Source organism: Oryctolagus cuniculus, chromosome 10 (assembly GCF_051225735.1).
Source record: "Oryctolagus cuniculus isolate XC-2025 breed Fujian yellow rabbit chromosome 10, ASM5122573v1, whole genome shotgun sequence".
NCBI classification, from domain to species: domain Eukaryota; kingdom Metazoa; phylum Chordata; class Mammalia; order Lagomorpha; family Leporidae; genus Oryctolagus; species Oryctolagus cuniculus.
In genome coordinates, this window is record NC_142876.1 from 71,420,745 (window position 1) to 71,709,102 (window position 288,358).

Genomic DNA, 288,358 nt, shown 5'->3' on the forward strand with positions numbered 1-288,358 from the left:
CTTTCTTGTGTGTTTTCCTTTTGTAAAATAGCATTCTATTCTTATTTGCATGGATACAATATTTTCTCTTACTTGAAAACAGCCAAAGCGTTTTTGTTAACTTTTCCTTTCCCTCCATTATCTCTGTTTTCCCCTTTATTTTCCTGTTTGTGTTTATCTCTTAGATGTTAGAGATTTTCTCCAGATAATCAGTTCCCTCTGCCTACAAGGAGTGCAGCTCCTGTGGGAATTCTCCAGCTACTCACATATTGTCATTGGAAGAATAAGCAGTGATGACTTCAGAGGTCCCGCTGGAGCCTAATTTGAGGTAGATCCTGTAGGAAACTCCACTTACCGTGTGATCCCCCCTTGTGTAGCTCAGCTCCCAACAGTGAATCATCAGGTCCCTAGGAATTCCACTAGCTCACGAGTAGCATCCCAAGCTGTGGTCAGTTCTTCCCTTTTCCTTTAGGGAAAGAGTCCCAGAGTTCTCTCCAAATGTACCTGATTGCTCTTTGATTAGGGCTTCTTGGCAAGTTCAGTAACTTCTGAGCCCTAGGTGAGGGACCTTGGCTCCAGAAATAGCTCAGATCAAGTCTATTCACTAGAAAAAAAAAATGGTAATTAGACATGAGCGACTGGAGAGGGCCACAAAACCTTATTCCCCAAGGGTGAAACTCTTAGGGAGCAAGGTAGACACTATTGTGTGAGAGGTGGAAGTTTGCGCAGTTGGATGAAGAAATGTGGAAGGAAGGAGGCTGTGTTTATGGCTGCGCTGGAGGACGAGGTGCTGGACGCTTACAGGTACCCGGCGTGCGCCCCCTACTCACCCCTACCGCTCACATTGAAAGGCTGGGGCGCTGGGGCCTGGGATGGCCGGCGGCTCCGAGGCGGGAGCTACCTTCCTGCCACCGCCTTGTCGTCTGTCCTGAGCTGTGGGCAGCTGAGGGCCTCTAAGTACTTCGACAGCTCCCAGCGGGCATAGCTCATGGCCCTGCTGTCGCAAGTGAGTCCTGGCCTTGGCCCGCGGCCTCGCAGGCCCAGCAGCCGCCACGTGGCCGTGCAGGTGAACCCACGCCGCGACGCCTCAGCACAGTGCTTGCTGGGGCTGTGCTCGCTGGGGCACAGGGCCCGCGACCCTGAGCCCCGGCTTCCCCGCAGTGGCTCCCCGCGGCCCGTGCGCTTCCTGCGCACCATCACCATGTACTGGTCTGCGGTCTCCCGCAGCCTCGCAGCCTTGCTGGAGGGGACCGAGGTGGACAGCGAGCAGAGGCCCCAGGGCGCAGGAGGGAGAGTGAGGGCCGCCGCCTGCCAGGCCCCAAGGCTCCGAGGACGGAGAAGCTTCGGCGGCGAAGAAGGCGTCCCAGCCGCCTGGGTCTCAGGAGGAGGACCACGCCCAGGCCGTGGTGCAGGTGAGCTGGGAGCAGCCCGGCGGATCCGCCCAGGCTGCCGCCGCGGGAGGCCCAGAGAGGTCAGGCGGCCCCCAACAGCCCAGAGCAGGCGCTGGCGATGGGGAGGGCCCTGGACGGCGGTGACCAAGGCCAGAGGGGTCCTTGCCATGGAGCGTGGAGCCGGGCAAGGAGCGCCTGCGCTTCCAGTTCCTAGAGCAGAATATGGCCATTATCACTGCAAGGGCTGTAACATCCGCTGGGAGAGTGCCTGTGTGCGGTGTGTGCAGGGCACTAACAAGGCTTACTGCAAACAGTTTTGCAGAACTTGTCAGAGGTCTTAACAATCCTTGCCGCGTGGAGGACATCACCCGCTGAAGCTGTAAAGGTACTAGATGTTCCTGCCCCGTGAAACTTCGCCACGTGGACCCTAATCGGTCCCATCGTCAAGACTTGTGTGGGAGATGCAAAGGCAAATGCCGATCCTGTGACAGCACATTCAGCTTCAAGTACATCATCTGAGCGTCTGAGCGAGCGCAGAGCGCAGAGCAGGGCCGACTGCGGTGTGCTGTGGTGCAGGCCCGGGGCGTCCTCTGGGGCCCTCCCCTCCCTCACACTACTTCCAAAGGCAGTATGTTTTGACAGAGCCTCCAAATAAAGCTATTGCCAAAAAAAAAAAAAAAAAAAAAAAAAAAAAAAAAAAAAAAAAAAAAAGAAAGAAAGAAAGAAAGAAAGAAAGAAAAAAAGAGAGAAATGCGGAAGGAAACCCTGGGAGCATACCAGCATTTGCACACCAAAGCCTTCCTTAACCTTGTTAAATGAGTCTCAGCCCTCTCCTCAGGGCAGTGTAAGGGAGTCCTCCCTGCCCTGGGCCAAGGGGACAATTAGGTCTAACAACACAGTGCTGATCAAGTCCTGGGAGGACTTCCACAAACCCCAGCCCAGAAAGCCCTCCACCCAGCAGTATTTTAGCAGCGGGGAGGGGAGAGGAGAAACAAGTCTGCAAAAATGCCAGTCTGAATGCAGACTGGGTGCTCAGTTCTCAGCTGAGGTGCCCGCCTGGTCGGTCAGGTCTATTTTCCTCATTAACTTTTTTAAAATTTTTTTATAGAGAGAGATAGAGCCAGAGAGAGAGAGAGGCATCCCTAAATGACCACAACAACCAGAGCTGAGCTGATCAGGAGCCAGGAGCTTCTTCTGGGTCTCCCACATGGGTGCAGGGGCCCAAGGACTTGGGCCACCTTCAACTGCTTTCCCAGGCCACAGCAGAGAGCTGGATTCGAAATGGAGCAGCTAGGGTTCGAATTGGAACCCATATGAGATGCCAGCACTGCAGGCAGCAGCTTTACACACTACACCACAGCACAGGCCCCTGTAATTAATTATTCCATCCATGAAAAAAGAATGGAGGCAAGCTGGATGCTGCTGGTGACAACTGTAGAACTCACGTAAGACCCCATGGAATGCCTGCTGTGGTGGGCTGTGTTTCTAATTCCCTGGACCCAGTGTCCCTTCCTGTAGAGTGACCACACATCCCCATCCTATTCACTGCAGGTCCAGCTCCCTGACCTTCTCTGGCAAATGGAAAAGGGGAGAAATTGACATTTGTCCTTGCTGGAGCCTCTTTAACAACCAGTGCATAGGCTGCCACTGTGATTGGTTATGTAAGTGCAAGGTGAAATGAAGCCTCTGTCAGCCTGGATCCCTGGGTGACTGCAAGGAGCAGCACAATTGGAATGGATGGTGTCAGAAACAGTGATAAGCCATGGAGACTTCAAGCTGTTGCTGCAGCATAATCTAACCATAAAGTGCAAGACTGTAGATACAAGCGTGAAAATGAATGGGGAAATGCCAGCTCTCGGTGGTGAGGAAAATGACCTTGGGACACCTCCTGCCAGCATCAAGCAGTACTAGAGGCAACTGAACTAAATAAAAGACAACCATTTCTTACATGTTCACACCATTCTCTCAAGATTCAAAGTCACTGGAGAAAACATCTAATTTCATCAAACCTAGGTCACCTACCTGTCCTCCCACTGTACTGCAGGAGTAAGAGAGGGCACTGAGCCTTTCAGGCATCCCCATTTACTTCTCCTCTGGAAACCATCTAAAGTACAGAAGGGCAATTACCTCCAAATAATCGAGATTTTCTCTTAGGAGGAGGAAATGGATTTATGTGCAAAAAGCAGCAAGAAATATTGTGTCTCCTGTACCATTCTCTCTGCTTTGCAGACATGAAAAACATAAATACAAAAGATTTCTGACTCCCTTTATTTTTTATTGTTTTTAATTTTTATTCATTTATTTAGAAAAAAGAGAAAAAACTCCCATCTGCTGAGTCACTCCTCAAATGTCCATAATGGCCCCCAACGCCAAGAGCTTGGAACTCAGTCTAGATCTCAACATATGGGTGGCTGGGACCCAATCATTTGAGCCATCACTACTGCCTTCAGGGAGTGCATTAGCAGGAAGCTGGACTCAGGAGGCAGAGCTGGTATAGAACTAGGGCACTCTGCTATGCGATGCAGGCATCTAAACTGCTGGACCAAATGCCCACCTCCTCCTTTATTTTGAAAATGTTATTATATAACTGGTTTCCATTTAATATAATAATAGGGTTTGGGACACTCCTTCCCAAAATATGAATCTAGGTGACCAGAATGTGCCATCCCTCAAGTACCTTTCTGGTGGAAGGATTATTTTGAGTTGATTATTTCAGGAAACTGTAGACAGGAGCTTTTTTTTAAAAAAAATTATTTATTTGAGTTACAGAGAGACAGAGATCTTGTATCTGCTGGTTCACTCCCCAGATGGCCACAACAGCTGGTCCTGGGGCAGGCTGAATCCAGGAGCCAGGAGGTTTATCCAAGTCCCCCATGTGGGTGACAGGGGTCCAAGCACCTGGGTCATCTTCCACTGCTTTTCCCAGGCCATATGAGAAGCCAGTGTTGAAGGCAGTGGTTTTACCAACTATACCACAATGCCAGCCCTGACAAAAGAAAAGCTTTGAAAATAGAAGTTAGTTTTTTATAAGAGAAATTTACATCTGTAAAGAAGTCTCCATTCATAAAGCTGTTGCCTCTCTGCAGCAGGCAGAGAGGGATGATTCTGAATCACTAGAGGCACCCATGGTGTGTGGCACAGTGGGCTGGGTTCCAGGCTCCTGGTTTGGCCTGGCCCAGCCCCCATCACTGCGGTCATTTGGAGAGTAAACCACAAATGGAGAAGTTTGTATCTCCCTCTCTCTCTGTAACTCTGCCTTCCAGTGATTAAATAAATCTCAAAAAAAGAGAAAAAGAATCACTAGAGACTTCTATCAATGGAGAAGGTACCAGCTAAAGTTTACATAACACACTTCGCCCCCTTTTTATGTTGTGCTTCCTGGTCATCTATTTTAACTGGGTCTTTTCCCATATCCTTCTTACTTTGTTTCCAAGAATGATTGACTTTAAGCATAAAATCAAAGTCATTTTTTGGGCGTAGACTCTAAAGATTTACTTATTTCAGTGGGCTATTTCCCATCTATAGAAAAGGGATACACGCTGTTAAACTTGGGCTTTTCTCTCATAAATTTGCCTTAGGTTACAGGGAGTTCCAGCCACAATAAGTGGAGGAGAAAATGTTTTTCCTCCTTTCAATGTTATGACATAACTCCAGGATAGTATGGATCTATCTAATATTTTCTTTTTCTTTTTTTTAAGATTTATTTATTTATTTGAAAGGCAGAGTTACAGATGCAGAGAGTGAGAGAGAGAGGTCTTCCATCCTCCAGTCCACTCCCCAGATGGCCTTAATGGCCGAAGTTGGGTCAATCCGAAGCCAGGAGCCAGGAGCCAGGAGCATCTTCTGGATCTCCTTTATGGGTGCAGGGGCCCAAGGACTTGGACCACCTTCTACTGCTTTCCCAGGCCATAGCAGAGAGCTGGAGCAGTAGAGGTGCAGCCGGGACTAGAACTGGCACCCATATGGAATGCCGGCACTACAGGAAGCAGCCTCACCTGCTATACCAACCATAAAGGATATAGCTAATTTAAGCCAATCCTTTTATTCATTTCATATCATTGCTCTGTGATAGTTAACTAAACTAAAACCTGAATGCCCCTAAAGAGGAATATCTAAGTTTATTTCTATTTTAAGCAAAACAGGAAAAAAAAATCTGCAATGTATCAAACAGCAAAACTACAATTTAACAATATTTATTTTATTTTATATTTTTAATTAAATGCTTATTTATTTTTACTTGAAAGGCAAAGAGACAGAGATATAGAGACATAGAGAGACATTCCATTTGCTAATTGACTCTCCAGATGCACTCAACAACTAGAGCTCAGCCAGGCTGAAACTGGGAGCTTGAATTCAATCCAAGTCTCCCACATGGGTGGCAGGGACTCAAGTTCTTGAGTCATCACTGTCTCCTAGGGTACACATTAGAAGGATGCTAGAATTGGGAGACAAGCCAGGACTACAACTTAACCATTCAGGATATGAGCATCTTAATGACTGAGCCAAATGCATGCCCTGTAAAGTTATTTAGGCAATGAGTGGAGCAAGGGGAAATATGAGTTTATATGGCAAGGGAATTGCTAGGTTGTAAGGTACGCATATATTCACTTTGATAGATGCTGCAAACAGTTTTCCAAAGTATTATTAGATTTTTACAGTCCCACCAGAATTATATCATCAGTGTTTTTCATTTCAGTCATTCTGGGGGATGAACAGTGAGATTGCTTTGTAGTTCTAATGCATTGCCTTGATTTATGAGATTGAGGTCTTTCATATATAAACTATATGCCATATATGAAATATGTTATATATTTTATTTTTAAAATGAACTTATTTATTCAGCATATTTTTAAAAAAAGATTTATGTTAGGACGGCGCCGCGGCTCAATAGGCTAATCCTCCGCCTTGTGGCACCGGCACCCCGGGTTCTAGTCCCGGTCGGGGCGCCGGATTCTGTCCCGGTTGCCCCTCTTCCAGGCCAGCTCTCTGCTGTGGCCAGGGAGTGCAGTGGAGGCTGGCCCAAGTGCTTGGGCCCTGCACCCCATGGGAGACCAGGATAAGCACCTGGCTCCTGCCATCAGATCAGCACGGTGAACCAATGGCAAAGGAAGACCTTTCTCTCTGTCTCTCTCTCACTGTCCACTCTGCCTGTAAAAAAAAAAAAAAAAATTATGTTGTTTATCTGAAAGAAAGCGTTAGTGAGGGAGAGAGATCCTCCATCCACTAGTTCACCCCTGAAACGGCTACAATGGCTGGCACACTAGCAGGGAACTTGGTGCTGGCATTGCTGGCAGTGCCCTCTGTGCCACGATGCCAGCCCCTATTTATTCAATATCTTCATGGTATATGAACACTAGTTCAAATCCCAGTTCTTCCACTTCTGATCCTGCTCCCTGCTAATGTACCTGGGAAAGCAGTGGAAGACAGCCCAAGTGCTTGGGCCCTACCACTCAGGTGAGAGACCTGCATGGAGTTCTGGACTCCTGGCTTCCAGAGTCCCAGCTTTGTCCTGGCCCAGACCCAGCCACTGTGGCCATTTTATAAAAAGGAACTAGAAAAGAAGGGAGCATTTTTAGGTGAAAAATAAGGAGCTTATTAAGGCAATCATCCACCACCTTTTCTTGGCCTATGAGTCAGAACTCATGCATTTAATAATGAAGGGTCAAGGGTGCTCCTATTAAGGATGAGGACTGGAAATGGAAATAGACATGGGACTTTCAGTTAATTGTCATCAGATAAAGGGATTGGTTACATGTTGACAAATAGATTTCTATCTATTGCCTTAGCTATCTTAGCTACTTTCTTACTTACTTATTTAAAGGTTATTTATTTATTTATTTGACAGGTAGAGTTATAGTGAGAGGGAGAGACAGAGAGAGAGGTCTTCCATCCACTGGTTCACTCCCCAAATGGCCACAACGGCTGGAGCTGGGCCTCCTCTGGGTCTCCCATACTGGTGCAGGGGCCCAACCACTTGGACCATTCTCCAGTGCTCTCCCAGGCCACGGCAGAGAGCTGGACCAGAAGAGGAGCAGCCAGGACTGGAACCAGTGCCCACATGGGATGCCTATGCTGCAGGCGGAGGGTTAACCTACTTAGCCACAGCACCAGCCCCTATCTACTTTCACTTATGTGTACGCCAAAGCCTCATGGGGCAATATTTTTAGCATTGTCTGTCGCTCCCCCTCTTCATGGAGGAACGACACTAAGCCCTGCCTAGGCTTCATATCCGAGTCACGGCACCATTATGTTGCTCCCCCTCTTTGTGGAGGAACGACACTAAACCCTGCCTAGGCTTCATATCCGAGTCACGGCACCATTATGTCGCTCCCCCTCTTCATGGAGGAGCGACACTGAACCCTGGGCTGTTCTTTCGTCTGCTCGGCCCTCCCCGGGTTTGCTGCTGGTTCTTCCCGGGTTGGCTACTATCCCTTCCACCTCCGTGGAAGGGCGGTTCCCCCTGGCCACTTTCCCCACTTCCGCAGGGGAGCGGCACACCGCCGGCCGGCTCTCTTGGGGGCTGCACAGGTGTTCCCTCAGATGTTCCCCTTAGATGTTCCTGGTGCATGCCGTCTCTCTCCTCCTATATAGTCCTCTTCCACCAATCCCAACTCGGCTGCCCACACGCCGAGCACGCTGCTCTCCTCCAATCAGGAGCAAGTCCTACAGTTTATTGGCTGAACTGGAGGCAGCTGTGTAGAAGCTGTTTTCTTCTCTCCCAGCGCCATATTGTGGGAGAGCAGATGCATAGAATAAGTCTTAATTCCAGTAACTTAGTCTAGTCCGAGTTGCTCCCCACATTGTCTAACATAGGCATAGCACTGATGAATGTTTATATTTTGTCATTTTAATGCACATTTTTCAAACCAATTCTAAAAAGCAGTACCAGCATCACTTTTGGTAGTAGATGCTTGTTTTTCCCTTATCTGTAGATAAGTGTCCATTTCCACCATTTCCACCGAACAGTGATTCCCAGTGTGGCAATGGCTGCTCAAGGGTGCTACTACTCTAGGGGAGGAAAGATTTATTTTTCTCATAGACTGTTAAGTTATGGCTGAGTTACCTACCACAAAAGATAAATTGACAAGAAAAACACACATTTATTTATTCTAAGTTTCACATGATATAGGAGAACTCATAATGAAATGACAATCCAAAGTAACAAAGAAATTTGTATAGTTTGGTAAAAGGTTTATTTATTTGAAAAGTAGAGAGAGAGAGAGAGAGAGAGAGAGAGAGAGAGAAGGAGAGATATCTTCTATCCACTGGTTAACTCCCCAGTTGGTTGCAACAGCCGGGCCTGGGCCAGGAGCCAGGAGCTTCCTCTGGATCTCCCATATGGGTGCAGGAGCCCAAGCACTTGGGCCATCTTCAGCTGGTTTTCCCAGGTGCATTAGTGGGAAGCTGGATTGGAAGTGGAGTAGCTAGAACCATACAGGATCCCAGCACTGCAGGCAGAGGTCCAACCCTCTATGCCACAGAGCTGCACTCTCTCACAGTGTATATTTTGCGCTTATAACATTTCATTTAGGACTAGCTACATTTCAAGTGCTCAATAGCTAGAAACTTAGAGAGAGAGAGAAAATATTTATTGCACATTTACTGTATTAATTATGCTTAAAAGTAGCTACATAGCTGATAAGAAAGGTTTTATAAAAAATATTACAGCCACTGTTTTAAGAAGGAATGATATACCATTATTTTGCAACTATAAATGAAATAGTATATCTAGAAAAAGATTGTTAACCATTAAGTAAACATCAGAAGAGGATGATACTAATAGATTAATTAGGCTGACAACACTGAACTCTGATTAATCTTGTCCCACTTTACTATGTGTCTCCAATTCGATGGAAACACCATCAAGAGAGTATTCCTGATATTGGAATTGGACCCTCTAAAATACATGCAAAATGTGGTCCCTTAAAGTTCCCTAGTAGTCCCATCTGGGATGCCACATGTTATTGGGATTTAGGGTGACATACGGTATTGAAGTAGACAGGCATACAGGCTAAAACTGATTAGATTTGTGAAACTGGAAGACCACGCCTTCACCACACCCACTGTGTGACTTCACACCCTACCTGATACCTTCACCACGCCCCTGTGTGACCTCATCCCCCTACCTGGCCACACTTGGGTGCCAACCAGCCAATCAGGTTAATTAACCACTCCCCTTTGGAAGTGGGTTAAAAGCCTAGGACAAGATGTATCTAGGCCCGCCTTCTCTTCTTCCCTGGCCTCTTGCCAGGATGGGGCTTGCTGTAGGCACAGGGCCTTCAGGCCATGTGCTCTAGGTTTTCTGGCCTAGATGCTCATGCATGTGGCTGGTTCCTGGTACTCGATATGAACCCTGATTTACCTCTCTCTCTTAATAAAGTTCTCACCCTCCTATGCATCTTTCTCACTAAATAAAGCTTTAAACGTACCATGCTGCCTTGTTTATCTGTGCTGGTATTTAGAATTCTCTAAATATTAGGCAAGAACCCTCTTGGGCTTACTAATATTGGGGATAAGTAAGCATATGGTGAAATAGTATGGCACCCCAAATTCCGATAGCACATGTGGAATCCCGGATAGCAATTCTGGGGAACTTTAAGGGGCCACATTTTTGTATAAATTTTAGGGGGTCATGTCTGATTTCAATATCATCATATGCTTATTAATAAATCCCCAATATTAATAAACCCGAGTAGGTTCTTGCCTAATATTTAGAGAAAAATTCTAAATACCGGCATAGATAAACGAGGCAGCATGGTACATTTTAAGCTTTTATTTAGTGACAGAAATCATAGGAGAGTGAGGGCTTTATCTAAGAGAGAGAGGTAAATCTGGGTTCATACCCAGCACCAGGAACTAGCCACGTGCAAGAGCATCTAGGCCAGAAGCATGGGGGTGGGGGGTGGCCCAAAGATCAAAGGCCCTGGAGGCACAGGGCTGCAGCCAGCCCACTCCTGGCAAGAGGCCAGGGCAAGGGAACTGGAGGAAAGAGGGGACACACCCTGTTCCAGGCTTTTAATCTACTTTCAAAGGGGAGTGGTTAATTCACCTGATTGGCCAGTGGGTGCATAGGTGTGGCCAGCTAGGGGCACGAGATGACACAGAGGCATGGTGAAGGCGTGGTCTTCCAGATCACAAACCTAATCAATTTTAGCCTGTATGCCTGACTACTTCAGCTGGGTTCAGACTCTGTGGACTGGGTCTCCTGAGACCACAAACGCCTCAGGCGCTAACCAGACCCCTGGACACCAGCTCGGGCATGTCAGCTCAGCAGAGGACACCATGGCCTCCATGGGCCCTGCTCCTCCCAGCACTCCTTTCCAGGCCCTTCCAGTGACAGGCAGTTTGCCCAGAACTTAATCTCCGAAGGAGGAGGCACCCCAGAGTCCCTGTTGCTCTGCCCCCTCAGGCTTCTGCCCTGGAGAATGAGCTTGGATCCACTGTGCAGGAATGGAGAAGAGCTTTTCAGCTTCCCTGATGTCCACCTGGGCAGTCTGGGTTGCTGGTTTCTGGCCCACAGGTAAAGTTCTTGCCCTACCCTGCATAGTGCTCCCTTACTTTTTCTTTGCAATTGTTCCCTCCCCCTGCCTAGTGGGGCTCTATGAGTTTTGAAACATTTGTGATTCAGGAACTCCCCTCCTCCACTGCCTCCTCCCTCAATCTTCCTGGTCTTCCTGCATTTCTTCCTTCTTCCTCTTGTCATTTCAAAAAAAAAAAGAAAAGAAAAGAAAAGAAAAGAAAAGAAAAGAAAAAAACATTTATCTGAGAGGCAGAGTTAGAGGATACAGAGAGAGAGACAGAGAGAGAGCTGGAGAGATCTTCCATCTGCTGATGAGAGAAAGAGAAAGGGGGATGGAGAGATCTTCCACCTGCTGATTCACTCTCTAAATGGCCAGGAGCCTGGAACTCTGCCCGGATGGCCCATGTCACTCTCCACTGCTGTTCCAGGGAGCTGGAATGGAAGAGTCCCAGCTGAGACTTGAACTGCTGCTCTTATGAGGTCCCATATAGGATGCCTGCCTCACTGGTGACTGAATAAACTACTCTGCCACAACACGGGCCTCTCCTCACTCATTCCACTCTGTTCAGCTCCCCAGCACTTCACCTCAACCACTTCCTCCTGTGTCTCCTTGGATGCAGTTCCTCTTCCCTCTCCTCAGTCTCTTCCCACCTGCCCACCCCCTCTTCCCATGGCAGGAAGGGGCTGCCACATTTTGAGAAGAAGAGGAGGAGTGCATTTCTCTCAGGGAAGAAGCCCTTGGGTCTTTGCTGGGGAGGCTGAGTGAGATGGCAGCATCCACAGGTGCTAGACTTCCAGGCTGAGTGGCTGAGGCTCCTGAGACAGACCTCAGACCTGGGCTGGTTTGGCTAATCCAAGACAGTTCCATACCCGGGCTCACCAAAATAGGCAAGTTCCAGTTCCAGCAAGTGGAAATGCCCGGTGACAGCCAAATGAAAGGGGACACTTTGCTTTGCCACCCAGTGCCAGGGGAAGATCACAGCCCCTCCTTGTGGTGACTGGGGAGACACCACCTAGGAGGTTACAGACACCCAGGCCTCCTGGCTGGGGCAGGAGCAAAAAAACCAAGGAAGCATCACTTTCAGACTTAGGTTCACCAGGACCTAAGTGCCCAGGAGGAGATGGCCCTTTCCTGTCTTCCTGGCAGCTTGGAAAACCTCAGTACCTTGGGCTCTGGTTCTCCATCCTAGAGACACTGTTGCTTCCTGTGCTTAAGGACCTCTGGAGGAGTCTCTCTGCCTCTCAGTGCTGAATTGTCCTCATGCAGTGTACTAAGAACCACCTCAGCCAAAGTAGGCAGGTGTGGAGAGCTGCTAGGTCCAAAGGGGCTCAGCCACATGACATTCTCAGTGTCCATCAGGGACAGAGTCCTGTATTGTGATTCAGGTCTGAACTGATCCTGCCATGACCCTGTGCTTCCTGCCATGCCCATGGTGTGACTATGCCTCATGACTCTTGGCCTTAAAAGGTATGCTCAGGAGTAGGTTATTTTCCTGAAAGAGACCACAGAGTTCTCTATGGACTTGACCACAGTGGCCAGGTGTGCAGGTCTTGGTCTCCAGCAGTGCACCTGCAGCCACCAATGAGTATAGGATGGGGAGCCTGCTCTAAGTTCAGGATGATGGTTTGAATTACAGTCACTGCTGAAAACCTTTCCCATGCTCCTAAAGGTATGTCCTAGTGTCCTCTGAGCAGTTCCTTCTTCCACTGAGCATTTCTTAGGTGCTGGCTGTGACCAAGAATTGCATCATGAGAAAACCCAGGGTCCCTCCCCCATGACACCCACCCCTGCAGGCTTGAAGAGAGGGCCTTGAAGGGGCATTGGCTGACTCCCAGGTCCTGGGAGAGAGCAGGTGGGTGCATGGAGTGAAGGGCAGTGTAGAATGGCAACTAGCTCACTTCAGTCCCAGGGCCTTCAGCCCAAACCTGCAACCAGGTGTGGCTGAAGCCGTGAGGAGCAGGAAAGAGGGTCTACTGGAGCCTTCAGGAATTTAGCATCTTTATCTCAACTTTGGGTAGCAACCCCAGAGCTGGCTTAAAGAAAATATTTGATGTAGGCGGAGCCAAGATGGCGGAATAGTGAGGGCGCGCACCGATAGTCCGGGAAAATTTAGTTTAATAAAAGGGGAGTTACGGTAGCCTCAGAAAAAAAGAACCAGGAAAGTATTGCAGAGGAAGCTCTTCTGGATCGAGTGGCTGTGAATCGGAGGACCTACTGGGAGAACAAGGTCGCCCACCGCGCGGAAGCCGAGCCGCGGGACCGAGCCGCGGAAGCCGCAGGGTCTGCGCGCCAGTGCTCTAAGGGGAGTGCATGCCACACAGACAACAGCGGGGAGACTTGGGACGTCCAGGGCTCCGAGTCCACACATCGGCGCTGGAAGGGGAGGTGAGCTCAATAACCCGAGACATTGGTGGGGAAATGGGGGTCAGAATCTAGAGGGGGGCCGGAAAGTGCAGCAAACTCACTACCTGAAAGAAGGAAAAAAAAAAAAGCTTCGGGGTTTCTCTTCCCCCTAACCTTGCAAAGGTTGCAGGGCTGCAAGGCTTGAAGAATTCCCAAGAGACAAAGAGCAGGCCCCCTCTCTGGATTTACATATCAACAGCGGAGAGCTAAGGAACTGAGTCACTACAATTCAGTAGCCTAGGCAACCCAGTGGGAGTCCAGAGGAGCCTAAATGGACTCTGGGGGTAGAAGCCAGAGACTAGAAGCTAAATACCATCAATTCTGCACAGCCGTGAGGTGCGGTGTTACTTACCCCCTGAGTAAATAAAATAAATAAATAAATAAAAAGAGAGAGATTTACCATGCATAACCTGAGGGTGTCACCTTTGCATACCCTTAACCAGGAAGAACCAAGCAGAGCTCTCAGCCGGCACCCATCTCAGGCCTCCAAGGCTCCTCCAACAGCAGGCAGTCCACTTAACACGGACATAGTAAAAATAATAAAAAAAAACGCACAGTGACGCAAGAAGAATTAACTATGCCAAGTAACAAACACAGAAATCGAGGGAACAAGATCAACGATGACACTATGATGCCTCCAAATAAACAAAACACCCCAAACCAAGATTATGAAGATGATGAGATAGAAGAAATACAAGATACGGATTTCAAAAAATTTATGATAAGAACGTTTAGAAGTTTTCAAAAGCAAATCCTTGAACTACAGAAATCCTTATTGGACAAGATTGAAAATCTCTCTCGTGAAAATGAAATTTTAAGGAAGAATCAAAATGAAACTCAGAAACTAGTAGAACAGGAAAGTGTAATAGTCAAGAGAAATCAAAATGAAATGAAGAGCTCAATAGATCAAATGACAAACACATTAGAAAGCCGTAAAAACAGAATGGGTGAAGCAGAAGAGAGAATATCGGAATTAGAAGATAGACCACAGGAAAACATACAGTCAAACCAAAGAAAAGAAGAGGAAATTACAAATCTAAAAAATATTGTTGGGAATCTACAGGATACTATTAAAAAAACCAACATTCGAGTTCTAGGAGTTCCTGAAGGCATGGAGAGAGAGAAAGGATTAGAAGGCCTTTTTAGTGAGATACTAGCAGAGAACTTTCCAGGTTTGGAGAAGGACAGAGACATCCTAGTACAGGAAGCTCATAGAACCCCCAATAAACATGACCAAAAGAGATCCTCACCACGATACGTGGTAATTAAACTTACCACAGTGAAACATAAAGAAAAGATCCCAAAATGTGCAAGAGAGAAACGTCAGATTACTCTCAGAGGATCTCCAATCAGACTCACAGCAGACTTCTCATCAGAAACACTACAGGCTAGGAGGGAATGGCGAGACATAGCACAGGTGCTAAGAGAGAAAAATTGCCAGCCCAGAATATTATATCCTGCCAAGCTCTCATTTGTGAATGAAGGTGAAATAAAGACCTTTCATAGCAAACAGAAATTGAAAGACTTTGTGGCCACTCGTCCGGCCCTGCAAAAGATACTTAAAGATGTGCTACACTCAGAAACACAGAAACATGGCCATCAATATGAAAGAAGGGAAAGGAAGAACACCTACCAGTAAGAGAGCATGGGAAGCTCAAAGCATATACTAGAAAATATTTCCGGGAAAATGGCAGGGCAAAGTCACTGCATACCAATAGTCACATTAAACATTAATGGTCTGAATTCTTCAGTTAAAAGACACCGTTTGGCTGACAGGCTTAAGGAACAACACCCAACTATTTGTTGCCTACAAGAAACACATCTCTCTAACAAAGATGCATGCAGACTGAAAGTGAAAGGTTGGAAAAAGATATTCCATGCAAACAGAAACCAAAAAAAGGCAGGTATAGCCATATTAATATCAGACAAAATAAACTTTAATACAAAAACTGTTAAGAGAGACAAAGAGGGACACTATATAATGATTAAGGGTTCAATTCAACAGGAAGATGTAACTATTATAAATGTATATGCACCTAATTACAGGGCACCGGTCTATTTAAAAGATATGTTAAGGGACTTAAAGGGAGACTTAGATTCCAATACAATAGTACTGGGGGATTTCAATACTCCACTCTCAGAAATAGACAGATCATCTGGACAGAAGATCAACAAGGAAACAGCAGATTTAATTGACACTATTGCCCAAATGGATCTAACAGATATCTACAGAACTTTCAACCCTACATCTACAGACTTCACATTCTTCTCAACAGTACATGGAACCTTCTCTAGGATTGATCACATACTAGGCCATAAAGCAAGTCTCAGCAAATTTAAAAGAATTAGAATCATACCATGCAGCTTCTCAGACCACAGCGGAATGAAGCTGGAAATTAGCAACTCAGGAAACCCCAGAAAGTATGCAAACACATGGAGACTGAACAACATGCTCCTGAATGAACACTGGGTCATTCAAGAAATCAAAAGAGAAATCAAAAACTTTCTGGAAGTAAATGAAGACAACAACACAACATATCAAAACTTATGGGATACAGCAAAAGCAGTATTGAGAGGCAAATTTATAGCAATAGGTGCCTATATCAAGAAATTGGAAAGACACCAAATAAATGAGCTTTCAGCGCATCTCAAGGACCTAGAAAAACTGCAGCAAACCAAACCCAAATCTAGTAGGAGAAGAGAAATAATTAAAACCAGAGAAGAAATTAACAGGATTGAATAAAAAAAAAAAAACACTACAAAAAATCAGCCAAGTGAGAAGCTGGTTTTTTGAAAAAATAAACAAAATTGACACCCCATTGGCCCAACTAACGAAAAAAAAGAAAAGACCCAAATCAATAAAATCAGAGATGAAAAAGGAAACGTAACAACAGACACCACAGAAATAAAAAGAATCATCAGAAATTACTACAAGGACCTGTATGCCAGCAAACAGGAAAAACTATCAGAAATGGATAGATTCCTGGACACATGCAAGGTACCAAAATTGAACCATGAAGACATAGAAAACCTAAATAGACCCATAACTGAAACAGAAATTGAAACAGTAATAAAGGCCCTCCCAAGAAAGAAAAGCCCAGGACCAGATGGATTCACTGCTGAATTCTACCAGACATTTAAAGAAGAACTAATCCCATTTCTTCTCAAACTATTCAGAACAATCAAAAAAGAGGGAATCCTCCCAAATTCTTTCTATGAAGCCAGCATCACCTTAATCCCTAAGCCAGAAAAAGATGCAGCACTGAAAGAAAATTATAGACCAATATCCCTGATGAACATAGATGCAAAAATCCTCAATAAAATTCTGGCCAATAGAGTACAACAACACATCAGGAAAATCATCCACCCAGACCAAGTGGGATTCATCCCTGGTATGCAGGGATGGTTCAACATTCGCAAATCAATCAATGTGATTCACCACATTAACAGACTGCAAAAGAAAAACCATATGATTATCTCAATTGATGCAGAGAAAGCATTTGATAAAATTCAACACCCCTTCATGATGAAAACTCTAAGCAAATTGGGTATAGAAGGAACATTCCTCAATATAATCAAAGCAATTTATAAAAAACCCACAGCCAGCATCCTATTGAATGGGGAAAAGTTGGAAGCATTTCCACTGAAATCTGGCACCAGGCAGGGATGCCCACTCTCACCACTGCTATTTAACATAGTTCTGGAAGTTTTAGTCAGAGCCATCAGACAAGAAAAAGAAATCAAAGGAATACAAACCGAGAAGGAAGAAGCCAAACTATCCCTCTTTGCAGACGATATGATTCTGTACTTAGAGGATCCAAAGAACTCTACTAAGAGACTATTGGAACTCATAGAGGAGTTTGGCAAAGTGGCAGGATATGAAATCAATGCACAAAAATCAACAGCCTTTGTATACACAAGCAACGCCATGAATGAGAAAGAACTGCTAAGATCAATCCCATTCACAATAGCTACAAAAACAATCAAATACCTTGGAATAAACTTAACCAAGGACATTAAAGATCTCTATGATGAGAATTACAAAACCTTAAAGAAAGAAATAGAAGAGAATACCAAAAAATGGAAAAATCTTTCATGCTCATGCATTGGAAGAATCAACATCATCAAAATGTCCATTTTCCCAAAAGCAATTTATAGATTCAATGCAATCCCAATCAAGATACCAAAGACATTCTTCTCAGATCTAGAAAAAATGATGCTGAAATTCATATGGAGGCAAAAGAGACCTCGAATAGCTAAAGCAATCTTGTACAACAAAAACAAAGCCGGAGGCATCACAATACCAGATTTCAGGACATACTACAGGGCAGTTGTAATCAAAACAGCATGGTACTGGTACAGAAATGGATAGACCAATGGAACAGAATTGAAACACCAGAAATCAACCCAAACATCTACAGCCAACTTATATTTGACCAAGGATCTAAAAACCAATTCCTGGATCAAGGACAGTCTATTCAATAAACGGTGCTGGGAAAACTGGATTTCCATGTGCAGAAGCATGAAGCAAGACCCCTACCTTACACCTTACACAAAAATCCACTCAACATGGATTAAAGACCTAAATCTATGACCTGACACCATCAAGTTATTAGAGAACATTGGAGAAACCCTTCAAGATATTGGCACAGGCAAAGAGTTTCTGGAAAAGACCTGGGAGGCACAGGCAGTCAAAGCCAAAATCAACTATTGGTATTGCATCAAATTGAGAAGTTTCTGTACTGCAAAAGAAACAGTCAGGAGAGTGAAGAGACAACCGACAGAATGGGAAAAAATATTTGCAAACTATGCAACAGATAAAGGGTTAATAACCAGAATCCAAAAAGAGATCAAGAAACTCCACAACAACAAAACAAACAACCCACTTAAGAGATGGGCCAAGGACCTCAATAGACATTTTTCAAAAGAGGAAATCCAAATGGCCAACAGGCACATGAAAAAATGTTCAAGGTCACTAGCAATCAGGGAAATGCAAATCAAAACCACAATGAGGTTTCACCTCACCCCGGTTAGAATGGCTCACATACAGAATTCTACGAACAACAGATGCTGGCAAGGATGTGGGGAAAAAGGGACACTAACCCACTGTTGGTGGGAATGCAAACTGGTCAAGCCACTATGGAAGTCAGTCTGGAGATTCCTCAGAAACCTGAAGATAACCCTACCGTTCGACCCAGCCATCCCACTCCTTGGAATTTACCCAAAGGAATTTAAACTGATAAACAAAAAAGCGGTCTGCACCCTAATGTTTATTGCAGCACAATTCACAATAGCCAAGACCTGGAACCAACATAAATGCCCATCAACGGTAGACTGGATAAAGAAATTATGGGATATGTACTCTTTAGAATACTATACTGCAGTAAGAAACAACGAAATCCAGTCATTTGCAACAAAATGGAGGAATCTGGAACACATCATGCTGAGTGAAGTAAGCCAGTCCCAAAGGGACCAATACCATATGTTCTCCCTGATCGGTGACAACTGACTGAACACCAAAAAGGAAACCTCCTGAAGTGAAATGGACACTATGAGAAATGGTGACTTGATCAGCATAGCCCTGACTGTTAATGAACAACTTAATTCATTATCCCTCTTAGTATTTTTTTTTTGTCTGTTCTACTTAATATGACAGGTTTAATTCTGTAATTATCACACAGTTATTCTTAAGTGTTGAAAATTAACTGAAATGTGATCCCTGTTAAACATAAGAGTGGGAATAAGAGAGGGAAGAGATGTATAATTTGGGACATGCTCAAGCTGACTTGCCCCAAATGGTAGAGTTAGAAACATACCAGGGGATTCCAATTCAATCCCATCAAGGTGGCATGTACCAATGCCATCTCACTATTCCAAGTGATCAATTTCAGTTCACAATTGATCATAATGAAAGGACTAAGAGTCAAAGGGAGCATATAAACACGTCTAGTACCTGCTAACACTAACCGATAGAATAAATAAAGGGGAGAGTCATCCAACATGGGAAGTGAGATACTCAGCAGACTCATAGAATGGCGGATGTCCTAAATAGCACTCTGGCCTCAGAATCAGCCCTAAAGGCACTCGGATCTGGCTGAAAAGCCCATGAGAGTATTTCAGGCATGGAAAGCCAAGACTCTGGCAAAAAAAAAAAAATCTCTGTGAGTGAGATCCCAGTGGAAAGAACAGGTCTTCAAAGAAGGAGGTACCTTTCTCTGAAGGGAGGAGAGAACCTCCACTTTGACTATGACCTTGTCTAAACAAGATAAGAGTCGGAGAACTCAAGGGGCTTCCATAGCCTTGGAAACTCATGACTGGAGCATAGGGAGATTACTGATGCCATAAACAGGAGTGTCAATTTGTAAAGTCAACAACAGGAGTCACGGTGCACTTATTCCTCATGTAGGATCTCTGTCCTTAATGTGCTGTACATTGAGGCTTAATGCTATAATGAGTACTCAAACAGTATATTTCACTTTGTGTTTCTATGGGGGTGCAAACGGTTGAAATCTTTACTTAATGTATACTAAACTGATCTTCTGTAAAAAAAAAAAAAAAAGAAATTATCAATTCCCAACTTGACTCTCACTGGGATTAAACATGAAAATAGGTCTGATCTGATTTCATCATCATTTAAAAAAATCATCTATTATTTTTCACTTTATGTTTCTGTGTGGGAGCAAACTGTTGAAATCCTTACTTAACGTATACTAAGCTGATCTTCTGTATATTAAGATAATCGAAAATGAATCTTGATATGAATGGAAGGGGAGAGGGAGTGGGAAAGGGGAGGGTTGTGGGTGGGAGGGACGGTATGGGGGGGAAGCCATTGTAACCCATGAGTCGTACTTTGGAAATTTATATTCATTAAATAAAAGATAAAAAGAAAATATTTGATGTCTAGCACCAGTGGATTTGAATGTGTTTTCAGTGGAAGCTGCAGGGGTCTGAAGTCATCTTCAGACCTCATAGTTGATAACTAATAGTTGATAACTTGATGGTATTTCTTCTCTGCACTGCAGTCAGTCAGCATATGGTGATTTTGCAAATGTTTGGTAGCTCAAGGCCACTGCAGGATTCCTGGTCTTTTTCTGTCTTCTCGTTTACCGAATCAGGGTGGGCATTTAGGCTAGTGATTAACTCACTAAATCTATGTGTGCTTGGAGACTTCTTTATCCTTATTTGCACTGCTTGAAGTCATTTTAAAGTAAACAGGCAAACAGAATTATCATCTTCTTGGAGAAAGAGTATTAGGTTTGTGGTGATAGGTGAGTAGCAGAGAGATTGAAAGGGACATGGAGACAGAGACAGTGACATAGACAGAAGCAGAGAGAAACAGAGGATTTCCTCTGTGATGAGGTCATGTGGAACTCATGCAGGAGAAATGACTCTCAGTTGGTCATGGGTACTAGTGAGTACCCATGAGTATATGGAAAACAGAAACTGGCTTCAACAGATTTATCTAAAATCTGTAAAATTTTACATACAGAATCAATGAATTCACCTTTTGAGATACTGGAGACTATCACCGTGTTAGCCATCAGTCTTATTCTCAGTGTTGAGGCAGTAGTTTCTGCCTGGTGGTTTCACGTAGTTAATGGGGTGCAGATAAGCTCATGAGGAGAGGAGACCTATGCACAGCACCCTGCCTTTCACTGCATGCGAGATGCAATGATGGCAAGGAATCCCTGGAGAGGCTCCTTCATGGAGTCAGCCTGCTGCAGGAAATTATGTGGAAAAGGTAGGGATAAGTGGAAACCCAGACTAGTACCCAAATGATAGCAGACAGCAGTGCAGACGGGGCTACCGCATGGTTGGCTCAGTGGATGGAAGATGCTCATTTGCATGTGCTCTTCTTCTCTGGACCTGGAGTCTGCCAGTGTCAGCACTAAGCTCGCTGCCCAGGGTTCCTAAGACTCACCTGGTATGTGACAGGTCTTATGTTTCCTCTTCCACTTCATCATTGTCGTTTTCATTTTCTGCAAATAAATTCAAATAGGGACAGTCATCTAGGATGATCCCCTCAAAAATTGTACAATGCATTGTCCAAAGTTAACCCAGCACATCAGTATCCTCATTGTCACTGCTGACTCCTCAGACAGGAATAGTCCAGAGGGTTGAGGTCATTTCTGAGGGAACTAGCTTGGTCATCTTTCCTGACACGAGGCAAATCTCCCTATTCCTCTGAGTCGTCACACCAATAATCACTGACCTGATTCCCTTCACAAAGTGAAATATAAATTTTCCCTAGTGTGGGTGCTGCGGCATGGCGGGTAAAGCAGCTGCCTTTAAACCCAGCATACCATATCAGTGCTGCTTCAAGTCCTGGCTGTTCCACTTCTGATCCAGATACTTCTAATGCACCTGGGAAAGCAGCAGATGATGGTCCAGTACTTTGGCCCTGCACCCACATAGCAGACCTGGAGGAAAATCCTAGTTCCTGCCTTGGGCTGGTCCAGTCCAAGCCATTGTGGCCATTTAGGGAGTAGATCAGAGTATGCGAGCTCCCTCTGCATCTCTCCCTGTTTCGCTAACTCTGCCTTTCATAAGATAAAATCGAATCTAAAAAAATGTTCTCTGGAAACCCCTGGTTACAAGTGTGACTCCTTTCCATGAGAGGATGTACAGTGCCCATGGTTATCAAATGAGTATCTTTGTGGTTTACCATATTTTGTACACTGAGGATAAGATAACAGGTGTAACAGGTGAATTTTCAGTTCTGGGAATCAGAGTGAGTGTGCGCAGCACAAGAGAAAACTTGGTTACTCATGGAATCTCTGAAGGACAGGTCTCAGACTTGCAGCCTGGGAACATATAACTAAGGGACTGGGAGAACATTCTGTATGTCTGATAGGTTAAATGATGCCAACTTTGAAGGGACAGACAACGTGCTTAGGTTCAATGAAACAGGGGGACACTCTTGACTGAAATGGAGACAGGCATGATGCTGGTTCTGACAGGAAACAATGTCCAATGACACGGATGGGGGATGAATCTTGTGAACAACACTGCAGGGGGTAAAGGGGTCTGCTTCAAATTAGAATGCATGGCAGACACGGACTTGGGATGTGCTGCTTAGGTTGGTGTGAATCTGTCACATTTTTTCTGGGTAATGACTGAGCACTGGAACCTGAGTGACCTGAGTGAGGAATGGGAAGACAGCAAGGCTGGATGTGCCAACCACAGCAGAGCAACAAACTGGAATGAAGAAGAGCAGATGATGAAAATGTCTCAGAACATCCATGTCCAGGACCCCTCTCAGTCAGCTGGGAGTGATGAGTGAAAGGATAGAGCTGGTTCCTTGGCAATCAGAGGGGATTTTATCACCTTCACCATGGGGAACTCACCATCTACGTCAGGAGCAGAGCACAGGTCCTGATCCTCCAGTGAGGACCAGCTGCTCCTAGAGGAATGGTAAAGCTCACATATGACTGGAGAAATAGGAGTGAGGTAGCACTCATCCAGTGGGTCTTCTGGGTCTTCACGTTCTTCCTCCTCTGGCAGCTCCCTGCTGAGACAGGAGGGCAGGCACTGAAGACACACATCACAGGTACAGAAATGACTTTGCCATCAGACTATAGGTTAAAAATTGTGAAGAATCTTAAAGGTGGGAAATATAGAGGGAAACAATAGAAAAGGGAACATTATTAATAGAGCCATTTCATCGTTGGCTAAGTGTTCCAAATTGCTCTACCCAACAGTTTCTGTTTTAGCCAGCGTTTTGATTCTCTGGTAGTCATTCTACACTGTCTACTCTGCCTCAGGCTTACCTGGAAGAGTATGTGACATCTTGGTCTTCCTCCTCCATTTCATGATGTTGATTTTCCACAAATAAATTCAGAGAGATTAACCACATTAAGCAGGTTTTGGGTCAGATATGGGTAATCCAATGGCCACTACTAGCAAGGGAACATATTGTTCTGGTGTGAGAACAGGAAACTGTAAGGGAAATATACGAGGAGGCCTAAGACACATCAGGAGATGGGCTTGGTAAACTGTCCTGGGCCAGGGGTCAAATCTCCCTGTTTACTGTTGGATCACCATCCCAATAACCTCTGTCCTGAACCCTTAGAAAAAGCCTGCAATAATCCTCAGAGATTCTTAGCTAACAGCCCAAGAACTTTCTAGGAGGCAAACTGCAGTCATCAGTCTGCTCTCATTAAAGGATCCAGGTTTCTGATTGTTGGGAGGAGGTGCAGCACTGGGAGAGAGCTTGCATGGACTCTGCATGCCCTGGAACTGAAACCTGTTGAGCCACAGGTTGGCTATTCTAAGAGTTTCTCCTGACAAATCTACTTACTGTCTCTGGGAACAATACAAGCAATTCAAGAGCATATATTTCTGGATGAACTCTTCCCTGGTCAATTCAGGTTCAAATGGAAAAACCACTGAGAACATGAATGACAGAGATGTATATATGGATGTTGTGGTCTGGACAAGCTTGAATGTCAAAGGGCAGAGCTGGGGATTGGGATTTTAAAAAAGTAAGCCAGTGTTAACAGTCATCCTTCATGATTCTAACCAGGAGGGAACAAACACCACCTGGCCATAGACTGCAGAGCTTGCTGTGAAATGGTCACAACTCTTTCCCACAAAAAATAAAAAAAAATAATGAATTACATCTCTTGCTTCAACCTCAATTCAGGAGTTTGATTCTACAACCACAAGTCTCTAGGTCTGGCATGTAGCAATGACTTCACTCATCTGAATGGGATAGGAGTGTAAGGATACAGCTTTCATCAGGGACAGAAATGGAGGTTTACCAGACTCTCAATGGAGTACTCATTCTGTACATCAACTGCCACACCAAACTGCTGTGGCTTCATGAGCATAAACAGTTCCTGTCTGCTTGTAGTCAGACATCCGAGGCAGAACTGGAGCCCAGAAATATTCATCCAGGGAATTCTGCTCTGTGAAACAGCAACCTTTTTCAACAGAAATGAAAAATGAAGCTCTAACCCATTACTTATCAATAATAACTGTGAATGTCAACAGACAACATTACCCAATTACAGATACAGACAGGGCGACTGGATGAAAACCAAGATCTAACCAAAGTTTCCTACAAGAAACATACCAGTAAAGACAGAGATTGAAAGGTAAAGGATAGGAAAAGATGTTGCATGCTAATGGATACTAGATGTAAGCAAGAGTACCTACAGTTGGATCAGATAAAATCAGTTTTATGATAAAAACTGGAACAAGAGATGACAGTTGCTTTATAATGATCAAGGGTTTAATTCAACATGAAGATGTGACAATGGCAAGTGTATATGCATCCATTGCTGGAGCACCCAAATTTATAAAATAAACATTATTACATCTAAAGGACAGATGAAATCTAATGCAATAATAGTGGGAGACTTCAACACTCACCTTTCATCAATGGAAAGAGATCACATGGACAAAAAAGTTAACAAACAAACATCAAAGAAAAACTATACTACAAACCAAATGGACATAACAGATGACTGCAGAATATTTCACTCAACAGCTGCAGAATACACATTCTTTTCTTCTGCACATGGAACATTCTTCAAGCTAGATCAAATATTTGCCATAAAGCAAATCTTAACAAATCAAAAAAAATGTATTGTACCTTTTCTGAACACTATGCAACAATACTAGAAGCCAACAGCAAAAGAACCCCCAAAGATAAACAAATACATAAAGGCTGGATAAGAAACCAAGAGAGAAATTTAAAATTCCCTGAAACCAAATAAAATGGAAGCACAACACACTGAATCTGATGGAAAATTCTAAAAGCAGTACTCAGAGGAAAGTTTCTAGGAATAAGTTCCTACATTAAATAATTTGAAAGACTTCAAATAATCTAATAAAGTATCAAGAAATCCTAGAAAAACAGGAGCAGACCAATCCCAAGGTCAGTGGAAAGAAAGAATAAGGATGCAAGCAGAAATAAAGGAAATAGAAACAAGGAAACCAGGCCCTCACACACAAAATCCAGAACAGTGCATTTACCCAACATGCAGTGGCATCTACCATGCAAGACTGGTGTGTCTGCATTGCTGTTGTCTCAGATTATCTGAGAATAGAACAGTCATCAAATACAAGGGAACACAGACAATCCTACTGATCGCAGCCTTTGCAGGCCAACTGAGTGTAAACCTCAGTTGATAAAATCTCTCAATAAAGAGTTAAGTGTTGTTAAAAGTTAACCGAAGGTACATGGTCTGTCTAGTTTCTGCAAGAGGGTGTAGAAAAGAAAATCCTCATTAGTGGCTGGTAATGTGATCTGGAAAATCTTTGCTGGGCAATGAGGTCAGAACAGCATCATTAGGAATGTACCAAAACTTTTGTCTTACAATTCCTTTTACAGCATTACAGCCTGAAAAGTACTTTCACAATTAATAACACAAATATATGTATTTGACGCCCCTTGAGGCATTATTAATAATATGAAACATTTGAATCATTTGAAAAACATTTACATATGTGAGTAGAATGGTCCATTACACCATGAACAGTTATCCATGTGTCTAAGGCAATGAGGAAGATTCTGAAAAAGCAGATGGTGATGGACTGGTAAGAACTAATGTTACTGAGTAGTTACTGTGTCGTAGACAGAGCAGGCCTCGATGCTTTGCCCACACATCTCATTAAAACATGTGCCAAGCCATGTAGAAAGTACTCTTACTTGTCCATTTCTTTTTTTTTTTTTTTTTTCTCTTTTTTTTTTTTTTTTTCTTTTTTTTTTTTTTTTTTTTGACAGGCAGAGTGGACAGTGAGAGAGAGAGACAGAGAGAAAGGTCTTCCTTTTTGCCGCTGGTTCACCCTCCAATGGCCGCCGCTGCAGCCGGCGCACCGCGCTGATCCTGGCAGGAGCCAGGAGCCAGGTGCTTTTCCTGGTCTCCCATGGGGTGCAGGGCCCAAGCACCTGGGCCATCCTCCACTGCACTCCCTGGCCATAGCAGAGAGCTGGCCTGGAAGAGGGGCAACCGGGACAGAATCCGGCGCCCCAACCGGGACTAGAACCCGGTGTGCCGGCGCCGCAAGGTGGAGGATTAGCCTATTGAGCCACGGCGCCGGCTACTTGTCCATTTCTTAATGTTTTCTCTACCGTGACTGTTACAAAACACTAATGAAAGAAAATTGAAGCAGACGCAAACTCTAGAAAGACATCCATGTTTATGGATTCTAAGAATTGACATGATTAAAATGGCCACTCCATCTAAAGCAATTTACAAATTCAAGGCAATCTCCACCAAAATATGAGGCACAATATTCACAGAACTGAAAAACTACCTAAGAATTCATGTGGAAAAAGAACAAATGACACAGATCTTGTTTTTACCCCTATTTCAGGAGAGATTCTTTTCCACACATCCCTTCAATATCTCATTAATGTGAGCCATGGGGGTTTAGGCAGGATTTCTCCACATCTGATTTAAAGTAGAAGGAGATGGGGCCAGTGCTGTTGCTCAGTAGGCGAAACCTCCGCCTTCAGGGCCAGGATTGTGTGTGGGAGCTGGTTCATGTCCCAGCTGCTCCTCTTCCAATTCAGCTCTCTGCTCATCGCTTAGGAGAGTGGTGGAAGATGGCACAAGTACTTGGGCCCCTGCACCCATGTGGGATACCCGGATAAGCTCCTGGCTTTAGATCAGCCCAGAGCCAGCCACTGTGGCCATTTGGGGGTGAACCAGCAGATGGAAGACCTTTTTCTCTGTCTTTCTCTCACTGTAGTGACCTTTTTCTCTGTATTTCTCTCACTGTAGTGCTAACTCTCAAATAAATAGATAAATAAATAAACCTCAAAAAGAGAGAGAGAGAGAGAGAGAGAGAGAGAGAGAATGAGGATAGAGATAAAATGTGCACACTCATTGAGTGAATCAAAACGCGGGATTCTGAGCCAGTATGAGCCCACCAACCTTTCAGGGAAGAGATGAGCAAACTAATGTGGCACAAGGGAAACAGACACTGTCCTTCTTCTTCTTCTTCTTTTTTTAAATAATTATTGTATTTTATTTGAAAGACAGAGTTACAGAGAGGTAGAGCCAGAGAGAGGTCTTCCATTCCTTTGGTTCACTCCCCAAATGACCACAATGGCCAGAGTTGAGCTGATCCAAAGCCAGGAGCCAGGAGCTTCTTCCAGGTCTCTCATGTGGGTATAGGAGACCAAGGAGTTGGACCATCTTCTACTGCTTTCCCAGGCCATAGCAGAGAGCTTCATAGCCAGTGGAGCAGCACACATGGATGCTGGCTCTACAGGCTGGGGCTTCAACCCGCTGTGCCACAGTGCCACCCTGACTCTGCCCTTCTGTTTACCTGCTGTTGCCCCCAGGCCGCAGCATCTGGTCTCCTCTCCTTAGTGTGACTGTGCCAGCCCCAGAAGTCTCTAAGCCCAAGAACAGTGTGGGATGACCTGCAGCTACCCTAACCTCACTTCCTAAACTGCACTTTAAAGCCTCAGAAATTTCTGCCAGCAACGAAGTTAAAAACTGAACAAGCCAGCATGCAGAAAGAAATGCTTCCTTTCTTTAAGACATCAAAAACAGCAAGATTCTCGCTCCTGGATACAGGTAATGTTTCAAATCAGTTTCTCTGGATAGTACCAGAAACACCATGGTCCTGGCCTGTGCTGTGGCATAGTGGACTAAGTTTTCGCCTGCAGTGCCAGCTTCCCCTAATGACACTGGTTCATGTCCCAGCTGCCCCTCTTCCATTCTGGCTCTCTCCTAATGGCCTGGGAAAGCTGTGGAAGATGGCCCAAAGGCTTAGGCCCCTGCATCTGTGTGGGAGACCCATTGTTGTGGCCATTTGGAGAGTGAGCATGGAAGACCTTTCTCTCTGTCTCTCCCCTTCTCTGTAATTCTCTCTCAAATAATTAAAATTGTAAAAATGAAATGCATTGAGTTAAAAAAAAAAAAGTCTAAGGCTCACTAGGCTAATCCTCCGCCTTGTGGTGCCGGCACACCAGGTTCTAGTGCCGGTCGGGGCACCGGATTCTGTCCCAGTTGCCCCTCTTCCAGGCTAGCTCTCTGCTGTGGCCAGGGAGTGCAGTGGAGGATGGCCCAAGTACTTGGGCCCTGCACCCCATGGGAGACCAGGATAAGTACCTGGCTCCTGGCTTTGGATCAGTGCGGTGCACCGGCCACAGCGCGCTGACCGTGGCAGCCACTGGAGGGTGAACCAATGGCAAAGGAAGACCTTTCTCTCTGTCTCTCTCTCTCACTGTCCACTCTGCCTGTCAAAAAAAAAAAAAAAAAAAAGTCTGTGGTTCCTGGAGTATGCCCCCTGCCACCGGGGCAGGTGTGTTGAGGGCTCAGCAGTTCCCGTGGGACTCCTCCCAGGGTGGGCTGGGCCCTTCCCACCTTTCCAGGGAGCTGCTGGGCACCACTCCCAGTGTCTTCCTCCTGAGGATCGGGTCCTGAGGGGATGGCGACTGTCCTGGGAATCCTCCCCTCAGCACTGAGATTCACACCTATGTCTGTGTCTCTTTCTTCTTTGGCTCCGGTTTCCAGAAGGCAGCCCTAAAGTGACCCTGCACCACTGTCCCCATTCTGGAGCCCTGGCACGGGTCTTCCATTTTCTACAGCTCTTTTTCCTTAATCGGGGCTGCATCAGTGTTCCTCTGAGGGGGCAGCAGGCCATCAAGGCCCTCTGCGGCCTCCAGGCCCAGCTGAGGGCCCTCACTGGTGCCCTCGGTGCACAGGGGCCTTGGCTTCCAGAGGGCCTTGAGGGCTGGGCGGGGCTTGGGAAGGGTGGGAAAGAGCCCCTGACTTGAGGTGGTGGGCGTGGCTTGTGTGAACCTGGCAGTTCTACAAGGTTAAATGCTGCTGTGGAGGTCCTGGTGTGTGTGCTCTGGACCCTCTGTTGTCCTGGGAAAGAGCTCACGGGTGCTGGCTGAATTGAGCACTCAGCGGAGATGCTGGGCGCCCTGGGTGTGGAAGGTGTGGAAGGCAGGGCTGTACCCGGAATGCGGGTGACTTCTGTGCTCCCGTGCAAGGACGGACCCTAAGAAGTGAAGGTGGCTGCCAAGGTCAGGCTGCAAGGCTGTCACGGGGGTCCTCTCACCTCCCCCTTGCCAGCTGTGTCAGAGCTGACTGAGTAACTGGTGCATTGTGCTGTAGCCTGCGGGATTTTCCCTCCTCTGGATTTAAGGATTTCTCTGCCACCCTTGAGCAGTCTTCCTTTTCTTCTTTCTGGTTATCCTGACCCTTCCTCCCTTGCCCATTTACCACTCTTCCTGGGGTCTCTCTGGCACAGATCCTGAGGGTGCAGCAGAGTCCAGAGGAGTGGATGTGGATGTGGATGGCCCTTTGTGTTTATTGCTCGTTGTTGCTTAACTGCGGTTGGTGTTCGATATTGCTTCTGCCTTTTTACTTGGCACTCATGCACTTCTCCAAGCTTGTTTTGTGCATGAACTGTAGATAGGCATTTGAGGCTTTCCCAGTCTGTGCAGGTGTCCTGCAGCTGGGAGCACTCTTGTCTTTGAGTTATACAGCAAAGAACAGAACTCCAGGATCCTGTGTTTTGCCAATTCAAGCCTTTATGAGTTAAAAACATTCAAAAACAAAATGTGCAGATTGTGCAATTCATGTGAAAAACATCAAACAAAAGCAAAGACACAGATGTATTAGTTATATACATCCAGGGTTACATGTCAGAGCTCCTAATCACTGTATTTTCTGTGAACATCCTCCCAATTTTTCCAGTTTGACATCTTCACAAATCTCATCTAGAACCTGGGACATCCGGGTTCTGATGTGACGAGGGACCATCCCTACTCACACCCCTCACTGCACAAGGAGTACTAGCCTGAGCTTCATTTCATTTGGGAGATTCTTGGGATTTGTGTTACAAAACAAGAGAAAGGTTTGGAAATAAAATCCTAGAGTGGTGTGAGGTGAGAGGGTGCAGCCTTGCTTCTGCTGAGGGACTTGGGCCTTAGCCTGGGTGAACCAGTAGAAAGCAGTGGACTCACCGTGTGTTCAAGCCTGTCAGGTTCCCTACACACTGCACCTTGTTCAGTCACTTATTGAGAGGGGTTTGTAAACCTCTGACCATAATGTGCTTTTTTTTTTTCTTTTTTGGACAGGCAGAGTGAACAGTGAGAGAGAGAGAGAGAGAGAGAGAGACAGACAGACAGACAGACTGAGAGAAAGGTCTTCCTTTTCTGTTGGTTCACCCCACAATGGCCACTGCGGCCAGCGCGCTGCGGCCAGTGCACCACAGTGATCCGAAGCCAGGAGCCAGGTGCTTCTCCTGGTCTCCCATGCGGGTGCAGGGCCCAAGGACTTGGGCCATCCTCCACTGCCATCCGGGGCCACAGCAGAGAGCTGGACAGGAAGAGGAGCAACTGGGACAGAATCCCATGCCCTGACCAGGACTAGAACCTGGGGTGCCAGCACCACAGTAGGAGGATTAGCCTATTGAGCCACAATGCTGGCCATAATGTGCTTTTATCTGTTTCTCCAGGGAGTTTTGAAATTTCTTTAAAAGTGAGGAGCAAAGTTTCCTTGCAGCCACTGAGCCTCCTCCTGCAACCCACTGTGAGGCCCCGAGGAAGTCTCCGGTCTTCACCCCGAGCCAGCCCAAGCTTGAAAGTCACCAATGGGAATCGGGTGTGGCTGCTTTTATGGCGGAAGAGTAGGTGGGCAGAAGGATGTGACTTGGGGCAGAGCCAAATGTTCCTAGTTCTTCCTCAAATGCAGCTCAGTGTTGATGGATGCAAAAATTACAATGTGTAGGGTTTGCTTTCAAACAAAGCAGAGTGGGAAAAGAGGGGATCTGAAGTGACCAGCTGTTGAGGCCGGGAGATGGGCATGTGGAGGTTGTTCTGTTCTCAGTATTGTGTATGCTGAAAAACATAATAAAAAATAAAACATAAGGCAAGCACCCAGAGCCTGTCTCCTCCATGATGCCTGCGCAGCGGTCCCGGGAGCAGTTGGCACGCCTTTCTCCAAGGACTTGCTGTGCTTTGAACATTACTCTGGCCAGAAACTCACTGTGATGACTTTATTCCTAGCTGTATGTTTATTGTCTCTTGGCACCCTCACAGGTGCCAAGCCCAGTGCTGGGCACACAGTGGTGCTCACTGAATGTCAGATGGAGGGAACTGTGACTATAGGTGCTTAATAAATTTTTTCTGAATCAATTATAAAAAAAAAGTGGAGTTACCAATTGGTTAATAAAACTGCTAATCCAGGGTGGTTATTTGGCCTAGTAATGAAGACACTGCTTGGAATGACCACATCCTGTATCGAAGTGGCTGCTTTGAGTTCTTTTTTTTTTTTTTTAATCTTTTATTTAATGAATATAAATTTCCAAAGTACGACTCATGTGTTACAATGGCTTCCCCCCCCATACCGTCCCTCCCACCCACAACCCTCCCCTTTCCCACTCCCTCTCCCCTTCCATTCACATCAAGATTCATTTTCGATTATCTTAATATACAGAAGATCAGCTTAGTATACCTTAAGTAAGTATTTCAACAGTTTGCTCCCACACAGAAACATAAAGTGAAAAAGAATAGATGATTTTTTTTAAATGATGATGAAATCAGATCAGACTTATTGTCATGTTTAATCCCAGTGAGAGTCAAGTTGGGAATTGATAATTTCTTTCAGTTTAGTGTACATTAAGTAAAGATTTCAGTCGTTTGCACCCCCATAGAAACACAAAGTGAAATATACTGTTTGAGTACTCGTTATAGCATTAAGCCTCAGTGTACAGCACGTTAAGGACAGAGATCCTACATGAGGAGTAAGTGCACAGTGACTCCTGTTGTTGACTTTACCAATTGACACTCCTGTTTATGGCATCAGTAATCTCCCTATGCACCAGTTATGAGTTTCCAAGGCTATGGAAGCCCCTTGAGTTCTCCGACTCTTATCTTGTTTAGACACGGTCATAGTCAAAGTGGAGGTTCTCTCCTCCCTTCAGAGAAAGGCACCTCCCTCTTTGAAGACCTGTTCTTTCCACTGGGATCTCACTCACAGAGATCTTTTTGCCAGAGTGTCTTGGCTTTCCATGCCTGAAATACTCTCATGGGCTTTTCAGCCAGATCCGAGTGCCTTTAGGGCTGATTCTGAGGCCAGAGTGCTATTTAGGACATCCGCCATTCTATGAGTCTGCTGAGTATCTCACTTCCCATGTTGGATCACTCTCCCCTTTATTTATTCTATCGGTTGGTGTTAGCAGATACTAGACTTGTTTATGTGCTCCCTTTGACTCTTAGTCCTTTCATTATGATCAATTGTGAACTGAAATTGATCACTTGGAGTAGTGAGATGGCATTGACAAATACCATATGTTCTCCCTGATCGGTGACAACTGACTGAACACCAAAAAGGAAACCTCCTGAAGTGAAATGGACACTATGAGAAATGGTGACTTGATCAGCATAGCCCTGACTGCTAATGGACAACTTAATACATTATCCCTCATAGTATTTTTTTTTGTCTGTTCTACTTAATATGACTGGTTTAATTCTGTAATTATCACACAGTTATTCTTAAGTGTTGAAAATTAACTGAAATGTGATCCCTGTTAAACATAAGAGTGGGAATAAGAGAGGGAAGAGATGTATAATTTGGGCATGCTCGGGCTGACTTGCCCCAATTGGTAGAGTTGGAAACATACCAGGGGATTCCAATTCAATCCCATCAAGGTGGCATGTGCCAATGCCATCTCACTACTCCAAGTGCTTTGAGTTCTGACTCTGCTCCTGTTCTGGCTTCTTGCTAATGTACACCTTGGGAAGCGGCTGGCTCAAATAGTTGAGTTCCTTCCACATGGAAGACCTGAATTGCCCTGGGCAATTAACGTATGGCAACAATACCCAAATTTATCTACAGATTCAACAAGATCTCAATCAAAATCCCAATTAGGTTGTTTTGCATACATTAATAAACTTATCCTAAAATTCACATGTAAATTTGGGGGACATGGAATACTCTAAAATAATTTTGTAAAAGGAGAACAAAGTTGGAGGACTCATACTTTCTACACTTCCCAATTTCAAAAGCTGCAAGGCTATCATAATCAACACTTGGGTACTGGTTTAAGAATAGATCAATGGAGCAGAATGGGAGTCGATAGACAAAATCTTCTATTTATGGTCAGTTGATTTCTAACAAGTATGCCAGGACAATTTGGGCAAGAATGGACTTCAAGAAAAGGTGCTGAGACAGCTTGATACTCACATCCAAAAGAATAAAGTTGGCTTTTCTGGTGCTGTGACACAGCGGGTTAACGCCCTGGCCTGAAACAGCGGCATTCCATATAGATGCCGGTTCAAGTGCCGGCTGCTCCACTTCCAATCCAGCTCTCTGCTATGGCCTGGGAAAGCAGTAGAAGATGGCCCAAGTCCTTGGGCCCCTGCACCTGTGTGGGAGACCCAGAGGAAGCTCCTGGCTCCTGGCTTCAGATAGGCACAGCTCCCACCATTGCGACCAATTGAGTGAACCAGAGGATGGAAGACCTCTTTCTCTCTACCTCTCCTCTCTCTGTGTAGCTCTGACTTTCAAGTATATAAATAAACCTTTAAAAAAAAGAATAAAGTTGCCTCCCTACCTAATGCCATATACAAAAATGAACTCAAAATACATAGATGATTCACTTATCCTGATTAAAGTTAATACTATAAACAATTCAGAAGAAAACATGAAAATATTCATGAACATTGATTAGGCAATGATTAATTAGATGTGGTTCCAAAAAGTACAAGGAACAAAGGGAAAAAACAGAAGCTGGTTCTGAGTTACCCTCAATGCAGGCCCTGGCCCTGCTTCTTCCTGGGCCCTCAGCTTCCTCCCTTGTAGAGCAGAACTGACACTGCTAGAGCCCAGAGCTGGGTGGTAATCAGAGACCATGGGTGCATTGTGCATATGTGGATGTGCAGGGAATCCCCAGTCATGCCAGGCAACAGTCATAACTCTAAGTAGTTACAGTTAGTATTAGTTAATGGGCCAAGTGGATCAACTGGTGTGTTTTCTAAGTGAGGGGCTGTTCTTAGCTTCTGGAGGTTCTGGTGCTGCTTCAGATCCTTTTGGTCTCCTGGGCTCTGCTTCTGCCTCCATGTACTGTCCACTTCTGCATTCCCGTTACACTCTAACTGATCTGATTCTTCTCAGCTCTACAACTCCTGTTTTCATTGCACAAGGTTGTGATGTGGTGTAACTATGGAGTTAGCTGGGTTTAGGTGAGCTGGAATTCTTGCAGCCCTGCCATGGAACTGCCAACTTGATAGACCCACCTTCCCAGGATGACCTGTGTCTTAGCCAGGACCTGAAGGAGGAGAGGGGGCACCATGATAGCCATATGGAGCCATGAAAACCATGTGGAGGTGTCATAAAAATTCCATAATGCTTCACACATGATGGGACCCATCCTGTTAGCTTATTCAGTTAAGGTGCCACCGCCTGCCTCCTGAAGGAGGCTGGGAGCAAGGAAGAGGGCTTTTTCACCAGGGACTATGCTCGGAGGTGCTGCTGGGGTTTTCTCTCCTTCTCATGGGCAACACTTGTGTCCACTCAGGATGGTGGGACAGCCCACACTCATGCATGAATGTCTACTCTCACACTTCTAAATGTATGTCTAACTACTACACTTTGCTATTCTCACATGCGCCTCTGTAGGAGACAAGAACCAGATTAAACATCAAGGTGTGCAGGCCCATATCAGTTGGAGGCATGGAAGAGAGCAGCCATCCTCTGTCCCACCTCAGCCCTGTGTGTTCAAGATCTCATCCAATCCCTGTAACAGGGCTACAGGGTAGCTGTGTCATTTTCTTGTTTTCCAGGTGATAAAACTGAGACTCAGAACTTGTTAGTGACTGGGTCAATATCACAGAGCCAGAGAGTGACTGATAAAGACTCCAACCAAGATGGGTCTGTGACTGGGCCCCACACCTGCCAAGTTCAGTTCTCACAGTGCACACAGCTGCTTGCCCCATCAGAGCTTGGCAATTGTCCTCATTTTTCCTTTTTGTGAAGTAGCTTTTGCAGATTTCTTTCATTGCCAAACTATTTTATACTTATTATAGCAGATATTGAAAATATTGATAAACTTGAAAAAAGAAATTTAAATACACCTGCAATCCCACCATCCAGAAAGTCTACCTATCAGACATCATTCTTCATTGTATTTTGGTATATTTCCTTTCCGTTTCAAATGTTTGCATGATATTAAAGGTACAATGTTTTGTTTTTCCAGATATTCATTTTTGAGTAATTAAGATTGTTTCTCATTTTTGAGTAAATATTCTTATAGTTAAAATGTACCCTGGGGTGGGTGTGGCACAGCTGATTAAGCCATATCTTAGGAAACCTCCATCCCATGCTGGACTGTCAGTTTGAGTCCTGGCTACTCCACTTCTGATCCAGTTCCTTGCTAATGTACCTGGAAAGCAGTAGAAGATGATCCAAGTACCTGAATTCCTGCCACCAATGTGTGAGACCCCAGTGGATTTCCAGGCTCCTGGCTTCAGCCTGGCCTAGCCCTGACTGTTACAGCTATCTGAGGAGTGAACCAGCAGATGGGAAATCTCTTTGTCTCTCTCTGTGCCTAGAACTTGCAAATAAATACATAAACCTTTTTATAAATGTACCCTTCTAATTATTTATTTGGGATAAATTCCAAGAAATTGAATTAACATTATTGGTTCTAGTAAATACTACTTCTAGTGTTTTTGTTCAAGCAGGCAGGATTTTAGCATAGCTGGACTTGCAGTGGATGAAAGCAACAGGCTTTCTTTACTGTGTGTGATATTCATCTAAGAATTTCTCCTCTCCTAATAGAAGAGAAAATAATATTTTGGTCTTAATTTGTTCAGATTTTTTTGCTATTTTCTCATAACCATATGTATTTTTATATGAAAATGTGCAACTTATGTATCTTGCCAATTTTCCTACTGTGATGTTCATTTTTGAATAAATGTAGGAACTATTTGTTAAGAATACCAGAATACTGCTAAATGTGCTACAAACAGCTTTCTGAGCTTGTAGCTTTCTTATTTATTTGAAATATAGGAGTACTTCAAAAATTCTTGAAAAATAGAATCAAAGGTTAAATTATTTCATCACAGAATTTTTTGAAAGCTATGCCTTTTTTCATAATATTCATTTTTCATGAACTTTTAAAATGTCTCTGTATGTATGGTGCTCAAGATGGATGAACAGGGTAATGAGAAGAAGAAGAAGAAATTGGAAAAACTGAAAATCATGTTCAAGATTTATGGTATACTGTGAAACAACCTAACATATGGGTCTCAGAAGTTCCAGAAAGTATGGAATGAGAGAATGGATTAGAAGGTCTATTCAATGAGATAATCCAGAAAAGTGCCCTTATTTGGGGTAAGAAAAGGACATCCAAGTACAGGAAGCACAAATAACTCCTAATAGACATGTCCAGAAATAGACATGTGCAGAAAAGATCTTCCCCACAACACATTGAGGTCAAACTTTCAGCAGTAAAACATAAATAAATGATTTTAAAAGGTACATGAGAGAAATTCCAGATTACCTTCAGAGGATTTCTGATTGGACTGACATCTGAATACTCATCAGGAACCTTACAGTCTAGGAGATAATGGAGAGATATAGTCCAAGTCCTAAAGGAAAAAAATATGCCAACTCAGAATACTGTACCCAGCAAAGCTCTCATTTATAAATGAAAGTGAAGGGTTGGCATTGTGGCACAGTGGGTTAATGCCCTGGCCTGAAGTGCTGGCATCCCATATGGGTGTCGGTTCTAGTCCCAGCTGTTCCTCTTCCAATCCAGCTCTCTGCTATGGCCTGGGACAGTAGTAGTAGATAGCTCAAGTCCTTGGGCCCCTGCACCCACATGAGGGACCCAGAAGAAGCTCCTGGCTCCTGGCTTCAGATTGACACAGCTCCAACTGTTGCAGCCAATTGGGGAGTGAACCAATGGATGGAAGACTTCTCTCTCTCTCTTGCCTCTCCTCTCTCTGTGTAACTCTGACTTTCAAATAAATAAATGAATCTTTAAAAAAATAAATAAATGAAAGTGAAATAATGACCTTCCAAAACCAACAGAAATTGAAAGAATTTGAAACCACTGATCCAGACTTACAAATGATACTAAAAGATGTGCTACACACAAAAATAGAAAATCCTCATTGTGAAAGAATGTGAAGAGAGTAAATCTCACAGTAAAAGTACAAAGGAAGTCCAAAGCAAACAAAAGATATATTTATGGGGAAATGGCAGAACCAAGTGATTACTTATCAATAATAATCTAGAATGTAAATGACCTAAGTTCTCCAATTGAAAGACACAGAATGGTTGAACAGATTAAGAAACAAGAGCCATCTATTTTGCTGCCTGCAAGAAACACACCTCATCAACAAAGATACACACAGACTAAAAGTGAAAAGATGGAACAAGATATTCCAGGCTTAAAAAAAATACAAAAATGAACAGATGTAACTATCTAACTATCTCAATTTCAGACAAAATAGACTTTAACACAAAAATTTTTTTAATTGCTAAAAGAGAAAAAGAAGGGCATTATGTAATTAAAAAGGATCAATTCACCAAGAAGGAGTGACTATGGTAATTGTTTATGCACACAATGCCAGGGCATCTGGTTATTTAAAAGAAATACTAATGGATCTAAGCGGAGCCATAGATTCCAATACAATAATAATGGGAACTTCAACATGCCACTTTCATCAGTGGACAGATAAATTAGACAAAAAAAAAATAAAAGAAACAATGGAGCTAAAATATACTATGGGCCAAATAGAACTAAGAGACATCTGCAAAACATTTGATCACAGAACTGCAGAATATATGTTATTTTCACCAGCACGTGGAACTTTTGCTAGGGTAAACCATATTCTAAGCAAATATCAGCAAATTAAAAAAAATGAAATCATGCCAGTATCTTTTATGACCACAATGAAATCAAGGTGGATATTAACAACTTAAGAAATTCAGGCCGGCGCCGCGGCTCACTAGGCTAATCCTCCACCTAGCGGCGCCAGCACACCGGGTTCTAGTCCCGGTCGGGGCACTGGATTCTGTCCCGGTTGCCCCTCTTCCAGGCCAGCTCTCTGCTGTGGCCAGGGAGTGCAGTGGAGGATGGCCCAAGTACTTGGGCCCTGCACCCCATGGGAGACCAGGATAAGCACCTGGCTCCTGCCATTGGATCAGCGCGGTGTGCCGGCCACAGGGCACCGGCCGTGGTGGCCATTGGAGGGTGAACCAACAGCAAAGGAGGACCTTTCTCTTTGTCTCTCTCTCTCACTGTCCACTCTGCCTGTCAAAAACAAAAAAGATTTATTTATTTGAAAGGCAGAGTTATAGGCAGAGGTAGAAAGAGGGAGAGAGAGAGGGAGGAGGAGGAGAGAGGGAAAGAGAATGAGAGAGGTCTTTCATCCACTGGTTCACTCCCCAAATGGTTGCAATGGCTGGAGCTCAGCTGATCCAAATCCAGGAGCTAGGAGCTTCCTCTGGGTCTCCTATGTGGGTGCTGGGGCCCAAGGAATTTACTCACTACTCCATAGCACTGGTCCCAAGATCAATTTATTTATTTGAAAGGCAGAGCAACACACAGGAGAAGATCTGCTGGTTTACTCCTCAAATGACCGCAACAGCCAGGTCTGGGCCAGGCTGAAAGCAGAAGCTAGAAAGTCCCTCATGGGCCATCTTCTGCTACTTCCCAGCAGCATTAGCAGGGAGCTGCACCTGAAGTGGAGCAGCCAGGACTCAAGCCAGCACTTGTATAAGATGCTGGCATCACAAACAGCAGTTTAAATCACTGTGCCACAATCCAGCACTGAAAGTTTTATATTTTTGTCCAACTGTAAACCAGTGGGTGGAAGATCTCTCTGTGTCTCTTCCTCTCCCTGTTGCTCTGCCTTTCACATAAATAAATCTTGATATATACAGATGGATATAAATATATTATATGTATAGATATTTATCTATATCTATATCTACCTAGATCAATCGATCAATCTATCTATCTAGAGGAAGAGAGAAAAACCAGAAATAATGCCTGCACCAGGGCTGGGCTGAGGCTGTTGAATGGAAACTGTTGAGATGGTTCCAGGTTGGGGCCATTCACTGGTTTACTCCCTAGATATTTGCATTTGAACTCCAGAGTAATTGTGAATGCAAGGCTGCAAAGATCCCAGTTGAGGGGAACAAACACACACAGGTTGCCAAATGTTTGTCATTTTTTGATATTATTTTCCCCAATCATTCAAGACATTTTCTTCTTGAAATAGTTAGCATTAAATTTATTGCAGTGTAGGTTCATAGTCTTGTATTGAGTGAATTCATCATAATGCTAATGAGGACATGTTTGACAACTAGGACTTGAAACACTGAATGGCAATGAAATCCTTCCCTTTGGGGTTGCCCTTAGGTTTCAGAGCAGCAGCCAAGAGTCTCAGAAGAAATCAAAAGCCAGGCTTCTAGAATCACACTTGACCAAAATGACTGATTGAAGCTATTAATCACATATTCTGCATTTCCTGACAGTGCAGCTGCTGTGTTTTGCTGTCAGAATACTGCTAGCTCTGATAAGGAGTGTAATCATGAAGTTTTAATAATAGCTTCAAGTGTGAAACATTGTCTCCAGTCTGATATAGTTCATGGTTCCAGAAGGCAAGAGCTATGCCTACATTATTACAAATATATGTATTATAAATCTGTAAAGTAGAAATCATCATTTTTATTTCATTAAAAGCCAATGATAACTACTTAAACTAAAATAATGTAATATTAAAAATTACGCTTGATTTTCAATCCTGCTTATATTTTCATCTGTGTTCCTGATAGCAGATGGGATTTAATTTTAAAAATCTAGTGTTATATATCTGGGTGCCTCTAGAGGCTTAGGGAGTAAAATACTTAATAAAGTCATTTCAATACAATGGGAATTTTGAAAAGCAGAGAAAACAGACTAAATTCCAAAGTTATAAAAAAATATATCATTTGATTTTGCTGCCCCAGTCTGGGAAGGGTAGTTTGATATACAGACACTGTGGCCAGTAGCCCTGTTCAGAATTTTGAAAAGTCTGGCTGAGCAAAATGACTTTAATACCCTGGACCTGGCTGCACATACTACTTTGAATCATTTCTGAAGGTTCTGAGAAAATTATAGAGATAAAATCTAATTTAGCTTAGAAAAGAGCTGCTTAGTATTAATATCTTCTGGCCCAAACTAGGAATGTTTCACTTTTTCCTTTTGTTTTCTTATTCCTGCTTTCCAACATTTCTTCCAGTAGTCTAGAGACAGGATAGTTCCAGAAAATGTACTTCATCCTGGATCCAGATCTTTCCATCCCACCACAACTGTGTTTGCTTTATCGATCAGGTACCCTCATGGTGTCAGTTGCCTACAAAATTCTTGGCATGTCCACCTGTGATAATGGTGTACAGAGACAGATGAGTGGCTGTCATATCAATGTCCCCCTAAGAGGAAACATGTGAGGCCAGTGTTGTGGCACAGTGGGTTAAGCTGCCACAGTGCAGGCATCCTATACTGTAGCAATGATCTGAGTCCCAGCTGCACTGTTTCCTATCCCGCTGCCTGCTAATGTGCCTGGGAAAGCAGCGGAAGATGGCCTAATTACTTGAGCACCAGCACCAACATGGGAGACCCATAATGGAGTTCTTGGCTCCTGGGTTTGGCTTGACCCAATGCTGAACATTGCAGCTATTTGTGGAGTAAACCAGGTGGTAGAAGATCAAGATCTGACTCTCTCTCTCTCTCTCTCTCTCTCTCTGATCTCTGTAGCTCTCTGCCTTTCAAATATCTTATATCTAAATGACATCTCAACTACATTCTCATCCATTCGATCTTCATCTCTGGTCCTATTCTCAGAGGTAAACTGCCAACAGTTTGGTGTATATGTTCCTACTCCTTTCTATGAATCTTCCACATCTATGTATATAACACACATAAGTGCATAAGGGTTGGATGCTGGCTGTAATTTTTTCTAAAACTGACTTATATATTGTTCTGTTTTACTCTGATTTATAAGAAATGAGTTACTCCTTTTGTTTCCAAGGATAAATCTTGCAACTGTCTTTGACCCTTTGCTTCTCATGCTATTGTCTGCTGCCATGGTACTTCACCCTGGTTAACTGCACTCTAATCACCTATGGACCATTAGAATAATCTACTTCTGGTCTCTTTGAAGTTACCTAAAATGTTACCTATGATTTAGAATTGGGTAACATAGATTAGGAAACTCTTATTTCACTGAGCTTTGATTTCAAAGGCTGCCCTGGGAATTTAAAGCTTTCAATATGAGCTCCAAGTTGTCAACTTCAACCTGCCCAAGAAGCAGGGATTTTTCTTGTCAATATTCTCTTTTAGAATAAAAGGAGACCAGAGGTTTCTTGGAGTATGGCACAGCAGGAAGCAACAGGAGTTTCTTTCCCCACTTAGATGACAATTGTATTGGCAGAGTCTGTCTGATGTAGCCGCTTTGTAATTCTAGTCTCTTGAAAACTTTTAACTTCTAGCAGAAGGTTTAGAATGCAAATTGCTATTAATTTCAGCTCTCTTAGAAGAGTAACACCCACTCATCCCTTACCTCCAGCTCATGCACCCGGAGCTGTGCACACGTTATTGGAGAAGGTTGTACACATCTTGCTGGAGCCATGGTGAGCAGAAAAGATCCTGCCCTCCAAATATCAGGAATTTGTTGTCTGAACCCTGATTGCTTCTGATCACATAGGTGCAGGCAAAGAGGCAGCGGCCATTGCTGATGTACCTCATTCTATTGTTATTTCAAACTTTCTTCCATTGGCTGAAGTGATTTTCAGTGGCATAAATGTCTGGTACCATTTTAATCATCCCTCCTTAATTTTTATTCTTTATGGAGAAAATAGAAAATGTCTGTTCAGACGCAGGCTCAGAAGAGACTTGAGAAGTCCCATGTGCATATCTCAGGATGAGAAAGAAACTACAAAAATTAAAAATAAGCACAATAGACAAAGTCAATAATAAAAAGTGCAAATCCTGTGGAAGGGAAGGCTGTGATTCTCAGAGCTACCACCAGGCTAGATCCAAATGTTTGATTTTCAAAAAAAAAAAAAATCACATGACATTCAATAAAAAGTATGGAAAGTATGGCTTCTATAACCAAAAAAACTCATCAGCAACTGCCTTGATGTTAATATCAACAGTTGGCCTGATGATAATAGATATACTAGCAATAGGCTTTCAAACAATTTTCTTAAATATACTCAAAGAACCAGAAGAAAATGTGAAGAAATAAAGAAAATTATGTATAGAAAATGTAAATTCAATGAAGAGCTAGAACAGCTAAAAAGAAACAAGAAAGAAAATTGTGGAGTTGAAAAACACAGTAATGGAGCTGAAAAATTCAACAGATTCAAAGGCAGATTTGAGCAGATAGAACAAAGAATCAGTGAATTAGAAAACAGGACAAGGGAAATTACCAAACCTGAGGAAAATTTAAAAAGAACTGAAGATAAATGCATAGAACTGAAGGCACCCATGGGAACACCATTAAGAGGACCAACATCTACCTATGGGAATGTTAGTAAGAGCAGACAGAGAAAAGGACAAAGAGACTACTTTAAGAAATAATGGCTAAAAACTCACCACATTTGTTCCAAGGCCTCAATTTGCGTATCCAAGAAGCTCAACAGCTCCAACTACACAAGTACTCCATAGTCAAACTTTTGAAAGATGAGACTTGAAACCAATAAGAGAGAAACAACTTCTCAAAAAGATTACCAGCAGATTATTCATTCAAAATTTTGTAGGTCTCAAGGCAACAGGCCTGTGTGTTCAAAGTGCTAAAAGAAAAAAAAAGGTGTCAACCAAGAATTCTATTTCTAAAAAAGGTGAACATCAAAAGTGAGGAATCAGGGCCAGCATTGCAGCGTAGTAAGTAAAAGCCATTGTCTGCAGTGCTGCATCTCATATGTGTACCGATTCAAGTCCCAGCTACTTCACTTCTGATCCAGCTTCCTACTAATGCACTTGGGAAAGCAACAGAGGATGGCACAATGGGTGTTCCTTCTTACTCTTTACTTACATAGACTTAATCTTCTCTGCATAAAGTTAATTGAAAATAGATTTTAGTATAAAATAAGACTGGGAATAGGAGAGGGAGGAAGAAGAGGGGTGGGAGGGGGGCTTGGTCTTGGTGGGAAGATACAGTGGTATCCTGAAGTTGTACTTAAGAAATGCATGAAGTTTGTATTCATTAAATAAAAGATTTATCTGGGGGAAAAAAAGTCCATGAGGCAAAGGCTACTGAAGGAGGTTGACTCAGATGCTCACAGTAGCTGCTCTGTGAACTGACATCTTCATTCTTGAACAAACTTGGCACTATTTTTAAAAGGCACATATGTAATTTTAATATAGTGTTTTTCTTCTATTTCATTTTCAAAACTATTTTGAAGCATCAGTTTATAAAATAATTTGTCAAACCTGCATATACAGTATGATGACAGTGCAGTGGATACACATACAAAAATATGGGTAGTATATATTTTAAAACAGTGGTTCTTATTTCCATGTAGTAGGATTCTGCAAGGTTTTTGTTTTCATTTTTGCTTATGTGAATTCCTTAATTTTTCTGCCATGAGCAGCATGTGATATCAAAAATAAAGTATAAAGGAACCAGCACATTGGCATAGTGAGCTAAGCCTCTGCCTGCGGCACTGGCAGAGTTTTGAGTCCTGGCTGACTGCTCTTCTTCTGATCCAGCTGTCTGCCTATGGCCTGGGAAAAGCAGTAGAAGATGGTCCAAATGCTTGGGCCCTGTACCCAGAAGAAGCTCTCGGTTCCTGGCTTCAGATTGGTGACGCTCTGGCTGTTGAGGCCACTGGGGACTGAATCAGTGGACAGAAGTCCTTTCTCTATGTCTCTCTCTCTCTCTCTCTGTAACTCTGCCTCTCAAATAAATAAATAAAACTTTAAAAAATGATAAAGTTGAAAACATATAGAACGGAGTATGTCTTGTCCTCCTGGTTTGCACAGCAATTTGTCCTAAAACATGCACTTCAATGTGCCTGCATGATTGCTCTCCATTGTTGCTAACATACATGTACACAGTGCCTTGAATAATAGAAAAACATTTTATCATATGAATTAAATGAATAAAAGAGGGAAGAATGATGAATTGTGGTAAACAGATGAGTAGAATAGAACCTGAGTAAGAAATTTTTTTGCTTATTTTATGTAAAGATGATCACGGATTTGAAAATTGGCCAAATTTTATATATTTGTTTATAAAATTAAAAGCAATACACTTTTCCATCTTGACTTTCTTGTTAAATGATGTTCAACTGATTTTTTTCAGCTAAAGTTCATTATTATTCTCTTTTATGTAAGAAGCAAAGTAAAAAACAGAAAATGCATGGTTTTGGTTGAATAATTCTAATTGTCTAAAAAGGTCTCATTTTGTTTCTTTCACAATTTTTTTGTGCCAAATTGCACATAAAGTGCTGTTAAGTACATTTGTATTGTTGTAGAAGCGTCATCTGTCATCTATCTGCAAGACTCTTTTCATCTTGTAAAACAGAACGTCTGTACACGTTAACAAACAACTTCCCTACTTTCCTTTGCTTCATCTCATTCTATTTCATGTCTATGATTTTCACAGTTCTAACTGCCTCATGGAAGTGGCATCATAAAGCATTTTTTTGTACTGGCTTAATTTCATTTAGCGTTAAGTCTTCAAGTGTTATCCATGTTTTACCACATATCAGAATTTCCTTCTTTTTTAAGATTATCTCATAAATCTACACACACAGTACCACATTTTGCTTCTCCAGTCATCCTTTGATGGGCACTTAGAGTGGCTTCCACTTGTTAATTTTTATGAATAACACTACCATGAATATGAATGCACAAGTATCCCTTCAAGATCTGACTTCTGAGTCTTTTTTTTTTTTGACAGGCAGAGTGGACAGTGAGAGAGAGAGACAGAGAGAAAGGTCTTCCTTTGCCGTTGGTTCACCCTCCAATGGCCGCTGCGGCCGGCGCGCTGCGGCTGGTGCACCTCGCTGATCCGAAGCCAGGAGCCAGGCGCTCATCCTGGTCTCCCATGGGGTTCAGGGCCCAAGTACTTGGGCCATCCTCCACTGCACTCCCGGGCCACAGCAGAGAGCTGGACTGGAAGAGGGGCAACCGGGACAGAATCCGGTGCCCCGACAGGGACTAGAACCCGGTGTGCCGGCGCTGCTAGGTGGAGGATTAGTCCAGTGAGCCACGGCGCTGGCCCACTTCTGAGTCTTTTGAATATATATCAATAAATGGAATTGCTGGCTTATATGATAATTCTATTTTTAAATTTTTGAGGGATCTCCATACTGTTTTCCATGGTGGCTAAACCCTTTTGCATTCAGTGGTGTATAATTGTTCCAATTTCTCCACGTCTGTGTCAATGTTTATCTTATTTTTATAGTAGCTATCCTAACAGATGTGAGGTGATATTTCACTGAAGTTTTGACTTGCATTTCCCTAATGATTAGGGATGTTAAGCATTCTTTTTATGTATCTCTTGTAGCCCATTCTGTGATCCCAAGTTTTCTCTGACATATCTTTTATACATAATATTTTAAAATTCTCATGAAGTCCAATTTATCTACTTACTCTTTTCTTGCCTGTGCGTTTAGTACACATCCAAGTCCTGGAGAACTATACCCCTAGAGGAGGTTGCAGTCATTGAGGGAGAGATGAATTTTTCTGTGAGATTTTCAATGAGACATGTATTTTTCTGTGGTGTCTGTGGTACAAGATCCAGTACCTGGTTCTTAGTAGCATGGGTGAGGCAGTAGCAGCAGTGGGGTTTTCAGTTTATTAAGAAAGAGGTCAGGCATTACTTCTAGCTGTATTTCTGCTCGATGAATAGCATCAAAGCATGGGTCTTTTGCATAAACAGAAATTAGATAAGCAACTAACAATACATAAGAGAGTTGTTTTGCTATAACTAATGAACTTAATCTACAATGTTTAACAGTGTTTTTCTTTTATTACTTTAACTTCTCTTTCCATTGGCTTCACGACAACCTTGAGGAAGAATTTGATGAAATTCTCTCCTTTGTTTCTGCTTTTTTTTTTTTTTCAGGCAGAGTGGACAGTGAGAGAGAGAGAGAGAGGTCTTCCTTTTGCCGTTGGTTCACCCTCCAATGGCCGCCGTGGCCAGCACGCTGCAGCCCGTGCACCGCACCAATCCGAAGGCAGGAGCCAGGAGCCAGGTGCTTCTGGTCTCCCATGGGGTGCAGGACCCAAGCACTTGGGCCATCCTCCACCGCACTCCCGGGCCACAGCAGAGAGCTGGCCTGGAATAGGGGCAACTGGGACAGAATCCGGTGCCCTGACCGGGACTAGAACCTGGTGTGCTGGCACCACTAGGCGGAGGATTAGCCTATTGAGCCACAGCACCAGCCTGTTTCTGTTTTTGTAATCTCACTTTTTTTCTCTGACTACTTCAAGATTTTCTTTGTCCTTGATTTCATTAAGTCCTGGTGGTGTGTGTGTGTGTGTGTGTGTGTGTGTCTTGCCTGGTATTCTCTAACATTTTTAGATGTTGGTTTGGCATCTATTAATTTTGAAAATTTCCATCAGCAACTCCTCAAATATTTCTTTTTTAAAAATTTATTTGACAGAGCTATAGACAGTGAGAGAGAGAGAGAGAGAGAGAGACAGAGAGAGACAGAGAGAGACAGAGAGAAAGGTGTTCCTTTCATTGCTTCACTCCCCAAATGGCTGCCTTGGCCGGTGTTGCACCGATCTGAAGCCAGGAACCAGGTGCCTCCTCCTGGTCTCCCACGCAGGTGCAGGGGCCCAAGCACCTAGGCCAATCTCCACCACCCTCCCGGGCCACAGCTGAGAGCTGGGCTGGAAGAGGAGTAACTGTGACTAGAACCGGCACCCACATGGGATGCTGGTGCCACAGGCGGATTAACCAAATGAGCCACAGTGCTGGCCCTCAAATATTTCTTTTACCCTGTTATCTCTCTTCTCATTCAATGATTCTTTTTTTAAGATTTATTTTGTTTATTTGAAATGCAGAATTACAGAGAGAGAGAGAGAGAGAGAGAGAGAGAGAGAAGACAGGAGATTCCTGAAGCCAGGAGCCAGGAGCCAGGAGATTCTTCTGAGTCTCTCACATGGGTGTTGGGGCCCAAGCACTTGGACCATCTTTCTCTGCTTTCCCAGGCCATTAACAGGGAGCTGGATCAGAACTGGAGCAGCTAGGACTCAAAATGGTGCCCATATTAGATGCTGTGTTACCTGCTATGGCATAGAGCCAGGCCCTCATTCAAGGATTCTAATGACATTTATTTTTCTTTCTTTTTTTTTTTTTTTAGCCACAGCACTGGCCCAGGATTTAAAATTTTTAAAGTGAGACTTACAGAGGAGACATGATTTAAAAAAAAAAAAAAAAGGTCTCTATCATTCTTTCATCAATTCGATAGACCCTGGTGGAAAACTGAAGTGGGGGCTCATTCTGTGAGCCTCCACACACACCCATGAAGGTGCCAGGCCCCACTTTGCTGTCATTTCCAAAACGGATTTTGGTCGATAGTTTCCCTCCACTGCTGGATAACACAGTAAGCACAAACATTCAGACTAAAAGCACAATGGATTATTCACGCTAACCTACAGGTGCATGACACCTGCTTGCCAACAAACATTACAGTAATCATAATCATACAGTGACAACCACGAGGGGTTCTGTGGTTTTCTTATCATGACCGATTTGCAGACATAAGTGTATGTACAACTTTTGCTAGTAACTCAAGAAGTCCTAAGTTTTCCATTCTGCAAATATTTCAACAGCACATTTATCTCCAAGCCACCTAGGTGGTATACAGATTGCTCAATTGAAGTCCTTTAATAGGACGGTAAGATGTAATGAGTTAAATCGGATCACAAAAAACACAAACGTGTTTACAAGACAAGACTTACACATGAAATTCCCTTAGAAATCAGCACATTTCCATTTTGTTGATTTCAATCACAAACTATCTCAGGGACTAAATGTTAATTACAAACCCAGGGGAGTCCACTTAATCTTATCTTCCAAGCACTCTTCAATACTTGAAAAGCCAGCAGTATAGGCCTTTGGAATTATTTTCCAAACTGCTCCTGAAAATCTCACACCTTCCCACATACACCCCTCACACCCCCCACCGTGTACCCCCTCCCCAGCTCACAAAGCAGTGAAGGTGCTAATTTGCCCACGTTTCACACCCACCTTCCAAGTCACTAATATTCAGGTTTTCAATTACAACTTTTCAGACTCTTCCCCAGCAAAGCAAAACAATTTTGCTTTTTTCCAAGTAGTAACTTAACAAGCATTAACAGTTTACTATTATTAACTTGTGTTTTCTAGGTTTGTGAGTGTTACTGAATTCCCTCCAACCCTCGTCCCCTACCACCCTTACCAAGTGCTGTACCCCTAACCCACCCCTCCATCCCTTTCTCACCCCCTCCCTCCCACACTACCCCAACTCAAGGTCCTCCTAGTGGGATGCACAGAGTTCCTTGAAATCTAAATCAGGAAAATTCAACTCAAAAAAAAAAAAAGTCAAGAACCAAGGATTAGGGGTTGGCCCCGTAGCATAGCTGGTTAAGCTGCTGCTTGGGACCCTGGCATCTCATATCAGGGTGCTGGTTTGAGTCCTGCTACCCTGGTTCTGAGCCAGCTCCCCCCCCCCTTTTTTTTTGACAGGCAGAGTGGACAGTGAGAGAGAGACAGAGAGAAAGGTCTTCCTTTAGCCTTGGTTCACCCTCCAGTGGCTGGCTGAGCCACAGGCAGGAGCCAGGTGCTTATCCTGGTCTCCCATGGGGTGCAGGGCCCAGGCAGTTGGGCCATCCTCCACTGCACTTCTGGGCCACAGCAGAGAACTGGCCTGGAAGAGGGGCAACCGGGACAGAATCTGGCGCCCCGACCAGGACTAGAACCCAGTGTGCCGGCGCTGCAAGTGGAGTATTAGCCTATTGATCCTCGGTGCTGGCCTAGAGCCAGCTCCCTTCTAATGTGCATGGCAAGGCAGCAGAGGATGGCCAAAGGGTGGGCAACCAGGATGGAGTTCCTGGCTTCAGCATGGCTGTTGTGGTCATTTGAGGAGTGAATCAGCAGATCAAAGATCTCTCCCCACCTACTTCCACTGCTCTGCCTTTCAAACACATGAATTTTGGAGAAAAAAAAAAAACAACAACAAAAACAAAGATCAGCCACCATCCCCTTCTTAGTCATCTGTAACGCCATCAAGATGCCCAAACCCGACCCGACCTGCACCTCCCATATACGGAATGTGGACCTAACCAACTTGTCCCCACCCCCAGATGTTAGCACAAGTGACCCTCATTTGACAATCTGCTTCATCGACTATATCCCCTGTGCCTAAGGCATTTGACATTCAACAGCTTTCCCCCAACGCAGGCTGTATCCTCACAGCACAAATTCCTCTGGCTAACACACAGGCAGTCAGGCACACAGGTGGGCGGGCGGGTGAGGTCACCAGGCTCCATCTACAAGGCATAACCGTGTTGTGGCATCAACCAGCGTTACCAAGTTCTATGGCACCCCCAGGTTCATCCGACGCCCTCATCTCCCGCTTCTGTCTCCTGAGGCCCTGACTGAACTGGCCACTTCTGCCAACTCTGGCTAGGCCTGGCGTGGGCCACCCCCTGTCACTAACTCCTTACATATACAGTAAAAAGAAAAGTAGGTCAAAGATGACCACTCCCCAAGTCCTGGTTCTATAGACTAGAAAGGAAGACACCATGTGCTGCTGGGAATCTCTTCTAGTCTGCAGGTTTAGGAGAGCAGGGTAAGAAGCCCTTAGCTCATCAGAACCAGGAGGCAGCAAGAAACTCTCATGACAGCCTCCAGAGAGATACGAAGGCATGGGGAGATGGTCTTGGCCTCCATTTCTTGTGTTCCAGGAACATAACAAAAACTCCTGCCAAGTGCGCAGCAGCCACTGCGGGGAAGACAAATAAAATCTATGATTCAGAAACATGTTGTTTTAGTTTCTATGTGTTTGCATATTTTCTAGAATTTCTTAAGTTGTTAATTTCAAACTTCATTACATTGTGGTGAGAAAAGACACATGATATGATTTCAGTTTTTCTCAAATTTGCTGAGCTTGCTTTATGGCTTGGCATATGGTCTATCCTAAAGAAAGTTCTATTCACTCCCCCCCCCCATCTCTATCTCTGTCTCTGTCTCTCCCTCCCTCTCTCTCTCTCTCTCACACACACACATACTCTGCCTTTCAAATAAGTAAATTTTTCTAAAAACCTAGAAGATTGGCGCATGACACACATTTTAGAGTCTCTCAGCCTATCTGGAAAAGGGTGGGTATAAGCACTTGGTCTTGATGCTGAGGTGATAATGAAATCAGGCAGAATTCCCGATGATTCTTTTCCAGCAGGGACACCACTGGAGTTAAGAGGACAATGGTTAGAGCTTTAAGCAGAAAGGAATATTAACAGAGTGCGCAAGCCAGGAGCAAGGTGATTCCATGGCCAAAGACCTGCATCCCCGGGTAATGCAGAGTTACAAGTGTTTTAGCAGTCATTTTCAGGAAGTTACACAAATCCATTAGGTTTCAAGGTGGTTCTAGGAAGTGTGATATATATACATATATATATATATGCAAATGAAATGGACATATATGCCCACTGTCATCACATGTGTTCCAAGTTCAAATGGGGACAGCAAACTAATGGAACAAAGGGAGTGTTGGGTTTTCTGTAGAAAGGTGAGGTTGAGGATGCTCTTTGGCCTGTGTGCAGAATTCCTAACCTAACTTCAGCCAAGCCAAGGCCTTATCAAGGGGAGTTTGCCTTGGGAACTCAGCTGTGACTCCAGGCCCACCTACAAGGGAACCTGGATGATGATGACTTTTAGCTAGGATTAAAGCAGGGTTGGGTCATTTCCTTTAGAAGAGAGTGTTAATGTCCGTGTCAGTTGGCCCATAACCAACTCTTCCTGAAACCAAAAAAATTCCAGACATTTCTCTCTCCCTTTACTTGTCCAGCTGTCATGAGGCTCCCTCAACTCTGTCTCCTGTAGCTCTTCTCCATTTGGCCTTGGAATCCTCCCCACTCTTGTCCCTTGGTGATCCATGCCCTCCCGATCACCGGCTTGATCACAATGCCTAACTGGTATTCCCATACCCTCTGCCCAGCTCAAAATCCAGTGAGTGAAGAAGTGATTGATTTCCTCTCTTGCTGAAAAGATACTTCAATAAAGCTCAGTAACCTACAGATTAAAAGCTGAGCAGCATACAAAGCTCTTTATCATCAGCCCGTGCTTGCTTCTGCACCTATTCTCTAGGATTCTGACAGTTCCCTGCCTGCCTCTGCTCTCTCACCTTTCATCCCCCCTGCTCCTCCACCCTGCAGAGGAGCCCATGTGCTTCTTCCCCATCCTTCAAGACCCAGTTCAACACCACCATGTGCAGTGACGTAACCATCCTCACCTCCTGCCCCACACTGAGGCTGTTACCTGCAGTGTCTCAGTTTACCACTATAGTATCAGGTGATGCCTGCCTCCTCCCTCTCACACATTGATTCTGTCTGTCTGTGTAACCTGGAAAGGAGGGACTCCCTACCTCAGAGGTTCTCCATCCTGGCTACTTTGTGAAAATATAAATCAGATCCTACCCCAGCCCCACTATATCAGAATTTAATGAGTGTGGACAGGTGTTTGTGATGATCAGTGTTACATCCAAATTTTGGAGACCAAATAACCTCTGGCATGAGAAAGGTTTTATTGGACTGTTACAGATGCTAAACTAAATAAAAGGACTAGTCCTTGGACAAATTCCCTTAACCACCAGCAGCACAGCGGAAAGATAGCATTTGGAAAATGCCCACTGAATATAAAAAGCAAAGATGCTTTATAATGAATATTTGAGGGGAAGGAAATGTACATTTCTTCCATTGAGGATATCTTGCCCACAGATGGGGGTGGGGGTGAACAACAGGAAGCAGGCTGAGTCCTGGTAGGCCACACAATCCACAGGGAGAAGGGTGGGCTGCTTCCCAGTTGGTTGTTCCCCATGCAGAATGCAATGTGTTTTGAGGCTGGTCCTCAAAACTGTGGAGCAGTTCCTTTTCTTTGTTCAGCCTAATGATGAGAGTTTTGTATAAATTTCTCTTACCTCTTCCCTTCTTCCATCCACTGGCCTGTCACTTAATTTAGGACATCTCTGAATTTCTCTCCGGTCATCAGAAAGGGTTGAGGGGCTACTCACCTAATCGGCAATATGCATTCCCTTCCCAGAGGAAAGTGCTACTTATAGAAAGAATGAAGGAATGAGGGAAATTTTTTTTAAAGGAAACCCTTTGAATTGATATTTTTCTATTTAATCACCAGATACCAAATAAAGAAGTCAGAGATCACTCAAGGAAATAAAAAAATTTCCCCATTGGTAAAAGTACTCCTTCTGCTTCCAGTGAGATATTAGTTTTCATTAGGTTCTTAGATTGAAACTGTCTTTAACATTTTCCTGTTATGTGAAAGCAATTAGGTATTTAGACGATTATTACTTAGAGTTGCCTTATTTTGGAGACCTGAACTGCTCAGTAATGCATTGTAGATAAATAAAGCAGATTTTCTTTAAAATGCATATTCTGTGTCCTGGGATCAGGGCACAGAACCTTCTTGGAGGATCATGGCTCTTTGCTGTGGTGTCGTCGCTTCATGATCCTGAAGCTTGAGAACACTGCCCATAAAGAAGTCCACCAGCCACAGCTCTCCTCTAGTCCATCCTGATGAGTTCCCGGGCTCTGAGTCTGCAGGGGAGTTGGTGGGGGCTCCTAACCAGGCAGGGGAAGGGCAGAATACCAATGTTGCTGAGTCAGGAAGCCACTCAAGCTTTCGCCCCGGGGAAATAAGTTGCAATTGTTGCACTGCCATAAAGTACACATGGCTCCTTGTTGGGAGAAAATAGATCATAGATTGAACTTGATGTTGGGGAACTAGGCAAGAAGATTAAGTAGGAATAGTTGAGCTGGAAGATTTTCTCATAATCTCTGTACAGCCCTGCATTGTTATTCTACTCCCTTAGCTATCAATCCCATTCACCCACTTTCCCATGGTGCACCTGTGTCTCCTCCAGGACTAGGAAAGAGGAGATGCCATGATGGCCATGTGGGAGTTAAGCTTTATGCAGAAGTACCATGAAACTCCCAGAAAGCTTCACACACACTAAACTCCACCCTCTTTTGTATATTCAATTAGGGTACCGCCCCCTACCTCACTAACAGGGCTGACAGTATGGGAGCAGGGAAGCATGGGAAGCTTTTTTGGCTTCTGGACCTTGCTTATGGGTCCTTCTCTGACCTCTTCCCCCTTTCTCTCCTTATAGGCAGTTCTATGGCCCCCTCATGACAAGTATCTATGTGGGCTGACTCACTCTCACACTGTTAGAGTCGACTGCCCGAAAAACGTCACCAAGAGACATCTCTTATGCAAACAGCAAGGGGAAGCTTTATTGATTATCCAGCATGCTGGGGCTGTCTGACCATACATGAACAGAGCAGCCCCGAATAACCAAAGGTTAGGGTTTATAAAGGCAAAAACCGCAAAACCGGGAAGGGGGGAATACATGGTTGCTATGCACGGTTGCTATACACAGTTGCTAAAATCAAAAGAGAGTATATGGTTACTGGGGTCAACATAACCTAAAACCTAAGTGAAATTAATATTTATCATAATCTTGACAATACCAGTTACAATATTACAATCAGCAATTAGGACTTGACATTAATGTAAGACACAGACAAATCACATCTTCATTATTAGCCCAGGTAACCCAGGTGTAACCTTTCTACTTTTAAGCTTGAGCAATCATGCTAGGGGGTTTTTGTGTGTTGCCAAGGGTGATGTAGTGCACTGCTATTGTCCGACTATTTGAGATCATAGTTTCAGACCAGAGTCTCACGGTGGGGGGTGCTTTCTCAGAATGGAGTCTCAAGTGCTCCAAAATGGAGTCCCTACTGTCAAGGTGCTACTTCACTCTGTCTTATTTTTACAGCTGTACCAGGAAGGTTTAAACCTGTAAGCTTAAGCTTAACTTTTTACACCCGCACATATACAATTTTAACTCTTCAACACAGGGTGTATACTCTCTCTCTTTTTAAAATAAATTCTGCTGTCACTTGTGCACTGTATTATGTCTCTGCTTTAAATTCCGATCTCTGTGGGGGGGCAAGAACTTCAAATAAAAATTAAGATGCATATGCCCATCATCATAAGGGACCTGCTGTTTGCCTGGGCTGGGTTGACACTTGCTCCAGAGAACAGAGAGCTGCTGGCAGGCTCAGACAGAACTGTCTACTTCTCCCTCTTTCTTGGCAGAATGAAGTGAGGCTAAAAGCCATTAGACACAAATGTAATGTTCTAGGATTTTATCAGTAATGTGAAAAACAAAAATACTCATGGTCAAACTGATCTAGATAGATCAGTGCTATTTATAACCTGAGCTCAGTTTGTCAGAGCCCACCAAATGGCTGTTCATGTTAAGAATAGAATAAAGATATTGAGAACAAGTATATGAACGCCCTGGCTGATGCTCTTGAGAGCATCAACAAAGCCGAGAAGATAGGCAAATGCCAGATTTTTATCAGGCCGTGCTCTAACGTCATCGTCAGTTTTCTGACTGTGATGATGAAGCAGGGTTACATTGGTGAGTTTGAAATCATTGACCATCATAGAGCTGGGAAGATTGTTGTAAACCTCACTGGCAGGTTAAACAAGTGTGGAGTGATCAGCCCCAGATTTGACGTGCAGTTGAAAGATCTAGAAAAATGGCAGAATAATCTGCTTCCATCCCACCAGTTTGGTTTCACTGTACTGACAACCTCAGCTGCCATCATGGACCATGAAAAAGCACAACAAAAACACACAGGAGAGAAAATCCTGGGATTCTTTTTCTAGGGATGTGGCACAGACATACAAATAAAAGCTCAATGGACAAAAAAAAATAGAATAAAGTTAAAGGATCATTTAGCATGTCCTTGTGGACCAGAGGGAGACTGACAGCAGGTGTTGCTGAATGGGTGAAGCTTGGTGTCGGGTAAATCCAGGTGCCACAGTCTTCCTTGGTATGCCTCCTTCACCTGTTATTTCTCACTCCTTCCATGGCTCATGGAAGACACACAGCAATCATTTCTCAAGCACTTCTGTGTTGCAGGCATCTTGCCATTGGATTATACACACTATGATTGATAATAAGAAACACATACTTTGGTCTTTGTCATATTTCCTGGCATACAGCTCCTAAAACCCAAGGAATATTTGAAATGGTATAGTCTGGTATACTATAGTAATAGTATATGGCTATACTATGGCAAAGTATTGTAATGTGTTATCTGTAGGGGAACTCTCCCAACCTGAGGGAGGACCGCAGTTGGGACTGAGAGCAGTAAGGAGAACAATAGGGGATGAGGGTTCAGAACCAGGCAGTTCATGGCTATCTGTGTTGTTCCAAGAACACGCCCACACTGATGCCAAACCCTTGCCTCACTCTCCTTCAATCCATTCTCTGCCATCCTGCTAAAATGGCATATTTCTTTCAAGGAACAGGTGAATAAAGTGAGGACCAAAAAAAGGTAAGCCATGTGAGAAGCTACCAGTGGCAGAGAATGTATGGCTATGAAGGCCAGGTTCATTCCATTGTCCAAATACCTGTCTCCAGTGAAGACTTGGGGGGTCAAAGATCCGTTGTTACAAATATACATGATGTTGGCAGCCATATTTATTTCCATTATAAGGATTTTACTAGACTGCTTATGACCTTCCTCCTGAGGTGTTGCAAACTTGCTCATGCCCCAGCACTTTTGTTCTTGCTTCCTCTAGGGTGTTCTGCCTCCAGCATGGGGACCCAAATTACCTACTCCATTCACTCCCCTGCTCTTTCCCTGCCTGTTTTTCTACTGGTTCCCATACTGCAGGAGTCACTGTCATGGTTGGGGTGTCTTCTCCATGTGTGTACACTGTGTTACTTTGACTCTGTCCAGATCTCAAGCTCCAGAGAGCAAGGACTGTGTCCTTTTTACTCAGTCCTCTACTGCCAGGGCTCAGAATGTACAATGAGGCAGTTTTCTGCTCAAGACACATCTGTTGACAAATGACTCTATTCTCAAGGCCTAGGCAAGCCTCTGAGGCCAGGATGCTCTGCTCTAACAAACGAGGTTGCCAGAAAAAAGGGCACAGAGGCAGTAATGTGACCAAAAACCTGACTCCTCACTACAGAAAGCCTTGTATCCCAGGTGAGTTTTAGAATCTCACACACCATGCTGCACAGGAACCAAGAAAGAAACTCCCAGAGACACAAAGTCAGAAAGCTGAATGGATCCCAGAGCCTATGGTAAGCAAGTGTCCTCACTCATTAAATATAGGATGCATGGTTTCAACACGGGCAGTGCCTGAGAACAGAGCAGGGCGTCAGGCTTGTCTGGGTTTGAATTCTGGCTACTGCCTACTAGCTCTGTGTCCTCAGGTGAGTTAGGAAGTTCTTTTACGACTCAGCCCTGTTAAATAATGTAAACACTGCAATGTAACAAACTTTACCATATTTCATAAGGATGCTCTGAGGATTATATGAGGCAGCATTTGTAATGCGCTCAGAACAGAATGTGAAACTTAGAGTGCAGAAAGTGTTGATTTTAAAAAGGTGGCAGAACTCATCCAGCCCTGCAAAAGATGCTTAAAGATGTGTTACACACAGAAACACAGAAACACGGTCATCAATACGAAAGAAGGCAAACGAAGGAAACCTCACAGCAAAAGATCACAGCAAGTTCAAAACATATTAGAAAATATCTCTGGCAAATGGCAGGGCAAAGCTACTACTTATCAATAGTCACACTGAACGTTAATGGCCTGAAGTGTCCAGTTAAAAGACACCGATTGGCTGATTGGCTTAAGGAACAAAACCCATCTATTTGCTGCTTACAAGAAACACATCTTTCCAACAAAGATGCGTACAGACTGAAAGTGAAAGACTGGAAATAGATATATCATGCCAACAGAAATGAAAAAAGAGCAGGCATAGCCATCTTAATATCAAACAACATAAACTTTACCACAAAAACTGTTAGGAGAGACAAAGAGGGTACTGTATAATGATTAAGGGATCAATTCAACAAGAAGATGTAACAACTATCAATGTATACGCACCTAATTGCAGGGCATTGGTTTATTTAAAAGATTTGTTAAGGGCCTTAAAGGGAGACTTAGACTCCAATACAATAGTACTGGGGGACTTCAATACTCCACTCTCAGAAATAGACAGATCAACAGGGCAGAAGATCAACAAGGAGACAGTAGATTTAAACGACACTATAGCCCAAATGGATCTAACAGTTATCCACAGAACTTTTCATCCTACACAGAAAGCATTTACATTCTTCTCAGCAGTACATGGAATCTTCTCTAGGATTGACCACATACTAGGCCATAAAGCAAGTCTCAGCAAATTTAAAAGAATTAGAATCATACAATGCAGCTTCTCAGACCATAAAGGAATGAATCTGGAAATTAGCAACTCAGGAATCCCTAGAGCATATGCAAACACATGGAGATTGAACAACATGCTCCTGAACGAACAATGGGCCATAGAAGAAATTAAAAGAGAAATCAAAAATTTTCTGGAAGTAAATGAGGATAACAGCACAACATACCAAAACTTATGGGATACAGCAAAAGCAGTGTTAAGAGGAAAGTTTGTATCAATAGTTGCCTACACCAAGAAATTGGAAAGGTACCAAAGAGATGAGCTTTCAATGCATCTCAAGGATCTAGAAAAACTGCAGCAAACCAGACCCAAAACTAGTAGGAGAAGAGAAATAATTAAAATCAGAGAAGAAATCAACAGGATTGAATCAAGAAAAACATTACAAAAAATCAGCCAAGCGAGAAGCTGGTTTTTTGAAAAAAATAAACAAAATTGACACCCCATTGGCACAACTAACTAAAAAAAGAAAAGACTCAAATCAATAAAATCAGAGATGCAAAAGGAGACGTAACAACAGACACCACAGAAATAAAAAGAATCATCAGAAATTACTACAAGGACTTGTAGGCCAGCAAACAGGGTAACTGATCAGAAATGGATAGATTCCTGGACACATGCAACCTACCTAAATTGAACCAGGAAGACATCGAAAACCTAAACAGACCCATAACTGAGACAGAAATTGAAACAGTAATAAAGGCCCTCCCAACAAAGAAAAGCCCAGGACCAGATGGATTCACTGCTGAATTCTACTGGACATTTAGAGAAGAACTGACTCCAATTCTTCTCAAACTATTCCGAACAATCAAAAAAGAGGGAATCCTCCCAAATTCTTTCTATGAAGCCAACATCACCTTAATTCCTAAGCCGGAAAAAGATGCAGCATTGAAAGAGAATTACAGACCAATATCCCTGATGAACATAGATGCAAAAATCCTCAATAAAATTCTCGACAATAGAATGCAACAACACATCAGAAAGATCATCCACCCAGACCAAGTGGGATTCATCCCTGGTATGCAGGGATGGTTCAACATTCGCAAATCAATCAATGTGATACACCACATTAACAGACTGCACAAGAAAAACCATATGATTATCTCAATAGACGCTGAGAAAGCATTTGATAAAAAACAACACCCTTTCATGATAAAATCTCTAAGCAAACTGGGTATGGAAGGAACATTCCTCAATACAATCAAAGCAATTTATGAAAAACCCACAGGCAACATCCTATTGAATGGGGAAAAGTTGGAAGCATTTCCACTGAGATCTGGTAACAGACATGGATGCCCACTCTCACCACTGCTATTCAATATAGTTCTGGAAATTCTAGCCAGAGCTATTAGGCAAGAAAAAGAAATTAAAGGGATACAAATTGGGAAGGAAGAACTCAAACTATCCCTCTTTGCAGATGATATGATTCTTTATTTAGGGGACCCAAAGAACTCTAAGAGACTATTGGAACTCATAGAAGATTTTGGCAAAGTAGCAGGGTATAAAATCAATGCACAAAAATCAACAGCCTTTGTATACACAGGCAATACCACAGCTAAGGAAGAACTTCTAAGATCAATCCCATTCACAATAGCTACAAAAACAATCAAATACCTTGGAATAAACTTAACCAAGGACGTTAAAAATCTATATGATTAAAATTACAAAACCATAAAGAAAGAAATAGAAGAGGATACCAAAAAATGGAAAAATCTTCCATGCTCATGGATTGGAAGAATCAATATCATCAAAATGTCCATTCTCCCAAAAGCAATTTACAGATTCAATGAGATACCAATCAAGATACCGAAGACCTTCTTCTCAGATTTAGAAAAAATGATGCTGAAATTCATATGGAGACACAGGAGACCTCGAATAGCTAAAGCAATCTTGTACAACAAAAACAAAGCTGGAGGCATCACAATACCAGATTTCAGGACATACTACAGGGCAGTTGTTATCAAAACAGCATGGTACTGGTACAGAAACAGATGGATAGACCAATGGAACGGAATAGAAACGCCAGAAATCAATCCAAACATCTACAGCCAACTCATATTTGACCAAGGATCCAAAACCAATCCCTGGAGTAAGGACAGTCTATTCAATAAATGGTGCTGGGAAAATTGGATTTCCACATGCAGAATCATGAAGCAAGACCCCTACCTTTCACCTTACACAAAAATTCACTCAACATGGATAAAAGACTTAAATCTACGACCTGACACCATCAAATTTTAGGGAGGATTGGAAAAGCCCTGCAAGATACACGTACTGGCAAAGACTTCTTGGAAAATACCCCAGAAGCACAGGCAGTCAAAGCCAAAATTAACATTTGGGATTGCATCAAATTGAGAAGTTTCTGTACTGCAAAAGAAACAGTCAGGAAAGTGAAGAGGCAACTGACAGAATGGGAAAAAATATTTGCAAACTATGCAACAGATAAAGGTTTGATAACCAGAATCTACAAAATCAAGAAACTCCACAACATCAAAACAAACAACCCACTTAAGAGATGGGCCAAGGACCTCAATAGACATTTTTCAAAAGAGGAAATCCAAATGGCCAGCAGACACATGAAAAAATGTTCAGGATCATTAGCAATCAGGGAAATGCAAATCAAAACCACAATGAAGTTTTACCTCACACCAGTTAGAAGGACTCACATTAAGAAATCTACAAACAACAGATGCTGGAGAGGATGTGGGGAAAAAGGGACACTAACCCACTGTTGGTGGGAATGCAAACTGGTTAAGCCACTATGGAAGTCAGTCTGGAGATTCCTCAGAAACCTGAAGATAACCCTACCATTCAACCCAGCCATCCCACTCATTGGAATTTACCCAAATGAATTTAAATTGGCAAACAAAAAAGCTGTCTGCACATTAATGTTTATTGCGGCTCAATTCACAATAGCTAAGACCTGGAACCAACACAAATGCCCATCAACAGTAGACTGGATAAAGAAATTATGGGACATGTACTCTATAGAATACTATACAGCAGTGAAAAGCAATGAAACCCGGTCATTTGCAACAAGATGGATTAATCTGGAAAACATCATACTGAGTGAACTAAGCCAGTCCCAAAGGGATATATGTCATATGTTCGCCCTGATATGCGACAACTAACTGAGCACCAAAGGGGAAACCTGTTGAAGTGAAATGGACACTATGAGAAACAGTGACTTGATCAGGCCTTGTCCCGACGGTTGATGTACAATGTAATACTTTATACATTTTAGTATTTTTTGTTCTACTACTATTTGTTGAACTCTGTAATTAACACACAATTATTCTTAGGTGATTAAATTTTCACTGAAAAGTGATCCCTGTTAGGAATTTGGAAAACATGCTGAGTAAAATAAGCCAGTCCCAAAGGGACAAATATCATATGTTCTCCCTGATCGGGGACAACTAACTGAGCACCAAAAAGGAAACCTGTTAAAGTGAAATGAACACTAGGAGAAACGGTGACTTGATCAGCCCTCACCCTGACTGTTGATGAGCAGCTTAATAATGTTATTCCTCTTAGTATTTTTTTTGTTTGTTCTACTTAATACTTTTGGTTGAATACTGTAAGCAATACACAATTCTTCTTAAGTGCTGAAACTTAACTGAAAAGTGATCGCTGTTAAGTGTAAGAGTGGGAATAAGAGAGGGAAGAGATGTGCAACTCGGGACATGCTCAAGCTGACTTGCCTCAAATGGTAGAGTTAGAAACATACCAGGGGATTCCAATTCAATCCCATCAAGGTGGCATGTACCAATGCCATCTCACTAGTCCCAGTGATCAATTTCTGTTCACAACTGATCATAATGATAGGACTAAGAACCAAAGGGATAACATAAACAAGAATAGTGTCTGCAAATACTAACTGAAAGAATAAAAAAGGGAGAGAACGATCCAACATGGGAAGTGAGATACACAGCAGACCCATAGAATGGCAGATGTCCTAAACAGCACTCTGACCTCAGAATCAGCCCTTAAGGCATGCGGAAACGGCTGAAAAGCCCTTGAGAGTATTTTAGGCATGGAAAACCAAGATACTCTGGCAAAAAAAAATGACCTAAATGAAAGATCTCCACGAGTGAGATCCCAGTGGAAAGAACAGGTCATCAAAGAAGGAGGTACCTTTCTCTGAATGGAGGAGAGAACTTCCACCCTGACTACGACCTTGTCTAAATATGATCAGAGTCGGTGAACTCAAAAGGCTTCCATATCCTTGGCAGCTCATGACAAGATTCTAGGGTGATTACTGACACCATAAACAAGAGTGTCTATTTGTTAAGTCAACAACAGGAGTCACTGTGCACTTACTCTTCATGGAGGATCTCTGTCCTTAATGTGCTGTACATTGTGATTTAATGCTATAACTAGTACTCAAACAGTTTTGTTCACTTTGTGTTTCTATGTGGGTGCAAACTGTTAAAATCTTTACTTAATATATGCTAAACTGATCTTCTGTATTTAAAGAGAATTGAAAATGATTCTTGATGTTAATGGAAGGGGAGAGGGAGAGGGAAAGGGGAGGGTGGCAGGTGGCAGGGAAGTTATGGGGGGGGAAGCCATTGTAATCCATAAGCTGTACTTTGGAAATTTATATTCATTAAATAAAAGTTAAAAAAAAGGTGGCAGAAGACAGGCTCCCCAAGTGTGCTCTCCCTGTGAGCAGGATGGTGGAATGGGTGTGTCACTTAATATCCTTGACTTCGGTTCCCTTATATGTAAATGGGAATTTGAGCAGCTTGCCTTCCCTTGATTACACTAAATGGTCTCACATAACCACAAGGGATCTGGGAAATGTACTTGTAGTACATTACCATCCATTCAACACACAACTCACTAGTATTAAGGAAGAAATGCAAATACACAATTCAAGATCTCACACACTTCTCTTTTCACTCCGCTTGTGGCTGTCGTCACTCTAAAGGTTTTACCAATCTTTTCATTATCACTTCTTCTTTTTGAGCATTGCTTAGGAAATCTTCCCAGCTATATTTGAAAACTGGTTTTCTGTAGTTTTCCCTAATGTTTCTTCCACTATACTCATTCTTCAATCTGTTCTCTCTCTCTTTCAATGAAAGGAGGATCTGGGACATGAACCGGTGCTCGTATGGGAAGCTGCTGCTTCAGGTGGAGGCTTAGCCTATTATGCCACTGCACTGGTCTTCGGTTTCTCAATCTAATAATTGTGAAAATAAGAGCATCTAAAGAGCAACTTTCGTTTTGATGATTAAATAAAAATGTATGGAACCTAAGCTGTACTGTACCTTGATAAGGATAAGTGCTTGATAAATTCCTTATGTATGAACCATGGTGTGATGTCCATTACCCAATTGCTGTGCTGAGTTCAGGCCTCAGCTCAATTTAAAATTCAAGATTCCTACAGGTACCCACCTTAACCGGCGGCAAGCGATGTCTCAGGCATTTGGGTCCCTTCCACTCATGTGGGAAACCCACACAGATTCATGGTTCTCAGCATTCTACAGGTTCATGTCAGTTTATGTGGGCATTTGAAGATGAAACACCAGGAAGAGATCTCTCTTTCTGTCTCTTTACCTCTGCCTCAAAAAATGAATAACTAAAATTAAATTGCATAATATAAGATAAAGCAGAAACAGTGACAAGGAAAGTAATTAAATGATGATCAAAACTTCAAAACAGCAAGAGGAATTACCACTTGTAACTATACTTGTGCCATCAATTCAGGATGCATTTATATAAAGCAAGCATTAGCACACATTCAGGGACAGTCTCCAATATGGGTAAGGGGCGCTAAACTCCCACTTTCAGAAATGGACACATCATTTATAAAGAAAATCAATAGAGAAAGAGCAGAATTAAATTGTAACCTAGATCAATGCTGTCTAACATAAAACATTTCTTCAAAAACTACAGAATATACATCCTCTGAAAGCTCATGAAAGCTTCTCTGGGATAGCATATATAAAGCATGTTTCTGACCACAATGCAATAAAGCTGAAAGTGAGAACAGGTAAAACTTTAAAACACATGTAAATATTGCAAAAACTTGGTAGGCAGTGTATCAAGGAAGTAATCAGAAAATTTGAACCTACCTTTCAATTAATGAAAACTAACACAGTGCACCAGAGATTGTGGGAAAGAGCAAAAGTAGTACTAACAGGAAAGCCTTATCAATCAGTAGGCAGAAATATCTTCAGTATAAAAGGAATCAAAGTAACTCAAAGAAGGACAACAATAAGAAAACTTCAAACACAAAATTTGTAGGAAGAAGAGTAAGACTCAGATCCCACATGTATATCTAAAATATTTAAAGAGCAATGAAACAAAGAGCTAGATATTTTAAAAGGTAATGTGGGGAGCAATCCGGACTGGACTGAGTTACTGGAATTAAGACTTATTCTGTGCGTCTGCTCTCCCACAATATGGCGCTGGGAGAGGAGTAAACAGCTTCTACCCAGCTGCCTCTCACCAACTTGACAAGCTGCAGGAGCTGCTCCTGATTGGAGGAGAGCGGCATGCTCGGCGTGTGGGCAGCCGAGTTAGGATTGGCGGAAGGGGACTATAAAGGAGGAGAGAGACGGCATTCACCAGGAACATCTATGGGGAACATCTAAGGGAACCCGTGCAGCCCCCGAGAAAGCCGGCCGGCGGTGTGCCGCTCCCCTGCGGAAGTGGGGAATGTGGCCAGGGGGAACTGCCCTTCCACGGAGGTGGAAGGGATAGTAGCCAACCCGGGAAGAACCAGCAGCAAACCCGGGGAGGGCCGAGCAGGCGAAAGAACAGCGCAGGGTCCTGTGTCGTTCCTCCATGAAGAGGGGGAGCGACAGGTAAAATAAAATGACAAACCATTAAAATACTAATAAAGAAAGCAGGCTCAATAAATCAGAGATGAGGCCCGGTGCCATGGCTCACTTGGTTAATCCTCCACCTTGTAGCGCTGGCATCCCATATGGGTGCTGGGTGAAAGTCCCAGCTGCTCCTCTTCCAGTCCAGCTTTCTGCTGTGGCCTGGGAAGGCAGTGGAAGATGGCCCAAGTGCTTGGGCCCTGCACCTGCATGGGAGACCAGGAAGAAGCACCTGGCTCCTGGCTTTGGATCAGCGCAGCACTGGCCATAGTGGCCATTAGGTGGGTGAACCAACGGAAGGAATACCTTTCTGTCTCTCTCTCTCTGTCTATAACTCTACCTGTCAAATAAAAGAAAAAGAAATCAGAGATGAAAAGGGACACATCATATCAGACCTTACAGACATGCAATGGATCACCCCAAATCTTATCCATGGCCTTACATTTCAAATGTTAAGTTTTTCATTAGTATGTATTTGAAAGGCAGAGACACAGAGAGGAACATGGTTCAAAAGCTCAGAGTTGACAGCAGGACTAATGAAAATCAAAGTATATGATATCCTAGACTTTGCACTGTTGAATGTGAGGTTACTGTTTCTAAGTGCTAAATGGGTGCCTGGCCTGGATGGGCAGGCAGCTATGCCCGAGAATGAACTACCAGTCTGTTTTTCTCTAGTTCACAGGACTGTCTGAAGGCTCCATGTCACGAGACACTACTCAGAGGAACGTACAGGTGGTAAGTCCTGGGGTCCACAGTCTCATTAAGAGCACACAGGAAGTCACAGGCCTCCACATGGAAGCAGACTGTGAAACCTCTAGGAGTGTGACATTTTGGGGCTTGCATCAGAGTACTCTGCATCCTAGACACTGGCATCAGTACCCAGACTAACATAATACTGATGGATTCAACCCTAAAGGCAATTTATTAACTCTCATGTCAAAAAACATGTACTAATGATCTTAAAATTGCATTAATTAACTCAGCAAATATTTAGATTTTTGATGCCTTTACTGCATTTTTTGGCCTCATACTGAGTTAAAAGATTAGTTCTCCAATCCCTGGTTTAGGGCACATCATTTAAAATCCTTTTACCTATTAGACTTATTTGAGAATTCCAATAATCAAGAATTTTCAGCAGCCTCTGGAACATGGTGGTTATTTTTATCACTGTTACTATGTGATCACTTCTATGATGCAGTTGAAGCACAGTGTATTTTTTTCTGTTACTGGAGGAGAAGATAAGAAATATGTACATTTCTATGTACTCAGAAGGAAGTAGGGAATAGAGCTGGTGTGGCTACAGCATACAATTAGTTTGTTAACTCAGCCGACAGATGTTGATGAAGTCTTCTTGGTGGAGGTGATCACAGGTTGAGTCAGGGCATATCAGGTGATTTATATAGAAAGGCACAGTAAGGGACAACATTAGAATGGGAATACCAGGATTCATCCAGTAGGGCACAGTACACAGGGAGAAGGGGCCACATCCAGAAATGAGAGAAGAGTCATGTTTTTCCTGGAAAGGCCTTCTTCTCCCCCTCTACTGTCAGAATGTGATGGAAGAAGGATGTTGTGTCCGTGTGGAAAGTGGGAAGCATCTTAAAAGTATCTTGAAAGAGCACACCACTGTGTAAGACAGGGTCATCAAAGGAAGGAAGGTGTCGCTCCCCCTCTTCACGGAGGAGCGACACAGGACCCTGCGCTGTTCTTTTGTCTGCTCGGCCCTTCCCGGGTTTGCTGCTGGTTCTTCCCGGGTTGGCTGCCAACCCTTCCACCTCCGTGGAAGGGCGGCTCTCCCTGCCACTTTCCCCACTTCTGCGGGGGAGCGGCACACAGCCGGCCGGCTCTCTCGGGGGCTGCTCAGATGTTATCCGGATGTTCCTGGTGCATGTTGTCTCTCTCCTCCTTTATAGTCCTCTTCCACCAATCCCAACTCTGCTACCCACACGCCGAGTACGCTGCTCTCCTCCAATCAGGAGCAGGATCAGCTCCTGCAGGTTATTGGTCGAACTGGAGGCAGCTGTGTAGAAGTTGTTTACTCCTCTTCCAGCGCCATATTGTGGGAGAGCAGATGCATAGAATAAGTCTTAATTCCAGTAACAGTCTAGTCCGAGTTGCTCCCCATAGGAAGGCATTATTATTGGGACTATCCTAGGTAACGGTACATCTGGGACATGGGACGTGGGACAAGCGATGAGGATTTAGAGCCAAGCAGTAGTGCTACTTACCTTGCATAAGGACATGGTGAGCTGTACACAAAGCCCTCAGTTCACCTTCCTATATTACATTCTTGTTCCTACTGTTAAGACACACAGTTACTTCCCAGTTTAGAGATGAGCTAAATAAGGCCAAAAGAGTTTCTACCACCTCAATTGGTAGTAGTGGAAGGACAAGGAACATCTGCTCCAAAGACCAGGTTCATTCCATGGTTAAAATGTGTCTCTAAAGTTGGGAGTTGAAAGGGTAGAAGAGTTGTGAGGGTATAATTGAGGTTATTTTACATATTCCTGGAGAAATTCTAAAGATTTTTTATGTAGAAATGATTTAATACATGCATATGAGAAGTCTTCCAAAAGTTAATGAAAAGTTGGATATTATGAAAAACAGTACCAATTTCCAAAAGGTTTTGTGCCAATTAAACCTACATTTTAAGTCCAGATACATTGAACTTTTTGAGTTCACCTCCTGTGTTTAATACTCCTATCAATAACCTAGGTATTATGAGAATTTTGAGCCATAAAATGTGTCTACAGGTATTTCACCCCCTTATTCTGTCAGCCTCCTCCCCAACACATGGATGCCCCAATTACAGGTCTATTTTACAACTGGCTGGGGAAGGGAGTCTGGGGAGAGCTCAGGCAACAAAAACTAGGTCTTCACAAACCCCAACATAACTTGTACATGTACTTCATAAATAATTTTATATAGCTTTCCATATCTTATTTACTTTTCAAATTTATAAACCCTATAGATATTCCCCAAGGTGGCCTTGATGGAAATTATATTTAAGTTAGAAAAACAAAGCAATGGTTGAAAAAGGCTGGCATATGCATCCTAGTCACAGATATGGAGCAAGTCACAGATTTATCATAATAATTTGAAATACATTTTCTTCATTCTTCCGTAATTTAGTTTCTCATATAGCATACATTGTGTTTCTATTATGTAAGACAGAATGGATTCCAAGCACTGACAAGAAGGCAAAAACTCACTGCCTTCACTCTATTAAAGAAAGAATACACACACAAAAAAGTTCAGGACTTGGCATGACAAATGGTAAGGAGGGCTTAGAGGTAGAATGGGATAGGAAGATGGCTAGGATTGAAGCCATGTGGAGAGGTCATAGATATATCTCCTGAACAATGACTACCAGGGATCTTGGAAGATGACTGTGGTAAGATGGTATCTGATGATACCTGAAGGGAAGAGGGGACCATCATTTGGGGAACAGGAGGCAGGAATTCAAAGTGGAAGAAACCAAATATTAAGATCCTTCAGATAGGAGCATGTTGTATTTTCCAGAAGCAGCAAAGAAACAAGTTAAGGTGAGGGACAGTCCAACAGCAGATTAAATCAGGGCTCCAGAGGTCAGGTCAACATGAGTACCTCATGTTGATGGGCACACTGAGGCTTGAACTCTGAGTGGAAAGCTACTTCAGTTACATCTCCAGTTCTGACACCAGACTTCACCCTCCTACTAATGCAGATTTTGGGATGCAGCAGGTGATGGCAAAAGAACTTGTATCTGAGCAATGTTTGTGGGAGACCTTGATGGACTGTTGCCAAGTCCAGTCTGGGCTACAGCAGGCATTTGTGGTATGAACAGTCAGACAGGATGTGTGTCTCCCTCTCCCCCTTTCTGCTTCTCAGTTATTTTTTTTTATTTTTTTTTTATTTTTTGACAGGCAGAGTGGACAGTGAGAGAGAGAGACAGAGAGAAAGGTCTTCCTTTGCCGTTGGTTCACCCTCCAATGGCCGCCGCGGCCGGCGCGCTGCAGCCGGCGCACCGCGCTGATCCGATGGCAGGAGCCAGGAGCCAGGTGCTTTTCCTGGTCTCCCATGGGGTGCAGGGCCCAAGCACCTGGGCCATCCTCCACTGCACTCCCTGGCCACAGCAGAGGGCTGGCCTGGAAGAGGGGCAACTGGGACAGAATCCGGCGCCCCGACCGGGACTAGAACCCGGTGTGCCGGTGCCGCTAGGCGGAGGATTAGCCTATTGAGCCGCGGCGCCGGCCTCTGCTTCTCAGTTATTAACAAAAGATAAATTTTAAAATCCTACTTGGGGGCCAATGCTATAGTGCAGTAGGTTAATCCTCTGCCTGCAATGCTGGCACCTCATATAGGATATGGATTTCATATTTTATCTTATTTTTATATGGATTGTGAATGATGTTATAAGGATTCAAATGGCCCTTGGCAATACGATTTTCTGCATCCCTGCCCGAAATGATGATTGTTTCTAGGACTGTACCAAGGGCAATACACAGCAATAGAGCATTTAATGTAAGATGAAATGGTTTAGATTTCAGAAGTACCAGGCTCCTGACTGCTGTGTGGGAGAAACTGATAGCAGAGCTTGTACATAATGACACCAAGAAAGAGAAAGGTTAAATCAACATGTTTATGGTTTTCAGTGGCTGGGAGTGTGTATGAGAAAGAAAAGGCTACTTCTGACTTCCAGTGGTTAGAAAACAGAGATAATGTTAAATATCCAATCATGCACAGGACAGACTCCTGCGAAAGATAATGAATGATTCAGCCCACAACATCACTAATGACAAATCTGAGAAACCCAGGAATGTTAAACACAAATTCATATGCAGCCCCTGAAGTTGCAGGTCCACCTATATACAGCTGGGACTGGGACTGCTATGGTCTTCTGGGCCATCTAGGGATGGAAGAAACATGCCAGAGTCATCCAAGACTGAGTTACTTAGGAGAGGCTCACTCTATGTGACAGAATATGCTTGTACTTTCATAAAATGAATACTGATTGGAAGGGATGTTCCTACTATCTTTCCAGAACATCTGCTATGTAAGATCATTGAATTAGGTGTGCCTCCTACTCTCAACAGATTTGCACAAGTGGCACGAAGGCTAAGGCATTATAGTTTCAAGACTGTTTTTTGATCATAAGGTTCAAAGTTCCAAATGAAACAATAAGAGAGTTCAAAATAGATTGGAAAGTTTATGAACTGTGCTCTCTGAAAACAACAGGAAATGGTATCTGAGCTGTAAGATCTCATGAAAAGTGTGGAAGACAAATAAACAATGATCATAATAAAGTAGGCTATACATTACCGAAAGTATACCAAGGGACAAGGAAGTTGCAATAAAAAATTGAACTGAAATACACGTGGCCAACGAATCTCAGAAGGGGGTCCTATGTTGGGGTGCAGTGGGTGAAACTCCCACCTGGGCTCCAGTTTTTGTTACCGCTGTTCCACATCAGATCAAGGTCACTGTTAATGCTCCAGGGAAAGCAGCAGAAAATGGGCCGAGTGCTAGGGTCCCTGCACACATGTTCGAGAATGAAATGCAGTTAAAGGCCACTGGTCCAGCCCTGGAACTTGGGGGATATGGAGGGATGTTGCTGTGGATTCGTTCTGAGAGGAGGAGTGTGGTGGGGCAAGAGGCACAGAGTCACCACACAGACCCTGGGAGCCGGGTGAAAGCAGGCCAGAGGCGAGCAGTCTGCAGATTTGTTTATTTCAGATGGTACAGCAGCTTAAATAGCCAAAGTAGCCAATCTGGTCAAGGGGCAGTTTATGCGCTAACCAATCACAGCCTGTTGCCAGGCAGGCTCCATTGCCAGTGGCCATCTTGGCACGGTCTTCTCATTCCACCCCATTTCCCCCTTTTCATTTATTTTTGAGCATCAGGAGGCATGATTCTTGGCCATACCATTGTTAACCCCATTTCCATGTGGTCTCCATGTGCAGCTGTGCCTGTCTTAGGTTGTCCCCCAAGGGATCTTACCCGTCATTGACTAACCAGCGCTCAAAATGGGAGACCACAGGAGTGCTTGCTCAGATGCGGGTAGGAATGAGGAACAATGGTAATCAGGAATGGCATGACCACACACAGGGTAAAACAGTGAATGGAAGATAGACTTCTCTATCTTGTTCTCTCTCAGTAATCGCCTCTCAAATAAATCAATGACAAAAAATGTGAAAAATTACTTAAAACGGTAAATATATAAGAAAGACCTTTAGGTATAATCAGTTTGTGTCTTTGAAGACTAAACTGAATAAATGTAATAGAAACTCATATCCAAGTTTAACAAAAGAACATTTACAAAGAATAATTTTGATTTTGTTAGATCTAAAGATGTTCTAGTGAGGAGAATAAAGGGCACATATGTTTGGCACAGGGCTTAAAGGGCATTTTGGATGTACAATTTCCATGTTAGAGAGCTGCTCATGTCCTGGGGATGCTCCCAATTCTAGATTTTTACAAATGTGTACCCTGGGGTGATATTAAAGCATTAGGTCACTTCCACCCAATGGGAAACCTAGATTGAGTCCCACAGTCCTGTTTTCAGCCAATCTAGACCTGGTAAAATTGGGAGTTGAGAGATTAAAGAAGATTTGATTATGCCCAAGTACTTGCTCTAGCATGAACACACACACACACTCTCTGCATTTCAAATAAAAAAATAAATATTTAAAACTGATATTTTCAAACTGTGAAAATGTCAACCCTCCTTTGTTTGAGTTAAGTAATGAAAATTAAAATTATCAAAAATACTTTGAGGGTCAAAAGATGTCTTCCATGAGGGGGAACACACTAGGTTGGCTCTAGACTGTGTATATTACTTAGTGATAGACGAAGTGAGAAAAAGGAATAAACCTTAAATACATTTCCAGTGAAAATGGAAGTATGACTCAAGATTCTAACCAAAGCTATTCCTCATACATAGATAAAATGTTTTTATAGGGGAGATCAAGTGAGCACCACAATCCAGATAGTCAGTGTGCACACAGCAATGGGCAGTCAACCTCAACATTGGTGCTGTGTTGTTGGTTCCAGCTCAGAGTCAGGCAACAAAACAAGGGGCCACAGAGGGGAGCCACACAGGGTGAAGCCATGTTCCAAAGCAGCCCTGTTAGATCCTGTGCAGGAGCACAGGTGGGACCTTGCTACATTCCAGTGCTCTGGGACACTCTGCCATTAATATTTTTTTTTAACTTTTATTTAATGAATATAAATTTCCAAAGTACAGCTTATGGATTACAATGGCTTCCCCCTATAATGTTCCTCCCACCCGCAACCCTCCCCTTTCCCACTCCATCTCCCCTTCCATTCACATCATGATTCATTTTCGTTTCTCTTTATATACAGAAGATCAGTTTAGCATACATTAAGTAAAGATTTCAACAGTTTGCTCCCACACAGAAACATAAAGTGAAAAATACTGTTTGACTACTAGTTATAGCATTAAATCACAATGTACAGCACACTAAGGACAGAGATCCTACATGAGGAGTAAGTGCACAGTGACTCCTGTTGTTGACTTAACAAATTGACACTCTTGTTTATGGCATCAGTAATCACCAGAGGCTCTTGTCATGAGCTGCCAAGGCTATGGAAGCCCCCTGAGTTCACTGACTCTGATCATATTTAGACAAGGCCATGGTCAAAGTGAAAGTTCTCTCCTCATTTCAGAGAAAGGTACCTCCTTCTTTGATGACCTGTTCTTTCCACTGGGATCTCACTCGTGGAGATCTTTCATTTAGGTTTATTTTTTTCCCCAGAGTGTCTTGTCTTTCCATGCCTGAAATACTCTCAAGGGCTTTTCAGCCGGTTCCGCATGCTTTAAGCGCTGATTCTTAGGTCAGATTGCTGTTTAGGACATCTGCCATTCTATGAGTCTGCTGTGTATCTCACTTCCCATGTTGGATCGTTCTCTCCCTTTTTTATTCTATCAGCTAGTATTTGCAGACACTATTCTTGTTTATATGATCCCTTTGGTTCTTAGTCCTATCATTATGATCAATTGTGAACAGAAATTGATCACTGGGACTAGTGAGATGGCATTGGTACATGCCACTTTGATGGGATTGAATTGGAGTCCCCTGGTATGTTTCTAACTCTACCATTTGAGTAAGTCAGCTTGAGTATGTCCCGAATTGCACATCTCTTTTTTTATGTCCTCTCTTTTTGGCAAATGATTGATTCACACTGCTTTGTAATGCATAGCCTGCCTCCAATGGTTCCTTCTGTAAATTTCAATGTCCTTCTCATTCCTAGCATGGATACAGCATCTTTTCTTTGATTCACTTATAATCCTACTTGGAAAAGGTAAGTTCAACAGATGTGGGCACTGAATTCTTTTCATTTCCCAATTACTGCTGCAAAACTACCTTGTAGGCCCACTCCCTAACACTATCCTAGCCCTTACAACTGTATATGTATTAGACAAACGTACATCCAGTCCCAAGGGCAGAGGATGGCATTACAGTCTCATTTCTCCTCTTTGCTATCTGCCATGATCACTCTTCCACCTAGCCCCTGGGTTTGTGTCCCTGGTGGGAGAGGGGCTCCCCACTGCATCAAAGGCGAGGGGCACACACACGTCATAAGGGGCATTCTGTGATGCAATAACCTGGGGGGGTGGTGTAGGAGATAAAAGTGGGCGTAGTCTTAGGCATGTGTCCAGTTACTCATTTTGACTCTCTTTGGCCAGATGAGTAACTAGAAGCATTTTCGCAGAAAATGACAAAAAAACTACCTCTGATTCTCCCGCGTCACCCCCAGCCTCACAGTCCTGCTCCTTCAGATTCCCATTTTCCAACCTGCCTGCCTCACCTGGCTCCTCCCTCTGGCAAACCTAAGCCTGTCCTCCAGCACAAGAAATCTTCAGCTGCCTGCCCTGCCCGTCTCCCTGCTCTGACCAACAGCTCTTCCCACAAGATCATTCCTACCTCCAAGACCTCCCAGACCTCCAAGCGCACCCTGGCCTCTGTTCCCTCCAAGTCACCCACTCACCGCCCTGTTCGTCTGGCTCCCCTTTCCTGCTTCTCCTCTGTCTGGGCCCCAACTCCTCCTCCCAGCCCCTCTTACTAGTCCTCAGGTCTCTGTTCTTCACTGTCACCCACCGCAGCCCAGACCTGCAGATTCTCAGCTCTTAACTTCAAGATCTTACCTTCTCGATGGGCCCGGATGGTTTGGAAACAATCCAGACAAGAGAGTTCAGTGACGTCCCAGGAACATGGCCTGGTGGGAAAAGGGAGTGTAACTTGTAGGCAAATTGAGATCCCTGTAGGACCCTTTCCATGATGACAAGATCTCAGTAATCCTCCTGTTATCTAGGTATCACCTTCATCTTCAACTCTTAGTCCTTTTCAGAATGAGAGGTGCCAATAATGATGTCCTTTTTCCTAACAGGCTCTTCACATCCTCTCCTGTCTATAAGAAGCCTACAATCAGCCTCCATACCTGCGAGTGCCTTCTCATGGGTACATGGTCCTTAAGCTCAGAGTTGACAGCAGGACTACTGAAAATTAAGGTAAGGATATGGAAAAACATGCCTTCATTCTGCTCATCAGGAGAGTAGTTGGTCTGTACTTGGTCCGTGGTCCTGGCACAAGACCTGAGACAGATAAGGGGGATTCTGATTGTGGCATCTGCTTTAAGGTGGAGAGGTATCTGAGTCAGTCCACAATCATTTCAGCAGACTCATCAGTCCTTTACCTCCTAGGTCTGTCATGCGATGGTGAACTCTTTCCTGGACACTTTTCAGGCAGCTTCAGTACTGGGGTAGGTCCTGAGAAGCTGGGCATATGTGTTAGTGCCTGAAGACCCAGAAAGAGCCGGGCGGGCAGTGGAGTCACATGTGCATGTCACTGCATTGAGATGGCATGGAATGCTGCTTCCCAGTGATGGCACTGACATGCCACAGGAAGAAAGAGTAGAGAGCAGCCACTGCCCAGATATGGCAGAAGGCCAAGGGACCCAGCCACATGCCATGCTTGTCAAGCAGAGGAAAATTCATCAAGCTTCTGCCTGCTATGCTTGCAACATGATGGCAGACCCTTTTCTCTCAAACAGCTTCGGTCAGGCTAAAGCCTGAGAAGCTATGCACATGAGTCAGCACTTCAGTTGGGACTGAACCCAGAAGGGCAGTGCTGTGCCATGGGGACATTGTTGCCTGGAGGCAGCATGGAATGCTGCTATGCAGAGAAGGCATTGAACGCCAGTGCCCAGAGAAGGCAGAGAGCTGCCAGTGCCAAGATACTATAGAAGGACTGGGGCCTGACCTCCTCCAGAATATTTTCAGAGAGTGACACATCTCAACACTGCAGAAACTCTACATCTGCATTTGCTGAGTTTCTCGACGTGGAGAAGAGGTGCTCTGGAAGGACCCAAGGAACAAGGAATGAACTGAACTGTAGTTCTCCCAAAGAAAAAATATATTTTCTGAACCCAGCCATTGTGGATACTTCAGGAACCCTTGAGGCCACATCATAACACATGTATTAGATGCATGGAAAAAGAGGTTGCCTCAAGTGGCATTGCAAATGTTGAATGTTTTACAATTGTTTTTAAATTTTGCAGATTTGTTGTGTCTATTGGATTACTGTTTCTTTTAAATAAACTAATGTTTTTTTCTCACACTTTTACTTTTGCCGGAATCCTAGGGGCACTTTGGTTATAGTGAATTGAAAGCCAGTGGTACTGCCAGTTCTCATCACTGTGCACCTGACAGCCCAAACATCAGCAGCCCCTAGCTACCAACAGGCTCATACGGAACTCTAGACCCACCAGCCCACTACCTTGGATGACGTGGAGGAATCCCATTCACCAGCTGAAATCAGGCTCAATCTCCATCCTTTTCACGCCCACTGCTCCACAATACCCCCACTCTGCTACAGGACCAGTCATTCAGTTTCCCTATTGAGAAGTCATTGAGTCGTTCCCAAGGCTTTCGTCCCTCACTCCACACACTCAGAGGAGTTTTCCTTTTCATGTTTCCTCATTTCAAAAGTAACCATCACACATGAGGTATCCTCACTCCCACTTACTTGATTCCATCCTCTCAACAGCTCCTATATCAGCTTCTCAATTGAGCTTCCTTATTCTCTAATGGGTCTGATGAGTTCCCAGATACTCTCATTCGTACAAACCTATACTTGCCACTCCTAATGCACACCACTGCTAGCTAAAGGGGCTAAAGGGGTGAGAAATGACCCATTTGGTCACACTATTCTTCCATCAATACTGCAGAGATCCCAAAATTCCTGAGCTGATTCTGTAAAGCCATGAGTATACAGTATAAGACCCACTGGGTCTGGCTTTGCTTCCAACCTATATCCATGCCACTACAATCCACACCCCTCCCAAACCATGTGCTTTTTTAAATGATATATTTATTTTGAAAGTCAGAGTTATAGAGAAAGAGAGGGTGAGACGAGGAAGGACAGAGATATCTTGCATCTACTGGTTCACTAGTCACAGAGTCAAAATGGCCAGTGTTCTGCCAGTCCTAAACCAGGATCTTCACTCAGGTCTTCCACATGGTTGCCAGGGTCTCTAATACTTAGGCCAAATTCTGATGCCTTTTCCAGGCTATTAGCAAGGAGCTAGATTGGAAGTAGAGTAGCCAGGACACAAACCAGCATCTATATAGGATGACAGCATTGCAGGCAGCGGTTTTACCTGCTACAGCACATTTCTGGCCCCAACCATTTCTAAGTAAACAGATTTCCTTACTACATCATGCCATTTTCCATTGCTTTATCTTCATAAACACTGTTCCTTCTTCCTGAACTTGTTCCCCACCTTTTGTGCCTCATCAATAGTCCACAGTAGGCTGGCTAGAGAGATAACCTGCAATATTTTAACTTTCCTATAACCTAATTTTCTTATGAGCTTCCAAATGCTATTTTCAGGAAGACAACTTAATGTCCAATTATGCTGAAACTTGGTCCAATGGAACCATGAAAATAATTCTGGCAGTCACCACACTGAAAAATGCAACTCTAGATTGGGAGGTTTGAGAGGTCTTATTCAACTTTGTTTTCTGGTGAACATCATAAGACCTGGCATGGGACAGATAACAAGGATTTAACGATGCCTGTCTTAAATTGGGGCCTCAGAGAAGGAAGAGATTTTAAAGTTGGCTGAAGACAGACTGTCCAAGTGAACTCATGGAGTAATTATTGGGATGGATGAGATGGGTATGTCACTTAATATCCTTGAGTTCTGTTGCCTTATCTGTAAAATGGAAATGTTAGCCTTGCTTAAACGAAACGGTCACAAGTAACCATGAAGGAGCATGGAAGATGTAGTCTCAACACATTATCACTCCAAATAACAGACTTCTGCTATTCTGACAAAGAAATGCAGAATTTGTTACACAAAACTTCAAGTTTCTTTCACATTTTTATTTAAATTCTGCTTTTATTTGTCATCACTCAGGATGTTTTAACTTCTCAAATGTGCCAATATTTTCATTACCACTTCTGGGTTTTGTGGCTTGCCTAGGAAAATCTTCAACACCTAAGGTTGGAAAACAACTATTCTGGGGTCGGTGCTGTGGCACAGTGTGTTAAGTCACTATCTCCACTCCAGCATACCATATGGGCGCCAGTTCACTCCTGGCTACTTCAATTCAATCCATCTCCCTGTTGATGTGCCTGGGAAAGCAGCAGAGGATGGCTCAAGTCCTTGAGCCCCTGCACCCATATGGGAGACTAGGAAGAAGCTCCTAGCTTCAGCCTGGCTCAGCCCCAGCCACTGTGGCCATTTGGGGAGTGAACCAGTAGACAAAACCAGTAGATAGAAGATTTCTCTCTCTCTCTCTCTCTCTCTCTCTCTCTCTCTCTCTCTCTCTCTCACCTTCTCTTTCTCTATGTCTATCAAAAAGTCATTTAAAAAAAAGAAAACAACTATTCATCTGTAGTTTTCCCTAGAGTTTCCTTCCCCTTACCTCTTTGTCTTCGCTCTTCTCCTCTCCCTACTCCTCTCCTCCCCCTCCCCTCCCTCAGGTATATATATATTTTTTTTTTGACAGGCAGAGTGGACAGTGAGAGAGAGAGACAGAGAGAAAGGTCTTCCTTTGCCGTTGGTTCACCCTCCAATGGCCGCCGCGGCTGGCGCGCAGCGGCCGGCGCACCGCGCTGATCCGATGGCAGGAGCCAGGAGCCAGGTGCTTTTCCTGGTCTCCCATGGGGTGCAGGGCCCAAGCACCTGGGCCATCCTCCACTTCACTCCCTGGCCACAGCAGAGAGCTGGCCTGGAAGAGGGGCAACCGGGACAGAATCCGGCGCCCCAACCGGGACTAGAACCCGGTGTGCTGGCGCCGCTAGGCGGAGGATTAGCCTAGTGAGCCGCGGCACCGGCCCCTCAGGTATATTTTTTAGAAAATATGTATTTATTAATATGAAAGGCAGAGTTACAGAGAGGCACAGGTGGGGGGGGGAGAGAGACAGAGAGACAGAGACAGAGAGAGAGAGAGAGAGATCTTCCATCCATTGGTTCACTCTCTAGATGGCTGCAATGGCCAGAGCTGTGCCAATCCAAAGCCAGGAGCCAGGAACTTATTCCTGGTCTCCCACATGGGTGCAGAAGTCCAAGGTCTTGGGCCATCTTCCACTGCTTTGCTAGGCCATAGCAGAAAGCGGGATCAGAAGTGGAATAGCCAGGACTCAAACCTTTGCCCATATAGGATGTTGGCACTGCAGGTGGTGGCTTTACCTGCTATGCCAAAGTGCTGGCCCCTCTCCTGGGTTTTAAGCTATTTTGATGTATTTTGCGTGTGGTGTCAACTTGGAGATCCTGTTCCTGAGATATCTTTGAACTCCATTACTTTCAACACACTACTACATTTATTGTCTCACTTCTCTCTTCCTGACTCCTGGAGAACTATAAGACCCAGCTCAGGAATCTCTTCATCCACAGAATTCTACTACTTGACTCCTGTCATCCTATCCTTCACCAGGCAGAGTTGGACTCTCCCCCTTCCTCCTGTATATATAGCCTTATGTGCCCCTACTCTGTAGCACTTAACTCATAACTCTGGAGCCATACAGTTTTGAGTTCAAATCAGAGCTCAGTCTCTTTCTATTTCTGAGACCTAAACCTTTTTTTTTTTTTTGACAGGCAGAGTGGACAGTGAGAGAGAGAGAGACAGAGAGAAAGGTCTTCCTTTGCCGTTGGTTCACCCTCCAATGGCCGCCGCGGCCGGCGCGCTGTGGCTGGCGCACCGCGCTGATCTGATGGCAGGAGTCAGGAGCCAGGTGCTTTTCCTGGTCTCCCATGGGGTGCAGGGCCCAAGCACCTGGGCCATCCTCCACTGCACTCCCTGGCCACAGCAGAGGGCTGGCCTGGAAGAGGGGCAACCGGGACAGAATCCGGCGCCCCGACCGGGACTAGAACCCGGTGTGCTGGCGCCGCTAGGCGGAGGATTAGCCTAGTGAGCCGCGGCGCCGGCCCCTAAACCTTTTTTAGACTCAATTTCTCAGTCTTATAATGGGAATAATAACAGTTTCTAAATGGGAATGTTTGCTTTGAGTATTAAGGAAAACAATGTATAGAAACTGAGTAGTACAGTATCTAGCACATAGAAAGTGTTTAATAAATGCACACTGCTGGCACACACATTCAACATGAAATTTAAGCCACTGGTTGGGATGTGCATATCACATATATATGGCTTTGTCAGTGTTCATACCCAGTTCTACTTAAAATTAAAGGTTCCTACTGGTACTCACCTTGAGAGGAAGCAACTAATGGCTTGGGCATGTTATTCTCTGCTATCTCATGTGGGATGCCTAGATTGAGGACAGGGCTTGGGAGATGAAAAAGCAGGTAGGAGCCCTCCCTTTTTGTCTCTATGCCTGTGCCTCTCAGATAAAAAAATAATTTCACAAAGAATATTTTAATATAAAGCATAAAAATGATAAGGAAGGTCATTAAGTAATGATCAAGAGTTCAAAGCAGCAAGAGGAAACTACTGTAAAAACATATGCCATGTATTAGAGTGCACAATTAAATAAAGCAAACATTAACACATATAAAGAGACAGAATCCAGTAACAGTAGGTGATATTAGAACCTAAGTTAGATAAGTCAGAAAATCAACAAAGAAAAAGCACTGTTAAACTGCACCCTGGATCAATGGGTACTAACACACATCAACAGAACATTGCTCAAACTGCTTCAAACACACATCTTCTCAACAGCGCTTAGAATCTTATATAAGATAGATCGTGTAATATGTTACAAAAAAGGTCCCACCAAATTTTCAACAATAAATTATATCAAGTATGTTTAATAACCATAATCCAAAAAAGGCAAAATTTAGAATATATATGAATAATATAAATTTAAACCATTTATTTCTTTGCATATAGTGGCTTTAGGAAGAAATTAAGGAGAAATGTAAACATTTCTTGAAATGAATGAAAAACAAACACAATATATCCCAGATGATGGGGAACAGCAAAGGTAGTAATAAGAGGAAAGTTTTAGCAATCAGTGCCTATATCAGATAGGCAGAAAGATGTTCAATAAACAACTTATTACTATAACTTGAGGAATGAGAAGAAGGAATGTAGTCAGATTCAGATCCTGTATATGTATACAATATTTAAAAGACAATGAAATAAAGAGCTGGTTACTTAAAAAAGTTAAACAACATTGCAAACCACTATAGACTAATATAAAGAAGATTCAAATAAATAAAAGCAGCGATGAAAAGGGAGGCATTAAAACTGACATTACAGAAAAGCAGTATATTTTCCTATATCTGATCCATGACCAGACATTTTTCTCCATAGAAATGCTCCTGGAAAATTCATCTGATTATTATTTGAACTACCAGGGCAGTAAAACAAAGCAACAGGCAAGAAATGATTCCCACATATCATGTGGCTTTCTGCTGTCTTTAGAAAGATTCACTTTAAATCTCACTTCAACATCCTTGGCTTTTGCATTCTTCATGGGACTATATACATGTAGTTTGTATTCAAATACAATAGACTTTCAAATCTCTTTACAACTGAGAATTTCAAAATCAGTAAATCCAAAATGATACATAATATCCTTTCCTAGAATGGGGTTTCCCCATGCAAAGCCCCTAGCTGGAGGCCAGTGCTATAACTATTTGACTTGTCACTCTAAAACCTGGACATCAGCTGGAATATGGCTTCTTGCATTCCCTATACCCAGTTTCACTGCTGGGTCCTGCTTATCCAGCCTCTTAAATATTTCTTCAGTCCAGTATTTCCCTAATCCATTAGCTTCTCTTGTCACCATCATTACTCATCTGGACTTCTGAAATAGTCTCCAAGCCAGTTACCCTGTGTCCCTCAGGTCTATCTTCTACATCAGCTCTACCACCATTCTTTAAAAACATGAACAACTTCTGCTCATAATTCTGAGAAAAATCCCTGTGTGTCTTCATCCTGACACGGGAGAATGCTGCTGAATTTTTTATGTATTTATTAGCACACATTTCATAAGTACTTTAGAAATGTAATAATTCTTCCCACCATACCTGCCCTCCCACCCCTCTTCCTCTTCCTTTTCTTGTTCCCAGTCTTGTATTTACTGAGATCTATTTTCATTTAACGTTATTCACAGATTAACTCTATTCTGGGTAACGAGTTCAACACTTTGTATGAGAAGGAGAAAAAGAAAGAAAGAAAATCAAACACATTAAAAAATCCAAAAACAAAAACTTCCTTAACAGTCCAGAAAAGGGCTGCTCAAAGTCATTGCATCCTGAAGGTAATTTTGCTTTTTTTTTAGAAACTTGATTATCATTAAAGAACCTAAGAATGATGCATATTTTGTGTGCACTTAGACATAATTATAACTTACGAAACATAAGAATATCTTCCACTTAATTCACTAAAATGAAGCAATTCTTGGAGAACAACTTTTACTATTAAGTCTCATAATTCAACTCCTGGAGGACAGGGGTCCTTCATGGGTTGGCGTACAGTTTCTCCTGTTGTCTATTTTACAATTAACACTCTTATGTATGAAGTCAACGATCACCCAAGGCTCCTGACATGAGCTGCCTAGGCTATGGAAGCCTTTTGCATTCACAAACTCCTTCAGTATTTCAAGAAGGCCATAGGCAAAGTGGAAGCTCTCTCCTCTCTTCAGAGGAAAGTACATCCTTCTTTGGTGGCCTTTTCTTTCCACTGGGGTCTCACCCACAGAGGTCCTTTATGTAGAACATTTTTTTGCCACGATGTCTTGGCTTTCCATGCCTGAGATACTCTCGTGGTCTTTTCAGCCAGACCAGAATGCCTTAAGGGTTGATTCTGATTCTTAAGGTGATTGTCATTCTATGAGTCTGCTGTACAGACTGCTTCCCATGTTGGAGGATTCACTCTTGCTGATGTTTTTCAAGCAGAAGGCGGCCCAGGCCCCCAGGCACATCTTACCATCCTTGCTCCATATTGTACTTCTGGGAATGCCAAATACCTGCTGTTATACACAAACACATACACACACACAAGCCTTCATTTTCACATCAAATCCCTGACTCACTCAGGTTCTTCCTTCTTCTCACATTGGCTTATTTTCTGTTCTGCTTAATTCTTGCTCATACTTTATACTACACTTGCAAGGACCATCCTGCATGGAGCCAATGTATATTGTGCCAGGTACACTTCCATGTACATCTACAGTAATCCCAAATATCTCCCTCATAGTACTTATTATATGGAAATTATCATCCCTTCATCCAAGGTCTGGTTCCAGGAACCAGAACAGAGAACTAATAAGACTAGTGTCTGCAAATACTAACTGATAGAATTAAAAAGGGAGAGAATGATCCAACATGGGAAGCAGGATACACAGCAGACTCATAGAACTGGAGATGTCCTAAATAGCACCCTGGCTTCAGAATCAGCCCTTAAGGCATTCGGATCTGGATGAAAAGCCCATGAGAGTATTTTAGACATGGAAAGCCAAGACACTCTGGGGAATAAAAAAAAGTTCTCTGCAAGTGAGATCCCAGTAGAAAAAACGGGCCATCAAAGAAGGAGGTACCTTTCTCTGAAGGGAGGAGAGAACTTCCACTTTGACCATGGCCTTGTCTAGATATGGTCAGAGTTGGTGAACTCAAAAGGCTTCCATAGCCTTGGCAACTCATGACAAGAGCCTAGGGTGATTACTGATGCCATAAACAAGAGTGTCAATTTGTTAAGTCAACAACAGGAGTCACTGTGCACTTACTCCTCATGTAGGATCTCTGTCCTTAGTGTGCTGTACATTGTGATTTAATGCTATAACTAGTACTCAAACAGTATTGTTCACTTTGTGTTTCTATGTGGGTGCAAACTGTTAAAATCTTTACTGAATATATGCTAAACTGATCTTCTGTATATAAAGAGAATTGAAAATGAATCTTGATGTGAATGGAAGGGGGGAGGGAGAGGGAAAGGGAGGGTTGCGGGTGGGAGGGAAGTTATGGGGGGGAGCCATTGTAATCCATAAGCTATACTTTGGAAATTTATATTCATTAAATAAAAGTTAAAAAAAGAAGGAGGTACCTTTCTCTGAAGGGAGGAGAGAACTTCCACTTTGACTATGACCTTGTCTATTTAAGATCAAAGTCGGCGAACTCAAAAGGCTTCCATAGCCTTGGCAACTCATGAGAAGAGCCTAGGGAGATTACTGACACCATAAACGAGAGTGTCAATTTGTTAAGTCAACAACAGGAGTCACTGTGCACTTACTCCTCATGTAGGATCTCTGTCCTTAATGTGTTGTACAATGTGAATTAACGCTATATCTAGTACTCAAACAGTATTTTACACTTTGTATTTCTCTGTGGTTGCAAACTCTTGAAATCTTTACTTAATATATACTAACTTGATCTGTATATAAAGATAATTGATAATGCATCTTGATGGGAATGGAATGGGAGAGGGCGTGGGAGATAGGAGGGCTGTGGGAGGGAGGGACATTATGGGGGGGATGCCATTGTAATCCATAAACTGTACTTTGGAAATTTATATTTATTAAATAAAAGTTTAAAAAAACCAAAATAATAGCTTTCATACTAAATACATAAATCTGTCTAGATAACCATTAGAAATTGATATTTATAAAAAACTTTATACGTAAATTCTTGATAACTATTGCTTTCCTACTTAAGCAGACTTCTTTAAACAAATCCATTCTGTGGTTTTAGTTGCTTAGAATTCTGTGACACATAGACTCAAATTTGCAGTCAAAGAGAAAGGGGTTTGATGAAGACAATGGAGGAAGGTTAGCCCCACCCCTTAGGTAACCCTTTAGCACTGTCACTGTAGATACATGAACTGCTTTTCTTTGTTCTTCATGTATTCCTATTGTTCTAGTGCTTTTATTGTATAAGCCTAATGACAGTTATTAAACTAATTATGTTAAAATTATTCTGTGTTTTCTTTATTCTTTCAAGTTCAAAATCATAGTAAACTGAATCCCTAAATACACAGACCTATCATGTAGTACAACAAAAAATTATTCAGGGGCTGGTGTTGTGGCACAGTGCCACAGCACCAGCAGGAAGCCACTGCAATAACAACATTCCCTATTGGAGTGCCAGTTCTAGTCCTTGTTACTGAGCTTCAGATCCAGCTTCCTGCTAGTGCTTTTTGCAAGTCAGCTGAACAAGGCCCACATACTTGGGCTCCTGCCCTCATGTAGAATACTGGGAGTGGAGTTCCTGGCTCCTGCATTCAGCCTTGCCCAGACTTGACTGCTGGCAGCCATTTGGGGAGTGATCCAGTGGGTGAAAGATCTCTCTATCTCCATCTATATCACTCCACTTCTCTCTCTTGTCACTCTGCCTTTCAAATAAATAAATCTTCTTCAAATGTATTCATGTGGCACCATGTCGACTTAATCCAACTCACTGTAATAAAAATCTGTTGTTTTGCCTCATGAGTTGATGATTTCATGAAATTCCAAAGAATGGAATTATTCTATAATTTTTATGTTTGTTTATAATCTTTTCTTTTCCTAGACTAATATACAGTTATGCCACTGGGTTGAAGAAGTACCACTGAACTGAGGTATACCCACAAATGGATACTGACAGAGAAACTCTTGAACAAATTCACTTACATAAAATTCTGTAGGACTAAAATAGTCCTACTTCAGTGTAATGTTTCATTGAGTCTGTTACAGAATAATGAAAAAGAAATGTAATCCCAGTATCCTAATGCATCCCTTCTAGTATTAGTACATATTGGTAAATAGTTGTATGTGTATATAAAAGTTTATGTATGTATCTATATATGTACAGATACACATACAACTGTTTCGTGTAATTATATAATCAAAATATCCATCTGAAAAGAAGAGTAACAGCCAACATTCTCAATTTTGATATTTCTTATCTATCAGGCACATACTCTGTAGATGGGACCCCTAACATTTTGAGTGGCAAAGTGATCCGATCAAAGCTATCTTTCTCCTACATGGGAAAATTTGGGATCTGAATGCTAGATCTGTATCCTTCACCATCACATTATATGGTGCAGAATCACACAGTGACTAAAAATGTACAACATGTCAAATATTTCTATGATCTTACTTTAACTGATCTGGCACTATAAGCCTTGGCCACAGGGAATAGCTACATCTTCTCTGCTCTGAGGCCATCCATGGTGGATGTTTCCAGCCCACCCATGAAACTGATGGATCACAGAACCAAATAAAACCACTTCTAACCCATCTTTCAACAGCTGAACTTTGGCTCTTGCACTCACCTCCATTGCAATGGATTTCTGAACTCTTTGGAGGAAACCAGGTTTAGCAGAGAAATTTGTGCATGACTGGCTCCATCTGATTTTAAAAATAAAAGTTTCAGCCAGTCTGAGTCCCAGCTACTCGACTTCTGATCCAGCTTCCTGGTAATGCATCCTGGAAAGTAGCAGATGATGGCTCAAGTTTTTGTTGCCTGCCACCTATGTGGGATACCCAGATGGAGTTGATATAGGATGTAGGCATTCCAAGTTGTGGCTTAACCCCTCAGCATACCACAAGGCCTTGCCCTTGTGCTCTTTTATTTATCTTTTTTCATTATTGATTTCTAATTGAAATGTGGACATTTGTCTATTATGACATTGTAAATCTTATTTAAACCTCTTTTAGCTGGCTTTCTCTGACACTACTCTGGAGTAGAGGGTATGGTGGGAGGGGGGAGTGTGCCATTTTGTTAGGCACACCAGGATTAGAAATTCAGGTTTCTGCACTCTCCACTGACACCTGATAGGGTATCGCTCCTTACTATTAGGTATGAATGGGAGTTCTGGCTCCATAATAACCTTCTTTGGAAACCTCCCTGGTTAAAAGATAGGAGAGTTGTTCACTTACCCTCCATATATACCACAAAGCAGGAGATGGCTGTGTTTAAGCTAAGAAGTGTTGAAGGTCTGACTGTACTACACCTGTGACACTGACCCAGCAGGTGATTTGAGGAACACCTTTTCATACTGAGTTAGGAGATGAAAAATCCAGGTTCTCCACATGAATCCAGAAGCCCACTTAATTGAGAGCTCAAATGACAATCCTGGTTCCATTCCATTCCGTCTTCCTGAATTACCCTGGCAGGGGCACTGGGGCTACTGCTATTGCTTGTTGACAGTAGAAATCCAGGGTATTTACAGAGCCTCAATAGCATGGGTATGTGACATCTTTTTCCGGGGGTCTTTGGCTGGAGTAGATCAGTTTCCCCACAGCCTCACCAACAGAGTGTATTGTCAAGTGTTGTTTTTTTTTGTCAATCTAATAAGTACAAATGGCTTATCAGTATATTTTATTTTTTTCTTAGTATGACTGAATTGTAACTAACATCTTCTCAACATGTTTAAAAGACATTTTAACTTTCTGATCCATCATCTGTGGTGGGACTGCCACCAAGATGCAGATTTTCATAAAAACTGTTACGGGGAAGACCATCTCACTTGAACTTGAACCCTCGGATACAAAAGAAAATGTAAAGGTTGAGATCCAAGATAAGGATGGAATTCCTCCTGATCAGCAAATATTGATTTTTGCTGGCAAGCAATGGGAAGATGGAAGAACTGCATCTGACTACAACATTCAAAAGGAGGATAATCTTCATCATGGTGCTGTTACGGAAGAAGTCTTAGACCACACCCAGGAAGTACTTAGAGTGCTGTAAGGTGGAGGACAAGGGTTGTCCTGAGTGCTGTAAGGTTTGAGAGAATGGCAGAACTGGTCGGGAGTGCCCTTCTGATGAATGCGTTTATGGCCAGTCACTTTAACAGACATTATTGTGGCAAATGTTTTCTAACTTACTGTTTTGACAAACCAAAAGACAGGTTGGCACTGAGACTTTCTAATAACAGCCCCTTTTAATTGTTATATGGAAGACTCTTCTTAAACTCAGGCATCTTTTTGAATGAGATACCCAGGATCAGATAAAATCTATTATCAATTTAGGTCAGGTAAAAAGTCTCTGACAGAGTATTCCAAGAGAATATCCCCAGTGTCAGATTGCAAAAATCACGGAGTGCCTGCCTGTCTCCCCAGGAAATAGAGTTTTCTTATATAGTTGTAAAGAAAGTTACCCTGCCAATCAATTATTTTCCTAGATTGTGTTGAGGAATGTTCTCTTTTTACCCAAGTTTCTTAGGGTTTTCATCATGAAAGCTGTTGTATTTAATCAAATGGTTTCTCTGCATCTATTGAGATAATTGTGGCTTTTGTTTTTCTGTTAATGCGATGTACCACACTGGTTTGCAAATGTAGAACCACCCCTGCATACCAGGGATAAATCCCATTTGGTCTGGGAAAATAATCTTTCTGATGTGTTGTTGGATATGATTGGCCAGAATTTGTTGAGGATTTTTGTGTCTGTGCTCATCAGGGAATTTGGTCTATGGTTCTCTTTCTCTGTTGCATATTTTTCAGGTTTAGGAATTAAGGTGATGCTGGCTTCATAGAATTTGCGAGGATTCCTTCCTTTTCAATTGTTTTGAATAGCTTGAGAAGAATTGGAGTTAGTTCTTCTTTAAATGCCTGGTAGAATTCAGCAGTAAAACCATCTGGTCCGGGATTTTCTTTGTTGGGAGGGACTTTATTACTGATTCAATCTGACTTGCTTATGGGTCTGCTTAGGTTTTCTATGTCTTCATTGATCAATCTAAGTAGGCTGTAAGTGTCCAGGAATCTATCTATTTCTTCTAGGTTTCCCAGTTTGTTGGCATACAGCACTTTGTAGCACTCTTTGATTCTTTTTATTTCTGTGGTGTCTGTTTTACATTTCCTTTTTCATCTCTAATTTTATTAATTTGAGTCTTCTTTCTCCTTTTTTTGTTTAGTTTAGAAAATGGTGTGTCAATTTTGTTTATGTTGTCAAAAAAACAGATCTTTGTTTTGCTGATCTTTTGTATCTTTTTAGTTTCAATTTGTTTATTTTATTCCCTAATTTTAATTAATGTTTTGCTGTTGTTTTTATGGGTCCTTGAGATGCAATGATAGCTCATTTATTTGGTGCCTGTCCAATTTCTTGATATTGGCACCAATTGCCATAAACCATCTTCTTTACACTGCCTTTGCTGTATCCCATTAGTTTTGATATGTTGTAGTGTCTTCTTCATGTGTATGCAGAATTTTTCTGATGTCTCTTTTGAATTCTTCAATGCTTCACTGTTCATTCAGGAGCAGATTGTTCAGTCTCCATGTGTTTGTATATGTTTACAGATTCCTGAGTTTCGGATTTTCATTGTGGTCTGAGAGATGCATGGTATGATTTTTGAATTTTTTGAATTTGCTGAGACTTGCTTTGTCAGTCTTAGAGAAACTTCCATCTACTGGGGCAAAGTATGTGTATTCTTCAGCTGTAGGATGGAATGTTTTGTTGATATTTTTTAGGTCCATTTGGTTTAAAGTTTCAGTTAACTCTGATGTTTTCCTGCTTATTTTCTGTCTGGTTGATCTGTCCATGCTGAAAGTGGGGTACTGAAGTCCCCTATTACTATTGAATTTGATTCTACATCTCCCTTTAGATCCCATAACATTTCTTTTAAATAGCCATGTGCCTTGTAAATAGATGCATACACGTTCATAATAGTAACATCTTCCTGTTGATCCCTTAATAATTACATAGTACCCTTTGTTGTCTCTCTTAACAGTTTTTGTGTTAAAATCTATTTTGTCTGATATTAGGATGGCTACATACACTCTTTTTTATGCTTCTGTATACAGAGATTTTAATAGGCTATTACAGGTAAAAAACTTTCCCCAACAAGTATAAATTACATCAGTACATATACATTTACTATTTTAAGAAAAATGAAATATATAACATCTGCTCACAAAACCATAAATTCTTTAATCTGTTCCATAAAATGCTGAGAATCATCAAACATATTAAAACAAAGATAATAGGCCAGCACCACGCCTCACTAGGCTAATCCTCCACCTGTGGCACCAATACCCTGGGTTCTAGTTCCGGTTGGGGTGCCAAATTCTGTCCCGGTTGCTCCTCTTCCACTCCAGCTCTCTGCTGTGGCCTGGGAAGGCAGTGGAGGACAGCCCAAGTGCTTGGGCCCTGCACCCGCATGGGAGACCAGGAGGAAACATCTGGCTCCTGGCTTTGGATCGGTGCATCACGCCGGCCATAGCGGCCATTTGCGGGGTGAACCAATGGAAGGAAGACCTTTCTCTCTGTCTCTGTCTCTCTCTCTCACCGTCTAACTCTGCCTGTCAAAGACAAAACCAACCAACCAAACAAACAAAAAAACAAATATAATAATAGTTCAAAGGAAAATACTAGATATATTTAAAGCAAATGATTCAAAAATGTTAAACTATTCTAAAAATCTGGCCAATCATATGTACTTACATCTGTTCCAGAGAGTCTCTATAAAATTGTAGTGTTCCTTTAGCTATTTAACTTTTTTGAAGGTTTTTATTTAGTGAATACAAATTTCATATGTACTGCTTTTAGGGACATAGTGTTTCTTCTCCCCATTCCCGCCCTCCCATCCCCACTCCTGTCCCACCTCCTACTCCCTCTCCCATTCCATTTTCCACTAAAACTCGTTTCTAATTGACTTTATATACAGAAAACCAAGGAGTGATTTCAATTATTTGCACCCACACAGACACACAAAGTATAAAGTACAGTCTGAATTCAAGTTTTACTATTAATTCTCATAGTACAACTAATTAAGCGCAGAGGTCCAGCAAGGGGAGCAAGTGCACAGTGACTCCTGTTGTTGATTTAACAACTGACACTCTTATTTATGACAACAGTGATCACCCAAGGCTCTTGACATGAGCAGCCAAGGCTATGGAAGCCTTTTGAGTTCACAAATTCCGTTAGTTTTTAGACAGGGCCATATGCAATGTGAAAGTTCTCTCCTCCCTTCAGAAAAAAGTACATCCTTTTTTGATGGCTCCTTCTTTTGACTGGGGTCTCACTTACAGAAGTCCTTCATGTAGAACTGTTTCTGCCACTATGTCTTGGCTTTCCATGCCTGAAATGCTCTCATGCTGTTTTCAGTCGGGCCTTAGGGGCTGATTCTGAGGTCAGAGTTCTGTTTAGGGTGTTTGTTATTCTATGAGTCTGCTGTGTGGACTGCTTCCCATGTTGGAAATTTCTCTCCTTTGTAATTATATCTATTCTTATTACCAGGCACTTGGTCTTATTTATGTGATCCCTTTGACTGCTGGTCCTATGTATATGATCAATTGCATACTTAATATGATCACTTTATTACATAAGATGGGATTAGCGCCACCCAGGTAAATGGGATTTGGTGTTCCCTGGCAAGTTTTTAGCTTAACCCTTAAGGGTAAGTCTGTGGGAATGTGTGCTGATCTGTACAGCTCCTCCCTTTCTCATTCACATTCTTATTTTTGACTGGGATCTATTTTCAACTAACTTAATACATCTATGATTAATTCTATGTTAAATAAGGAGTTCAGCAAAAGGTATTTAGTAGAGAAGAAAAAAAGAATAAAAATAGATAAAGTGAAATAATAAAGTGTTCCTCAACAGTCAAGACAAGGGCTGTTTAAGTCGTTGCTTCTCATAGTGTCTGTTTCACTTCTACAGGTTTCCTTTTAGGTGCTCTGTTAGTTGTCACAGATCAGGGAGAAGACATGATATTTGTCCTTTTGGGACTGGCTTATTTTACTAAGTATGATATTTTCCAGGTTCATCCATTTAGCTGTAAATTACCTTTTTTGTTTTATCTGCTGTGTAGTATTCCATAGAGTACATATCCCATGGTTTCTTTATCCAGTCTTCTGTTGATGGGCATTTAGGTTGATTCCATGTCTTGGCTATTGTGAATTGAGTTGCAATAAACAGAGAGGTGCAGATTTCCTTTTTATTTACTGATTTCATTTCCTTTGGGTTAATTCTGAGGAGTGGGATGGATGGGTTGTATGGTAGGGCATATTCAGATTTCTGAGCTATCTCCAAACTGTCTTCCATAGTGGTTTTACCAGTTTGCATTCCCACCAACAGTGGATTAGGGTACATTTTTTACCTGCATGCTCGCCAGCATTTGTTGTTTGTTGATTTTTTCTGTATAAAAGCCATTCTAACTGGGGTGAGGTGAAACATCACCGTGGTTTTGATTTGCATTTCCCTGATGGTTAGTGATCCTGAACATTTTTTCATGTGTCTGTAGGCAGGCCATTTGGATTTCCTCTTTTGAAAAATGTTTAAGTCCTTGGTCCATCTCTTAACTGGGTTGTTTTGTTTTGTTGTGGTGGAGTTTCTTGATCTCTTTTTAGATTCTGCTTATTAACCCTTTATCAGTTGCATAGTTTACATTTTTTCCCATTCTGTCAGTTGCAAATAGATGTGTTTTGCTTTTAAATCCATTAGCCAGTCTCTGTCTTTGACTGGAGAATTGAAGTCATTTACATTCAAGGTGACTTTTAATAAGTAATGATTTGCCCTGCCATTTTTCCATAAATATTTCTATTTTTTAATTTGGATTTCTTTTGTACTTTTACTGGGAGATTTTCTGCCTTTACCTTCTGTCGTAGTGATGACCACATTTCTGTGTTGCTGTATATAGCATATCATTAAACATCTTTGCAGTGCTGGATGGGCGGGAGGCAATCTGTTTGTTATGGAATGTCTTTATTTCACCTTCATTCATAAATGATAGTTTTGCAGGGTACAATATTCTGGGTTGACAGTTTTTTTTTTCTCTGAACACTTGGACTATATCTCGCCATTCTCTCCTAGCCTGTATGGTTTCTGATGAGAAATCCACTGATTCTAATTGGAGATCCTCTGAAAGTAATCTGGCATTTCTCTCCTGCACATGTTTTACAGTGGAGAGTTTGATTACAATGGGTCATGGTGAAGATCTTTTCTGGTCATGTCTATTAGGAGTTCTGTGTGCTTCCCGTACTTGCGTGCCCATTTCCTTTCTCTAAGTTAAGGAACTTTTTCTGTTATTACTCCACTGAAAAGGCCTTCTAATCCTTTCTCTCTTTCCATGCCTTCAGGAACTCTTAGAACCTGTATGTTGGGTTGTTTGATAGTATCCTGTATATCCCCAAGAGTGTTTTTGTAGTTTTTTAATTTCTTCTTGATTTTGGTCTGACTACATAATTTCTTGTCATTTGTCTTCTATGTCAGATATTCTTTCTTCTGCTTCACCAATTCTGTTGTAAAGGCTTTTCTCTGCATTTTTGTTTTATGAATTTCTTCATTTCTAATATTGAATTTTTATTTCTCTTTAAGATCTCAATTTCATGGGAGAAAGTTTCTTTTATGTCATGTACAGATTTCATTATTTCATACATTTGCTTCTGATTATTTCTAAGGAATCCTAGAGTCAATGTTTTGAATTCCATTACTGGCTTTTCTTCAATCTATTTGTCTTTACAATTTAATATAGAACTGTTGTATTCTTTTGGGTGTACAATTTTGTGTTCTTTATTCTTCTTTCTTGAATTGGTAAGTTTGTTATTTGGCATTTGTGGAGATGCTCATTGGTCCACCCCCCATTTTTTTTTTTGCCCTTGTGGCTTTATCTTTGGACTACTTCTCTGTGGTTTAGTGGAGTGCCTACTTTTTCAGTGAATACCTAGAGGCTTGTGGTGGGTGTGACCAAGGAACTCTGTTCAGTGCTCCAGGTGAAGTGAGTTTAAGCTGACATCCAGGTTGGGCATGTTAAATCTCACAAATTTTTTTATCATAAGGGAGGTTTGTTCTGCTCTGTTGGCACAGACTCAGCTAACCTCCTCTCCTCAAAAGACACCAGTGCCTGGGCACTATCCCCCTATCCCCAGTGTTATAATATTCATTTGCCCTGCCACAAGGATGACACAACTTATCTGTACAGTGCTTGGTGTAAGCATAGATTCCCCAGCAATGCCCCTTACCACAGAGATTGGGAGCCCTGAGCTTATGGAGCCTCCCACAGTGACTGCCCAAAGTCCCAGCCACACCTTGAGATCTCCCACGCAGCCTCAGTGTTTCCACAGTCCTGCACCCTCAGTGCTTCCACATTCCTGGCACACAAGCCTTCCACAGTCATGAGCACCCAGTCCCATCAGTTCTCGCTGCCAGACTCAGGAGTCTCCACTTGGCTGGTTGCTAGATGCAGACATGAGTTAGCACAGCTATTATGTGTGTCAAAAACAGTGCCCACTCTCTATCAAGGTGTTACAGGATGATGATGCAGGGTGATCTGGGAGAGAGAGACATGTCTCACCCTTTTTTTCTCTCCAGTTTGGCAGGTACACTATACCCCACAGAGCTCCAAGCTGGATTCCCTCCAGGCTCTTCCTGCAGCTTTACTGCCATTCTTGGGCTTCTGCAGCATGTCTCACCTCACTCTCCAAAGCTGATGTGGAGACTCTTGGCTGCTGGGATCCTGAGTTGTGCATGTTCACACCCTCCATGTAAGGTCCACTGTGTCTCTCTGATTTGTGTGGAGTTTCCTCTGCCATTTTCTCCTTAACTCTTCCCTGAGACTGCACTCTCTCCACTTTTTTAAACTATCTTCTCTTACACCAGAGCAGTAAACCCCACCCTATTCTACCATCTTCATCCTCAAGTTACTTTTCAAAACGTAATAATACAACTAAAGTATCTGCTTTTGTTATATTATAGCTGTGGCACCTTCTAGGTGATATCTTTTTCCTGCCACAATTCCTGATTGTTCCAGGAAGCTGCCTTTGGCTGGAAAACTCCTTGGTGACTTCTTCTACTATAGCAGAAGAAAACCCTTCTACATCTTAAAGTTATTTAAAGAAACCTGTTCATTTTATTAGGCAACTTTTTTTATTCTATAGGCTCAATTCTACAGCAACTATGCAAGTTTTTAAATTCTCTGAAATGGTCGTGGACAACCAACTGGCTGCAAAAAATCCTACAGGTAGAGCAAGGTTCACTATATAGTATAACTAAAAGAATGTGCCACCTTTACTTTATCACAAGGATTTATACTCAAGGTAAATTGTTCTAGAATTTTGGTAAGGAAAAGCCTACCCGCTTCCACCATCTGAGAAGTGATAGAAAAAGTACTTTCCTAATAGGCACCCTACCTTTGATTTGTGTTTTTCCAAAGAATACTCGTTTCATTGTAATTCTCTGATTCATGAAAAAAAAAATCTCCAAATCAGTTGGCTAGTGATTTTCATTCTGAATATAGGCAGGAGAAATACTCTGATTGAATATTAAATGGATGTGGATGGTGTATCCTCTTCCTTAAGTATCTCATAAAGATTAAGGGAGAAAAAGTACTTAGGGTAGAATTACCTGGGGCCCAAGAACAAGGCAAGAAGTTGGGGAATAAGTGGGTCGGGATTTTCCCCATGGTCTGTCTAGCCCTGTATCCTAACTCTACCCTTTTACATGTAGTATAAACTAAATTCCATGTAGCACCCAAACCTACTCCAGGACCAAGAAGTAGGGGACACCATGAACATAAGAACACTGAGCTCATGTAGATACCATGAAACCTTCCAGAAGACATCACTTGCACTAAAGCCTATTGAAACTCAACCTTATTTCCATAATCCATAGGACTTTACCTTCTATCTCATAAAGTAGACTGTTTCACATGGAAGGGCCTTTAAGCCTTCAGTTCTGGTGTCTCCTCATGGGTAGCCTCTCCACACCCAATTTCTCCTCATGGGATACCAAATTAACTCATCAGCTCATAGTCTCACTTACAATAAATCTTAATCTCATTATTCGAGTTTACCTATATATCTATAGTCAATTCTTATCTCATGCAGGTGTAAGAACCTAGAGTAAAATGATGGGAAATACAATTCTACAATGACTGCTCTAAACATCCATTAAGACATAAACTAATACCAATTATGAATTGTTATGTGTAACTTCAAATAGTATCCACAAGGACCATTTATAAAGAGTTTTTACTTAGAAGTGAATTCTCAGTAGAAAAAAAATCATGTAAAATATTTCCAAAATTCCATAAATTTGTCTTTGAAGTACACCATTCAGTTCATTTTCATCATGTTATGGGAGCACGTTTTTGAGTTTTTTATATTCCAAGTTGTTACTCTCATAGAGATAAGAATTCAAAATGGAAGTATAATGGTATGGGATGATAGGAAGGCAACTAGATAGGTATGCTGAGCTGAAAGTCTCAAGAACCTATATGCAATTTTATCAACCTACATGTCAATCAAAACTCCTCTATACCAGGATGTAAAGGAAATCATGCTTCCTCATAGTAAACCATGGAAATATGTACATAAGGAACATGTAGAACTTGTGAAAATATCACAAAATTCCCAGGTGGCTATGTACCTGCAAAGGCACCACACACTACATCATAAAAGAAACCAATAGTTGAGAGGGGCTGGCTTTCACAATAGACCATGGCTAGAGGTACGGTTCAGGTGTCCTCTCTGTCTCCCCTCCACTACTGCATTCTTTAGGCACTCTTCTGCCCCACTGCTCACTCATGATAGGCATTTCTCTGTGTCAGTCAACCCATGCTCATGCATGTATGTGCATTCACTTTCTTGCCTTTTGAATAAATTCAGTACCATTCTGTACACATTAGACAGGTTGGCACTTAGAATTCTTGTATATGTTCCAGGCAAGAACCTGGAGTAAAATTCAAAACATGCTAGCACACATCATATGTCCTGAAAGGGGCATGCAATCCTGCAAGATGACTTCTACAAATACCTTCATTCCAAGGGCCCTTCTACTTTGTTAAGATCCACAGTTCATTCATTCCATCATTTTGCATCTTAAGACAATAAAAAGATATTTGAATAAATCTTGTGCCTCAACCATCCATGTTAGTGAACCACTCATGAGATACTATGCTGAGGTTGCATACCTGCGGCAGTAGACAACTGACTTATGAAGGCAGGATAGATAAATAACTAGGGTGGGTATCCATGCTATTTGGCATCTCTCTGCTTGAATTTCAATCTATAAGAATCTTCACTGGTAACTCCTATGTGAGGTCCTGGAATTAACTGACAGGTACCTGGCTCCTTGCTCTGTGCTTTGCAAATATACCAGTTTCTTCTACTACCCTGATATCAGTCATGAGCTTTCAACATGTCCTGTGAGCAGATCCAGGTCTCAGGGTTCTAAAAACACATCCATCTGTCGCTCCCCCTCTTCGTGGAGGAACGACACTAAGCCCTGCCTAGGCTTCATATCCGAGTCACGGCACCATTATGTCGCTCCCCCTCTTCATGGAGGAACGACACTAAGCCCCTGCCTAGGCTTCATATCCGAGTCACGGCACCATTATGTCGCTCCCCCTCTTCGCGGAGGAACGATACAGGACCCTGCGCTGTTCTTTCGTCTGCTCGGCCCTCCCCGGGTTTGCTGCTGGTTCTTCCCGGGTTGGCTACTGTCCCTTCCACCTCCGTGGAAGGGCAGTTCCCCCTGCCACATTCCCCACTTCCGCAGGGGAGCGGCACACCGCCGGCCGGCTCTCTTGGGGGCTGCACAGGTGTTCCCTCAGATGTTCCCCTTAGATGTTCCTGGTGCATGCCATCTCTCCTCCTTTATAGTCCTCCTCTGCCAATCCTAACTCGGCTGCCCACACGCCGAGTACGCTGCTCTCCTCCAATCAGGAGCAAGTCCTACAGTTTATTGGCTGAACTGGAGGCAGCTGTGTAGAAGCTGTTTTCTTCTCTCCCAGCGCCATATTGTGGGAGAGCAGATGCATAGAATAAGTCTTAATTCCAGTAACAGTCTAGTCCGAGTTGCTCCCCACACCATCTAGCTTCCAGAACAAGTTCTTCTGCATTGCAAATAAGCAGTTAAAAATATTTAGGACACCAAATGAGAAGTACATAAAATGCTAGGACTCTGAGAAGGTAGCAGTTATATTTTCCCAGCAAAAAAGTGTATAGCAGGGTGATGAATATTCTATATGAAAATATTACACACAGGAAAGTGAAGTTTGAGTGATATGCTGATGGAAGAGAATGATTCAGTGGATTGATCTAAGAGCATATATCTGAGTTGGAATTAGAAAAAAGTAATAGATAAGGGCAGGGCTTAGTTTAATTGGGAAAAATTAAGAGAGAAAGGAAAGATTCCTTAAACAAGGGGAGAGGAACTTCTTGATCATGGACACCATAAAACCCATAAACTCGTTTGGTCTGGCCCTGCCAAGGCAACTGCAGTTGAGACTTGACATTTAATACATTTGTAGCAGGCTCATTTTTATGTGGATAATTTAATATGACATGTGAATGATGTTATAAATATCCAAATGGCCCTTGGCAGAAAAGAAAGTTTTACATCCCTTTCTGAAACCATGGTATGTCTCTAGGACAGTATAAGTGTACAAGTAGAGTTGTAGAGCATTTAATGTGAGGAAATGAATTGGTTTATATTTCACAAGTACCACGGGCGGTGTGTTGGTGAACCCAGAGAGCAGAGCATATGAATAGTGATTCTAGGAAAGAGAAAGGTTAGATCAACATGTTTTTGGTGTTGAGTATGTAGGAGTTGTCTATGAAAACAAATGGCTACAAATGACTTCTAGTGGGTAGAGAAGAGAGATGCTGATAAACAGCAAATCGTGCATAGGGCAGCTTCCTGTGAACAACAATGGATTATTGAGCCCACAATGTCACTAAGCAGAAGACTGAGAATCTCAGGAATATTAAAGATGAGTTAGATGCAACCCCTGAAGTTGCAGTTTGAACTATATAATGAAGAATGGAACTGCTTTAGTTTTGTGGGGCATAAAGCAATGGGAGAGACATAACAGAGCTGTGAGATAATTAATTACGTGTTGGTTCCATCATATGTAACTTATGACAGGCTCATCCTATGCTTTTACTTGCATAAAATTAATATTGATTGGAAGGGATGTCTTACTGGCATTCCAGAAAGTCTGCTATGTAAGGTCAAAGAATGAGATATGGCTTCTGTTCTCAAGGGATTTATACAAGTGGCATAACTGCCTAAGTCATTATAGTTTAGACAGCATTTTATGGTCATAAGATATGATGAAACAACAAAAGAGCTCAAAATAGAGATTGAAAAATTTATGAACTGTGCTCTAAGAAAACATGAGGAAATGATATCTGAGCTGCAAAAACTCTTGAAAGGAGTGGAAGACAAATAAAGAATGATCACAGTAATCTATGCAAAACATTGGTGAAAGCACATCAAGTGACAAAAGCATCAGAATAAAAAATTAAGATGATACATAAGTGGCTAATGAATTTGAAAGAGGGGCTGGCATTGTGGTACAGTTAGTTAAGCTGTAACCTCCAGTACTGGCATCCCATATTACCTCTGTCACAGAAGCTCCAGTAAGGATCCAACTCCCTACTAATGTGCCTGGGAAAGCAGCAACCCACATTGGAGACCCAGATGGATTTCAAGGCTCCTGGCTTTGGCCTGGTCAACCCTTGGTCAAAGTGGCCATGTGGAGAATGAATCAGTGGATATAAGATAACACTCCCCTACCCGAGAGTCTTTCAGATAAATAATTTTTTCAAAAAATTTGAAAGAATCACCACAAATGACAGAGATAAACAGAAATAAAGATCAATGGATAAAATCAGTTTTATGTCTTTTGAGTCTATATTGAAGCTACTATTCAAAATTTAATAAAACAGATTAATAGAATAAAATTCTTTGATTTTTCTAGATCCAAACATGATACAGCACAATGTGCTAGTTATAAGTGCCTTGGATGTCAATGTTTGGAACAATGTTGAAGGTGAATTTTGGATGTCCACATTCTACATTAGAGTCTCTGGGATCAAATCTTAGCTCTGTTCCTGATTCCAGCTTTCTGTTAATATGTACCCTTGGGGAGCATCAGGTGATGGCTAAAGTCGTGGGGTCACTTTCACCCAATTGAGAAGCCCAGAATGTGTTTCAAAGCCCAGGCTTCAGCTTGACCCAGAGTTGGTAAATACGGGCACAGGAGGGGTAAAGCATATTTCAGTGTGCTCAAGGAGTGTGGTCAGATGTGCTCTCTCTCTTTTAAAATAAAATTAAATAAAAACAAATTTGTAAAACACATTTTGGCAAAAAAAATGTGTCTACCTTACTATGTCACTGGAGGCCTTCAAAAGGATTCTTTACTCTGCCTGGTCAGAACTCATAATTCATTCAGCCCAGTGTGAGTTTTATGGTTCCTGACTCACTACTTCCCAATTGTTATTTCTTCAGCCTCATGGAGCTTTACTATCTACATACTCCTCTAGATTGAAGACACAAAGTCAAATGGGCTCCGTGCACATTTCTGGGCTCACTCACTCTCTTACTCCTCTCTGGTATACCAGTCCATAATTTGTAGTTGTCTCAGACTTGATTCTCAACATATGTCTACTAAACGTAAGAATACTTCCATTCTCATACAGTCAAAACTCTTAGCAAAGCTACATGTGCCTACTGATCACTAAATATGCTAAAAGGATTGTGGAATTGTTTATAACATTTGAGTCATTGATATTCATGTAGCCATGTGTGGCTAGTGCACACTGTTATGGGCAGTGCTACTCTAGACTTTCTCCTTTTCTAAGTGTTAAATGGGTGTCGTGTTAAATGGGTGTCTGACTAAAGAATAGCAGGCAGCTATGTCCCAACATCAACTACGAGGCTGTTTTTCTCTAGGTCACAGGAATGCCTGAAGGCTCCATATCATGAGATGATATCATAGAGGAATGTGCAGATGGTAAGTCATGGGGTCTGGAGTCCCATTGAGCTATACAGCACAGAGGATGACAGAGGCATCACAGAAAAGCAGACTGAGAAACCACTCAGGGCAGCGGCACATTGGAGCAAGCATCAGAGTACTATGTCTAGAGCCTACAAACTGGATCATACTACCTAGGCTCCCAAAGTTTTGATAAAGTCAACCTTAACACAAGCTTATTAACTCACATGTCAACAAACATGTTTTAACATTGCAATAATTAACTCAGCAAACATTTAAATGTTTGATGTATTCAGCATATTTTCTAGGCACATACTGAGTTCAAAAATTAGTTCTCCATTTCAGTAGTTTATAAGCACATCTCTTATATTTTTTGAACCCATGATAAATATTTTAGACTCCAATAATGAAAGTATTTACAAAAGCTTCTGGAACATGGTGCTCAACAAGTGTTACTATTTTCATTTTTACCACGTGATCACTCATATGATGCAACTGGGTCTGGGGATGCTTTTACCTTAATGGGGGAAAAGAAATAAGTACATTTCTAAGTAAACAGACAAGGAAGTAGTAGGGGGTAGAACTGCTATGGGTACAGCATACAAACAGGTTAAGATGGGGATTAGAGCCCTAAGTTGTCTTTTTGTAGGAGGTGATCACAGGATGAGGCACAGCACATTAGGTAAGTAATTTGGAAAGGCACAAAAGGGGCAAGACCATGGCTCAAGCAGCTTCAGTACCAGGGTAGGTGTCTAGAAGCTGGACAACATAGTTAAGTGCCTGAAGACACAGAGGATGGCAATGGTGTGCCATGCGGACACCACTGCCTGGAGATAGCATGGACTGCTACTACCCAGAGTTGGCACTGGCATTCCAGTTCCCAGAGCAAGCAGAGAAGCCACTGCCCAGAGATGGCAGAAGGCCTGGCACCCATACACATGGGCTGTTAGTCAAGAGGAGGACAATTCATTAGTCCTTGGCCTGATATACCTGCTTCATGATGGCAGACTCTTTTCTCTCAAACAGATTTGGTAGCAGGCTAAAACCTGAGAAGCCATGCACATGAGTCAGCACCTGAACTGGGACACAGAACCCCAGAAGGGCAGTGCTATGCCATGTGGATACCATTGCCTGGAGGGCATTGCTGTGCCACTGCCCAGACATGGCAGAGAGACAGATGCCAGTTCCAGGGCACAGAAGGCCTGGGTCCACTTGGCTCGTGAGGATTTACAGAGAGGAACTTCTCAGCGTTGCAGAAAATCTACATCTCCATGGTTGAGCTTCTCCACAAGGGGAAGAGGTGATCTGGGAGGCAGCATGGAATAAGAAAAGCTTGGAACTGCAGTTTCTGCAGCGAAAATGCTTCTTTTAACCCTAGCCATTGTGGATACTTCAGGAATTACAGAGGCCACACCATAGTACAGATGTTAGATGCACATGTCACTTAAAATGGGCATTGCAAAAGTTGAACTTGTTGTAACTGTCTCTCCCCCTCTTCACGGAGGAACGACACAGGACCCTGCATTGTTCTTTTGTCTGCTCGGCCCTCCCCGGGTTTGCTGCTGGTTCTTCCCGGGTTGGCTACCGTCCCTTCCACCTCCGTGGAAGGGCGGTTCCCCCTGCCACTTTCCCCACTTCCGCGGGGGAGCGGCACACCGCCGGCCGGCTCTCTCGGGGGCTGCTCAGATGTTCCTCAGGTGTTCCCCTTAGATGTTCCTGGTGCATGTTGTCTCTCTCCTCCTTTATAGTCCTCTTCCACCAATCCCAACTCTGCTACCCACACGCTGAGTACGCTGCTCTCCTCCAATCAGGAGCGGGATCAGCTCCTGCAGGTTACTGGTTGAACTGGAGGCAACTGTGTAGAAGCTGTCTACTCCTCTCCCAGCGCCATATTGTGGGAGAGCAGATGCATAGAATAAGTCTTAATTCCAGTAACTTAGTCTAGTCGGAGTTGCTCCCCACAGTAACTATGCTTTACAATTATTTATATATTTTGCAGCATTGTTGTTTACTACATTCCCATTTCTTTTAAACAAACTCATGTTTTTTCCTCACACTTTTTTTTTGCTTGAACGCTAGGGAGCATTTGGCTAGTATATTCCAAGCCTGAGTACTCCCAATTCTCCTTACTGTTTACTCAACAGTACTGAAACATCAGCAGCTGCTTATCTCACCTGAGACTTATATGGAGATCCAAACTCACCACCCACTCACCTTGGATCACCTATTGGAGCCTCACTTGGCAGCTGAAATCAGGCTCATTCTGCACCATCTCAGCAACAGGTCCAGCCATTCACTTTCCTATTAGAAGCCCTGGAGCTTTGCTGGTGCTTTCCTCCCTCCCTAAACACACAAGGAGTCTCCCATTTCAGGTTGCTTCACTGAGAAAGACTCCATCACAAATAAGAAACATCCCCAAATGTACTCACTTATTTCCACCCTCTCAGTGCCTCTATCTGCTTCTCATCAACCCTCACTAGTGCCTGGATTGATTTATGGCCTCCCAGAAACATTCCTTCTAACTCATTCCTCCTGTAAAACACAGCCAGATAGAGCTATGCTGAAAGGCCAAATGTATCATGTCAAACACTTCAGTGGCTCCGAGTGTCTGAGTTGAAGTTGAAATCTATCAGTGCACAGTACTGGGTCCGGCTCTGCTCCTACCTAGATCCATTTATACTTCCTTTTCTTTTTCCCACAAACTGGACTTTATCAATAAAGATTCTAGTGACTAGTGTGTGTCAGCCAGTGCTAAGTTCTTCCACAGCTACCCCTTTCACTCTGCCATTTCTAAATAAGCAGAATTTCATTAGTATATCATGATATTCCCCACTCAATTACCTCCAAAAACACTGTTCCTTCTTCCAGAAATTTCTTCAACTTCTGTCTCCTCAACTCTGGTCCACACAGACTGGTTCACAGAGCAACTGCAATGTCATCATTTTGCTGAATAGCAAAGCTAGTTTACTTTTTTTTTTTTTTTTTTTTTTTACAGGCAGAGTTAGACAGTGAGAGAAAGGTCTTCCTTTTTCCATTGGTTCACCCCCCAAGTGGCCACTAAGGTCGGTGCACTGCATCAATCTGAAGCCAGGAGCCAGGTGCTTCCTCCTGGTCTCCCATGCGGGTGCAGGGCCCAAGCACCTGGGCCATCCTCCACTGCACTCCCGGGCCACAGCAGAGAGATGGACTGGAAGAGGAACAACTGAAACATAACCGGTGCCCCAACCGGGACTAGAGCCTGGAGTGCTGGCGCTGCAGGCAGAGGATTAGCCTAGTGAGCTGCGGCGCCTGCCAGCTAAGCTAGTTTCTTATGAGCTCCCATTCACTAATTTCAGGAAAACAAATGAATGTCCAATTATTGAAGGTTGGTCCATTCCAATCATTCAAATAACCTCTGCAGGCACCAGAGTGGATAGTGCCTCTCCAGACTGGGGGTTTGGAGAGCCTTACTCAGCTTGGTTCCATGACAACCAGTTCAAGACCTATCATGGGCCAGAAGGTAATGATTAATTGTGGGTGCATTAAGGTGAGTCTTAGAGAAGGAAGAGAGCTAGTGTTTCAGTGTGTACTGTCATGCTATTTTTCTCTAGCTCACACAAACACAAGAGCTCATATCTTGTCACAATAACCTAAAATACGTGCAGATAGCATTCTCCTCAGCCTTGAAATCTCAGTGAGATAGAGGATAGAGCAACAGAAGCATCTTTTTTTTGTGGGAGGGGGGCTAGTGTGGCTACCAGCAGACATCAGAGTTCTGTACTTTGATGATGCTGGAAACTGGACACGTAGTAACCAAGTTCGGAAGCCACAGATACCCTGTTACTTCCAATTTATTAACTCCCATGTTGACAGGCAAGTTCCTAATGGCCATAAAATGACATTCATTCATTCATCAAAAATTGAGATGTTGATTTTATAAGCACAGGTTCTGAAATCAAAATTGCTGAAATCATATCCTAGTTCTGTAACTCATTAACTTGTCACTTTGAACAGATTTGGAACCTAAGAATAAAAGACATTATGAGAATTGAAAATAATTCAAGCGCGAAACAAAAAGCAGGGGCGGAGCCAAGATGGTGGAATAGTGAGGGCACACACCGATAGTCCGGGAAAAGATAGTTTAATAAAAGTGGAGTTACAGTAGCCTCAGGAAAAGGATCAGGGAAAAATTGCAGAGGAAACTCTTCCGAATCTAGTGGCTGTGACTCGGAGGACCTACAGGGAGAGCAAGGTCACCCACCGCGTGGAAACCGAGCCGCGGGAGCTGCTGGAGCTGCTGGAGCTGCTGGAGCCGCTGGAGCTGCTGGACCCGCCAGAGCTACAGAGTCTGCATGCCAGCGCTGGAAAGGGAGGTGAGAAAAAAACCTCTCTGTAACCCGAGACATTGGCAGGGAAAGGCAGAAAGAGCCTGCAGAGAAGGAGGCCTGAAACCCCATTGGGGAAAGTTCACCAGGCTAGCTGGAGGAGAGAAAAAAAATTGAATAAATAAGGGGAAACGGCATGGACATTTAGCCTCTCTCTCCATTCACCTTACAAAGCCAAGCAAGACAAAGGGCAGGCGCCATTTTACCTAAGTAAAGCGGTGCATGCAATTTTGCATATGTAAAGCGGGTGCCCCTCATTAGCCAAGCAGAAAAACCTGACTCTGGTAAGCAAACGAATACCCACAGGGGCCAGATTTCATACATCAACTACTCTCAATTCCACTCAACTGTGTGGACTTACTTCCCAACTGAGTCAAAAAAAAAAAAAAAAAGAGAGAGAGAGAGAGAGAGAGAAAGCAAGCAAGAGAACAATTAGGGTGAATCACCTTTGGCACACCCTTAACCCTGTAGAACCAGAGCTCTCTGGCCACACCCATCACAGCCTCTAAGGATCCAGCAAAAGCAAACAGTCCTCTTAATCTACAGTCACAGTAGAATGAGAAAAAAAACAAATAATATCTCAAATATGCCAAACAAACTCAAAAGCCGAGGTAACAAGAACAAAGAAGACACTATGACGCCCCCAAGTGAAATAGACACCCCAATTCAAGATTATGAAGATGATGAGATAGAAGAAATGCAAGAAGTGGATCTCAAAAAATTGATAAGAACATTAAGAAGTTCTCAAAAACAAATTCTCGAAATACAGAAATACTTAATGGACAAGATAGAAAATCTCTCTCGCGAAAATGAAATATTAAGGAGGAATCAAAATTAAATGAAACAACTAGTAGAAAATAAAACTGTGATAGTGACAAGAAATCATAATGAAATGAAGAATTCAATAGATCAAATGAAAAACACATTAGAGAGCCTTAAAAACAGAATGGGTGAAGCAGAAGAGAGAATATCAGACTTAGAAGACAGAGCACAGGAAAATATGCAGTCAAACCAAAGAAAAGAAGAGGAAATTAGAAATCTAAAACATATTGTCGGGAATCTTCAGGATACTATTAAAAAAAACAACATTCGGGTTCTAGGAGTTCCTGAAGGCATGGAGAGAGAGAAAGGATTAGAAGGCCTTTTTAGTGAGATATTAGCAGAAAATTTCCCAGGTTTGGAGAAAGACAGAGACATCCTAGTACAGGAAGCTCATAGAACCCCTAATAAACATGACCAAAAGAGAGCCTCACCACGACACGTGGTAATTGAACTCACCACAGTGAAACATAAAGAAAAGATCCTAAAATGTGCAAGAGAGAAACGTCAGATTACCCTCAGAGGATCTCCAATCAGACTCACAGCTGAGTTCTCATCAGAAACCCTACAAGCTAGGAGGGAATGGCGAGATATAGCCCAGGTACTAAAAGAGAAAAACTGCAGCCCAGAATATTATATCCTGTTAAGCTCTCATTTGTGAATGAAGATGAAATAAAGACCTTTCACAACAAACAGAAATTGAAAAGAATTTGCCGCCACTCGTCCAGCCCAGCAAAAGATGCTTAAAGATGTGTTGCACACAGAAACACAGAAACACGGTCATCAATATGAAAGAAGGCAAACGAAGGAAACCTCACAGCAAAAGATCACAGGGAATTCAAAGCATATATCAGAAAATATCTTTGGCAAATGGCAGGGCAAAGCTACTACTTATCAATAGTCACACTGAATGTTAATGGCCTGAACTGTCCAGTTAAAAGACACAGATTGGCTGATTGGGTTAAGGAACAAAACCCATCTATTTGCTGCTTACAAGAAACACATCTTTCCAATAAATATCCATACCGACTGAAAGTGAAAGAATGGAAATAGATATATCATGCCAACAGAAATGAAAAAAGAGCGGGCGTAGCAATCTTAATATCGGACAACATAAACTGTACCCCAAAAACTGTTAGGAGAGACAAAGAGGGGCACTATATAATGATTAAGGGATCAATTCAACAAGAAGATATAACAATTATCAATGTATATGCACCTAATTACAGGGCACCAGTTTATTTAAAAGACTTGTTAAGGGACTTAAAGGGAGACTTAGACCCCAATACAATAGTACTGAGGGACTTCAATACTCTGCTCTCAGAAAGAGACAGATCAACAGGACAGAAGATCAACAAAGATTTAAACGACACTATTGCCCAAATGGATCTAACAAATATCTACAGAACTTTCAATCCTACAGCTAAAGATTTTATATTCTTCTCAGCAGTACATGGAACCTTCTCTAGGATTGACCACCTACTAGGCCATAAAGCAAGTCTCAGCAAATTCAAAAGAATTAGAATCATACAATGCAGCTTCTCAGACCATAAAGGAATGAATCTGGAAATTAGCAACTCAGGAATCCCTAGAGCATATGCAAACACATGGAGACTGAACAACATGCTCCTGAACGAACAATGGGCCATAGAAGAAATTAAAAGAGAAATCAAAAATTTTCTGGAAGTAAATGAGGATAACAGCACAACATACCAAAACTTATGGGATACAGCAAAAGCAGTGTTAAGAAGAAAGTCTATATCAATAGGTGCCTACATCAAGAAATTGGAATGGCACCAAATAGATGAGCTTTCACTGCATCTCAAGGATCTAGAAAATCTGCAGCAAACCAAACCCAAATCTGGTAGCAGAAGAGAAATTAAAATCAGAGAAGAAATCAACAGGTTTGAATCCAAAAAAAAAAAAGAAAAAATTACAAAAAATCAGCCAAGCGAGAAGCTGGTTTTTTGAAAAAATAAACAAAATTGACACCCCATTGGCCCAACTAACTAAAAAAAGAAAAGACCCAAATCAATAAAATCAGAGATGAAAAAGGAAATGTAACAACAGACACCACAGAAATAAAAAGAATCATCAGAAATTACTACAAGGACCTGTATGCCAGCAAACAGGAAAACCTATCAGAAATGGATAGATTCCTGGACACATGCAACCTACCTAAATTGAACCAGGAAGACATAGAAAATATAAACAGAACCATAGCTGAGACAGAAATTGATACAGTAATAAAGGCCCTCCCAACAAAGAAAAGCCCAGGACCAGACGGATTCACTGCTGAATAATATCAGACATTTAAAGAAGAACTGATTCCAATTATTCTCAAACTATTCAGAACAATCGAAAAAGTGGGAATCCTCCCAAATTCTTTCTATGAAGCCAGCATCACCTTAATTCCCAAGCTGGAAAAAAATGCAGCATTGAAAGAGAATTACAGACCAATATCAATGATGAACATAGATACAAAAATCCTCAATAAAATTCTGGCCAATAGAATGCAACAACACATCCGAAAGATCATCCACCCAGACCAAGTGGGATTTATCCCTGGTATGCAGGGATGGTTCAACATTTGCAAATCAATCAATGTGATACACCACATTAACAGACTGCAGAATAAAAACAATATGATTATTTCAATAGACGCTGAGAAGGCATTTGATAAAATACAACACCCTTTCATGATGAAAACTCTAAGCAAACTGGGTATGGAAGGAACATTCCTCAATATAATCAAAGCAATCTATGAAAAACCCACGGCCAACATCCTATTGAATGGGGAAAAGTTGGAAACATTTCCACTGAGATCTGGTACCAGACAGGGATGCCCACTCTCACCACTGCTATTCAATATAGTTCTGGAAACTCTAGCCAGAGCTATTAGGCAAGAAAAAGAAATTAAAGGGATACAAATTAGGAAGGAAGAACTCAAACTATCCCTCTTTGCAGATGATATGATTCTTTACTTAGGGGATCCAAAGAACTCTAGGAAGAGACCACTGGAAATCATAGAAGAGTTTGGCAAAGTAGCAGGATATAAAATCAATACAAAAAAATCAACAGCCTTTGTATACACAGGCAACACCACAGCTGAGAAAGAACTTCTAAGATCAATCCCATTCACGACAGCCACAAAAACAATCAAATACCTTGGAATAAACTTAACCAAGAATGTTAAAGATCTATATGATTAAAATTACAAAACCTTAAAGAAAGAAATAGAAGAAGATACCAAAAAAATGGAAAAATCTTCCATGGTCATGGATTGGAAGAATCAATATCATCAAAATGTCCATTCTCCCAAAAGCAATTTATAAATTCAATGCAATACCAATCAAGATACCAAAGACATTCTTCTCAGATCTGGAAAAAATGATGCTGAAATTCATATGGAGGCACAAGAGACCTCGAATAGCTAAAGCAATCTTGTACAACAAAAACAAAGCCAGAGGCATCACAATACCAGATTTCAGGACATACTACAGGGCAGTTGTTATCAAAACAGCATGGTACTGGTACAGAAACAGATGGATAGACCAATGGAACAGAATAGACACGCCAGAAATCAATGCAAACATCTACAGCCAACTCATATTTGATCAAGGATCCAAAACAAATCCCTGGAATAAGGACAGTCTATTCAATAAATGGTGCTGGGAAAATTGGATTTCCACATGCAGAATCATGAAGCAAGACCCCTACCTTTCACCGTACACAAAAATTCACTCAACATGGATAAAAGACTTAAATCTACGACCTGACACCATCAAATTATTAGGGAGCACTGGAAAATCCCTGTAAGATATAGCTACCGGCAAAGACTTAGTGGAAAATACCCCAGAAGCACAGGCAGTTAAAACCAAAATTAACAATTGGGATTGCATCAAATTGAGAAGTTTCTGTACTGCAAAAGACACAGTCAGGAAAATGAAGAGGCAACTGACAGAATGGGAAAAAATATTTCCAAAATATCCAACAGATAAAGTGTTGATAACCAGAATCTACAAAGAAATCAAGAAACTCCACAACATCAAAACAAACAACCCACACACATCGGCGCTGGAAGGGGAGGTGAGCTCAATAACCCGAGACATTGGTGGGGAAACGGGGGTCAGAATCTAGAGGGGAGCCGGAAAGTGCACCAGACTCACTACCGGAGGAAAAAAAAAGGTGGGGGGGTTTCTCTCTCCGACAACCTTGCAAAGGTTGCAAGGCAGCAAGGCTTGCAAGAGTTTCCAAGAGTTTGCAAGAGACAAAGAGCAGGCCCCCTCTCTGAATTTACATAACAACAGGGGAGAGCTAAGGAACTGAGTCACTACAATTCAGTAGCCTAGGCAACCCAGTGGGAGTCCAGAGGAGAAACAGAGCCTGCACAGACTCTTTGGGTAGAAGCCAGAGATTGGAAGCTAAATACCATCAATTCTGCACAGCCGTACCGTGCGGTATTACTTACCCCCTGAATAAAATAAATAAATAAATAAATAAATAAAAAGAGAGAGATTTACCATGCATAACCTGAGGGTGTCACCTTTGCACACCCCTAACCTGGAAGAACCAAGCAGAGCTCTCAGGCCACACCCATCTCAAGCCTCCAAGGCTCCTCCAACAGCAGGCAGTCCAATTAACACAGACATAGTATAAAATAAAATAAAAAAAAACCGCACAGTGATGAAAGAAGAATTAACTATGCCAAGCAACAAACACAGAAATCGAGGGAACAACATCAACAATGACACTATGATGCCTCCAAATAAACAAAACACCCCAAGCCAAGATTATGAAGATGATGAGATAGAAGAAATGCAAGATACAGATTTCAAAAAATTTATGATAAGATCATTTAGAAGTTTTCAAAAGCAAATCCTTGAACTACAGAAATCCTTACTGGACAAGATTGAAAATCTCTCTCGTGAAAATGAAATTTTAAGGAAGAATCAAAATGCAACACAGAAACTAGCAGAACAGGAAAGTGTGATAGTGAAGAGAAATCAAAATGAAATGAAGAGCTCAATAGATCAAATGACAAACACATTAGAAAGCCTTAAAAACAGAATGGGTGAAGCAGAAGAGAGAATATCGGACTTAGAAGATAGAGCACAGGAAAACATACAGTCAAACCAAAGAAAAGAAGAGGAAATTACAAATCTAAAAAATATTGTTGGGAATCTACAGGATACTATTAAAAGAACCAACATTCGATTATTCGAGTTCTAGGAGTTCCTGAAGGCATGGAGAGAGAGAAAGGATTAGAAGGCCTTTTTAGTGAGATACTAGCAGAGAACTTTCAAGATTTGGAGAAGGACAGAGACATCCTAGTACAGGAAGCTCATAGAACCCCCAATAAACATGACCAAAAGAGAGCCTCACCACGACACGTTGCAATTAAACTCTTCACAGTGAAACATAAAGAAAAGATCCTAAAATGTGCAAGAGAGAAATGTCAGATTACCCTCAGAAGTTCTCCAATCAGACTCACAGCAGACTTCTCATCAGAAACACTACAGGCTAGGAGGGAATGGCGAGACATAGCACAGGTGCTAAGAGAGAAAAATTGCCAGCCCAGAATATTATATCCTGCTGAGCTCTCATTTGTGAATGAAGGTGAAATAAAGACCTTTCATAGCAAACAGAAATTGAAAGAATTTGTGGCCACTCGTCCGGCCCTGCAAAAGATACTTAAAGATGTGCTACACTCAGAAACACAGAAACACGGCCATCAATATGAAAGAAGGGAAAGGAAGAACACCTACCAGTAAAAGAGCATGGGAAGCTCAAAGCATATACTAGAAAATATTTCCGGGAAAATGGCAGGGCAAAGTCACTGCATACCAATAGTCACATTAAACATTAATGGTCTGAATTCTACAGTTAAAAGACACCGATTGGCTGACTGGCTCAAAGAACACAACCCAACTATTTGTTGCCTACAAGAAACACATCTCTCTAACAAAGAGGCATGCAGACTGAAAGTGAAAGGTTGGAAAAAGATATTCCATGCCAACAGAAACCAAAAAAAGGCAGGTATAGCCATATTAATATCAGACAAAATAAACTTTAATACAAAAACTGTTAAGAGAGACAAAGAGGGGCACTATATAATGATTAAGGGTTCAATTCAACAGAAGATGTAACTATTATAAATGTATATGCACCTAATTACAGGGCACCGGTCTATTTAAAAGATATGTTAAGGGACTTAAAGGGAGATTTAGATTCCAATACAATAGTACTGGGGGACTTCAATACTCCACTCTCAGAAATAGACAGATCATCCGGACAGAAGATCAACAAGGAAACAGCAGATTTAATCGACACTATTGCCCAAATGGATCTAACAGATATCTACAGAACTTTCAATCCTACATCTAAAGACGTTACATTCTTCTCAGCAGTGCATGGAACCTTCTCTAGGATTGATCACGTACTAGGCCATAAAGCAAGTCTCAACAAATTTAAAAGAATTAGAATCATACCATGCAGCTTCTCAGACCACAGCGGAATGAAGCGGGAAATTAGCAACTCAGGAAACCCCAGAAAGTATGCGTACACATGGAGACTGAACAACATGCTCTTGAATGAACACTGGGTCATTCAAGAAATCAAAAGAGAAATCAGAAACTTTCTGGAAGTAAATGAAAATAACAACACAACATATCAAAACTTCTGGGATACAGCAAAAGCAGTATTGAGAGGCAAATTTATAGCAATAGGTGCCTATATCAAGAAATTGGAAAGACACCAAATAAATGAGCTTTCAGCGCATCTCAAGGACCTAGGAAAACTGCAGCAAACCAAACCCAAATCTAGTAGGAGAAGAGAAATAATTAAAATCAGAGAAGAAATCAACAGGATTGAATCCAAAAAAAAAAAAAAAACTACAAAAAAATCAGCCAAACGAGAAGCTGGTTTTTTGAAAAAATAAACAAAATTGACACCACATTGGCCCAACTAACTAAAAAAAGAAAAGACCCAAATCAATAAAATCAGAGATGAAAAAGGAAACGTAACAACAGACACCACAGAAATAAAAAGAATCATCAGAAATTACTACAAGGACCTGTATGCCAGCAAACAGGAAAATCTACCAGAAATGGATAGATTCCTGGACACATGCAAGGTACCAAAATTGAACCAGGAAGACATAGAAAACATAAATAGACCCATAACTGAAACAGAAATTGAAACAGTAATAAAGGCCCTCCCAACAAAGAAAAGTCCAGGACCAGATGGATTCACTGCTGAATTCTACCAGACACTTAAAGAACTAATCCTATTTCTTCTCAAACTATTCAGAACAATCGAAAAAGAGGGAATCCTCCCAAATTCTTTCTATGAAGCCAGCATCACCTTAATCCCTAAGCCAGAGAAAGATGCAGCACTGAAAGAAAATTATAGATCAATATCCCTGATGAATATAGATACAAAAATCCTCAATAAAATTCTCACCAATAGAATACAACAACACATCAGGAAAATCATCCACCCAGACCAAGTGGGATTCATCCCTGGTATGCAGGGATGGTTCAACATTCGCAAATCAATCAATGTGATACACCACATTAACAGACTGCAAAAGAAAAAACATATGATTATCTCAATAGATGCAGAGAAAGCATTCGATAAAATTGAACACCCTTTCATGATGAAAACTCTAAGTAAATTGGGGATAGAAGGAACATTCCTCAATATAATCAAAGCAATTTATGAAAAACCCACGGCCAGCATCCTATTCCACTGAAATCTGGCACCAGACAGGGATGCCCACTCTCACCACTGCTATTTAACATAGTTCTGGAAGTTTTAGCCAGAGCCATCAGACACGAAAAAGAAATTAAAGGAATACAAATTGAGAAGGAAGAAGTCAAACTATCCCTCTTTGCAGACGATATGATTCTTTACTTACAGGATCCAAAGAACTCTACTAAGAGACTATTGGAACTCATAGAGGAGTTTGGCAAAGTGGCAGGATATGAAATCAATGCACACACACAAAAAAATCAACAGCCTTTTTATATACAAGCAATGCCACGGCTGAGAAAGAACTGCTAAGATCAATCAATCAATCCCATTCACAATAGCTACAAAAACAATCAAATACCTTGGAATAAACTTAACGATGAGAATTACAAAATCTTAAAGAAAGAAATAGAAGAGGATACCAAAAAATGGGAAAATCTGCTATGCTCATGGATTGGAAGAATCAACATCATCAAAATGTACATTTCCCAAAAGCAATTTATAGATTCAATGCAATTCCAATCAGGATACCAAAGACATTCTTCTCAGATCTAGACAAAATGATGCTGAAATTCATATGGAGACACAAGAGACCTCGAATAGCTAAAGCAATCTTGTACAACAAAAACAAAGCTGGAGGCATCTCAATACCAGATTTCAGGACATACTACAGGGCAGTTGTTATCAAAACAGCATGGTACTGGTACAGAAACAGATGGATAGACCAATGGAACAGAATTGAAACACCAGAAATCAACCCAAACATTTACAGCCAAATTATATTTGATCAAGGATCTAAAACCAATTCCTGGAGTAAGGACAGTCTATTCAATAAATGCTGCTGGGAAAACTGGATTTCCATGTGCAGAAGCATGAAGCAAGACCCCTACCTTACACCTTACACAAAAATTCACTCAGCATGAATTAAAGACCTAAATCTACGACCTGACACCATCAAGTTATTAGAGAACATTGGAGAAACCCTTCAAGATATTGGCACAGGCAAAGAGTTTCTGGAAAAGACCCGGGAGGCACAGGCAGTCAAAGCCAAAATCAACTATTGGGATTGCATCAAATTGAGAAGTTTCTGTACTGCAAAAGAAACAGTCAGGAGAGTGAAGAGACAACCGATAGAATGGGAAAAAATATTTGCAAACTATGCAACAGATAAAGGGTTAATAACCAGAATCCAAAAAGAGATCAAGAAACTCCACAACAACAAAACAAACAACCCACTTAAGAGATGGGCCAAGGACCTCAATAGACATTTTTCAAAAGAGGAAATCCAAATGGCCTGCCTACAGACACATGAAAAAATGTTCAAGATCACTAGCAATCAGGGAAAAGCAAATCAAAACCACAATGAGGTTTCACCTCACCCCGGTTAGTATGGCTCACATACAGAAATCTACCAACAACCGATGCTGGAGAGGATGTGGGGAAAAAGGGACACTAACCCACTGTTGGTGGGAATGCAAACTGGTCAAGCCACTATGGAAGTCAGTCTGGAGATTCCTCAGAAACCTGAAGATAACCCTACCGTTCGACCCAGCCATCCCACTCCTTGGAATTTACCCAAAGGAATTTAAATTGGCAAACAAAAAAGCGGTCTGCACCCTAATGTTTATCGCAGCACAATTCACAATAGCCAAGACCTGGAACCAACCTAAATGCCCATCAACGGTAGACTGGATAAAGAAATTATGGGATATGTACGCTTTAGAATACTATACCGCAGTAAGAAACAAAGAAATCCAGTCATTTGCAACAAAATGGAGGAATCTGGAACACATCATGCTGAGTGAAGTAAGCCAGTCCCAAAGGGACAAATACCATATGTTCTCCCTGATTGGTGACAACTGACTGAACACCAAAAATGAAACCTCCTGAAGTGAAATGGATACTATGAGAAACGGTGACTTGATCAGCCCTTGTCCTGACTGTTAATGAACAACTTAATACATTATCCCTCTTAGTAGTTTTTTTTTGTCTGTTCTACTTAATATGACTGGTTTAATTCTGCAATTAATACACAGTTATTCTTAAGTGTTGAAAATTAACTGAAATGTGACCCCTGTTAAACATAAGAGTGGGAACAAGAGAGGGAAGAGATGTATAATTTGGGACATGCTCAAGCTGACTTGCCCCAAATGGTAGAGTTAGAAACATACCAGGGGATTCCAATTCAATCCCATCAAGGTGGCATGTACCAATGCCATATCACTATTCCAAGAGATCAATTTCAGTTCACAATTGATCATAATGAAAGGACTAAGAGGCAAAGGGAGCACATAAACAAGTCTAGTACCTGCTAACACTAACCGATAGAATAAATAAAGGGGAGAGTGATCCAACATGGGAAGCGAGATACTCAGCAAACTCATAGAATGGCAGATGTCCTAAACAGCACTCTGGCCTCAGAATCAGCCCTAAAGCCATTCGGATCTGGCTGAAAAGCCCATGAGAGTATTTCAGGCATGGAAAGCCAAGACACTCTGGAAAAAAAAAAGACCCTAATGAAAGATCTCTGTGAATGAGATCCCAGTGGAAAGAACAGGTCTTCAAAGAAGGAGGTACCTTTCTCTGAAGGGAGGAGAGAACCTCCACTTTGACTATGACCTTGTCTAAACAAGATAAGAATCGGAGAACTCAAGGGGCTTCCATAGCCTTGGAAACTCATGCCTGGAGCATATGGAGATTACTGATGCCATAAACAGGAGTGTCAATTTGTAAAGTCAACAACAGATGTCACTGTGCACTTACTCCTCATGTAGGATCTCTGTCCTTAATGTGCTGTACATTGAGATTTAATGCTATAACGAGTACTCAAACAGTATATTTCACTTTGTGTTTCTATGGGGTTGCAAACTGTTGAAATCTTTACTTAATGTATACTAAACTAATCTTCTGTTAAAAAAAAAGAAATTATCAATTCCCAACTTGACTCTCACTGGGATTAAACATGACAATATGTCTGATCTGATTTCATCATCATTTTAAAAATCATCTATTATTTTTCACTTTTTGTTTCCGTATGGGAGCAAACTGTTGAAATCTTTACTTAATGTATACTAAGCTGATCTTCTGTATATTAATAGAATCGAAAATGAATCTTGATGTGAATGAAAAGGGAGAGGTAGTGGGAAAGGGGAGGGTTGCGGGTGGGAGGGACGGTATGGGGGGGAAGCCATTGTAATCCATAAGTCGTACTTTGGAAATTTATATTCATTAAATAAAAGTTAAAAAAATAAATAAAAAATAGACATTTTTCAAAAGAGGAAATCCAAATGGCCAACAGACACATGAAAAAATGTTCAAGATCACTAGCAATTAGGGAAATGCAAATCAAAACCACAATGAGGTTTTACCTCACCCCAGTTACAATTCCTCACATTCAGAAATCTACCAACAACCGATGCTGGAGAGGATGTGGGGAAAAAGGGACACTAACCCACTGTTGTTGGGAATGCAAACTGGTGATGCTACTATGGAAAGTCAGTCTGGAGATTCCTCAGAAACCTGAAGATAACCCTACCATTTGACCCAGCCATCCCACTCCTTGGAATTTACCCAAAGCAAATGAAATTGGCAAACAAAAAGCTGTCTGCACATTAATGTTTATTGCAGCTCAATTCACAATAGCTAAGACCTGGAACCAACCCAAATGCCCATCAACAGTAGACTGGATAAAGAAATTATGGGACATGTACTCTATCGAATACTATACAGCAGTCAAAAACAATGAAACCCAGTCATTTGCAACAAAATGTGAATTGTGCTGCAATAAACATTAGGGTGCAGACCGCTTTTTTCTTTATCAATTTAAACTCCTTTGGGTAAATTCCAAGGAGTGGGATGGCTGGGTCGAACGGTAGGGTTATATTCAGGTTTCTGAGGAATCTCCAGACTGATTTCCATAGTGGCTTCACCAGTTTGCTTTCCCACCAACAGTGGGTTAGTGTCCCTTTTTCCCCACATCCTCGCCAGCATCTGTTGTTGGTAGATTTCTGTATGTGAGCCATTCTAACCGGGGTGAGGTGAAACCTCATTGTGCTTTTGATTTGCATTTCCCTGATTGCTAGTGACCTTGAACATTTTTTCATGTGCCTGTTGGCCATTTGGATTTCCTCTTTTGAAAAATGTCTATTGAAGGGAGGAATCTGGAAAACATCATGCTGAGTGAACTAAGCCAGTCCCAAAGGGACAAATATCATATGGTCTCCCTGATCGGCAACAACTAACTGAGCACCAAAGGGGAAACTTGCTGAAGTGAAATAGACACTATAAGAAACAGTGACTTGATCAGCTCTTGTCTGACTGTTGATGTACAATGTAATACTTTATCCATTTTAGTATTTCTTTATTGTTCTAGTGCTATTGGTTGAACTCTGTAATTAACACACAATTATTCTTAGGTGTTTAAATTTTAACTGAAAAGTGATCCCTGTTAGGAATTTGGAAAGCATTATGCTGTGTGAAATAAACCAGTCCCAAATGGACAAATACCATATGTTCTCCCTGATCGGGGACAACTAACTGAGCACCAAAAAGGAAACCTGTTAAAGTGAAATGAGCACTATGAGAAACGGTGACTTGATCAGCCCTTGCCCTGACTGTTGATGAACAACTTAATACGTTATCCTTCTTAGTATTTTTTTTGTTTGTTCTACTTAATACTTTTGGTTGAATACTGTAATCAATACACAGTTATTCTTAAGTGTTGAAACTTAACTGAAAAATGATTGCTGTTAAATATAAGAATGGGAATAAGAGAGGGAAGAGATGTGCAATTCGGGACATGCTCAAGCTGACTTACCTCAAACGGTAGAGTTAGAAACATACCAGGGGATTCCAATTCAATCCCATCAAGGTGGCATGTACCAATGCCATCTCACTAGTCCCAGTGATCAATTTCTGTTCACAATTGATCATAATGATAGGACTAAGAGCCAAAGGGATCACATAAACAAGACTAGTGTCTGCCAATACTAGCTGATAGAATAAAAAAGGGAGAGACTGATTCAACATGGGAAGCAGGATACACAGCAGACTCATAGAATGGAGATGTCCTAAATAGCACCCTGGCTTCAGAATCAGCCCTTAGGGCACGCGGATCTGGCTGAAAAGCCCATGAGAGTATTACAGGCATGGAAAGCCAAAACACTCTGGGGAAAAAAACAATACCTAAATGAAAGATCTTCTCGCGAGTGAGCTCCCACTGAAAAGAACAGGTCATCAAAGAAGGAGGTACCTTTCTCTGAAGGGAGGAGAGAACCTCCACTTTGACTATGACCTTGTCTAAATATGATCAGAGTTGGTGAACTCAAAAGGCTTCCATAGCCTTGGCAACACATGAATAGATCCTAGGGTGATTACTGATGCCATAAACAAGAGTGTCAATTTGTTAAGTCAACAACAGGAGTCACTGTGCACTTACTCCTCATGTAGGATCTCTGTCCTTAATGTACTGTACATTGTGATTTAATGCTATAACTAGTACTCAAACAGTATTGTTCACTTTGTGTTTCTATGTGGGTGCAAACTGTTGAAATCTTTACTTAATGTATGCTAAACTGATCTTCTGTATATAAAGAGAATTGAAAATGAATCTTGATGTGAAATGGAAGGGGGGAGGGAGAGGGAAAGGGGAGGGTTGCGGGTGGGAGGGAAGTTATGGAGGGGGAGCCACTGTAATCCATAAGCTGTACTTTGGAAATTTATATTCATTAAATAAAAGTTAAAAAAAATAAAATAATTCAGGTGCTTAGTACAGTATCTGTAACCTGGTGCTCAGTTAACATCATTTAGTATAGTACCATGTGACAGTCACTGGGATGAAGCTGGGTAGGAGAATCTTGTACTATATGAAAGAAAAGACCAATAATTGTAAACTGACTAGTAAATAGGGAATAAGGTACATGTGCCAACAACATACAAAACAGGTTCACGTCAGGGAGCAGAGACTAGGAGGTCATCTCGGAGGAAGTGATCACAGGTTGAGGCACAGCACATCAGGTAAGTTATATGGAAAAGCACAGTGAGGAGAAACACTAGATTGATCCAAGGATTGAAAGTAGTCCGACAGGGTCACAGCACAGTGAGAGAGGGACTGAAATTAGTCGGAGAGGGTCACAGTACAGTGAGAGAGGGGGCCACGCCTGGTGATGAATGAACTGAGGTGTCCTTCCCGGAATGCCACGCTTCTTCCTCTCTACTGTCTTAGGGTAGAATTAGGTAGAGAGAGGATGTAGTTTCTATGTATAAACGTGGGTATGAAGTTTGGAAGGGAGGGTCTCATAAATAGTGAAGGGAAAATACAGAGCATAAAAGAACCCAATCAAAGGAAGTACGATGTTATCTGGTGGCTGGTGTTGTGGCCCAGAGAGCTAAGCCACCACATATAATGCTCACATCCCATACTGGAGCATGTTTTTGAGTCTTGGATGTTGATCCAGCTCCCTGCTGCTAATGTGTCTAGCAAATAGCAGAGGATGTCATGAGTACTTGGGCCCCTGCCACCTACGAGCAATATCTGGATAGAATTTGTGGCTCCTAGCTTTGGCTTAGACCACCTTTGGCAGTTGTGTTCATTTGGAAAGTGAACCAGTGGACGGAAGGTATCTCCCTCTCCCTCTCCTTTTCTCTTCCTTTGAAGTAAAAATGAAAACATACTTTAAAAATGATATTATCCAGAGGGGACTCTCCTAGTTTCAGCAAGGATGCAAACTGGTATTTGGGACCATAAGGGATGTAACAGGTGGTTAGGGGCTTCAGAGCCAAGGAGTTTACTGTTATCTGCATTATATTAAGATCATGCACAGCCCTTGATTCACATTCCTTCATTACATGCCCAGTCATCCTGCCGAGATGGACATTTTCCTCCAATGAAGAAGAGTGCAATGGGAGGCACAAAGAATTTAAACACAGAGAAGCTGGTAGTGGCCAGGAAGATCTGACTATAACACCAGGTTCATTCATTATCAAACTGCTTCTCTCCAGTGCAAACTTGTAGGAGTTACACACACTGGCAACCATTATTATTTCAGTAAGAAGGATTTGATCAGATTTTTTTAAATTTATTTGACAGAGTTATAGACAGAGAGAGAGAGAGAGAGAGAGAGAGAGAAAGGTCTTCCGTCAGTTCGCCCCCCAAATGGCCGCTATGGCTGGCACTGCACCGATCTGAAGCCAGGAGCCAGGTGCTTTCTCCTGGTCTCCCATGTGGGTGCAAGGCCCAAGCACCTGGGCCATCCTCCACTGCCCTCCTAGGCCACAGCAGAGAGCTGGACTGGAAGAGGAGCAACTGGGACTAGAACCCAGTGCCCATAGAGTGCCCAGTGCCCAGTGCACCTGGTGCTGCAGGTGAAGGATTAATCAGATGAGCCACAGCACTGGCCCGATTTTTTACAACCTTTTGCCTCCTGTCATGCTATTGACTTGCTCATGTCCCAGGGCCTTTCTTCTTGGTAGCTATGGGGTGTTTTTTTTTTTTTTCCCTTTGCCTGTCCCTAAGGCTGCTTCCTGCTTGGCCTCCAAACTTGCATTCTATCACATGCTGCATCCAGCAGCAGATCTTCCCGTCACTCACCTGGTTGCCTATTACTTTAAATATAACATGGGTCACTATCACTCTTGGATTTACTGAGCTATCCTGTCATTTTGACTCCATCTAGATTCTGACTTCAGGCAGCAGGGACCATGGCTGTCTCACTCAGAGCTCTATGTACCCTGGCACAGTTTTTTGTGCTCACCACATATTTGATGAAAGATGAGTGGAGGAACCAGACCTTCCTGTCTCAACGCTTTGGCAAGCCTCTGAGGCCAGGAGGGTCTCCTTAGAGGGAAAGGCACAGGAGCACTCACTGGTCCCAAGCTCTGACATCTCACTACCATGTGCCTAGTCTCCCAGGCAGATTTCAGAATTGCACTCTGCTGCCCAGAGTAAATCATACAGAGATAGACGTGGATGGTAAAATACCTGGAGGGATCAGAGCCAACATAAGAAAGCTTCCGTCACTTAGTAAATAGCAGGAGGCACAGAGACAACATGGGAAGTGACTGAGAGAACACAGCAGAAAATAGGACTTTTCTGGATTTGAATTCTGGCTACTTATTACTAGCTGTGTGGCTTCAGGTAAGCTACTAAGCAATTTTATGACTCAGTTTCCTATTGTAAAATAAAATTATAATCTAACCTATTATAACCTAATACGGTTGGTGTCAGGATTATATGAGATAGCATTTGAAAATGCTTAGAAGAGAGCCTGGAACACAGCAAATAAGAAGTGCTGACTTAAAAAGGTGAGTGCACACAGGCTGCCCAAGAGAGATTTCCAGGTGATTCATGTGTTTATGTGTGTTGGGGCAGGGGGTGGATGCATCACTTAATATCCTTGAGTTTTGTTCCCTTATCTTATCAAATGGGAATGTTGACAGTAGCACTCTCTGGATTATATTTGAAGTGTGACAAGTAACCACAAGGCAGCCCAGGAAATGACCATCACAAATCATATAGGGCTCCTGTTACTAAGGAAAAAATACAGAATTTGGAGTATACAATTTGAAGTTTCTCTCACACTTGTCTTCTAACTCTATTTATGTGTGTCATCAGAAGTGCCTTTCCCTTTAACTTGTTGCCCTTTTTTCATTATGGTTTCTGGGTTTTGTTCATTACATAAGAAAATCTTCAACACTGAAAGTTATAAAACAACTTTTCATCCATAGTTTGCTATAGAATTTTTGTTTTATTGTTTTTCTTTTAACTTTTGTGTTTTAAGCTATTTCATATATTTAGTGTGTGCTATCAAGTTGAACACCTTGTTCTTCAGCTGCATTTCAACTTCTTTAGCTCCAAGGCACTAAGATTGTGCACTCTGTATGTCTATACTTACTGTTCTTTCTGCAGTCCCTGTCGCTCCAGGAAGTCGCATAGTCACTAGGGATGTCCTATAAGTCCCAGCTCAGGAGCCTCCTGAATCTTTCAGAATCCCAAATAACTGATGTTTACCATACCACTCCCCGCTAGGCAGAATTGGGCACTGCTTCCTTCTTGCTGCTTTTGTAGTCCCGTGGACCCCTGCTGCCCCCCATGCTGAGTTTCAATGTGACCTTGTAGCTCTGCAGCTAGCTTGGGTTCAAGTCCCAGCTAAACCTCTTTCTACATGTACGAACTTAACTTATCTTAGCCTCAGTTTCTCTGAAAATGGGTATAATGACATCTAAATAGGAACGTTTGCTGTGATGACTAGATGAAACAACCTATAGAAACTTAGTAGGGCAGTGCCTAGGACATTATAAGTACTACCCAGGGGAGTAGCTGGCCTTTCATGCTTCTGGATGTGACTTCCATATCCCAAATCACAGTGTCTGACTTTGGTTCCAGTTCCAATTCCCCTTCCACTTACAGCATCCTGCAGGTGCACATTCTGGGAGTCAGAACATGATGGCTTGGTTACTTGGGTCCATGTGACCTATGTAGAGACTCAGATTTTGTACCTTGCTCCCTGCTTAAGCCTGGCCCAGCCTTGGCTGTTCTGGGCATTTGACGGGTGAACCAGTGGGTAGGAGACCTCTGTCTGATTCTCTCTTTAAATTTCAAATAAAATGAAAATCAATAAGAAAATAATTTCAAAAGCATAAAAAAGGCCAGCGCCACAGCTCACTTGACTAATCCTCCACCTGTGGGGCTGGCATCCCAGGTTCTAGTCCCGGTTGGGGCACCAGTTCTGTCCCAGTTGCTCCTCTTACAGTCCAGCTCTCTGCTGTGGCCTGGGAAGGCAGTGGAGGATGGCCCAGGTGCTTGGGCCCTGCACCCGCATGGGAGACCAGGAGGAAGCACCTGGCTCCTGGCCTCGGATCGGCACAGTGCGCCAGCTGTAGCAGCCATTTGGGGGGTGAACCAACGGAAGGAAGACCTTTCTCTCTGTCTCTCTCTCTCTCTCACTGTCTAATTCTGCCTGTCAAAAAAAAAAGCATAAAAAAGAGAAAAGGAAAGACTCTACCGAATGTAAAGGGACTAATCCAGCAAGAGGAAATAACCACCCACCCACCCACCCACACATACCCCCTCTGTCTTGGAGCATGACAGTGTATAAAATATATAAAGCAACATTGAAACTCATAAAATCATAGGCTCCAAGAGTAGGACACTTTATTATCCTACTTTAGCAAGTGGACAGTTAATCAATACAGAAAATCAACAAACAGATTTAAACTGCACTCTCGAACAATGGGATTTGACAGACTTGTGTAAAACATGCAATCACACAGTTGTGGAACAGAGGCTGGCACTGTAGCACAGCAAGTTAAGCTGCCACCTGGGATACCACTAGCATCTCGTGTGAGTGCTGGTTTAACTGCTGACTGCTCCATTTTTTATTCAACTCCCTGTGGAAAGCAGTAAAAGATGGAACAAATGCTTGGACCTCTGTCACCCACATGAAAGACTGGGATAGGATTTCAGGCTTCTGGCTTCCACCTAGCCCACCCTCCAGCCTTTGAATCCACTAGGGGAATGAAGCAGTGGATGGAAGATGTCTCATGTTCTGTCTCTAACTCTGCCTTTCAAATAAATGAAACTTTCCAAAAAAGGAAAAATAAAACAGTTAAATAATTACAGAATACATATTCTTTTTACAGCTCATGGAACTTTCCCCAGGATAGAATAAATGAGAGTTCACACAAAAGTCTAAATATATTTTATATAACAGAGATTATATCAATATGTTTTCTGGACACAATCCAGTAACATTGGAAATCATTAACAAAGAAAACTGTAATCCATATTAATACAGTAAAATTAAACAGTCTCTTCTGATCAAAAATGGTCAAAGGGGAAATTTAAACATGTTGTGAAGTGAATAATAATGTAAATACAACACATTATAGTTGATGGGTTATTGAACAAGCAGAACTAAAAGGAAAGTTTTAGCCATCAGTGCCTTCACAAAAAAAGAAAGAAATTCCAGTCCAGTTCTCTGCTGTGGCCCGGGAGGGCAGTGGAGGATGGCCCAGGTGCTTAGGTCCCTGCACCCGCATGGGAGACCAGGAAGAAGCACCTGGCTCCTGGCTTTGGATTGGCACAGCACCAGCTGTAGTGGCCATTTGGGGAGTGAACCAATGGAAGGAAGACCTTTCTCTCTGTCTCTCTCACTATCTAACTCTGTCAAATAAAAATAAAAATAAAATAAAATAAAGAAAATATTAAATTAGCAACACATTTGTTTATTTAGAAGAATCACTAAAACTCAAGGAAAGAGGAAACATAAGAAAACCAAACCCAAAATTACTAGAAGGAAATAAATATTAAAAATCATAGCTGAAATGAAGAATATTGTAAGAGAAGCGAATGAACAAATAGGTGGTTCTTTGAAAAGATGAACAAAACAAATCCTTAACAAAACTAAGAAAGAAGATTCAAAGAAGTGGAATCAGAGATGAAAAGGGAAACATTACAACTGACACTACAGAAATACAGAGTATCACCCCAAATCCCATCCATAGTTATACGTTTTTCTCTAATAAAGCTCCAGCTGGGATATAGCTATGGTTTTAATGACTAGGACAGTAATGAAACAAGAGGGAGGAAACGAGTTACATGTATCATGTGGTTTTCTGGTATCTTTAGAAAGCATTCTATTTTTTTAACAGAATTTGACTAAATCAGCCTATTCCATTCCTTTCAAGAACACATACATGCAGTTCACATTCAATGGATACTGAATGGATGGATACTCCCAGCCAACTTGAATATCTCAAATTCAGTCTATCCAACATCACATAGCACATGTCCTTTCCTAGACTGTTTTCCCTCACATGCACGCTAAATAAGGCTGATGCTACATAGCCAGATGTCTTTAACTCCTTATATCCATTTCCACTATTGAATGCTTTTCATTTGGCTTCTTAACTATTTCTTCAATCCATTTTCTCTTCCCTAGCTCATGACCTCTCTCAGGTGCTCATCACTGCTCATCAGGACACTTCTAACAGTCTGCTCTTCAGTATCTCTGCTTTTCTGAAATCATTCAATTACACAAGCACCACCATCATCTTTTCAAAATACAAACATTACCTGTTCACTATTCTGAGTGTATATTCTGAGTATAACATACAGTATTTCCCCACTGCCTAGCTCAAGCTCTTCAACTGACAAATATATCAATTGGGCTCCCAGTAATGTGTCACCAGTCCTTGCTTCAAACTGGACTTGAAGGATGCCAAATACTCACTGTTCCTCTCGCAAATATCTGATGATTCACATTTTTTACCATCGGCTCACTCATTTTTCCCATCTTCCTGAACGTGGCTTGTTTACTACTGTGATTAATTCTTACTCATGCATCAGACCATGCTCAGGTGGGACCCTCTGCTAGGAAGTCACATGCATTGTGTTCAGTATTCTTCAGTGTGCTTCCACATAATGCCCTCAATGTCTCCCTCACAACAGTGTATTGTATGGAAATTATGAACCCCCTTGCCCACACAGGCCTGGTGTGCAGGAACATAGGGAAGAGGACTAAGAACAGTAAGGGCCAATATTTCATGAAGTACACCCCATTTCCTCACTGTAGTAGACAGGGTCCCTAAGGCTTAGAGAGGCAATGTGCCCTGCTCAAAGCTACCTTCTTCCTGTGTACCCTTAACCATCAAACTGTATGACACAGAATCACACAATGGCTAAACATTCATACCGTATCAAACACTTCAATTACCCTACTTTAATTATCAAAGACTGATAGGTAGTAGAAAGACGCACGACTTGGCAGTCTCAGCTTTGGCCACAAGCAGCAGTTGCACCTGAGTCTCCACTTAGAGGACACCATGATAATGGCCGGTGCCATGGCTCACTTGGCTAATCCTCAGCCTGCGGCACCGGCAACCCATGTTCTAGTCCTGGTTGGGGTGCCGGGTACTAGTCCCGGTTGCTCCTCTTCCCGTCCAGCTCTCTGCTGTGGTCTGGGAGGGCAGTGGAGGATGGCCCAAGTGCTTGGGTCCCTTCACCCGCATGGGAGACCAGGAGGAAGTACCCAGCTCCTGGCTTCAGATCAGCGTAGCGCCGGCCATAGCGGCCATTAGGGGAGTGAACCAACAGAAAGAAAACCTTTCTCTCTGTCTCTCTCTCACTGTCTAACTTTGCCTGGCAGAAAAAAAAAGTCACCATGATGGAGGTTTCCCAGGTCAATCAAAAGCTGTTGGTCCACCACACTTTATAGAACTACACAAAACCACTTCTCACCCCTCCTTCATCTGCTGGGCTTTAGCTCCTGCCTAAATGTCCATGTGATTGAATTCTGACCTCTCCAGGAAATTAAGTTCATCAGAGAAGCCCATGAGTGAAGAAGTACTTTGATAAGCAACATTTCATTTTAAAAATAAAAGTTTAAATTTCAAAATAAGACTAATATTTACTAAATTCACTTTAGTAGGCACACCTTAGGTCCAATCCCGAAAATTAGGTCCAATAGTTCCAAATCACTTAGGAAGGCATCAAAGCACTACATTTCCAAGTGAAGTCTACAGCACCTGGTACCTGTTTTCACTAAATACTTAGCAGATACACTGACCTTTGTGACATCTTTTTTTAATGGCATCCATCATAAGTGCTTTTCCCTGCTGCCTCTTCTGAAGAACTTCTATCCATGCCTGTGATATGGACATGAGCACAATAACAGCTTTCACAAACCATTATTCCACGTGTCCAAATTCCCTTAGTAACAGCACCACAAATAAATCACTGCTGTTTAATGTTAATGTTTATCATGAGCTAAGAACCAGGTTCAGGGCTCTGAGTATATGCTCTGTCATTATTCTTAACAATCCAGTGAAGTCAAAATTCTTTTTATCTCCATTCAGGAAGAATATACAGTAATTAATTCCCTTGCCAAAGTCACCAAATGAAAAAATGCAGAGCTGAGATTCATACCCAGGAAATCTAACACCAAAGCCTACGTTCTTACTTCATTATGCAATACTTCTTACAAAAATCCTAACAAGTCATGTTGAAATATACAATTAAATTCAAATTGTCAGTTCTATTCACTTTGTTGCAAATCTCAAGATGTTACTTTTTTTAACTGGAGCTATTAAAATTTAATGCAGCATACACATACACACACACATACACACACACACACGAACACACACCCACACGTACTCTGGATCCAGTCATCAGTTGATAGATATTTTGATTGACTTCCTATTTTCCAATTTTGAATTGGGCTGATATAAAACACAGGAGTGTAGGTATATCTTTCACATGGTGATTTCAATTAATTGGATATGGAGAGATCATTATGTTAAGTGAAATAAGCCAGACTTAGAAGGAGAAAATTATATTTGTGGAATATATAGTGAGTGCAAAAACTGTATGGATGTCATATCATTTGTTGTTGTTACAAATAATGCTTCATTGAAGTATACAATGTACCTTACAACATACCTCTTTCCCCATATTATAATCATTATCATGAATCCCTCATTTTGTACCACTGTTTAAGAAAAAGTAATATACGGGTATGCACAACCTACATATGAAAGGAATGTTGAAAAATGTTAAAAAGTTTAAAAGTAAAAAATATAAAAGGGAAAAAAGTATGTGGATGAACTTTGATGTTCACAATTTCAAAAATAAATCAATTATGTAATAAATACAAATTTTACCACTAGTTATATTTGGGCAAAAGAACTACCTAACTACATCAATAGGCATGGAAAGTACCAAAATGAAAAGGAAGAATTCATCTGCCCAGAAAACTAGAAATGCTTTAACAATTAACAGAAGCACGGGGCCAGTGCTGTGGCTCACTTGATTAATCCTCCGCTGTGGCGCCAGCATCCCATATGGGCGCCAGGTTCTAGTCCTGGTTGCTCCTCTTCCAGTCCAGCTCTCTGCTGTGCCCAGGAGGGCAGTGGAAGATGGCCCAGGTGCTTGGGCCCCTGCACCTGCATGAGAGACCAGGTAGAAGCACCTGACTCCTGGCTTCAGATTGGCACAGTGCCGGCCATAGCAGTGATTTGGGGAGTGAACCAATGGAAGGAAGACCTTTCTCTCTGTTTCTCTCTCTCTCACTGTCTAAAACTCTGTCAAATAAAAAAAAATACTCCAACGCACACTTTCTCAGTCTCACCTTCACTGACATTTTGGACGATTCTTTGTTGGAGGCAGGCCTGGTTTGTGCACTGTTAGGTGGGCAGTAGCATCAATGTCCTCACCCCAGTAGATGCCAGTAGCACCCTCATCTGAGCTGTAACAACTGAAAACATCTTCAGTGACAGAAGTCACCTGAGGAGCAACGTTATCACCCACTTGTGAGATGCTGCCCTAATGTTTCCTGGAGCAGCTGGCACTCCTGAGATATCTTGGCCTTTGGCAATTAGGTTATGTTAAACCAATTGCAGTGTCACTGAGATAATCTCAGCCTGCCACTTCCGGATCAGAAAATCCATGAATCTGAAGCAGACATGATCTGATTTTACACCAGAAGACAGACATTCACAGTTCAAACAAGTAATCACTCCTCTAGAGAGACCTGCAGTGACTACTGGCTCCCCATCAATACACTTTTATCTAATTCTGAAAACATTATAGAAGGAATTCCAGCTGAATATACTTAGGTATACAACCTCAGCTTCCCAGAGAAAAAAGAATTCCCCCACTTCTTACCTTTTGCATCTGCTTTTCAGACTTGGTCATTCCTGCAAAATATTCAGTAGGCCTCTTGGAATGGACTTTGAGCTGTGGCAAGGCAATAACACCGAAGCACTGTGCCTGGGCCTGGCAGTAGCTGAAACTGCATGACAAAGTGAAAAATGAGGGGTGAAAGTCACTCCTAACATTTCACTTCCTCTTATGAGTCACCCAAGCTCAGAAAGTCTCTGCACACCTGACCTCTGACAGCTAAAAGAAACAAACAAAAACTGATTAACCTCCCTAATTTCCTGTCTTGTAGAAAACTGGCTGTGCCTCTTATTTTTAAAGAGAAGTGAAATGTTTCCAGACATTAATTAGTTTTAAAGAATGATCACTCTAAAGGCACTCACTAACACATGAACTAGTGTCAAGCGAAAGAAATTCCACACATAAAAGTGCTGGGCACTTTTCCCCAACATTTTAATATACTGTAAAAGAAAACACTCCAAAAGTATTTTTAAAAACCCATCAACTGGACTTGGAATCACAGCTGAGGGACCAAGGAGCTCGTCTCACTCACCCAAGGAGAATCTCCTCCATGCTCCAGTCTAAAGCAAGCATCCTCCCCAATTGCAGGCTCTTGCTAATTCCCTGGTGTGTTTCTGTGGACTGCACACTCAGTGCTTGCCCCTCTCCCTGACTCTCCAGCACAAGGGCCATTATTCAATATTTGACTTCCATATTTGAAGATAAACATGCAAACTTCTCTCTTGCTGGAAGCACGTGGTTTTTATTCTGAGGTCAACAAATTTGGGGTACTAGATAGAGGACCACATTAACATTTTCAATCCATGTTAGTTCCAGCTTAAATTCAAACACTGCTTTAGGCCACTAAGACACTAAGCCTCCAAGAAGGGGCTCCTAAGTCCTCTATCACACCCAGGGTGCAGGAGAAACATACAAATGCCATCCTTCAATACCCAACATACAGGGTGCATCTCTCTTGGTACGAGTACTCCAGCATGACAGTGTTCCACTGGATGCATTTGCTCACCACGTAACTCTGGGTCTCATAAAGTCTCTCTAACCTGTGGACCTTGTTTCAGGACCCCTTGAGAAATCATGTGTGGCAACTACAGGATGCAGGCAACATCAGAGAAGAAAATCACTCTCCATGCCTGCGCAGCTCACAAACAACTCTTGGTCAGAATTAAAACAATCACCAGAATCGAGTCCAAAACCAAGAACAGGGCATTAGGCTTGCAACACCCAACCCCCACCTCACCCTGTACCTGGCCTTGAGTCAAATTCTGAATTAGGAGCTCTACTTCCTGCCATATATCCACATTTCCAGCTTATCACTTCTATGCAGACCGCTGGCTAAATGCAAAGGTTGCTTGCAATGCCTAGTTGTAGCATCTATGGGTACCATTGTGATCTGTGTCTCAGGACAGAGCAGAATCAGTGATGTCCCAAAGCCAGAGGCATGTCCTGGGGTGGAGCACTTTCCACTCAACTAAGCTGCTCAGGCACAGCAGAAATTCTTGGCCAGCGCCCTACACACAGTGGTAGTTGCTTGATTTTGGTCTTTGATCTCATGTGGTCAATCAACAGTACTTACTTTTTTAAGATTTATTTATTTTGAAAGTCAGAATTACAGAGACAGAAGGAGAGACATAGAGATCTTCCATCCACTGGTTCACTACTCCAGATGGCTACAATGGCCACCTCTGTGCCAGGCTGAAGCCAGGAGCTTTATCTGGGTCTCCTGCATTGTGTAACAAGGATGCAAACATTTAGTTCATCTTCTTCTGCTTTTCTCAGGCCACTAGCAGAGTGTTGATTTACAAGTGGAGCATCCTGGACATGAACCATGGGTTACTGGCATCACAGGTATCAGTGTTACCAATTATGCCACAACATTGCCCCCCAACCTTATTCTTCGAGGAATTGATCATTATATTTTCCTTTGGACACCACTGTGTAAGTGCAATAGGGCACAGAAAAGGCAAAATGTTCACTCCAGTTAAAACCCTTCTCAACCTGATGATATGACAATGGAGATGTGTCTGAAATCAGAACAAGAGTAACTAATCACACACATATAGCTAAAATCACATTGATGCCCATTCTCATCATTGCTATTCAATATAGTCCTGGAAATTTTTGCCAGGCAAGAAAAAGCAATCAAAGGGATACAAATTGGGGAGGAGGAAGACAAATTATCCCTATTTGCACACAATATGATTTTATATATAAGGGATCCAAAAAACTCCACTAAGGGACTATTGGAACTCATGGAAAAGTGTGGTAAAGTAGCAGGATATATAGTCAATGCACAGGGCTGGCACTGTGGCACAGGGGGTTAACGCCCTGGCCTGAAGTGCCAGCATCCCATATGGGCACCGGTTCATGTCCCAGCTGCTCCTATTCCAATCCAGCTCTCTGCTACAGCCTGAGATAACAGTAGAGGATGGCCCAAGTCCTTGGGCCCCTGCACCCGTATGGGAGACCTGGAAGAAGCTCCTGGTTTCGGATCAGCACAGCTCCGGCGGCAGTTGAGGCCATCTGGGGAGTGAACCAGTGGTCGTAAGACCTCTCTCTCTCTCTAGCTCTCTCTGTAACTCTGTCTTTCAAAATAAATAAAATAAATGTTTTAAAAAAATAAAGTCAATACACAATAATCAACAGCCTTTGTATACAAAGATGATGTTGCAGCTGAGAAAGAACTTCTAAGATCAATCATTCACAATACCTACAAAGAAATCAAATACCTTGGAATAAATTTAACCAAGGATGTCAAAGATCTCTATGATGAGAATTATAAAATATTAAAGAAAGAAAAAGAAGAAGACACAAAAAATGGAAAAAGCTTCCATGCTTTGGGTTGGAAAAATCAATATCATAATGTCCATTCTTCTGAAAACAATTTACAGATTCAATGTGATATCAATCCAAATACCAAAGAAATTTTTCTCTGATCTAGAAACAATGATGTTGAAATTCATATGGAGGCACATATGAACAACTAAATCAGTCTTATACAACAAAAGCAATACCAGTTTTCAAGACATACTACAAGGCAGTTATAACAGAAACAGCCTGGAAGCAGGCGCCGCGGCTCACTAGGCTAATCCTCCATCTAGTGGCGCCAGCACACCGGGTTCTAGTCCCGATCGGGGTGCCGGATTCTGTCCTGGTTGCCCCTCTTCCAGGCCAGCTCTCTGCTGTGGCCAGGGAGTGCAGTGGAGGATGGCCCAAGTGCTTGGGCCCTGCACCCCATAGGAGACCAGGATAAGCACCTGGCTCCTACCTTCGGATCAGCGCGGTACGCCAGCTGCAGCGCGCCAGCCGTGGCGACCATTGGAGGGTGAACCAATGGTAAAAGAAAGACCTTTCTCTCTCTCTCTCACTATCCACTCTGCCTGTCAAAATAAATAAATAAAAACAGCCTGGTACTTGTACAAAAATAGAGGGACAGACAAATGGAACAGAATAGAAACACCAAAAATCAATCCAAACATCTACAAACAACTCATATTTGATCAAGGAGCTAAAATCAATCCCTGGAGCAAGGACAGCCTCTTAAACAAATGGTGCTGGGAAAACTGGATTTCCACATGCTGAAGTATGAATTAAGACCCCTACCTTACACCTTGCACAGAAATCTACTCAACATGGATTAAACATTGAAATGCATGAACCGACACCATCAAACTATTAGAGAACATTGGAGAAACCCTGCAAGACATTGGCACAGGCAAAGAGTTCTTGGAAAAGATCCCAGAGGCACAGGCAGTCAAAACCATAATGAACAAATGGGGTTACTTCAAGTTGAGGTTTCTGTAGGACCAAAGAAACAATCGAGAAATTGAAGAGGCAACCAACAGAATGGGAGAAATTATTTATAAAAGATGAACTGATAAAGGATTAATAACCAGAATCTAAAAGAGATCAAGAGATCAACAACAACAAAACAACCCAGTTAAGCGATGGGCCAAGGATTTAAGCAGATATTTTTCAAAAGAGGAAATTCAAACGGCCAACAGACACATGAATAAGTTTTAAGGACCATTAGCCATCAGGGAAATGTAAATCAAAACCACAATGAGCTATCACCTCACCCTAGTTAGAGTGGATTTCATACAGAGATTAACAACAAATGCTGGTGAGGATGCCGGGAAAAATGTACCCTAATCCACTGGTTGGTGGGAATGCAAATTGGTAAAACCACTAAGGAGATACCTCAGAAACATGAATATAGACCTACCATAGGACGCAGTCATCCCATTCCTCAGAATTTAACCAAGGGAAATGAAATGAGCAAATAAAATAGTTATCTGCACCTCCATGTTTTTTGCAGTTCAATTCACAATAGCTAAGACATGGAATCAACCTAAATGCCCATCAACAGAAGACTGGATAAAGAAATTATGGAATATATACTCTATGGAATACTACACTGCAGTAAAAAAAATGAAATCTGGTCATTTGCAACAACATGGATGAATCTGGAAAATATCATACTTAGTGAAATAAGCCAGTCCAAAAGGGACAAACATCATATGTTCTCCCTGATCTGTGACAACTAACAGAGCACCTGAAAAGAAACCAGTAGAAGTGAAGTTGACACTCTGAGAATCAGTGACTTGAATAGCCCTTGTTTTGACTCTCAAGGAGCAGTTCATTAACTTATTTCTTTTTTACTATTTTCTTTTTCTAGTTAATACCATTGTTTGAACCCTTTACTTAACAGAATTATCCATTGGTGTTTAAATCCAATTGAAAATAGACCCCAGTAAAAAATAAGAGAGGGAATAGGAGATGTAAGTTTCAGGACACATGACCACAGACTTACCCCAAGGGTAAAGCTAAAAAATTGCCATAGGACTCGAAATCTCATTAAGATGGGTGGTACTAATGGCATCCTACATGTTACAGTGATCACATTAAGTGTGTAATTGATCATATAGTTATGATTAAGTGCCAAAGGGATCACATAAATAAGACCAAATGTCTGTTAATAACAATAGATAGAATTAAATAGAAGAGAATGTTGCCACATAGGAAGCAGCCCACACAGGAGACTAATGACAAATGTGCCCTAAACTCTGACCTCAGAATCAGCCCTTAAGGCATTCGGATCTGGCTGAAAAGCCCATAAGAGCCTTTCCAGGCATGGAAAGCCAAGACACTGTGCCAAAAATGATCTACATGAAGGACCTCTGTGAGTGAGATCCCAGTGGAAAGAAGAGGCCATCAAAGGAGGTACCTTTCTCTGAAGGGAGGAGAGAACTTCCACTTTGCTTATGACCCTGCCTAAATACCGATGGAGTTTGTGGACTCAAAAGTCTTCCAAAGCATTGGTAGCTCATGACAAGGGCCTTGGGTGATCACTGATGTCATAAATAAGAGTGTCAATTGTTAAATCAACAACAGGAGTCACTGTGCATTTATTCCCCATGTAGGACCTCTGTTCTTAATGAGTTGTACTGTGAGAATTAACTGTAAAACTTATTTTCAAACAGTAATTTATATTTTGTGTGCCCAAAGAAGTGCCAGTTATAGAAATCTTAGTATAGGGTTGGTCTTCTGTATATAAAGTTAATTAAAAATGTATCTTAATGAAGAATATTATGGGGAAGGGAGCAGGAAGTGGGAAGAGAGAGGGGATGGGAGGGCAAGTATGGAGGGGAAGAACTGCTATATTCCTAAATCTGTACCTATGATTTTATATTCATTAAACATAAACTTTCTAAAAAATTAAAAATCACTTTTTTCAGTGTCAATTTATTTAAAAATAACTACTATTATTTTTCCTTTTTTTTTAAACAGATAGATTTAGTGAGAGAGAGAGAAAGGTCTTCCTTTTTCTGTTGGTTCACCCCCCCCCCCCCAAATGGCTGCCACGGCTGGCGGGCTGTGCCAAGCGGAAGCCAGGAGCCAGGTGCTTCCTCCTGGTCTCCCATGCAGGTGCAGGGCCCAAGGACCTGGGCCATTACAGAGCTTTTTGCAATCACATATAAAGGCACCAGCAATATTACCCCGCCTGACAAGTAACTACTTGTGTAACGTGATCACATTTGTTCTCATTGGCATTAGCCTTTCCATGATACCATGACCTCAACAACTTACCCGCTTTCCCTCACTGCGTGCTGCATTCAGCACTTCACATGGTGACATACACATACAAAACACCATCAACTTAAACATCCACCATTACAATATGATGAAGACGCATGCACCCAACAACCCAGGGGAGGAGACAGGACATTTCCCAAACCACTGTTGCATTCCTCACTCACCCTACACACCCGTTCTCGGATTTTACAATTATTACGTTTACCACGCACGCTGTAACTTTCCGCTAGAGGTAATAGATTTTGCTAGTTTCCTATTTTACAAGGGCAGAAGCACAAAACTCACCAGCACCTGGCGTCCGTCCCTGTGCCCACTGCTCAGGGCTCCGGCGCCCCAGACCGCAGTGGGCCCGCTGACCAGAGCCTCTCAGCCTCCAGCCCGTTCCGCTGAGAGTTTTGCCGCAAACACGCTCTCCGGAATACTACGTGACGTGGCGTGGCGCGGCGCGGCGTGGCGCGGCGTGTTGTGGCGCGTGTGACGTGACGCGGCGTGTCGTGTCGTGTCGCGTGTAACGTGACCTGGCGCGGCGTGGCGTGTTGCGGCGCGCGTGTCGCGCCATGTGAGAGCCATGACTTTGGTTCTGCCGGGTCCCGACTACGTCGTTGGACTGCACACGGCGGCGGTGGGCACTGAAGGAAGCCAAGTGCACCTGCGCCTCTGGCTGCCAGGACTGAGCTCCGGCTTCCTCCTACAGACTAGAGCGGAGCCCTGGTCACGCCGGCGCCTGAGGAGGTCCGTGTCCGTTACCGCGCGCTTGTGCGCGCGCGCTCGCTGAGCTCGCCGAGTGTCCGCGCTCCCCCTGGTGGCGGTAGAGGTGATCGCGCCGCCTCAGTCCCTTGCAACAGTGCGTGTCCGGAGCAGCAGGTAAGTAGGACCTGAGGGGCAAGGGAACGGGGCAGAGCTCCAGCGGGCACAGGCATTGCAGGTTGGGAGGGGATGAACCTAGAGGCCAGTGCCTGGAATTTTCTGTTCCCTCCTGCAAGATCGCGGTGGAATTGGAGCCTGGAGGTCCGAGGCCCCTTCCGGGAGTTAGGCAACAGGTGGGGTCTGCAGAGATGCAAAGTTCCTGGTGTTGGTGCCCCTGCTCTGGACTTTGGGCGGGTGTGTAGGCTTCACCTGAAGCCCAGGCCTTGCTGCTTTGTCTTCATGAGGAGCTGCAGAACGCCAGTGGCACCACTCTCCCTGGCCTGCCTTTCATGGCCGCTGGGCTAAAGGGTCAGCTCATGGGGCACACCGAACTTGCAGGCAGGGCCCCGAAGAGAGAGGGAGGTGGTGTAGAGTCCAAGCATACTGGGGAAGCAGACTGGCCGGTAGCCAAGGTACTGAGTGGATCGTTAGGATTATGCAAGGGGGAGAGTGCAATAGGCCTCATCCTGCAGTGTGGCTGCCAGGCTCCGGGTGTTGGACGTGACCTGGCGTGGCAGGCGGTAATGGAAAACTTGACCTCCGGGACAGCCAGTTAGCTCCTGTGCACCCTGACATCCTGTGTTTAGGCCTGCAGCCTCCAAGAGAATGCCTTGGCCTGGGGTGCGAGGGTGTTTGGGGAGGCTGGGTGACCCAGCTGATGTGACTGACAAATGGATGAGCCTCTTCTGTCTGTGGAGGGCATCTGCCAGGACCCCCTGAGCTCCAGGCTATTAGCTGCCCACACAGGCTCCTGGTGCCTCCTTGCCCCTCAATTTCCTCATCTGGGCATCTGGATCAGTCTCCCCTTTGTGACTTTATTATTGTCGCTCCCCCTCTTCATGGAGGAACGACACAGGACCCTGCGCTGTTCTTTTGTCTGCTCGGCCCTCCCCGGGTTTGCTGCTGGTTCTTCCCGGGTTGGCTACCGACCCTTCCACCTCCGTGGAAGGGCGGTTCCCCCTGCCACATTCCCCACTTCCGCGGGGGAGTGGCACACCGCCGGCCGGCTCTCTCGGGGGCTGCACAGGTGTTCCTTCAGATAGATGTTCCCCTTAGATGTTCCTGGTGCATGTTGTCTCTCTCCTCCTTTATAGTCCTCTTCCACCAATCCCAACTCGGCTGCCCATACACCGAGTACGCTGCTCTCCTCCAATCAGGAGCAGGTCCTACAGTTTCTTGGTTGAACTGGAGGCAGCTGTGTAGAAGCTGTTTCCCTTCTCAGCGCCATATTGTGGGAAAGCAGATGCATAGAATAAGTCTTAATTCCAGTAACTTAGTCTAGTCCGAGTTGCTCCCCACAATTATGAAACTGCAGAATGTCTTCTGGTTAGGAGGCTGGAGGGGAATCAAGATGGCCTACACCTAGTCCTATGCCTAGGCCTTTTTTGTACTTCAGACCTTTTTTTCTCTTTTGTTAAATATTTTATTTATTCAAGAGGTAAAGTTACAGTGAGAGAGAGAGGTTTTCCATCGTTGTTTCACTCCCCAAATGGCCACTACGGATGGAGGTGGGCCCATCCGAAGCCCAGAGCCAGGAGCAGCTCTTGGTCTCCCATGCATTTTGCAGGGGCCCGCCTGATTGGGCCATCTTCTCCTGCTTTGCAAGGCCAGCAGAGAGCTGGATCAGAAGTTGAGCAGTCAGGACTTGACCTGGTGCCCATATGGGATGCCAACACTGAAGGCAGAGAATGAACCTACTGTGCCACAGTGCAGGCCCTGACACTTTAGACCTTGTACCCGATAACATACCCTAAAGCTAAGGGAATCCTAGAGAGCTCTACTCTCAATTTCACTCACATTCATTCAGGTATGTTTGTTTATTTGGGGGTTTTGTATGCTATAAGCTCAGTGTATTTTTTTTTTTTAGATTTCTTTATTTTGAAGGAGTTGGGGGTATAAAAGGGTTGTGAGAAAGCCAGCAAGAGGGTGCTCTTCCATTCACTGGCCAATGGCAGAGAGCTAGGTCAGAAGTGGAGTATCTGGCACATAAACCAGTGCCCAGTTAGAATGCTGATGTTACAGGTAGCAGCTTTACCAACTACACACAACACTGTCCCCACTAGCTCACCTTCAAATCCACCCCATCCTCAGCTGTGTCAAAGTGCATGTCCTGTTGCTGAGCAGTTAGTGTCTTACCAACTGTCCTTGTGAGAGAGAATACATCCTTGTTCAAATCTGCCTTTCTGACTTCTTTCCAAATGGCTTCTTGTTTGGAATCACTTGGCTAAATTTGGAAGAGATGGGGTTCACAATGCTTAACTGCATCCTGGGATGGTTGTGCAGGCTGTAGGCCTAGCTGAAGGAGTGTGCTTGGTTCCTGTCATTACCAAAGAAGTTGAATTTGTTGTTGAGTGCATGAACTGACGAGGGCTATGTGCAGCTGGATGGAGACCAGCCGAGTGTTCTAAAGGCATCACCTTGTGTACCTGCACCACAAACCCATTATGTGGCCTTGTCAACTCATGTGTGTGTTGCTGATTGAATGAATGGCTTCCCAGCCCACCTCTGCCCCTATGGGTGTGGGAAATTAGCCCACTGGTGGCCATATGTCCACCAAAGGATTGACTCAGAAACATGAAGGCATGCATAACATGAGGTGTTTGTTGTTACCTGCTCTTGAGAGCTGTGTCCAGCAGGTAAAAACAGGCTCCCCGCTCAGAGATGCAGCTCCTTTTAATCTGCCATACAAAGTTTGAAAAACTAGGAGGTGCAATCTAAGCCCTGCATGCTAGTTGAGGGATTATAAATAATTCATTTTCTAGGACATTTGTTTCTAGGACACCTGTCTAGAGCAGCAATTCCTTTCTTTAATCTTGAAGCTTGAGTATTTTTACTGTGGCTTGCTGAGAGCTACCCCTGTGGCTACTCCAGAGAGTCAGTAATCTGGTCTGCATTCATGTATGTTGACACATAATGCTACTTCTCTCTCACACCCATTCCACCTGCCAACATACAGGCCATCCCAGGGTGAGGAGCGGCTCATCCCCAGCATTAACATGATGGTCCCTTGAGATTTCTAGGAATTTAGTAAATGTTTTATTGAGATATAATTTGTAATCTATAAAATCCACATCATTTAAAGTGTATTAGTGTACACATTTATCACAATTGGTATCTTACAACCATTATAACAGTGCATTCTAGAACATTTTCATTACCCCTATAGGGAATTGTGCCCCTTAGCATCTCCCTACCCCCACCCTTCCTCAACATTGGATAACTATTAATCTTCCCTGTCTCTATGATTTTGCTTATTTCCTGTAAATGGAAACATGCAATGTGAGGTCTTATGTGACTGGCTTCTTTTGTATAAAATAACTTCCAATGTTCGTTTATGGTAAAATACATATTGATTCTTTTTTTTTTTGACAGGTAGAGTGGACAGTGAGAGAGAGAGACAGTGAGAAAGGTCTTCCTTTGCCGTTGGTTCACCCTCCAATGGCTGCCGCGGCCAGCGCACTGTGGCCTGCGCACCGCAATGATCCGATGGCAGGAGCCAGGTACTTATCCTGGTCTCACATGGGGTGCAGGGGCCCAAGTACTTGGGCCATCCTCTACTGCACTCCCTAGCCACAGCAGAGAGCTGGCCTGGAAGAGGGGCAACCGGGACAGAATCCCGCGCCCTGACCAGGACTAGAACCCAGTGTGCTGGCGCCGCAAGGCAGAGGATTAGCCTAGTGAGCTGCGGTGCCGGCCATATTGATTCTTTATTCCCTTTTTCATAGCTGAATAACTTTCCATTGTATGATTTTGCCATGCTTTTTCTGTCCATTCATCATCAGGACATCAGAGGTGTTTCCATCATTGAACTAGTAAAACCAACACTGCTGTGAGCATTCATTGATGTGTTTGTGTGTATGTGTGTGTTCACATAGGTTTTCAGTTTTTTGAAGTACACATAGAGGTATAACATGTGGTCATACAATACTTCTGTGTTAAGCTTTTGGGGAGCTGCTGGACTACTTATCAAAGTGTCTGCATGATGTTACAATCCCACAAGCAATGTATGAGGCTTCCGTTCTCTCCACATCTGTGCCAATTCTCTGCCATTCCTGTTGTCACTCTCCTCGTGAAATTTGTATCTCCCAGTGGTTTTGATCTGTATTTCCCTAATGAAGAATAAGGGTCAGCATCTTTTTATTTGCATATCTTTTTTGAGGAAATGTTCATTCATACATTTTGTTCAACTTTTATTTGGTAATTTTGTTTTTTTGTATTGAGTTATAGGAGTTTATTTATATGTATACATTCTGGTTACAAGTCCTTGTAACAGTGTATGACATGTAAATATTCCTCATATTCTGTTGGTTGTTTTTTTTTTTTCACTTTCTTTGATGGTATCCAGTGAACAACATTTTTTTTAACTTTTATATCTCCTCCTCTCTCTGTGTAACTCTAACTTTCAAATAAATAAATCTTTAAAAAAGTTTTATGAAGTCCAGTTTATTATTTCTTTCTAAGAATTTTACAATGTTAGCAGTTTACCAGATTCTGATCAACTTTAATTTAGTGTTTTATGTGATCATGCATACATTCTTCTGTATATAGTTATTCATCATCCTTGCATCATCTGATGAATCTTCTCCATTTAACTGCCTCAGCATACATTGTATAAAGTCAGCTGTCTATAAATTTAAAGGTTTATTTGTGGCTTTAAACTTACCCCATGGATCTGTATGTCTGTTCCAGCACCATGCTGTCTTGATTACTGCAGATTTTTGTTAAGTTTCAAATGAGGAAGAGCAAGTCCCCAGCTTCATTTTTTCTCAAGATAGTTATAACTGTTCTAGACTCTTGAATTTTCATATGAATCAGGATCAACTTGTTGATTTCTGCAAAGAAACCAGCTTAGATTCTGACAGGATTATGCTGTTGTAGGTTAACTTGGAAGAGTATTGCCATTTTAGTTATCTTAAGATAAATATAGATTGGCATCCGTTTCTTTTATGTTTTTACTTATTTCAGCAGTGTTTAATAGTTTGCAGAGTTCAAATTTCACATTTGTTTACATCTATTAAATAATTTATGCTATTTTGAATGGGATTGTTTTCTCAATTTTCTTTTCTGATTTTTTCACTTCATTTTTTTAAATGATTTCATATTTATTTATTTACTTTTTTATTTAAACACAGTTCAAGGGAGAGAGGGAAAGATGGAGATTTTTCCATCTTTTTGGGCCACTCCCCCAGTACTCATGACAGCCAAGTTTGGGTCTGGCCAAAGTTAGGAGCCAGTAACTGTCCTGCTCTCCAGTGTGGGTGGTAGAGGCCCTGGTCCTTTGGCCATCTTCTGCTGCCTTCCCAGGTGCATTACAGGGAGGTGGATCTGAAGTGGAATAGCCGAGGTTTTGAACTGGCACTTATGTGTTGGATGCCAGTGTTACAGGTGGCAGCTTAAACCACCGTATCACAACATGACTCCATGTTTGTTTGTTTGTTTTTATGTTGATCTTGTATCCTGCAACTTTGCTGAGAGTATGTTGAGTTTTGAACACATCAGGCACTGAAATGGCAAATGTTGGTGCTGCTGCCACTGCTACCCTGAAAGTTTAAGCACTACATCATTTCCTTCTGTTTGAAGATGGCTCTGTTCTCAGTTTTACTCAGCTCTGAATTGGAACAGGTAATACCATCCCTTCCTTGTATGAAAAGAGATGATGAAAAGAGAGATGAAAGCTCCATGAAAAACACCTAGTAAGAAGTCTAATAAGGTTTATGTGGATATTACTCCTTTCACTGGAATTTTCATTTGGAAACTGTTAGCACAGGGATGAGGAATATATACATTTCTACATGCCCACCCCATCATTCATTTAGGTCATTTTTTTGCCACAGTGCCTTAGCTTTCCATGCCTGAGAAACTCTCATGGTCTTTTTAGCCAAATCCGAATGCCTTAAGGGCTGATTCTGAGGCAAGAATGCTGTGTAGGACATCTGCCATTCTATGAGTCTGCTGTGTATCCTGCTTCTCATGTTGAATTGTTCTCTCATTTTTAATTCTATTTTGTATGACATAGTAATTCTTCTGAACACTAAATTCTGCAGGGATTCACTGAAATACAGGCTGTTTCTCAAAGTCTCTAAAATAAGAGTTGAGTGATTTAACATTTTTTAAGGAAACTTTTACTTTAGCAAGTCAATAATTTACTATTTGGTGCTGGTTACTTTGAGTCCTACAAGAAAGTCAGTTACACACTGCTCTGAGCTCTGACTACAAAAAACAAAAGGTATCTAAAGAAATTTTCAGTATGTTAATAAGTCTTAAATATTTAGTATTAATAGGACTCTGAAGGACACAGGTAAGGGAGGTAATGATCATATACTAACTACTAAAGCACAATTATAAGAGGATAGTTGAGACTGATTGGATACCATCACATTTGGTGCCTATTCTTTGATTGCTAAGTCCTATGAAGCTTTGCATGCCTGTAGAACAGAACCTTTAGCATGGTGAGCAGCTGCAGCCTTTTAAGACTGTAAAGAATCTGAGAAGAATGGTGATAGTACTTTAGGATTGCATTGAATCTGTAAATAGCTTTTGGTGGTATAGAAATTTTAATGAGATTAATTTTTCTAGACCATGAACATAGAAGACTTCTCCATATTTTGTGTCTTTTTCTACTTCCTTCTTTAATGTTTTATAATTTTCATAGTGGAGATATTTCACTTCCTTGGTTGCTGGTTAAATTTATTCCAAGGTACTTAAATTTTTTTTAACTATTGTGAATGGGACTTACCTTACAAGTTGGTTCTCAGCCATGGCATTGTCTGTGCATACAAAGGCTATGGATTTCTGTGTATTAACTTTATATATTTAACTTTATGAAAGTTTGAGTGCCAGCAGTCTTTTAGTGGAGTCTTTGGGTTCCCCCATATATGGCATCAAGTCATCTGCAAACAGGGATAATTTGACTTACTCTTTTATCATTTGTTTGCTGCAACAGCCAGGGCTGGGCCAGGCCACAGCCAGGAGCCAGGGAATTCTTCCAGATCTCCCTCATGAGTTCAGGGGCCCAAAGACTTGGGCCATACTCTGCTGCTTTCCCAGGCACATTAGCAGGGGGTTTGATCCAAAGATGAAAGCCGGGACATGAACTGGCACCCATATGGGATGCTGGCACTGAAGACGGCAGTTCTCCCCTACGAGAACTGCTTGGCAGTGGTCCAAGTTTGGAACCACGTTCTATTCAGTGAACAAATTTGGGGCACTATGCATCTTGCAAGAAAGACTCTCCCATTGTTTCCCTTCTTTTTATGTAGGGATAATGATTTTCTTTTCTTTGAATAAAGTTCATGAAGGGCCCATGAGAAGCACAAATAATGGTTTTACACCAGCAACAACATTAGTGAGAGATTGGAATTCATTGCTATGTTTTATTGAGTTAGAAAGCTCAGGTCACCACTCATCTTGCCAGAAATCTTTTCCCCCCTCAATATATGACCTGGGAAGGGCCCTTATTCACTAAATAAAGAGTCTTTTGCAACAGTAGCTAAAGCACTTCTTCAAAGAGTTTCCAGATGCTTCAAGAAACAAACTGTTGTACAGCACTAGCCAAGAACACTCAGTTTCTAGTGTTTCTCATTTCTCTTTTTTCTTCTCTCCCTCCATTCCTTCCTATTTTTTTTTCTTTTTACAAAAAAGATTTATTTAATTGAAAGACATACACACACACACACACACACACACAGTTCTTCCATCCACTCGTTCATTCCCCAAATAGCCACAGTGGCTATTGGATGGGCCAGGGGTATGGAGCTCTATCTGGGTCTCCCATGTTGGTAGCAAGGACCCAAGTACTTGAGCCAGCTTCAGTTGCTTTCCCTTTGCATTAGCAGGAAGCTGTATTAGAATCAGGCCAGGGGCCAGTGCTGTGATGCACCAGGTTAAGCCACAGTCTAGCTCTAGCATCCCATATGGGTGATTTAATGTAATTTTGTCTACCTGTTTCACCACAGAAGAGGAACAGTATATCTAGGCTGAAGCTCAAGCCTCTGCTCGTTTTCTGGTGCTTCAGCAGCCAGAGTTCTATGCTGTGAGGTATTCAGTGGTCCAAACAATTAAACTGTCAAAAGAAACATGGGAATTTATAACACCAAGATCACCTGGTTTCAAGTCTACTGGCTGGGATGAGGAAGTACATTATCAAAGCTGTAGATTATGATAAAATCAAAGGCAACACAAGAAAAGGAAGTAAATTCAGCTTTGTTTGATGGCTGGTGAAAGAATTAAAGAGATATACTAATCTAGTCCCTGGTAGTCCTGTATGACAGGTCCTACTTGGTACCCATTCTGTTAGTCAGTCATAAAAAATTAAAAGGGAGCCTCAAAAGCTGGCCATGGGACCCCAGACGCCTACAGGCCAGATGCCAGGGATAACATTTTTAGTGTTCTAGTATAGAGGCTAAAGTAGAAGTATTTTCCAACATGGAAAATAGTCCACTCAAATCATAGGATGATAATCACTGTAATTCGTACCCAGCAACCTCAGAATCAACACAGAGGCCATTCTGCTATTGAAGGAACACATATTAGGTGTGAGAAACTGGATCATTGACACAAGGAAGGTCTGTCTCTGATCAGGTCTATTCTAGTAGGCCTGATCTATGAGAGGAAACTCTGGAAAAATTGGAATGTTGAGTGATACTTTGATGGAAGAGATTTCACTTTTTAAACAATCTTAAAAACACAGTGTCTCCCATAGTAGAACACTCAGGTGACAAAAGCTCAGATATTACCATCTAATGCATTCAGCTCAAAAGCCTGAGCTTATTGTGAATTAGAGCCCTAAACTGGAAAAATGCCAGAGTCAATATTTCCACGGACTCCAAATGTTTTCCTTGTGCAAAATGCATATGCAGCAATTGGGAGGCAAGGAAGCCAATGGACTACAAAAAAAATTAACATGGGAAAGAGATATTAGCTCTCTTTCAAGCAGCATTGGATATGAGGGAGGGCACGTGGGTAGGAAAGTGGCATGTAGCGTGAGTGAGCAGGCACGAGAACTGGCAAAACGGTGGGGCTGGCTCAGCATGCTCCAGCCTTTTATCCACTTCCAAAAGGGGAGTGGTTACATAGTCTGACAGGTGGGTGAATACAGGTGAGATCCCATAGGGGTAGGAGGGTGTGGCCGCCAGCTCATGAGCCTAATTCTGTCTCCCTGATTATTCCCATATCTTTCCCCCCTTCAGAGATTCCAGACCCTTAATCTTAAGGGGATGCTGAAGGACGTAGACTTATCATATCTTCTATATCTACTTCCTGCTGATCAGGGATGCAGGCCCTGTCTGTCCTGGGTCCAGAAATCTCTTTCTAGCTCATCTAATGAATTCATTTCATGAGCTGGAGAATTTTCAGGCACTGCCAATGGCTGCATCGCCTGCACGGTCATCATTACTCTCAGAAGTCTTTGAGTTCTGAAACATACAAGTTTATCAGTGAGCATAAACAAAACTGAAACAAAACAAATTGCAAGTGAAGTACTCTTTAAGATGGAAAGAAAATATTTTATAGACTCCTAGGTAGTGGGTAGTGATAGGCTATCCTACGCAGATTATAAAACCACTTAGCCTGAGCATAGAGATTTATTTTTAATCTCTCTCTCAGTGAACATACAGCTGTTTGAGTAAAGGTGGCAGATTCTATCAATCACTGCACATGTTCCTCCTTATTCTATTAATATATATTCCAAGGTCTGTGTACCATCCATAACTACCATGGACAGACCATCCACAGACATAACTACTCGCTGTAAAAGCTGGCCTGCAGTGTAAGCCAGACTGCCTAATACAATGGTAAGGTTTTTAACATTATCTTCATGTGGCTCACCAGGATCTTTTATTATAATAGAAGAAACCCACTACAGAGTTTTTCTTCTAATAACATCTTCTAGAAAGAATCAAAAGAAGATGTAGCTACAACATATCTGACTAAAAGTGCAAGCAATCTTGATGTGATGAAAGCAAAATCTTTACTTATCTTTTTGCTTTTTGAAGAGCTCTTTCAGATCTTTGGCTCACAGGAATAGCAGACATGTCTTTTGAGTTCACCTGCAAAGACTCAAGAGGTGAAGCTTAATCCCTGACAAATGCACACAAGCTGGGATGCCCTGTGATTTCACTGAGGTAGGCCTGCTCAGTAGCACCTGGTATATCCCTTCCATTCAGGTTGCAACTGGTCTGAAGAGGATCCTTCCTTCGAAGTTTTTATTTATTTATTTATTTATTTATTTATTTTATTTATTTTTTTTTATTTTTGACAGGCAGAGTGGACAGTGAGAGAGAGAGACAGAGAGAGAAAGGTCTTCCTTTGCCGTTGGTTCACCCTCCAATGGCCGCCGCTGCAGCTGGCGCACCGCGCTGATCCGATGGCAGGAGCCAGGAGCCAGGTGCTTTTCCTGGTCTCCCATGGGGTGCAGGGCCCAAGCACCTGGGCCATCCTCCACTGCACTCCCTGGCCATAGCAGAGAGCTGGCCTGGAAGAGGGGCAACCGGGACAGAATCCGGCGCCCCAACCGGGACTAGAACCCGGTGTGCCGGCGCCGCAAGGTGGAGGATTAGCCTATTGAGCCACGGCGCCGGCTCGAAGTTTTTAATAAAACTAAATCTTCTGGGGAAGTAGGCTGCTCATGAGTCTTAGGATCTGGCCCTGGGAGAACTGAACCTTCTGATCTTGAACCTCTGAATCAAAGAGGATGGCAGAAGTGAGGAAGAGCCTTCCATATAGCATCTGATCTGGACTAAGCTTTAAGGCAGACTTGGGTGTTATTCTCATCCTGAGAAGGGCAATAAGCAATAGTTTAAGCCCTGATTCTGAAGTCTCTTGGCAAAGCTTAGCTAGAATTTTCTTAAGACTAAAACTAGCCTTTTCAACTTTACCCAATTACATGTCTCCAAGAGGCATGAAGATGCTAAGAAATTGCTAGAGGAGCAACTACCTATTGAGTTATTTTCAATACAAATTAAGGTTCACTGTCACTCTGGAGTGACTGCAGGAGTCCAAATCATGGCACAGCATCCTTCAGCAAGGCTTTGGATATCTCCCTTGCCTTTTCTTTTCGAATTGGGAAGGCTTTTACCTATCCTTTGAAAGTATCATTAAAGCTAGAAGATACTTATAATTTGCTGGAGATATATTAATGAAGTCAATCTGCCAATCTTTACCTGGATATGTTTCTCTTATTTGCACAGGAGTCAGCAAAGGAGGTGACTTTACATGACCACCAGAGTTATTTTGTAAACACATAGGGCAAAAATGAGCTACTACTCTTATGTCAGCGTTTATCCCCTTACCTCTGAACACTTCAGAGAGTATTTGCATTAAAGCTTCTCTTCCCATTGGGTAGAGTCATGCATGCATGTCCTTAATAATTTTCCATTGAGAGGCCATTGGGTGCATAACCTTACAATCCAAAGTCCACCATCAATTATCATCTTTAGTATAATCCTGTTGTTGGGCCCATTCAATCTCAGACCCGGTATCGTGAGGTTCTTTGTCATTGCTACAGGCTGAGGGCCATTCCTAGGAATTCCTGTGCAGCACCTTTTTTGCTGTCTCATCTGCTAGTGCATTTCCCTTGACATGGTTGACTTCCTTCTGATGTCCCTTAGAGTGAATGACAGCTACTTCCAAAGGCACCAGTACTGCCTGAAGTAGAGCTAATATCTTCTTTCCATTTTCAACAGGGGAATTCTTTGCAGTCAGTAAGCCTGTATCTGTCCAAGCTGCATGTGCACATAACACAAGGAAAGCATATTTGGAATCTGTGTATATGTTAACTTCTTTTCCTAATTGCAAGCCTCTAGTTAATGCAATAAGTTAAGACTTTTGAGTTGAATTATTGCTTGGCAATGTTTCAGCTTCTATTACCTAGGTAAGATCTATTACAGCATAACCTGCCTTTCTAATTCTTTCTTCATATAGCTACTTCCATCAATAAACCACTCTGCATCTGGATTCTCTTTAATAGCTCGGAGACCTTTTGCCATTTTATTTTATTTGACCTTAAAGCATATAAGACAGGAATATTACCAGGAGATATGGATCCAAGAGTCCATGTTTAAGAAACTTAACTTTAAAGAAGCACCTAAAGATAATAACTCTTACAAGAAATGGAGTTGGACACTTAGACGTAAGTAAAACTTAAGAGACATAAGAATATCCTCTATTCAATACACTAAAAGTAAATCTTAATAATACAACTCTTTGGAGATATAGATTCTGCATGAGTTGGTAGTACACAGTGACTCCTGTTGTTAATTTAACAAGTAACACTCTTACGTATGATACCAGGGATCACCCAAGGCACTTTTTTTTTTAACAGGCAGAGTTAGACAGTGAGAGAGAGAGAGAGACAGAGAGAAAGGCCTTCCTTTCTCCATTAGCTCACCCCTCAAATGGCCACCATGGCCGGCATGCTGTGCTGATCCAAAGCCAGGAGCCAGGTGCCCCCTCCCCGGTCTCCCATGTGAGTGCAGGGCCCAGGCACCTGGGCAATCCTCCACTGCCCTCCCAGGCCACAGCAGAGAGCTGGACTGGAAGAGGAGCAACCGGGACAGAATCTGGCACCCCATATGGGACTAGAACCCGGGGTGCCAGCACCGCAGGTGGAGGATTAGCCGAGTGAGCCACAGCGCTGGCCCAACCAAGGCTCTTGACATGAGATGTCTAGGCTGTGGAAGTCTCTTGAACCCACAAATACACATCAGTTTTCAGACAAAGCTATGAGCAAAGTGGAAGTTCTCTCCTCCCTTCAGAGAAGAGTAAATCTTTCATTGATGATCACTTCTTTACATTGGAGTCTCACCAGTGTCCATGTAGGGACACTTTTTGCAGCATGTTATAATGGTCATTCTGTGATGCAATAACCTGGGGGATAGTGTATGCGATAAAAGTAGCCATAGTCCTAGGAATGTGTCCAGTTACTCATTGTGACTCACTTTAGCTAGCTGAGTATCAAGCAGAATTTTCACACAAAACGATGAAAAAGCTACCTCCAATTTTCCCATGTCAATCCAAGCCTCACCCTCTTTCTTCTTCAGATTCTTATTTTCCAACCTGCCTGCCTTACCTCACTCCTCATGCTGGCAAACCTAAGCCTGTCCTCCAGCACAAGAAATCTCCAGCTGTCTGCCCTGCCTGTCTCCTTGCTCTGACCAAATGCTCTTTCCACAATTGCATTCCTATTCCCAAGACCTCCAAGACTTCCAAATGCACCCTGGCCTCTGTTGACTCCAAGTCACCCACTCCCCACCCTGTTCATCTTGCTGCCCGTTCCTGCTTCTCCTCTGCCTGCGCACGGACTCCTCCTCTCAGACCCTCTTTCTAGTTCTCTGGACTCTCTTCTTCATTGTGCATACCCTGGCCCAGACCTGCATATTCTCAGATATTATCTTGGAGATTGTACCTTTTCTACTGGCCAACACAGTACAGACACAATTCAGACAGGAGTGGATTCCCAGCAACCTTGCCTGGTGAGTAAGGGGAATACAAAATGATGGCAGACTGACATAAAGACTGACATACAGTCTGTACTGTCACCTCTGATAGTTATAGGACCCTTTCTACAATGACATGATCCTAGATATATTATTAATATCTGTATATCTTCATCTCCATCTGTTAGTTCTTTTTAGAACCATAGATATCAGTAATGATGTCCTTTCTCTGAACAGGTTCTTTACTTTCAGTCCTGCCAGATGGACCAGACTGTAGGAGCCTCCAGATGTACAAGTAACTTCTCAATGGAATGTGGTCTGTAAGCACAGAGCTGACAAGAGGACAAGTCACAGAGAAGGTAAAGAACACGGAGCAGGATACCTCTAATGTGCTTTGGAGGAGAAAGAGCAGAGGGCAGATAATAGAACATAAACACAGAAAGTAAGTGGTTATTTTGAGGAGATTCACCTAGCTAGGGCAATGAGATGCCACAAGTGATGAGGATTTTCAGAGCCACGCCCTAGTGCCATCTACCTTGTATTAAAGACATGCTGAGCTGGATGCCAAGCCCTTGACCCACATTCCTTTATTACTTTCTCAGTCATGCTATTAAGATGGCTATTCTCCTAAAATCTTAAGGTAAGTAAGGCCCAAAGGAGTTAATGCAGCTGAGTGGCTAGTAGCAGAAGGACAAGGAATATCTGACTACTAAGTCTTGGTTCATTCCAGTTTCAAACTGCCTTTCTAAAGTAGAGGCATGGTAGGACAGATGAGTTGTGGGGTCATAAATGAGCATATTTCAAATATCCCTGGAAAGAAATGATTGAATTCATGCCCATGAGTTTTCCAAAACTTTATGAAAAATGCAGGTATCATGAAAAAACAACAGAGTTTTCAGAATGATTTTGTGCAAACAAAACTAATATTTTAATTCCTCTTTCCATAAACTTTTTGAGATCACCTCCTGGGTCAAATGTCCCTATCAGTACCCTGGGGATCATGACAATATGGATCTGGAGCCAGAGCTAATGAGTCTAGGAGATTCCAGCCCCTCATTATGTGTAAGCCTCAATCTCACCCTAGCCCTCTGCCCATGTATAATGAAGGCTGCTCTATCACTGTCCCTGGAGATAGGGAGAGCTCAACTGGCAGGGAACACAGTCTTGACAGTTTTTCTCCAGCTAATACAGCTTCCCAGTAGGATGAGAGTGTATTTCCCTCTTAGCCTTACAAAATAGTGAAGACTGCAGGAGGTAGTTTTGTCCTTGCTAGGACAAAAGGCGCCCAGGAAAGGACCACGATGCCAGTAATTCAGCCAATATGGGTCGGCCTCTGTTCATGTTCCTGGATGGTAATTGCTTGTGTAATGGTGTAAGTAGGGGAACACGGTGTTAACAGTCAGATATTTGCTCAGCCAGTTACATGCTGACCAATCATGAACCTGTCTCTACTCTCCCAGATAATGCAGAGATGCTCAGATATACTTCTTGCTCTTAAATATTTAAATGGAAATTAATGCATTTTTGTGTTCATGAGACAGAAACATGAAGGTTTTGTCTGTGGCATTTAAGTTGGAGAGGTATCTGACTCACTCCACAATCTTTTCAGATGATTGGTCAATATGAAGTACACTCATCAGCCATTTATTTCCTAGGTTGGCCACAGGATGGTGAACTCATTACTGGCAATGGCTCAAGCAGCTTCAGTGCCAGCATCAATGCTGAGAATCTGAACACATGGCTGAATGTCTGAAGACAGAGAGAGAGCCAAGACGGCAGTGGTGCTATGGGGATGCCAATTGGCTGGATAGCTTGTAATGCTGTTACCCAGAGATGGCACTGACAAGCCACTGGCCAGAGACAGCAAAGTGAAGCCACTGCTGAGAGATGGCAGAAGGCCTTAAGTACAGCCACAAGGGGTATAAGGCAAGCAGAGGGCAAATTATTAGTCCTCTGCATGCTAAGTCTGCAGTATGATGGCAAACCATTTTCTTATGGTATCTCCAACAGCTTCAGTAGCAGGGTAAAACCTGTGGGCCTGTGCACATGAGTCAACATTTGAAATGGAACACAGAACCCAGAAGGGCAGTGTTGTGCCATGTGGATAACACTGCCTGGATACAGTATGGGATGCTGCTACCCAGAGAGGCCACTACTCGGACATGGCAGAGAGATGCCAGTGCCAAGGTACAGTAGAATGCCTGGGACCCAGTTGGCTCAAGTGGACTTTCTCCACAAACATATGAGGTGTTGTGCAAGGAATCAGAGCAGTAGGAATGCTTGGAACTACAATTTCATTAAGACAAAATGTCTCTTCTGACCACAGCCACTGGATATTTCAGAAACCCCTGAGGCCACATCATAGTACACATATTAGACATATGGAAATGCAACGTGTTAGATGTAGTCATGTTGCCTAAAATGGGCATTGTTAAAGCTGAAGATTTTATAATTCTGTTTTTCAAAGTTTCATATTTTGTGAAGTTGTGTTTAATTGCTTCTTGTTTCTTTTTAATAAACTAATATTTTCCTCACCCTTTTCCTTTTTCTGAGCCCTGAGGAGTTTCATTAGTAGGTTGGAAGCCCACTGGACTCTCCACTGTCACTGTGCACTCCCAGAGTCCTGGAACTTCAACAACCACTAAATACCTGTGGTCCCTATGTGGAACTGCAGACCCACGTCAAACCACCTGAGATGACCTGTTGAAGTGTCACCTATCAGCTTATTTCAGGCTCATTCTGCAACTTCTTCCATACCCACTGTTGCTCCAAACATCCCCACTTAGTAACAGGGCAGTCATTCAGTTTCCCAAGTCAGAAGCATTCATGTTGTCCCAAAGTCTTTGCTCCCTCATTCTACACTCTCAGGAGTATCTTTTTCCAATTGCCTTGCTTTGAAAGACAGCATCTCAAATGAGGACTTAATTCTGCCCCATCAATGCTACCTAAATTGGCTTCTGAATCGAGCCTCACTTCTGCTTGAATGGGTCTGATAGGTTCCCAGATACTCTCCTTCAGACAACACGGTCCTTTCTGGCCTTCCTGTGCAAAATGACCAGGCAGAGATATGCTGACCTTCATTTGTCTGACCTGAATCCTTTATTCCTGCCCTCAGTCTGCTTCTGTAACTGTTCCTTTGCATTTCCCCCTGGGATGGAAAGAGATAAAATGGCTGACGACAGAATGAGGTGAAGCACCCAAGAGTCCTGAGATGGAATTTAAACATTTGTCTTCCACAGGCAGGTCCTAGCACCCAGGTTTCAGGTGTGGTGCCTGAGTTGGAGGTGTGTCTGAGCTGATTACACTGCCACCCTCTTTTGCCTTCTCAGCCAGCAGCTCAAGCCTCAATGGTGTGCTGTCTTCTAAGAATATTGTGCCAGTGCCCAGATCACAACGCAGGCACAACAGATTTCCTGTGGAATGTTGGCTCCACCATCAGTGCAGGTCAATCACTCTGTAGTCTATAGGTCCATGGAGGCAGCTCTAAATATACTTTGTATATTTAGAGATAAATATACATCTAAGAACACCCATTCCTGGTACATGGCTCAGTAGCTATTAGCCAGTGTTGGCTTGGTGTTTCTCATGCCCAAGATTTCCACACCAGCTTGAACCTCCAATGTGAGTTACAGCTCCAATGTATTGGGAGACCTGAAAGTGTGTTTCAGCTCCAATGTCTGAGGATGGTTGGATACAGGCTACAGCACCAGGAACTAGAGAGACCTGGATGTGGATTAGAACCTGCTAGAGGCCCAAGAGTCGTAGGTGTTGCAATGAGCCCCCTAGAGTCCCAGAAGCCCTAGAATTTATGGTAAAAAGGCTGCAGAAATAACCAGAGCACTGGACAGGGGCATTGGAGATATGGGAGGAGATGACATATGTGGATCAATCTGTAGAGAATCCTGGAAATGTCTGTGATACAGAGCTACATACAGGGAAACTCTAACATGGGTACAAGAAGGCAATCTTGGATGCCAGATCTCACCTCAAGTCTTAACTGGGACTTGAGCACCTCCTTGACTTGCTTTCTCTGGTCTGCTTTAACGAATCCAGGAAGTAAAGAAAGCTAGGCATCAGTAGCAATGTAAAGATAGGTGGCAGTCTGATTAAGGCTGCTCTGTATAGTGATCTGCCATCAAAGAGACCCAACAGGTCAGTCCACTACAGGGGCTTTCAATGTGGAAAGTCAGGGCTTCAGCAGAAGTCAGCATATGAAGAGCTCTCCCAACCAAGAGTTGAATCACTGCAAACAGAACTGCCCTAGATTCCAAGGACTTCAGGTCAGAGCCACAGATCTTGTTGTCTCTAAACTGAAAAGTCTTTCATTCAGCCCAGCTTCCAAAGTAACCACCACTGCTGAGGGGACGGTTAAGTAGGGTCAGTGACATTGCAGGCAGAACTGTGAAGTTCCTCTTACAGATGCCACCAGCATTCACCTGGCCAGAGGCTCACACCTCCCTTAGAGATACCCCATGTGGAGAGAAAGATAGACCTAGGACTCCTAAATGGCAAGGCCTTAAAGCTCAGCAGATTATCAGGCCCATTCTGTCAGCTTCTCTTGGCCTCCATTGGAAAACTTATTCATGTTTAGACAGCAGCTTACTTAGGTGCCCTCCAATATTGATTCTGTCCTTTGTTCTACACCCTATCTAGCCCACATGGGACCACATTCATTGGTAATTCTCAGTCTCTAACATCAATGGCTCTACCCCTGAACTGTGTCCACTGATGGTCCTCTCCCCCACTTAATGTTGTATGACTTCAGAATTTCTCTACAGAGAGAATCTTCTACCCACAAAAGAGGAGTGGCCTTTCTCCCAGTCTTGGTTGGGATAAGCTTCAAACCACATCCATCAGACAGTCTTCACAAGGGTCCAGAGACCTCCCCACATTTCCTCTCCTCTATGAAATCCTATTACTTGTTAATGCTACTCTTAGAATTGTTGGTTGTTATTCTCACCCTGTCTTTTATACTATCATATCTGTTGAAGTGTTACAGGAAATGATAATGGAATGAACCAAAGCCTTCACCAACCAGGCAGTCAACCAAATGCTGCTACAGGGATATATTCAGCTCCCCACCCAGGAGACAGTCACCCCATGCCAACAGAGAGCACCTCGTCACTCCATGTTAACAGGAAGTAGCTCTAAAGACAGATCATCATCCCTGTACCACTCCTGGACTTTTGGGGCTAATGTAATCCCAGAAAACTCTTGCTTTATAAAAAACAAAAAGGGGGATATTATTAAAATGGAACAGTCTCATCTGTGGCATAATCTATGCCCCAGACACTATCCTAGGCTCTATCCCCCACTGCCAATGCTGGGAAGCCATGTGATCACATGGCCCAACCACAGGTGTCAGCTCTACCGCTCCCCCATGGGATTCACTGCTCCTACTTTCCTGCCCGCCCCCCAGACAAAGGTTTAATAGGACCTGTTCCTGAAAATTTCTCTCTCTCTCTCTCTCTCTATATATATATAAACATATATTTATATATAAATATATTAATATTATATATTATAATATATATTAATATATATTACATTCTTCCCCTCTCTCTTACCCTCTTGCCCTCTCCCCCAGCCCAGTGGGCTTCCCCCACCCAACAAACAATTTTCCTCTAAAAAAAGGTAATCTTGGATGCTAGATCTCACCTAAAGTCTTAACTGGGCTGATGAGGAACCATAACCTCCTTTTGTCCTCCAAGGTTAAGAGAAGACTTTCAGTTATATGTAATTCTATATCAATTCCCATGATTTACCATTATTTAGAAATTGGACCTGGGACCCCAGAGTCCCATGGACCAAATGTTAGATATAACATTTGAGGAGCTTAAAAACAGATACAAGTCTGTGGAGGAAGTGTTACTCCAGGGTGGACAGCAGCCCAGTAAGTAGGCTCCAATCATTGCACTCACTATAACTAGTGCCTAGTGATGTCACAGTTAATCCAGGGGGTATCATTCTGCTAAGACTTAAGGGCACACAAGTGGATGTTTAGGTATGGGAAGCCAGGACATTGATGCAAGGAGTTTTCCTACTTGAATAACCCACCCAGCCTTCACCTGCAATGTAAAAGAAAAGGTGACTGGAAATGGGACTGTCCTCACCTCCAAAGGTAGAAGACTCAAATTCCCTCAAGGCCTTGTCTGAGGAATGATTCAGCCAAGGAACTCAGGCAGCTCCCACAACCCATAGGAATGGCTCATGCCAAGAGTCCAAGGGAATTTTGATATTGCAAGTAAGAATATTAATTTTGTAATTTACATGGGATCGACATACTCGGTACTGAATTCTCATGTGGGGCACCTATCCTCCCTGAGCTATGCCATGGGAGGTGGCAACAAACCAAACTTTCAAAAAATGACTTTGCCTTTAGTTTGCCAGATAAATATTCTTATTTTTCAGTATTTTTCAATGGTACCTGAATGTTCACATCCTGTATTGGCAGGCATTTAATATGATCAATTGGTACCTCTCCCATGTTGCTTTCCTCTGTGTCTTTGTCCTAATGCTAATGTGTTGCTGTGGGTTTGTTCTGAGAGGAGGAGTGTGGTGGGGGCAAGAGGCACGGAGTCACCACACAGTCCCCGGGAGTTGGGTGAAAGCGGGCCAGAGGTGAGCAGCCCACAGACTTGTTTATTTCAGTTCTTACAACAGTTTTTATAGCCAAGACAGCCAATCCGGTCAAGGGGCGGTTTATTCCCTAACCAATCACAGCCTGTTGCCAGGCAGGCTCTGAAGCCATCCAATCACAGCCTGTTGCCAGGCAGGCTCTGTTGCCAGGTGGGTTTCAAAGCCATTCCTGAGTAACTGACGCTCGCTTGCCAGTGGCCATCTTGGCATGGCCTTCTCATTCCACCACATTTCCCCCTTTTCATTTACTTTTGAGCAACGGGAGGTATGATTCTTGGCCATACCATTGTTGACCCCATTTCCATGTGGTCTCTGAACGCAGCTGTGCCTGTCTTAGGTTGTCCCCCAGTGGATCTTACCCGTCATTGACTAACCAGCGCTCAAATCGAGAGACCACAGGATTTCTTGCTCAGATAGGGGTAGGAATGAGGAATAATGGTTATCAGGAATGGAATGGCATGATCGCACACAGGCTGTGGGCCATTTGAGTGGCTGACCAGAGCTAGTGGGGTACAAAACAGTAATGTAGCTATGGGCAGTTTCTCAGGGTAGGATGATAGGGCAGGTGCATCTGCCAACAAGGCAGATTCTCAGTCTTGTTCAGCTGGTTCTGGTTGGCTGTCATTTGCAGGCTGGTACCCAAATGGGCTGTCCTGCATTCTCTGGAAAGACACAAGCATATCCTCAACCCTTGGTTAGCAGAAGCCTTTTTACAGGCGTTGGAATCCAGGGCCTGAATTTTGCATCCATTCCTACATTTACAGCAAACATGTGGGTGGGATGGGGTCTAGCAGCTGCCCTGAGAGCCTGGGGTGCCTGAGTACTGCTACAAATGTGGGGATCCTTACTGGGTGTGGATGGGATGACCTCGCAGGAGTTATTGTCTTCGAGGTCCTCTAAGTTCATCCCACGGGTATGTGGGGGGTGGCTGACTAGGCATTGCTACATTGTTTGCTGCATTGTTTGCTACATTCTTTGCTGCATTGTTCACTACATTCTTTGCTACATTGTCATTTTCACTGTCCAGAGCTCTCTCTCCCTAAGTCATCAACTGTTGTCTGTGAGACAGATGCCTGGAGTGACAGGCTCTTATCACTCACAGACTAATGAGTGCAAACACAAGAATCAGCTTGGATGATCCTCCTGAAAACAAAGATAAAGTAGATCCTCAATTCTGGGATTAGGGCATAGCCTCACAGCACACACGCTGTCCCTTTAGCAGTCCTTTTAAAAAAACATTCTGTCATTGGTCAGAGGCTAGAAGGAGACTTGCCATTCATGGAAATTTTTCTCCATCACGGAGACCTTGTTCCTTGTCACTTTAGAATACACCTGTTCTTCCTGTATAGAAGCCAAATGGAGAATACAGAATGGGTCAGGATCTCAGAGATATTAACAGAGCAGTTCTTCCACTTCACGCTATTGTGCCAAGTCACTACACTATAATAATGCAGATACCTGGAGGCACCTCATAGTTTCTAGACCTAGACATAAGGGACGACTTCTGCATGCCATTAAAACCAGAATCCTAGCATTCGTTTGCCTTTCAATGGGGTGATTCTGCCTCAAATGTCACTCAGCAGTATACTTGGAGAGTCCTTCCTCAAAACTGGGAGACAGACCTCACCCATTTAGGATTCCTTTTGTAAAGGCTATTAGGGAGTTTCAATTAAGACTGCAGCCATTCTAAAATATGTAGATGATATTATTTGCAGTCCCTAAAAAGAGGACTCAGATGAAAATATCATCCAGGTCTTGAAATTTTTAGGTAAAGAGGATATAGAAATTCCTCAACCGAATCTCAGGTTCTTAAATGGGAAGTATAATATCTGGGATATATTCTAACCACAGGAAGGATCCCTCTTTCATTGAAGTCAAAGGAAGTGATATTACAAACAGGGCCACTACCACAGATGAAGAAAGTGAAGGACATCCCTGAGAAGGCCAAATTTCTGCAGGATTTGGGTATCATGATTTGGGTAAGTAGCGAGACCCTTATATGAGGCCTTAAAGAGTCTGACACAGACCTATGTTATTGGATAGTAAGACAACATGAAGCTTTCAAAAAGATCAATGACATACTACCATAGGCACTAGCACTAGGAATGCCTAATGAAGACAAGCTAATTCCTCTGTATAGCAGAGAAACAGGGCATAGTTCTGGATATGCTCACTCAAAATTGGATTCACTTTTATGATAAGGGCCTACTTTTCAAGATAACTGGATTCAGTGGCTACTGGACACTCTGTGTTTTTGCTGTTACACTGCATCTGGTAGAAGGAACCATCAAGTTGATTTCAGGGCAAAACTTGAAAGCTCAAACTCCACAGCAGGTACAATGAATTCTACAGGAGGATGCCTTATTAAGTACCTGAGTACCTGTTTCAGAGGCATCTTAGGTAACACTCAGCATGAAAGTCCTCAATCTAGCTATCTCCTGCCATTTGAGGCACTAGCTAACTCTTGTGTATAGATCATACAGCACATCTACAGCAACAGGCATATCAAGGTGAACCTCTGGAAAATCCTAATGTTTAATGATTTACAGTGATGGAAGTAGCTTCCTGAAAGGAGTTAGAAAGGCATGATATTCCATAGTTGATCACACTCAAGTAATACATGCAAAGGCATTGACTTCAACCCTACAAAGTGAAACACAGACCAGAGCCTTATAATTATAAAAAAGCTCTAAGGTTAATACTAAGAAAGACTACAAATATAAACTCCTTGTGTTACAGACACCTGTGGAAATTTGGATAGAAAAGGCCATTGGATGCATAGATATCTCCCATTAAGCTTCAGAAAGATTTGAGCTCTCTTCCTGGCAGTCACCATCAAAGGAAATACACTAGCAGAAAAGGCAGCAAAGAAGTCTATTGCTCAGTAGGTTTTAGAAATAGCCCCAATACTCAGTGTATAAAGAGAACCATAAGACTCTACTATCCCATGTCTGAGACATATTGTTTAAGCAATAAGGATACACTAAAAATGTTCATGGGTGATGGAATTAAATCATAAGGCCATATTACCAATGACCTCTCCATGGAAATTTACTAAGGAAATGCAAGGCTCTACCCATTTGGGGTAAGATACCCTAATAAAAATAGGCAGCTGGGTATTAGAAGGGAAAGCATTTCTTAGTATTATAAGGGAAGTACCTTAGTCTATCCTCTTTGTTTACAAAATACCCCTAGTGGTCACACCAGACCACATCCCTTAGTCCTATACAAAGGAGAAGAATCTACCAAGGAGAACATTGGCAACTATGCTTTACTGACATGCCCCTAGAAAATGGTCTCAGACACTTTTCATTCTTTATTGATACTTTAACTGGATAGATGGAGGGTGTCCCAACTTGAACAGAGAAGGCACAAGAAGTTAAAATCCTGCTAAATGAAATCGTTCCGTGTCTGGGTTCCTCAAATTACTGCAAACTGACAATGGGCCCTCTTTGCTTCAAATGTTAAGTCAAATGTTAAGCTTCTGATTTAGGAATCTCCTTCATCTCCATGCAGCTTGAACAATTCAATCTTCAGGTCGGGTCAAAAAGCCAATCACTGTCTTAAGATGCTCCTGGCTAAGCTTTGCCAAGAGACTTCAGAATCATGGCATACGTCATTGCCTATTGTCCTCCTTAGGATGAGGCAGGCCCCGACTACCTTAAAACAGACCTTTCTAAGTTGTTATATGGGAGACCTGTCCTCATCTTAGACATCCTCTGATTCAGATACCCAGGATCTGACAAAGCATTTTGTCAACATTGGTCATGTACAAAAGTGTCTGACAATATGGCAACAAAATTTTCACAGTACTAGATTCCAAAAATCATTAAGATCTCTCAGTGAGATCTTATTTTCATTCTGGTGCTACTTAACATTTCCCGTGCTATTATATGTAATTTCTACCTGGATACACCTGTCACGTATTAAAATTCTACCTCTTGGGTCTTCACAGGTGCATACAGGATATAAGCCTGCCTATTCTTGGGAGACAACTGAGGATCTCATATTTCTTTTGGAAAAATTATTTAAAGTTTCTGTTTTGTTACATTAAAGATGTTGAACCTACTAGCTGATGTGATTTTCCTACCACTTCTGACAATAACAGGAGTCTGTTTTTGGCACACAAAGTCCCTTGAGACTTCCTCCGCTATTACTGTTTTGGGCGACTTAGCTAAGACTAGTTGCCAGGTTCTATAGCAATTATGCAAGCCTGAAAATTCTCTATCTAAAATGCTCTTGAATAAGTAGAATATCTACTGGTAGAGCAAGGTTATATACAGTAACTAACAGCATGTGTCACATTTACTTTAACAGTTTGCTAAAAAGAAAATATAACAATGATTTATAATAAAGATAAATGGCTCCACAATTTTGCTAAGGAAAGTCTACTATCTTTCACCACACCATTAGAGAATCAAAAGAAAATAATTCTCTTTATAACAGGGACCCCACCTTTGATTTGACTTTTTCCAAGTATGCTCTTTAATTTGCAAACTTAGCTATGTTCGAAGTTCTCCCTTTCTCAGGGAACTGATAGAATCCCAGCCACTTGCCATGACTAGTGGTAATCCTCTGGTTCATGGGGCAAAATCTCCAGATCACTTATCTAGGGATTTTCATTCTCAAGGTTGGCATGGACACCATCCTGATTCAGTATGAAGCACATATGGAAGATAGGCTTTCTACACATCTCTAAAAGACTGTGGGACAAAAATCTCTGAGGACACAATAACATGGGAGCCCAGAATAGTCAGGGACTTAGTGAATAAATGCGTTATAAAATTCTAGAGTATCTTCTAGTCCTTCACAATCTTATATGCCAGTCTAGTACCCCCACTTTTTCCAGATGCACCCAAGTATACTCCAGGACCAGGAAGGAGGGGACACCATGAGCACATGCAGACTATGATCCTCATGGAGACTCCATGAAGCTTTCCAGAAGACAGCACAGGCACTGAAATCACGCAAAACTCAATGCTGTTTCTGCATTCCATTGGGTCTTCAATGTATACCACATAAAGTGGGCAATTTAAACGCAAATGTCATTTTGGCTTTCTCTGCTGTTACTCCTTATTTCTTTCAACCTCACCAAAGAAGCGTTTCTCCTCATGGGATGCCAGATTCACCTCTTAATACATTCTTATTCATTTATTCACTCTCCCTCTGTCTCTCCCCTTCCCTCCAATAAATAAATATATCTTCTTTCAATAAAATAAATCTTCTTTCAATATTGCAATATATTTATGTCCCAGTACTCAGTTCCTGACTCAGGTGGGTATAAGAACTAGAAACCAAAAGCTGGAAAATACATTCCTACAACAGAATGATCACTCTAAAGATCTATTAACACATAAACCAATGCCAAGTATGAGTTATTATGAAATTATCAAATAACATCCACACAAGAACCATCTATAAAGGATTTTTTCATAAGAAGTGAGAGCTCTGAATAAGAAAAAATGGTAGATATTTCAAAAATTTCACACACTAGACATTTCAGGGCTATTACACCATTCACTTCATTGTCATGTTGTTATGAGAATATATTTCCCTGTTTTTTATATAAATATTTTTGCTTCCACAGAGATAAGAATTCAATCCAGAGTCACAAGTGATGTGGAATGACTAGGCAGGCAGCTAGATAGTGTGCTGTGCTGGAATTTTCAAGCTCCTATACATAATTTTATCCTCTTGTTAAGCAAATCCTCTCCTTTACCAGTGTGTATATACTTATCTGGGAAATAAGGAAATATACCATGAAAATATGGATATTAAGGTCACATAGAAATTGTGGACATAATACAATTTCCACATGTCTACATGCCTGCAGAGGCACCATATCTTACTTCAAAAAGAGACCAAAAACTGAGAAGGGCTCTCTTTCTTTTGGCACAGACCACAGCTGGAGGTGCTGTGCAGACATGCACTCTGTCTCTCCTCCAGCACTACTGTTTTCTTTAGGTAGTCTTCTGCTCCACTGCCTACCCATAATAGGTATTTATCAATGTGGAACATCCCATGCTCACACATTTATGTCTTTCTCACCACTGGAATAAATTTGCCATTACATGATGCACATTATACATGTTAGCACTTAGAAGCTGTGTCTATATTCTAGGCAAGAACCTGGATTTTAAAGCAAAACACCCACGCATACAGCATATGGACTCAAAGTGGCATTCAATGCTGCAAGAGGACTTCTACAAATATTGCATTTCAAAAGCCTTTCTACTCGTCAAGACCCACTGTTCATTCATTCTATTATCCTGTATTTTAAGACAATAAAAAATATTTGATCAACAGTCAGGGTGAGGGCTGATCAAGTCACCATTTCTCATAGTGTTCATTTCACTTTAACAGGTTTCCTTTTTGATGCTCAGTTAGCTGTCACCTATCAGGGAGAACAAGTGGTATTTGTCCCTTTGGGAGAGCAACTTAATATGTTATCCCTCTTAGTATTTTTTGTGTTTGTTCTACTTAATACTTTTGGTTGAATACTGTAATCAATACACAATTCTTCTTAAGCGCTGAAACTTAACTGAAAAGTGATTGCTGTTAAATATAAGAGTGGGAATAAGAGAGGGAAGAGATGTGCAATTCGGGACAATTCAAACAAAGTTCAAGCTGACTTACCTCAAACTGTAGAGTTAGAAACATACCAGGGGATTCCAATTCAATCCCATCAAGGTGGCATGTACCAATGCCATCTCACTAGTCCCAGTGATCAATTTCTGTTTACAATTGACCATAATGATAGGACTAAGAACCAAAGGGATCACATAAACAAGACTAGTGTCTACAAATACTAACTGATAGAATAAAAACGGGAGAGAACGATCCAACATGGGAAGTGAAATACACAGCAGACCCATAGAATGGCAGATGTCCTAAACAGCACTCTGGCCTCAGAATCAGCCCTTAAGTCATGCAGATCTGGTTGAAAAGCCCATGAGAGTATTTCAGGCATGGAAAGCCAAGACACTATGGAAAAAAAAAACCTAAATGAAAGATCTCCGCGAGTGAGATCCCAGTGGAAAGAACGGGAGGAGAGAACTTCCACTTTGACCATGGCCTTGTCTAAATATGATCAGAGTCAGTGAACTCAGGGGGCTTCCATAGCCTTGGCAGCTCATGACAAGAGCCTAGGGTGATTACTGATGCCATAAACAAGAGTGTCAATTTGTTAAGTCAACAACAGGAGTCACTGTGCACTTACTCCTCATGTAGGATCTTTGTCCTTAGTGTGCTGTACATTGAGATTTAATGCTATAACAAGTACTCAAACAGTATTTTTCACTTTATGTTTCTGTGTGGGAGCAAACTGTTGAAATCTTTACTTAATGTATGCTAAACTGATCTTCTGTATATAAAGAGAATCGAAAATGAATCTTGATGTAAATGGAAGGGGAGAGGGAGTGGGAAAGGGGAGGGGTGCAGGTGGGAGGGACGTTATGGGGGGAAGCCATTGTAATCTATAAGCTGTACTTTGGAAATTTATATTAATTAAATAAATTTAAAAAATATTTGATCAACCCTCCAGCCCCATCCAGGCAAGGGAGCCACTCATGACATGCTATTCAGGAGCTAAGGCTAGATAACAGGGCAGGATAGATAGATGACTTTGTATGACAGGATAGATGAGTAACTGATCTAGGATGGGCAACCAGCTATTTGCAAACATTAAGGGTTTCATAACTATCTCATGAAAACAATCAGGCTGGTGACAAGAATGATTAAGCAGCCAAATTCATCCACCATCTTGCATCAGGCAGTTGAAAAAACACTAGTTTTTACAAGATTGGTTATTTTAACTCTTGATCAGCAAATATACTTCATTATAATAAAAAAAATTCAACCTGCTAGAGACTGAATGTGCTAATGAAACACACAACAGAGCTTTGATCCCCAACTGGACTTCCATGGACAGAGACCCACCATGAATATAGGAAATGACACACTCATCAGTAAAAGGTGACAACATGAGCTTGAACAATCTAAGAATCTTAGTCACACCCTGAACATGCACACTCATTCCCTCCTGTGTGCTTTGCCCCTGTTAATAAATTGTAACTTACAACTGATCTTTGTCTCTGCCCTATCTTCAAATTCATTCCTGCACCAGTGACAGTACTAGGTCTCCACAACCATCAACATAGCTTTTTTTGTAAGATTTTTTATAAAGGCAGATATCCAGAAAGAGAGAGAAAGAGATAAAAGAGATCTTCCACCTGATGGTTCACTCTACAATAGCTGGGGCCCGGCCAGGCCAGGAGCTTTGTCTGGACTTCTCACATGGGTGGCAGGGGCCCAAGAATATGGGCTATCTTCTGATGATTTCCTAGGTGCAACACCTGGGAACTGGATCAGAAATGGAACATCAGGGACTTTAACTGGAGCCTATTTTGGATGCTGGCACTGCAGGGCAGTGACATAACCTGCTATAGCACAGTACCAGTCCCCTCAACATAAACTTTAAGTGTATTTCATAAATTATTTTTCATCGCTGTCCATTTAGTATATACTATTGAACTTTACAATGCCTGCAGATATTCCACAGTGAGTTCTTGAAGGACACCCAATTTAAGTTAGAAAAACAATGGCATGACTGAAAAAGGCTGGCACATGCAGTCATGAAAAAGAACATTTCACAGAGATTCATGCCTGGCTAAGCCCACAAAATGCAGTGCAGAAGTTTGGAAACAGCAGAAGCGGCTTAGAGGGAAACAGGTAGAAGGAATAGAATTGGAGGATGGTGAACAGACTCCATTACATTTGCCCTGCTACAATCTTGAGTGTGATGGGGACCATGGGACCATCAATGAATCACAGGTATCTAGGTTGGAGGTATTTGTTCCTTCCTTAATGTGGGATCACTAAACAAACTCCCTTCCTAACACGAAGGTGGTCCAAACTACCTGCCACTATTTAGATGTCCTTAAAGACCCTCCTCCTATTCAATATCCTGACACTGTCCAGTCCACATTCTCCATCTCACACCTGCTATCCCCTAGTATCCATTTTCAAACCTCACTAGGGTGAGGATATGGGAGAACTCAACTTCCTCATTCTCCTTGCAACAGTCCCTCTTCCTTTAGCTTGTCCTCACTGGCATACGAATGACTGGTGCCTTGAGGAAAATGTGTGCTCTCATTCCCAGGTTTCTGGCATCTTGCTAATGAGCTTCCTGTGCCCATGACTGCATCTCAAAATCTGTAGAAATTTAAACTCTTATGACATACTACTCAAGGCTCTGTACAGATGGAACCCTTAACTTTGAGTATAAGCTGCATGGCCTTCCTGGGACATTACTAGGCCCCATGTTTTCTCTGGGTAAGCAACACACTTCATGGGCTGGATTCTTGGCTTACATAGATACCAGGAGTGAGTCTGAGCAACTTCCAAATATCTCTGTTCTTCCAGGTCTTTTGCCAGTAAAACAGAAACTGCTTCACTGCTTTGTTGTGAAGATAAAATAGGATAAGTATAGAGCTTTTAGGTTGTACCTGGCTTGCAGTAATTGACAAGCAAATCTATTATCTTCCAATTTGTCTCTTGTATGATCCTCTCCTGAGGACCTTTTTTCATCTTTAAGTCTCCTCTAAATTCCAGGTCCACATCCCTTGCCTAGTTCACACTCCTATTCCCCTCATGCTCCATCATTTCCCTTGGGCTATCTGAGGATTTAGGCAGGTTCCAAGGAGTTCAGCATGCCTTCCCAGCTCACAACCCACACTAACATAAGTCCATGACTTCTTCCCCCAAGATATCTGGTGCCAGCTGTTTTTGACACCTCAAACTTCCATTGCTCTATACACACTTTCCCCTCTCCTCTGGGCTTGCCCTTGTGCTAAGAAGAAGGCATACAGAGATAAAAATCAAAAAAAAAATTTTTTTGTAAATAAGACTGAACCTCTTACACAGATTTCCCCAAGGTAGTGGCAGGGTACAGCCAACCAAGATGTAAAGATCTAAGATGTCTTTACAAGTTCTGCATAATTATCCACTTATCTAAATGAACTCACTGAACTGGGAGTGAGGGAGTGGTACAGCTGGTCCAATAGGGTTCTAATCATACTATGTATGCATTTTGAAGGGTGGGGAGATGAAACAGTGGGTAGGAGACATGTCTTTCTGTTTCTATCACTTTGCTATACAAATAAAATTAAAATTGCTACATTTAAAATAGTATTTTAAAATAAAGCATAATTAGTGACAAGCTTTTTTTTTGAAATAGTGATCAAGATGTTCAAACCAGCAAGAAGAAATGACTATTATAAATATTTATGTACTTTGTATTGTGGTATGGAATTATGTAAATCACATAATTGTATAGAATATGTAAACACACATAAGCAGATAGACTCCAATAATATGGATGTTAAAGACCCAGTTTTAGAAATGGACAGATTATCTTGTGGAAAATAAAGAAAGAAATAGCAGTGCTAATTTGTACCCTGGATCACTGAGATCTAACACACATCCACAGAATTTTCTTCAAACAGCTGCAGAATACACACCTTCACAACACCTCACAGAATCTTTTCGAGGATAGAGCACATGGTAAGTCACAAAAAATATTTCAACACATTTTAAACACTAGAAATTAGTTTTCTGATGATGTAATAAACTGGAAATCAATAAAAAACAAAACTTTAAACAACATACGAATACTGAGAATTAAAACATTTACTTCTTGGCCACTAGAAAAAACTTTCCAAGATATTTACTTTTTAATTTTTTATTAATATGAAGACAACACATTTCATTCATTCCATAGGTAAATTACCAAGAAAACAATCCCACTTCAAGCCTCAGTTCTACACTCCCCAACCCCAAAAATTTCCCCTCCCTTTCTCCTCTCTACTCACCAGTTTTTGCAATGACCTAATTTTAGTCCACTCAATATCCACTGGCTTAACTGGCATTAATGATAACATTCAAGAAGTAGAAAGCAGGAAGACCAAAGTTCCACAGGAGTATAAATGAGTTAAAAATGACAGTCATAACACAAAATGTCCACATCACTCCTATACCTTTTTTGTATTCTACATTAACTGGCACATGTCAGAGGAAACATATATTTGTCTTTTTGAGACTGGGTTATTTCACTACATAAAATGTTCAGTTGCAACCATTTTGTTCCAAAACACAGGATTTCATTTTTTATGACTGGGTAGTATTCCATAGCCTATATATACCTAATTTCTCTATCCAGTCATCAATTTATAGACAACTGGGGTGAGTTCATGTCTTATCTATTGTGAATTGAGTTGCAATAAATATGGAGGGACAACGAACTCTTTCATATGCTGATTTTCTTTGGTAAATTCCTCAGAGTGGGATAGCTGAGTAATATTGTAGACGTATTTTCAGATCTCTGAGGAATCTCTGTACTGTCTTCCATAATACTAGTTTACAGTCCCACAAACAGTGGATTAGGGTACATTTCTCTGCATCCTTGCAAGTCTTTATTGCTTTTAAAATTTTTTTTATCAGATCCATTCTATCAGTGGTGTGGTGGAACCTCATTGTTGTTGTATTTGCATTTCCCTGACAGCTAGTGATCCTGAACAATTCTTAATGTGTCTGTTAGCCATACATATTTCATCCTCTGAAAAACCGCTATCCAGGTCCTTTGCCCATTTCTTAACTGGGTGAGCATGTGCTGAACTGTACATCTCCTTCCTGTCTTATTCCCACTCTTATATTTAACAGGGATCACTTTTCAGTTAAATTAAATATTACTTTGGACAAATTTTTGCACAGTCTTATGAAAACTGTAATCTCCACTGAGGAAAGTAAAATAAGAAGCAGACACAGTAGAAGGAAGAAGCATCTAATAGGTGATTTTCATTTTTCCTTGATTTAATTCTGTCTTACATTATACATCAGTATCCTACACGTGGGATCATCTCTCTACTTGAAAAAAATTCTTAACTAATTTCAGTATGATCCATGCAGTAATTTCGTTGTGAATGATAATCAATATAAGCTTGCCTAAGGCACCTTTTTATGGTTGTGATCATTAAATGTGCATGTGTGAGGGGTGTTCCTTTCAACAACTTCAGGAATTTCTAAGACATGTATTCTTGATCATGTGATAGTATCCCCTAGAGCTCGAGCACTGTTTTATATTTTTCTATTTTCTTCTCCCTACCCCTTTCCTCCATTCCTCTCCGGGTTCATCCTAAGTTCCTTCCAAGGGTTTTTCTCTTTTAGTTCAGATACTTTCTTCTGCCTCACCAAGTGGGCCTCTAAGGCTTCCCACTGTATTTTCTATTTGACACACTGAGTTTCTAATTTCTACAATTTCTCTTCAACATCACTGTATCCCAGTAAATCTTTCATCCATGTCATGTATGGATTTATTTAGCTCATGTATTTGCTTCTCATTGCCTCTGAGTAATCTTATCATCATTCTTTTGAATTACTTTTCAGGCATTTCATTGATATCTTCATATTTACATTGTAATACTGAAGTGCTTTCGTGTTTCTTTGGGGGAGTCCTATTGTCTTCCTTGTTCATGTTTCCTGTATTTATACATTTATTTTTAGGTATTTGAAGAAATACAAGTAGGTTTTATCCTCTGATGGCTTTTATCTTTGAACTATGCCACTGTGGTTAAGTGGAGTGTTTGATTCTTCAGTGGATATCCAGAAGTCTGAGTTAGGTGGAACTAGGGTTCTCTGGTCTGTGCTCCAGGGTGAGATGAGTCCAGGGTGAAACCCAAGTTGTGTATGGTAGATCTCCCCTGTGCTGGTAGTGGGGAGGGCATTATCATTACAGCGGGTGTGATCACCTCCCTCTCTGCCAAAGTGATCAATGCCTGGGCTGAGCCCACAGTGGCTATACAATCCACTCAGGCAGGCATATGATCCATACAAAAGATCCATACAGAAGCTCAGTGTGAGCACAGAACCCTCTGGAATGACCCATCCCAGGAAATCAGGCTCTCTGAAGCCAGAAAAAGTGATTTTCCATAGACCCAGCTATACCCTACACCCTGTTATGCATCACAGAATTTCCATGGCGCAAACCTCCCAACATCACAGTGTATAGGAGATCCACTCTTGAGAACTGGAAGCCTGATCTGTCCACCAATTGAGCAGGGGCCATATGCTAATGGGTGTTCTGTCTCGGCAGTTTGAGCCCCTGAGCCTGAGAGTAGGGGAATGGGAGCACCTCACAGTTCTAAATGATGCCTAGCCTCCTGCCAACTCTCTAGGCCAGAATACAGATAGAGTCTTCTGGTAAAATTCAATAGTCACAAGCACGCATAAGCTACCACAGCCTCCATTTGTGTTAAGATGTTGCTTTCTCTCTACTGATCACTAGGTGCCCTTGTGGCTGGATGGGGAGAAGGAAATACCCTCTTTGTTCCTTGGGTTAGGTGGGCACCCTGCATCCTGCTAGTGTTCCAGGCTGGGCACAAAGCCAACATGGTCCACAACTTTTTTCCTTCACTGATGGCAATACCATCAGTGTCACAGGATGCCACAGATACTTTCACCTTGCTCCCAGAAGATGGCATCTCCTCCAGCCCCTGACTGTGTTAAAACATTTATTATTTTTTTGACAGGCAGAGTTAGACAGTGAGAAAGAGAAAGACAGAGAGAAAGGTCTTTCTTCCGTTGGTTCACCCCCCAAATGGCCGCTATAGCACTGTGCCAATCCAAAGCCAGGAGCCAGGTGCTTCCTCCTGGTCTCCCATGTGGGAGCAGGGCCCAAGCACTTGGGCCATCCTCCACTGCCTTCCCGGGCCACAGCAGAGACCTGGACTGGAAGAGGAGCAACCGGGACAGAACCGGTGCCCCAACCAGGACTAGAACCCGGGGTGCCGGCACCACAGGCGGAGGATTAGCCTAGTGAGCCACAGCGCTAGCCAGTAAAATGTTTCTTGAAGTGAATGAAAATCAAACAAAACATAGCCCAGGTGATGGGAAACAAAGTAGTACTATATCAAATAGGCAGAAAGATCTTCAACAACTTTTTGCTGTAACACAAGGAAGGAGGAAAAGAAGAACATTTCAACCACAAAATTAGAATGAGGAAAGAAATAAGAGTCAGATTATATATATGTACATAGCATTAAAACGATAAAGGAAAATATCCTGATTATAAGGAGATCAAGATACTCAACAATACCAGAACACATAATTCAGTTCAGAAATGGGCAAAGAACATGAACAGGTATTTTTGAAAGGATGGAATACAAATGGATAAATGCTCAAGATCACTAGCTCTCAGGGAAATGCAAATAAAAGCCACAATGAGGTTTCACCCCAGTTAGAATGCCTATCATCCAAAATAAAAAAAAAAAAAATGCTGGTGAGGATATGCAGCAAAAGGTACTCTAATGCACTGTTGGTGGGGATGTAAACTAGTACACCCATTATGGAAGACAGTACAGCAATTACTCAGAAATCTGAAATTAGGTCTACCATAGGAACCAGTCACCCCACTCAATGGAATATATCCCCAAAAATAAAGCATATGAAATATTTACCTGCACTCCTTTCTGTAATCTTTGGAAAGCATTCTAAGTTAGGTAAATCTTCCTTAACCCTCCTTGGTTTTTTCATTCCTCACAGTTCATATTCAATTCCAATAAACTTTCACGCCTCTTTTCCCAAATGAGAATCTCAAATTCAGTAAATCCAAAATCATACATGATCTTACTGAGACTGAGTTCTCCCGTGCAAAGTCCCTAGTTGGAGATCAGTACTATACTGTTCAACAGGTCACTCTGACTAAAATCTGGGCATGATCTGCAGTCTTCGTTTTCACACTCCCTACACCCAGTTCCACTACAGAGTCCTGCTCAATCAACCTCTTAAATATTTCTTCCATTCATTTTTTCATTATTCCATTAGTATTTTCTGGTCACCAACACTACTTATCTGGAATTCTGAAACAGTTTCCAAGACAGTTTCCTGCATCTCTCAAGTCCTTTTCTTACACTAAGGCCATCAATACTTTTAAAAGCATGAAGTGTACATGTCATTATTGGGAGGAAATCCCATAGGTGTCTTGCCACTGCCTGCTGATAAAAGCCCAAGCTCTTCAACTGGCAGACAGCCTGGGCCTACAGCCACATCTCAACATCCTTGCCTCACACTGAACTTCCAGAAATGCCAAATATTCACCATTACACACACACACACACACACACACACACACCCCTCACATTTTACATCAACATTCTTGACTCACTTAAGTTCTTTTTTTTTTGACAGGCAGAGTTAGACAGTGAGAGAGAGAGAGAGACAGACAGAAAGATCTTCCTTTCTGTTGGTTCACCCCTCAAATGGCCACTATGGCAGGCACTCTGCGCCGATCCAAAGCCAGGAGCCAGATACTTCCTTCTGGTCTCCCATGCAGGTACAGGACCCAAGGACCTGGGCCATCCTCCACTGCCTTCCCAGGCCACAGCAGAAAGCTGCACTGGAAGAGGAGCAACCGGGACAGAATCCAGCGCCCCAACTGGCACTAGAACCTGGGGTGCCGGCAGAGGATTAGCCAAGTGAGCTGCAACGCTGCCCACTTAAGTTCTTCCTTCTTCAAATATTCACTTCATTCCTCTTCTGGTTAGTTTTTACATACTTCTGCTTCATATGACATTCAAAGGGAACTCCTACAGGGACCCACCCTGTAATGTGTCAAGTAATCCTCAATGTGCTCATATAATATTCCCTAAATGTCTCCTTTATAGTACTTAACTACGTTATGTGGAAGTGATCATCTGATAATCCCATGACCAGAAAACCAGAAAGGTGAACAGAAAAGAAGAGTAAGAACCAACATTTTCTCTTTTCATCTTTGAAATCTAGGAAATGCACATATTTCCTTATTCTAGTTCATGAGATCCATAACATTTACAGAAGCAAAGTGACCTGCTCAAGGCTACCTCCCTCCTAGCAGACAAAATTGGGATCTGATTACAGTATTCAACCAAAAGTATTAAGTAGAACAAACAAACAAAAAAATACTAAGAGCGATAACGTATTAAGTTGTTCATCAACAGTCAGGGCAAGGGCTGATCAAATCACTGTTTCTCATAGTGCTCATTTCACTTTAACAGGTTTCCTTTTTGGTGCTCAGTTAGTTGTCACCGATCAGGGAGAACATATGATATTTGTCCCTTTGGGACTGGCTTATTTCACTCAGTGAAATGTTTTCCAAATTCCTAACAGGGATCACTTTTCAGTTAAAATTTAATCACCTAAGAATAATTGTGTGTTAATTACAGAGTTCAACCAATGGTACTAGAACAAAAAAAATACTAAAATGGATAAAGTATTACATTGTACATCAACAGTCAGGACAAGAGCTGATCAAGTCACTGTTTCTCATAGTGTCCATTTCACTTCAACAAGTTTCCCCTTTGGTGCTCAGTTAGTTGTCGCCGATCAGGGAGAACGTGATATTTGTCCCTTTGGGACTGCCTTAACTCAATCAGCATGATGTTTTCCAAATTCCTCCATCTTGTTGCAACTGACTGGGTTTCATTGATTTTGACTGCTGTATAGTATTCTACAGAGTACATGTCCCATAATTTCTTTATCCAGTCTACTGTTGATGGGCATTTGGGTTGGTTCCAGGTCTTAGCTGTGGGGAGCAACCCGGACTAGACTAAGTTACTGGAATTAAGACTTATTCTATGCATCTGCTCTCCCACAATATGGCGCTGAGAAGGGAAACAGCTTCTACGCAGCTGCCTCCAGTTCAACCAATAAACTGTAGGACCTGCTCCTGATTGGAGGAGAGCAGCGTACTCGGCGTGTGGGTAGCAGAGTACGGACTGGTGGAGAGGACTATAAAGGAGGAGAGAGACAACATGCACCAGGAACATCTAAGGGGAACACCTGTGCAGCCCCCGAGAGAGCCGGCCGGTGGTGTGCCGCTCCCCTGCGGAAGTGGGGAATGTGGCAGGGGGAACCGCCCTTCCACGGAGGTGGAAGGGACGGTAGCCAACCCGGGAAGAACCAGCAGCCAACCCGGGAAGGACCAGCAGCCAACCCGGGAAGGACCAGCAGCCAACCCGGGAAGAACCAGCAGCAAACCCGGGAAGGGCCGAGCAGACGAAAGAACAGCGCAGGGTCCTGTGTCATTCCTCCACGAAGACGGGGAGCAACATTAGCTATTGTGAATTGAGCTGTAAATTCCAAGGAGTGGGATGGCTGGGTTGTATGGTAGGGTTATATTCAGGTTTCTGAGGAATCTCCAGACTGACTTCCATAGTGGCTTAACCAGTTTGCATTCCCACCAACAGTGGGTTAGTGTCCCTTTTTCCCCACATCCTCTCCAGCATCTGTTGTTGGTAGATTTCTGAATGTGAGCCATTCTAACCGGGGTGAGGTGAAACCTCATTGTGGTTTTTATTTGCATTTACTGATTGCTAGTGATCTTGAACATTTTTTTTTCATGTGTCTGTTGGCGATTTGGATTTCCTCTTTTGAAAAATGTCTATTGAGGTCCTTGGCCCATTTCTTAAGTGGGTTGTTTGTTTTGTTGTTGTGGAGTTTCTTGATCTCTTTGTAGATTCTGGTTATTAATCCTTTATCTGTTGCATAGTTTGCAAATATATTTTCCCATTCTGTCGGTTGCCTCTTCACTTTCCTGACTGTTTCTTTTGAAGTACAGAAACTTTTTAATTTGATGTAATCCCAAATGTTAATTTTGACTTTGAGTGCCTGTGCTTCTGGGGTCTTTTCCAAGAAGTCTTTGCCAGTACCTATATCTTGCAGGGTTTTTTCCAATGCTCTCTAATAATTTGATGGTGTCGGGTTGTAGATTTAAGTCTTTAATCCATGCTGAGTGAATTTTTGTGTAAGGTGAAAGGTAGGGGTATTGCTTCATGATTCTGCATGTGGAAATCCAATGTTCCCAGCACCATTTATTGAATAGACTGTCCTTACTCCAGGGATTGGTTTTGGATCCTTGATCAAATAGAAGTTGGATGTAGATTTGGATTGATTTCTGGTGTTTTATTCTGTTCCATTGGTCTATCCATCTGTTTCTGTATCAGTACCATGCTGTTTTGATAACAACTGCCCTGTTGTATGTCCTGAAATCTGGTATTGTGATGCCTCCGGCTTTGTTTTTGTTGTACAAGATTGCTTTAGCTATTTGAGGTCTCCTGTGTCTCCATAGGAATTTCAGCATCATTTTTTTCCAGATCTGAGAAGAAGGTCTTCAGTATCTTGATTGGTATTGCATTGAATGTATAAATTGCTTTTGGGAGAATGGACATTTTGATGATGTCGATTCTTCCAATCCATGAGCATGGAAGATTTTTCCATTTTTTGGTATCCTCTTCTATTTCTTTCTTTAAGGTTTTGTAACTTTCATCGTAGAGATCTTTAACAGTTATTCTTAGGTGTTGAAACTTAACTGAAAGTGAACACTGTTGAATATAAGAGTGGGAATAAGAGAGGGAAGAGATGTGCAATTCGGGACATGCTCAAGCTGACTTACCTCAAACAGTAGAGTTAGAAACATACCAGGGGATTCCAATTCAATCCCATCAAGGTGGCATGTACCAATGCCATCTCACTAGTCCCAGTGATCAATTTCTGTTCACAATTGATCATAATGATAGGACTAAGAGCAAAGGGAGCACATAAACAAGACTAGTGTCTGCAAATACTAACTGATAGAATAAAAACGGGAGAGAATGATCCAACATGGGAAGCAAGATACACAGCAGACCCATAGAATGGCAGATGTCCTAAACAGCACTCTGACCTCAGAATCAGCGCTTAAGGCATGCGGATCTGGCTGAAAAGCCCATGAGAGTATTTCAGGCATGGAAAGCCAAGACACTCTGGCAAAAAAAAAAAAAAAAAAAAAAAAAAAAAAAAAAACAAAAAACAAACAAAACAACAACAACAAACCCACACACAAACAACACCTAAATGCAAGATCTGCGTGAGTGAGATCCCAGTGAAAAGAACAGCTCATCAAAGAAGGAGGTACCTTTCTCTGAAGGGAGGAGAGAACTTCCACTTTGACTACAACCTTGTCTAAATATGTCAGAGTCGGTGAACTCAAAAGGCTTTCATAGCCTTGGCAACTCATGACAAGAGCCTAGGGTGATTACTGATGCCATAAACAGGAGTGTCAATTTGTTAAGTCAACAACAGGAGTCACTGTGCACTTACTCCTCATGTAGGATCTCTGTCCTTAATGTGCTGTACATTGTGATTTAATACTATAACTAGTACTCAAACAGTATTTTTCACTTTATGTTTCTGTGTGGAAGCAAACTGTTGAAATCTTTACTTAATATATGCTAAACTGATCTTCTGTATATAAAGAGAATTGAAAATGAATCTTGATGTGAATGGAAGGGAAGGGGGAGAGGGAGAGGGAAAGGGGAGGGTTGCGGGTGGGAGGGAAGTTGTGGTGGGCGGAAGCCATTGTAATCCATAAGCTGTACTTTGGAAATTTATATTCATTAAAGAAAAGTTAAAAAAATTGGGATCTAGGGCCGGCGCCGCGGGTCACTAGACTAATCCTCCGCCTAGCGGCGCCGGCACACCGGGTTCTAGTCCCGGTCGGGGCGCCGGATTCTGTCCCGGTTGCCCCTCTTCCAGGCCAGCTCTCTGCTGTGGTCAGGGAGTGCAGTGGAGGATGGCCCAGGTGCTCGTGCCCTGCACTCCATGGGAGACCAGGAAAAGCACCTGGCTCCTGGCTCCTGCCATCGGATCAGCGCGGTGCGCCGGCCGCTGCGCGCCAGCCGCGGCGGCCATTGGAGGGTGAACCAACGGCAAAGGAAGACCTTTCTCTCCGTCTCTCTCTCTCTCTCACTGTCCACTCTGCCTGTCAAAAAAAAAAAATCGGGATCTGAAGCTAAGGTCTCTAACCTTAAGCATCACACTGTAAGATGAGGAACTACACAGTGGCTAAACACTTGCTTAAAAGGTGTCAAATACTTTAATTACTTACTCATGACCTGGCACTGTAAATCTTTGTCACACGTATCCACTGTAGCCTCTACACTTGAGTCCACACATGGAGTTGTTTTCCAAGTCCACTCATGAGCTGATGGTCCATCACACTACACAGAACCAAAAACCACTTCTAATCCCTCCTCATTGGCTGGATTTCAGATCCTGCATTCATGTCCCCACAGAATGGATTTCTGATCTCTCTTGAGGAAATCAGGTTTATCAGAACGAACATGGTTTGTAAGAATTACTTGATACTGATGGGTAGTTTATTCTAGACTGCAATAAAAAGACAGAAATCTGGGGCCAGCAGCGTGGCGCACTAAGTTAATCCTCCGCCTGCCACATAGGCATTCCATATGGGCGCCAGTTCTAGTCCCGATTGCTCTTCTTACAGTCAAGCTCTCTGTTGTGGCCCAGGAAGGCAGTGGAGGATGGCCCAAGTGCTTGGGCCCCTGCACCTGCATGCGAGACCAGGAAGAAGCGCCTGGCTCCTGGCTTCGGATCGGTGCAGCTTTGGCTGCTGCAGCCATTTGGAGAGTGAACCAACGAAAGGAAGATCTTTTTATCTGTCTGTCTCTCTCTCACTGTCTGTAACTCTACCTGTCAAATAAATAAATAAAAATCTTTTTTTTTAAAAAGAATATAGAAATCTTTAAGTAAGTTACAGAAGGCGTGTAGAGTCACCAAATGTTTGAAATAATTTGGATACAAAATCTATTAATCTATTTTCTCTAACATAAAATTAAAATATAATCCTCTACTATAACAATAAGGTTTTTACAATACACATATGTTAGTAAATATTTAAAATCATCTTAAAATTTGTTTAAAAACTTCAGCATCATCTTTTGATAGTTTTTGTTTAACTGGTGACTCTGTCAGATTTCTAGCTAGGTAGTTCTGAGTTTTTTATTAAGAGTTATGGTCTGTTAAAATACATGCTTATTCTAAAGCATTTAGGTGAATTCTTTGTAAAGTGACCAAATCTTGTCTCTAATATGTCATGATGTTATGGGATCTTATTTCAACCAGATATTTTAAGCCTTCTTGACAGCCTTAACAGACATTCAAAAATCAAAGTTCCAAATTCATAGGATTTTGATATTTCCAGTTGAGCCTCTAGAAATATCAAATGATATGTCTTTTGTCTTTAGAGACACCAACTAATAAGGGTATTAGGATTATATTAAAGGTGCTGCCAAGAAGTAGAGTGGTTTTAAGTTCTAATAATGTAAAATACTATTAATACAAATGTCCAAAATTATCTTGTTGTGTTACTATCAGACATGATGGTTATCTTAATGAGAAAGACCCAGAGGCCTAAAAGAGATCTTTTATAAAATTCCACAGGTGCTTTCAGAATTAACACGTGGAGCAAGCAGGTGCCTCTTGTTGGGTTAACAAGTTTATAATTGTAAACATGGCTATTTAAAGTCTTTTGTCATCCACAGTTTTCTATATCGGATTTGCTACTCCTGAAAGTTAAAACATTGTTGGTTCTGTGCTTAAATGGGTCCCCTTAGGTTCCAAAGGACATCTTTTCCCAGACCTCCATTGTATCCAATAGCTTGAGACAGTTTTTGTAAATAAAGCCAATAACTTAATACAGGTTCCAACTTAAAAAAAAAGTTAATTGAGTTTACTAAGAACAAAAACTTCTAATCAAGTAATGGTAATGAAAAAGTTAGAGTAAAAAAACTACTACTAAAACTGCTTTACTCTTCTATATTATATGCTATGTTGTAATGTGTGTATATTGTATGTCTACATGAAAAAATTAAGAGCTCTGTTTTAATTGATTTATAGAAAATTAATGTTCATAAATTTAAACTGCTAAGTTAATCAAAGAAATGGCTCACTAGGCTAATCCTTCGCCTGTGGCGCCAGCACCCTGGGTTCTAGTCCCGGTTGGGGCGCCGGATTCCATCCTGGTTGCTCCTCTTCCAGTCCAACTCTCTGCTGTGGTACAGCAGTGCAGTGGAGGATGGCCCAGGTCCTTGGGCCCTGCATCCGCATGGAAGACCAGGAGGAAGCACCTGGCTCCTGGCTTCAGATCGGTGCAGTGCACCGGCCACAACACGCCAGCAGTAGTGGCCACTTGGGGGGTGAACCAATGGAAAAAGGAAGACATTTCTCTCTGTCTCTCTCTCTCACTGTCTAACTCTGCCTATAAAATAAAATAAATAAAGAAAAAAATTTTTAAAATTAAAAAAAATAAATTTTTGTTCATGTGACCTAAATAAGTCTCAATATCAGATGTTTTACATTTGTTTAAAAAAAACAAAATGGTTTAAGTCATTGACATGTTTATACTTGGGTTTGCAGGTTGAACATGTTATAATTGTTCTAGATATTTAAACAATGTTTCCAAATATGTGTACTCTTGCCTTCAAATTCATAAAAAGGCATTAGAACTTCTGACAAATGTTTTCATGAGTTATTATTTAACAATTGAAATTGTTTCCTAAATTTTCATTTAATAGTTACTGTCAGTAGTGACCTGAGAAGCCTGTCTTGTTCCCTCATTTCTCTTTTCTCTTCAAGATGGGAAACTAATTTTGTTTTAAAGGACTCTCCAGGATGTACAATTTTATCCTTAAACCTTATAAAAATAACTAATGTTTTTCTGTAAATGACATAAAAATTATGATTTGCATCTAGCTTTACTTTGGGCACAGTAAGAAGGCAGAACCTCCCTTTTCAAAACAAAGGAAGGGAGAGACGGTTTTAAAGTGAGGACATAGCTTTCTGATGTAATCTCATACAACACTCACTTTATAAAAACAAAAGAGGGAAATGTTAGCAAGATATAGCCATCTTATCTATGGTGCCATCTATAAACCCCTGACACCATCTTCGGCTCTGGCCCTGCTGCCATCTTGTATCATAAGCTTCCATCCCAAGCTAAGCCTGCTTTACTAGAAGTGGTGACCAAATGGCCTAACCGCAAGTGCCAGTTCCACCCCAACACTACAGGATTCGCTATTCCCACTTCCTTCCCTCTACAAGCTATATACGACCTGTTCTCTTAGTACAGGCTGCCGTTTCTCTTGTGCACGGAGAGCCAGCCTGCTGTGGTTCCCACACACACCAGCAAACCTTTCTCTTACTCTGGTGTTTACTGTGTTTTGTGGTGACCTTTCCTTTCTTTTTTTTTCTTTCTTTCTTTCTTTCTTTCTTTCTTTCTTTCTTTCTTTCTTTCTTTCTTTCTTTCTTTCTTTCTTTCTTTTTTCTTTTTTTTTTTTTTGACAGGCAGAGTGGACAGTGAGAGAGAGAGACAGAGAGAAAGGTCTTCCTTTTTCCGTTGGTTCACGCTCCAATGGCCGCTGCGGCCGGTGCATTGCGGCCAGCGCGCTGCGCTGATCCGAAGCCAGGAGCCAGGTGTTTCTCCTGGTCTCCCATGTGGAAAACAATTTCCACATATGCCTGTGAATACCAATCCCCATCAATGCTTATATCCCCCTTTTGATACCTCAGAGGAGGTCAGCCAACTAATATATTTAGGTACAAACCATTGGCTTTCCACAGAAAAACTTTCCTCATTTTATACCTTTTGCATCGGCTCTTCTGTTTGGCCATTCCTGCAAAACAGTAAGGGGCCTGCTGGTAACGAATTTGCTCGTGGTGAGGAAGTGATGCTGCTTCAGAGTAACTGAGCCTCGTGGTAGCTGACAGTGAGGCTGAGGGGAGGGAGAGAGGCCTACCATTTCACTACCCAGGATCACATGTTTCTCCACATCTGATCTCTACTTGCAAGAAGAAACAAACAAAAAACAACAAAATCTCATTAATCTGTGTCTAGGAAAAAATATGTTGCACCTCATTCTTTGAAATAAGGAAGACAATGTTGCTAAGAATACATTAGTAGCTTAAAAGAATCAACAGAGGGACCAGAATAGGCAGAGAGTTAGATAAGGAATAAAAACCTGGAAGATTTTCTACACTCTCTGCCCTAGGCCTGCAACATAACTCCACCCCTTTTCATGCCAAGCCAACATACCCAGTTTCACATGATGCACCCTAGTCTCCTCTATAACCGGGAAGAACAGGACACCATGCACTTGTTCACTAAGTTCCGAGTTTAAATGCCATTAAATATTTCCATTAGATTTTTCCAGATGACCTCAGGCAGACTAAACATTGCCCCTAACTCCACCTAATTTGTATATTCAAATACACCATTACACATTCACTCAATATAGGGGGGCACTGGACAAGAAGAGCACATTTTTATTCTCTCCTGCTTTCTCCTCATAGGCAGTTTCCTTCTCTCTCTCTCTCTCTCTCCCTCTCTCTCTCTCTCTCTCTCTCTCTCTCACACACACACACACACACACACACTTACTCTCTGGCTTTTACTGAGGATTTTTCTTGTTGTGGGTGGGCATATTCATGCATGAATGTGCAAACTCAATTCAAATGATTTCTGTCCTCATTATTGTATTTAGGTCACTCGTTTGCATTCTTATCTCGCATATAAGCAAGAATCTGGAATAAAAAGCTGGGAAACACTCCTACAGCATAATGTGGAGAGCCAGGAGACAGGGGAATCATGAGAAAGAGGACTGTGACACACGTGGACATTTGGTGAGTGCAACTGCGTGCTCTCTTCCTCTCTTGTGCTGAGGATGCTTCAAAACTTCCACGGCTGTCACTCTAAGCATTTTGTTTCATTTTCAGTATCATAGCGTCTGGGTGGGCATTTGAAATGCCAATCTGAGTACTGTAATAATCTGTCTTTTTAATTAAAAGCCATATAGCTACAGACTGGAAATTCTAAAAAGCCATGACATGCCAGTACATGGCAAGAAAATACAGGATTTTGGTTGGTTCAGCTTGCCTCTCAGCAGGCAGAACAGGGCATAGGCATGACTACTCGCAGGCATCCACCAGCCCAGCTCCTGGTGCTCGGGGCCTGGCCACATTGTGTTCTGAGAGCTAGGACATACTGCCAGAGATGCTGACTTTGACTGAGTTTCTCAAAGGTACTGGTGATGCTCTTGTGCCCAGGGTGTTGCTGAAGCCAAACTTCATGTGGATGACCTAAACACTTTCTGTCCTGCATTCACCATTCTTCCTTAACTGTTCCTCCATGTTACCCCTGGGACAGAGAGAGGAAAGACGAATGAGCACAAGCACCCCATTTCCTGCCTGGAGCTTCAACATCTGGCTTCCATAGGCAGGGCACAGTATCAGGTTTGGGATCTGATCATTTAGACTGAGACCAGGCCCCCAGTTTCCAGTGTCTGGCTTCCAGCAGAGGCTTAACTTCACAGCTCAACTTCCTGTTCCAGCAGAACATGCACCGTCACTATAGCCACATGTGACCGTTTGATCAGTTGGGATGCTGGAGTGCACACTGCCATCCTCCTTTGTTTTGTCTGCCAGCTCAAGCCTTGATGGCTAGATGTCTGCTTGGAGCAGTGTGACAAGTGTCCAGATCACAGCCCTGTGCCGTGAACATGCCAGGGTCCCTGTGGAATACTGGCTCCACGGTCAATGTGGGTGACTCACTCCAGAATAGATGCAGTCAGTAAGACCTTAAAGCAGCTCTAAATATTACTGGTATATCTACAAGAATGCATACCTCTAAAGGCAAAAATTCCTGGTGAGTGCTTCAGGTATCTATTAGCTAGCTACAGCTTGCGATTTCCCATGACTTTAGTTACCTTGCTTGGGTGAGGCAGAACTAAACTGGTTCATGGTCAGCTTGAATTTGATAATTAACTGTACTAGATCTATGTAAGAAGCTCACATAGGTATTTGTTGTCTTTTGATAATGTGTCTGTAACAGTTTAAGCAACCGGGATTCCAGTTAAAGTTATGGACCAAAATTATGACGCTACAACGTGTACATTTTTGGAAGAATGTGTTAATCTTACCAAAAATTGTCAGATTTTAATTGTGAAACTTTAATTTGTATAAACTTGTTCACATTGGGGTCGGTGCCATGGCTTACTTGGTTAATCTTCCGCCTGCAGCACCGGCATCCCATATGGGCACCAGGTTCTAGTCCCAGTTGCTCCTCTTCCAGTCCAGCTCTCTGCTGTGGCCCAGGAAGGCAGTGGAGGATGGCCCAAGTGCTTGGGCCCCTGCACCTGTGTGGGAAACCAGGAAGAAGCACCTGGCTCCTGGCTTCAGATCAGGGCAGCACCGGCCATGGCAGCCATTTGGGGAGTGAACCCACAGAAGGAAGACCTTTCTCTGTCTGTCTCTCTCACTGTCTAACTCTATCTGTCAAATAGATAAAATAAAATAAAATAAAATTTTTAAAACATTGTTCAGTGACGGGTCCAATTTGAAAAAAAAAGGGATCCATCCTGCCACACCACAAAACAGCGAGATGTTCCATGGTTATTGGAAGGATCTCAATAAGTAAATGGTCAGATTTAACTCCCTACACATCCTCTGCCAAAGGTGAAAACAACAACCCAAGGACATTATTAAAGAGGGCTGTCCCCTGACTGAGTTAAGTCTGTTTCATCTTTCCATCCATCTTAAGCTCAATCCTTGGAGCCCTTCACTACACTTTTTGATCAGTTCCTTGACACATGGCCGATAATAGAAATGAGGAGTTAGATAAAGGCCTTACACAGTGAGACACTGTGCTCAGGTGAGCCAGCTTGTCATCATCACTTTGACTCTACAGTTTAAGGCTGAAATGAGAGCTGCCCAAGAGACTTCCCCATGCCAAAAGAGAAGGGTCAGACACTCACTGAGAAATCAGGATCCTCCTGGGAGTTGGGGATCCAGAACTGCTTGACCATTACCACTTCTTTCCCATGGTGATGGGATGTGGTGAAGCACAAAAGAGCGGTGCCAGTGGGGCAGCAGGAATTTGAGGACAGTAAGAACCTTTCTCACATCTCTTCCAGGGAGGGCTATGGAAGCTGGAAGAAATGCTGAAACCCTTTTAGACTCAATTCCTATGCATACTTAAGAGTCCACAGTGCACTCTTGGTGCAAAAGCAGGATGAACCCAATTCAGATTACATAAATTATTTAGAAACACAGAGAAATTTTCTGGGCCAGAAATTCAACAGGCAGTGTTCTTTGCCAGGACTGAAATGGCATTGGCTTTTCTATTTATAAATGGATTTCTCCATGCCCTACTAGTCTAATAAAAAATATAACTTGATAATGTAAAGATGTAGATATGGCGAATTCATGGTTTTAGCTCAAATTTTGAGAGGACTCCAGAACAGTAAAAGAACCTGAAGGCTAGGGGCTGGCACTGTGGCACAGGAGCTTAAATACCTGCCTGCAGCACCAGCATTCCATCCAGGCACCAGTTCGAGTCCCGGCTGCTCCTTTTCCAATCCAGCTCTCTGCTTGTGGCCTGGGAAAGCACTAGAAGATGACCCACGTGGGAAACCCAGAAGAAGCGCCTGGCTTTGGATTGTAGTTTCACCATTTGCAGCCATTTGGAGAGTAAACCAGTGGGTGGAAGACCTTTCTCTCTGTCTTTCTCTCTCTGTGTCTGTAACTCTACCTTTAATATAAATAAATAAGTAAGCTAAAAAAAGAACCCAATGGCTTTAAGAGTTCAACAACTGAGGGGCTCAGAAAACAGATTTCACCTTATCCTTTTCTCAGGCCATAGTAAAAAACTCTAGAAGAAGAAATTCTCTCCAGTTTGTCGGTCTTTATAGCAAACAATTTAGCAGTTTGGAGGGGAAAGTATCCAATTTTATATCAGCTCACCATTTTCTCCCCTCCACAAACAATTCATATGTTGAAACTATATCCCTCAATGGGATGATAGCAGGAGGTGGGTTCTGAGGGACTTAATTAGCATTGGAATATATAATTATATGAATGCCCTCTTTAAAGAGGAGACAAAGGAGGACAGGTCAGGACATAAATAGGAAGAGGTCCTCATAAGAATTCACCATGTTGTACCCCAGTCTCAGACTTTCCAGCCTCCAGTAGGCCATAATACTAAGACAATATTAGGAATGGCTTTCTGTTGACCTGGACTCATGAGAATGATGGAGTAGGGAGTCTGCTGACGTTCAGTAAACTTGAAGAGTTAGAGACTTCTCCACCTTCTCGACAGTTAATTGTCTAAATTTCTTAACTTCTCAGTACCATTTATTGTCTAATCTCACTTCCTATAGATGCTTAAGATGTGCAGTACTATAGCAAATGTTCACTTGTGAATCCAATCTCCCAGGCCTGCCTAGTCGCCTCAGTGGTGTTTTAGAGGCAATCTTGGAAAGCATTTCGCTATGACTCTTGCCTGCCCAAGCACACACAAAACTGCATAATTTGGGAAACAGCAGGGGGTACTTAGAGAGTAGGCAGAAGGAACAGGAAGGGGGAAAGGTGAACATGCCACATTATACATTCAGCGCTGCTACCCTCATGATTGGAAAGGGGACCATCACTGGACTGCGGGTATCTGCATAAGAGGCATCTACTCTTTCCTCAGTAAGTGATCACTAGAGAAACTTCCATCCTAACGTGGTCACCAAAATCCCTGCCACTCTTTAGATGTCCTCGTAGACCCTCCTCTTACCTAATAGCCTTGCACTGTCCAATCAACCTTCTCCATCTCTCACCTGTGATCCCATATTGCGCATTTTCCAATCTGATAAGAATGGAGACTATGAGTATAACCCAACTTCGTCAGCCTCCTTAACAAAAGTTCCTCCTCCTTTTCCTTGTCTCCATTGGCATATTAAGGTCTGGAGCTTTGAAAGAAATGTATGCTTTCATTCACAGGAGGTTTTTGGCAACTCGGTAATGAGCTTCCTATGCCTTTGATTTCCTTCCAAAATCTGCAAATTTGACTCTAAGTTAAAATAGTCAAGGATCTGTAAAGATGGAACCTTTCACTCCTCAAGTATATGCCATAAACACTCCTCAGGGCTCCTTGTGTCCCTGCCGGCTCCATGAATTTTCTGGGTGAGTACCACATGGCATGGATTGGTTTCCTGGTTTACACGGATAGCAGGGGTGACTATGACCAACTTTTAAATACCTTTTTGTGCTTCCAGGCCTTCTGTCAGTAAAACAGAAACGACTTCATTGCTTTCTTGTGAAGATAAATAGGGTAAGTATAAGCCTTTTAGGTTGTACCTGGCTTACAGTAATTGACCAGCAAATCTACTAATGTCTTCTGATTTCTCCCTTATATGTTCCCCACCTGAAGACCTTCTTCCAAGTCTCTGCTAAATTCCAGGTCCACATCCTTTGCCTATTTCACACTTCTATTTTCCTCACTCTCCATCATTGTCCTTGGGATTTCTGAGTGACCTAGGTGGGTTCCAAGGAGCCCAGCATGCTTTCCCAGCTCACAACCCACACTAACACACCTGCATGACCTCTGTCTTCCAAGACAACCAGTGTTAGCTGTCTTTGGCAAACCCATCTCCTATGGTTCAATATACATCTCCATCTCTCCTCTGCGCCAGCCTATACTAGACAATAGGCACATAGAGTTAAAAGGAAATTTTTCCTTGTAAATGACAATGAAACTCTTCCATGAGTTTCCCCAGAGTAGAGGTGAGACACAGCATCCCATGTGTCCCATGCAGCCAAAGGTGTCCATGACTGTCCTTTGCAATTAACCAGTTATCAAAAAGAATTCTCTGAATTCAGGGAGTGGTACAGCTGGTCCTATAAGGTTCTAATCACCTGACTTAGGAAGTTATTTGCCTCTACAATAGATAACATCCTGCTGGCCAAAACTGTCCAGAGGAATTTGGAGTAGGGGAATTCCAGGTCTGGATAGGGAAACTCCAGGTCTGCATAATGTTAAGTACCACCTGCTTGTAACACTCTAGATGGACTGAAGCCCACTTGGCCACAATCAAATTTCCCTAATGAATATTGCATTGCTGACCAACCAAGGGAAGATTACAGGCACCAGGATGTTTGCCACAAACTAAACGTGCATCTCACAGCCCCAACAGCAATCTGCAATAATCTTTTCTGTTAACTCCTTGGGAGAACCCTGGAATTAAGCCATAGCTAACAGGCTCCTTGACCTGTTCTTTGCAAATAAATGCAAGTTTATTCCAACAACCCACTGTCAGTGATGAGATTCTGACCTGTCAGATGAGTGGACCCAGGTTGAGCAATACCTCCAGCTACTTTAAAGAGTTGTTCTAAACAAGAGTGTCAATTTGTTAAGTCAACAACAGGAGTCACTGTGCACTTACTCCTCATGTAGGATCTTTGTCCTTAGTGTGCTGTACATTGAGATTTAATGCTATAACTAGTACTCAAACAGTATTTTTCACTTTATGTTTCTGTGTGGGAGCAAACTGTTGAAATCTTTACTTAATGTATGCTAAACTGATCTTCTGTATATAAAGAGAAACGAAAATGAATCTTGATGTGAATGGAAGGGGAGAGGGAGTGGGAAAGGGGAGGGTTGTGGATGGGAGGGACATTATGGGGGGGGGAAGCCATTGTAATCCATATTCTGTACTTTGGAAATTTATATTCATTAAATAAAAGTTTAAAAAAAGAGTTGTTCTGCATCATAAATAAATACAAATTGAACATCTTTAGGGCATTAAGTGAGAACTGCATGGAATGCTAGAGCTCTGAAGAGGTAACAGATAAGATTCTGAGGAAAACTTGAATTGCTGAGCGTATAGGATTAAGAAGAATATTCCATATGGAAAGAAATGAAAGCATTAGGTACAAGAAAGCAAAATACAGGTGATATCTAAGTATCCAGCATGTTGGTGAAAATAAAAGTAATTAAGTGGATTGATCTTAGAGTGTATGTGTGAGTTAGATTTGGGGAGAAGACAGACAGAGGCCAGGTAAAATTTAAGGGACTTCTTAAAACACAGGTGGGGAACATCTGGCTGCTACGCCATTCAAGGATCACAAAATCACTTGCTCTGGCCTCCCCAAGGCAACCATGGGCGGTTCTCAAAATTTGATGTAAGTATAGCAGTCTACTTTGCCATTGAGAACCTTGTATGGCCTGCAAATGATGTTATGAAGAGCCAAATGGTTCTTAGCAGAAAAAAATGTACTCTACCCCTGCCTTAAACCATAGTAAGTTTCTAGGAATCTACAAAGCATACTGTACTTCCGTAGAACATTTCATGTGAGGACATGAAATGATTTGAATTTCAGAAGTACCAGGCTCCTGACTGGTGTGTGGGAAAAACTAGAGGAGAGCCTATGAATAATGGCATTAGGAAAGAGAAAAGTTAAAACGGCAAGTTCTCAGTTTTCAGTGTGTGGTGGTGTATATGAAAATGAAAAGGCTGCTTCTGACCACTAGTGTGTAGAGAACAAAGATTCTGTTAAACATCCAGTCATGCATAGGACATCTTCCTATGAACCACGATGAGTTTTGGAATCCACAATTTCACTTTTGAGAAGACTGAAACACCCAGGAATGTTACACATGAATTCAGACACAGCCCCTGAAGTTGCAGCTCCACCTATATACTTTAGTTTTCTGAGGCATCCTGTGGATGGAAGTAACAGGCCTGAGTGGTCAGAGGCCTGAGTATTATCCTGGTCCCCTCCTATGAAACTTAGGACAGGGTCACCCAATCTGACAATGCTTGTATTTGCATATAATTGATTAAAAAGGATGTCTGTTGTTAGCCTTCCAGAATGTATGCTATATAGATGTCAAAAAATGAGATATGGCTCCTACTCACAAGGGATGTACACGTGTCATATATATCTTCTCATTAAAGATTTAAAGATTTTCATTGGCCATAGGATTCGAAGTTCCTAATGAAATGATAAAAGAGCTCAAAATGAAGATTGAAAAGCTTATGAAATGTGTGACATGAAAACATCAGGAAATGATATTTGAGTGGTAGTGCTCTAAAAGGAGTGAAAGAAAAATATACAACGATCCTAGGAAAGTATGTCAGATACTGTGAAACCACATCAAGGGACAAGGAAGACAGAATACAAAATTAAGTTGAAATATAACTGGCCATCTAATTTGAAATAAGGATCGGCATTATGGAACACTGGTTTAAACTGCTGCCTGGGATGCTGGCACCCACATGAGCACCAGTTCAAGTCACAGCTGCACTATGTCATATGCAGCTCCCTGCTAGAATGCATGGGAAAGCAGCAGAAGATGCCCAAGTGCTGGACACCTGTCACCCACCTCTGGAGATCCAGATGGAGTCTTAGCCTCACGGCTTTGGATTGGCAGAGCCCTAGTCCTGGCAACCATTTGAGGATTGGACCAGTGGATGGAAGATATGCTTTCTCTCTCTCTCTCTCTCTCTCTCTCTCTCCCTCCCTCCCTCCCTCCCTCCCTCCCTCCCTCCCTATCTACCTTTCAAAAAATAAACCTTTCAAGAAAAGAATTTGAAGGAATCAATGAAAATGATGCATATGTAACAAAAATAGGGACCATGAGATATAATCAGTCTATGCCTTTGGAGACAAAACTGAATAGGTGCAACAGAAAATAATATCCAAAATTTAATAATTAACATAGAAAAAGAATAATTTTTGTCTAAAGGTGATGCAGCATGATGTGCTAATGAGAACTGATACAGGACACAGGGTTAAGGCACATTTTGAATGCTGACATTCCATGTTAGAGAGTCTGGGTTCCAGATCTGACTCTGCTCCTGATTCCAGATAGCTGTTAATGTGCCCACTGAGGGCAGCAGATGATGGCCAAAATTACTCAGTCACGCTCACCCAAGTAGGAGATTTAGACTGAGTTCTAAAGTCCAGGCTTCAGCTTGACCCTGACCTGGTTAATGCAGACATTGAGGAAGTAAAGTAGTAGACTTGAGTGTGCAGATGTGATTTCTCTCTCTCTCTCTCTTTCTCTCTCTCTCTCCAAACAAAATGAAATATAAACATAATTTTTTTAAAAAACCGATACAGGCTATCAACAAACTGTGTATCCTGCTAGGTATAAATAAAATAATAATGATAATTAAAATAATGATGAATCTTCTTCCGAGGGTTAAAAGAAAAGCCTTCTATAAGGGGAAAGTATTATACTGGCCTCAGACTGTGTTAGAAAATGTGAGAAATGGAATAATCCTTCCTAAAGCTCCCAGGGAAAACTGAAGGATGCCTCAAGATACTGTCTAACCAAAGCTATTCCTCTTAGACAGATGTTCTGTTTAGGCGAGATCAAGCGAGCATCACAATCCAAATACAGACAATGAGCAATCAGGAGTGGGCAGCCATTCTTAGCGTGGGTGCTGTGATGCTGGTTCCAGCTCAGTCAGGCAACAAATCAAGGGGCCACAGCGTTGAGCCACACAGAGTGAAGCTTGGCTCTGAAGCAGCCCTGCAACTCCGGCCCAGGAGCACAGGAGGGGCGGAGCTATGTTTCAGTGCTCTGGGCTACTTTGCCCTCCCTTCCTTTATGTCCTCTATTTTGGCCCAAGCTCAGTCACATAGCATTGTAACACACAGCCTGCATGTGACAGTTTCCTCTCTCCTCTTTGATGTCCTCCTCATTGCTAACATGGATATAACATCTCATCGCTGATTCACCCATATTCACGAATACAAAGACATGAAAGGGCTTTAGAGAAGATGAGTTCAACAGACCAGGGCATAGACTTTTTTTCCATTTCCCAATAGCTGTTGCGAAACTATCTTCTACACCCCAACCACCTAACACTATCCTAGCCTGTACAACTGTCTGTTCTACAAAATGACATCCAATCCCACGGGCAGAGGATGATATTACAGTCTCATTTCTTCTCTTTGCTATCTGCCATGATCACTCTTCCACCTAGCCCCTGGGTTTGTGTCCCTGGTGGGAGAGGGGCTCCCCACTGCATCAAAGGCGAGGGGCACACACACGTCATAAGGGGCATTCTGTGATGCAATAACCTGGGGGGGTGGTGTAGGAGATAAATGTGGGCGTAGTCTTAGGCATGTGTCCAGTTACTCATTTTGACTCTCTTTGGCCAGATGAGTAACTAGAAGCATTTTTGCTGAAAATGACAAAAAAACTACCTCCGATTCTCCCGCGTCACCCCCAGCCTCACAGTCCTGCTCCTTCAGATTCCTGTTTTCCAACTTGCCTGCCTCACCTGGCTCCTCCCTCTGGCAAACCTAAGCCTGTCCTCCAGCACAAGAAATCTTCAGCTGCCTGCCCTGCCCATCTCCCTGCTCTGACCAGCATCTTTTCCCACAAGGACATTCCTTCCTCCAAGACTTCCAAGCGCACCCTGGCCTCTGTTCCCTCCACGTCACCCACTCACCGCCCTGTTCGTCTGGCTCCCCTTTCCTGCTTCTCCTCTGTCTGGGCCCCGACTCCTCCTCCCAGCCCCTCTTATTAGTCCTCTGGACTCTGTTCTCCACGGACACCCACCCCAGCCCAGACCTGGGGATTCACAGATCTTACTTTGAGATCTTACCTTCTCTAAGAGCCTTGGCAGTTCTGGCACAGTTCAGAAGAGAGGACAGTGGCTTCCCAGCAGCCTAGCCTGGTGAGTAAAGAGAATGTGAGAGGATGGCCAGCTGATGAACAGCCTATAGTGTCAGCTCAGATAATTACAGGATCCTTTTCCCAATGACAAGATCCCAGTTATTATACCACTATATCTGTTTTACCTTCATCCTCAACTTTTAACCTGTTTTAGAACCAGAGGTATCAATGATGATGTGCTTTTTCCAAACAGACTCTGCACTTCCTCTCCTGCTGATGAATCAGCCTTCAGGAACCCCCAGGCCTTCAAGAGGCTTCTCAGTGAAAGCAAGTCACAGAGCTGACAGCGGGACTAGTGACAGAGAAGGTAAAGAACCTGGAACAGAATATGTATAATCTGCTTTGCAGCAGAGAAAATCTTGTTGGGCCGTCCTGGATCCAAAGGATTTTAAGGAAGCGTGACCTCTGCCAAGTGTTAGGACACCAGGCCACTGTTAAAAAGTGGAGAGTCAAAGCTGTTTTCATTCCTTTTTCTTTCTTTTTTTGTCTCCATGAAAGGAGGGGCCACCCACCATGTTCTGATCTAAGATCCCAAGGATAAGCCTCCCTATCAGCATCTTATGTCCCACAATGTGAAAAGTAGCAGAGTCTAAATGGAATGAACACATCCAGTTCCTACCCAGACGACAGTATCACAAGAACAGATAGTATTTTTATCCCCTCTCCTCAAACCGACAGATTCAATACAAACTCAATCCAAATACAAACATCTTTTTCATGATGTTGAAAAGCTGATGGAAATTTTTAAACAAATGCAAGAATAACCAAGATTTTCATAAGTAGGTATTATGTTCATAGGTATCATTGCTAATTACAATAATCATGGTTAGTTGAAATTATCTACTATTGGCACAAGCATGGACAGACAAACTGTACAAGGTCTACAGACAAAGTATACACTTTAAGACACAAATGATGGGGACAGGATTTTCTCTATTCACCAAGTTCCTGCTATATCAGTTGAAGAGTTATTTAGAAATAAAACATTTTATATGAAAAATACATCCACACTGGAAAACTTAAAAGCAAGCAATATAGAATTGCTCTGCCTGTGCCTGACTACATATGAAAAAGCAATGGAAATGTTGAAAGGAAGAAAGTTGGTGTATCCTCTGTTAAAAAAATTGAAAACCATTTTACCTATTTTTCCTTCTAATATGAATACTAGAACACTGACATTGGAATTCCTAGAACATTTTTATTGGACAGGTGTATATCAGTGCACAATTATTTCAGATTATGTTTACCTGAAAAAGCATATTTTCCTTCAGTTTTGATGAAGATTTTCATTGATTACAGAATTCAGCTAGGCATACTTCTTTCATTTGATACTTTAATGAAGTTCTATTGCCTCCAAGTTTTGTGCATCTTGGAAAAATTTTCTGTAAATACTCTATTTGTCTTCTGTGCATACTATCATTTTTTTACCTGTGCATATTCACATGAGTGGTTTGACTCATAATTTGATTATGATACGCCTTGATGTGGGGTTCTTTGTGTCCATCCTTCTTCAGGAATGTTATTTTTTTGTTCTTTAAGTTAATTATTTCCTGAAACTGACATTCTCTCATTAATTCTTTGAATATATTCATATTTCCCATTCATCTACTTCTGAGTTCTGAATACCATTTGTGTTAAAGAACTGCTTCCTCTACTGGGGAATGAGGCTTATTTTATTTTGGTTGCCTTTTTCTGTGTCAGCCTGGTTAATCCTTACTGAAGTACTTTAGATTCACCAGTCCTTATGTCTTCAATGCTTGATCGTATTCAGAGGATTTTTTAAAATCATGTGTTATTAACCTCCAGAATTCCATCTATTTTTTTCTTTTTAAATTTTTCATTTCTGTTATTATGTTCTTGTTCTCCCTTTAATCTTTAACAGGAGAAGAATAGAAAAATAACATGAGAATAACAACAATTTTCAATTACTTCACATTAATTTCATGTAAGACATTTTGGTTTCTATCTCTGTTGATGTTTATTCCTTAGATGTGAATTTGAATTTCCTATTTTATTACTACACTGCATTTCTACATTTAGTTGATGCTATTAATTGTGAATGTAAGTTTGTTGAATACTTAATTTTGTTGACTTGCTTTAAAAATTGGTACAAATTTTTCTAGCAGGCATGTTGGCTATTTGTGTGTTAGGCTGTATTTTAATAGTTTGATTCTTTATTTTTTAGACAGGCAGAGTGGACAGTGAGAGAGACAGAGAGAAAGGTCTTCCTTTGCCATTGGTTCACCCTCCAATGGCCGCTGCGGCTGATGCGCTGCGGCCGGCGCACCACGCTGATCCGATGGCAGGAGCCAGGTGCTTCTCCTGGTCGCCCATGGATTGTAGGGCCCAAGGACTTGGGCCATCCTCCACTGCACTCCCTGGCCACAGCAGAGAGCTGGCATGGAAGAGGGGCAACCGGGACAGAATCCGGCACCCCGACCGGGACTAGTACCCGGTGTGCTGGCGCCTCAAGGTGGAGGATTAGCCTAGTGAGCCGCGGCGCCGGCCAATAGTTTGATTCTTGGCTGTGGTAAGGGAAGTCCAGGGTAGTCTGTCTTCTTCTTCTTCTTTTTTTTTTAAAGATTTATTTATTTGAATGTCAGAGTTACACAGAGAGAGGGGAGGTAGAGAAAGAGGGAGAGAGATCTTCCATCTGTTGGTTCACTTCCCAGTTGGCCACAAAGGCTGGAGCTGAGTTGATTCAAAGCCAGGAGCCAGGAGCCTCTTCCGGGTCTCCCATGGGGCTGCAGGGGCCCAAGTACCTGCGCCATCTTCTACTGCTTTTCCAGGCCATATCAGAGAGCTGGATTGGAAGTAGAGCAGCCTGGACTTGAACCGGCATCCATATGGGATGCCAGCACTGCAGTCGTGGCTTTACCCACTATGCCACAGCGCCTGCCCCAGCCTGTCTTCTTAAGGCTACATCACCTCTATGGCAGCATTATGAAGGACCGGAGGACAGAGTAATAGACAGTAAGCACAGAAAGCACAGGGTGTCTTGAGAGAGTCTCCTAGCTAGAGCAGCAGTACACTCCAGGACTTGAGGCAATGAGGGATGACACAGGTGATTAGGATTTTCAGAACCGAGCAGTCGTGCTATCTGCCTTGTATTAAGGACATGCCAGGTCAGATTTAGAGCCTTGATTTACATCCCTTTGTTAGATTCTCTGTCATCTTGTTAAGATAGACATTTTCCTCCCATTTATACGTGAGTTAAGTAAGGCCTAAAGAGATCAAGTGGCTACTAGTGAAAGCACAAGAAAGCACATTGTCATTCTGACAATGAAGATTAGGTTCATTCCTAATCAAACTGCCTCTCTAAAGTTCAGACTTCATAAGGAAGGAGAGTTGTGGATGGTAAATTCAGTTACTTAAAATGTTAGTGGATGGCCTGGCGCTGTGGCTCAGTGAGTTAATGCCCTGGCTTGAAGCGCCGGCATCCCATATGGGCACCGGTTCTAGTCCCGGCTGCTCCTCTTCCGATCCAGCCCTTTGCTGTGGCCTGGGAATGCAGTGGAAGATGACCCAAGTCCTTGGGCCCCTGCACCTGTGTGGGAGACCCAGAGAAAGCTCCTGGCTCCTGGCTTCGGATCAGCACAGCACCAGCCATTGTGGCCATCTGAGGGGTGAACTATCGGATGGAAGACCACTCTCTCTCTCTCTCTCTCTCTGACGTTTGAATAAAGAAATAATTTTTTTTTAAAAGTTCCTGGAAAAATATAATTATAGATTTTGGGGGGCATAAATGATTTAATTTATGCATATGAGAAGTTTTCAAAATTTTTATAAAAAATATAGCTATTAAGAAAAACTATAAAGTTTTGCATCTATTAAATTAATGTTTTAATTACCCTATCCATAAAGTTTTGAGGTCACCTTATCTGGCAAATGCCTCTACTGGTGCCCTGGCCATTATAACAATGTGGAGCTACAACCAGAAAAAAAGAGTCTACAGAGATTCCAATCTCTCATTACATTTGAGGCTCAGTCTTGTCGGAATTCTGCCCCATGTGGAGTAAGAGCTACTCTTCCACTGACCATGGTGGAGGGAGAGATCAGCTGGCAGGGCACAGTCTTGCTAGCTGTTCCCAAGCTAACAGCATGTCTTCTCAGTAGAATGAGAGTGCATTTTGTTCCTAGTGTAGGGAGCTGTGAAGATTGCAGCAGCTGGGTTGAGTAATGCTAGGACTAAGGGACCCAGGAAAGGCTCCCAGTGGCTTGTATTAAAGATGGTTTGTCGCTCCCCCTCTTCGTGGAGGAACGACACTAAGCCCTGCCTAGGCTTCATATCCGAGTCACGGCACCATTATGCCGCTCCCCGTCTTCGTGGAGGAACGACACAGGACCCTGCACTGTTCTTTCGTCTGCTCGGCCCTCCCCGGGTTTGCTGCTGGTTCTTCCCGGGTTGGCTACTATCCCTTCCACCTCCGTGGAAGGGCAGTTCCCCCTGGCCACATTCCCCACTTCCGCAGGGGAGCGGCACACCGCCGGCCGGCTTTCTCGGGGCTGCACAGGTGTTCCCTCAGATGTTCCCCTTAGATGTTCCTGGTGCATGCCGTCTCTCTCCTCCTTTATAGTCCTCCTCTGCCAATCCCAACTTGGCTGCCCACACGCCGAGTACGCTGCTCTCCTCCAATCAGGAGCAAGTCCTACAGTTTATTAGCTGAACTGGAGGCAGCTGTGTAGAAGCTGTTTTCTTCTCTCCCAGCGCCATATTGTGGGGGAGCAGATGCATAGAATAAGTCTTAATTCCAGTAACTTAGTCCAGTCCGGATTGCTCCCCACAATGGTTCTGCAGGCCGGTGCCGCGGCTCACTAGGCTAATCCTCTGCCTGCAGCACTGCCACACCGGGTTCTAGTCCCGGTCGGGGTGCCAGATTCTGTCCCAGTTGCCCCTCTTTCAGGCCAGCTCTCTGTTATGGCCCAGGAGTGCAGTGGAGGATGGCCCAAGTGCTTGGGCCCTGCACCCCATGGGCGACCAGGAGAAGCACCTGGCTCCTGCCTTCAGATCAGCGCAGTGCGCCGGTCACAACGCGCCGGCCGCAGCAGCCATTGGAGGGTGAACCAACACAAAAGGAAGACCTTTCTCTCTGTCTCTCTATCTCACTGTCCACTCTGCCTGTCTAAAAAAAAAAAAAAAAAAAAAAAAAAAAAAGATGGTTCAGCTGCTCAGCCAGCAAGGGATTCATGCTGTTCGTGGTTCTGGGTGATGCAAGGGCTTATTTAACAGGGAAAATAGGAGAAACCATCATGCTAACAGGGCATATATATCCATATATATCCTCAGCCAGCAGACACCAAACCCACATTTGTCCTTACTGTCCCAGGAATACTCACAGTGCAGAGACACAGATAAACTGTTTATTTTCAAGTACTTCAGTAGAAACGAATGCACTTTTGACAGGAGGATTTTGATTGTGGCATCTGCTTTAAATTTGCATCTGACTCATTCAATGTTTTTTTCAGAAATTATTCAACGTGAAATCTGCTCACCAGTTCTTTACCTTCTAGGTTTGCCACATGAGGTGGAGTCTTTCCTGTCCATGAGTCAAGCAGCTCCAGTACTAGGGAGTCCTGAGAAGCTGGGCACACGGCCAAGAGCCTGAAGACAGAGAGCCAGGAAGGCGATGGTGTGCCATGGGGATGCGACTGGGGGGTGAAAGCAGAGAGTGCTGCTACCTGGAGGGTGCACTGACATGCCACTGCCCAGAGATGGCAGAAGGATGTCAGTGCAAAAATGTGCAGAAGGCCTGGGTCCCAAGCACCTCACTAGGATTTTCAGAGAAATATCTCAACGTTGCAGAAACTCTACAGCTACATTGGCTGAGTTTCTCCACAAGGTTAAGCGGTGCTCCAGAAGGCATTAGGGAACAAGGAATACTCATGACTGCAGTTTTCCCAAAGAGAAAATGCCTCTTGTTGCCTAGCCAAAGTGGATACTTCAGGAACCCCTGAGGCCACATCAAAGCACATATATTACGTTCAAGGAAATGCAACTGTGTCACCTAAAATGCTCACTATAGAAGTTTAACTTTTTATAATTCTGCTTTTCAAATTTTTATATTTTGAAGAATTGTTGTATTTACTGCATTTTTGTTTCTTTTAATAAACTATTGTTTTTCCCTCATAATTTTATTTTTGCCTGAGTGCTGTGGGGAGTTTGCTTAGTAGATTCTAATCCCATGGTACTCCCAATTCCCTTCATTTGTGCAATCAACATTCTTGAACCAATAACATCCCTTACATGCCACTGGGGCTCGTATGGAACTCCAAATCCACCAAAAGCTCACTTTGGATCACTCATTGTAGTCTACGCACCAGCCAAAATCAGGCTTATTCTGCACCATCTTTCACACTCATTGCTGCTCCAGAAAACCCCCACTAAGCAACAGAACTAGTCATTCACTCTCCTTCATTTCACACAACGGAGAAGTCAACCTTTTCAGGATTCTTCACTGCAAAAGACTCTATCACAATTGTGCAGGTATCTCCACCCCTACTCACTTAATTAGACCTTCTCAGGGCCTAGATCTGCTTCTCAATAAAATCTCACTAGTGCCTGGAGAGATTTAATGGGCTTCTCTACTCTTTCCAACTCCCTTGTCCCAACCCCTCATGTGCAGGACTGCTGGTAGAGCTATTTTAAAAGGCCAGTTTGATCATGTCAATTGTTTCAAACATGGTCCAGAAGCTTCTGAGATGAATGTGTAAACTAATGCTGTGCAGTTCAAGGCCCCTTCAGGTCTGGTTCTGCTCCTAACCAGATCCATCCTTCTCTAGACCATTAACTTTCATAAAGATTCTTGGGACTAGTGTGCGTCAGCCAATGCTAAGTCCTCCAATACTTGTCCTTTTCACCATGCCATTTCTAGATAAATGAATTTCCATATCATATTTCCCACTGAATTTCCTACATAAACACTGTTCCTTCTTCCTGAACTTTTCTCCCAACTTCTATGCCTCGCCAACTATGGTCCACAATAGCTTGGAGTTTTTACATTAGTGCCGTTCACTTATTTCAGGAAAACAAATGAACGTCCAATTGTGGAAACTTGGTCCAATACAACCATGCAAATAACCCCTGAATGCATCAAACTAGGCAATGATTCCCTAGAATAGGAATTGGGGGTGGGGGGTTATTCAATTTTGTTCCACAGCACTCAGCACAAGGCCTGGAGTGGGCCAGAAGGTAATGATTGAATGGTGCGAATTAAGGTGGGTCTTAGAGATGGAACAGAGTGCTTGAACGTGTATTGTAATCCTCACACAAACACGAGAGCTCATGCCTTGGCACAATAACCTAGAGCAATCTGCAGATAGTATTCCTGTGGTTTGAGAATCCCCCTGAGATAGAGAACAGAGGAACAGCTCTCTTGGGGTAGTGTGGCCTCAGAGCAGGCATCAATGTTCTATACTTTAATGCTGGAAATTGGAGGCATACCAACCAGGCTCAAAAATAACAGGCATGCCTACTATACAGCCTATGTATTAACTCCCGTGGCAACAGATACATTCATTATGTACATAAAATAACATTCACTCATTCGTCAAACAATTTAGATGTTGATATTAAGAGCAAGATTCTAGAGCCAAACTACCTGAGTTCACATACTAATTCTGTGAGTCATTAACTTGTGATTTTGAGCAGACTTTGGAACCTCTGATACTTAAAGAATTTATGAGAACCAAAACAATGCAAGTGCACAGAACAGCATCTGGCAAATGGTGCTCAGTAAACATTGGTCATTGTAGTATCACGTTGACAGTCACAGGGATGATGCTAAGTAGGAGAATCTTGTACTACTTGAAAGAAAAGTAGTAAACTGACAAGTACATAGGCAATAAGGAAGGTGTGAAAACAGCAAAGAAAACAGGTTTCAGTGAAGGGAGCAGAGACTAGGAAATCTTGGAGGAGGTGATCACAGTTTGAGGCACAGCACGTCAGGTGAGTTATATGGAAAAGCACAGTAAGGAGCAGCAGCAGATTGGCTCCAGGACTGAAAGTAGGGTGTAAGGGCTGCGGCACAGGGTGAGAGGGGCCATGCCTGGTGATATGTGAAGTGAGATGTCCTTCCTGGAATGTGGTCCTTCTTCCTCTCTACTGCCTTAGAGTAGAATCAGTTGGAGGGAGGATGTAGGTTCTGTGTACAAGGGTGAGGTATGAAGTGTGCAGGGGAGCATCTCACAGACAGTGAATGGGCAGAGCAGTCAACAGAAAAACAGCATGATCAGAGGGAGCGGGGGCCAGTGCTGTGACTCAGAGCTCTAAGTTGCCACATGCAGTGCTGGCATCCCATTCTGGAGCAATGGTTTGAGTCCTGGCTGCTGCTTCTGATCCAGCTCTGCTAAGGTGCCTAGGAACGCAGCAGATATCATAAATACCTGGGATCCTACAAGCCACTTGACATATCCGGATGGAGCTTGTAGCTTCTGCCTTTGGTTTTGACGAGCCCCAGCAGTTAGGTTCATTTCGGGAATGAACCAGTGGATGGAAGGTATCTCCACATCTCTTCTCCTCACCCTTCCTCTCCTTGTCTTTCAAATAAAAATAAATGTATTTTTTAAAAATGATATGACATAGGGGTGACTCCCCTTGCTAGAGTAAGGATTGAAGCTGGTAATTGGGGCCAAAATGGATGTCACATGTGATGAGATTCTTCAGAGTCAGGCAGTTCAATGCCATCTATCTGTATTGTATTAAGAATATACCTTTTGGGGCCGGCATTGTGGCACAGTGGGTTAATGCCCTGGCCTGAAGCGTTGGCATCATATTGGGAGCCGGTTCAAGACCCGGCTGCTCCATTTCCCATCCAGCTCTCTGCTATGGCCTGGGAAAGCAGTAGAAGATGGCCCAAGTGCTTGAGCCCCTGCACCCACGTCAGAGACCAGGAAGAAGCTCCTGGCTCCAGGCATCGGTTCAGCACAGCTCCGGCCATTGCAGCCATTTGGGGAATGAACCATCAGATGAAAGACTTCTCTCTCTCTCTCTCTCTCCCTGCCTCTCCTCTCTCTGTATAACTCTGACTTTCAAATAGATAAAAAAATGTTTTAAAAAAAAGACTATACCCAGTTGGGGCCAGCACTGTGGTACAGCAGGTAAACCCTCTGCCTGCAACGCCAGCATCCCATATAGGCACTAGCTCGAGTACTGATTGCTCCATTTTCTTTTTTTTTTCTTTCTTCCTTTCTTTTTTTCTTTTTTTTTTTTTTGACAGGCAGAGTGGACAGTGAGAGAGAGAGACAGAGAGAAAGGTCTTCCTTTTGCTGTTCGTTCACCCTCCAATGGCCGCCACGGCCGGCGCGCTGCGGCCGGCGCACTGTGCTGATCTGATGGCAGGAGCCAGGTGCTTCTCCTGGTCTCCCATGGGGTGCAGGGCCCAAGCACTTGGGCCATCCTCCACTGCACTCCCTGGCCACAGCAGAGAGCTGGCCTGGAAGAGGGGCAACCGGGACAGAATCCGGTGCCCCGACCAGGACTAGAACCCGGTGTGCTGGCGCCTCAAGGCGGAGGATTGGCATAGTGAGCCGCGGCGCCAGCCAATTGCTCCATTTTCAATCCAGCTTCCTCTAACGTGCCAGGGAAAGCAGCAGAAGGTGGCCCAAGCCCTTGGGACCCTGAGCCTATGTGAGAGCCCCAGAAGAAGCACCCAACTCCTTGTTTTAGCCTGGCCAAGCCCAGGAAGTCGTAGCCATTTGGGGAGTTATCCAGAGGATGGAAGATATATCTCTTTCTCTCCTTCTATCTCTGTCTTTCAAATAAATAATCTTAAAAAAAAAAAAGAATGCACCCTGCCTGAGGCTAAGCCTTTGATTTCCATTGTTTCATTATATTCTTAGTCATCCCAGTGAGGCAGACATTTTCTTCCATGAAGAAGGGTGTAATGGGAGGCCCAAAGAATTTAACTAACTGAGAACCTGCTATTAGCAGAGCCAGGAACATCTAACTATAAGCACTGGGTTCACTCCCTTGTTCAAACTGCCTCTCTAGGGCCGGCGCCGCAGCTCACTAGGCTAATCCTCCACCTTGCGGCGCCGGCACACCAGGTTCTAGTCCTGGTCAGGGCGCCGGATTCTGTTCCGGTTGCCCCTCTTCCAGGCCAGCTCTCTGCTGTGGCCAGGGAGTGCAGTGGAGGATGGCCCAAGTGCTTGGGCCCTGCACCCCATGGGAGACCAGGATAAGTACCTGGCTCCTGCCATCAGATCAGCGCAGTGGGCTGGCCGCAGCACGCCGGCCATGGCGGCCATTGGAAGGTGAACCAATGGCAAAGGAAGACCTTTCTCTCTGTCTCTCTCTCTCACTGTCCACTCTGCCTGTCAAAAAAAAAAAAAAAACTGCCTCTCTCAAGTGCAGACTTGGCAGAGCCAATGATATGTGGATTCACACACATTAATGGCACTGACAACCATGCTTATCTTAGTAAGAAGGATTTGACCATATTTCTTAGAACCTTCCTCTTCCTGTCGTGTTAAGGACTGTTCAAATCCTAGAGCCTTTCTTCTCGGTAGACACAGAGTTTCTCCTCTGCCTCTTCCTATAACTGGCTCCGAAATGCCACCCAAATCTGCATTCCAGCACACCCAGGCTCTAGTAGGGAATCGTGCCTTCACTCAGCCAGTTGGCTATTGTGTTAAACACAACAAGGGTTACTCTCAGTCACTGTTGGGTTTACTTGTCTACCTGTACCTATTCTGTCACTTTGACTCCATCTTGATTCTGACCCCAGGCAGCAGGGGACCGTGTCTGCCTCACTATGTACTCTATTCCCAGTACCCAGGATGTACCCTGGCACAGCATTGGTGCTCAAAAAATATTTGATGAATGGGGAGTGGAGGAATCAGACTCTCCTGTCTCAAGGCCCTGGCAATCCTCTGAGGCCAGGGTGCTCTGCTCTAGGATACAAGGTGGCCGGGGGAATGCCACAGAGGCACTCAATGGTCCCAAGCCCTGGCTCCTTACTACCATGTACCTGGTTTCCCAGATTTCATAATGCCACTCATTATGCTTCCCAAGAGAGAAAACTATGCAGGTACAAGTTGAAGGTAAAAAAACCTAGTGGGATCAGAGTCAAGGTAAGAAAGACTCCTTAGTAAACAACATAAAGTACAGTTTCAACATGGGCAGTGGCTGTGAGAAAATAGCAGGGAATGAGGCTTGTCTGGGTTTGAATTCTGGCTACTGACTACCAGCTTTGTGATCTCATGTAAGCCACTAAGCCCTTTCATGACTCAGTTTCCCTGTTGTAAAATAGAAATATTGTAATCTTATCTATTGTAATCGATCTGATAAGTTGGTATCAGGTTTGAATGAGGTAGTATTTGTAAAGTGCTATGTACACAGTAAATGGGAAATGTTGGTTTTAAAACAGTACCTGAACACAGGCTGCCCAAGTGAGCTCTCCCAGTGATTACAAGGAGGTGGCATGGAAGCATCACCTAATATCCTTGAGTTCTCTTACCTATAAAATAGCAATGTGTTTTAACAGAAGCTTTCACTTGATTAGGTTGGAAGAGTGACAAATAACCACAAGGGGGCCTGGGAAATGCAGTTCAGCACATTCCATAACAAAGGGCTCCAGTGACTAAGGAAGACATGCAGAATTTGAAGTACACAACTTCAAATTTCTCTCATGCCTGTCTTTTGAGTCTGTTTATGTGTGTCATCATGCAGAAATATTTTGCCCTTCAACTTGTCACACAGGCAAATCATTTTCCTTACAGGTTCTGGGTTTTGAGCATTACTTAGGAAAATCTTCAACAACCACACTTTTACTACGCATACTTTGCCACTGGGTATTGTCTGCCAGAGAGTTTTTGTTGTAAGTTTGTATGTCCTCCCCCCTGCTCTCAACATTTGGATATAACCCATTTGTTGCATTCTGCATGTGGACTGAAGTTGGAGACCCTGGTCATCAGCTGTATTTCAGCTTCACTGCTGCTCAGTTCCTGACCCTCAGCAAGCCCTGAGTCACTGGGGATGTGCTTCAGTCCCAGCTCAGCAGCCTCCTCCTTCACAGAGTCCCACTGACTGATGTTTACCATGCCACTCTCCACCAGGCAGAGTTGCACACTGCTTCCTCCTGCTGCTCCTGGATTCCTGTGTGTCCTGTGCTGTCCCACACATATCATTTGTGCCTCAGTGTGACCTGGAAGCTCTACAGCCAGACAGCCTGAGTTCAAAGCCCAGCTCAACCTCTTTCCAGGTGTGTGACCTTAACCTCCCTTAACCTCAACTTCTCTGTCTGGTGATGGGTATAATGACAGCATCTAAACAGACAGGTTTGTTGTGAGGCATAAGGGAAACACTGTATAGACCGTAAGTAGGACAGTGCCCAGCACATACTAAGTGCTCAGTAAATACAGCCTACACAGGAATGTCATTGTGATTCCATGCTGCTGGATGTGATGCCCTTATCCTATACCAGAGGGCCTAGGTTTAGTCCCATCTCCACTTGTAATTTTAGGATCCTGCTGGTGCACATGGTGGGAGGCAGCACGTGATGGCTTGGTCACATGGGTTGCTGTCACCCTATGCGGGGTACTCAGATTGTGTTCCTTGTTCCCTGCTTTGGGATGGCCCAGCTCTGGCTGTTTTGGGCATTTGAGTTGTGAACCAGTGGGTGGGAACTATCTCTCTTTCTCAGTTTTAAAATAATATGAATATAACTAAAGAATTAAATTAATCAAAAGCATAAAAAGAGCAAGGGAAGTCACCACATAATGAAAAAGGGCCTAATCCAGCAAGGAGAAATATCAATTGAAAGTATATACATGGAGCTGTATTGAAGCACCCCAATATTTTAGCAACATTAACACACATAAAGAGATAGCTTCTAATACAATGATAGTAAGATATATTAATATCCTACTTTCAGAAGTAGACAGCTAATCCAAACAGAAAACCAACAAACTGTTGCAGAATATACAATCTTTTCAACAGCCCATGGAAATTTCTCTGGGATCGAACAAATTAGAGGTCACAAGAAAGTCCCAACAAACTTCAGACAACAGAAACTGTATCGATGCTTTCAGAACATAATCTATTAACACTGAAAATCACTAACAGAATAACTTTGTAATCCATATAAATATAGGAAAATTAATGTATACCTGAACAACTAATTGATCACATGCTTATCCTATAGGTAGAGGCGGCTGCTATACAGCCAGACTTCTTTTACTCCCCACACTCAATTCCACTACTAAATCTTGTTCATCTGGCTTCTTAAATATTTTTTCAATCCATTTTCTCTTCCCTATCCCATTACCACTCTCAGGTGCCCATCACTACTCCTCTGGACATCTCTTATAATCTGCTCTTCAATATCTGCTTTTCTGAAGTTAATCCTTTACACAAGCAAATCATCATGTTTTTCTTTTTTTAAGATTTTATTTATTTGAGAGTTAGAGTTGCAGATAGTGAGAGAGACACACACACACAGAGGAAGGTCTTCCTTCCATTGGTTCACTCCCCAAATGGCTACAATGGCCAGAGCTGTGCCAATCCAAAGCCAGGAGCCAGGTGCTTTTTCCTGGTCTCCCATGTGGGTGCAGGGGCCCATGCACTTGGACCATCTTCTACTGCTTTCCAAGCCACAGCAGAGAGCTGGGTTGGAAGAGGAGCAGCCGGGACTAGAACTGGTGCCCATATGGGATGATGGCACCGCAGGCAGAGGATTAACCTACTGTGCCATGGCACTGGCCACAAGCACAACCATCATGTTTTCAAAAATACAAACGTTACTTACTCACCATTCTGAGTATAATATATGCTATCTCCCCACTGCCTGGTGTATTGAGTTCAAGCTTTCAAGCTGACAAACAGATTGCCCAGGACCCCAGTCACATGTCACCAGTCCTTACCTCAAACTGGATGCCAAATACTCACTGCTGCTCGCTCTCTCTCTCACTATTTCTCTCTTTCTCTCACACACACACACTCATACACACCTGCTTATTCACATATTTGAGTGTTGGATCACTCATTTTCCCCTTCTTCCTGAAAATGGTTTGCTTACTACTCGGATTAATTCTTACGCATCAGACCATACTGAGGCGGGACCTCCTCTAGGAAGCCACCCTGGACTCCGTCAGGTATCCCTGAATGTGCTTCCACATTATTCCCTCAATACATCCCTCATAGCACTTAATGGGTTTGGAAATTATCATCCCCCACACAAGCCTGGTGTGCAGGAACATACAGAGGGGACTAAGCATAGTAGGAGCCAACATGCTCCCTTGTGGTGTCAGGAATACCATGAGGCACACACCATTACCTCACTGTAGCAGACATGGCTCCTAATGATCACAGAGGCAATGTGGCCTGCTCAAAGCTACCTTCTTCCTGAGTGGCAGAACTGAGATCTAATCGCTGTGTCTGTACCCTTAACCACCGAACTATATGACACGGAATCACATAATGACCAAACACTCACCATGTATCAAATACTTCAGTTATCTCACTCTAATCATCAAAGACCGATATGTGCACAAAGACTCAGTGCCCGTCATGCTCAGCCTTGGCCACAGGCAGCAGCTGCATCCTCTCAATATGAGGCCATCGTGGTGGAGGTTTCCCAGCTCACTTATGAGCCAGTGATCCAGCACACATCACAGAACCAAACAAAACCACTTCTAATCCCTCCTTCATCTGCTGGGATTTAGCTCCTGCCTTAGTGTCATGCGATGGAATTCTGATCTCTCAAGGAAATCAGGTTTATCAGAGAAGAATGTGACTGAAGCAATACTTTGATCAGCAACATTCCATTTTAAAAATCAAAGTTTAAACCTCAAAATAAGGCTGATATTTACTAAATTCACTGAAGGAAGCACATTTTACACCAAACACCAATCCCCATAGGTAGGTCCAATAGTTCCAAATCACTTAAGGTACCAAAGCGCTAGCTTTTCAAATGAACTCTAGCACCCATAATCCATTTTCCCTAAATCCTTAACAAAGCGATATACTGACCTTAGTGATATTTCATAATGGCATCCATCATACATCATAAGTGCTTTTCCCTGCTCCCTATTCCGAAGAACTTCTGTTCATACCTGTGATAATGACACAAGGACAGGTCACAAACCTTCATTCCAGGTGTCCAATATCTCTTCCTAATAACAGCACAAACAAACCATTAGCATTTAGTGTTAATGTTTAACATCTGCTAAAAACTATATTAAGGGCCTTAAGTAGATTCTCAGTCCCTCTTCTTAACAATCCAGTGAAGTCAAAATTATTTTTAGTCCCCTATCATGAAGTACAGAGTGGTTAAATAACTTGCCCAAGTCACATAGTGAGAAAGTGCAGAGCTGAGATTCACACCCAGGAAATCTAACACCAAAGTTCACATTCTTACTTCATTATGCAATCCTACTTACTAAATTGTAGCAGGTCATTTGGAAGTATACAACTAAAAACAAATTGCCAGCTGCATTCATTTTGTTGAAAATCTCAGGATTTCATTTTTTGTTGTAGCTAATTATACACATGGATCAAATCCTGGCTTTGCCACTGACTGCATCGCCTGAAGCAACTGGCTTAGCCTTTCTATGCCTGTTTCCCAAAATGTAAGCAGAAACAAAACAGTAGGGGAACGAACACACCTTACAGAACTGTCTGTGGACTAAAGGGGTTGATTTATAGACAGTGCTTCAAATGTACCTGGCATAGCATAATCACAGTGTGTCTCTCTCTTAACAGTAGCTATTATTACTGCCATGTGTTCCTGGCCTCTCCCCAAAGTTGGCAACCTTTCCCAAGTTGGGCCTACAGAAATAATCTAAAACATTGTACGCAGTCATCATCTGATGCATCTTGGTGATTCTCTATCTTTGCCACTGTGAATTGGGCTGCTATAAAATATAGGAGTGCAGGTTCTCTCTTTATGTGATTTCAGGTCACTGGATATGGAGAGATCATTATGCTAAGTGAAATAAGCCAGACCTATAAGGAGAAAGCATTTCTGGAATATATAGCAAATACAGAAAGTGTGTAGATGTCATATCATTAGGCATATCATTATACATAATGCGTCACTGAATTATACAATGTACATTATAATATATCCTCTAACTAGAGGCTGGTGCTATAGAGCCAGACTTCTTTCATTCCCCACATCCTCTTCCACTACTGAACCCTGTTCATGTGGCTTCATATATATTTCATATATATATCTCTTCCCTGTCCCACTACCACTCTCAGGTGTCCATCACTGCTCAACTAGACACCTCTAACACTCTGCTATTAAATATCTCTGCTTTTGTCAAGTCACTCATCACACAAGCACCACCACCATCTTTTCAAAAATACAAACTATCTGCTCACTATTCTGAGTATAACACATGGTATCTCCCCACTGCCTGGTGGATAAATTGTAAGCTTTGCAACTGACAAACAAATCACCGGGGCCCCCAGTCGCAGCTCACTGGTCCTTGCCTCATCCTGGACTCCTGGGTGCCAAATATCCATGGTTCTTCTCACAGATATCTGACGATTCACATCTTTCATCCTTGGGTCACTCCCTTTTTTATTTGTTCCTCATAATGGCTTGTTTACCTTTCTGGTTCATTCTTTTGTAAGATTTGTTTATTTGAGAGTCATAGTCACACCGAGAGAGGCAGAGATATAGAGAGAGGTCTTCCATCTGCTGGTTCACTCCCCAAAAGGCTGCAACAGTGGGAGCTGGGCCAATCGAAAGCCATCAACCAGGAGCTTCTTCCAGGCCTCCCACGTGGGTACAAGAGCTAAAGCACTAGAGCCATCATCCACTGCTTTCCCAGGCCATCAGCAGGGAGTTGCATTGGAAATGGAGCAGCTGGGACACAAGCTGGCACCTGTATGGGATGCTGCCATTGCAGGCAGAGGCTTAACCTTACAATACCATGGTGCCGGCCCCTCTGGCTCATTCTTACACATGCACCTGGCAAGGTTGGGACCCTTTAGTAGGCCACCCTGGACTGTGTTGGGTATTCCTCAATGTGCTTCTACATTATTCTCTCAATGTCTCTCTCATAATACTGTGTTATATGGAAATTATCACCTCTCCCTACAGGCCTGGTGTGCAGAAACACAGTAAAGAGGACTAAGAACAGCACGAAGCAGCATTCTCCCTTCTGATGTTGGTAATACCATGAGGCACATACAGTTTCCTCTCTGTAGTAAACACTGTCCCTGATGCTTAGAAAGGCAATGTGTCCTGCTCCAAGCTACCTTCTTCCTGAGGGCAGAATTAGCATCTGTTCCCTATGTCTGTATCCTAATCCACCAAACTGTATGACATGCACACAATGGCTAAGCATTCGCAATGTGTCAAATACATCTATTATCCTAATAATCAGAGACTGATACAGATGGAAGGCTCCTGTCTGGCACTCAGCGTGGCCACTGGCAGCAGCTGTACTCTCTCCACGCTGAGTCCACTCCTCGTGGAGGTTTTCCAGCTCACTCAGAAGCTCTTGGTCCATCATCCTGCACAGAATCAAACAGAACCACATTTAACCCCTCCTTCATCTACTGCGCTTTATCTCCTGCCACCATGCCCCATGCAACGGATTTCTGATCCTTCAAGGAAATTGGGTTATCAGAGAAGCCTGTGACTGGAGTATGTTGATCACCAAGATTCCATTTTAAAAATAAAAGGTTAAAACTCAAAATAAAGCTGATATTTATTACATTCTCTTTAGCAGGCACATCCTGTGCCCCATACCAGTCTCCACACTTAGGTCCAATAGTTACAAATCATTTAAGGCATCATAGCACTAGATTTCAAATTAACTCTACAGTACCTTTACCCATTTTCTCCTAAATGCTTAGCAAAGAAATTCACTGACCTTTTTGATACTTATTAATGTAATTCATCATATTTGCTTTTTCCTGCTTCCTCTTCTGAAAAACTTCTCTGTGTACCTGTGATATGGACACAGGAACAGTTACAACCTATGCAAACCATTCAAACATTATTTCAAGAGTTTAAAATCTCTTCCTAATAGCACCATCAATCAACCACTACTATTTAATGCTAGTGTTTAACATCTGCTAAACGCTATGTGGAGGACTACACGTATATTGTCATTCCATCTTCTAAACAATCCAGTGAAGTCAAAATTATTTTTATCCCCTATCATGAAACACAGAGTGACTGAGTAACTTCCCCAAATATAGAGTGAGAAAGTGCAGAGCTGAGATTCACATCCAGGAATTCTCACACCAAAGGCTGTATCCTTCCTTCATTACAGAATCCTACTTACCAAATCATGGCACATCATGATGAGGTATACAACTAAACATATATTTTCAGTTTCATTGGCATTGGTGCAAATAAGCTTTCATTTTTTATGGGTGCTTAGTAATATTAAATCCTGCATACACACACAGACACACACACACACACAGATTTTCTTTATCCAGTCATCAGTAGATGGATCTTGGTTGTTTTCCTATCTTTGCTATTGTAAACTGGGCTGCTATAAAACACAGGAGTACAGGGATCTCTTTGACATGCTGATTCTACTTCACTGAATATGGGGTGATCATTATGCTAAGCATGAGCAAATTTTTTGTGGAAGTTAATATATAGCATCTATAAAAACTGTGCAGATGTCATATTATTTGTTATTTCATTATAAATAATGCTTCACTGTAGTCTACCATATATGTTAAATATATTGCTCTTTCCCCATATTATATCATTGTCACGAATCCCTCCTTTTCTGAGATTAATATCACTGTTTCAGAAGAAATATGTGTATGTACATATGTACATAGGAAATGGCAAAATATTTAAAATTGTTAAATTTTAAAACTAAAAAACATTCAAAAGTGAAAAAAGTACCTGGAAGAATCGTGTTCAAATTTCAAAAATAAATAAGTAAATAAATCGATTAATAAACATACATTTTCCCATCAGCTGCATGTGTCCAGAGGAAATAACTAACTCCCTGTTACTAGTCAAGGGAAGTAACAAAATGAAAGAGAAGAGATCATCTTCACAGAAAACAAAGACATTTACAATGAAAGGAGACACTGAATACTCCAAAGTATAATTTCTTAACAGTGCCTCCACTGAAACTCTGGACAGGATGATTCTTTGTTGGAGGCAGGGCCTGCCTGTTCACAGCTGGGTGTGCAGCAGGATCCTGGCCCTCTCCCCAATACACTCCAGTAGCATGCTCGGCTGAGCTAAACCAAGCGACACATCTTGAGAGAGTGACCAACTGGCCACTGCTTTAAGTCAATCTAGGAAATTCAGACAATGAGTCTCTGAGAAGGGGCCCCTGAATTTTTCTCTCCCACACCCAGGGTGCTGGAACAGCATACATATGCCAACCCTCAGTGCCCAATGTACAGTGTGCATCTCTCCAGGTACAGGTATTCCAGCATGACAGTGTTCCTACCTGGTGCCCAGGATCATACACATGGCTCTTGGTCTCCTAACGCCCCTCTAACACAACATGGGCCTTGTTTCAGGACCCCTTGAGAAGCTGCATCCTGAAAATACAGGATGCAGGCAATATCAGAAGGGGAAAGCCCTCTCTGCATCTGCTCAGCTCATACTGACCTCTTGGTCTGTAACAAAAGAAGCACCAGAATTGACTCCAAAACCAAGAATTGGGGTGCCTGGCTTGCATCTCACCAGCCTCTCACCTTGTACCTGGCCTTGAGTCAACTTTTTGATCAGAGCTTCCACTTCCTGCCAACACACTGTTTTCAGTTCGTCACTGCTATGCAGATTGCTTGGGGTGTCTAGGAGTAGCGTGGATACAGTATGATCTGTGTTCCAGGACAGGGCAGGGTCAGACGTGTCCCAAAGCCATAGGCATCCTCTGGGGTGGAATACTTTTCCACTAAAATCAGCTGCTCTGTCTCAGGAGAAATTATTGGCCAGGACCCTATGCACAGGGGTAGCTGAGTTACTCCATGCTTTTGTTTTTTATTCCATGTGGCCAAACAACAGTACCTGATTTTTTTAAAAAAGACTTATTTGTTTTGAAAGTTAGAGTTACAGCAACAGGGAGACAGTGAGAGTTTCCATCCACTGGTTTCTTCCCTAGATGGCTGCAATGTCCAGTGTTGGTCAGGCTGAAGCCAGGAGCTTCATCTGGGTCTCCCATATGGGTGGCAGGGGCCCATACATATGGTCAATCTTCCACTGCTTTTCCCAGGCCATTAGCAGGGAGCTGGATTGGAAGTGGGGCACCCAGGACATGAACCAGCACCTGTACAGGAAGCTAGCATTACAGGCATCAGTGCTATCTGACATGCCACAACCTCGGCCCCCAGTACCTTATTCTTTGATGAGCTGATCATTATATTTCTACTCTGGAGAGCAGTGTGTGAACTGCAATATGGGACAGAAAAGGAAAAATTCCATTCCAGTTGTAAGCATTTCTACCCTGCCGCATATGTCAATGAGAATGTGTCTGAAATCAGAATAATGTTAATCAATCACACACACACATAGTTAAAATCAGATACAACATTATATAAAAAGCACTTTTTCTGTCATTTTATGAAAAAAAAGTTGAGGCTGTTTTTTATGCATCATCATTTTCTTTGTCATCACCAGAGCCACTCCTAGGGTTGTTGAGCAGCTTTCCAGAGTAGACTACCTTCATCGCAGCACCTTTTGCAAACCTGTATGAGACACCAGCAATATTACTGTAAGTCCCAAATAACCACTTGTGTAACATTACAATTGGTTTCATTGACCCTACTCTTATCTATAATATGCATGATCTCAACAACCAAATCACTTTCCCTCACTTGATGATACATTCAACACTTTTTATTGTGACATACATATACACTAAATTAAATATCTGTAATTACAATAAAATGAAGACATATGAACCCAATTAGCCAGGAGACAGAACATTTCTTGCACCAGTGTTGCATTCCTCCCTCACTCCTACACACTCCTTCAGTAGAAAAAGACCCCTGGGAGAAGCCAATGCTGATCTTGTCACCCAACTCAGGACCATTTGAGCAGGGAGTTCCAGAGTCATGGGTGCCTGAGGGTGAGGCATGAAGGATGGACCACAAACTCCAGATGGCTCCTCCATTCATTTGCATGGTAAAGTGTGCAGCCAGAGGAGGATCTCAGGAGAGCACTCTAAAACATGGGGCCTGACTCAGTCCCAGGGTATTACTGATGAAATGAAAACATGCAGATCATGAAATCGGGAGATCTGAATTTGATCTGGATCTGCACTTCTTAAGCTTACAGAATGTCAATCTCACCTACAAAATGGAGATGATGGGGGCCGCTGCCATGGTACATGACGGTAATCGTCTGTCTGCGGCTCTGGCATCCTATGTGGGCACCGGGTTCTAGTCCTGGTTGCTTCTCTTCCAGTCCAGCTCTCTGCTGTGGCCCAGGAAGGCAGTAGAGGATGGCCTGCACCTGCGTGGGAGACCAGAAAGAGGCACCTGGCTCGTGGCTTCGGATCAGTGTAGCTCTGGCCATTGTGGCCATTTGAGGGTGAACCATCAGATGGAAGACCTTTCTTTGTCTCTCTCTCACTGTCTGTAACTCTACCTGTCAAGTAAATAAATAAATAAATCTTTTTAAAAAATGGATATGACATTTGGCTCCTGAAGTCATAAAGCATCTGCACTTTTTTACCCCCAACAAAGCACAGAGCATGCCCTGTATGAAAGGCACAAAGTAGACACATCCCACACACAGAGACACACATGCACAAAACAGACACAAACACACAAGCATACACACACAACACCGTCTTCATGGTGCCTCCATTCTAGCATGGGAAGGAAAATAATGCAAATTAAAAGTACAATATGTATGTGCTATAGTTTGAGCAAGATGTGGTTCACAAACTCATGCAGACTTGTAATACCCAAAGGCATAGGATAATGGTACTAAGAGGATAGAATTTAATCCAATCATTGTGTTGATTCAGTGAGCCTCGTGGGAACTGGGCCCAGCTCAGCTCTCAGTGGGATGTGATCATTCTGCTGTCCAAGCCGCATGCTCCACCACTGCCATTCATCCAAACACCTAGAAACCAAACCAATGAGGCCACCCAGTCTTGAACCTCCAGACTCTGAGCTAAATAAACCTTTTCTTTTCATACATTCAGTTTTCTCAGGAAGTTCATTATAGTAACGAAACCTTACTAATTACTATGTTAGGCAGTGTCAGATGCTAAGGAAAATAAAGCTTGGAAAGAGAGTGTGAGTCTGTAGACTGCATGGCTGGGGAAGGCTCAGTGAGGAAGTGATCTCTGAGTGAAGGAGCAGTCATGTTGATTCGGGGGGGGACAAGTGGCACAGCGATGAGAATAGCCAAGGCTCTGAGTTAGATGTGTGCTCAGTGTATTAGAGAATGGTCATGGACATGACATGGAGAAAAGCTATAACAGGGGGCAACACCTATAAGCACACTAGGATATAAGCCTTTACTGAGAGAAAGGAGTATTCATGCTTGTTGATTGGGTTGAGTGGATTCCCAAGATACAAGTTCTGTTTCCACAGATTCATCCTGGCTGCCGCCGACAGAATAGCTGCACAGAGGGACAAGAGAGCACTCTGTGGCCAGCCTAGTCATGGCTGATATACTGCAGCTGGGACTCACAACAGCAAGGCAAGGACTGCTTAAAATATACAAATCAATCAGTGATCTAAATGACATCAACATATGAAGGATAAAAACACGTAATTATCCCAACAGACACAGAAAAATCATTTGATAAAATTTAAGACTTAATGACAAAAGCCCTGAAAATATTAGGTATAAAAGGAATGTCTCTCATCATAATCAAGGCCATGTATAAAAATCTCAAGAAACATACTGAAAGGGGAAAAACTTATACTAGGACTGCTATCATTACATTTAATACCACAGCAAAATATAAATTGGTTATATAAGAGCATACGGAGCAAGACTTGGCCAGCTACAGATAGAAAGGAGGTAAGTTCCCCATGAGCAAAAAGAACAATCTGGGAGCTCGTGTTGTGGCATAAAGGGTAAGGATGCCACCTGTAATGCCAGCATCACATATAGATGCTGGTTCATGTCCCAGATGCACCCCTTCCCATCCAGCTTCCTCCTAATGGCATGGGAAAAGCAGTAGAAGATGGCCCAAGTGTTTGGATCCAGGCCATCTGGAAGACCAGGAAGAAGCTCTTGGCTTTGGCCAGGCCTACAGCTGGCCATTGGGGCCATGTGAGGAAGGAAACGGCAGATAGAAGACACCCCTCTCTCTCTTTTTTTTCCCTCTCTCTCCCTCCCTCCCTCCCATTCAAATAAATAAATCATTAAAAAAAATGAACAAGTGCTCGTCTAACTCCTGAACTGACAGCTACAGAATGACCTCTTCCATCCCGACCATGACTCTTTACCGTGCACAGTACTGCCCCTACCACAGTACACAGAACATGAGTACTGATGACAGAGAGGATGTCCTCCGCTTTCCCCTGACCTACAGGGAGTGCTGTAATCTGGAGCGGTACTTTCCTTACCCCCATGGGATCCAACGCGTTTCAACCGTCGGCTGGCCGAACGTGAGCATGCCGAGCTATCAGACGGCGTGGCGTGGCGTGGCGTGGCGTGGCGTAGCGTAATGTAGAGGCGCCTCTGTAAGTTGATGCAGGTGGGCGCCACCTACAGCGCTGGATGGGGCAGCGCGGCGGTTGAGGCACAGAGGAAGCCAAGCGCTCCTGGGCCTCTGGCTGCCTGGACAGAGCTGTGCCCTTCGCCCTACACACTGGAGCAGCACCCTTCTCACCGCTGCGCCCTACACACTGGAGCAGCGCCCTTCTCACCGCTGCACCCTACACACTGGAGCAGCACCCTTCTCACCACTGCTGGAGCGGGTGTTTGTTGGGCGGTGCGCCTTTGAGCACCTGCGCTCCCTGAGGACGCCCTGCGTATGAGCTGTTTCCATTAAGGAAACAGCGTCACCTCAAAGCCCAGTGCAACAGAGCGTGTTCCAGAGCAGCAGGTATGGGCCTGATGGGCAGGGGAAAGGGGCAAAGCCCTGGTTGGCAGAGGCGTCAGGAGCTGGGTGGGGATGACCCTAGAGGTCAGTAGCTGGATTCTTCGGTTCCTTCTTGGAAGATCGTGGTGAAATTGGATCATAGAACTCAGGGCCCTCAAGTCTGAAGACCCCCTCAAGGGGCTAGGAACCGGGTGGGGTCCGCAGCCCTGGCCACTGCTTCTCTTCAGCTCAGCGGTGTGGGAAGTTAATTTCCAGGCTCCCCATAGTTGGGCCTTCAGATCTGCAGAGATGGAAAGTTCCCATTGTTGGTGCTTCTGCTCTGGACTTCGGTTTGCTGTACATAGTCTTTTCCTGAAGCCCAGCTCTTGCTCCTTGTGACTTAATGATGAAGTGCAGAACTCGAGTGTCAGCGCTCTCCCTGGCCTGCCATCATGCCCTCGGGCTAAAGCGTCTTCTCCTGGGTTGCACGGACGTTGTAGGCAGGGCCCCAAAGCATGGTGTGGTGTGGAGTCCAGGCATCCTGGGGAAGCAGACTGTGGCTGGTAGTCAAGATTCTGTGTGGGTTGTTGAGGTTATGCAAGGGGGAGAGTGCACCAGGCCTCATCCTGCACATGCTGCCAGGCTCCCAGTGTTGGACACAGCCTGGCAGTCAGTGGCTAAGTCCTGACCCTGGGGCCAGCAGCTAGCTCCTGTGCATATTCGCATGGTGTTATTAGGCCTGTAGCCTGCAAGAGAATGCTGTGGCCTGGAGTGTGAGGGCGTTTGGGGAGGGCAGGTGGCCCAGCTGACCTGAGTGATTGACAAATGTTTGAGCTATGAGCTGAGCCTCTTCTGTCTGTGGTGGGGTGTTTGCCTGGACCTCCTGAGCTCCAGGCTACTGGCCACCCACATAGGCTCCTGGTGCCTCCTTGCTCCTCAGTTTGCTTGCCTGTCCTGAAGGGCCTATGGTGGCAAAGTTGTGAGGTTCAGGTAAAACCGTTTTCTGGCCGGCGCCGAGGCTCACTAGGCTAATCCTCCGCCTTGTGGCGCCGGCACACCGGGTTCTAGTCCTGGTCGGGGCGCCGGATTCTGTCCCAGTTGTCCATCTTCCAGGACAGCTCTCTGCTGTGGCCAGGGAGTGCAGTGGAGGATGGCCCAAGTCCTTGGGCCCTGCACCCCATGGGAGACCAGGATGAGTACCTGGCTCCTGCCATCAGATCAGCGCGGTGCGCTGGCCGCAGCGCACCAGCCATTGGAGGGTGAACCAACGGCAAAAAAAGGAAGACCTTTCTCTCTGTCTCTCTCTCTCACTGTCCACTCTGCCTGTCAAAAAAAAACAACAACAACAACAACAACAACAACAAAAAAACACAGTTTTCTGGGCATCTGAATCAATTTCTTCCTTTTTCTGACTTTATTATGAAACTGTAGAATGTCATCCTCTTAGGAGGTGCGTTAAGAATCAGGACGGCCTTCTCCTAATCCTTGGCCTCAGAGCCTGTTGCTACCCACTTTGTATACCTTAGTTTTTGTACCTTTCAAGAGGCCCACACTTGAGAAATCTGAGAGCGCTCCACTGGCAGCCAAAACCAGAATGCTCTGTGCCATAACCCCAGGCCCTCATCCCCCTGGACAGTCGGCTTCAGGAACAAGTGTGAATCTGATGTGTATTCTCTGCGGTCAGACACCATGAAAGATTTCAGATTGGGACCAGGGAAGATTGCTAAGAGGATTTCACATCTAATTTTCTTCTGTCATGCTACTCATGTCTGGAAAAGTGTTGCTTCTACTGTCTTGAATGAAATATTATATATGAGCTCCCTGTGGATATATACTTGCTATAATAGAAATCGTGGGTCCTTTTGGATTTCCCTGTGTTGTAACTCTTGCCAATGTTGTTAAAAAGTTATCTAGATTGTTGAAAGAATACCAATTCTCATTTTGGAAGAAAAAACATTTTTTTCTTCTGTTTTTTATTAACATAAAGAGAACAAAATTATGTATTTCAGATATACAGTTCTAAGAACATGATGCTTCCCTCCCTCTCTCCTCCTTCCTTTCTTCCTTATGCTGTTACTTTTGAGATAGCTTACTTTCTTTTTTTATATATGACAGATAGAGTTAGACAGTGAGAGAAAGACACAGAGAGAAAGATCTTCCTTCATTGGTTCACCCCCCAGATGGCTGCTATGGCTGAAACTATGGTGATCCAAAGCCAGGAGCCAGGTGCTTCCTCCTGGTCTCAAATGTGGGTGCAGGGGTGCAGGGGCCCAAGCACTTGGGCCATCCTCCATTGCCCTCCCAGGCCACAGCAGAGAGCTGGAGTGGAAGAGGAGCAACCGGGACTGGAACCTGGCACCCATATGGGATGCCGGCACCACAGGCAGAGGATTAACCTAGTGAGCCATGGTGCCAGCCCCGAGATAGCATATTTCAATTTACTTTATAATCATTGGCTTAATATTCCACTATATATAGTGTTCAACAAGTAAAAAATGGAAATACCAGTGTTCACAGGAATATAGACAACAGCTCTAAACAATAATCAAATCACAAGATGGCAGTTTAGCTCTTATACTTTCAGGTCTTTTTTTGTGTACTTTTTTTCCTTCTGTCTCATATATACATATATGTATATATTCATAAAAAGGTTTATGTATTCATTTTGAAATAACTATATCTTCCATCTGGTGGTTCACTCCCCAGATGGTCACAATGGCCAGAGCAGATTCAGGCAGTAGCCAGGTGCCAGGATCTTCACCCAATTCTCCCACATGTGTTGAAGGGACCCAAACACATGGACCATTGTTTACTGCCTTTACTAGGTTATTAGCAGGGGAATGGATCAGAAGTGGTGCGGCCACTGTGAATGCCAGCATCACAGGCAGGAGTGTACCCACTGTGTCACAATGCCTTCACCATGAGTTTGGTTCTCAGTCACTTTATCCTCAGCTCTTTTGATGTGCAAGTACTGTTGCTAAGTAGTTAAGGGGTTACCAGTGTTCCTTGTCAAAGAAAATGTTGTGAAGAGCACTTTGTTCACAAATCTTTGCCTTTTGGGGCCAGTGCTGTGGCACAGTAGGTTAATCCTCTGCCTGTGGCGCCGGCAACCCATATGGGCACCGGTTCTAGTCCAGGCTGCTCCACTTCCAATCCAGCTCTCTGCTATGGCCTGGGAAAGCAGTAGAAGATGGCCCAAGTCCTAGGGCCCCTGCACCCATGTGGGAGATCTGGAAGAAGCTCCTTTCTCCTGGCTTTGGATCGGCACAGCTCTGGCCATTGTGGCCAAATGGGGAGTGAACCATCGGATGGAAGATCTCTTTCTTTCTTTCTACCTCTCCTCTCTCTGTGTAACTCTGACTTTCAAATAAAATAAATAAATCTTTTAAAAAAGAAAAAAAAGATAAAACATCATGGGGTCATTTCTCATGTAGGTCACCATATGATAGATCACTGAGCAGCCATTTCTGACTGTTCAGTGTGAAAAGAAAGACATACTGTTGGTAATTCCTATTTTATTCTCTTCTCCTAAGCAGCTTTTCATGATTGCCTCACAGGGAGCAGTTTGTCTGTTTTGTAAAGCAGAATTTGCCTTTGGGACCAAGGCAGACTCACTGTAGCTATAAGGGGCAGCATGCGGGGAGGATGCATCCATTCTGCATCATTAGCAAGTAACTGGTGAGTTCTGTCTGGGTCACAGCAGTGCTTGAATTGAGAACCTGATAGCAATGTTAGGTGGCTCCCCACATAGAAGCATCTGCGGGATCTGGCACTGGGAGGCCCTACTTTGTCAACTTGGCCAAGGTTATCAATGGGTGATATTGCAGAGGTCATTCTGTAGCAAATTCTTGCCAAGGCTAATTTTGCCTCATCAGTCTCCTGCTCTTTGAGTTTGAACTTGAAATGACAGGATGGATTTGTGGGTGCATTTAATTTTCTTTGAAAAGTGTTTCTTTCTCATCTTGAGTATATACACGCATTTACAACATAAAATTCTTGATTTCCTCACTCATCCAAATTCTGTGGTTGCTCTTGGTAGGATTCTGTGAACTGGAGTTATTGATGCAGATGATTTTATTTTGTTATTAACAGTAATGTCAACACTACCTGTTTCATTCAGAACCCTGCTTAAGGAGAGAGCAGAATATGGGCTGTGTGTGGAAATAGTATAGCCAGATCTTAAATCATGATTCTGTGGAATGGGAGAGGGAGCGGGAGATGGGAGGGTTGCGGGTGGGAGGGAAGTTATGGGTGGGGGGGAGCCACTGCAATCCATAAGCTGTACTTTGGAAATTTATATTTGTGAAATAAAAGTTAAAAAAATCATGATCCTGAAAAATAAATCAAACAAAAATTTTGAGTTTGTGAGGCTTGTTGGAGAGGGAAAAGGAAATCTCTCCCTGCCACCCACCTCCAGAGATTTTGCTTTGCATTCTTCTCAGATAATGGTTGTCTTTGATTTTCTTCTCCTTTCCCACTGTTGGTGTTGAAGGATAGACTGATCTTTCTACTTCTCAGGACATTTTTCTCATTGCATCTGTGGCACACTCCTGAACCATTTTCTTTTGTTTTTAAGAAGTTCTGGAGAGCAACCCCAGCACCACTCTTAGGATTTGATTCCATGGCGGGGATTGCAAAATGGATAGTCAGGCTTCTTTTCCTTGGGGATAGAGCCTGGATTTGCAGTTTCTGAGGGAGCCAAAGGAGATGGCTGGGGCTTTGCAGATTTAAGATAGTGTTTTGCTGACTGCTATCTCTCCCTCTCCCTGACCATGTTTACCTCTCCTGACCATGCTGGCAGCCTCTCTAAAAGACAGTAAAACTGAATCTTTTTTCCTACAGACAGCTCTGTCTGGCTCATACCTCAGCAACAGCCTCCTAGTAAAGACATCATGTGCATGGAGAGTGTTCACATACAGTGTTCAGTTGGCTAATCTGCTGGGACTGCATATAAGTTAATCATTTTAGAACAAAGAATGATACTTAAGAAATGATTAGGCCTCAGATTGTTTCTGTGTGCATTTCAGCAAATTCTGAGATGTTAAATTCAGGATGAGTATCCTTCATCCTGGTTTTATTTGTTTTCTGTATTTATATATTTGCGAGTTCATGCTGGTATCTGCTAGTTTATCTCCCAAAAACTTATATGTCCATCAGAAACTGGAACTCAACACAGGTCTCCAGTACCTGTGGAAGGAACTCAATTACTTTGCCATTACCACTTCCTCCCAGGGCCCACATTGGCAAGAAACCTGGTATAAGCTGGATATGGAAATTGAACCCAGGCACTCATTGGGATGGGGCCTTTTAACTGGAATTTTAACTACTAGGCTAAACACTTGCCCCTGAGTTAAAAAAAAAAAACAACATACATTTCTGTACCATTATCAGTGTTTAGTACCATTTGTCATAAGGAAGAGGATTATGAACACTTGCCTTTATTTAATATGCTTTTGAAAGAAGAGACCCAATATTTTCTGGTTTATTCACTTGCATTCAGGTGAGTTAGAGTAAGCTAAGAGTGTGTTTAACAATCCCTGCTTTGCTAGTTGAGGGAATATAATTGCATTTTCTATAACATTTGCTTACCATTTTGGAAAAAAAACTGTCTAGAGCAGCACTTCCTGCTCTTTGATATTGAAGCTTGAATGTTTTGACTACGGCTTGCTGAGAGCACCCCTGTGGCTGCTACACAGAGTTGGTTGTCCAGTCTTCATTGCTGTATGCTCATGCATGCAATGCTACCCCTCCTCTTTCACATCCATTCCACCTGCCATTGTGCAGGCCACACTGGAGTTGGGAGTGGCTCACTATGGCATTCATGTGATGACATTTTGAGATTGCTATAAATTTAGTTGAGTATTATTTCTTTAATAAAATTTATATTGAGACAGTTTATAATCCACATAAGTCATTCATTTAAAGTATACTAGTATACACATTTATTATAGTTGGTCTGCTACCATTACAACAGTGCATTCTAGAGTTTTTTAATTAGCCCTAAAGGAATCAGTTCCCCTTAGTTTCTCCTCACCCCACCCTTCCTCAATCCTGAGAAACTACTAAACTCTGCCCTGTATCTATAGATTTGCTTATTTCCTAAAAGTAGAATCATTTAATGTGAGGTCTTATATGACTGGCTTCTTCAGTGTGAAATATCTTTCCTCAGGTTTCATTCATGGTGATGTACATACTGATTATTTATTCATTTTATAGCTGGATAATGTTTTGAAGTATAATTCTGCCACACATTTTCTATCCTTTCATCATCAGGACATGAGAAGTGTTTCCATTTTTGACTAGTAGAACTAACACTGCTATGAGCATTGGTGTATGTGTGTGTCTCTGTGTATGTGTGTGTGTGTGTACATAGGTTTTCAGTTTTTTAAAAGTACACATGGGACAGCAATATGTGTTGGTTGTATGGTACCTCTGTGTTCAGATTTTTGAGGAGCTCCCAAACTGTTTTTCATAGTGCATGATTTTACAATCACATGAGCAATGTATGCGGGTTCCATTTTCTCCACTTCTGTGCCAGTACCCTGTCTTTCCTATTGTTCCTGTCCTAAGGTGTGTGAAGTGGTAGCTTACTGTGCTTTTTTAAAGATTTATTTCTTTATTTGGAAGGCAGAGCTACAGAGAGGCAGAGGAACAGAGTGTGTGTGTGTGTGTGTGTGTGTGTGTATGAGAGAGAGAGAGACAGAGAGAGAGAGAGAGAGAGAGAGAGACAGAGAGAGAGGTCTTCGATCTGCTGGTTCACTCCCCAAATGCTCCCACCAGCTGGAGCTGAGGCCATATGAAGCCAGGAGCCAGGAGATTCTTCCAGGTCTCCCATGTGAGTACAGGGGCCCAAGGACGTGGGGCATCTTCCACTGGGTTCCCAGGCTACAGCAGAGAGCTGGATCAGAAGTGGAACAGACAGGTGTCCAATTGGCACCCATAGGAATGCCAGCACTGTGGGCAGAGACTTTATCTGCTATGCCACAGCACTGGCCCCTTCTCATTGTGGTTTTGATTTGTATTTCCCTAGTGAAGAATAACAGCATCTTTTCATTTGCTCACTATTTGTATATCACCTTTGGTGAATCATCCATTCATACTCTCTGCTTATCTTTTATTTGGGTAATTTGTCTTTAGTATTGAGTTGTTAAGAGTTTGTTTACATATTCTGGATACAAGTCTTTTAATAATTCATGAGATGTGAATATTTTTTCTTATTCTGCTTATTGATTTTTTTTTAACTTTCTCTGAGGGGTGTCCAGTAAACCAAAGATTTTTTTAAGTTTTATGAAATCCACTTCATCAGCTATTTCTAGGAGTTTTGTAGTTGAAGCTATTACTAGGTTCTTGATCAACTTTGATTTAGTATTTATACATGAGCATAGTTTTATCAGCCTGATGTCATTCTTCTGCATATAGTTATTCATCATTCTGGCATCATTTTTTGAATCCTTACCCCATTTAACTCCCTCAGCATACATTGTATAAATCAGTGGACTTTAAATTTAAAGGTTTGTTTGTGGTGTTCCTCTTACCTCATTGATCTATATGTCTGTCCCAGTACCATGCTGTCAAATTACTAATAAATTTGAAATGAGGAAAAGCAAGCCTTCCAACTTCATTCTTTTTCAAGATATCTCTGACTGCTGTAGTCTCTTAAATTTTCATATTTTGATTTCTACAAAGAAAGCAGCTTAGATTCTGACATGGTTGTGTTCAGTCTGTATATTAGTTTGGAGAGTATTATCATCTAAACACTGTTAAGAAAAATATAGGTTGCAATCCATTTATTTAAAATTTTGCTTTTTCAACAGTATTTTATATTTTGCAGAGTTTAATTTTGTATTTTTGTTAAATTTATTCTTCAGCATTTTATGCTTTATTAATGGAATTGTTTTCATAATTTTCTCTTATCAATTGTTTCACTACTAGTATATAGTAGTTAATTTTAAAAGATTTCTTTACTTATTTATTCATTTATTTATTTGGAAGATAGAACACCAGAGAAAGGGAAATAAGAGATTTTCTATCCTGTGGTTCACTCTCCAAATGCCTGAAACATCCAGGTTTGGGTTCAACCAAAGCCAAGAGCCAGTAACTACATTCTGATCTCCAGTATAGGTGATAGTGGTTCAATTCCTTAAGCCATCTTCTGCTGCCTTCCCAGATGCATTACTGTGGGCTGAATTGGAGGTGAAGCAGCCAAGGACTTGAACCAGCACTCAGATATTGGATGCCAGTTTCACAAGAGGCATCTTAACCCACTGTACCACAATGCTGACACCATATTATTGAATTATGATATTGATCATGTACTGTGCAAGTTTGCTGAGAGCCCCTGAAACTTAAGTAGCACAGGTTTCTGCTAGTGCTGCTGCTGCTGCCATGAAAGTTATAACATTACTTCTTTTTCTCCTGTGTGAAGACTGTTCTGTTCTCAGCTTTCCTCTCAGGTAATAGTATACCCTCCCTGGATGAACAGGAAGATGAAGTTCTGTAGAGAACACCAAGAACGAAGTCTAATAAGGTTTATTTAGTTAATAGTCCTCTCATTGGAATTTGCATTTGGGAAATATTACAAGGAGTTGGGGAATAATGATCATTTCTGCATAGAAAACTGATCTGAAGAAACAACAAATGTAAGGGAGGCCACAGAAATCACTTGTTATATTTGGCTTTTATGGATTTATGTGCTGCCCACCACTCATTATATGCATTTCTGGATGGATAAATGCTTCATTTATTGTCATATAATAAATGCTTCTTTTTCTTAACACGCTATATATCCATGGAACAAATTTAAAATTGATTCCTACACGTGGCCGCTGGTCTGCCCTCTGAGATTCTGGATTTTTCCATTTACCCTTCTTAGGCCCCTCTCCCTTAATAAAGTCCTTACATTCTATGTATTTTTATCACTTCTCCAAATAAAATTCTGAGCTTTGCCTGTCTCATTTGTTCCTGAGCTTAGAATGTTTCTCTAAGCTTGAGACAAGAACCTGAAATATTAATTTTGGCTTAAAGTTATCCAATAACATTTGGGGACCCTAAAGGGACTAGATACTTGTTTAATCTGTTTAAAAACAAGCAACATGGGAGGAGACATTCAAACGGCTTCATATGGCTTCCAAGTTCTGAAAATCTTTGTGCCTCCCAGCCTCTCTTCTCTCAGATTTTGTGGTTTTAGACATGCAGTTTCGTCTCTCTCAGAAATGTGCCTGAACAAACGCACAGGGTTTTGCTTCAGATTACTTTGGTCTTATGAACGACAGAGCTCAGGCAGTTTTTGGCTTTCTCTCAGTGCTTGTGGTTTAGGGAAGAGACTGTAAAAATGCAAAGATTGATTTTTGTGTGCGTGTGTGTGTTTCTTCTTTTAGTAGCTTCAGGAGAATGGTAAGTTAGCATTAATGGAATCTGGCAGAAAGATGAGAGAAATGTGCTATCAGAGAGCCAGTTTGAGAAAGTTTATCGATGTCTGGAAGTTTCCAAGCTAATTCTGATGTGTTTTTAAGGCTTATTTACATATTTTCTAAGGGGAAAGCTTAAAAAATTTTTTACATATCATGGATGGGTTTAAACATTACCAAAATTTTGTTCTACCTCAGGTTCTTTGATTTTCAAACCAGGCATGCTTTCCAATTGGTAATTTCAGGTTGGGAGCAGGTCCTGTTACCTAGCAACTTTACCATCATAGTACAAGGGGGAACATGCACAGTGATTGATGGAATTTACCACCTTTACTCAAACAGTAGTATGTTCAATCAAAGAGACATTAAAAGTCTCTCTGCTCAGGCTAAATAGCTTTTTAAGCTGCACAAGGATAGCCCATCACGGCCCACTATCTAGGAGTCTATAAAACATTATTTCAATCTTAAGGGGCACTCCACTTGCAATTTGTTTTGTTCCAGTTTTGCTTATGCTGATTGATAAACTTGTATGTTTCAGAACTCAACGAATGATGTCCATGCAGGCGACACAACCACTGGCGATGACTGAGCATTCTCCAGCTCAGGAAATGAATTCAATGGATGTGGTAGGAAGAGATTCTAGATCCAGGACAGGCAGGGTCTGGGTCCCTGATCAGCAGGAAGTAGCTATAGAAGATAGGATGAGTCCACATCTTCAGCGTCCCCTTAAGATTAAGGGCCTGGGATCTCTGAGGGGGGAATGATATGGGACCCAATCAAGGAGAAGGTGTTAGATGGATGAGATTCATGAGAGGACACCATTCCACTCCTTGTCCCTAAGTGATCCCACCTGTATCCACCCACCGGCCAATCAGACTGTTTAACCACTCTACTTTTGGAAGTGAATAAGCGGTGTGGAATGCCCTGGGCCCTCCCTTGCTCTTCTGTGCACCTCTTGCATGCCACCCGTTTTTGCTGCCGTTCCTGCCTGCACAGCTCCTTCACACGGCTCCAGCCTACAGACTCTCACACGTGGCCCCAGTCTGCCCTCTGAGATTATTTTATGGAGTATCCCATTCATCCACCTTGGGCCCCTCTGCCTTAAAAAAGCTTTAAGTTCCTGTACATTTCTCTCACTTCTCCAAATAAATTCAGAGCTTTACCACGTTGTCTGACTTGTTTGTGTCTGAGCTTAGAATGCTTCTCTAAGCTTGAAACAAGAATTCAGAATATTAATTTTGGCTCAAGGTCACATGATAATATAGCTACAAAGTTTTAGAGAAGCTTTCATTTAATAAAGCTACATGACCACACTCTGTGCACAATTTTAAGCACATTTATATGTCGATAGGTACATTTATATGCATGATATGCCCACAGCACTCAGTACGCTCAAGAGCATCTGCAAGTTCATCTGGTTTCAAAAAATCAGAAAAAAGTGGTGGCTTATGAATAGAGTACCTATTAGCTTTAATAAGTCTAAAAACTTTCAGGAAAAAGAAATAAACAAAATTCAGTTTGTGACATGCAGAGATAGACATTTCCCTGTTCTCCAGGAACCTTTATGAAATCCAGTTTGAATCTACGACCTGACACCATCAAGTTACTAGAGAACATTGGAGAAACCCTTCAAGATATTGGCACAGGCAAAGAATTTCTGGAAAAGACCCGGGAGGCACAGGCAGTCAAAGCCAAAATCAACTATTGGGATTGCCTCAAATTGAGAAGTTTCTGTACTGCAAAAGAAACAGTCAGGAGAGTGAAGAGACAACCGACAGAATGGGAAAAAATAGTTGCAAACTATGCAACAGATAAAGGGTTAATAACCAGAATCTACAAAGAGATCAAGAAACTCCACAACATCAAAACAAACAACCCACTTAAGAGATGGGCCAAGGACCTCAATAGACATTTTTCAAAAGAGGAAATCCAAATCGCCAACAGACACATGAAAAAAAAATGTTCAAGGTCATTAGCAATCAGGGAAATGCAAATCAAAACCACAATGAGGTTTCACCTCACCCCGGTTAGAATGGCTCACATGCAGAAATCTAACAACAACAGATGCTGGCGAGGATGTGGGGAAAAAGGGACACTAACCCACTGTTTGTGGGAATGCAAACTGGTGAAGCCACTATGGAAGTCAGTCTGGAGATTCCTCAGAAACCTGAAGATAACCCTACCGTTCTACCCAGCCATCCCACTCCTTGGAATTTACCCAAAGGAATTTAAATTGGCAAACAAAAAAGAGGTCTGCACGCTAATGTTTATTGCAGCTCAATTCACAATAGCAAAGCCCTGGAACCAACCTAAATGCCCATCAACGGTAGACTGGATAAAGAAATTATGGGATATGTACTCTTTAGAATACTATACCGCAGTAAGAAACAACGAAATCCAGTCATTTGCAACAAAATGGAGGAATCTGGAACACATCATGCTGAGTGAAATAAGCCAGTCCCAAAGGGACAAACACCATATGTTCTCCCTGATCGGTGACGACTGACTGAACACCAAGAGGGAAACCTGTTGGAGTGAGGTGGACACTATGGGAAACGGTGGCTTGATCAGCATAGCCCTGACTGTTAATGAACAACTTAATACATTATCCCTCTTAGTAGTTTTTTTTATCTGTTCTACTTAATATGACTGGTTTAGTTCTGTAATTGATGCACAGTTATTCTTAAGTGTTGAAAATTAACTGAAATGTGATCCCTGTTGAACATGGGAGTGGGAATGGGAGAGGGAAGAGATGTATAATTTGGGAGATGCTCAGGCTGACTTGCCCCAAGTGGTGGAGTTGGAAGCATACCAGGGGATTCCAATTCAATCCCATCGAGGTGGCATGTACCAATGCCATCTCACTGTTCCAGGTGATCAATTTCAGTTCACAGTTGGTCATGGTGGAGGAACTAGGAGTCAAAGGGAGCACATAGACAAGTCTAGTACCTGCTAACGCTAACTGATGGAGTAAATAAAGGGGAGAGTGATCCAACATGGGAAGTGAGATACTCAGCAAACTCATAGAATGGCAGATGTCCTAAATAGCACTCTGGCCTCAGAATCAGCCCTAAAGGCATTCGGAGCTGGCTGAAAAGCCCATGAGAGTATTTCAGGCATGGAAAGCCAAGACACTCTGGCAAAAGATCTCTGCGAGTGAGATCCCAGTGGAAAGAACAGGTCATCAAAGAAGGAGGTACCTTTCTCTGAAGGGAGGAGAGAACCTCCACTTTGACTATGACCTTGTCTAAACAAGATAAGAGTTGGAGAACTCAGAGGGCTTCCATAGCCTTGGAAACTCATGACTGGAGCATAGGGAGATTACTGATGCCATAGACAGGAGTGTCAATTGGTAAAGTCAACAACAGGAGTCACTGTGCACTTACTCCTCATGTAGGATCTCTGTCCTTAATGTGCTGTACATTGAGATTTAATGCCATAACGAGTACTCAAACAGTATATTTCACTTTGTGTTTCTATGGGGGTGCAAACTGTTGAAATCCTTACTTAATGCATACTAAACTGATCCTCTGTAAAAAAAAAAAAGAAATTATCAATTCCCAACTTGACTCTCACTGGGATTAAACATGACAATAGGTCTGCTCTGATTTCATCATCATTTAAAAAAAATCATCTATTATTTTTCACTTTATGTTTCTGTGTGGGAGCAAACTGTTGAAATCCATACTTAATGTATACTAAGCTGATCTTCTGTATATTAAGATAATCGAAAATGAATCTTGATGTGAATGGAAGGGGAGAGGGATTGGAAAGGGGAGGGTTGTGGGTGGGAAGGACGGTATGGGGGGGAAGCCATTGTAACACATGAGTCGTACTTTGGAAATTTATATTCATTAAATAAAAGTTAAAAAAAAGAAATCCAGTTTGAAAGATTTTTGTTGTGATTGGAATACTTTTTGTATCTTAAACTATGAAAACCTCCATCAAGCTCCTAGCCTATGAATAAAAGAGGGGAAAACACATGAATGTGATTTTATTGAAAACTATATAGGAAAAGTTGACCATTACAGTATGCCTCAAATATTTTGATGCATATGCTTTTAACTGCATCAGGAGTTGTCATACTTTATTTTTTTAAGATTAATTAATTATTTATTAATTTGAACAGCAGAGTTTCAGAGAAGCAGGGGGTGGTGGGGAGAGAGAGAGAGAGAGAGAGAGAGAGAGAGTCTTCCATCCTGTGGTTCGCTCCCCAGATGGCCACAATGGCTGGAGTTGTGCCGATCCAAAGCCAGGAGCCAGGAGCTTCTAGGTCTCCCATGTGGATGCAGGGGCCTGATGACTTGAACCTGGCTTTCCCAGGCAATAGCAGAGAGCTGGATTGGAAGTGGAGCAGCTGGGACTCAAACCAGCATCCATATCGCACTGCAGGTAGCACCTTTACCCGTTATGCCACAGCGTTGGCTGCTAGGTTATTTTAAAATATTATTAGTCTGTTCAAGTGTTTATTTGAGTGAAAAAAAACCTGCCTTTCACGTCATACACTATTTTGGTTATTATTGAGTACCAATTGTCAGACGTCCAATGGTATAAGAATCTATTGAGTGGGTGTTTGGTACAAAGTTAAGTCATCACTTGGAATGCGCACCCCAAAATTTTAGTGCCAGGTTCAAGTTGCAGCTACATTGCTTCTGATGCTGCTTCCCTGCTAATATACATTCTGAGAGACAGTAAGTGATGACTCAAATACTTGGGTCCCTGCCACCCACATGGGAGACCTGGATGAAATTCTGGACTCTTGGCTTCAGGCTGGTCCAGTCTTGGCTGTTGTATTCATTTAAGGAATGAAATGGCGATGGACACTTCATATATGTCCCTCACTTCTGCATGTGACTCTGCTTTTCAAATAATATGAAAATAAACATAAAAAAGTTTTAAAAGAAGCTTTTTAGTATCTTGTGGTATAATCTAAGCTTTTTCCCCCAAAGTAATAATTTTGTTTCTTTTGCTAAAATCTGTAATATAAATTTATACTAATAGCTGTACTTCCTAAAGTGATGATTAGTATCTTAATGTTGAGTATAATTTCCAAAATGCTCAATTGTTAACTGTATTTGCGGAGTTAGACAAAACTTATTTTGAATCCAAAATTTTGAATTTTGAAACATATTAATACTGGCCATGCTTTGAAGAACACACTCAATGACTCAGTACTGGAAATGCTGAGAATTACGAGGAGAAAGAAAATATCCAAGAAGTTCCATTAGTGTCCTGAAATAGCCCTTTTGATAAAGTGAAATTCAAATCAACCTCATTACCTCTGTGTCTCTGAAGGGGTCTCTCAGCAAAGTGCACTTTTAACCTCAGAGATCATGACTTTCAACCTATGATTTTGGGTATAAAGTGGTCACTCTGTCTGGAAACGAGTGCTTAGGCAACAATTTTTGTAGAACAGAGAAGGAGAGCAAAATATTCACATGCTTCTTCCTGGTCAACTTCAAACAGCTGGCAAGACCCTGACCCTCACTACCAGGCCAGCCTTGCAGACCAAGTACCAAGTGAAACTCAGTGTTGAGAATTGGGAACAGCAACATACGAAATGTGCTGAGCCCACTGACTAGGAACACCTAGAGTCACAATAATTGTAAAATGGGGCTGTAGCCACCAGCAAAATATAGAATAGTAGTCCAAGATGGCTTAATAAGAGACAGTTTTTTGCTTCTGTTGTTTGAGTTTGTCCTAGTTGTTTCCATCCATAATAAACTGATATTCCCCAAAATTAAAAGCTACTTAGGGTACAGATTTGGCCTAGGGGCTAGGAGACCAGTTAAGACAGCTATGTCACATTTTGTAGTTCCTGGATTCAAAACCTTGCTCTGGCACCTTGCCACAGCTCCTGACTCTAGTTTATTGCTAATGTGGACCCTGGGAAGCAGAGGAAGCACCAACGCTCAGTGTTTCACAGACATTTTTGCTAAAAAATACAAATGTTTGTCTAACAATTAATTCGATTTAGAGATCAAGCAAGTTTTTCAGGATAAACTTGGAGCACAAAGTTTCTCGAGGTTTTTGAGAGGAATAATGAATGCATGTTCTTAATGTGTACAGATTTCAGCACTCTTCATTTCCTATGAAAAATATGAAATATGAAATATTTTTAAAAATCTGTTTAAGGGGTAAAGAGAGACAAAGCTCCTATCCACTGGTTCATTCACCCAGTGCCTGCAATGGCTATGGTTAGGTGGGAGCAAGGAACTCAATTCAGGTCTTCCTTGTGAGTGGCAGGAACTTAACTATTTGTTCCATTACTTCTGCTTCCAGGGTCCACATTAGCAATGAACTAGAGTCAGGAGCTGTGGCAAGGTGCCAGAGCAAGGTTTTGAATCCAGGAACTACAAAATGTGACATAGCTGTCTTAACTGGTCTCCTAGCCCCTAGGCCAAATCTGTACCCTAAGTAGCTTTTAATTTTGGGGAATATCAGTTTATTATGGATGGAAACAACTAGGACAAACTCAATTTTCATGAACTTTATACCCAAGGCATCAATTTTCTCAATCTGTTATATATTTTACTTAAAGTCAGTCAGTTTTGAAAAATTGTATTCCTAGGCTATTTTAGATGTGAGTTTTTCAACCACACCTGTTCTTTGTATAAAGAGAATGGATATTACATCAGGGTAGACATTTTGTGGAATGTAGTATCTAGAACCATCCTCTGACTTCACAGAATTCTAAAGGAATCACAAGCAGAGATTCTAGTAAGTGCTCTACTTCCTGTGCTGCGTGTGATGACGTTAACCCATTGCCATCTCTGCAGTAACCAGCCATTTCATTAGCAAGCACATAAAAACACTGACAGAATTCAGTGCCAAAGATAGGAGTTGTGACCTTCCCATCCCTTGGGTACTTCTCCTCCACTTATGGTCCTCAAAAGGCCAGCACCTGCCCAGATTTATCCACCCCACCAACTCCCACTGACTTTCACAGACATGTTTCCTAAAAAATACAAATGTTTGTCTAACAGTTAATTAAATTTAGAGATCAATAGAAAATAAATGTATTAATGATGATACAAAATTATTCACATAAAATAGAAAACAATTTATAATAAATTATAATTGACTCAATACTCTCTGTATGTTTAATCAGAGATGTATTTAAAGCCAGAGAGTACCCTATGTTTTAAAAAGTGTTGACCTAAGTCAACAACAGGAGTCACTGTGCACTTACTCCTCATGTAGGATCTTTGTCCTTAGTGTGCTGTACATTGAGATTTAGTGCTATAACTAGTATTCAAACAGTATTTTTCACTTTATGTTTCTGTGTGGGAGCAAACTGTTGAAATCTTTACTTAATGTATGCTAAACTGATCTTCTGTATATAAAGAGAATCGAAAATGAATCTTGATGTGAATGGAAGGGGAGAGGGAGTGGATAAGGGGAGGGTTGCGGGTGGGAGGGATGTTATGGGGGGAAGCCATTGTAATCTATAAGCTGTACTTTGGAAATTTATATTCATTAAATAAAAGTTTAAAAAAAGTGTTAGCTTTGGGGAGGTTATAAAGTGATGAAATTCATATCTGTATGCATCCTGAAATTATTTACAAATTACTTTCATCAGCTTCTTGTACCAACTATTATGTAATGATAAGCTATTGTATATACATTCTTGGCAGCAGTTGTGAAATGTGGGGCCAGCGCTGTGGTGCAATGGGTTAACACCCTGGCCTGAAGCGCTGGCATCCTATATGGGCGCCGATTTGAGTCCCAGCTGCTCCACTTTCCATCCAGCTTTCTGCTATGGGCTGGGAAAGCAGTAGAAGATGGCCCAAGCCCTTGGGCCCCGGCACCCGTGTGGGAGACCCGGAAGAAACTCCTGGCTCTTGGCTTTGGATCAGCACAATTCCCACTCTTGCAGCCAACTGGGGAGGGAACCATTGAATGGAAGACCTCTCTCTCTCCCTGCCTCTCCTCTCTCTGTGTAACTCTGACTTTGAAATAAAAGAAATAAATCTTTTTTAAAAAAGAAGTTGTGATACGTAAGATCATTCTAATTCTTTTTTTTTTTTTTGACAGGCAGAGTGGACAGTGAGAGAGAGAGACAGAGAGAAAGGTCTTCCTTTTGCCGTTGGTTCATCCTCCAATGGCCGCTGCGGCTGGCGCGCTGCAGCCAGCACATCGCACTGATTTGATGGCAGGAGCCAGGTACTTATTCTGGTCTCCCATGGGGTGCAGGGCCCATCCTCCACTGCACTCCCTGGCCACAGCAGAGAGCTGGCCTGGAAGAGGGGCAACCAGGACAGAATCCGGCGCCCTGACTGGGACTAGAACCCAGTATGCCGGCGCCGCAGGCAGAGGATTAGCCTATTGTGCCACGGCGCCGGCCATTCTAATTCTTAATGAAAATTCTGTTAGCTCAGTGACTTCTATATAAATAAGAAATTATGGAGCTAGATGAGACCACCATTTTAGAACCTACAGGTTCAATAACAAATCAAAGTTTTACCATATACTTATGGGTTCCAACAAAGCTTTTGTTATTCAGTCATGTACAAAACTTTGAAAAATACCAAAACCTAGGGGGAGATGATTGGCCTAGTGGTTAAGATGCCAGTTAGAAAGTCTATATTCCATATTCCATTTCAGATCCCGCTTCCTACTAATGTGCCTGGAAAAGCACATTGCAAAACTATTTGGATCCCTGCTATCCATGTGGGAGACTCAGATAGAGTTCCTGGCTGTTAACTTCAGCCTGGCCTACACCTGTCAGTGGTGACCATTTGGCAAATAATCCTGCATATGGAATATCTCTCTTGATCTCTCCCACCGCTATCACTCTGCCTTCAAATACATCAATTAATTTTTGTGTAGATGAAAAGTACAGAAAAAAATTACTGACCGTCCACCTGCAATGTGTGTAATTAATTTCCAGACTGTAAAATGCCAGGAGAGGAAAGGTTCAGTGCGATTGTGACTGATGGGGCATTCAGCTGCCAGAATGCTCCAACCCAGCTGCCAATACTCACAGTTGTGGGAATTAGAGAGCCCATTGCTTGCTAAATTTTTGCTTCTGTATCCTGGCTTGCTTGCTTGTCCACTGTAACGCCCTGACAGGCAAAGTTCTGGGTTAGAACAGAGGCAGGCCTAATTCTCAGAAACAAAGAGTACAAAACAATTCCTGGAATGTAGGGCCCCTTGCCTCCTGCCATTTCCTTTGTGTGATTTACACCCCTTTACATTTGACATACACCAATGAAATGCATAGAATTAGGTAATTGCCATATAGAGAATAAGGAAGTAGCCTGCATATAGAATGACTTATGTACTTGTTTATCTAAATGTATAAAAACATTAAAATCCAAGGGAGGGGGCCTTTTGCCTGTGCACTGCTGGAGGGCTGTGTGTAGGCAAGGGGTCCCAGCTGGCTGGTAATAATAATCCTCTGCTTTTGCATCTGTTACTGTGCTTTGTGTATTGATTGGGAAAAACATGCACAGGCACAACACAGTGTCAGGGTGAACCCAGAGAATTCCCACCAATGCCATGGATAGAAATCTATGCTTCAGGTCAAAGATCTGTGAATGGATTTCCTATAGTGTAGGGAAAATAACCCTGCCTAAAGAACCCCCAGGCCACAACTCAAAGAGGCCAGATAGGGAATAAAAACAAATAAAAAAGATAAGCTGATTGGCACTGAAGGCAGAAAACCAAATTCCAGTCTGTTGAGGCTTGGTGGTCCACATGTGCAGAAGAGGGAGCTGACCAGAGTGAATCAGCACACAGGAGACAGCACCCAGGAGCTCCCCTCTACTCCAAAGTTTTGTGACTTCCTGTCCATGTCATTATCGTGAAAGAGCTCACCTGTGTTTTATACAAACACCTCAGAGAAAATGGCCTTGGCAGCACAGTGGGAATTAAATAAATGCACAAGTCCAGTGAGAGTGCATTTTGGCATGAAACACATTTTGAGTCACCAGTTTTCATAACAACCTACCTTGGTCTCTAAACTGGAGTTTATATTTCAGGAGAGGTTGGGATGAAATTTTAGCATTTTAAGTCCTGTGATTCCTGTCTTATTGTGTTATAAATGGAGTTTTCTGCAGAGTAGTTTTTGTATGAATCAACACATAAAAGTGGGCAGTAATCCTGTAAAATCCTTATTAAATATTAAGGAATGGACAAGTCAAATTTAACAAATGAAGGAATTTTAAGTAGAAACTTGACTACTTTTCTAAAACCAATGGCACATCTTTTGCATAGCAATTTTTACAATGACAGAAAAGTCCTTTGTGAAAATCATACCTAGGCAAAAATTAAGATTCTAATTAAACATTACACTCTATATCTAAATACATTCCTAAATAGCTATTGCAGCTTTCTTTTTTTTTCTTTCTTTTCTTTTCTTTCTTTTTTTTTTTTTGGACAGGCAGAGTGGATAGTGAGAGAGAAACAGAGAAAAAGGTCTTCCTTTTGCCGTTGGTTCACCCTCCAATGGCCGCCAAAACTGGCGTGCTGCGGCCGGCGCACCGCGCTGATCCAAAGGCAGGAGCCAGGTGCTTCTCCTGGTCTCCCATGGGGTTCAGGGCCCAAGGACTTGGGCCATCCTCCACTGTACTCCCTGGCCACAGCAGAGAGCTGGCCTGGAAGAGGGGCAACTGGGAAAGAATCGGCGCCCCAACCGGGACTAGAACCCAGTGTGCCGGCGCCGCTAGGAGGAGGATTAGCCTATTGAGCCATGGCGCCGGCCATGCAGCTTTCAATTGGAAATTATCCCATGGACATGGAAATGGTCAATTCGAAGTCTGTGCTGAAGCACCGTTTATTAATCTGTCAGTAGGAGGCCACTGTGATGGGTCCTGGCAGCGGGCATGTACAGTTCTTGTGGGAAGATATTTACTTCATTTGGGTCTGAGAACAGGTGGCTCAATGGTGATGCTGTTGTTAGAATGTTGAGCCCTGAACTCATGTAGACATTTGAAAGGTGAACTCCTAAGTTCCTGGTACTAAGAGGGTAAAAACTTAATCTAATCGTGTTGTTTAGACTTGAGGCCATTGGAAAATGATTGGATTGGGCTGTCAGGGTAGATGCGCCATGATAAAGTGTTGGCTTGCAAGACAGCCAAGAATATGCTCCCTCTCTATCCCCAAGCAATGCTCTGTGCTTCCTGCCCATAGAACATCACCAGAGTCGGGACCAGCTTCTTCCACTTGATCCTGGCCCGTGAACACAATAAACCTTCTGTTTTTGTGAGTTTGTTGCCTGGGGTGTTTTGTCGTAATAATGACAACCTAACATGAGATTTTACATGATAGGCTCTGGCTAGGTTTGAATGAAGTTCATGACAAAGTAGTTTTTATTTGGGGGTGGAGTATGGTGAGCACTGAAGGCACATCTGGAGCTCAGATGTTGAGAGGTGAGCTGCCTTCCAGGGGGTTGATCTTTGTCCTGGGAGGACGCCTGTTTCCCCAGATGAGTCAGCTGTTTGCCTGGCACTTTGGCTTGATGAACATTCCTGAAGAAAAGATGAATTTATTTATCAGTCTCCAGATGTACGTTCCTGGTCTGCAGTTTCCTGCTGAGAGGAGATAGGACAGCTTAGGGTCTGGAGGTGGACTCATCTGTATCATTCATTATGAATTTCTGATTTCCTGTTCTTATTCTTCATTTGAAAGCTTCTAGATGGACAGATTTCTTTGAGTTTTCCCTAAGAAAATGCTTTATGAGCTGAGAGTGGGTTAGCTTGAGAAGGAAAAACTCCTGGGAGCCAATCTGGTCCAGGATGGGGGGCACATTCATGGACTTTACCTCCAGCAGGACCCCCTTCAGGCTCTCACAGTGAGGCTCTGAGAAATTTCCTTCCTGTTTTGCCCTGGGGAGGAGAAAAGTAACCACTTTGAAATAAACAAGTACTTTCTTTGCAACACAGGCCTCCCTAGATGGGGAAGGACTTCACTGTGGTTTTATCCAGCTTGGGGGAAGGGAAATGAGGGAAATCTAGCCTCTCTGACCATCTGTCCTGTTTCTTGGAGGGAGGATAAAAAAGCCAAGAAGCACCATGAATATCACAGCCAAGAGGCACACGCACTGAAACACAGACTCACAGTAAGCTGGTGTGTGATGGTGGAGGGCAGTTGAGAGAACTGGCAAGCTCAAACTATTTCAAGGGTGTGAAGATTATTCTGCATAAAATATAATGGTGGATATCTGTCATTATGTTTTGCCAAAGCCCACATAACTCTGTGCCTAAATGAAAACTGTGGAATATAATTAACAATATAGGGTCAATATTTGGTCATTAATTCTTTTTTTTTAATTTTTGACAGGCAGAATGGACAGTGAGAGAGACAGAGAGAGAGAAAGGTCTTCCTTTTCCATTGGTTCACCCTCCAATGGCCACTGTGGCCAGCACGCTGCGGCCGGCATTTCATGCTGATCTGAAGACAGGAGCCAGGTGCTTTTCCTGGTCTCCCATGCGGGTGCGGGGCCCAAGGACCTGGGCCATCCTCCACTGCACTCCCTGGCCACAGCAGAGAGCTGGCCTGGAAGACGGGCAACCAGGACAGAATCCGGCGCCCTGACGGGGACTAGAACCCAGTGTGCTGGTGCCGCAAGGTGGAGGATTAGCCTATTGAGCCATGGCGCCAGCCTGGTCATTAATTCTAATAAATGCACTACATCAATGCAAGCTGGTAGTGGTAAGGGAAATTATATGTGGAGGCAGAGGGGCAGATACACTGTAGAGATGTGAACTCTATGATCTGTCAATGCTGTGTATATAAAATATTGAAAACCATTATTTTGAAATCTTTAGCAAAGGGATGTGAAAGAAATAAATGACAAACATCTAAATGACCTGTGGGTTTCAAGCAATATTAACAGGGAGATAAGAAAGCATTTAGAACAGAATGAAAAAGAAAACATGAACTATATTGAGATGTTACTGACAGTACTTAGTGGGGAGTTCACAGTGCTATTGCATGTTAGAACGAATCACTGTAATCAGAAGTCTCAGTTTCCACCTCAGCACTCTAGACAAAAGAACAAATGAAATGCAAATTAATCTGTAGAAAAGAAATTATAGGGGCGGAGCCATGATGGCGGAATAGTGAGGGCACACACTGATACTCCGGGAAAAGATAGTTTAATCAAAGTGTAGCCTCAGGAAAAGGCTCAGGAAAAAATTGCAGAGGAAACCCTTCCGGATCTAGTGGATGTGACACGGAGGACCTACGGGGAGAGCAAGGTTGCCCACCGCGTGGAAGCCGAGCCGCCACAGAAGCTGAGCCGCAGAGTCTGCGTGCCAGCGCTGGAAGGGGAGGTGAGACAAAAACCTCGGCAACCCGAGACATTGGCAGGGAAAGGCAGAAAGAGCCTAGAGGAAACGAGGCCTGAAGCACCACTGGGGAAAGTTCACCAGGCTGACTGGAGGAGAGAAAAAAACGAATAAATAAGGGGAACCAGCACGGACACTAACCTCTCTCTCCACTCACCTTACAAAGCTGAGTAAGACAAAGAGTAGGCGCCATTTTACGTATGTAAAGCAGCGCCCGCCATTAGCCAAGCAGAAAAACCTGACTCTGGTGGGGAGAAATAACAGGAGGTTAGGACCTAGTGAAAGTGTGGAGCTAACGAACTGAGACTGTGAAAATCTGAGGGGGGGGGCAAGAGAACTCACAGAGTACACAAACTCGGTAACCTGGGCAACCTGGTGAGAGACTGTGGAGAAATTTGAGACCACACTGAGGGCTGCATAAACTCTTTGTGTGGTACCAGGGGTAGAGCAGACGAATACCCACAGGGGCCAGATTTCATACATCAACTACCCTCAATTCCACTCAGCTGTGCGGAATTACTTCCCAACTGAGTCAAAAACAAAAAGAGAGGGAGAGAGAGAGAGAACAATCTAGGTGAATCAACTTTGGCACACCCTTAACCCTGAAGAACCAGAGGTCTCTGGCCACACCCATCACACCCTCTAAGGATCCATCAAAAGCAGACAGTCCACTCAATCTAGAATCATAGTATAACGAAAAAAGCACCACAGTGAAGAAACCAAAGAATATCTCCACAATGTCAAACAAATGCAGAAACCGATGTAACCAGAACAAGGAAGACACTATGATGCCCCCAAATAAAAGACACCGCAATTCAAGATTATGAAGATGATGAGATAGAAGAAATGCAAGAAGCAGATCTCAAAAAATTGATAAGAACATTAGAAGTTCTCAAAAACAAATTCTTGTACTACAGAAATCCTTAAAGGACAAGATAGAAAATCTCTCGCAAAAATGAAATATTAAGGAGGAATCAAAATGAAATGAAACAACTAGTAGAACATGAAACTGTGACAGTGACGAGAAATCATAATGAAATGAAGAATTCAATAGATCAAATGACAAACACATTAGAGAGCCTTAAAACCAGAATGGGTGAAGCAGAAGAGAGAATATCGGACTTAGAAGACAGAGCACAGGAAAATATGCAGTCAAACCAAAGAAAAAAAGAGGAAATTAGAAATCTAAAAAATATTGTTGGTAATCTACAGGATACTATTAAAAAACCCAACATTCGGGTTCTAGGAGTTCCTGAAGGCATGGAGAGGGAGAAAGGATTAGAAAGCCTTTTTAGTGAGATACTAGCAGAAAATTTCTCAGGTTTGGAGAAGGAGAGAGACATCCTAGTACACGAAGCTCAAAGAACCCCTAATAAACATGACCAAAAGAGATTCTCACCATGACATGTTGTAATTAAACTCACCACAGTGAAACATAAAGAAAAGATCCTAAAATGTGCAAGAGAGAAATGTCAGATTACTCTCAGAGGATCTCCAATTAGACTCACAGCTGACTTCTCATCAGAAACCCTACAAGCTAGGAGGGAATGGCGAGATATAGCTCAGGTATTAAGAGAGAAAAACTGCCTGCCCAGAATGTTATATCCTGCAAAGCTCTCATTTGTGAATGAAGGTGAAATAAAGACCTTTCACAGCAAACAGAAATTGAAAGAATTTGTCGCCACTCGTCCGGCCCTGCAAATTATGCTTAAAGATGTGTTACACACAGAAACACAGAAACACGATCATCAATATGAAAGAAGGTAAATGAAGGAAACCTCACACCAAAAGATCATAGGAAGTTCAAATCATATATTAGAAAATATCTTTGGCAAATGGCAGGGCAAAGTTGCTACTTATCAATAGTCATATTGAATGTTAATGGACTGAACTGTCCAGTTAAAAGACACCAATTGGCTGATTGGCTTAAGGAACAAAACCCATCTATTTGCTGCTTACAAGAAACACATCTTTCCAACAAAAATAATACAGACTGAAAGTAAAAGGCTGGAAAAAGATATACCATGCCAACAGAAATGAAAAAAGAGCAGGCATAGCCATCTTAATATCGGACAACATAAACTTCAACACAAAAACTGTTAGGAGAGTCAAAGAGGGGCACTATATAATGATTAAGGGATCAATTCAACAGGAAGATATAACGATTATCAATGTATATGCACTTAATTACAGAGCACTGACAATAGGTCTGATCTGATTTCATCATCATTAAAAAAATCATCTATTATTTTTCACTTTATGTTTCTGTGTGGGAGCAAACTGTTGAAATCCTTACTTAATGTATACTAAGCTGATCTTCTGTATATTAAGATAATCGAAAATGAATCTTGATGTGAATGGAAGGGGAGAGGGAGTGGGAAAGGGGAGGGTTGTGGGTGGGAGGGACGGTATGGGGGGGAAGCCATAGTAATCCATTATTCGTACTTTGGAAACGTATATTCATTAAATAAAAGTTAAAAAAAAAAGATTTGTTAAGGGACATTAAGGGAGACTTAGACCCCAATACAATAGTACTGGGGGACTTCAATACTCCACTCTCAGAAATAGACAGATCAACAGGACAGAAGATCAACAAGGAGACAGTAGATTTAAACGACACTATAGCCCAAATGGATCTAACAGATATCTACAGAACTTTTCATCCTACACAGAAAGCATTTACATATTTCTCAGCAGTACATGGAACCTTCTCTAGGATTGACCACCTACTAGGCCATAAAGCAAGTCTCAGCAAATTCAAAAGAATTAGAATCATAAGATGCAGCTTCTCAGACCATAGGGGAATGAAGTTGGAAATTAGCAACTCAGGAATCCCTAGAGCATATGCAAACACACGGAGATTGAACAACATGCTACTAAATGAACATTGGGTCACAGAAGAAATTAAAAGAGAAATCAAAAACTTTCTGGAAGTAAATGAGGATAACAGCACAACATACCAAAACTTATGGGATACAGCAAAAGCAGTGTTAAGAGGAAAGTTTATATCAATAGGGGCCTACATCAAGAAATTGGAAAGGCACCAAATAGATGAGCTTTCAGCGCATCTCAAGGATCTAGAAAAACTGCAGCAAAGCAGAACCAAGGCTAGTAGGAGAAGAGAAATAATTAAAATCAGAGAAGAAATCAACAGGATTGAATCCAAAGAAACACTACAAAAAATCAGCCAAACGAGGAGCTGGTTTTTTGAAAAAATAAACAAAATTGACACCCCATTGGCCCAACTAACTAAAAAAAAGAAAAGACCCAAATCAGTAAAATCAGAGATGCAAAAGGAAACGTAACAACGGACACCACAGAAATAAAAAGAATCATCAGAAATTACTACAAGGACTTGTATCCCAGCAAACAGGAAAATCTCTCAGAAATGGATAGATTCCTGGACACATGCAACCTACCTAAATTGAACCAGGAAGACACAGAAAACCTAAATAGACCCATAACTGAAACAGAAATTGAAACATTAATAAAGGCCCTCCCAACAAAGAAAAGCCCAGGACCAGATGGATTCACTGCTGAATTCTACCAGACATTTAAAGAACTAACTCCAATTCTCCTCAAACTATTCAGAACAATCGAAAAAGATGGAATCCTCCCAAATTCTTTCTATGAAGCCAGCATCACCTTAATCCCTAAGCCAGAGAAAGATGCAGCACTGAAAGAGAATTACAGACCAATATCCCTGCTGAACATAGACGCAAAAATGCTCAACAAAATTCTGGACAATAGAATACAACAACACATCAGAAAAATCATCCACCCAGACCAGGTGGGATTTATCCCTGTATGCAGGGATGGTTCAGTGTTCACAAATCAATTAATGTGATTCACCAAATTAACAGACTGCAGAAGAAAAACCATATGATTATCTCAATAGATGCAGAGAAAGCATTCGATAAAATTCAACACCGTTTCATGATGAAAACTCTAAGCAAACTGGGTTTGGAAGAAGCATTCCTCAATACAATCAATGCAATTTATGAAAAACCCACAGCCAGCATCCTATTGAATGGGGAAAAGTTGGAAGCATTTCCACTGAGATCTGGTACCAGACAGGGATGCCCACTCTCACCACTGCGATTTAACATAGTTCTGGAAGTCTTAGCCAGAGCTATGAGGCAAGAAAAAGAAATTAAAGGGATATAAATTGAGAAGAAAGAACTCAAACTATCCCTCTTTGCAGACGATATGATGCTTTATTAAGGGGATCCAAAGAACTCTACTAAGAGACTATTGGAACTCATTGAAGAGTTTGGCAAAGTAGCAGGATATAAAATCAATGCACAAAAATCAACAGCCTTTGTATACACAGGCAACACCATGGCTGAGAAAGAACTTCTAAGATCAATTCCATTCACAATAGCTACAAAAACAATCAAACACCTTGGAATAAACTTAACTAAGGACGTTAAAGATCTCTATGGTGAAAATTACAAAACCTTAAAGAAAGAAATAGAAGAGGATACCAAAAAATGGAAAAATCTTTCATGCTCATGCATTGGAAGAATCAACATCATCAAAATGTCCATTCTCCCAAAAGTAATTTATAGATTCAATGCAATCCCAATCAAGATACCAAAGACATTCTTCTCAGATCTAGAAAAAATGATGCTTAAATTCATATGAAGGCACAAGAGACCTCGAATAGCTAAAGCAATCTTGTACAACAAAAACAAAGCTGGAGGCATCACAATACCAGATTTCAGGACACACTACAGGGCAGTTGTAATCAAAACAGCATTGTACTGGTACAGAAACAGTTGGATAGACCAATGGAACAGAATTGAAACACCAGAAATCAATCCAAACATCTACAGCCAACTTACATTTGATCAAGGATCTGAAAGCAGTTTCTGGAGACTGGAAGAAGGCACTAGGGAAAGGGTAAAAGGAAACACAGTAAAAACAAATGAAGATTTAACTCAGCTTAATAAAGAACACCTACAAAAACCTACATCTGACTCAATACTTAATTGTAAACGTGTAACTTTTTCTGTTCTGGTAGGAACAGATCAACAGTGTGCATTCTCAATGCTCTTACCCAATAGGGCACCGGAAGTTGCAGAAAGTGCAGTCAGGCAAGAAGAGAAAATAAATTGTGTATGTGAAAGGAAGAAACAAACTGTCATTCTTTGTAGATACCAAAATTTTCAACTTTGAAAATCCATAACAATCTACAAAAAAAAAAAAACAAACTTTTAGAATTAATAGATGAGTTTAACAAGGGTGCAGGATACAAAAACCATCCTACAAAATTAACGTCATCTCTATAAACCAGCAGCAAATGTGAAAAACAAAAGAAAAAAAATCATAGTATCACTGGGAGCAGGTATTTAGCCTAAGCAGTTAAGATAGCTGCATTATATATTCAAAATGTCTGGGTTTGTTGCCCAAATCTGGCTACTGACTTCAGCTTCCTGACAATGCAGACCTTGGAAGGCAATTCATGTAATTGAATTCCACTCACCCATATGAAAGACCTGGATTGAGTTCCCAGCTCCCAGCTTCACACTAACCTAGCACTAACAATTGCTGGCATTTGGGGTGCACATCAGTGGATGACATCTCTCTCTCTCTCTCTCTCTCTCTCTCTCTCTCTAACACACACAGATTAACAAAGAAAACCATTTGCTAAGAAGGAACATCCTGAGGACTGTATTGAATAAACTCCCCTAAGCTAGTCTGTGAAATGAGCTGCAGAAGTAAAGTTTATCCTCCAGGCTGTCGTTGTGGCATAGCGGGTAAAGCCTACACCTGCAGTGCTGGCATCCCATGTGGGCACCAGTTTGAGTCCCGGATGCTCCACTTCCAATCCAGCTCTCTGCTATGGCCTGGAAAAGCAGTGGAAGATGGCCCAAGTACTTGGGCCCCTGCACCCACATGGGAGACCCGGAGAAAGCTCCTGGCTCCTGGTTTCAGATTGGTGCAGCCCCGGCCATTACATCCAACTGGGGACTGAACAAGTGAAAGAAAAACCTCCCTCTCTCTCTGCCTCTCCTTCTCTCTGTGTGTAAATCTGATTTTCAAATAAATAAAATAAATCTTTTTTTGTTTTTATTTTTTAAACTTTCATTTAATAAATATAACTTTCCAAAGTACAACTTCTGAATTATAGCAGCTTATCCCCCCATAACCTCCCTCCCGGCCGCAAATCATCCCATCTTCTACTCCCTCTCCCATCCCATTCTTCATTGAGATTTATTTTCAATTATCTTTATATGCAGTTCAAATTAGTATATGCTAAGTAAAGATTTCAACAGTTTGAACCCACACAGACACTCAAAGTATAAAGTACTCTTTGAATACTAGTTTTTAATTCTATCAGTTATTATTAGCAGACACTAGTCTTGTTTATGTGATCCCTTTGACATTTAATCCTATCTTTATGATCAATTATGAACTTAAACTGATCACTTTAACTAGTAAGATGGGATTGGTATATGCCAACTTAATCGGATTTGGAGTCCCATGACATGTTTCTAGCTCTACCATTAGGGGTAAGTCTGAATTAACACACAAATAAATCTTTTTCATTCTTTTTACACACACACACACACACACAGAGAGAGAGAGAGAGAGAGAGAGAGAGAGAGAGAGAGAATCTTCCAACTTTCCACCTGCTGGTTCATTCCCCAAATAGCTGCAAGGGCCAGAGCTGGGCCAATGTGAAGCCAGGAGCCAGAAGCTTATTCTGGGTTTGCCATATGGGTGCATGGGCCCAAGCACCTGGGCCATGTTCCACTGCATTCTCAAGCACATTAACAGGAAGCTGGTTTAGAAGTAGAGTAGGCAGGACTCAAACTGGTACCCATATGGATACCAGCACTGCAGGCAGAGGCTTTGCCCACTATACCACAGTGCCAGCCCTTAAAGTTAGAATTTTTAACAAAGGACTTTTGTAATTCATTCAAACTTCTCTTTTACCTTAAAAGGATGCTCTAAATCCTTCCTTCAGGGAATATAATTTGGCTCTTCCATGTGGGTGCAGGGGCCCAAGCACTTGGACCATCTTCCACTGCTTTCCCAGGCACATTAGCAGGGAACTGGGTCAGAAAAGGAACAGCTGGGATCTGAACTGACATTCATATTGGATGCCAGGACTGCAGGCAGAGGCTTAACCTTCTACAGCACAGTGCTGGCTCCTGCATGTGCTGATAAACTCTCTTAATTTGCTAAAATCTTTACATTGCTTCCCAAACTACTTCACAGAGGCTTCCACTAAAATTATACTTTTGTAGTTCCTTAAGGAAGCCAGATGGTCCACTTCAGCCTGTTAGAAGTAAGAATTTATTCATTGCAGGACACCTCTGCCCAGGTTGTCTGTTTCTGAATTACAGATCTTTGGGAAGCTTCTGGTAGACTAAGTTACACAGAGACAATCCAGGAATGTAGGAAATTGCACCCTGGACCATTAAGTAGACTTCATGCATCACATATTTTTTACTCAGCAGTAGCCACAGGCAGCAAACGGATAAGAAAAGGATATCTGATGTTACTATGGATCCAGGGCATAACATACACTGAAAGAAAGAAAAGATACAGCAGCTCAGGAGGACATGGTTCTTGCTCAGTTCCTGACTGCAAAGAAACTTCCTGATTTCTCTCATCAGCTTCCTCATGGAGTATGAGATGGGAACATTAATGCCGTTACCAGGTGCTGTCATGCTGACTTCTCTGTGTAAACTCCTCCTGTCTTCATAATTTTTTTACAAACTGGAACATATTGTATGAACACATAATTTTTTGTAAAACTATACCACAATGTAATCCAGATATAGGAAATCATATTTAAGATCTTTGAGGACAGGTATATATTTTAATTTCACTGTTTTAGTGATATATGTCTTGTTTACTGGAAAGTATCTTTCTTTTCTTTTATGGGGGGGTGGAGACACAAGCTTCTGAGGGTGAGGTGATAACAGAAAATGGCAGTCCATGCCATTGGTTTTATTGCTTGAGGGAGAGCCTTGCTTACCACAATGACTTTCAATCTATCCTGGAGTCCTAGTCGGAGGCATGGTGCCCACCCAATCCAGTGAAGGAAAACACATTTCTTTCTCCCCATCCCCTGACAAGGGTACCCAGGGACCAGTGCGGAGAAAGTGCCATCTTGATGCCAGCAGAGGCTGCAGAAGCACTGACATCATTCATGGCTAGGGGGTTATAACAGAGGCACAAGTCTACATTTCCCACTGACTTTGACTGTGGCCGGGAGGCTTAGTAGGGGGCTGGGCATCCATTTAGGAATGTGATGTGCCACCATCCCCTAAACCTATCACTGGCTAGGGGCTCAAGATGCCAAGTTGGAGCACCCACAGGCAGCTGGCTTCTGGGAATATCTCTGTTTACTCCATGGGCAGAGCAAGCTCATGGGGCTGAGACGGGAACCTATGCATGCTGTGATTTTTGGAACTCTGTGCACAAAAAGATGTGGGTAGTGTAGCAGGATCTCTGGGCATTCATTGTGTCTGGTATCAGAGGCTGAGAGCTCCCTGACAGTCTGTGTCATCGCAGATGGTTCTGTGCTCACACTGACTGCACAGATCCACTGTGACTGCACAGATCCACTGTGGAGTCCATGCACCTGTGTGGGTAAGGGCTGTAGCCACTGTGGGCTAACACAGAACATTTATCACTTGGAAGAAATGAATAAATGAAGGTTAAATAAAGACTTTCCAAAACAAACAAAAATTGGAAGAATTTGTAACCACATGTCCAGTCTTACAATTTATACTTAAGGATGTGCTACACAGAAAAACAGAGAATGACAGTCATCATTATGAAAGAAGGTGAAAGCAGAAAATCTCCCAGTAAATGTACAAAGAAAATCCAAAACATACAATATATATTTATGGAAAAATGGTAGGGCCAAATGCTTTGCTTTCAATGATAACCATTGATGTAAATGGTCTACGCTGGCTAATTAAAAGACACAGACTGACTGAATAGAATAAAAAACCAAGACATAACTATTTGCTACCTACAAGTAATGCATCTCAATACAAAGACACATGCAGACTGAAAATGAAAGCATGAAAAAAAAAATAATTCATGCTAATGGAAAGCAAAACCAACCAGATATAGGCATCCTAATATCAGATAAAATAGACTTGAACACAAAAACTGTTAGAAAAAGAAGGTCATTATGTAATGATCAAGGGATCAATTCAAGAGGAATATATGACAATCATAAATATGTATGCACCCAATGTCAGAGCACATAGCTGTTTCAAAGAAATGTTAATGCATCTAAAGCGAGACATAGACTCCAATACCATAATAATGGGGGACTTCAAGTCCCACTTTCATCAGTGGACAGATCAGCTAGACAGAAAACCAACAACAACAACAACAACAAAAAAAACACAAGAGAACTAATCAACCCTATGGACCAAATGTACCTAACTGATATCTACAGAACCTTTCAGCTCACAGCTGCTTAATGCACATTCTTTTCATCAATGCATGGAATTTTGTCTAGCGTAGACCATATGCTACTCCAAGAAAGCACAGCTCAGCAAATTTAAAAAAATGAAATCATACCCTGTGTCTTTTGTGACCAAAAAGGAATGAAGCCAGAAATGAACTACTTAAGGATCTGTAGAAAATATGCAAATAAATGTACAATGAACAACATGCTCCTTAATGAACAGTGGGTCAAAGAAGACATCAAAAAGAAATAAAAATATTCCTGGAAACAAATGAAGACGACAGTACAACATACCAAAAATTATGAAATGCAACAAAATCACTGTTAATAAGGGAGTTTATATCAACTAGTGCCTACATCAATAAATTGGGAAGACATAAAATAAATGAGCTATTAATGCATCTCAAGAACCTAGAAAAACAACAACAAACCAAACCGCAAATTAGCAGGAGGAAGTAAATAATTAAAATTAAAAGAGTAAACGAAATTGAAACCAAAAAGAATAATACAAAAGGTTAATTAAATGAAAGATTTTTTTGAAAAACAAATACAAAACAATAAAAAGCAAAATTGATACACTATTGGCCTAATTAACAACAACACAAAGAGATACAAATAGATAAGATCAGAGATGAAACAGACATATTACAAAGTATAGCATAGAAATATCAGGAATTACTACAAACAGCTGCCAACAAATTTGAAAAATCAGGAAACATGTATAGGTTCCTTGACACATACCATCTACCAAAACTGAGTCATGAAGACACAGAACACTGAAACAGACAAATAACCAAGACAGAGATTGAATCAATAACAAAGATATTCCCAAAAAAAGAAAATCCCAGGATTGGCTTAACTGCTGAATTCTACCAACTTTTAGTGAAAACCTAATTCCAATTCTTCTCAAGCTATTCAACACAATTCAAAGGGAGGGAATCATCCCAAACTCCTTCTAGGAAGCCAGTATCACCTTAATTCCAAAACAAAGAAAAGATATAACAAAGAGAAAGAACTATAGCCCAATATCTCTGATTAACATAGATATAAAAATCCTCAACAAAATACTAGCTGATCAAATCCAACAACACTTCAGAAAGATCATTTAACCAGACCAAGTGAGATTTATCCCTGGTATGTAGGGATAGTTCAACACAAATCAATAAATGTGATACATCACATTAACAAACCAAAGAATAAAAAACATCTGACTATCTCAATAGACGTAGAAATAGCATCTGATAACACACAACATCATTTCATGATAAAAAACCTAAAGTAAATTGGGATAGAATGTACATTTCTCAATCCATTTGAGGGAATATTTGACAAACCCAAATCTGGAAGCATACTGAATGAAGGTAAATTGGAAGCGTTTCCACTAAGATCCAGAACCAGACAAGCATGCCCACTTTTACCATTGGTATTCAATATAGTTCTGGAAGTTTTAACAAGAGTCATTAGGAAAGAAAAAGAAATCACAGTGATACAAATTATAAAGGAGGTAGTAAAATTATCCCTATTTGTAGATGGCATTATTGTCTACATAGGGGAACCAAAAATTTCCACTAAGAGAATATTTGAACTCATGAGAGAGTTTGAAAAGTTGCAGGATATAAAATCAACACATAAAAATGAATAGTGTTTGTTTACATAGAAAATGACATGGCTTAGAAAGAACTGAAAATATAACAAGGTACAATTAACCAATCAACAACTTGGACACATCAATAGTAACAACGTGGAACTCTTGAAATTTAAATGGTCATGGTGAGTTAATGAGCACAAACACATTGGAAAACACTTTGCTATAACTTGGTTTATTTGAAGATCTTTTTTTTTAACTTTTATTTAATGAATATAAATTTCCAAAGTACGGCTTATGGATTACAATGGCTTCCCCCCCATAACGTCCCTCCCACCCGCAACCCTCCCCTTTCCCATTCCCTCTCCCCTTCCATTCACATGAGGATTCATTTTCAATTCTCTTTATATACAGAAGATCAGTTTAGCATACATTAAGTAAAGATTTCAACAGTTTGCTCCCACACAGAAACATCAAGTGAAAAATAATAGATGATTTTTTAAATGATGATGAAATCAGATCAGACCTATTGTCATGTTTAATTCCAGTGAGAGTCAAGTTGGGAATTGCTAATTTCTTCTTTTTTTAACAGAAGATCAGCTTAGTATACATTAAGTAAAGATTTCAACAGTTTGCACCCCCATAGAAACACAAAGTGAAATATACTGTTTGAGTACTCGTTATGGCATTAAGCCTCAATGTACAGCACATTAAGGATAGAGATCCTACATGAGGAATAAGTGCACAGTGACTCCTGTTGTTGACTTTACCAATTGACACTCCTGTCTATGGCATCAGTAATCTCCCTATGCTCCAGTCATGAGTTTCCAAGGCTATGGAAGCCCCTTGAGTTCTCCGACTCTTATCTTGTTTAGACAAGGTCATAGTCAAAGTGGAGGTTCTCTCCTCCCTTCAGAGAAAGGTACCTCCTTCTTTGAAGACCTGTTCTTTCCATTGGGATCTCACTCACAGAGATCTTCCATTTAGTTTGTTTGTTTGTTTGTTTGTTTGTTTGTTTTTTGCCAGGTGTCTTGGCTTTCCATGCCTGAAATACTCTCATGGGCTTATCTGAAAGCTTCTGTCACACGAATGCCGTTCTGCATAGCTTAGAGAAACTTCAAGTATTGAATGAAGGAAACCTATCTAATAATCTGCATAGCTGCTTTTATTGTAATACCAAAAATAAAGACCAACCCAAATCAATTCAACTAGAGTGGATAAATTTTCTCCATATGTCTTTTATAATAGGACACAATAAATTAATGAAAATAACCTACACTGAAATGCCTAAGAATAAATATTACAAATACAGTATAGAGCAAACTCAGTAAATTGAAGAATGACATAAACAGTATGATTCCAAAGCTCAAAATTATATGTCAAAGTAATATCTTGATTAGCCCTGTATTCATATTTAGGCCAATGTAATGAGATTAAAATAAGGAAATTAGTAACCAGGATGGGATTAAAGAGGGGCCAATAGAAACCTTTAAAGAGGTGGGTAGGTGTTTATAGACAGAGTGGTTGTACGTGAATGCTCATTAACTATTTTTAAAGATTTTATTTATTTATTTATTTGACAGGCAGAATTACAGACTGTGGGGGAGAGAGACAGAAAAGTCTTCCTTCCGTTGGTTCACTCCCCAAATGGCTGCAACGGCTGGAGCTGCACCGATCCGAAGCCAGGAGCCAGGTGCTTCTTCTTGGTCTCCCATGTGGGTGTAGGGGCCCAAGGACGTGGGCCATCTTACTGCTTTCCCAGGCCATAGCAGAGAGCTGGACTGGAAGAGGAACAACCAGGACTAGAGCTGGCGCCCATATGGGATGCTGGTGATGCAGGCAGAAGATTACCCTATTGTGCCATGGCACCGGCACCCTCATTAACTATAATTCTTTACATCTTTCTCAATAACATATCATTTAAAAGTTTTGAAGGAGATGAAAATAATATAAAAATAATTGGAATCACAGTGCTATGGTCTGAATGTTTGTGTGCTTCCTAAAATTCCTATGTGGAAATACTAACACCCAACTTGACAGTGTTAGGAGTGGTTAGTTCATGAGGGTTGAGCCCTCATGAATGGAATTAGTACCCTTGTATAAAAGGCCTGAGGGAGCTCAGTTGTCCCTTCCACCATGTAAGACACCATGGAAATTAGACTTCTAAGAATCAGAAAATTGGATCTCACCAGCCACCAAATCTCAGCCTCCAGAAATGTGAGGATAAATTTCTGTCATTTATAAGCCAGCCTGTTTATGACTGACGTGCATTGCTACAGTGTGGCCACAGTATTGGGGAAATGCAACAGGAAAAAATGATCAAAACAAAGAATGCATGGCATCATTGGAAATGTGGAGTGCACCCGGACTCACTGGTAAGAAGGTCACATGTGGCCGGCGCCGTGGCTCACTAGGCTAATCCTCTGCCTAGCGGCGCCAGCACACCGGGTTCTAGTCCTGGTCGGGGCGCCGGATTCTGTCCCGGTTGCCCCTCTTCCAGGCCAGCTCTCTGCTGTGGCCAGGGAGTGCAGTGGAGGATGGCCCAGGTGCTTGGGCCCTGCACCCCATGGGAGACCAGGAAAAGCACCTGGCTCCTGGCTCCTGGCTCCTGCCATCGGATCAGCGCGGTGCGCTGGCCGCAGCATGCCAGCTGCGGCGGCCATTGGAGGGTGAACCAACGGCAAAAGAAAGACCTTTCTCTCTGTCTCTCTCTCTCACTGTCCACTCTGCCTGCCAAAAAAAAAAAAAAAAGTCCCATGCAAACACAGAGCTAAGTGGAGCTCACAGCCAACTATGCTTCTGCTGTTCAGATTTGTCTGTGCATGGGATGTTCCTTCAGCTTCAGCTCCCTCGTGTCTCTATCATTTACATCCCACTGTTCCTATTATCACTCAATTATTAGACACTTCTTGTTTTTTAACTTTTATTTAATAAATATAAATTTCCAAAGTACAACTTTTGGATTATAGTGTCTTTCCTCCTCCCCCACTGAAGAACCTTAAAAATCAAACCAAGATGGAGTGACTTAAACTAACACTATTAAAAACAAGAAGTCACCTTTGCCCCAAATAAAAAATTAAAGTTTAAAATTACAGCCCTAAACTTTTTCCCCCAAAGCTAAAATTAGGTGCAGCTATAGCTATAAAGCTATAGGGACCCTATGCTTAGCTAGCTGCGACACTTGTGCCTGGCTGTGCTAAGACCTAACCCAGTTTGTATACCTCCTAATACTCAACTGTGTGGGAAGCGGGACACTGCTCTCCCACAAGGGGAACAAAGGGAGCGAGACGTCACGCTCCCCCCCCCCCAGGGTGGACAAGAAGGCGCTGGCAGGGAAAGGAACTACTAAAGAAGTAAACAGCAAAATGGCAATGAGGTGCATGCCTCCCATGTGATCCTGTAGCTGATTGGATAGAAGACGCATGCCCTTCACATGAACAACTCATGGATTGGACTGCTGTGTGAATGGACTCTATAGTGCTTTTGATTGATTGGTTGCTGCGGGTATATAAACCATGTGGCTTTGTGCTGGGGGCGCTCTCTGGACTCCCGAGTTCAGGAGGCCCGTCTGCCAGACGCCGAATAAATCCTCTTGCTTTTGCATCAGCTGGTCTGGAGTCTGAGTCTCTGGGGTGTGCCTCTCAACATGTTAGCATCCTCACTCCGAGGGTCTAACATTTTGGGGGCTCATCTCATCTGGGATTGGTGCACCCCCAGACTCAATTCCAGGTTCGGTTGGAGGTAAGAGCTAGCTCAGTTTTCGTGTTGCTGTTTTGTGTGTTTGTATGTCTTCGGCGTTTCAAAAAATTGTACCTGTACAGGGCTTGTTTCGCTTGGGCCAGCGGGGGAGGCAGACATGCCCTGAGACCCCTGGTCCTGCTCTGGAGGACGCTCCAAGAGTTTTGTGAGGGAAAGAGAGAGATCAGGTCTCTCTCCTCCCCGGGGAACCCGGCCATGGTCGGCCGCTCCCCTCTTGTCGTACTTTCGGTTTGTGGCCGATCAGTTGCTGCTCGGCTTGTGTGTGGTTTGTTCTGTTCCTCTGTCTAGTCGGTGTCCTGTACGTTGTCGATTTAATTGTTTTACCCATGGGTCAACAACTAACTACCCCTTTAAGTCTGACTTTAGGACACTGGAAAGAGGTCATGAAACGGGCACATAACCAGTCAGTGTAAGTGCACAAGAAAAAGTGGCTGGCTTTCTGTACCTCTGAGTGGCCCTCCCTCGAGGTCGGATGGCCGCGGGACAGCACTTTTAACCTTACTACTATTTTACAGGTCAAAGAGAAGGTTTTCCAAATGGGACTGCATGGACATCTGGACCAAGTGCCCTATATTGTCACCTGGGAGAGTCTCTCCCAAGATCCCCCAACATGGGTTAAGCCTTTCCTTTCCTCTTTAGGGGCACAGACCCCAAAACCTGGCCCCGGGCCTACTTCAACCCCACTCGTGCCCTTACCTTCGGTGCTGCCCACTTCTTCTTCCCTTCTTCCCCTGAATGAACCACTTAAGCCTATGCCTAAAACTCCACCAGTTCTCCCAGACACTCAGGAAAATCTTCTACTTCTAGACCCTCCTCCTCCGTACCCTCCTCAGGTCCCACCACAGTTGGTTCAGGAACCCCAGGACCCTGAGCCACCCTCCCCCGACTCCACCGAAATAGGAGGGTTAGAGCCTTCCTCCTCCCCACCCTCTACTCGCTTGCGGCTGCGGAGGGAACGTGCCGGTGGCCCGGAGGGTGTCTGGTCCTCTCAAGCATTTCCTTTAAGGTCGGTGGCCGGCCAGATTCAGTATTGGCTGTTCTCCGCCTCCGACCTATACAACTGGAAGACCCACAATCCCTCCTTTTCCCAAGCTTTGACCGGATTAATTGAATCCATTCTACTCACTCACCAACCAGCTTGGGATGACTGTCAGCAACTTTTACAGGCCCTCCTCACTATGGAGGAAAAACAGCGAGTCATATTAGAAGCTCGTAAAAATGTGCTGGGAGCAGATGGCAGGCCGACTCAACTGCCTAACGAGATTGAGGACGTCTTCCCTCTGACTCGCCTGGAGTGGGACTACAACACCGTGGCCGGTAGGGAGCGACTCCGTCTCTATCACCAGACTCTGTTAGCGGGTCTCAAAGGGGCAGGGAAGCACCCCACTAATTTGGCCAAGGTACGTGCGATTATCCAGGGTCAGGAAGAGACTCCGGCAGGGTTCTTAGAACGTTTAATGGAAGGTTATCGCATGTATACCCCTTTTGACCCTCTGGCCACCGAACGCCAGTCAGATGTAATTATGTCATTTATCAGACAGTCGGCTCCCGATATCTGAAACAAATTACAACGACTGGACGGGCTGCAAGGGTATACATTACAAGACCTACTAAAGGAGGCAGAAAAAAATTTCAATAAAAGGGAGACACAGGAGAAGGAAGAAAGATTACGCAAAGAGCAAGAGCGGAGGGAGGACATCCGAGACAAAAAGCGGAATTGAGACTTAACCAAAATTTTGGCCACAGTAGTGCAGGGTGCAGGGCAAGGTAGGCCAGGACAGAATAAGACCCTGGGAGACAAAAGAAGGCCCCGAGTAGAACAAGACCAATGTGCCTACTGCAAAGAAAGGGGACACTGGGTTAAGGACTGCCCTAAGCCTCCCCGATGTGACTAAGCCCTTCACATTGTACATTGATGAACGAAGGGGAATAGCGAAGGGCACCCTGGTTCAGAAGCTGAGACCTTGGAAAAAGCTGGTGGCTTACCTTTCAAAAAAATTGGATAATGTGGCCGCTGATTGGCCCCCGTGTCTGCGCATGGTGGCCACAGTGGCAGTCCTTGTCAAAGATGCAGATAAATTGACTCTAGGACAATCCCTCACCGTGGTGGGCCCCCATGCCATCGACACCATCATCTGGCAGCCGCCAGATAGGTGGCTCTCCAATGCCCGAGTGACTCACTACCAAGCCATGTTGCTCAACCCGGAGCGGATTCAGTTTGGACCTGCCACCCCCCTGAAGCTGGCTACCCTGCTCCCGGACATGGAGCCCGGCGCCTGGGTACCTCATGAATGTCATCAAATCCTGGCTGAGGCCCATGGTACCCGGGAGGACCTGACGGATCAGCCGTTGCTGGACGCAGAACATACCTGGTACACCAACGGGAGCAGTTTTCTACAAAACGGTGAGCGGAGGGCGGGGGCGGCCATGGTGGAGGGACACTCCATAATATGGGAAAGCACCTTGCCTGTGGGAACCTCGGCTCAGAAAGCCGAGCTTGTGGCCCTCACACAGGCCCTCAGACAAGCTACCAGGAAAAAAGTTAACATCTATACTGATAGCCGCTATGCGTTTGCTACTGCCCATATACATGGAGAAATTTACCGAAGAAGAGCCCTCTTAACCTCAGCAGGAAAAGACATATAGAACAAGACTGAAATTTTAGACCTCTTACAGGCACTTTTCCTACCTAAAAAGTTGAACATAATTCACTGTCCTGGACACCAGCGGGGAAGTGACCCCATAGCAAGAGGAAATAGGATGGCGGACGAGGTTGCCAGAACGGCTGTGGTGGGCCCGCAGACTTTATACCTGAGTACTGCGGTGGCCCACCATACGCCAGACCGTGGGGACCTCCCCTTCCCCTATTTAGATCAATATTTGGACGAAATCCAGCAGCTTGGGGTGGATTACGATGAACAAAAGGGAGTTTGGACACTCCACGACAAAGTTGTCCTGCCCCACAAAATGGCCCGTGAACTAATAACTCAACTCCATATGTGGACTCATTTAGGACATAAAAAAAAAAAAACTAAAAATGCTGCTGCAACAAAAAGATCAACCTTACTTTATCCCAAGGCTTAACTCTCTAGTTCAACAGGCCACCGAGTCCTGCATTCCCTGAGCGAAGGTCAATGCGGGGCACCTCAAGCTGCCGGAAGGAACAAGGTTCCAGGGAGATCAAACCGGAGTCAATTGGGAAGTAGACTTCACCGAGGTTAAGCCAGGAAAATATGGTAACAAGTATCTCTTAGTTTTTGTAGACACCTTCTCTGGGTGGGTGGAAGCCTTCCCCACCAAACGAGAAACCGCTCAAGTGGTCGTCAAAAAAATCATCGAGGACATCTTCCCACGATTTGGTCTCCCTCAGGTAATTGGGTCTGATAACGGGCCTGCCTTCGTCTCCCAGGTAAGTCAGCTGGTGGCCAAAACGCTGGGGATAAATTGGAAATTACATTGTGCTTATAGACCCAAAGTTCAGGACAGGTAGAACGGACAAATAAACAATTAAAGAGACCTTAACTAAATTAGCTATGGAGACTGGCACTAGAGACTGGGTCCAACTCCTCCCTATGGTCTTGTTCCAGGTCTGGAACACCCCCTCACACCATGGATTAACCCCATATGAAATATTGTATGGGGGACCCCCTCCTGCCGCAAATCTGCTTGACCCTATGCTTGACCCCTTTATTAACGCGCCTAATTTGCAGGCACAACTAAAGGCGCTCCAGATTATACAGAACCAGATCTGGAAACCTCTAGCTGCGGCCTACCGGACCGGGAACGCGTCCCACGTCAAGCGAGCACCATCGGGAGCTGATAGAGCTTCGGGAGAGCCAGCACAATGGAAATTGCAACGCACCCAAAATCCGCTCAAGCTAAGATTTTTAAAAACTACATAATGCTCTTAACTTTGCTTGCCTCAGCTGTAATGACTGAAAATCCCACGTCCCCCAAAACCTTACTTGGCAGATAGTGTCGGCCTCGGGTAACATTGTATGGTCCTGTAGCCAACTCGCAACTGTTTGGACGTGGTGGCCATCCCTTACCCTGGACTTGTGCGTACTAGCAGATGATCTGGAAACCTGGAACCTCCCAGATTTCAACCTTGATAGGGCTATCCTGGGAACCCCAGACCACCTGCCTGGGTGCAGCAAGTCCAATATGCAAACCTCCCTTAAATCTTTTGATTTTTATGTATGCCCCCAGAGGGATAGGGGGGACCCCTACAAACGTAGATGTGGCGGGGCAGAACACGGGGGACGCTTACTGGAAACCCTCCTCCAGCTGGGATCTCATTAGGGTTACACGGGCTATGAAGGGGGGCGCCAACCTACTACAGACAACCCCCTAAACATAACCTTTACCCGCCATGGACAGAGCAATCGGGAATGGATAAAAGGTAAACGATGGGGCCTCCGGCTGTATCAGCACGGCCATGATAAGGGCCTCATTTTCTCAATCCGGCTGAGCATAAAAAGCCCAAACCCCATGTCAGTAGGTCCCAACCATGTCTTAATGGACCAGGGACCACCGTTGGGGAAACACGGTGGGGGAGTAGCCGCCCGGCTCCCAGCCGCCCCACCGGCCTCCTCCCCGCAGGCAGCTGCCCCAACCCAGTCGCCTACCCCAACCCGATTACCCCCAAGTGTCCAAACCCCGACTCTAGTAGCCAAACCTCCTTCGACTACCGGGCAAAGATTGCTTAATCTTATCAAAGGGGCTTATTTTGCTATTAACCATACCAATCCGGACCTAACTTCCTCTTGCTGGCTTTTTCTTACTTCCAGCCCCCCGTATTATGAAGGTATTGCAATAACTGGACCCTATATTGCCACTAATAGTAGTCAGTGTCCCTGGGAGGAGTCACGGCCTAGACTCACCTTAACCCAAGTTTCCGGAAAAGGAACGTGCCTGGGAAACCCTCCCCCATCTCATATACAGCTGTGTAATGTTACCATCCCAAGTGCAAATTTAATAACCTATGCCCATGTTAGTCCAGGCTACGGAAACTGGGGGGCTTGTAACAAGGGACTTACCCCCTGTGTGTCTCCCTCGGTCCTTAGTGCCACCCAGGACTTTTGCGTTATGGTACAGCTAGTGCCTAAAATAATTTACCATCCAACCAACACCCTAGAAGATTCCTATGATAGACACCCCACCCGCTTTCGCAGAGAACCAGTTTCTCTGACCCCAGCAGTCCTATTAGGGCTCGGAGTTGCGACAGAGGTTGGAACTGAAACAACAGCCTTAATCCAGGGTCCTCGATATTACAATGACTTAAAAAACGCCATTGATGAGGACATACAGGCCCTGGAACAATCTATAACTAGGCTGAAGGAATCCCTCACTTCCCTGTCCGAGGCAGTCTTACAAAATAGGAGAGGACGTGACTTACTCTTTCTCGAGAAAGGGGGCCTTTGTGCAGCCCTTGGTGAAGAGTGCTGTTTTTATGTCGACCACTCAGGAGTCATAGAAGACTCCATGGCAAAACTAAGGGCTAGGTTGGACAAAAGACGTAAAGATCGGGAGGCCCAACAAGGCTGGTTTGAGGGTTGGTTCAACAAGTTCCCCTGGTTAACCACTCTCATTTCCACAGTCACGGGCCCCCTCATTGTCCTCCTCCTAATTTTAACTTTTGGCCCGTGCATCCTCAATCAGTTGCTGCAGTTCATCCGGGACCAGTTGTCCATCATGCAGGCCCTTGTACTCACCCAACAATACGAGGCGCTCAGAGACGGTGCTGACCTTTAGATTTTAGGATTAAAATCTCACAAGCCAGAGGAGGGGCGGAGCCAAGTTGGCAGAATAGTGAGGGCGCGCACCGATAGTCTGGGAAAATTTAGTTTAATAAAAGGGGAGTTACGGTAGCCTCAGAAAAAGGACAAGGAAAATACTGCAGAGGAAATTCTTCTGGATCTAGTGGCTGTGAATCGGAGGAACTACTGGGAGAACAAGGTCGCCCACCACGCAGAAGCCAAGCCGCGGGAGCCACAGGGTCTGTGCGCCAGTGCAGGAAGGGGAGTGCATGTCACACAGACACCAGTGGGGAGAGTTGGGACGCCCAGGGCTCCGAGTCCACACATCAGCGCTGGAAGGGGAGGTGAGCTCAATAACTGAGACATTGGCGGGGAAACGGGGGTCAGAATCTAGAGGGGAGCCGGAAAGTGCACCAGACTCACTACAGGAGAGAAGGAAAAAAAAGGTGGGGGGTTTCTCTCTCCGCCAACCTTGCAAAGGTTGCAAGGCTGCAAGGCTTGAAGAGTTTGCAAGAGACAAAGAGCAGGCCCCCTCTCTGGATTTACATAACAACAGGGGAGAGCTAAGGAACTGAGTCACTACAATTCAGTAGCCTAGGCAACCCAGTGGGAGTCCAGAGGAGAAACCGAGCCTGCACAGACTCTTTGGGTAGAAGCCAGAGACGGGAAGCTAAAGACCATCAATTCTGCACAGCCGTGCCATGCAGTATTACTTACCCCCTGAATAAATAAAATAAATAAATAAATAAATAAAAAGAGAGAGATTTACCACGCATAACCTGAGGGTGTCATCTTTGCACACCCGTAACCCGGAAGAACCAAGCAGAGCTCTCAGGCCACACCCATCTCAAGCCTCCAAGGCTCCTCCAACAGCAGGCAGTCCACTTAACGCAGACATAGTATAAAATATATAAAACTTAATATGACTGGTTTAATTCTGTAATTAATACACAGTTATTCTTAAGTGTTGAAAATTAACTGAAATGTGATCCCTGTTAAACATAAGAGTGGGAATAAGAGAGGGAAGAGATGTATAATTTGGGACATGCTCAAGCTGACTTGCCCCAAATGGTAGAGTTAGAAACATACCAGGGGATTCCAATTCAATCCCGGCATGTTGGCATGTACCAATGCCATCTCACTAGTCCAGGTGATCAATTTCAGTTCACAATTGATCATAATGAAAGGACTAAGAGTCAAAGGGAGCACATTAACAAGTCTAGTACCTGCTAATACTAACCGATAGAATAAATAAAGGGGAGAGTGATCCAACATGGGAAGCGAGATACTCAGCAGACTCATAGAATGGCAGATGTCCTAAACAGCACTCTGGCCTCAGAATCAGCCCTAAAGCCATTCGGATCTGGCTGAAAAGCCCATGAGAGTATTTCAGGCATGGAAAGCCAAGACACTCTGGCAAAAAAAAAAAAAAAAAAAACCAACCCTAAATGAAAGATCTCTGTGAGTGAGATCCCAGTGGAAAGAACAGGTCTTCAAAGAAGGAGGTACCTTTCTCTGAAGGGAGGAGAGAACTTCCACTTTGACTGTGACCTTGTCTAAAGAAGATAAGAGTCAGAGAACTCAGAGGGCTTCCATAGCCTTGGAAACTCATGACTGGAGCATAGGGAGATTACTGATGCCATAGACAGGAGTGTCAATTGGTAAAGTCAACAACAGGAGTCACTGTGCACTTACTCCTCATGTAGGATCTCTGTCCTTAATGTGCTGTACATTGAGATTTAATGCTATAACGAGTACTCAAACAGTATATTTCACTTTGTGTTTCTATGGGGTGCAAACTGTTGAAATCTTTACTTAATGTATACTAAACTGATCTTCTGTAAAAAAAAAAAAGTATGGTATGGGGGGGAAGCCATTGTAATCCATAAGTCGTACTTTGGAAATTTATATTCATTAATTAAAAGTTAAAATAAATAAATAAATAAATAAAGGATTAATATCTCTCCAAAAAGAAAAGGGGGAAATGAAGAACCTTAAAAATCAAACCAATTGGAGTGACTTAAGCTAACACTATTAAAAACAAGAAGTCACCTTTGCCCCAAATAAAAAATTAAAGTTTAAAATTACAGCCCTAAACTTTTTCCCCCAAAGCTAAAATTAGGTGCAGCTATAATAATAAGGGACCCTATGCTTAGCTAGCTGCGACACTTGTGCCTGGGTGTGCTAAGACCCAACCCAGTTTGTATACCTCCTAATACCCAAATAATGGTGTGGGAAGCGGGACACTGCTCTCCCACAAGGGGAACAAAGGGAGCAAGATGTCGCGCCCCCCCCCCCCCCCGATGGACAAGAAGGCGCTGGCAGGGAAAGGAACTGCTAAAGAAGTAAACAGCAAAATGGCGATGAGGTGCATGCCTCCCGTGTGATCCCGTAGCTGATTGGATAGAAGACGCATGCCCTTCACATGAACAACTCGCGGATTGGACTGCTGTGTGCATGGACTCTATAGTGCTTTTGATTGATTGGTTGCTGCGGGTATATAAACCATGTGGCTTGTACTGGGGGCGCTCTCTGGACTCCCGGGTTCAGGAGGCCCGTCTGCCAGACGCCGAATAAATCCTCTTGCTTTTGCATCAGCTGGTCTGGAGTCTGAGTCTCTGGGGTGTGCCTCTCGACGTGTTAGCATCCTCACTCTGAGGGTCTAACACCATAACCTCCTTCCCACTGTAACCATCCCATCTCCAGCTCCCTCTCCCATCCCATTCACATCAAGATTCATTTTCAATTATCTTTATACACAGAAGATCAATTTAGTATATATTAAGTAAATAATTCTACAGACTGCAACCACACAGACACACAACGTATAAAGTACTGTTTCAGTACTAGTTATACCGTTAATTCACATAGTACAACACATTAAGGACAGAGATCTTACATGGGGAGTAGGTGCACAGTGACTCCCGTTGTTGATTTAACAATTGACACTCTTGTGTATGTCAGCAGTAATCACCCGAGGCTCTTGTCATGATGATCATATTTAGACAAGGTCATAGTCAAAGTGGAAGTTCTCTCCTCCCTTCAGAGAAAGGTACCTCCTTCTTTGATGGCCCATTCTTTCGGATGGGATCTCACTCACAGAGATCTTTCATTTAGTTTTTTTTTTTTTTTCACAGTGTCTTGGCTTTCCATGCCTGAAATACTCTCATGGACTTTTTAGCCTGATCTGACTGAAAAGTGATCCCTGTTAAATATAAGATTGGGAATATGAGAGGGAGGGGATGTACAGTTCGGCACATGCTCAATCAGACTTGCCCCAAATGGTAGTTAGAAACGTGCCAGGGGATTCCATTTCAATCCCGGCAAGGTGGCATGTACCAATGCCATATCACTAGTCAAAGTGATCAGTTTCAGTTCATAATTGATCATAATGATAGGATTAAGAGTCAAAGGGATCACATAAGCAAGACTAGTGTCTGCTAATACTAAGTGATAGAATAAAATGAGAGAATGATCCAACATGGGAAACGGGATACACAGCAGACTCCTAGAATGGCAGATGTCCTAAACAGCATTCTGGCCTCAGAATTAGACACTAACTATTAAAAAAATTTATTTGAAAGGCAGAGTTACAGTGGGAAGGAGAGAGAGGGAGAAATATGAATGAATAGATGATAGATGACAGATAGATATGTTCTATCCACTGGTTCACTCCCCAGTGGCTGCAATGGCTGGGACTAAGCCAGGCAGAAGCCAGGAGCTTAGAATGCCTCCTGGGTCTCCCTTGTGGGTGGTAGGGGACCAATCATTTGGGCCATTTTCTGCTTCTTTCCCAGGCACATTAGCAGGGACCTAAATCAAATGTGGAACAGCTGAAACTCAAACTGGTACTCATTTGGGATACCAGATTCTCATTTTCAGCTTAACCCCCTGTGCCTTGCAGGGCCTGACACAGTATTTTAAAGGTTCTTAAAGCCATATGTGATTCTTAATAAATGTTATATAAGTAAACAGAGTAAATAAAATAACATCTCCAAGTGACCCTCACCTTTCTTGAAATGCTTCTTTGTGTTTCTTAATTTGTTCCAGCATAATTTGGCCATTGTTGGCAGTAGAATAGCAGACTTGAATTTAAGTTCTGGCTTCAATTAGAAGGCCTGTGTTTGAGTTATCAAGTTGTAGTTTGTTTCTGTTGTGAAAGGCAATGAAAAAGTTTATGTGATTTCTGAGAGCATTCATTTAAAAATAATTCTCTGATTGAAATATGAATTGTAAGTAAATTTAAAAGTCCAGGATAAGAACAATTTATACAAAACTTCTTTGGGTAGAACTGAGATTACAGTGTCATCACACATAAAAGTATCTTTGGATATGTATAATTGTATAAGAACTATAATTTTGCATATCTATGTATTTATGTGAATCAAAGTATTCAGAAAATCTACAACTTGTACTCCATGCATGTCATTTGTGTTGTTCCAGTGGATTTCTATATTATTTATTTATTTGAGATAAAAAGAGATCAAGACAGACACAGAGCTCCCATCCATTGGTTGACTCCTCAAATGCCTTCAACAATCAGGATACTGAAGACAAGAGATAGGAATTTTATCCAGGTCTCCCACATGGGTGGCAGAAATCCAATTACTTAAGCCATTACCACTACCTTCCAGGTTCTCCATTAACAGGGAGCTGGAATCAGGAGCTGGGGTCAAATATTGAGTCCAGGCACTCCAGTGTAGCACACAGGTGTCCTAACCAGTGTCTTAATCATCAGGCCAAATACATACTCTAGATTAATTATTAAGTTCAAAGGAGGATACAAACATGTGTATGGATCTTCCTGTCTACCAAATCTTGACTCCACCAATTCCCTACCACCCCATGTGCTCAAATCACCTTCTTCTCTCAGATATTATGGAAGGATGATTGGATAGGGAGTTCACAAAGTTTGACAATCAAAGTATGCTACTCAAGGTCTCTGATAAGACACACACAAATTTACTATCCTAATATTTCGCTATTGAGGCTGTGGAAAAAGTATAAGCTACAAGAAGATTATCTGCAGGAAATTAACCTTTACAAAGTGAAATGTCTGTTTTACTATGTTTGTTTTAAATTATTAAGGATGATAAAAGGACCTGTAAAACAGTTTTCTGGAAAATATAAATTCACCATGATAGTTTCTGAAGATTTTATTTCATCTGCTTCCCCACAGTAGAAACATGTGAATGATCAAAGCTATGACTCTAGCACACAAGATCCCATAAAGATTCACAAGGTCTTTGAGATGCCCAAATACCAGAGATTTGTGAAATCCATAAAGAATGCATAAAGTATAGGCACCACAAGGAGTTGCAATTAACTACAATAACATATTGACTGACAAGAGTGAGGGAGCCAGAGCTTAAAACATCCAGGTCTGCCTACATAAGATGAAAGACAGAGCTCTTCTGAAGTGAGTGTCACATCACAGAAACACCCCTCAAGGATTTCTCCTGGGGATTAACATGTCAGAAAATGTAGTGTGCAAGGAATACCTCTAGACTCATCTCATCTGAAGCATCCAGAGAAGAAGCATGGGTAATTGTGAAGATTCACTATCATTGCAGAAGGCAGTTAGGCTAATCAAGTTGATGGACAGCAATTAAGATGTGTCATCAAAGTCAAGTACATATAGGACATGTGTGTGGATGAAAACATACACATAGGAGACTAGTGTCTCAGAGAACAAGAACCCCATGACTTCCACGCACTCTTTTTGTTTATCCAGAAACAGGAGCATCAGTTTGATGAGGCCTGGCTCCAAAAACAATGCTTTTTTTTTTTTTTAAATCTAAGTGTGGAGTAAATATGGCCAGCTCTCTCTGCTCTCCATCTCCTATTCCTTGCACGGAGCTCACATGCTGACAAAGCAGTGGCTGGTAGGAGTCTGTCTTATAAGAAGACAATTCCATGAGGACAAATTTTTGTTTCAAGATCAAGACAAGTTCCACATCTCAGTCTTAAGTGCCCTTGCAAATGAAGTAAGACTTAGGACCCCACCATAATGTTTTTAAACAAAAAGTCATTTATTCCTTTTTCTTATTTTTTGACAGGCAGAGTGGACAGTGAGAGAGAGACAGAGAGAAAAGTCTTCCTTTACCATTGGTTCACCCTCCAATGGCCACTGGGGCCAGCACGCTGCAGCCGGTGCACTGCGCTGATCTGAAGCCAGGAGCCAGGTGCTTCTCCTGGTCTCCCATGGGGTACAGGGCCCAAGCACTTGGGCCATCCTCCACTGCACTCCCGGGCCACAGAAAAGAGCTGGACTGGAAAAGGGGCAACCGGAACAGAATCCAGCGCCCCAACCGGGACTAGAACCCCGTGTGCAGGCGCCGCAAGGCAGAGGATTAGTCTATTGAGCCACAGCACCAACTATTTACTCATTTGAAAGTCATAGTTCCGAGGGGAGTGCATGTCACACAGACAACAGCGGGGAGACTTGGGACGCTCAGGGCACCGAGTCCACACATCAGCGCTGGAAGGGGAGGTGAGCTCAATAACCCGATACATTGGTGGGGAAACGGGGGTCAGAATCTAGAGGGGGGCCGGAAAGTGCAGCAAACTCACTACCGGAAAGAAGGAAAAAAAAAAGCTTCGGGGTTTCTCTTCCCCCTAACCTTGCAAAGGTTACAAGGCTGCAAGGCTTGAAGAATTCCCAAGAGACAAAGGGCAGGCCTCCTCTCTGGATTTACATATCAATGGGGGAGAGCTAAGGAACTGAGTCACTACAATTCAGTAGCCTAGGCAACCCAGTGGGAGTCCAGAGGAGCCAAAGACTGGAAGCGAAATACCATCAATTCTGCACGGCCATGCCATGCGGTGTTACTTACCCCCTGAATAAATAAAATACATAAATAAATAAAAAGAGAGAGATTTACCACGCATAACCTGAGGGTGTCACCTTTGCACACCCTTAACCAGAAAGAACCAGGCAGAGCTCTCAGGCCGCACCCATCTCAAGCCTCCAAGGCTCCTCCAACAGCAGGCAGTCCACTTAACACGGACACAGTATAAAAAAAAAAAAACGCACAGTGACGCAAGAAGAATTAACTATGCCGAGTAACAAACACAGAAATAGAAGGAGCAAGATCAACGATGACACTATGATGCCTCCAAATAAACAAAACACCCCAAGCCAAGATTATGAAGATGATGAGATAGAAGAAATGCAAGATACGGATTTCAAAAAATTTATGATAAGAACATTTAGAAGTTTTCAAAAGCAAATCCTTGAACTACAGAAATCCTTAATGGACAAGATTGAAAATCTCTCTCGTGAAAATGAAATTTTAAGGAAGAGTCAAAATGAAACTCAGAAACTAGTAGAACAGGAAACTGTTAAAGTGAAGAGAAATCAAAATGAAATGAAGAGCTCAATAGATCAAATGACAAACACATTAGAAAGCCTTAAAACAGAATGGGTGAAGCAGAAGAGAGAATATCGGACTTAGAAGATAGAGCACAGGAAAACATACAGTCAAACCAAAGAAAAGAAGAGGAAATTAGAAATCTAAAAAATATTGTTGGGAACCTACAGGATACTATTAAAAAAGCCAACATTCGAGTTCTAGGAGTTCCTGAAGGCATGGAGAAAGAGAAAGGATTGGAAGGCCTTTTTAGTGAGATACTAGCAGAGAACTTTCCAGGTTTGGAGAAGGACAGAGATATCCTAGTACAGGAAGCTCATAGAACCCCCAATAAACATGACCAAAAGAGATCCTCACCACGACACGTGGTAATTAAACTTACCACAGTGAAACATAAAGAAAAGATCCTAAAATGTGCAAGAGAGAAACGTCAGATTACTCTCAGAGGATCTCCAATCAGACTCACAGCAGACTTCTCATCAGAAACACTACAGGCTAGGAGGGAATGGCGAGACATAGCACAGGTGCTAAGAGAGAAAAATTGCCAGCCCAGAATATTATATCCTGCTAAGCTCTCATTTGTGAATGAAGGTGAAATAAAGACCTTTCATAGCAAACAGAAATTGAAAGACTTTGTGGCCACTCGTCCGGCCCTGCAAAAGATACTTAAAGATGTGCTACACTCAGAAACACAGAAACACGGCCATCAATATGAAAGAAGGGAAAGGAAGAACACCTACCAGTAAAAGAGCATGGGAAGCTCAAAGCATATACTAGAAAATATTTCCGGGAAAATGGCAGGGCAAAGTCGCTACGTATCAATAGTCACATTGAACATTAATGGTCTGAATTCTTCAGTTAAAAGACATCGTTTGGCTGACTGGCTCACAGAACACAACCCAACTATTTGTTGCCTACAAGAAACACATCTCTCTAACAAAGAGGCATGCAGACTGAAAGTGAAAGGTTGGAAAAAGATATTCCATGCCAACAGAAACCAAAAAAAAGCAGGTGTAGCCATATTAATATCAGACAAAATAAACTTTAATACAAAAACTGTTAAGAGAGACAAAGAGGGACACTATATAATGATTAAGGGTTCAATTCAACAGGAAGATGTAACTATTATAAATGTATATGCACCTAATTACAGGGCACCGGTCTATTTAAAAGATATGTTAAGGGACTTAAAGGGAGATTTAGATTCCAATACAATAGTACTGGGGGACTTCAATACTCCACTCTCAGAAATAGACAGATCATCCGGACAGAAGATCAACAAGGAAACAGCAGATTTAATTGACACTATTGCCCAAATGGATCTAACAGATATCTACAGAACTTTCAACCCTACATCTACAGACTTCACATTCTTCTCAGCAGTGCATGGAACCTTCTCTAGGATTGATCACATACTAGGCCATAAAGCAAGTCTCAGCAAATTTAAAAGAATTAGAATCATACCATGCAGCTTCTCAGACCACAGCGGAATGAAGCTGGAAATTAGCAACTCAGGAAACCCCAGAAAGTATGCAAACAATGGAGACTGAACAACATGCTCCTGAATGAACACTGGGTCATTCAAGAAATCAAAACAGAAATCAGAAACTTTCTGGAAGTAAATGAAGACAACAACACAACATATCAAAACTTATGGGATACAGCAAAAGCAGTATTGAGAGGCAAATTTATAGCAATAGGTGCCTATATCAAGAAATTGGAAAGACACCAAATAAATGAGCTTTCAGCGCACCTCAAGGACCTAGAAAAACTGCAGCAAACCAAACCCAAATCTAGTAGGAGAAGAGAAATAATTAAAACCAGAGAAGAAATTAACAGGATTGAATCCAAAAAAAAACACTACAAAAAATCAGCCAAGCGAGGAGCTGGTTTTTTGAAAAAAATAAACAAAATTGACACCCCATTGGCCCAACTAACTAAAAAAAGAAGAGAAAAGACCCAAATCAATAAAATCAGAGATGAAAAAGGAAACGTAACAACAGACACCACAGAAATAAAAAGAATCATCAGAAATTACTACAAGGACCTGTATGCCAGCAAACAGGAAAACCTATCAGAAATGGATAGATTCCTGGACACATGCAATCTACCAAAATTGAACCATGAAGACATAGAAAACCTAAATAGACCCATAACTGAAACAGAAATTGAAACAGTAATAAAGGCCCTCCCAACAAAGAAAAGCCCAGGACCAGATGGATTCACTGCTGAATTCTACCAGACATTTAAAGAAGAACTAACTCCAATTCTTCTCAAACTATTCAGAACAATTGAAAAAGCGGGAATCCTCCCAAATTCTTTCTATGAAGCCAGCATCACCTTAATCCCTAAGCCAGAGAAAGATGCAGCACTGAAAGAGAATTACAGACCAATATCCCTGCTGAACATAGACGCAAAAATCCTCAATAAAATTCTGGCCAATAGAGTACAACAACAACTATCCCTCTTTGCATACGATATGATTCTGTACAGAGAGGATCCAAAGAACTCTACTGAGAGACTATTGGAACTCATAGAGGAGTTTGGCAAAGTGGAAGGATATAAAATCAATGCACAAAAATCAACAGCCTTTGTATACACAAGCAATGCCATGACTGAGAAAGAACTGCTAAGATCAATTCCATTCACAATAGCTACAAAAACAATCAAATACCTTGGAATAAACTTAACCAAGGATGTTCAAGATCTCTATGGTGAAAATTACAAAACCTTAAAGAAAGAAATAGAAGAGGATACCAAGAAATGGAAAAATCTTCCATGCTCATGGATTGGAAGAATCAACATCATCAAAATGTCCATTCTCCCAAAAGCAATTTAGAGATTCAGTGCAATCCCAATCAAGATAACAAAGACCTTCTTCTCAGATCTAGAAAAAATGATGCTGAAATTCATATGGAGGCACAAGAGACCTCGAATAGCTAAAGCAATCTTGTACAACAAAAACAAAGCCGGAGGCATCACAATACCAGATTTCAGGACATACTACAGGGCAGTTGTAATCAAAACAGCATGGTACTGGTACAGAAACAGATGGATAGACCAATGGAACAGAATTGAAACACCAGAAATCAACCCAAACATCTACAGCCAACTTATATTTGATCAAGGATCTAAAACTAATTCCTGGAGCAAGGACAGTCTATTCAATAAATGGTGCTGGGAAAACTGGATTTCCACGTGCAGAAGCATGAAGCAAGACCCCTACCTTACACCTTACACAAAAATTCACTCAACGTGGATTAAAGACCTAAATGTACGTCCTGACACCATTAAGTTATTAGAGAACATTGGAGAAACCCTTCAAGATATTGGCACAGGCAAAGAATTTCTGGAAAAGACCCGGGAGGCACAGGCAGTCAAAGCCAAAATCAACTATTGGGATTGCATCAAATTGAGAAGTTTCTGTACTGCAAAAGAAACAGGAGAGTGAAGAGACAACCGACAGAATGGGAAAAAATATTTGCAAACTATGCAACAGATAAAGGGTTAATAACCAGAATCTACAAAGAGATCAAGAAACTCCACAAAAACAAAACCAACAACCCACTTAAGAGATGGGCCAAGGACTTCAATAGACATTTTTCAAAAGAGGAAATCCAAATGGCCAACAGGCACATGAAAAAATGTTCAAGATCACTAGCAATCAGGGAAATGCAAATCAAAACCACAATGAGGTTTCACCTCACCCCGGTTAGAATGGCTCACATACAGAAATCTACCAACAACAGATGCTGGCGAGGATGTGGGGAAAAAGGGACACTAACCCACTGTTGGTGGGAATGCAAACTGGTCAAGCCACTATGGAAATCAGTCTGGAGATTCCTCAGAAACCTGAAGATAACGCTACCGTTTGACCCAGCCATCCCACTCCTTGGAATTTACCCAAAGGAGTTTAAATTGACAAACAAAAAAGCGGTCTGCACCCTAATGTTTATTGCAGCACAATTCACAATAGCCAAGACCCGGAACCAACCTAAATGCCCATCAATGGTAGACTGGATAAAGAAATTATGCGATATGTATTCTTTAGAATACTATACCGCAGTAAGAAACAACGAAATCCAGTCATTTGCAACAAAATGGAGGAATCTGGAACACATCATGCTGAGTGAAGTAAGCCAGTCCCAAAGGGACAAATACCATATGTTCGCCCTGATTGGTGACAACTGACTGAACACCAAAAAGGAAACCTCCTGAAGTGAAATGGACACTATGAGAAATGGTGACTTGATCAGCATAGCCCTGACTGTTAATGGACAACTTAATACATTATCCCTCTTAGTATTTTTTTGTCTGTTCTACTTAATATGACTGGTTTAATTCTGTAATTATCACACAGTTATTCTTATGTGTTGAAAATTAACTGAAATGTGATCCCTGTTAAACATAAGAGTGGGAATAAGAGAGGGAAGAGATGTATAATTTGGGGCATGCTCAGGCTGACTTGCCCCATTTGGTAGAGTTGGAAACATACCAGGGGATTCCAGTTCAATCCCATCAAGGTGGCATGTGCCAATGCCATCTCACTATTCCAAGTGATCAATTTCAGTTCACAATTGATCATAATGAAAGGACTAAGAGTCAAAGGGAGCACATAAACAAGTCTAGTATCTGCTAACACTAACCGATAGAATAAATAAAGGGGAGAGTGATCCAACATGGGAAGTGAGATACTCAGCAGACTCATAGAATGGCGGATGTCCTAAATAGCACTCTGGCCTCAGAATCAGCCCCAAAGGCACTCGGATCTGGCTGAAAAGCCCATGAGAGTATTTCAGGCATGGAAAGCCAAGACACTCTGGCAAAAAGATCTCTGTGACTGAGATCCCAGTGGAAAGAACAGGTCTTCAAAGAGGGAGGTGCCTTTCTCTGAAGGGAGGAGAGAACCTCCACTTTGACTATGACCGTGTCTAAACAAGATAAGAGTCGGAGAACTCAAGGGGCTTCCATAGCCTTGGAAACTCATGACTGGTGCATAGGGAGATTACTGATGCCATAAACAGGAGTGTCAATTTGTAAAGTCAACAACAGGAGTCACTGTGCACTTACTCCTCATGTAGGATCTCTGTCCTTAATGTGCTGTACATTGAGGCTTAATGCTATAACGAGTACTCAAACAGTATATTTCACTTTGTGTTTCTATGGGGGTGCAAACGATTGAAATCTTTACTTAATGTACACTAAACTGACCTTCTGTAAAAAAAAAAAAAAAAAAAGAAATTATCAACTCCCAACTTGACTCTCACTGGGATTAAACATGACAATAGGTCTGATCTGATTTCATCATCATTTAAAAAAAAATCATCTATTATTTTTCACTTTATGTTTCAGTGTGGGAGCAAACTGTTGAAATCCTTACTTAAGGTATACTAAGCTGATCTTCTGTATATTAAGAGAATCGAAAATGAATCTTGATGTGAATGGAAGGGGAGAGGGAGTGGGAAAGGGGAGGGTTGTGGGTGGGAGGGACGGTATGGGGGGGGAGCCATTGTAACCCATGAGTCGTACTTTGGAAATTTATATTCATTAAATAAAAGATAAAAAAAAGAAAGTCATGGTTCCGTAAAGAGAGGAGAGGCAGAGAGAGGTCTTCCATCCACTGGTTCACTCCCCAATTGGCCGTAATGGCCAGAGCTGCACTGCTCAGAAGCCAGGAGCTAGGGGCTTCCTCTAGGTCTCCCATGTGGGTGCAGGGGCCCAAGGTCTTGGGCCATCTTCCACTGCTTTTCCAGGCCACAGCAGAGAGCTGGATCAGAAGTGGAGTAGCCGGGACTTGAACCAGCACCCACATGGGACGTTAGCACTGCAGGCAGTGGCTTCACCAGCTATGCCACTGCATAATGATTCTAATTAATTTTAATGATATTAACATGCAATCTCTGATCCTGAGTTGTTACTGCAAAGGGATGTCTAAGAGTGCCATGAGAAAATTTCCTTTAAGGCTAAAATTACCTCTAGGAGGTACAAACAATACTTAAGGTTCTAGCAGTCTTCAGGGGACAGAAGGTAATAGGTAAGGCACACTCTTTTAAGAGAATCTAATACTTGACTATATCAGAAGAGGCTACCTTAAACTAGATTCAAAGCTAGGTCTGGGTTTCCCAGTCCCACTCTTTACCTTACTAATCAGTACTTCATTTAGTTTATATGATCCCATCCCTGATTTTTGGGTGTGGCACACAAATTCCAAGGCTCTGGGGAGTGGGGAATGTATTTTGGACAGAGTGAGAAGAAATGTGATCAAGACTTCATATGAAATACTTAAAGAATTTAGGGAATATTTGTGTTTTTTTTTTTTAACTCAAAGCTAATGAACTGGTTTATCCAAATGTGTTTTTACGGTAAATCCATGTCTTTGTGTAGCTTTTCTAACTCAGAAGTATAAATGTTACTAACAAAAACATCTTTTTGATATTTTAGTATTTATATTTTTATTACAGTTATTTAACCTGGGGAATGTTAAATAATAATCATTTGATTTTTATGTCATTGTTTTGAGTAGGTTAATAATTGAACTATTCAAACAAGTATACAGTAAATTCCTACTGTTTTGATAGCAGGAATACAAAATAAACTTATGAGGGAAAATTAGGAAATTTGAGATTTTGAAAGCAAGAAAATTCTTGGGAAATAATGTAAGCTCTTGGGATCATTTCAGACTTCAAGAAGCCATGAAACCAGTGGATTCAAGCCGAGATCTTCTTGGGATAAAAGAAACCAGGTGATATCTGGGTAACAAAGGGGAAAAATTGAAATTTGACTAAGGTTCATCTCTGACAGCACAGGCAGCAGGGTACAGATAAAGGATCTGGAAGGTCCTGGAGTGTGGAGTGACCTGGGGGGAGGCATGGTAGAAGAGGGGCTGTGGGTCAGTTGCTTCTTTTCATCACCCCTCCCCCATTCTCAGAAGCTCTTTGTGATGAGGAGCCACAGTTCTGTGATGTGTGCTAGGACCCTGGTCCCTTCTACAGAAAGGAACTCTCAGAGCTCAGTGTCCTGAGGGTAGCAGTGTGAGTCATGATGGAGGGACATCTTCCTCCTCTGAAAGGTGTGAGTGCCACATGGCTGCGCACCAGCTTCACTTCCTGGGTGGTGGACATCATCTTTCCCATCCTGTGTGGAGTGGGGCTCTTTCTCCTGATACTCCCCTGCCTCAAGAGTGACCCATCCTCACCACCTGCTAGACAAAAGGGGAATGTCAGGAAGGTAAGGAGTTCTTGGTCAAACACAATATAAAATTATTTTTTCTACTCATATTTTCATTTTATTTCCAGACCAACTAGAGAGACACTAAGTTGGTAAATTTTGGGAACAGACACCATCCCTCAGGGAAAGGGTTAGACTGGGCACTATGATTTCTATCAAAAGCTCTCAGATCATATTCATGGGTTCACACCAGGACAAAATAAAACACTGTTACTCAACAGCCCATGAGTGGATCACTCAGACAGTTCAGTACAGGAATAGGGAATAAATAAATCCCCCATGAACCTCACACAGAGCAGCTCTTGGTGTGCTTTTCAAACAGCAGCCATACATATATGTAATAAGAAATATAATAATAAAAGATGTATATTTTAAATAAAAGAACACCAAGGTCCATTAGCCAAACATAGCAGCTAGTGATGGTGTTCATGAGCACTGAACGTAAGTAGCTTATGTGGGGAGAGGACAGAGAACTGGGTCCCAGGTGCTCTCTCCTATGTCTCTCAGAGTCAAGTGCAGAGAAGGGGAAAGAGCAGAAGCAGGAAGAAGAGCACCACTTTGAAAGGTAAGGCTCTGCCCTTCCACCTGGAGCCCCCACAGATGACCTGTACTCACCAGCCCTGAGGGACAGAGCCACAGCTCATGGAAGCCAGTGGCAGAGGCTTAAGGGGCAGGCTGCTGGGAAGGCAATCAGAATTTGGGTCACTTCTCAGCTTCCTGTTGGCAATGAAGCTGTGGTAAACAAGAGATTGGCAACACCTAATAGGGGCGCTGTGAGTTGCAGAGAGCCAACACTGCCTGCATGTGGAGTCTAGATGTGGACAAGCTGTTTCACTTTAATAAGATGAATTCTTTGAAGTGAACCTGTCTTTTCTCCCCTATAGAGCAATTGTGAGGACCATAGCTGGTGACTCAGGTGCAAGCACATTGTAAAGCAGAAAGAGCTGCCCTTCTGTAGGCCTTGCTGTCACTCTCTGGGGTCATGTGGGCTGGACACTGATGCTGAGGTTCCAGAGTTTAATTTCCCAGGGGTTTCCCCTGAAGGGACATTCTATTTGGCCTCTTAGGAGGGCCCCAGATCCTTCCTTATGTCATTATAACCCCATCTCCTAATTTGCAGCTTGTAGAGAGTTCCTGCAGGAAGCAGAGGAGGCACGGGGGCTGCTTTCACTTCTTCAAAGGTGACAAATTTCTACCTCTCTCTTTGTCCCTTGTCCTTCTTGCTTCGGGACTCATGACCTGACCCTGGGCCTGGGGCTGACATGGGTGGAAAAGCTACAAGATGGAGAGGGAAGTGATTGAAGCACTGGAGTGAGGGTGAATCTCTGGGAGGCCTCACAGGGGCCATGGTTCCCACCCTGAACAGCTGGCCTGTCCTCCTGACCTTGTCTGCTTCTGGCTGAAGCTTGTGCCTCCTGTCTCCTGCAGCCACCAGGGGAAGCCCCCTGACCAGGACAGAGCTCCTCATCTCTTATATCAGGACTTCTTGGGAGAGCAGCATGAACCAGCACTGGCCAGAGTCCACCAGCCTCATGAGCGTGATGCTTCACCTGCCATCTTTACCTCGCCAGCTTCCCCAGCTCCTCTGCCTTCGGCCTCCTGCCTCTCACAGGAACCTCATGAACTCCATTCTGATTTGCAGAGAATCCCAGCTGGCCCTGTTCCAGAAAGCACCCCTCCAGGTAACTCCAATTTGGCCTCTCTCATCATGGCCATCTCAGGCCTTGACCACTTAAGTGGTTCATTCTCACTCTTATCCTGGTGGTGGGCAGCTGCCAAGACCTTTGTCTTCCTCAGTTCACTGCATGGAAGATCCCAGCAAGAGCATGTTTCCCACCGTCCACAAGAGACCTCATTCTGGGGTGATCCCACATGCAGGCAATTGGAAGCTGATGGCTCCTTGTTTGTCAGCTCTGATGTTCGGAAGCTGCTAGAAATACTCATCTCCAAGAGAGTAGAACAGATGTGGAAGGCAAAAGAAGATGGGTCACTTCTGAAAGAAATGCACCCAGGCCACTGCCTGAATTCTTTGGGGAATCTTTTGAGGTCCCCTCGTGATAAGCAGGCTACCACCATCTCACAGCCTTTATGCGGGCTGAAAAACAAGCCAGTGCAGCCACTGCATCCTCAGCAGCTCTCTTACCCTAAGGTCTTTGGGGATCACTTGGAGCAGGAATACAGCCAGCTTTTCTGGGGCCTCCCCTCCCTGCACAGTGAATCCCTAGTGGCTAATGCCTATGTCTCCAGGAAGCCTCTCAAGTTCAAAATTCCCTCAGTTAAATTCAATATCAGCTCTAGTTCTCCAGTTCAAATTCAGTCATTGCCCCAACATCTGGCCCAACCACACAAGTTAGAGACCCCACACCATGTCCCATGCTTTCCCACAAAACAACCAATTTCATCTCCATCTGAGGTTAGGACCTGCAAAACAGCCTGCCCTACATCCCAGCAGAGGGCACGATCTATCATCCCAACCTATAATGAACAAATGGAATGGCCCTTTCAGAAGCCAGAGAAAGCAAGGAGGGCAATACTTTCTCGTTGCCAAAAGTCTCAGGAACTCACTGGCCAACCCACTCTCAACCATCCCCAGGGCAACCAGGAGGATACAACATCTTGTTGTACATTTCAGGAGAAAACTGGCTCTATCCTCTCAACTGAAAATCAACAAATTGAATGGCCCTTGCAGAAGCAACAGGAACAGAGGAGGACTTTAGTCTCTCATTTCCCGAACCCACAGGAAGTCACTGGCCAACCCACTCCCAAACTTCCCCAGGGCAGCCAGGCCTCCCACACCTACAAGGCTTCCTCCACTGTTCCTGGCTATTCTATTAGCTCTAAGCTCCGTGAGCCACCAAAACAGCAAAGTCAGGTGAGATATTTCAAAGATAAATGTCAAGATGGTCCTCCCTACAGAGCCCAAGCATCTTGGAAAGTGATACAACCTCAAGAACAGTTCTTACAGACCTGTCAGTGCCAGGCAAAGGATAGGCACCAGCACTGTCAGACCTGCCAGTCCAGTGTATTTACAGGTATAGGCAACAATGAGGAGCAGATTATGGGGTCTATGCGCTCTAGAAGAATTTTTGGCAAGGGTTCGATAAGGTTCAAACTAGACAAACCAATCAAGAATGTAGGGCAAGATAGGAAATGCTCAAAAGATATAGTCTGGAGTCCAGGTAGCACCTCAATGAAGTTTCTGGAGAGTAAGAAATCAGAAAGTTCTTTGACAACATCTGGGAAGGGTGACTGTGAAAATTATGTAACCAAGAGCTCCAACAAGAAGCATCTTGAAAAAAATCTGAAAGCCCATTTGGGCAGGAAGTTGGGGCAGATCCAGGAGGGCAAGATCCCTGTGAAAGTGCGTCGGTCCTTGTTTGCAGTCAACTGTGCTGCTCCCAAGTTTGACACCCATCCAAAACCTAGAAATTGCACCACCTCAAAAGGCCAGAGGTCCTTCACAGACACCACCAGGGAGCTTTCATTTCTTGATCCACACATTCGACTGATGCTAGAAACACACATTATAAGGTTCCGAGTGAGGCAAAAGTGGGGGCTACACCTCCAGGCTCTTGAGCCTAGAAATCTCAATTTAGGTGCAGTTCAATCTTCAGCCCTTACACAGTCAGCCTTTTCAACCTCAGCTGTCCGTGAATCTGGTGCCAAGTTGAGAGCCAAGGCTGCTGACTTCCTAAGAGAACTTCCTTGGAAAGGTCAAAGAGAGAAAGTTATGACCAAAAAACCAGTTCCCACCCTAGAGAAGTGTCCACTTTCTCCCTCACCTACACATAAGGAAGTCCAGAGGGCCCTAAAAGCCACGCCATGTGGTAGTAACCGTAAGTCTTCAGTGGCTCCTCTGACTGGACAGCCAGGCAGGCTGCCTGCTCAGCCCCTCACTTATAATCTCCCAGGCAGAAACTGGCAGAGTCGCACTGTTCATGGAGCTGGAAAAGACTGCTTAGAACTGAGTTCAAGGCAAGCCATGACAAAGTATGAGCCATGGGAGGATAGAGGAGACCTGGGCTCACCAGACCCTTGCTGCAGCACAAGAACATTTATGATCAATGCAGGATCCCAATCTCCAAGGGAGAAAAAGACCAAGGAGGCAGGGGAGGCTAAGGAGAAGGTCTCTACTTGGGAAGTCTCTGTGGGAACCAGTGTGGCAGCAAAGTCCCACATTAATGTGAGTCTGAAGAGTTTAGAATCTCTGGGGATGAAGAAAACACCCTCACCCTGTGAAAATTCCACTGACCAGCATCCAGGAGAACCAAGACAGAAAAGAAGGATTACCAAGGAATTGGAGCTCAAAGTGGAGGTAGAGTCAGAGAACCAGCCTCAAGACACAACCACCAACATTATCCAGCAAGATATACCCCCTGTGTTACTCTCTGATACAGATGTGCCCACATCTAGGGGCCCACTGAGCATCTCTCAGAGCGTGTCCACTAGTGACATATCAGCAGCTTTCCAGGAGCCATATGACCCTCTATCAAGAAAGAGAAGCAGCCAAGGGCAGCAAGAACCCAGAATCCCAAAAATGAAGGACCCACATAAGAGTGTGATCAAAACATTTGATTCTCCTAACAGGAGAGAGGTCTGCAAGAGGCCTAAACCAGGAGAGAAAGAAAGGATTGCAGGACAGAAGATCCTCCCTGCCCATGGGAGGAGCCACCCTGCCCAAGACAGGGAAACAGGAGACACCCTGGGGATTAAGTCTTCCCCACTCCTGCCAAAGAAGGGACAGGTACCTCCAGAAAACCATGTCAAGAAAATGGTGTGCCTTAGCCCCAACAAAAAAGGCAAAGGGTGGGGAGATTATCTGCAAAAAGTGAAGCCATCATCTGCCATTTCACAGAGCAAAGGAACAGTCATAAGCAGATATTTTGTGGAGAAGAAGGAACAGGAGGCCCGGGCCATCATGACATTTGTTGCCAAGATTCTGGCAGACAAACTGAGGCTTCACTATGGACGTGGTTCCTTAGAGTTAAGTTGGGCTAGGGAGGATGCTCAGACTCTGGTGGGACGGAGGAGTCCTGGCCGCAAGAGTCCCTTATATCTAGAAGAAAGGAGAGTGGTGACAGAAGTGGATTTTGGTCACCAAGTCAACCCCAAAGACCAAAGACATCTCATCAGCAATAGATGTGTCAGAGACAGGGACAGCAACTGGGACTCTCCACCCAGGAAGCCTGTGTCCCTAGGCAGCCCCTGCCAGGTCAGGCCAAGTGTGGCAGGTGCCTCTGGCCACCTTCATCATTACCCAACAGAGAGGGACCTTGAGAAATGTGTCTCATCTTGTCAACCAGGTCATGATTCCCACACCTTTTATGGTGCAAAAACTTTTCTACTACAAAGATGTCAGTTTGTGCAGAGAAAAGTTGTTTAGCCTCATGTCATTTGATGCTCTGGGGACTGATGGCTTCTTCTTAGAAAGGTATCTCTTACTTCCTAATACACATGTATTTTGTCCAGAGCTAGTGGCTTCTGTCTGTGCCATGATGGGGTGTAGGAAGGGGTCAGAGTATGCTCTTCCTGACATGGCTTCTAAAAGGTTTTGGGCATGGAGGGAGCCTGACAGTGACGTTTCAGGCCCTCATTCTAAATTCCTGCATGATTCCTTAGGTTTTCACAATCTAGTCATTTGAGAAACTAGTAATAAAGAGCCTTCAGGACTTCTCAGTTTGAGCAAACCTTATGAAGACTTCACCCAGGAATTCACTCAACTGATCCTCCTTGCCTCCCCCTGACCTTGAACTTTTGTGCAGCTGTGGAAAGGCTTACACAGACATTATAGGGTCAAGAGGCTTCACACATCACAAAGAGGGCACAAGAAGTTTACGGGGTGTCATGAGTTGGTCATGAGCTCAGAGGTGGGGAACACTTCCCTCACTGGTTCTCTTGGTAGGGAACAGACACAAACCTGCCCCAGGAGCCCCTTCTTTCTCAGATGAGGGTTGAGAGAAAGATGGGCCTTCCCAGCCTGTCTTGTCTCAGCCTTGATGCCATGACAGAATCATTCACTCTGCCTCCCTCTCTAGAACTGCGGCAATGACAGAACCAGTAGCTCTGAGTGTGGCTGGGTGGGAGCTACAGGATGGCTGCTGAGGGCCATCCAGCCCCTGCAGATACTTGCCTGCCTTCCTCTCTGTGCAAGGCTTCCTGTGTAGTATCCACCTGATGGTGGGCATAGTGTCGTTGCTCCCCCATTTGCTCAGGGAGGAAACTTCCTTCCCTTCACCACCAGTTGACCCCATAACCATATCTCATTGACTGAAGAATCCCCAGCACTTCAAATGAAAGACAAGAAAAGGAGGAAGAAAAGTTACCATGGGAAGGGAGTAGAAACATGAGAAAGAAGAGTCATTATCAACAATTGATTCCGTTCTCTAGCCAGACATGTAATTAACAAATGTAAACCTTGAGGCATAGAAATGTTCCCCAAGCCATACATATCCTCGCTTTCTTTTGACTCAGAACAAATGCTTTCCACATGGCAGCATACAATCTACATGGAAGGATTCTCTTCACAGACAGCCAGGAGATATCCTGAGGACACATTAATCAAGGTGATATCCCTGGGGGTAATACTTCCTACACTACCATTTATGATACATATTACCATTTCAGCCCCCAAAGAAATCTCTTCACCATTTAGATAACATATTTCAGAGTAAGGAAACCCTTCTAATAGCATTCTGTTATTTTGAATCATGGTATGGTTTACTAGGAAAATCATTACAAATGAAAATTTGACATTTACTTCCATGAACAACAGAGCAGCATCTACCCTTCAAATTAGTCATCTCAGAAATGTTGAATAGTAAAGGCAAAGTACCAAAATTCAGTTCCTTGATATGTCTTCCTTTCTTTAACACAACCCAACCACCATACACACATATAACCTTCCTGACAGGCATGGAGGTTCCTTGGTAATGAGGCCCTAGGTGGGTGGGGAACTAACTCATGGATGTGAATAAGACAGAGTTCACTTAGGGGCAGATGGGAAATGTTAGAAATCCCATTTAAATTGATTTCCATCACATACTTAAATATATATATATATATGTTTTGTGAGACCTATAAATTATAGAACCAGGATTCTTTCATATAATCTCCAAATAAATAATTACGTACATTATTGGAGTTGCATACTCAGGAAATATTTCACTGACTGGGAGAATGACAGAAACCTGGGGGAAATAGTGACATGAGCCAGAGTGTCATGATCTTTCCAAAGCAATGGATTCGAAATCCAATGCAACCATTGGCTCTGGATTCTATCAGGCAAATCACTGTGAGGCTTATCTAGAGAGAGTGGGAGCCACTCTGATACAGCAAACCCATTTCAGTGTCATCTCCCAGGAAGAAGGTGGGAATCATAGAAGTGAGTTAGTTTTCCTCTCCCTACTTGCCTGCAGAAATTGCTACTCCAGCCCAGAAGGGTCAATAAATCAGTGGTGAAAGGCTTTGCTGAGCACAACAGAAAGAGAGCTCAGACGCTTGCTATCAGACATCTGGCTGTAAGATGAGATATTTCATTGGACCAAGATAATTTCTTTATAGTTGTATCAATATATGAGGGGAGGTGGAACCTCAGTAATGTCAGAGCTGAGGGGAACTGGGGCTGGAACCAGTGGGGACCTCAGGTAGCATCTCTCAAAGACTGGTAAAGAGCAGTACAATCATACACCAGAGAATTAATTACAGTCAAAAATACATTGATTATGTTCATATCAGAGCATTTGAAGTGACATCATCCCGTAATCCACAGTCTCACTTTCCTTGCTCTCAGTAACTTAAGGTCAACAAGTGGCCTGAAAATATTAAATGTTAAATTACAGAAATAAAAATTTCATAAGTTTTAAATTAATCCATTATATGAAGAGATGATGAAAAGTTTATGAAAATAGAATCAAGACAGATTTATATTAATGCAAAATATTTTGAAATCCACGCATTTTTTTCGTAATACACATTTCCAGGAACTTTTTAAAGAACATTTTATTGTTGTATAGTTATAATTTTATTAGTAGTGATTAATCTCTTACTGTATCTAATTTATAAATTAGAGTTCACCCTAGGTTTGTATGTCTAGGGGAGAAAAACAGTCTATAAAGAGTTTGACTTTCTGTGGTTTCATGCATCAACTAAGGTTCTTGGGACATACTGTTGTGGTTAAGTAGTGACTGTTATATCCTATTGATTTCAAAGGCCAATAGAAATCAGTAATTCTATTTACTAAGTTAAGAATCTTTCATTTTCAAGTATGGAAAAAATTCAAAGATATTTGTTTTGGATCATTTAAGCAGTTCAGGGGAGAGAACTGAAAAAATATTATTAAATAAATCAAACATGGATGTAAAGCTTGATCAGAAAAGTGGGGCTGTTAAAATATTGGTTGAGTTAAAAAATAACAACAATATTTCAAATTATTTTATCTTGCTCAAAAACTGATAAATTTTGTAAGAAAGTTCTAGCTACAAAGTCAAGCAACGTGAAGTGCTAGCTTAAACATGAGAAGGCTGAACCTATTTTCTTCCACTACATTACTTCAAAGCTGTGAAATAAAATTATTAGTATTTAATCAATGATCAAGTTTTAGTGAAGCCAGCATACATAGTCGCTAGAAGTTTGTGCTAAACGGTGATTCTGAAGTCAAGTTGAAAAAAATATTTCAGTTTTGATACAAAGATCAATCTCTTGGACTAGATAAATAAATGGGCTTAAATAAAACCTCACACTAGTTAATCCACTGCACAGTATCTACCTTACCCAGAAATCTTCTGCAAAGGGGAATGATGTTTTTCACACTTGTATGATATTTAACAGTTATGGGTCAGGAGTACTCCGCCACTATGATATTTAACAGTTATGGGTCAGGAGTACTCCGCCAAGATGAAGCCAGATGTCATCAAGACTGAAAATGTGGAAGTCTTGCAACTTTCTCTCATATTTGTAGCTGTCAAGTTAGATATTTCATTTCATAATGATACTCTCTTTATGATGCAGTGATGCATGAAGGGATGGAGGAACGACTGTAAGTTAAAAATTTGAAAAAATTTGAAACAGACATTTGGCATAGTGGTTAAGATGCCACTTAGGGGACTTAAGCTGCTGCTTGGAATGACACACTCCATGTCATGGATATTCTACTTCCAACATAACAGTTTTAACATAAAGTGGTTTAAAATATTGTCAAATTCCTCTTCTTCATATATTTAAATAATCAAATGCTTTTTATTCCCTAGCTTATTGATACAGTGTGTAACACTGATTGAGTTTTGAATGATGAACATGTCATGAATAATACCTGGAATAAATCTCACTTGCTCATGTTTATAATTCTCTTGATATACCTCTCTAGATTCAATTTGATATTTTGGTTTAGATTTGAAATCTAAGTTCATGAGAGGTATTGGTCTGAGGTTTTCTTTTGTATGGTTTCTGTCTGGTTTTGGAATCAGGACAATACTGACTTTGCAAGCAATCCTCTGCAATGTTTTGGGAGAGTATGTGTAACACTGATGTGATTCCTTTGAATGCTTGGTAAAATTCCCTGATGAAATCATATGGTCCTAGAGATTTGGAGGAAGAAGAAGATGTGTGATTACAAATTCAATTTCATTATCAGTTATAAAGAGAGCTATTCAGGCTATGCAGTTCATATTAGCTCAATTTTTTTAAGATATTGTTCGATTTCTAAGAAGCAGTTCAACAGATGAGCCTAAATTTGTCCTATGTACTCAATATTATTTCAGTGTTTCAGGGTCCGGTATGACATGGACCATTCATTTACAATAAATCTCTTCTTTCTTTTTACTTGTGTATTTTATAGGTTTTATTTATTTGAAAGGCAGAGTGACACAGAGGAACAGGAGTGAGAGGAGGGTCTCACTTAGGGTCTTTCTTAGCTTGCAAGAGATTTGATATTTTGTTTACTTTTGAAGCACTAACAACTTAATTTGTTTTTTTTTCTGATTTTGTTTCATAACTTTATGCTCCTGTATTTATTGTTTCTATGCATAGTGTCAGTTGATTTTGTTCCTTTTTCTAGTTTCTAGAGTTGAGAACTGAGACTATTGATTAAGCTTCTCTTGCTCACATTGGACGCATCCCCCATGCAGTTTGGGCAGCATCCTTATATTGTAATGTCACTTTTCCATTTTCTTTCAGTTCTATATATTTTCCCTTTGGAGCCTTAATCTTAGACTCATAGCTTACCAAAATGTATGTTGTTTAATTCCCAGATGTTTGGGAATTTTCCATCATCTTTTTCATTGATTTCTCATTTGATTTCCCATTGTCAGTGAACATACTTGTAGGACTTCAGTTATTTTAAATTAGTTGAGGTTTATTTTAAGACCCAGAAGGTGGTCTGTTTTGGTGAATTCAACATGGATTATTAGAAATACAGTGTGCATGCTGTTCTTGAGTGAACTAGACTGCATTCATATCAATTAGTGTTAACTGATTGCATTATTCAATTCTTCTATACCCTTGCTGATTTTCTGTCTATTCCATGGCTAGAGTGGAGTATTAAAGTCCTCAACTAAAATTGTGGATTTATTTGTTTTTACTTTCAGTTGTATCAGCTTGTGACTTGTGTTCAGAGGACGTCTTGTTCTATGTATACACATTTAAATATGAGCTTATATCTTCCTTATGGGTTGCTTGTTTTCTCTATATATATTGACCCTCTTCATCTCTAGTATTTTTTGTTATGAAGCCTACTTTCTTAATATTAAAATACCCAGTATGTATTTTAAAAATAATGTTTGAGTGATATATCTTTTTCCATTCCTTTACATCCAACCTACCCATGCTGTTATATTTCAAGTGAACTTCTTGTAAATAGCATATTTTTGATTACCGAAATTTAATTGGAGCATAGATGCAATTTATGCTACTGTACATAAAACTTAGCACACTTTATATTAGGTACCAGAATTATTGCCATCTCTAAGAAGCAAAAGAAAATTGTTACATGTTAAAGCTTTACTTTGTCACTTTATTATTTTGTTTGGAGTTTTGTCTATTTTCTTCTCTTTCCTGATCTTTGGGTTACTTAAACAGTTTTAGGATTTCACATTGATTGTGCATTAGAGGGTTTTAAAAATTATATCTCCTTATATGTTTTTCTTGTTTTTTCTTTCAGTTGTTATTATTATGTATTTTAGACATATTATACACAACTTACCACTGTCAAATCATATTTATGTTTCATCATTAGAGGTGTAGAAACCTTACTTCCAAATAGTTCTCTTTACCCTCCTTTCTTTTTAAAATAGATAAAAAGTTAGGTAATTCTTCTATATCCAATAGATACCACATTAGATGGTGGTATAATTTTTGTTCAAACATCTAGTATGGTTTCAAATAGATATATATGCTAGAAACAATTTGTCCTTAACCTTAAAAGGCCTTTATTTTCCTTTCATTGATGAATGTCAGACTTTCTGGCTGACAGTTCTTTTTTTGTCAACACTTCGAAAATGTTAGTCCACACCTCCTTATTCCCTTCATTGTTTCGTATGAAAAAAACTGGTCATTCAAATTTTAATCTCCTTTTATGTATACATATGATTTTAGTTGAATACTTTAAAGAATTTTCCTTTGTTTTTAGTTTGCAGAAATTTTGTATGTTTTGATATGAATTTGAGTTTATCTATTTAGGATTGAATTAGCTACTTGCATCTGTAGGTTTCTGTTGATAACAAATTTGGGATGACTTTAGTTATTATTTTATTGAATAGTAAAATGGTGCAATCACTGTGGAAAACAGTTTTTCCATTTCTCAAAAAGTTAAACAGAATCATCATAATTGTACTTTGAAGTATATACCCCAAACAATTGATAACAGGTGTGTGAAGAAAAGCTCACCCATAAATATAATAACCACACTATTCAAAATAATCAAAATGTAGGGAAAATCCAAAGTTCCATCAATGGATAAATAAATATTGTATATCTGAAATGGAATATTAATCAACTACAAACAGAAATTAAGTACTGATACGTGATACAACATTGATGAACCTGGAAACTATCATAAGGAGTTAGTTACAAAATATCACATATCATATAATTCCATTTTTATGTACTTTGCAAAACAGACAAATCTGTGGAGACAGATTTGTGGAGATTCATGATTGCATAGAGCTATGGGGTGTTGGGGGGTAAGGGAGTGCTAACCAAAGAGCCCAAGATTTCTCTCTGTGGTGCTGACATCCCATATGGGAACTGATTTGAGACCTGGATGCTCCACTTCCTATCCATGTACCTGCTAATATTCCTGGGAAAGTAGCAGAAGATGGCACAGGTGCTTGGGCCCCTATGTGGGAGATGTGGATGAAGCTTCTGGCTTCAGATTGGCCCAGCTCTGGCTATTGCAGCCATTTGGAGAGTCAACCAGCAGACAGAAGATCTTTCTGTTTCTCTCTCTCTCTCCCTCCCTCCCTCCCTCCATCCCTCCCTCCAACTCTGCTTTTCAAATAAATAAATAAATCTTTAAAAAAAAACTTCCCTCTTGTCTTGATTTGAAGAAACTCGAGAGATATGCAAAAGGTTGATCAATCAATCCCCAAGCAGGTATTGAATATAAATATTTGCCCTCAATTTTTCTACCAACACAACATGTCACAATTGGTAGACATGAGTTTTAAGGAGCAAACATGTGCTTTATTCACTTCCCCAATGGACCCAACAGTGAGCTCAGTATGAATAGTTGGTGGGGACTACATAAGAGCCTATCAAGGCTGGTGCCGTGGCTCAATAGGCTAATCCTCCGCCTTGCGGCGCCAGCACTCCGGGTTCTAGTCCAGGTCGGGGCTCCGGATTATGTCCTGGTTGCCCCTCTTCTAGGCCAGCTCTCTGCTGTGGCCAGGGAGTGCAGTGGAGGATGGCCCAAGTGCTTGGGCCCTGCACCCCATGGGAGACCAGGATAAGTACCTGGCTCCTTCCATCAGATCAGTGCGGTGCGCCGGCCGCAGTGCGCTGGCCACGGAGGCCACTGGAGGGTGAACCAACGGCAAAGGAAGACCTTTCTCTCTGTCTTTCTCTCTCATTATCTGTCGCTCCCGCTCTTCGTGGAGGAACAACACAAGACCCTGCGCTGTTCTTTTGTCTGCTCGGCCCTTCCTGGGTTTGCTGCTGGTCCTTCCCGGGTTGGCTGCCGATCCCTTCCACCTCCGTGGAAGGGCGGCTCCCCCTGCCACTTTCCCCACTTCCGCGGGGGAGCGGCACACCGCCGGCCGGCTCTCTCGGGGGCTGCTCAGGTGTTCCTTCAGATAGATGTTCCTGGTGCATGTTGTCTCTCTCCTCCTTTATAGTCCTCTTCCACCAATCCCAACTCTGCTACCCACACGCCGAGTACGCTGCTCTCCTCCAATCAGGAGCAGCTCCTGTAGTTTATTGGTCGAACTAGAGGCAGCTGCGTAGAAGCTGTTTACTCCTCTCCCAGCGCCATATTGTGGGAGAGCAGATGCATAGAATAAGTCTTAATTCCAGTAACTTAGTCTAGTCCAAGTTGCTCCCCACAACTATCCACTCTGCCTGTCAAAAAAAAAAAAAAAAGCCTATCAAGGGGCTGGTGCCATGGCGTAGCAGGTAAAGCCACTGGCTGCAATGCCAGCATCCCATATGGGTGTTAGAGTCCCGGCTGCTCCACTTCCGAAACAGCTCTCTGCTATGGCATGGGAAAGCAGTGGAAGATGGCCCAAGTCCTTGGGCCCCTGCACCTGCGTGGGAGACCCAGAAGAAGCTCCTGACTCCTGTCTTCGGATCGGTGCAGTTCCAGCAATTGCGGCCATCTCGGGAGTGAACCAACAGATGGAAGACCTCTCTCTCTGCCTCTCTCTCTCTCCCTCTCCCTCTCTCTTTGCAACTCTGCCTTAAAATAAATAAATAAATAAATAAATAAGGGCCTATCAAGGTATAATTCTAAAACTCAGAAATGAGGTCTACTACTGAGGGTAGAAGCATAGTCTTTCATTGTGCCCTTCAAGATACAAGATAGAATGACATGAAACTCTGCAGCAATGGGGACTACAGGCCTTCCGGGCAGAAAAAGTCTTCCTGCAAATACTTTCAATTTTGCTGATATTGGTGCATTCACATATGTATTGAAGGTCTGATATGTGTCTGTGTTTGTTCCTTGTTACATAGAACTGTAACTATATTTGTCTTCATAAAAACTAGAAAAGGGACCATTTTTGTGACAGCTTCCTCTTCTAGAATGTATTATGTAGCAAATTCAAAAGATAGGGGAAAGTACAAAGAAATACACAGATTTATATCCTCAAAATAATTACTCTTAGTAGTTCGATTTTCATATTTTTCTATTTATATTTTTGTATTGTTTAATTATGTACTCAAAAAGAAAAATAGGGATGGGTTGTGACATATTGGCTAAGATGCTGCCTGGAATTTTGGAATTATATATCATAGTATTTAGGCTGAAGTCCCTCCCAAATCCAGCTTCCTGCTAATGCATGCCATGGGAGGAAGTACCTCAGAATTCAAGTGGATGGGTCCTTGCCATGCATGTGGGAGACCTGGATTGGGTTCTTGGCTTCCATCTTCACCTCTGACCCATGCCATTGCTGGCATTCAGGGAATGAACCAGAGGATGTGAGACCCCCTCTCTGTATCATTCTGTCTCTTAAAAATTTGTAAAAAGCACATCATTATAAACACTTTTATGTTATTAACTTTTGTAAACAAAACATTTAATTACATACCATGATGTGCTATGATATTCTCTCATTTTTGCTGACATTCAGGTAGTTTCTAATAAAAAACCACTGAGATTGTACTTTATTATAAACAGCACTAACAAACTGCTTACTAGTCATTCTCAATCCAAAATCTTCCGAATTTAACCTGTTGTTTCCCTCTGTCACCAGCCTGATCTTGCTTTTTTTTCTATATTAAAATACTAAAGTTATTTCACATGTATATTTTTGTCTCCCTACCATGTCCATGTCTGACCACTGCTACTGCTGTGTCCTATCATATTGTTCCATATATACTTAAAACCAAGCACAGCATGGAGTTCCATCTTTAAAAACTAAACAGGCATTTTAGGCAACAAATTCTTGGCAATGGAGCCTAGACAACATTTATCAACTTGATAGGGAAAGTTATCACTATGCATTATTATAAAAGGGACTGCCAGATATTAACCGTTACAGACATATAGTAAGACGGAAAAGTTTAACAAACTACTTAAACTGTTTTTTGAAGAGACTTCCTCTACTGCCAAATATCTTAAATAGCTTCTTGGTCAGTCATTTGGAAGCAATGATTCTCATAATTGATGAATCTGGCTTCCACTTTGGGATGAGAACCACTTATTTCTATAGTTGCTTGCATTTTAGCTTTACTGTCTTCTACAGAACTAGGTTTTAGGGATTTTTCCTGTTTTTTTTTTTTTTTTAAAGGCTTTTGACCTTTTGATCTTGGTGTAGATCGTTCTGAGTCTTTTCCCTCCTGGTTTCATTTTTGCCCATTTTAAGCTGGGATATCTTGTTTAGATTTCTTCACTAGAAGTTTTCTTCAATTTCTTTATTTTTTTTATTTTTATTTTTTTTTATTTTTGGACAGGCAGAGTGGACAGTGAGAGAGAGAGAAAGGTCTTCCTTTGCCGTTGGTTCACCCTCCAGTGGCCACCACAGCCAGCGCGCTGCAGCTGGCGCACTGCGCTGATCCGATGGAAGGAGCCAGGTACTTATCCTGGTCTCCCATGGAATACAGGGCCCAAGGACTTGGGCCATCCTCCACTGCACTCCCTGGCCACAGCAGAGAGCTGGCCTAGAAGAGGGGCAACCGGGACAGAATCCAGAGCCCCGACCTGGACTAGAACCCAGTGTGCTGGCGCCGCAAGGCGGAGGATTAGCCTAGTGAGTCGCGGTGCCGGCCTCTTCAATTTCTTAATCATCAAAATCATCATTTTCATCATCTCTGTTATCATCCATCATCATCATCATTGTTGTCATCATCATCTTCATCAGCTGCATGCTTTACTTTTTTTGTGGTATCTTGGTGCTGCCTTCAGAGACAGATCACTTTCCATATATACTTAATAGTTTCACAACCTCCTCCTCTTTGTCATTTGATTCTGCATCTTCCTCCACTGCTACAAAGTGTTGTCCACTAATATGCAGAGGTCCTTAACCACACTTCAACCCTGAGACCACACGTAGTGTTATTTCAAAACCCCAAGAGAAATCATTGGCTGTACAGACATTTTCAGTTGTCAGTGTCAGTTGTCAGCGTTACTCTAATTATGATCCTTCATAGTTCATTGATATTTCTCATATTATTAAAAGTTATTAGTATCAAGACATCAAACAACAAACTATTCTATACTCTTTTAATCATTTTCCTCATAGCAAGTTGGCCACTATAAGGATGAGATGGATACATGCTGGTCACAGACATCCTGAAATTCTCACAGTCCACTGTACTCTCCCAAACTGACTTTAAGGTCCTTCAAGCTCATGAGCTGTATTTTTGAAATTAGTTATCAAGTATATCAATAACACATACCATCTGATTGAAAATTAAAACATTCCATTAAGGTTAATTATCCTATTGCAAGTCAACTTTTCTCCTCCCTCCTTCTTTCTTTTTCTCCCTCCTTTCCTGCTACTCTTCCTTATTTCTTTACTTCCTTTCTTCCTCCCTCCTATCATTCCTTCTTTGTGTTCTTCCCTCCTTCTTCCCTTCATTTATATCCATGTATACTCTTGGTTTCCTACTGATTCCTTTCAACCTGGC

At 42.6% G+C, this 288,358-nt stretch overlaps 1 protein-coding gene, 2 long non-coding RNA genes and 5 pseudogenes across 3 annotated transcripts; 6 read left to right on the forward strand and 2 right to left on the reverse strand.

Annotated features, from left to right (window-relative positions):
* The first annotated feature begins 745 nt into the window (after positions 1-745).
* LOC100347059 (zygote arrest protein 1 pseudogene) lies at positions 746-1,889 on the forward strand (annotated as a pseudogene).
* Positions 1,890-6,986: 5,097 nt separating this feature from the next.
* LOC149123815 (uncharacterized) lies at positions 6,987-134,847 on the reverse strand. The gene is made up of 6 exons (XR_016214170.1): positions 134,713-134,847; positions 128,320-128,446; positions 73,756-73,826; positions 22,642-22,802; positions 21,216-21,273; positions 6,987-8,774 (listed from the first exon to the last, which is right to left on the reverse strand). It is a non-coding gene; the product is annotated as an uncharacterized LOC149123815 (long non-coding RNA).
* Positions 53,685-55,470, forward strand: LOC100352255 (small ribosomal subunit protein uS8 pseudogene; annotated as a pseudogene).
* On the forward strand, positions 86,487-86,947 carry LOC149123816 (ubiquitin-ribosomal protein eS31 fusion protein pseudogene; annotated as a pseudogene).
* Positions 134,848-135,153: 306 nt separating the features above from the next.
* On the forward strand, positions 135,154-151,291 carry LOC103349281 (uncharacterized). The gene is made up of 3 exons (XR_007921868.3): positions 135,154-135,291; positions 149,004-149,125; positions 150,422-151,291. It is a non-coding gene; the product is annotated as an uncharacterized LOC103349281 (long non-coding RNA).
* A 100,684-nt stretch (positions 151,292-251,975) lies between these two features.
* On the forward strand, positions 251,976-252,944 carry LOC138843929 (uncharacterized; annotated as a pseudogene).
* Positions 252,945-272,001: 19,057 nt separating this feature from the next.
* LOC100346281 (spermatogenesis-associated protein 31E1-like) lies at positions 272,002-276,965 on the forward strand. Its single transcript, XM_089304916.1, has 3 exons — positions 272,002-272,023; positions 272,703-272,763; positions 273,011-276,965. Exons 1-3 carry the CDS (start codon positions 272,002-272,004, stop codon positions 276,963-276,965), a joined length of 4,038 nt encoding a protein of 1,345 aa, XP_089161042.1.
* A 9,839-nt stretch (positions 276,966-286,804) lies between these two features.
* The window catches only part of LOC149123817 (nucleophosmin-like), a 5,081-nt pseudogene continuing 3,527 nt past the window's right edge, over positions 286,805-288,358 (reverse strand).

Coding starts and splice junctions, on each gene's coding strand:
- LOC100346281 (XM_089304916.1), top strand. CDS start 272,002: ATGGTGTTCATGAGCACTGAAC. Junction 272,024..272,702: donor GGTGTTCATGAGCACTGAAC/GTAAGTAGCTTA, acceptor CCTAATTTGCAG/CTTGTAGAGAGTTCCTGCAG. Junction 272,764..273,010: donor CTGCTTTCACTTCTTCAAAG/GTGACAAATTTC, acceptor TGTCTCCTGCAG/CCACCAGGGGAAGCCCCCTG.